This window comes from Pararge aegeria, chromosome 16 (assembly GCF_905163445.1).
Source record: "Pararge aegeria chromosome 16, ilParAegt1.1, whole genome shotgun sequence".
Lineage (NCBI taxonomy): Eukaryota > Metazoa > Arthropoda > Insecta > Lepidoptera > Nymphalidae > Pararge > Pararge aegeria.
Window position 1 is genome coordinate 9,257,296 of NC_053195.1, and position 246,713 is coordinate 9,504,008.

Sequence of the window (246,713 nt, forward strand, 5' to 3'; positions counted from 1 at the left end):
CTTCTTACTCAATTGTCCGATTAGAATGAATTAAAAAGATTTTTGCTTTTATAAAAATACACTTCATCATAGAACTATTTATTTGAATAATAATTAAAACTGCGATACAAATGTAACCAACTTTTGTATAAACCGCCGATCTTATAAAATTTTAGAACACAAAAGCTGCTTTTGTGACTTAACTATAATAATTAGATGTACTGTAATCAGATGAGTTTCTTGCTGGTTCTTCTCAGTGGAATCTGCCTTCCAAACCGGTGGTAGAGTCACTACAAACAGACTGACTTGACTTTTCAAAAGTGCTGATAAATTAGGCCTACTTGAAATAAATGAATTTTGATCTTTTCGACTTCTTCCTGGACTTTTTTTAAAGCTTATAATTACTTCTTTAATCACGTAGTTCATCATTTTTATCTATATCCAATTCTCAAGTTGTTTCGTTAATTCGATGCAGTCCGCTGAGGATATAATTCCTCTACCAACAATAATATTAACCAAATCTTGACAAAATGTTGGCCAAATTAAACTTATAATACAGCCTTTCTGGTGAAAGAAGAATTATGCCAATCGGTTAATGTATGGCGGAGTTATGAAGTCAATATACAAAAACTTTCCCCTTAGAACCCTCTTGCTTTTCGAGACAAAAAATATATTTTATTTTAATCCAAGGTATCAGCTATAAATGTGCCATTTAAATCTGTTCATTAGTGTTTGCGCGATGCGTGCACAAACAAACAGACAAACAGACGACAGAAAAACGGACAAAAAAAAAAAAAAAATCTTATATGGCTTATTTCTAACGTCTCCCAGTTATCTATTTGCAAAAATGATTGATTTACAGAAACGGCTAATCTAAATTTTTTTTATGTATAGATATAGATATTAGTATACAGCTAAACATGACCTTCTAACTAACTGCATCCAAGTAGAATCAGAATTCCAAACCGGCGGTAGAGTCAATACAAACATACAGAAAACACATTTTAAAAGGCCTTTATCGTAGGCCTTGAAATAAAGATATTGGCCCTTGCCCATGCGTCGATCCTGATTATCTTTATCTTTATCTATATATTTATATATTATAAAACTAAGTCGCTCCCGCCCCTGGGACGTAGGTTTCAAACTACATAACGGATTTTAATGCAGTTTTCACCAATAGATAGAGTGACTCAAGATGAAGGTATACATGCATATTATAGAAGAGAAAATCCAAGAAAAAACAGATATCTGTATCAGAGAAGAACAGAAAAAGTACGCAAAGATATGACGGCTGCTGGCGCAGTTGGCAATAATCCTGCTTTCTGAGCTCAATGCTGTAGGTTCGATTCCCAAACCTGGAAAATGTTTGCGTGATGAACGTATTTCAGTGGCTGGGTGTTTATCTGTATATTATAAGTATTTATGTATATTATTCATTAATCAGTTATCTTAGTTTTGAAATATGTTAGTGGCGTACGTAAGCATAGGCAGGAATGTTATAATAATGGTAGAAAAATATTTACTCTTCCTTTATTAAAATTAATTTAAGTACTGATAACAAATTATAAGTGACAAACATCATACCGATAAGGTAAAATTCACATTCGTCCATTCAGATTCGTATCTATCGATAAAATACGTTTGGCGAAAGTCATAAAACTTTTCTTTGATAATTAATTAAAGTTTATTATAATATATTGTGAAATTTAATAAATAAAATTAAAAAAAAACAACAACAAATGCTTGTTTTTGATCAATGAATAAATTCTTTCTTAGATTTCTGATTTAAAAACTATAACTAACTTCACCAAAAAATACTTATCTACTACAATATTTCTCAAAAGGAAGACAAATCGCCGCCATCCGATGACCAGCCAAAAATTACCGCCTTATAATTTTCAATGCGCTTCAAATTCTAATCATCAAAACTAGATATGCATATAAAATAGCGGTCAAATGCTACTCAGATTCGTGTAGAAAAGGTTCCGTACATAAAAATCCTCCACTTCCTCTGATAATTTCAACACAGAATTTCCGTTATAATTTTATGTTAAATTATGAGTAAGATATTACGTATTTACAAAATTTTTGTTGTTCGGAAATACAAAAAGTATATTTTTTTCTCATTAAGCGAGTGCTGATTAAAATATGATAGTTGGCAGTTCACTAGTAACCGAAAAGCTCACCTCTAAAATGCAGGGAGCATTTCAGGGGGCTTTTCGGGAAGGATACAGCGAAGTTCCAACATCTCTTAAAACTGAACGATAGAAACAGTAATCATTAGACCGTTCCCCTTGGCTCAAACATATAACACTGATGATAAGCACTGCCAAGTTCACCGGTAAATCGAGGTTCGTAATTGTAGATCAAATAAGTATTTTCTTCGGAAGCACTGGCAAAGGTATGGTTACTTTTACGACACTCATTTACGAAGAAATCCATAAAGTATCGATTCGCTTTCACAGCATCAAACGTGTGCGCGTATTTCTTCGATAGTTTCCATTCGAACGAGCTCTTCTCCGGGTGGAATTGGACTGCGTAGAATGGATACCTGTATGTGCAGTTTAATTAATTAACTAACGATTTAATAATTCAACATTTTGCGCACTGGATGAGATGCAGAACCTTCCAAAGTTTTTTAATTATAACTTAGAAGTATATGTGTATATACTCACCTTTTATGTTCGAGACTGGCAATGAATCTGACACCATTTTCATCAATGCTATGAGAAGTGGCACGCCAATCTTTCTTCAGATTATGAAACCTTAAGTTCTGAAACGTATTTGCAAGATAAACAAATAAATCTGACAACAACGCCCTAACCTACCCCGATGTCTTAAAAGAAGTGCAATATTGACTGGTACTAATGATACAAGGTCTACCAAAATAGCAGCCAAATAGGTTTTAGGGAGGTGGATTAATGAAACTGCTGAAGGACTTATTTCAAGAACATTCCCCTAACAAAATGCAGTGAAAAAAAAAATTGATGTCCTATACACGGATTTCAGTTTTAGGTAACCGCTTAGACTACACAGTGTAGGAATAATAAAAAGTATGACGGATGGCTTTTCGTGCTATATGTAGTTTACCTAGGAAGGCAAACATCGACTTCCTTACCATCGGTCTGGAAGTGAAGTCTCCTTCAGAATAAAACCAAATTCATACCACGACCCTATAAAAAACCCCAGGATATCTTCATCTGAATCATACAACTGCGTTATATGAAAAGTTTATACGTGCTATACGTACGTACAGGTACTTACATCATCAAGTATACAGAACTGATGGACATTTACTGTGACGTGCTGGTTCTTCAAAATATCAAGAATATCTTCCGGTGTTTCCCGAAACATTTTGCTCATGCGATAATCTGTAGCAAATGTTAATTTAAGCAATAAAATAATAAAAGATACTTTAAAACATTGTTCACGAAAACTTTATTTTCCTCTAAGAATAATTCAAGGGGAACTTATTTACGAAAGCTAATATTTTTTTTAGAAAAATATTCATTATATAATTTTTAGGCTACTCTAATATATGTTATCGTTCAAGTTAGTTGAATAGACTTAATTGAAACATCTTTAGACAGCCTTTACACATTAATTATAGTATAGCATAGCTTTAGGACGATCTTGTTGAATAATCTAAACTAAGCTAAGCTATCCAATTATTGGATTTTAAGTCTCCTCACCCTGTGTAAAATTAAGAGGCAGATTTTCAAAGGAGTGGCATGAGGCTCGATTCTCCTTCGGCCCGCGTCCCGAAGCTAATATAACGAGCAGTTGAAATCCTAGACATGTCCCGAAAATTGGAAAGTAATCGCCAGCGTCATTTAGTTCTTGAGCAATTTCGTAGATATGTTGACCAGCGTCGGCGTAACCGTTGGATTGGTTGAAATACGTAGCACCACCCGGGAACAGAACTCTGCAAACAAATACTAAAACACATAGGGCGGAAACCTTTTTCACCCGTAAAAACATCCAAGGTACCTAGCAGAGCTTTTTGTGGCAGAGCTCTTCCGGGGGAATACTATCTATCGCTACCATGCTTATTTCTGCCGCTATGCAGCATTTGCAAAAGCTGAGGCGTTGTCTTATGCAGAGACATTAAACAATAATAAGATAATAATATTCACAGACTCAAAAAGCTCTCTTCAACATTTGGCTCGCTTTACCTCGATATTTCGAGGAACACCGATAGCCTACACCATTTTAAAGTCATGAATGCAGTTCAAATCTTAAACTAAAACTAAGCTTATCTACTGGCATAAGAAGCCTGTACATATGGAATAAGTGTATTAGTATGCCCATTCTATACTACAACATTCATTTTATCAAAAAAACTGTTCATTGTATCAAATAATCTCTGGAAGGAGTATTTTGATAAAAGATCAAAATAGAAGGTTATATAGTATAGTATTTGTACACAGCCGTGGATTAACAATAGCCCCTTTAATAGGCCGGACATAACACTTGCGCCTTCGCTCCGGACATATTTCATTTAATACATTTGCTTGCATGATGAAAAAAGTTGATACACCCAATTGTAGTGTCTGCAATGTGGTCGAAGATGTTGTCCATATCCTAAAGGAATGTGCCCGGAATGAAGATTACCAACGACAGCACTTTAATAAACTAATTTTAAGCTCCGTTGGTTACTATAACTGTGTGCTGGCCTACCCACTTTCAATGACAGCAAGAAAACTGTGGCGATTGGTTAGGATTGTTATCGAGAAGAGGCAATAACAATTCCTCTCTCGCTTAAATTCATGGACACAGGGCGGCATGTTGCAGGTGTGTTCCTCGCATGCCCTGTGAAGTTTTATTCTGTTTATAGGCGATGGGTTTCCACTTACCATCAGGTTGGCCATCTATTTGGACCGCACAATTAATACTATATAAAAAATCCGGTCGTAGAAACCCATTGTAAAACTTTTAAGTTAAGTTAATCCTTAAAATCGATTTATAAAACTTAAAAATTTACCTCCTAATAAGGAATATTACTAAAAACTTTACCCTATGCGTTTGTTACTTTTCTGATGCACATTTGATATCTATTAAAACAATTGGCTGCGCATTATATGTTTGAATTTTGGAAGGTATTAAACCATACATCGCCGTGTTACAAAGTTTTTGGTTACCTCAAAATATTTGGCATGTAGGTAACCTTTGAAAATCAAATAATTTATACTCTTTTCAGGGATATTTCTTGCATAATCGTTACTGTAATACTAGCTCTTGCACGCGGCGTCGTTCACATTAAATTCTATTTTCTTAATAATTTCAAACCCCTTTTATCCAATGGCCACGTGTTAAAGGGTTGTGTAAAAAACTGTTATAAATTTAAAAAAAAAAGCTAAGTTCGGGTTAGACATGCATACGAAGGGTTCCGTACCGAGGTGCGGTGTAAAGCAAGTAATAAAGATTAGTTGTTTTTAAGCGAATAGAATACGATGAAGTTACAAAACTGAAGCTTTATTAAATACTCGTATTTGGAAGCATTATTACCCGTTAATCTTTTCCATAATATTCCTGTAGTACGAACGGTCTTTGCCGATTCTGAAATAGATGAGATAATAGATATTATTTTAGGTTCACTCTTTTAATATTCACGTAAATTCTTATATATAATAATCAGATATGTACTCGCCCTCTGGATGTTCCGTACTATAGGAAAAACGTGTTATTTTTCATCTTATTACGACTGAAACATAAAAAAAGGCCTATTTTGCCCGCAGCTTATAATCTACATAAGTTATTTTTTTCATTCACTTGTCTTAGCCCTTGAGTGCCTATATCACCTGGTGGTAAGTTATGATGCAGTCTTAGATGATACCGAGCTGACCTGTTGGGGTACCGCAGTTAGATATAGTAAAAGATAAAACCATAACCCTAATCTGTTTCGAGATCGTACCTTTGGCGGTCTGTTCAGGTAGACAGCAGAATTACATTCATATGACTCCGTTTTTCCCTTACAGTACGAAACCCTAAAAACAATGTTCTTTTAAAATTATACTCACAGAATTGGTACAACTCTTGCACCTGATTTCTCTACATCTTTCACATATGATGACGCAATATAACTAGTATAGTTTTCTTCTGGAAACTTCGAATGGAGATGCAAGGATTGTTCCTGTGATAAGACACCGAGGATCGGTCGGTTGTTAAGGACATCCTTATTCACATTCACTGCAGCACCTTCACAGTGTAAAAAGTACGCCGCAATCAAGAGTAACACGCCTATCGTCATGGCGTATACGACCCAATATTCTGTAATATTCTCAATCACCTACGGAATTAAAAATAAGATTTTTATCTAACTTATCAGTTATCACATAGATACACACACACCGTCATGTATTTATCACAAGTGTATTTTCTTTTTAATATTGTTATCTACTCCTACCAACAGCAACATTTAATTTTTAATCTAATATTATTATAGGCAATATATATACCTACGTATATCTGTGACTTTAATTAAAAAAAATATTAAATATAGGTAGGTAACTAAAGGAGTTTAAGGAAGGTACGTTTTATTGCAATAAATAGGTCTTCGGTTCTGCTGGCATCAGTTGGTTGTTTCCAGAACAATCTGCGAGTACCGACATTTGTGTCTAAAAATAATTTTATCTTGGCATGAAACGCCAAGAGAGTTGCACAATGTGTGTCAATTTTGTGGTAACATATATCTCACACTAAACTAATTGTCATTACAAACTAGTTCTATCCTTTTCCAGGGGTACAGTGTGAAAAGGACAGCCTTACTTTTAGATCTACCGTGTTGTAAGTACCGTGTGTTGTAAGTTCTATAACAAAATCGGCGCCAACATCTAATTTAGTTTTAAAAGGCTTTAGTAGGCACAGGTATATGTGGTCTTTTAAATCTAAATTCCACCTACATTATTCGTGCTAAACCCTTTTTATTTCAACCAAATTGAAATTCCTAGAAATAATATTATGTACTTAAGTTGCGTTATTGTTTCCAATAACAGGTGTAACTATTCTGACCTCATGAGCACGAGTATGGAATATTTTTGGAACTGTCATGATACTTATAAAAAATTGTTTGGGTTTGTTAAATGGAAACTAGGTAGTGCCAGCCCTAGGTTTTTCCATAGTTTATCCATTGTATGTCCTAAGTAACTATATTGTATACTTATTATTTGTAGAGTAGCTGGTAGTAGTAGTAGCAAATGGACGATTCTTGATCAGCCATTGTTATACTATCGTGTTCAACGATAAAAATATACACAGTTATTTTAATGGTTAAGTACCCATAAGAAGCCCTATTATAGTTAACGCAGTCCACGTTTACATAAAAATGATTGGGTGTAAATTATTGCTAAACAGGTTGCTTCTAAAATAGTTTTAAGTGATAATGTGAGATGGTGATAACAAAAAAAAACAACCAGCTAAGTTTGTTGTGGGTTTTTTCTCGTAGCTTTAGTTTTAGCTTGACGAATTTAGTTACCGCCATCATCTCACTTCTATGTTATATTTTAAATGTAATGTACGCATTAAAAGTGTAATATATGTGCTTAAAAGAAATATTTGACTTTGACTTTGAAAGGTAACATGGGATCAAGACTTTATCTTATACACCTTGATAGTTAGACAGTTGAAATCTTTACAGAGAATGTATTTCTGTTGCCGCTCTAACAACAATTACTAAAAGACAGAATAAAAAAAAATATTAAAGAGGGCTCGTATACAACAGACAAGATTTTTTTTTTGCTGTTATAGATTGCCGTTGCCCGATATAGAACAGGTCGTCAGCGATGAAATTTTGATTTGCCCCAAAATTAAAAGAAATCCACGGGACCGCCTACGGCTACGCCTATTTCCAGCACCTCAAAATCTGTTCCATGATTTATACAATATCAGGTCTCTATAACTCTCTATACCAGGGCTTCCAAACGTGGGCGCCGAGGAAAAAACAGAGGTACCTACGCCGCGACGCGACGCCTACTCCGAAAAAATCAAGAATAATTATTTGGAGAAATCCTACAAAAAAATGTTTTGAGATCACCAAGCTCAGCCATCCTGTTGTTGGGGTAGTTTTAATTTTCTTGATACTTTGTTAAATTTATTATTTATTATGGTTTCATTAGTTTCACAATAAGGATGTTTTACTTTTTGCGTCTATCTGCCTAACTAACAAGTACCTATCTACATATTTTAACTAGCTCGATTTAGGCGTGGGTGCCGTGTCCATTTTATTAACTTGTAAGTGCGCTGGCTTAACAAGGTTGGGAACCCCTGCTTTGTACTATAACATTAAATCTGATTTATAAAAGCAAAGTTCGTTCAAAAAAAACTGTTAAAAAACTCTGCATATAAAAAAAAGATATTAGTAGTGTGCACCACAGGTTGATTTAAGCGGATGCCCGCGACTTCATCTGTATAGAATTCCTGATTTCCTATGCGCGAAATAGATGCCCTTCGTGCGCGAATCCGACTCGCACTAGGCCGGTTCTTTTATTTTTATCGTTAGTACATGAACAGCCCCTTTAATCTATCCGATCTAGGTAACTCTAAGCAATATTCAAAATAATTAAAATTTAGAACATCGGAGATAACATTTTAGAGATTTCATTTTAATCATTCACATCTGAATTAAGATCTGATCAAATATCATTTTCATCAGATCTATGAAACTGATTTGGAAACCGTTGGAAACATGGACCGTTTGGAAAAATCCTACAAAAATCGAGGGAACTCTTCAAATATAAAAAGCAATATATACAGCAATTTGAGTATTTTTTTAAATTAACTTATGCATTTTCTTTCGAAAAGCACCATTTTATTAAGTGGACCTGATGATGAACGGGAAGCCACCAGAATTTCACAATAATAAGTTACACAAGGGTTGCGATTCAATTATGGTATACGGTTGGTAAGCAATTTATGCTCGGCACATTAAAGAAGCTGATGATAAAATGTCGGGAGAACTCCTCAAACATTAACGCCCCGGCTAGCTTCAGGAAAGCAATATTATGTAGAACTTTATGAGTGATTGACATTTGGCTAGTATAATTTAGACAATTGCAAAAAAGTTGACAAAAAAAATCCGTCTGACTAATTTTCCTGAATTTTCGATATGGGCATCCCACTGTAACTTACAATCTAAGTAACTAAAAATGTGGAAATGTCTATTTTTAATGATTCTCCATTTATCATTACATTCGTATCAACTATCTTTACACGATAATATATATTTATATTATAAATTCCGAACACTTTGCTTTCTATGCGTTCAAAGCTAAGTTATTGACAGTAAACCAGTAAGATACATGTGACATAGCACGGCATATATCGTAAGGATTATCTTTACTTCTATCAGTTTTAAAAATTATTAAAAGAAGTATTATCTGCAAAAAATCAAACAACCACCAAAAATAGATTAGGACCCAAAATTTAGCCCTGTGGAACACCCATAAATGTTGATGTTCCCTGATACTTTAGGTGACGTGTGGGTGAGTTAAACTATACATTGCTCAGATAAATGCCAAAATAAATTTAATGCGACCCGTTTGATGTCATCTATCTACCTCGTGTAGTGACTACCAACACTGCGCTTTCTAGTGCGGGGTAGCCTCTACAGCAGCTTAGGACCTCAACGTCCATCTGTTCTCCGAGCTATCTACATGCAGTTTCAAGATTTCCCCCAAACGATACATTTTTTAAGCTATATAGGTCCATGGACAAACATTACTTTTTTGTTTTCATTGCTGTTCGATAGCTGTCATTTGACTCAGGTACCTATGTCACAGGCATTGATTTAATATAAATAAATAATAAATAAATATACTACGATAATACACACATCGCCATCTAGCCCCAAAGTATGCGTAGCTTGTGTTATGGGTACTGAGATCGCTGATGAATATTTTTTTATGAATATAATACACACAAATACTTATAATATACAGATAAACACCCAGACACTGAAAAACATTCATGTTCATCACACAAACACTCTCCAGTTGTGGGAATCGAACCCACGGCCTTGGACTCAGAAAGCAGAGTCGCTGCCCACTGCGCCACTCGGCCGTCAAATGTTATATATGTTACTATCTTGTATATGTTACTATCTTGTCTCGAGTAGGTATTACCACTAAGAAATATAATATATACCATATGTACCTACTTAGAAGATACATGAAACATCATCCAATAAATTAATATTTGCTATATAATAAGGTGATTTAGTTTTAAAAAACTTACAAAAGAAACCAATGTGGATTAAAACTAGAATCAACGGCAGTTCGGAAAACGTACCTTCACTATGATTTATTTAAAAAATCCAATATTTCGTAATATTCACCTGACAATGTTTTGGCCGAATGAGTAAGTATGTAGTTTGTGTAACATTAAAATTCAATTAGCATTATCACCTAGTGAACAATACATCCTGCTGATATTGTCGTTAAAGCAAGAGCAAAAGGTCCACAAGAATCAATATATTTACATATCAATACGCATGCGTGTAGTTGTAGGTAGGTACCTACTTTGTAATGCAAGACCTGTTATAATATTATACTAAACGAACGTTTGTATCTTCTTTGACATCGTTCCGACCGCTAAGAGCAATGTGTTATTGTGTTAGAAAGGGTAACGTGCTGATAGTCTATGTAGGTGCTCATTAAAATGTCAAACTTTGATTTATCTATTTTTTGATGGGATTTGTACAACTACCTATGTGATAAAAAATACTTTACACATATTTTGTTTACATTAAAGCCAAATTGAGTCACGGACTAATATGGAAATAGAAAAAAGATTAAGTTGCTAGATCGAAGAACGATCTAGGAACTTAATCTTTATTCTTCGATAAAATTAGAACAATTATTCACACACACGTTCACATAGATACACCTACGGTTAATAATTTTAAAATGAAACTTCTTTGGAGTCGAATCGATAAATGTTTGGAAAAGGGTGAAAATTCAAAGGCCCATTTCATTACTAGTCATTCAGACCAATTAATACTAAAAACAAAAGCGCACTGTCAGCATCACACGAGATCACAAGGGGCTACAAACAGCTAAGGTTTTATACCGTGTTCGGAGGGGGGGTTTACACCCTTGTGTAATTAAATCAATAATGTTCTCTTATTATCGCATAACAGTTTGAAGTGAATACATACGTATTTGTGACAATACGTTCAATTAGAGATAAAAAAGAAAAACTAATAAAAATAAATTAAAAATGGAATTCCTGTTCCAGTTACTGTGTTTGGAATAAATAAATGATGTATTTCCATAGGCCCTACTTAATCTACTAGATTGGGTGTCCCACAGGGTTCTATTTTGAACCCCATCCAATTTATGATATATAAGTATTTATGATAAGTATTAACGTGCGTGGAGTGTACATTGTCGAGATCGAGATCTGTTCGGTGTGAAATAGTTTTTCAGTTACTTTTTTTCGCGGAGTATAGCAAATTAAGCTTATTTTTCATAATATACCATGGAATTCCGCAAAGTAACGCCTGCTTAGATTTTATTTGACACAAGCACCACGAACTGGCACCATCGAACCTTGTGATACATAACTTCAAAAAACTACTAATATCACTGACCTCTATTATACTATAGTACGGATACGACATACGGACGGAACATTGTACACTAGTATCACTAGTGTACAATGTTTTTTTCGAATATTATATTTTTAAGGACAGTCAATATAGTGTTTATATTTTCATTGCCCTAGGTCCCCATAGCTATACAATTATTAATAATCTGTCCCTAGCAAATAATTTAATTATTTACATGGGGTAACATCGGTGATCCTTCGTCAAAAAAGAAAAATGCCGCTGCAAAAAAGAAACGTAATGTTAAAGGTACTTTAATAAATATTGTCGTTCTCGTTTATACCATCTATATTATGTTTAAACGCATAGTTAAAGTGAAGTGACGTTAATTGACATAATAAAAGAATGAGATAATGGACTCAATTTTTGTAACCAAGGCGTTTAAAAAATACGTTGTGTTCTAGGTTGGTTTCCTGCGTTGACAAGGAAATTCGCGTATTTTCTTTTATAATTCGAGTTAGTGAAATAAAATGTACGAAATGGTAAGAAATGTCCTTTTCCATCATAAATAACTTGATACGTGAACACGTAGATTACAGCTTCTGAATGATTGAGATAAACACACTTTGTTCTTTCTTTCAGAATACGGCGGAACCTATGCAAGTGGATGTTCCACTTGAAGACAATGAGAACAATGAAACAGAGTGTTATGTTGTAGAGAATCCTACATTAGACCTGGAAACATATGCTGCATCATATACTGGATTTGCTAAGTTGTACAGATTAATGTTTGTAGCAGATCATTGCCCTTCTTTAAGATTAGAAGCTCTCAAAATGGCTATATCTTATGTCATGACCACCTATAATGTAAGTCTGTATCAAACACTTCACAAGAAACTAGCAGAAGCAGTAGCTACAGCTGGTCTGCCAGATGTTGCTGTACAGATGGGCTCTCAGGAAATTCCTGTGCTTGACTCAATGTGGGTGGAATCAAAAACTAAAAAAGCTGCCATAAAGTTGGAAAAATTAGATACAGATCTTAAGAATTATAAAACAAATTCCATTAAAGAAAGCATCAGAAGAGGGCATGATGATCTTGGTGACCATTACCTGGACTGTGGAGATCTCACTAGTGCTCTGAAATGCTATTCAAGAGCCAGAGATTACTGCACAAGTGGCAAGCATATAATAATGATGTGTCTCAATGTAGTTAAAGTGTCTGTATATTTGCAAAACTGGGCTCATGTTCTCAATTATGTTTCCAAAGCAGAAGGCACACCAGACTTCAATGAAGTTCCTGGAAAAGATTCCAACCAAGCGATACTTACCCGCCTAAAGTGTGCTGCTGGTTTGGCTGAGTTAGCTACTAAGAAATATAAGTCTGCAGCAAAACACTTCTTGGCTGCTAGCATTGATCATTGTGAATATCCAGAACTGCTGAGCAGCAATAATGTTGCAGTGTATGGAGGGCTTTGCGCATTGGCAACTTTTGATCGCTCTGAACTTCAGAAGCAAGTAATAGTTAGCAGTTCTTTTAAATTATTTTTAGAGCTAGAACCACAATTACGTGACATAATTTTTAAATTCTATGAATCGAAGTATGCTTCATGCTTAAGGTTACTTGACGAAATTAGAGACAATCTTCTTCTAGATATGTATTTAGCCCCACACCTGAACTCTTTGTATATGCAAATACGCAATCGAGCTTTAATCCAGTACTTCAGTCCTTACCTCTCAGCTGACATGCATCTAATGGCTGATGCGTTTAATCGTACAGTTAATGCTCTTGAAGATGAGCTTATGCAATTAATTCTGGATGGACAAATTCAGGCTCGTATTGATTCTCACAATAAAATACTCTTTGCTAAAGATGTAGACCAGAGAAGCACCACTTTTGAAAGAAGCTTAGCTATGGGAAAAGAATACCAGCGACGGACATCAATGTTAATTTTACGTGCTGCAATGCTCAAAAATCAAATTCATGTTAAGGTAAGGCTTTTATTTCTATCTAGATACTGTATTAAAAAGAACTTGTTGTAACCAATCACAAATCAATTAAGGAGTGTAAAATGGTTGTAACCAATCTATTTTGTCCACAACTATAAACAGTTTTAGGAACTGATAATACTATTTAACTCTATAAAGAACAGCATTCTGGTTGGAGTTGTTATGACTCCTCAGGATAAAATATGTTTCTATAGAATAAATACTATTCATAAGTATAATGTGCAATAACAGATTTGGTTTCATAAAGTGGTTTACCACTTTATGAGACTCATAAAAGCAATTGTTTAGAAATTATAATTATTATTATTTCTCACACATTTACAATACAATGTTTTCATATGGAAACATGTTATAAGTTAAATAAAATGTGTTTTTATTTATGCTCCCCTGAGGATAAAAGCCTCCATCTTTTCCAATTTTTTTTTACTGCTATATCTATCTCTAGCTGTTGCTTGCGACTTTCTCCACATTTGTATTTGTTTTCAAAGCATCTTGTAGCAACAGTTTATTTGAGAGATGTGTGGCATAAAATTTGGTATAGTTCTATTCATATTTTAAGTTGAGTATTCTTGTTAAAAAATCGGGTGTAGATATTAAAAGAAATATATCAAGACAATAAATAATTATCTAAAATGAACATTTTTGTTTAGGTTCTTAAATAATTTTGTCTATAACTTTATAAACTTGCTATAACTTCTAAATTATTTTACTGCTATATAAATCTCTCGATGATAAAATCATTTATTTGAATAAGAATTAATACTGTGATACGAATGTAACCTGTAATTTGTTTCTACTGGCGATCTAATAAAGTTTTAGAACACAAAAGCTGTAACCTGTAATTTGTTTCTACTGGCGATCTAATAAAGTTTTAGAACACAAAAGCTGCTAGTGCGACTTATCTATGACTGTTAGATATATTCCCTTGCAGACTTTGTTCGTAGGTAATTATGAGTTCTTTTATCATGTGATACATAATTTTTTTGTATTATCAATAGTTTTCTCAGCGCATGCCAAGTAATGAATTTCATAGGCAAAATTATGCTACTTTGGTTTACATTATTGTAATTTTCTTAAATATCTCCAATTTCTTTGAAAATAAATTATAGCCTATGTTACTTTGTGATAGTTTAGCTCTCCTTTGGCAAAGAAAAGTTTAAGTACTTTCGGAGCCTTTTGGGTTCAAGCAAACAAAAAAAATCCTCTTTATAATATTAGTATAGAAGTTTAGATATCATCAACCCATTTTTTTCTCTGTCTTCTCAAATTTTTTTTACTTGTAGAACCAACCATTTTGTGATTTGATAAGTCCACCTTTTGTCTTTGTACCTTGCTATACCTATTATGTCCTGGACATTTCTGTTTTTGTCTTAAGCCCTATTAAAGAGCATCTGTTAAGTTTGTTTTAAATAATCTCTATGTTTTGATATAGTTTTTGTTTCATTGCATGTTGGCCTGGAAGGATACAGAATTAAATTTTTTTATTTTAGGTTAAGTATAGTTTACTTTTAGGAATTCTTTTGTGCCCAATATTATCAGATCATATTAATTCTTCTCTCAATTTAATTGGTATTGCTGTTTGTATCGAAAGAGACCAGTTTACCTGAGTATACTATAGTATACACATAGTCTGCATATTATATTCACTGTCTTTCTATTTTGATTGTTTTCTTGTGGTTGTTTGTAATCATTTTAGTATTGTAAGTATTCACATGTAGTCCAACTTTTTGTCTTTCTTGAGTCCAAACTCTGCAGCATTTTCTCCAGGTCTGTAGCGAATTTGGCAAACAGAACTATGTCATCCACAATATTTAAATTATTATTATTAATATATAATAGACTAATTTTTTAATCTTCACTAAAAGTCTTTAAGTAAAAAATATACTCTGGACAATTCAATTCATATTATGCTTCATATACTTTCTTGACAGCAATATTGTTTTTTTCTTAACTTTTTTTTAAGCTAAGAAGCACAGAGAGACTAAAAAACCAAGTTTCTGTAATATATTTGTTTTATTGTTGCAGAATGCTGGCCGCGAGACTGGACCACAAAGTGGTGAAGCCCCTGGATCCAGTACTAGCCTCTCAACACGCTCTTTTGATACTGTACCCTTGTGATGAATTACCTCATAAGATAGTCAACATTTTAATTTTTTACATGACAATTTAAGTGAATTCAACTAACAGAATAAAAACAAAAACCTTTATGTTACAGAATATATAATTTTCAGGATAAACTATCATTGCATTTACTTTTGTCATGTGAAATTTACCTTTTTCATTAAGAAAAAACTTTTTATGTAATGTTTCATGCCTGCTTTTGTTTTGTTTCACGATAAAAGAGTAGGTTTGCGTAATGTCAGTGATATTACTATATGCAAACTGCTGTTTTAAGTAATATGTTGTGTCAGCGATAACTCACGAGAAACTGGCGCGAGGCATTAATCTTAACATTGTTTATACAGAATTATTCTATGTAACCACAAAATATTATGTCTACGTAATTTTTAATAATATAAAAAAAGTGAACACATTGATTTTCAATTACGAATTTTCTTTTGCTCATACAAAATCTACGGTAGCCCCCTTATTAGATTTAAGTTTATCAGTTTTAATTACAGTCAAAATCTGTTATAACGACATCGAAGGGACTACTCATATTTAGTCGTAAAAACCGATAGTTGTAACAACCGGTGACAGATATTAATAGGAAAGACAATACATGTATGTAATACGCGATTTTTCTTTGATATTGATTTGTTTTCTTTGCGACATATTACAATTTTCACAGTTAACTCATCAATATGTTTTAGTGCGTCTTGTGTAAAGATAAGTAACAAACAGACTTAAGAGGTATGACGAAGCGGGCCTTGAGGCTAGGGCATGCACGTGCTTTGTTTCTAAGAATTATAAAAGACCCTAAACTTTGTTTACTTTTACGATAATAGACCATTGACCATTATACTGTGCCAGATGTGGATACTGTTACCTATTCAAATTGTTTACAATACAGCTGAACCGGTCGTTCTACAGATATAATTTTCCGAAAACATTAACCAAATGTGGTCGCTTAATGCGGTATGTCGTAGTAAACAATGTCGTAAAAACCAATGTTTTCCGATAAGGCGGTCATATCGTATTCAGCCAGGCCCTTTGATTTTGGTCAATTTAACCGGTATGTTGTTCTAAACGATGTCGCCATAAACGGTTTTGACTGTATTATATTAGGTAATCGTACAGTGATTAGTGTTTTGATCTTTCTCAAAATAGCTGTAGGTTCAATTTTGAGACCCAAGAGCCACTAGAATGCCTAGTATAGAAACATGGTAATGATAGCTATAGTTACAAATTTTATTGCCTGTGAAATATGTCACCTGAAGAATACCTGATGATATACATTATACATGATGATCATTATTTATTAGTTTGAGGTACTCAATTGTACCTTGTGGTGGCGGCAGATCAGAATACAGGTGTCGCCACCTCTCCGCGGGTGTCGTACTAGGCGACTAGGGGAATACAACGGAAAATGGCCGGCAGCGGCGTCCATGTTCTACAGCCACTAAGATATACTTTGATTACCAATCGTTCTGCTCTGCGTAGTAATTAAGGACAAACCCTCGAATTGAGAGGCGTTTAGCCCAGAAATGGACTGTTAAAGGTCATTGATGACTCAAATAACACTAACTTACTTCAATTATTAATGAATTCTATAAATTTTATGTTGAAGTCCATACTTTTATTATAGACTGTTGCCTTTTAAGCTCCTTTAGTGTAGTCAAGGTCAGCAACTTTCATATGAACACTTATGTCTGGTGAAAGGCTTTGGCCGAGGCTTTTTATCCTACCGGCAAAGACATGCTGCTGAGCGATTTAGCGTTCCAGTACGATGTTGCCTAGAAACCGATTAAGGGTATAACAAATTTAATAAAATGAACTAAATTGAGGGACAAATTTAATAAAATGACAAATCCCTAACAGGTTAGCCCATTATCATCTTGGACTGGATTATCACATACCAGCAGGTGAGATTGCAGTCTAGGGCTAATTTTTAGTTGAATAAAAAACTGAGCAGTTTACTGGCCAATCATAATTTATTAAGTCTTATTTAGTAACAGCCCCACCACTCTGTTAAATCATCAGTGATTTGTGTTCATTGGAATTAACACTGATGTGGTTGCCTTGTTCTGCTTTTCATTTCAGTACCTGCCTATTTACTGAAAACTAAGCTACATGCAGCAATATGCAATGAGCCTTAAATATCCCTAAAATCTTTTGTATAAAAACGTTGGTAAGGTAAGTTATCAATAAATACATTAAAAAATATTATATTTACATTTATTAAAAAATTATACTCATTAATTCTAGTTATTCACTGCATGTAATTGGTTTACTGCAAGTTGGACAACTACCGTAAGCTACTCCAAAAGCTGGCAATCGACCTCCCTCACATGCCACTAACCACTGAAAAATAATAAATATTTTTATTAAACACGATAAATTACAACATACTACAACTACAGAGGTAAAAAAAAACAATAAATTAGGCGTATGTTGCGGTCAACAGGTCATCTACTCAGCTCTGTGCAGCAGTACCATGGCAGTAAGCCACACTTGCCTATTCTCTGCCAACTTATTTTTCTAATAGCAACCATGTGTTAAACCTGTTCTAATCAGTCATAGCGAGTGTCAATACTAAAAACTATTCATAGAGATAAACCTGTTCTTGCTTGTATTGGTTGCTATAGATTTATAGATCTTCTTTGCATGGCTATTACAGAAAAAAAAAAACACCATTGATGCCAAAATGTTACTTTTGACAAGACAAAAACAATTACAATAATATTAAGCAGATAAACAGACATGACAAAACTATAGATTTTATTGTTTACTATGGAAATAAGATTATAAGAATATGAAATAGTTATAACATTATATACCTGAAATAAACAGTATTTATGATAATATGCATCACATCCAGGATTTTGACACAATGGCTGTGGTAGTCCTTGACATTCTACCAAGTCTACACAAAAACATATACAACAAGAGGGCACCTCAGTTTGATTATCTAGTTTTTCTGTATGCATTACTTGATTTTCAGGAATATTTGTCAGATCTGTAATAGGAAAGTATTATGAGAATTTGTCAACTTATAATAAGGATTTTTTATGTATTGCATAGGCTGTATGGTTCCCCTACTACTGATTTATATAAGAATAATAATTTTCAAACCTCTTTTATCTCACACCATTCCCTACAGATGTTCAGGAGATAATGTCTCAGTCAATTAGCATAGGTTATAAGTAACTTGGAATTAAATAAAAACCTTACCAAATATACAATTAATATTTTCAACAATATTTTTGTCATGGTCCCAGGTCAATAGTCCAGTGTGTAATTTATCATACAGCTGTTCAGACTGTCTTATTAGATGGATGTTTCTTGCAGAGCCATCAAGTGTTACTTCTATGTGTAACCAAGTCCTGCCATCTGAAAAAATAATAAAATATAACTACTTTATACTATCTGAAAATGAGGAAGGCACAGTTGGGGTGCTAAATCCTATGATTTCATATTTCAAACTTGGGGTATGGTACATTCCACAACATAGCTGAGCATTGCTCAAAACTTGTTCAATTTGCTTGTGATAAAAGGTCTGAGTAAATTTAACATATAAATAAGCAATTAGTAAATTACTTTTAGTCTAAATAGGAATAAGTAGCATTAATAAAATATTGAGAACGCAAACGATTAAGAAGTGGAATATAATAAAAAAGAAAATCCAAACCAAGTAAAATTCTTCGATAATCATCTTTAAAGGTAGGTTTGATAGGTTCTACCACAGTGCATTGATCGTCAATATTTTCTAATTCTCGAAAATATGCAGTTAAACTCTTTATGTAGTCACGAAATACTGTCGTAACCTCTTCAATAGAAGAATATTCTCTGTCTTGATATGAAGAATGTGGAAGTTTTACATCAGTTACAGTAAGTTTATGATGACTGTTATATCTAAGATATATTTCATGTTCTCTCAAACCTTCTTCATCAATTAAATTACATTTCAGATCTCTTAATGTTTTGCCAAAGAACACTGATATATTTCCGGAAATATTATAAATCTCATCTATTAATTCCTTATTAATCAGGTCTGCTGTTAAAGTCTGTGACGGTAAAATAGTCTTTTCGGCATAATATTTATTCAGGCAATTCAAAAAACTTGGCATACTTTTACATTTTTCTTCATTATTAAGTTCATTGATCAAATGCAGCTCATCCATTGCGACTATTAGAACATATTTTAATAATGAAAACGATTTTAGTGTCTGTTCGATTGTCTCCGTTAAAAAAATAATTCTTACATTTTTTTGTTTTGATTTTACGGGTGTTGTTTTGACAGTTAATTTTTTTTAAATACAGTCGATAGTCCATAGATTTTATTAAAGTGTAACTTCTACAGATTAAAGATTGCTTTGAATACGACCAAAGAGAATAAACACCAACACTATTCATTCCGTGCTGTCAATGTTATGGAGGGTAGAGGTAAGGAGAGTCATCTGTGTATATGAAAAAGTGTCGTCAAAATGTATTAAATTAGGATGGCGCCACATTTGCATCAGGGTAACTCTTAAAAGAAGCGCCAAATATAAATATTGTTAGAGTAGGCTTTAAAAATAAACAAGGAAGTATGGAGATACAAGGAAGTAAGGTTATATTTACCACAATATTTTGTACAACGTAAGTTGTTGAAATTCTCAATAATTAACTACTTTAGTCGATAATGACATTAAATTTTTTAACTCGGCATCCTTCAATTCATCTACGATTGCTACATTCATACCATACCCTGTGCATCCACCAGCGCCATTGTGGAGGATTTTTGAACTGTTATTTAGCGCATACACTGGACACTTTTTCAACTTTTCTCCCATATAAGATGACTCTCCTTACCTCTACCCTCCATAGTCAATGTCAAGATTTAAGAATCCAATAGGTATTAAACTACTAGCGGTCCCTCGTGACTTTGTCCGCAGGGAATTTAATCAAAGTTACAAAAAACTCAAACTTCTTATTTATTATTAGTTTAGTATGAACAGTAATTAATGCTTTTATTTCAAATACACATATGATGAAAATAAGAATAAAAATACAGTAAATAAATATTTACAAAACAAATATAAATTGCAAAGTGAAAATAATGGGAATATATTATTGTATTTTCATATGGTTCTCATTCGGCCTTTAGACGGACATAGAACACTTTTTTTACCTCTAACTAAACTGGATTAAAAAAATCTTTCAAAATACGAACGGCGGCTTAACTGATCTTGAAGATTTTTTGTATAAAAACAGCCTAAACATATTAATTGAATATGGAGGCTTAGGCAAACGCTTCAAGCTATCTTCCACTCTACCACACTTATCAGTCTTGATCTGTCATGTCTGACTGATGTCGTAGTGCAGTGTTGTGGGGACAAGGTCAGTCTGGAGTGCTTTCTTTCGGCTATGGAATGTCAAGGCCTTTAAGAAAAACCAGGCACAATATTAGCACACACAGGTATCACAGTGCACCTCGCCATCGGATAAGGCGCGAATTATAGCGGTATCCGAGTAGTTCAGATCACGTTCTGCCATCTCGCAGTTTAAAAACGATATACCAAGTATCATATACCGGACATAGCTTCGTGTGGCAGTTTGTTTGTGCTTGGAAATTGAGCCTCATTACTGTCCTTTCGGCACTTGTATGGATCAATTAGGTTGCAGTGAGCTAGTCACGGTTGTCCGAGAAACGATGGTCGTTAAAGCCGAAAGGTCCTAGTAGAGAGAGAGCAGAGATCACCACTCGGCAAGCGGATTGTAAAGCGCCCCCCGACTAGGTAGTGCGACTACTTCCAGAACAACTTTGTCTAAATCTTTTGGCGACTCCTTTATATTCTGACACTACAAGCTTCCGTTTGCCGACCAATAATGGATGCTGCATGTATATAGACTTCTGGAATTAGAAAAAACTTCATAATAATTCCAGGATCTTAAACAATTATATTTAAATTTGAAATTGATTAAATAAAAGATAAACATATTTCATATTATTTAATCGCCACAATAAGGCGTAAACGTCTAAACACCGAAATAGCATAATACCTAAAACTACACATCCATAAAACAACATGTTCATCTCGAAATGCTAATCCCTACATCATAAAATTTTGTACCGATTTATTCAAACATGTAGCGAAAACTAAAACATGTATAAGATTTATAAAGAAGGTAAATTGTCAATTCTAAAAGTAGTACCTAAGCTTTGTTTTATGATAATGTTAACAGCTCACAGTAGGACTCATTACTACTGTGAGCTGGTAAAATTATCTGCTTTCATTGCCGATCGTGGGCAATATTCATGCATATTTATTTATAATTATTTTAAAACTATTTTTTTTTTTATGTTTGTAACAATTATTTTTTTTAAATAATTGCAAGTAACTTTAATATTTAAATATATCCTAATATAAGGTAAGGTAATAATTTTTGTTTTAATTGAATGTTTGATTTATTTTATTTAATAACCGATTTATTATATTCTGCGGTTGTTCATGCATACACTGTGTGATACTCATCAATGAAGTACGCCATTATCAGTGTTATATTTTACCGGTAAAAATCTCCGTGTGCTATCATTTTCAAAATGTTCTTTAGGAAAGGATTAGCAATATTTTTATTGATTTAAAACAATTGAATTAGGAGCACGAAATTGTTTGCAGGTCTGTTATGCAGGTCGGCCAAAACGTCAAAAGGTAACTTAGATAGGTTGCCAGATGGTAAACCAATCGGATAAAAATTTGGGATGCAACTTTGCATTATTTCTGTACCTAAACATCCTTTACGTGTGATATAAAATATTCTTTTAATTTACTTATTACACCTGTTCTTTTGTAATATTTATGCTTTTTAATATTGGAAGGCATAAACATTGTATTTAATAAATATTTTATAAAATCGTGTAACACTGGTGCTCATTATTTTGTACTCAAATCTCTAAACTATGTGTGTATCGCAAAACTAAAGCTATCTTTATCACAATGTAGTTTGTGGAAAAGGATAGCACTACTTTTATAACTATAAATTTATTTGACTTTAAAACAGCACAACAGAATTGTAAACAATATATAATACCAAAATTGGACTTGATCTCTTTAGTGGGTTTACAAGCCCATAAATATATGGGCTTGTAAATGGGCGTGTAACTGTGCTTCTAAAAAACCATGTCATTTAGGCAATATTATACGAACAGAAACGCGGTTGTTCGTAACCGCTGGTTGTCATTATACAATAATGATGTGTAATTATTAAAAAAATCCTAAAAACAATTAAATAATAAATAATTACTTAGATATTATTAGTTACTTTATGGTGCTCTCTGACAACTGCTTCTTTCGCTACGAGATCAATTGAATAAAAGTTCAATCCATTATTTAACATATTACTTATTTGCATAAATATTTCTAATTTTAATTGCACATTTATTCTATTGTGGTACAGCATTAAAATACATTCTAAGATTATTTCATCTTTGAATAAAATTCAATCACTATTATTAAATAAATATAAAATGTTTCAGTATTTACATGTAAAATATTTAGAGACGTAAGAACTTTTTTGCGCGACTCCAAACAGATTGCGAACTAATTTTAAAATTCGTCACATCTTACTACTACACAGTAAACACAATGACAATGTATGATAACATTACTCTCCTTTTTAGTCTTTAATAGAAAGACAGACGTTCGTTCACTCAAACCTCAATACAAGTAAAGTATAGTCAAAGTACATACAATAGTTCAACTAGTCAATTTTTGTGCGAGTCAGCTGCTAAAAACATTTTTTTTTAATTTTTTTAAATATTAATATTGCATTTATCTAATGGTATGTCATTCATAAATTACGAAAAACGTATTTTTATTTAGGTTCTCAGGTTGGTATTTATTTTCAATAGCCGAAGGTCTATTTCGATTACTCGCTAACTTTATCAGGGAGCGAGTGTTTTTGGAATTTTCAAAAATAAAACATTTATAAAAATATTCTGAAACACAGAAAAATGTGAAGTTAAAGTAAAATGGCAGTGCTAAAAATAATAATTCGTTAAAAGACTTTACAATTTACAATATCATGATAAAATAGGCTTCGCCCGCGTAAACGGGACTATAATAGTTTACACTTAACTCAATAAATCAGATACCAAACGTAAAGTTATTTCAATGGTACTGGAAGTGCGAAATATACAAAGCTAAGTAAATTAATCAATATAATTATAATTGTATTTTTTAAATCAATTTATATATTAAAATAATAATGTATGTATACCACTGAAGTGTGGGCGAATAATATATTTGTTCTTACTCTTGGAGCTTTAATCACCCATTTATTTGAAACCTTAGATCACGTAAACAAATAATTGCGAATGCCAGTCCCGAGGACCTACTCCAGCTTTGCTTTATTTTATATACATTTAATTCCCTATAAGAAATGACTGCAAATAATGTGGCATGCCAGCAGCACTACATATTAGACGATAGCGCTGGTTAGGCAACATCAGTAATTGGAGGGGTGGCCGTCTCTGGAAATTTAAGAGATAATTTGATATCAATCAGTCTTAGCTCCTATTACTAACAAAGAATAATAATCGTTAAAAGAAGTATCAAAAACGTAATGTTAGTTGATTCCTGAATGCTAACGGTTAACCAAGACAATTTGTAACATTTTTTTACTCAGTCCTAGCGCAAGTCCTCACACCCTAAGTCCTCACAAATGTGACTATATTTAATGTATTCAGTAAGCCTTATCGAGCGATTCGCTACGACTATCGCGGTGAGGAGTTTTATCCTCTATCTCCAATCATATTGATCAGATCGAAATTAATGCAAAATTAAACTGCTAGTATAACCTATCCAAAAAAAAGAGTAATTTAAATCGGTTAACATTAGACAGAGTTATTATCGTGATACACTTCCATCGCCTCTCCCAAAAGAACTGAGCTGAATTTCAGTACAAAAAATATACTCACCTACCTCGTAATATGAACTCAAATCGTCCAGTTTAATTTGAGTTCATTCAGTAGTTTCAGCGTGATGCGCGACCTTGATACAGACTGACAGACACGACAGAAAAAAAATTGTTTTATTTTCAGTATCGGTCATAGAGTGCCCTTCGAATTTTTTTTTTTTATCTTCAAATTACAGAATTTTGACCCGTTACAGTTTTATTATAAGTATAGACTACAGGTTAACATCGCAAATGTCTCTTTTAAAAGTTCAGTGTTTGTATCATCTAGGTATTTAAATAAAGAAATATTTGAATTTGTTTATCGCGTTTGAAAAATAAAGGAAACGGATTGTCAAAATTGCTGGTTAGTTTACCTAATGGTTATGATAATGAATACTTGAAAAAACTATATTATATGCTTAATATCCTCTTTTCGGCACTTCGCAGAAACGTTGATGGCACTGTAGCTTGTAGCTTAGTTGTATACAAGGTCATTTTTATAAGGGGAGCTGGAACACATACAAACTTTATAAAGTATCACTAATAGGTATTCGAATTAGATTTCGAATAGAGTTTCAGAGATCGTTTTTTGTTCCATTAAAAAGGTCCGTGACCCCCTTTTGACCTTAAATGTTACAGTTATGACAGATACAGGAAAATGTTATGGGACAAAAGTATTTCCCTATCATAAATAAATCCCCCTTGTACACACTGTGTTGTACTTGTTTTAACCCACTCTGTTCCGTATTTTGTGATATGCAATAAGATAGAATCATGCTGTCCATTCATTCGCTGTAATTAATCTGCCACTGTCTTAATCTAAACTGCCACTCAATATAAAAATACGCACTTAAAAAACAGTAAAACTGCTAAGCTATCAACCGATTTAAAATTTAAAATGACTAAAAACATTAAATATCTTTTTTTCTACCTGAAAAATATATATAATACTTATTCATATTTTTTACCTAGTCAAAAAAATATATATAAGTATTTCATAGCAAAATAGAGGATATTTCATTACGACAGTGAATTTAAAACTGTTCATTGAATAACATGCAACTGTTCTTATTTGAAGACAAATAATTGTCGATCTCTCAAATGGAACTCATCCCAAACTGAGTCTATTTAACCTATCAGAAAAATATATAAATAGCAGTAATTTGTGGTTGTCAACCAATATGTATAAATAAATAAATAAATATGCTACGACAAAACACACATCGCCATCTAGCCCCACAGTAAGCTTAGCTTGTGTTATGGGTGCTATGATGACTGATGAATATTTTTATGAATAATATACATAAAAAGTTATAATGTACAGATAAACGCTAAAAAGTATTCATGCTCATCACAGAAACATTTTACAGTTCTCAACTCGGAAAGCAGGGACGCTGCCCACTGTGCCAATCGGCCGTCCATATGTATAATATATATATGTTTTACAATATCTTAGTGTTGGAGAGATAAGACAGGTTGGTGACCAGTAAAGGCGAAGGCTCCCCCAAGTCTTAACAAAATGGGAAAGCAGTAATTTTACCAATAAATAATGATGTGACTAAGACCACTACTACATTTAAGTTTCATCCTTTTACAAGGTTTTATTTGTATTGTCGTACCAAATTTTATGGCGAGTCAAAATATTCAGTTATGTTCCACATCTTTGATGTGGATTTGTGCTTTGGCACAACCTTCTAAAGGTTTTTTATTGTTCTTATTTTAGTATGTCTTCGTTATAACATATCATATGTACGTTAACGCCTACCCTGGTCCGATCGATTAGCAACTGCTTTTCTGCTTAACATGCAATTTAGATCATTCTAAGGACGGGAATTCAGAGTTAAATTTCGAAGTCGCACGCGCATTAAATTTTTATGTCTCTATGCGCAATGTAGTTAAGTTTGCATCGTATAACTTTAATTTCAAACTTTCCTACTGTTATAGTCGTAAAAATGTAATAGGCCCGTTTGGACATTTGAGATTGATATTATTATGTATTGTAAAGTGTACGTTCGTTCAAAGTATTCCTTTAACTTCACAACCAATACGCGTGACTGGCTGTTGATTATACGTCCACGTTTCAACATGTTGAAACGGAGTTCGTACTATATAACAACAAACACAAAAATCGAGTCAAATCACTATGTTTAAATTAATGTCCAAAATAGAAGAGCCATAGTTAACGTAATAGTAAACAATATATATCAAACTTAAACGAGCGCACAGTCAACTTTACAAGATGAGGAACGAAAAACTGGGAAGTGCGCGCGGGGACGCTTCAGTCAGACGCTGACAGAGTTGATGTATCTGACGCTTGGTCAGATACATCAACTCAGACTCATTATTTAGAACCCATTTTGAGGACCAAGCTCATTCTTTGCAGTAAAGATAACTACACAATATTTAATTTCGATATTCAGTAAAAAAATGGTTACAGCTCTAGTATAAAAAAAAAAGACTGAGAACTTAACTGTTTTCGGAACGTTTCGCAACAATTATAAATTGCATGCTACTATAAAGTAAGCGCAAAAAGAATACTCGCGATATATTCTTTAATATTATTTAACGTCCCAAAAAAATTTACGTATTTTCTAAAACACTGTATGTAATTGATTTTTATATTATTGTTTCTTTCAGTTTCGTTCCAAGTTACATTCTATGGTCTTGCACAAATGTCAAAACGGGCCTGTTACATTTTTACGACTATAAAAGTGCAGCAATCTCGTGCTATGCCTTTAATCCGAAGTTGATATTTTGGTTTAGTCCTTTGTAAGGCAAATAAACAAAAATATTTTCATTGTAAACTAACGACACTTCAAAGTTACTTCGTGTATCAAATCTTGACTTGTCTGGAACTCATTATATCAACGTCCTGACTATAATTTACTTAGAACAATTTAGCACATTAAGGAAAAATACAAAGTTTTATATACTACAAAGAGATCGAAAATACAACGTTTTCTACTAGATGAAACTACTGTCGCTAGTAAAACTACATAACAAAATTCCAGTCACGACGGGTAGGACCGTAAAATTTTTCAAGCGCAACGGCCTACACACAAGTCATAAAACATGGTCGCTTTTTTCTTAAGGCTCAGCGGGCGATTGACAGAGCTATGCTCGGAGTGAATCTACGTTCTCAAATCAAAAATGGGGAGATCCGTAGAAGAAACTGAGTTACCGACGTAGCTCAACGAGTCGCGAAGCTAAGTGGAAATGATAGAGGCACATAGCTCGGAGAAAGGATGGACGTTTGGGTCCCAAGGTGCTGGAATGGCAGCCCCACACTGGTAGCTCAGCATTGGTCTATCCCCAACAAGGTTGACAGAAGACAACAAGTGCGTTGCAGAGAGTCTCAACTCATCAACCTACATAAGACCTATGTCTAGAAGTGAACGTCATTATTATGATGATGATGATGAACGGACTACGCAAGTAATCGCGGGTTATTACCCGTCGGTACTGTAATTTTGTTGTATTTTAATAGTAAAAAAATGTATAAAATATACCAAATTCTATACATTTAAAAAATAAAAATTATACAATAATGTATAAATTTGTCCAAATACTATGCCCTATTGGGGTCTTACAAGTTTAGTCTCCACTTTAACCATATCGTCGCCTTTGTGCATTTCTACTTTTAAAATGGAGAACACCTCAATAACCTCTTCTACAGCAGGTAGTTTGTCAGTTTTGTCCCATTTTACTTCCATTTTTGATAATTTAGCGCCCAGATCGTTTTTTATACATTTGTACGTGCCCGGAAAATCCTGCAAATAAAAGAACTTAGTAAGACATGCTATAAATGGCAATAGGCGTGATGACTAATTTTGAAACACTGCCGGATGTTCGGAAGTATGTACTATGCAAAAATATCTTATTTTTCTAGAAATAAAAGGGTTTGTTGATAGAAATTGAAATGCTGCTTTACAGCTGCAATAAGCATGGCGGCAGTACTTCTGGGACAAGCTCTGTCACGAAAAGTTCTACTGTTACTAAACCTGGGGACCCACCCGTTTTTAAATACGTATGGGACTATTGCTATTGTAATGTTTCTAATGACAATGTCAGATGGTGATAACAAAAAGAACACCCGGCTAAGTTTGTTGTGGGCTTCTTCTTAGACCAGGGCGCGATTGCAACCCTCGTAGCTTTAGTTTTAAGTTCACGATTGTAGTTATCGCCATCACTACTCACTGCTATGTACACATTTTGTATATAATAACGTGTGCCATCTATGTACCTATTTGAATAAAGAAATATTTGACTTTGAATGCCATATGGAGGATATAATTTAATGAAAGAGGTTCCCAACTACCGATAATTATGACCATTAATAAATAACTTACATTATTGAAGAAAATTCTTCTATTCAATCCCATTGCAACTATTATTACATCAATGTACCTTTCTCTGACTTCAACTACAACAGCCTCAGTTATCAGCGGGGAATGCATCTCAATGTATTTCAATGTGTATAGTTCAGTGGACAATTCTCCTGCCTTCTTGGCATTATACTTTTGCTTATTACATTGTGCAGCTACCATACCAACTTTCCTAACTTCCCATTGAATTGGCTCTCTATAATTTAGGCTTGCAGCTAATAATCTGTAAATAATAATAACAGATATAGAGATTCCTTATCATGAAATTCTTCAATGTATCATTAAATATTAGTCTGGGGCAAAGGCCTCTGTCATAGCAGTGATTTATAGGAAATGCCACCACACTGCTCCAATGAAGACTGACAGTTTGCAATGATTATGATGGCCCATAATGATTAGCCCACTGGGAACCTTTGAAGGCCTAATATGGTCTCTAAGGCTCGGAGCATTGCTAATTTCTTGGTAAGAATTTTCTTACAGAAAAATGCAATACCTCACCTTTTCTGTCACAAGCCGCTACCTTGTTGTAGGGTTGATGAATTGAACTGGATCTATAAGACAATTCTTATAATTTGAACAAAAAATATTTCATCACATTAAGAAATTGTTCTGAAATTGACTGCCTCTTTATTGTATTTATGTTTAATAATATCTATGTTATACCATTTTACATGTCAACTTTCATTGCTGTTTGATGTTGGTCATGCATTTGTTTATTGATCATGATATTTACGATTGATGGAAACTTCCAAAAATACTTGTTCATTAATGAAATTATTTGTTGTTAAGGAATAACAGCCATTTTGAAATGAAGCTGAACGCAGTAGGGTATCAATTTGAACAAAATGTGTCAAAATATATTATGGAAAACAAAAAATTTTACCTATGAACCATAATATCAGCATAGCGTCGAATTGGACTAGTAAAATGTGTATAAAGCGGAACATTGAGGGCATAGTGATGAAAGTCTTCATCACCGTCACAAACTCCAGCACAAAAATATTTAGCTCTAGTCATTGGCTTAGCAAACAGCATATTAAGAACCATAGCTTTACCACGGTCCGCAATATCTGGGCTCAGATAAGGTAGTAATGATTTATGTAAATCTCCAGCACAGGAAATTTCAATATCAATGCCCATAGGCTTCAGTGATTTAGCAAGCTGATTTAGCATATAAGGACTAGGTGGCGGATGACACCTTAAAAATGCCAACTTGGGATGGTCCTCATGAATTCTTTTAGCAACGGTCATGTTTGCAAGAAGCATGAATTCTTCAATAAGCTGATGACTTTCTTTACTGTCATAAATCCAGTAGGAATCTGGCAATCCGTTATCGGTATTAAGATGAAATGAAACTTTAGGTTGGTCAATACGTAATGCACCTTCACTGAACCTTTTCTTTCTAAAAATTGCTGATATTTTTCCTAATATTTTTATTGTATTATAAATGTCCTGATAGGTAAGCCCATTATATATTTCTGGGAAAGATTTTTCTGCATCCTCTTTATTTTCAAGGACAGCCTGGGCATGCTCGTATGCTAATTGGGAACAGGAGTTAATAACTGTTTTTGCAAATCTGTGACTTAATACTACAGCATCCTCCGTTATTTCCCAAAAAACTGAGAATGCAAGTTTATTTACGCCAGGAAACAGTGAACACAACATGCACAATTCATCTGGCAGCATATGGTAGGCTCTCTGTACCATATAAATAGTTGTTGCTTTCTCAGCCACTATCTCATCCAACAGTGTATTTTCAGTAAGAAAGTGGGCAACATCTGATATGTGAACTCCAATTTCATAGTTCCCATTTTCTAGTTTTCTACATGAAACAGCATCATCTATATCACGACAATTAAATGGATCAATGCTGAAGATGCACATCTTTGTGCAATCTTCCCTTTTTTTGAATTCTTCATCAGGTATAATATAATCAAGGCCAGGAAATAGGTGTCTTACTTCCGGTCCATAAGGTTTTACATCTAAATCTGTTTGGGCTAGAATAGCTTTAGTTTCAGTTTGCATATCCCCTGACTCTCCTATATTACATACAAGGTTACCAACAGCAAATCTTGTATCATACCAATCTGAAATTTTTGCTAAAAACAATGTATTTTCATAACTTTTCACATCCTGGTAAAAGTTATCCGGCCAGTTGGTAAAAGGTATGTTAAGACGAGGAACCCTGTGGTCTCTGGGCACAAATAATGCTTTTTGTCTATTTTTGTCTGGCATAAGTTTTAAACCTCCTATACATGTTCTATTGTGGACCTTTTCCTTTAAATAAACTACTTTGCCTCTCTTTTGCTTATTTTCATCATCACTTTCCTCACTGTCACTATCAATATATTGTATAACAACAACATCCCCTTCCAAGGCCCTGTTTCTATTTTTTATACCATCTATAAGAACATCCTGTTCACTTTTATCCATACTTGAAACATATGAAAGTTGAAACTGTTTAGGGTTTATTCTTAAAACTCCCTCAAGCAGTGTGTTATTTTTTAAACCTGTCTCCACCTCTTCTGCAGATATGTAGGACTCAAACTTTCTGTCGTCTTTCTGTTCCTTATTACTGTGTTGCTTTGTTCCCCTTGGTGACTGATTGGCATTATTCTGATTGGCAAATGGATGCATAGCAGGGTGGAAAACATGATTACGATTGGAGTTTTGATTCATATTATTTGCATAATTTTGACTCAATAGAGGATGCTGATACACATTTTGTAAATAAGTTTGAGGGCTATTAGGATTATGTGACATGGTTGGATGCGGATAAACTTGTGATTTGGAATTATGAGCTTGTTGCATCAATGGTGTATTTGGTACACTGGTTGGAAAATAAGAATATTGAAACATTTCCCGAAAGTACATTGCTTGCATCAAATGGAACTGTGCGTTATGAGATACGTTGTCTAAATACCTGGTACTTGTACTTGCATATAATGGCGTAATTTGCTTTAGAAAAATCTCGTGCACTAATGTATGACCGTTTTGAGACGGGACTGGTGGTGCCGACTGAATCCTCGAAGGTGTATTTTCTGATGGAATTTTTAACTGTAATTTGTTTTCTCTTTTTCTAACATTTTTCTTTTTAGGAGAATTTGTACTAGATTTTTGATCATTAACTTTATTGTTACTGATATTTATGTTATCACATTGTTTTGCCAAACCATTTATCACATCTGAATTAAAAGAAACTGCTGACGGACCTGAATTAGGCGAGTTAACAGACTTAGATGTTTTGTTTGCTTCATTCATTGTATTGTTGTGTGAACTTATCGATCGCAATGGTGGAAGCTCAGATGATTGCGACGTGGATGGTCTATTAATTTCAGTGTCTTCCTCACTGCTTTTTGTATTAGACATATTTCCGGCTTTTATTTAATTTGTGCCAGAGTATACAGGCAATTTTGAATTAACTAGGTACCGTTTGTTTTCACACAAATGTAATCACAAAATGTGATTATGATTGCCATTTGCCAAAACTAAAATCTCAAACCATAGGCCTAATTGCCCAAACCAAGAAAATAGCTACGCCTACGGATGCCTTTAAATTTTGACAGATCTCTTTTTTAAACTTGCTGAGCAGTCGGCTTCTGATTCTCACCTTTTTTAACAAATGACAAACAAACACAAAGATCCTGCTGTCAAGATTTTGTCGACTACTGCTCGACACTTGCTCCATTTAACTAAAATTTCAGAATTGGTCCATCTAATTCAGCTATAAGAGATAAAAATTGATCTCCATAAAATCTAGCAAATATGTTATGAAATAATGCCAAATTTTCAAATAAAGCGTTATCACTTTCTTACACCGACTTATGAAAGAACCTCAAGAGCGAATTTTGCTTTACATATTATGCCGCTGGGGTGCCCATTCTGCCATTTTAAATCTAATCTTGACACTACTTCACCGCTCAAGTATCCGTAAAGTTAAATATAAAGGTTATTGCAATTGTCTCGAGGAAACCAACTAAAAACGAAAAATTTCGAATAAGGATGCTCCCAATTATTTTATTTATAATTTAAAGTAAAAACGGCAAAACAATAAGTTTTTCGAAAGGCATTGAAAGACTTGAATCCATGACCGTAAAATAAATAAGAAAAAAAAAGTAATTTGACTTTCAATGATTGGTAGATTTTATCTGTAGGTTTATTTCAAGCACAGACAAATTACAAGATTGAGATTCGAATTTCGAGAGAATCATTCGGTTTTAATCACCTTTACCTACAATTTAATTTAAATCTTTTGTTTCCAGTTTAAACTTCCCACAGATGTAAGGCCAGGGAAATATTATTTCGTGGTTCGCTCGGAGCCGTAAAGCTTCTCATAAGCCAGTTATTATTAAAAAAGAGAAAATTAGTGCAACGAGGATAAAAAAACGTGATTTTGTGGTGAAAATAAAACCAAGGAGTTTATATTTTTGCCGAACATTTACAATAAATTTGGTAGGTTACGTATGTTAATTTTATTATGACTATGACTGCACGCTTATTAGGTTAAGGATAACATACGTACCATTTAAATAATTTAAGTTTATCAAAAACTGACAAAATATACGAACATGAAGTTGATAACTCATAACATGCTGACATCAAAGTGTTTGAAGGGGGTGCTAACAGGTTATCCATTAGCCATAAATGCAACAGACGTGAAAGTGAACGATGTTGACTTCAACCCAGATTTTATTTCCCGAATTATACCAAAACTTGATTGGGAAGTCCTCTGGAGAGCTGCAGATGGTTTAGGACATAGCGAAGGATTACCGCAAACAGTTGAAGCTAATTATGAAGGCAACAAAGAGTTCTTGAAAAAAGCACACAGAGTTCTACTTGAAGTCGAGGTTGAAGAAGGGTTCTTGACCTGTCCAGAATCTGGGCGACAGTTTCCAATAACAAAAGGCATACCTAATATGTTGTTAACTGAGGCTGAAGTACAATAAAATAGTTGCATAGAAGTTGAGTTAATTTAAAATCAATGTTATATTTTTAATTAAAATAATATCCTTGGTAACTTTGGTTCCACTTTGTTTTGAAAAAATATTAGTGTTTATGATTCTGTTTAAGAATAATAGTTTTATATTAAGTTAAAATAAAGGTAACTTATGCACAGAATGTATTTTTTTAAACTCAGCTCTACGGACATAAAACTTTTAGGTAACAAGTTTAAAGAACAATCTACTGGATTATGTTATTGGTATGTTATGTTATTTCACCTGTACATCTGAAGGAGATATTTTGTTCATTATCGTACAATCTGAAGAAATATCCTTACAAGTCAGTGTGGCACAATTGGGTGTGACCCATAATTTAATTACCTATTCATATAAGTACTTTGTAAGTCCTAAACATTGTCCTGAACAGTTCCAACATTTTATATTTTTCTCATTTGCCATCTAATTGGCTTGATCTGTTCCAAATCTCTTGTTAATAACATTAATCATTAATTACTGAAATATTTTATAGATGAGAAAAGCATACATAAGGAATGGTTATAATCAATCTATATATATATAATGAAAATGGTCTTCGTTTGAGGCTCAATCACGCCTAAACCACTGATCGTATCGACATGAAACTACCACCATTCGATGCGAAATTTTTCCTAGATGGTTTATGGCTATCTATTTTTTGAATTCCAACATTCCTTCATTTTTTTATTGCTGTTTTACTTTTATGAACATTTATCCCGCTAATAAAAACAAAAGATAGGCATTTTCTCTTGATTCTTTTGTTTTCATGGATTTCAACTGAGTGTATTAAACGGATTATGGTTTTTTACATTCAGCTAAGAATCTACTCACGGTAGTGGAGAACGGCTGGACCAATTGGGCTTTTTTTTATCTTCAGAATTGTCAGGAGAAAGTTTTGTATGTAAGAAAATTTTAAAAAAGCCCGATAAAAAGTTAAAAATTTCGATGATAATCGAAGAATTCCCATCTATATAGTCACTCACCACGAAATCTCGGGAACCATAAGACTTAGAAACGTGAAACTTGGTAGGAATATTACTTTTGCTATGTAGAGGTCAGCTATGAATAGATTTTAAGAAATTCATTCCCCAAAGGGGATTGTGGGGGCGTTAACAATGAACAATTCCCGTTTTTAAACTATAGCTCCTATAGACTACAAATTTGGTAGGAATCTTCTGTAAGAGGTGTATAAATAGGCTATGAACGAATTTCACCCCACAGGGGGTTGCGGGGGGGGGGGGGGGGGGGGGGGGGTGTATTAACAATTAATATTTTTAATTTTCCAGCTAAAGCTCCTACAAGCTCCAAATTTTGTAGGAATTTTCTATAAGTGATGTAAAAATGATTTATGAACAAATTTTACAGAAGATTGCGGGGGCGTTAACAATGAAAATTTTCAATTTCCAAGCGATAGCTCCTATAGACTCCAAATTTAGTGAGAGTGTTCTATATGTAATATAAAAATGATCTTCGAGCGGATTTTACAATGAAAATTTTTATTTCTAACCTGTAACTTCTACAGACTCCAAATTTGGTGGGGATCTTCGTGTATGTAGGGATATTCGTGTATTTCCTTACAACAATCGTCTTTTTGGCAGCGGAGAAAAAGTCATTGAGATGTTTCAAAAACATAACTTTACATGTAGCTATCCAATCGGACTAAGAATTTTACATTCATTTTACTTTTGCAGACTACATAACCGACGAATTCTTTTACGAAATGTAACAGATTAAAATGAATGCATTTTCCAAGCACATGAGATGTGGAAAGAAATTTAGTTACTTATTCCAATAGAATTCATAAAAACATGCACAATTAATTTTCTATAAAAAATTGATGTCACGGAGAAAATTTTAGTTAACAGAAAATTCGTCGCACTTGAACCTAGACAGATTTCAACTTCACATATGAGACTTGCAATGACTTTAACTTAAACTTTCAATGCTCATTTCAAATTTTTTTCTTCATGTCAATTATTATTAATTTTTGGAAGAAAGGCACGGAAATGTTATAATGAGTGCACATTGAAAGTTACAATGAATATTAGTGAGAAAAATAACCTGGATGAAAGATACAGGCTAAATCGATGGAATTTGGAATTTGAGTAAGTCTAAACAATATCGATGCTTACAGTTCTATCCGCGGGGCCTATTTATGTTCATACAAAAATAAAAAAAAAGGAGAATAATAAAAATATGAAAAAAATAAATAAAAATGAAACATAAAATGCAATTTATTTCCTCTTTCAATTCGCCCAGCGAAGCGGGCTGGAAACGGCTAGTTTGGTATATAATGAATTTGAATCTATAACTTACATTCTACTCCATAAGGTTTTTTATACAATAAGAGAGTGGGGTTCCAAGTTTTTGGCATTTTTGTTTATGCTACTACAAGTTAGTCCTATCCTGCAATCTTACCTAAATAAGTGATGATGCAGTCTAAGATGGTAACAGGCTTACTTGTTGAGGTATAACAGTTAAATGAAACCCATAACCCATTTCTATGTGTTAACTAGTCACAGCCATAGCCTTCCACCTGACTAGATATGAAAAAATTTGGAAATATAGTACTTACTGTAGTACTGCTACTATGCTTGGCGGAACGTCTTTGTCAGTAGGGTGTTAACTATTCACTGCCATAGCCCAAATAGACCCTGCCGGGTATCAAACCTGGGACCTCCTAAATAAAAATGCAGTGCTCACTGCTTCAGCAAGATTGTCAAATATAACTTTTATTCAAAAAAAAAAATTATCAATAGGTATCTGACCTATAAATATGTTTTAATTTACAAACTGGGTTATTGTTAACCTGGGTTGGGCCAACCACAAGATAGGATTAGGATAAAGATAAAATAAAATATGAGTACAAATGAAATGAATCAAGAAAAATGTTAATAAAACACATCAATCCATATGTAATCTTCATATTTCATACATATTAACAATAAATAATAATCAATGTTTCTTTATGTACTTTCATAATGGTGGTTGGGACTAAGTTATTTAACATTATTTCCTATTAACAAAAATAACTATTTATGTATCTAAAGTTCATCTGTATATGGAACAAATGCAAGATTTCCTGCTGCACCCATCGAAATCTTGTTCTTCACTGCATTTGAAACAGCCTGTAATAAAAAAATCAGTTGCATATAGATATAAGTAAGTTTCTCTCTAGTCCATGGAATTTGATAGACCAACATTAAAGAATAGGTATAAACAATTATTGCAATGTTTGAATATTTTATCATGGAGCCTGCCTTATCTACTGTCGTTTTTATTTCCAAAACAGCAGGCCACACATTAAACCTGTATAGCAAACATCAATAGAACTATGTATATAGGCAAATTTTACTAATGTCGTGTTTCCATGATTTAAGCTATCCTGTTTTTGTATCACTGGTCTTAACTAAATTAAACACAAATTATCTATGAAATATTATCTCGTAATAATCAAAGTTTCAAATGGTATTTTTAAATGTGTGCTTGATTTTTTCCTCTACCACCTAAAGACCTTTATGGTTCATGGAGACTTGAATGAATGTACACCACTGAGCCAATTTAAGCCTTATTATTTCGTAAACTAATAAAATTAAGTATCGGAAACCTGAATGTATTTGATTTTATGGTATACAATTCTTGTTACAATTGATTCATTCGTAAATCTTTTTCGCTTGGACGCTAAAATAAATAGGTTATCAAAAATATTCAAACTAGGTACTTTGTCAGTTGCAAGGTCACCAGTCTTGGTGATTTTGGACCTGCCAATGCACAAGTTTAAAGAATTTGTTAAAACACATTTATTACGGCGAGGTTACTATACAATTGATGAATTTTTTAATGACAAGGTTGCTTGGAAGCATCCGGCTCCGCTTTCAGCTCTCACAAGATAGAAAAATGAATGTTAAAATGCAAAATGTAAATTGTTGATGTTGGAAAAGAGCATCTGCTGAGTTTCTTGCCGGCTTCTTCTCGGTAGAATCTGCCTTCCGAACCGATGGTAGAATCACTACAAACAGACAGACTTGACGTTTCAAAAGTGCTTATATTAGGCCTACTTGAAATAAATGAATTTTGAATTTTGAATTTTTGAATTTTGGGGTTGTACCTATATTTTGTCACACACAGGGCACGTTGTTTTGATAGTATACACTAACAAAGTGTTTTTCCTTGGACAGAATACTTTATTGACAGGTTGTGATAAAGTATGTAACATGAAAGTGGTATTGAATTTATGATAAAATTGTTTATTTGCCACACTAACAAAAGATTAATTGTAATTTCAATCTTAAAAAATATATACAATTGTTTTTAGCTAAATTGGACTCGGTAGCTGGTACTGCTATTGAGTCTACTGACCATTTTCACTAAGAACGAACAAAGCAATACCTGAATAAGTAAAGTTAAATGTTCATATTGTGTCTTCTCCTTAAAACTAGCCGTCATCACACTATGCACTGCTATAACATTCATATTTCATACACTCCATCCATCTCCAATCTACCCTAAATTTTTATACAGTATTGGAGTAGGATTTTTCTTTTTAATGCCCATTCCTGCTTTATGCCTACCCTGATCAAAATCCCTGTGCACGAGACTTCTTTGTCCTTCCACATAAATATTTAACATCTCCCGGTAACATGATTTTCGCTGTCATTACCAAACCACTAAGCCAGTGCGGTAAATTTAATAGAATATGTTTAATACATGAGGAAACAATATTTTTAATATCGATGCTGCTCTATTGCAACGGTATGTCAGCTGTTTATTTTTATTTTATATGATTCCTCCTATCCATTCTGGTTCAGATGCCAAAATTTGGGTATTCAAAAGCTTGGTTCTTTACCTGAGAGATATCACTGTTTGAAAGTTGATCAATTGCATTTGCGATGTCAGCAGGTGACTTTACTGAGCGTGTGTTGAGACCCTGGGCAGCCATAGACTCAGCAAGCCCAGTTCCATCCTCAGCCTCTGACAGCACTTGCACCTTGAGTTGATTCTTGCCAGCCTTGATTGCTTCAGCGCTCAAATTACCAGCTTTAAGCAACTTTCCAGCCGCCTTTACAGCCTGGAAACAACAGATATTATTTAGCTTTACGCTTCGAATCCAAGTAATGGAAAATAAATTATACATGTACACTTGCCAATACAAATGTTACGTCGATTTCAAGGGCATTTAAGATTATCAAAAACTAAGCCTGGAGAGATTTAAAACTAACATTGGCCAAGATTTCGTTGTACACTTACAAAAATATACAGATCTTAAGGTAGCCTTTCCCACAACGAAGGATTGTTTTTAGTCCTGACAATTTAGCTCAGACATTTGGGTACAATAGAAAGGCTGCTCGCACACACGTTAATGTTATTTACATTTTTCTGCATTTTGTGAATAATATTACACGTGTGCCGAATTGAAGTATTGATAAAACATATTATCAATACTCTTGACTGTGCTGGCAGCCTAACAAGAAAACAGGTATTGTTACAAACTGAACGTCTCTTTTATCGTCTGGATATAATGCTATTTTAAGGCTAACAATATGTTTGCTTTAAACATTTTAAAATAGAATTAAATGTATAAAATGGCGTGATAACGCTCCATTTGGGGCTGCATTGGGTCACGTTACTTCAATGGCGTCACAATTCAATGTAAAAACTAGTAGTAAAATGCAATATCACTCGTTAAAATCTAGTTGTAGGGGTTGATAAGACAAACAATATTATATTTTTGTATATAATATGAGGACTTTTCAAAAAATGTTTCAGGTAGTTTCCCAGGATCTGTTGGTTGTACCTACACCGGTTTTTGAAATGAAATAATATAATAATCTATAAGGATTACACCAGCACTTGTGAATATGTCTTCTTTAATATAATATAGAATACAGAAGTTCGAAGCTTTTGATCTTTTAGTAGCACTTATTGCACGGATCTATGTAAACGCCGTCGTCCTTACTTTGTTGTTTCTACATAAATCTATGGACCGAACGAGACAAATATAAAAGAAATGGTATTCCTCGTTTCACAGGAAACATTGAGATAATAAAAGTAGGTACTACTTTGAGACCTATAGATTTAGTTTACTTTATTGTTGGCATAAAATAAATTAATGTTGTACTTACAGCATTAGCTTCATCCTTGGCAACAGAGAGCACAACGCCGAACAAACCGTTGTCAGAGTACGACACGTTGAATCCGGCCGCTGCAAATGGTCCAACATTGCCAATGGCTTTTGCAAGGGGAGTATTATCAGCTCCCCATTTGATGACTGGACCATTACCAAGAGCTGCAACAATTATAAAACAAAAATTACAGCTATATTTTAGTCCTAATTGGTAGAAGTTTTCTAGCGGTTCCCCGTAACTTCCGAGCGTTTGCAACATCTGGAATGTAAATTATTTATTGTACAGAATATACCCCAACACATCGCGTCGCATCGCCCTCCCGCGGTTTTGCTTTATTTGCTCGGATCTTCTAAAACTAGACCTATGAAATGCCAAAAATATTCTTGAAATGTCTAACAGTCCCAAAGGTTAACTTGTTCAAGCAAACCAATCAGTTTTATAGAGAGTAAAGATAGATTCATGCTACAGAACGCCAACTTAAACCTAAAACTACGAGGGTTCCAAACGCGCCCCGGTCTAAGAAGAGCCCACAACAAACTTTCTACTTTCACAGTAAATTTATATTAAGCTATGAAGTTAATGTAATTCACACCCAAGCTTTTTTATCGTTTAAGTAATCCTTAACGTTATAATAGGAATTTTCTATAAGCTTAAGTTTTATATAAACTTTGAACTTATTGAATGACTGTACCTTTAGCAGCTACTGCCAGAGCTAGGCTCTGGGGCGAACCCGCAGGCGCTCCCTGTACAGCTATAGCCACGTGCGCCAAATCGCCACCCATCTCCTTCCTGTGGGGGGTTACACCAATTAGAGCAAGCACGAACGGCTAAAAAAACTAGCATGAACTAAATTCATAACGAATTGAATGTAAATCGCGAGAAAAATCGTGCAAATTTTTTCCTCGTGCGTACGACCTGCGTACGAAATTTCACCTACCGTGCATTTGCTAATAAATTTCCGCCCGATTTTCGATTGTTATACTAACAAAAATTTGTTCTAAAGTACAAGAGAATTCAAAAACAAAAAAAAACTTTCTGAACTGAAATCTTAGTTTTATTATTCACCGTACTACATAAAGTGCTGTACTGAACTTTTGTGTTTAATAAGAATAGCATATTATCTATTTTACCTTAGTTCTCCACCAAAGTATGTGCTGGCACTGGTTTGACCTTCAGCACCAGTGGAGATCTGCAGGTTCTGAGCAATCATAGCAGCTCTTTCCTGTTATTTAAGAAAAAATATTTCTTTCAAACGCTATTTTTATCTGTTTCTTTTTTCTTTTTTATACTACTAGAAGTTAGCCCTTGTCTGCGATCACATCCTGGTAAGTTATGATGCAGTCTGAGATGATAACGGGCTAACGGGATAAAGCAGTTATATGAAGCCCATACCCCGAATTGGCTACACGCAAAATAGCTTACGTCTTTGTCGGTAAGGTGGCAACTAGACACGGCCGAACCCAGACCAGACCAGACCAGAAGAAATTCAGAAATTATCAATTCCTAAATTCATCTTCCATCCTTCTGCCGGGGATCATAACGGGGATCTCCCACTTAAAACCACAGCGTTGAACACTGCGTCAAGAGGATGATGATTGATGTTAATCGGAAAATCGATAGACTTCGGGTTGTCAAGGTGCTGGAATGGGGCCCCACATCAGTACAAGCCCACATAAGTTAACGCAACTATGGTGAGGTCCCAACTAAATGGACAGACATTAAAAGAGCAGCTGGAAAATTCGAACTCCCTATAAAGAACTATGTCCAGCATTCGATGTACATCGGATGGTTTGATGATGACGTTTCAGAATGGCGTAATCCTAAGTTCTGTTAAGCTGAATACAGCTTAAATGCTTTAGGCGTTGATAGAATAGTGGGTAAGACTTGGGCTTCCTTTTCGGTGGTACCGAGTGCGATCCCTAGAATGTGACCTAAAAACTCGATTCGGAGTTACGTGCTTTTTAAGCAGAGAAATATCACTTGCTTTTACCGCTTAGGAAGGAAAAAATCGCTAGGGAACTATGAAAGCGCGTGAGAGACTCTGCATACTTTTGGTCTTTGAATGACAGTTTTCCCGGAGTATAAATTATTTTTCATACGTGTCTATGACTATTGTTACATATTGTGTTTCTATGATTTTCAGCAAGAAAATTTCAGCAGTATAGGTTTAATGCATAAGTAAAGAACGGTAATTTTAAAATACCACGGGCCGGGGGATAAAAATATAGGTACATGTAGGTATATAGGTATATCCTCCAAGATCTGGCATCTTCCTGTGTGACAATTTTTTTTATAGGGAAAGGTGAATATTGTGCCAACAGACTTTAAAACTTACCTGACTGCCTCCAAAAATAGCTACAGCGCAACGTCCCTGGGTCAAAGAGGTGGATGCAAAGTGTTGAAGCGATTCGGAGCCGATTGTGCCTATCTTCTTTGGTGCGATGAAGAGGGAATTACCAAGCCCGCGACGGAATGCTGCCTTGTGTAGTAAATCTACTGCGCGCACCTGTTTTGTATGATATCACATATTATAGTATCACGTATTTAGTTTTTTTTTGTTGGATTAATAATTCAAAACATCAATTTACAATTTACATTCATTTTTCTATCTCACGAGAGGTGAAAGCTTAGCTGGATACTTCCAAGCAACCTTGTCAATTATCATAGATGATAGATATAAAATCTTAGAAAAAAGAAGTGTCACACTTTCCTTTGGAACAATGTTAGGCCTGTAAAAGTGTTGAATATACATAATAAAATTCTGTCACTTTCACACACGCTCGCATTTATTTACTAATAAGTAATCATTTAATGGGACTAAAACTAGAACAAGCCTTTTCACATATTAGTCAATTTAGTTTAGTGTCTACATTTATATAAAACAGAAATTATTTGCGCCAATTTCTTTATATAAACTTTAAAACTGTTTCAATTAAAACTATTAATATCAAAATAACATCAATAGAATATAATTGAAATTTAAAAATCGAACTGGGTTGCGAACCTTAAAAAAGTAAAAGTTAAAGAACCAAACTTCCCTTTACTTTATACAGCTCATGATTTTTAAGTAAGTACTAGCTGACCCGTGCAACTTCGTTGCACCAAATCGGTTATTACCGGAAAACACAAATAAAATGACATGTTCTAAAAATGAATCCTAGCAAGATCGATTTATCGAAACCCCCTGTATACTAAATTTCATGAAAATCGTTGGAGCCGATTACGAGATTCCAATTATATTTATACAAGAATTGCTTGTTTAAAGATATAAGATACATTGTTAATATGGCGTACGTACGTATTACGCGCTATGAAAGAGCACATTGCTTACACATTATTACGTGAATAACTAGTCAATGTTGTCAATGACTTAGCCCAACCAAAGAATAATAGACTATTAATTATAGATTAATATTGTTTAAACTCTATGGGCCTTATTTAACAAACTTGACATAACGTCAGAAAGTATGCAATGTTTTATTCAAGGTCCTATATATCTGGGGAGGAGTTATAAGCATAGCAGAGTGACATTAATAGATTGCTACCTTACCTGGGGAGGAATGGCAGCAAGGTCAAACTTCAAGCGGGGAACATTGTCACTAAGCTCCCATGGTCTGAACTCCTGGTTAGACACTAGTTTGTTCAGGTAGTCTATAGCTTCTGGCAAATTCTCCTGGGTAGCCTAAAAATAACAGAAATAACAGGAAATTATAAAACAACCATTTATAAATAAAAAATAATAAACTAATAGAATTAGCATTTTAATTGAATGTGCAGTTATTTAAGAATTGATAGTACACTAACTTTCATTAAGTTTTATCTGTGATAACTGATAAGATATTTTAGAAGTTTGATTTCAAGAAGTATTGAGCTAAACTTGTGGCATGTGACGGAATATAAATCGCGAGAACGGGAACGAAGACGCGCAAAACGTTTTTTGCAGTGTGGGCTAGCTCTTACTGTCTTTGTTTACTTAAATCGTTTCTTGAGCACACACTCCAAAATATATTATCTTGAAAAATTCAAACAGACAGTCACCTTGCCACATTTGGAATTTTTATTACAAGAGCCTCATACTAGACCAGACCAGAGAATTTATAATTTGGCAATTTTTGATTTCTAAATTACAAAGTCTGTGTTCCGGTACAATATAAGTAAAAACAGGTCAGGGCTTATAGCTGCCAAAGCTAACTTGCAACCATCTTAGGCTGCATCATCATTTATCGTCTGGTGGGATTGGAATCAAGAGCAGTGGAATGTTGTAGTGGAATTTAAAAAAATAAAATTAAATGAATACATACTTCAAGGGTGTAGTAGACAAATTCACGATCTCCAGATGCACTGACGGAAGCCCCAGCTTGCGCCAGCTTTCGAGAAATCATAAAGGCACTAGCATTTTTAGTAGTTAGGCCAGCTGCTGATCGGAGTACATGAGCAATGCCCAGTTCAGTTTGAGGTTCATAGCGTGATCCTGCTCTGTAAAAATTTAGTAATGTATACTGGATTGCATAATTTACATGGTCAATTGGAATGGGCCTGCTAAGACATTGCAATGTAGTGGTAGGTAAATAGTAAAATTAATTTCACTTAGAGAAATGATTACAATATTCTTAAGAAAGTAACCCACAAAACAAAACTGAGATTGTTCTTAATAAAACTGAAATCTAACAGTTTGAAGTGGGTGAAAATCACAATTAAAGATTCTGTATCACATTACACATTAATGCTGGTGTATATATTATAATATTATACTATAATATTAAGTATTTTCCAGGTTATCCAAGTCTTAGATTATTTCAGTTAAGGATAAAAGATTTTGTAAGATGTTGTAAATGTAACTCCCTATCTAACCATGCAAGGCCAGATTACCCAGTAATGAGCTGATTCAGCTGGGCAATAACTTGTCATGAAATTTTTTTTAAATAAATAAATATACTGCAACAATACACACATCACCATCTTGCCCCAAAGTAAGCGTAGCTTGTGTTATGGGTACTGAGATAGCTGATGAATATTTTTTTATGAATATAATACACATAAATACTTATAATATACAGATAAACACCCAGACACTGAAAAACATTCATTCAGTTCATCACACAAACATTTTCCAGTTGTGGGAATCGAACCCACAACCTTGAACTCAGAAAGCAGGGTCGCGGCTCACTGCACCACTCGGCCGTCAAATTTAGACCCAAATTCCAATATTTACACTTCCAATCCAATCCAATCCAATTCCAATTTAATATAGTAACAGTTAGGGTTTAGACAGTGGAAAATGCAGAAGTCATTAATGTTAAATATTAAGGTTATTTATTTTATGGTATTCATAGTATAGTAGTGGTCTATTATATATAAAAAAAAATTGACAACCTTATTGGCGCAGCGGAGAGCACCATGGTTTAAAGTAAGAGGTCCGGGTTTGATTCCTAGCTAGCTAATTTGGGGATAAATTATTTCCAAATTTTCTTGTTGGGACCGGTGGTAGGAAGCCATTTAGCGTTCTGGTATGGGGTTGTGTAGAAACCAATAAGGTGTAAGAGTTAAATATAACTGCTATACTTCCTAACAGGTTAGCCTTCTACCATCTCAGACTGCCTCATCACTTACCATCAGGTGCGATGGCAGTCAAGAGCTAACTAAAAGTGTAATAAAAAAAAATCTAAAGAGCTTGTGCAGGAAAAAAGTAAAGACAAGTTAGCCTTATGTTTTGTAGTGTGGATCTAGAGGAGCATACTTAAAAGCTATTTTATCAGAAATTACTTACTTAAATGCTATAGTCACTCGTGCCACGGGAGACCCATTATCTAAAGCAGCTACAAATGTGTTATTTGCCAAAACACTTGATTGAATCCTGGCATCTCGGCTGGCAGCAACTGGTGCAGCTTGTGCATATCCCCTGGTCTGCACACACAGCAACTTTTACATTTTCAAACTTACATACCTAGTAAAAACTTCTATTTTTCAACCTTTGTTGTAAAAGGTCATTAACGAACTAGCAAGTAGCAAACATAATTTTGGGTACTAAACCAATAAACCTTATATTTTCTAAATTAAGGTCCTACATAATATTGGGTTATTTTTATTGGAAGGCTGTCTTTTACATAACACTTTTGACATAAGGACAGGAAATTTTGTAATGAATCAAAGGTTTAGTATATTTTGTAATATGAACTATTTACCGTTACATGACGAATAAAGGGCGTCGCAAGTGCTTTTGACGACATTTTTAGTTAGATAACAGCAACTTTTAATGAATTTATGCCGTCTGAATTACAGCTGCTATTGCAAAATCAATTTTGTCAGACAGCCAAAGTGACAGTACAGCTATGGGTGACAGTGACTGCCGGAAAAACGGCTTCACAGATTATTGAAAAAAGAGAAAAGATAACACGCCAGGCAAAGACAATATAATCACTAACTACGAAATAAAATCTGATATAGTCGAAGGCAGTATTCTACGAGCACTCAAAAACTCCCTTATTATGTAGAGCATCAATGGGAGTCAAGGTTAGCCAGTGATCAGTCCGCCTGAACAGTGAACTTTCCAAAAAAGTTGGAAGGTGAGTAGACCTTAATGCATTGAGATGGCTTAGTAATAATAATTATTTTATCATCAGAGTCATGTACGACTTGCTAAGGCCGTTTCATGAACAGAGGTTCTTAGAGAAGCTCTAACTGTAGTAACATAGTATTAAATCAACGAGCGCTAAGTTGATATTATTAAAAAGAGATCTTTTTTTTCTATAATTATAAAGTAAACCCCAGGAGCCAAGACTCATAAAAATGTTGTTCTGTCAATTATGACAATTTCAACATGACATTTGACAATGACATGCCGTGATGCCGTGATGTCGATACTCGATAGGCGCCAATTTTACTTGGTGTAAAATTACATTGTAATTTAATTGTGAAGTACAGAATTATCTTTTAGAAAAGCTAAAAATATTAGATTATCATATTCATACATATGTGTGTTCCGATTTCTTTGTAAATAAATGTATACAACAACTATTCATGGAAGTATGCAGGGTTAGTACATGATGCATTGAATGTAAACGATTTTTATTACCATCAGACTTTTAAATAACCGTTTCAAAATAGACAATAAAGTAAGAAACTCATCATTCATTAATATCTATTTGCAGGATAGTAATGTCCAAAACGTTGGAGACTGTTAATGTAAAGGATAAACTGACAGACAGAAGATTGTGTTATTCTTTGAAAAGTAAACACAAACGTGTGTTAACATCGAGAGAAAATATTTTCAAGCCAAAATGCAATAGAGAGCTCAAAAAGAAATTAAAGAAATACAAATTAAGAAGAGATGGAATCGAGGATCCTGACATTTTAGATGTGTCTAAAATATTAGTCACATCGTTGAGAATTAAATCACCTAACAACCAAGAAAAAATTTGCAATAACAATAATATCATTGAACAAGAAGAACTGAATCAAGGAAATTATCTTATAAGAATGGTCAGGAAGAAGAAAATTTGTACCAAAGTTGAACCTCTAGCTAGTGTTCAAAATAACAACAAAGGCCAAAATGAAGAAAATTTAATAGCTATTTTGGCAGATGAAGTTGGAGATAAAAAGCATATGGATGCATTTAAATTAATGATGGATTCTAGAAATAAAAGTATTGGTAGTAATTCACCAGGCAAAGAGAGATTAGAAGAACAAGATTCAATAGAAATAGTAGAGAGAAAGGAAATTAAGGCTAAAAGAATTTTATCACTCCAAAAAATGGCACTGTCTAAAGGTCTTTTAAAGAACAAAGAAACAGAAGAATTTAGAGAAAAATGCATTGAAAAGAAATTAGTAAAAAGAGCAGAGAGGTTTAAACAAATGATTACTAAAACTGACGCTAAGAGTGACAAAAAGAAAATTGATTCTTCTGATAAACAATCCCAGCCTTCCAATGACAACTGTGATTCAAAAACTCAACCAAGGAAAATTAAATCATTTAAGTTATGTGATATTTTTAATGAGACAACTGAAATTATTGATCACAGTAAACAATCTAAGAGTGTGCCAAATGATGACATTGAATTCTTGAAAAAGTTATCTCCATCAATCAAGAAAAAGGAAAACATGCTTAGTTATTTTCAGAAAATACCTAAGGATGACTGTGAGGAGTTTGGAAATTATGATTTAGTTGAAAACAATGATAAATCAATAATTAAAGTGAAATTTAATTCAAAGTGTAAAAAGAAAACTAAAATATTAAAATCTATTGAAGAAATAGATACAGATCCTGAAAATATCCAAAATGGCTGTAAAATTGTTACAAATAGTAACATAAATGAATTAAATATTAATAAGCACAAAAGATTTAAACGGAAACGTAATTTAAATGTTGTGGAAGGTAATCTCTCGCTAGACATAGATGTCTTAACATCATGTAATACTGAAAGTCGACCTAAAAGAAATGTTAAAAAACCTTTAAAATATACGGAAGATGTGCAGGTTTTTAGTTCTGATGAGGAACTACATATATTTACACCAAAGAAAAAAAAGAATAATGAAAAGCCCCTTCAATCTAAAGTTGTTGACATAGATCAGCCAGATGATGGAGTTCAAATCCAAAAGGTAAAAAATGACATGGAAAGCCAAAATGTTGTGGAAATATCAAAAAAAGATGAAAGAAAAAATAAACTTAAATTAAACAAGAAAACAGCTTTAAATCACTCAAAAGCTAAAAAGCTCTTGCCTATGTCAGTGAAAAATGATAAAATACCAGCAAAATTGGCACCAATATTTGTGGCAAAAGTGCAACTCTCTCCTGCAGAAATTCAAGCTAAACAGAGGTTTTTAAAAAGCGGAGTCCCAGAAAAGTTAAAGAAGAAAGTGCAAAATCCCACAAATGTTATAACTTTAGACATGTTTCCCAGTGTAGTCCATATTCAACAAAGTAAGCATGATCTAAACTTACATCAAGAAAAAGACTGGTTTAAGGGTTTAATGGATATTGATGAATTTAGTTTTGTACATGTTGAAAATTCATTTAAAGACCTCTTATTGTTAAAAGATGCTTGTAATTATAAAGTTCCTGTTCTTAGTAAGAATAAACCAGAAAAAATTTTGAAAAGTATTAAATGTGCTTATCCAAAATTTCCAGTTTATCGTACATACCATTTGTTAAGTGGCAAAAGCAAAGGTGAATTCAAAGATTGTTTGTATCCAGATTTAGATAATAGCATTGAAATAATTAATGGGCAATGCGTTGACACAAGCAATGAAAATCCTGATCAATTAAATTGGTGCGACAAATATAAACCAACTTCATCAAAACAAATCATTGGTAATTTTGAGAGTATAAAAGAACTTAAAAAATGGCTTGAGACATGGACTGAAAATTTATTCAAGGCAAAACAAACTGCAAGTGATAGTTCTGATTTTTCTGATTTCTATCATTCTGATACAGATAGCAGGGATGCAAATAGAAACACTAATAATGTACTTATACTAACAGGAAGGACAGGATCTGGTAAAACTAGCAGTGTGTATGCTGTAGCTTCTGAGCTAGCTATTAAGGTGATTGAAGTAAATGCTAGTAGTAAAAGAACAGGTAAAATAATGTTGCAAGATCTTCAAGAAGCTACACAGTCCCATAAAGTTAACAGGGCAAAAAGCGGCTCAGATAACTCACAAAAACTACAGGAAGAAATTACTTCAATAAATATTAAAAAACGTGGTAGGCCTAAGAAAGTAATAAATGGAAAGGCAAAGCCATCTTCTCTTAAGACAAATGAAAGTCAGCAACAAGTATTAGCAAGTCAAGAGAATGTCAGAACAGGCATGTCTCTTATTTTGATAGATGATGCTGATATAGTTTTTGAACAAGATGACGGTTTCTGCTCAGCTATTGCACAGCTAATTCACTCTTCCAAACGACCTGTCATTTTAGTTACCTCTTCCCTTAGATGTCCACATTTACAGAGGTTTTTACAATATGGAAAAGTTTTACATATGCGCCCAGTTATATCTAGAATGCTTGGAACTTGGCTGGATGTTATGTGCTTAGTAGATTTGGGCATATGTTGTAGAGGTCTAGGAGCTAAAGTGTTGGATTTTTATAAGGGTGATATAAGAAAAACAATAAATTGTTTGCAATTTTATATGAACTCAAATAAACGCTTAAACCAAGGAGATGAAGTTACGCTTTCTCAGTTCAAACATAACATTGATGATGAAGATTCCAGTATGTCTTGGTTAGACTCTGAAAGCTTGGAAGCACCTGTATCTATTGATATTGAGACAGATGCTTATATTGATAAACAATTGCAACTGTTACAAGCTGGTAGTCCTCTGAATGTTTTTAGTGTCTGGTGGAACTTACCAACTCACTGTAAGGATTATACTGAAACACATGAGGAAGAAGCGAGTTCAACAAACATAAACTGTAAAAAGGAGCAAAATGCTGCAGAAAGACTTGATAGAATTGCACATATTTTAGATACAATATCAGTGATTGATTGTTTTGATCACGATAATCCAAATGTGGGCACAAATATTAGCACAAGTCCCTGGCGTGCTTCAGAACATGCTAGTTTATTTGAAAGTGAAAACTTAGAATGTTATAACAGGTCATCTTTAGTTACAAAAGAAATATCTAATGTGCTCATTAATCGTACGATAGCTGCAACACAAAGGGTGTTTAAGCATGAGAAAAGCTTAAATTTATTAACTTCCACTATGAGTATTCAAAGGTAAGTTTTTTGTTTGGTTTTATGATGTAGTTTTGTTTTGTGATTAGTCTAAAAATTAGAAATGGGGGAAATTGGGATTTTTATATGGATACTACATTAAGTATACTACATTTATGTATAATATGACGGCCGACTGGCGCAGTGGGCAGGGACCCTGCTTTCTGAGTCTATTGCTGTGGGTTTGATTCCTACAACTGGAACATGTTTGTGTGATGAGCATGAATGTTTTTCAGTGCCTGGGTGTTTATATGTATATTATAAGTATTTATGTATATTATTCACAAAAATATTCATCAGTCATCTAGTACCCATAACATAAGCTTCGCTTGCTTTTGGGCTAGATGGCGATGTTTTAATTGTCGTAGAAAAAAAAAAAGAAATAGGCAGAGGCAGGAACAATAACCTTCTTATATTTTAAAAGGTTTTTTTTAAGTTTTCAATTTATATCATTAAGCAAAAATTATCCATACACAGTGTAATGAACGTTATTTCTTTTTTTTCAGGAATAGGGACAAGATAGTGTCTCGACACAACAAGTTGTCTGAATACTTACATCCAGCTGCCGTGTTAGATCGCCGGGCAACTGCGCTAGACTACTGGCCAACGTGTAGAACTATTTGCAGGATAGAAAAAAGCAAAACCGATTCAAATGTGAAGCGGAACAATCGCTTTTGCCACTACTTAAAGTCCTTGAGTATTCTCGGCAAAAATGATTTCTTTGATAGCCTTGCAGATAGCCTCACTTGAAATTGTTTAATCTGTAGATTATTCCCGCGGTTTCGCCTGCGTGTAGCCCGTCAACTACCACAAAAGATATGCGAAGTCCCACTTACGCTAACAATTATATCCAATAATAATTGGTAACTAATGTTTTTGTAATTTCTGTAGTGATTGTTCCAAAAAAGTATTCTATGTCCGTCCCCAGGATGCCAGTTAACTCTGTTCGTTTCTTCAAGATCAGTACAGTTGTTGACCCGAACATATGCAACAAACAAATAGACACACGTTCGCATTTATAATATTAGTAAGGATATAGGTACAAAAAATAACGTATATAGCTTGTAAATTATGTTCAAATATTTGGCGGTCTTGTTAGTAGTAGTAGTCAGAATATTCCACTACAGATCTCGACGTCGTTGGTTCGATTCCTTACCGGATCAAACATTATTAGGGCAGTTCAGATAAAAAAAAATGCCTGAGCAATTCACTGGCTCGACTGAAAATAGAACCGTATTATCATAGTCTAAACTAGAAAATGTAGAAAATGGTATGGATATCGTAATCGTGTCTCTGTCTGCCGGAACTGCCCTTTATAGATTTTTCTGTTAAGAAATTCTATGCAGTCAAGCCAAATCAAAGACAAATATTTCTTTATTCAAAAATGCACATATATGGCACTTTTGATGCGTACATAACATAAAAAATATGCACACAGTAGAGTGATGATGGCGATAACTACATTCGTAAACTTAAAGCTGCGAGGGTTCCAAACGCGTCCTGGTCTAAGAAGATGCCCACAACAAACTTAGCCGGGTGTTCTTTTTGTTCTCATCATCTCACATTGACATTTAAAACTAAGAAGCAACCAGGTTAGAGTAATAATTCACACCATGGCTTTTTTTGTTTACGTAATCCTTTATTCTAAAAGCTTACGTTTAATACAAACTAAACTTTTTAAGAGAAATCTCACAAAATATCAAATTGTAGAATATTGTAAACCAGCCTGGGATAGGGATAGGAAATTTGTATCTTTCACCCCCACGCCTCAAGTATGCGTTAAACCGGTTGTCCCGGAAATTATCACTAATATGTTGAAATAATTGCTAAGGTCCGCCAAGTCGCATTGGAGGTGTGTAGTTATGAGGCTCGGGCTTAAAATTCCTCTCATCCATGATAATTTGTCCTCTTCATGGTTAAAAACTGGAACAGAGTGAAAAACAAAACTAGAGTGAATTTTTGAGGGAAATTTGTAGTTAATAGTTGAATTAGATAAACCAAAATAATTTTGTTTTAGTTTTCAATATTATAGACACAAGAATATTATGGTAAGAATAAAAAATAATTAGGTGACAATTTGATTGTAGTTATTTATTTAAGTGTCACTTTTTATTGTGTAGTAAAATTTGACTGTTATTTAGTTGTATTGATAAAATTAATTTTAAATTTTGAGTAGGGCTGTAGCCAGGAAGGCGTTAGAGTTAGATGTTTCATTATTTCTATTTCTAAACTTGCTGTGGCTACAGTTTTGGTCTATAAAGTTGCATTTTTTCCTTGACACCTGTAATATATTTCTTTATTAAAATAAAGTTTACATATTAGAATAATTTGGCTTTTATTAAGACAGCTTCGTCAATGTATAATACTAGTTTGATAAATCCAAATACGATAGTATCAAATTAAATAAATGAATCCAACCTAGTTTTCACTCATTACAACATCTCAGAATTTAAATTTTTTGACTGAGACCTTATCATAACAGATTAATGGAACATTTTGGAAGATGTTTCGTGTGAAGTATAAAAGATTATAATTTTCGCGGATTATAGAAAATTAAGCTTTATGTTTATTCTAAAACATGGATATTAAATATTGTAAGCAAGCGTTACTTCGCAGATTTCAAAGTAACTCTGGCTTCTATCGCAGTTTTACTATTACCAAAATCAGTTAATCAACACCAGAGCAATCCCAATATATGAAATCGAATAAAAAAAAAATGGCGACAATTTTGCCAATTCTACTTATTTTCCTTCACTCCATTTTCTCTAACTTGCCTTATAATGTAAACAATCTTTACTTTACTTTTTAGTGTAAAGTATGTGTTAAAATTATGAAATAACAAGTGCGATAAATAAGAAAAACAAACACTTTTTCTTGAGATTTTCTCTGCTTAGCTTTGCACTAAAAAGTGACAAAAATTTGTTTACATTATAAGACAAGTAAGAAAAATAGACTATTTAAATCTTTAATTATTTTCTTTTCTCTATTTAAATCTAAATTCTAAACGAAATCGATTTGTCTAGAAATAGCGTTATCCTTTTCCAGAGCATACTGAGAATATGTACTGAGATCTGTGTATAACAGAATCTACACCAATGCACAATAGTGGCAATAGTTGCACACAAAATGTATGTAGGCACTACTGAATTGGCACTGCTGGCAAAAACGTACGTTGTTGTGCTGGCTTTTGCAGGTTTGCACGCCTTTGTTAACCTTATGAATCATTATTATCATCATCATCTGCAGTCTATTAACATCCCACTGTTGGCTTTCTCTCTCATAGGAGAGATGATTATAAGTCACGTACCCACCACGTTATTTCAGTGCGGGTTAGTGGGCTTTACGACTATTATCACAAGTCAGTGCTATTAACCAGGAACAAGGGCTTGACGTGCTCTCAAAAGCTTTAAATTATAGTAATAAATAGCTCAAAAAGGGTTGTCACAGCTAATTTCCTAACTCCGGGCTGTCAATGAAAGATAACTAACAACTTTTGGCACGACCAGTATTTGAAGTAATGACCTCTAGATCTGTAGTTGAACTTGCTAACCACTAGTCAGACGAGGCAGTTACAGGTAGGTTGGTAGGTAGGTAGGAAGGTGAATATTCGTTCGTAAAACTTACATATTTTTTGCAGTCAATAAGTAATAGGTAGGTACCTATACCAACTACTAGGATGATAAGAGGTCATTTAACTTAGCAAGTTGTTTTGTCACGGCCAATTCACAAATTTTCTGAAAGTAAGCAGCATCATAATCTTATAGGCACGTTAATATATACCTGCTTATATCATTTGGAAATTCCCACAGCTTTTACGCAATGAGAATTGGAAAACTGATCACATGACTCACATAAAAATCAATTTAACTTTAGAATACTAAGGGTAAAATATATTTTTTTTAATTATTAATTCAAGTTTAGTATTCGAAACCTACAATTTTTCTGAAATTATGTAGCATTATGTGGGCATGTTTATACGAATCTGCTATTATAATTGGGTAGTTCCAATAGCTTCTGCACAATGAGTACTGGAAAATCGAATTGCTTTGGAATTCAGGTTACGGTTTTAAACTGTGAAATTAGTCAGTTGTTTCTGGACTTCATCTGTCTTCCAATTTTAAAATTCGTTTTGGTGTATTACATTTTACATTTGTTGTGCAATCCGAATTACCCAGGCTAGTGCAGGCTTAAATGCTACACAGAATCTATTACACACCTAACTACTGAAAATGATAGATAAACCTTACAATCTTTCTCGGCCCTCGAAATCGAACCCAGGTCCCTGTGATCCGTAGTTAAACACGGTTACTACTAGACCAAAGAGGCAGTTTAAAAGAGAGGCAAACGAAGAGGCAAACGAAGATTTGTTTAGTCTATCATCTATATCTAAGTATACCTACCTATCTTTAGAAATAAATACTTGTAAATTAATTGAAATTGATTCTTATTGCTCTAATAAAATAACAGCTATTTTTAATGCATATTAATTAATAAGCAGATATATTAATATATTATGGAGAGCCCTAGCCTAGTGGTCAAAGCGCTAAGGTCGCGATTGCCAGAGAGTCGCAGGTTCAAATCCTGCCGTTTCCGAAATTTTTTATATGCATTTTAAATTTATAATATTAAACAGATACACTTTTATGTATAAAAGTGCATCTTTTTATTTGTTCCTGCTAATCTTCGAAACGGCTGCACCGATTTTGACGGGTCTTCAATGGCAAAAAGAGGAGTAGCATAGGCTAACTGAGACAGGGAGTGACAATTAACATTGGATACTTGTATCTAAGATAATCGTCCCGGTACGATGTCGCGTATCTGCCATATCTCTGACAGGTTAGCCCGCTACCATCTTTGACTGCGTCATTATATACTATCGGATGAGATTGCGGTCAAATTAAAAGTAATTGTAGTGGCAAGAAAAAAAACTTAACCTTTCAACGAACTCAGAATTACCTTTTTAATATCATATAATGAGGTATCTACCTACCAACACGATAATTTCTACAAATCATCGGCTTATAATCTTAATTTGAGTTCGCAACTACAATAAGATAATCAGTAGGTAGGTACCTACAGCCTACTTAATTATACTTACAATAACTATGAACTGATAACCAGGAAATCTGTAAAAAACAAGCCACTTATATAATGATATCTGAACAAAATATCGCTATGTAGTTGTTATATTTATAGAATTGTTTTTCTTGTAATCATGTTTAACCATTTTTTTCAAGTTAAAATGAATACCTACCTACTCATCTTCTCTTCTGATAACTGAAGCGGTTGATGCCAGTTATGACGAAAAGTATTAAGGTTAAAAATATTTATACAAAAGAGAAATAAAATATTCTTTATCATCAAAAATCATGTTACTACGTTTACACGTCTTTACATAAACAAATTATATATTGGATAGCAAATAAAAATATTAGGTATCTACCACATTTATCTCTTACTAGCTATGCCCAGCAGTTTCTAATCCAATAACTATGGATCATAGAGTCATGTTAGTCTATAATATCTAACGCAATACTTTTATTTCAAATCGAGAGCAGTTTCAAACAGACAAACAAACTTTTCAGCTATTTAAAAATGTGAAGTACCTATTGAATGAATGAAAGAATACACTTTTATTGTACACCAAAGAAAAAAAGTAGTTACAGAGATATCAATACATTTCAGAGAGTACAATTTGGTGGCCTTATCGCTACATAGCGATTTCTTCCAGGCAACCAATGGCGTAAGAGGAAAAAACATAGAAAAGAGGTAGGTTGTGCAATAAATAATATTTAAAATTATACAAATATATAAATATATAAATAAAATAGATATATATATTATATATACCTATTGGGTTTTACCTAAGAGATAAAATAACAAGTATAGTATAATAAATAAATATACGATATCCCCAAAGGAAGCGTAGCTTGTGTTATGGGTACTAAGAGGACTGAAGAATATTTTTATGAATAATACATAAATTCTTATATATACAGATAAACACCCAGAAACTGAAAAACATTCAAGTTCATCACACAAACATGTTTCAGTTGTGGGAATCGAACCCACCGCCTCGACCTGGACTCAGAAAGCAGGGTCGCTGTCCACTGCGCCAGTCGGCCGTCATACCTAGATATAGTTTGTATGTTTACTAATGATTTTCAAGTATACTTTGTTATATATTTAAAATATTTGGGCACGTTTTGTATAATGTATGTAAAATCTTATAAAAGTAAGGACAAATCCAAACTATTATGTCTATGACTATTTTGAGCTCGAAGTTGATTAGATACTTACCTTACACGAATATCGAAACTTACCAAGTTTTGAATTTTCAGAATGTTACAGTGGTAATATTAATAATGTAGCAGTGGTTGACGATGGATCACGAGATCCTGAGCTCAATTCCCGTTCAGTATAAAAAAAACTGTTAAAAACGTTACCAGCTCAGAGTTAGGCAATTATTAGGGATGTCGACGCCTTGTCTCGGAGATAACTTGGAGCCGGTTGTTGTTACTAACCTGTTATCATCATCCGCAGCCTATTCACATCCCACTGCTAGGCATAGGCATCCTAATAGGCGACACGGTCTTAGGGCATAGACCCACCACCCTACTACATTGCAGGTCGGTGGGCTATAGCGGGCATATGATAATATACCGCGTGCTAGTATTAACGTGCTCTCCGAGGCACGGGGCTTGACACTGCCATTTCCTTACTACAGGCTTGTACAGAAAACAATATTTTAACAGAAAAAACATAGTAGGTTACTACACATACCTACAACTGCATACCAAACAATACAATTTTTAGACCGACCCGGCATTCAAACCTAGGATCGAGTGATCTCTAGTAAAACATGCTAATCATTTGACCAACGTGGCGTTACTATCCTGTGATAATAATCCGCGTTGGAGAAGCGTGGTTGATCTATGCTCTACAACTCTCTTTCCTATGTGACGAGGTCTGTATCCAGATGATGATGGCCGCTTAATATCGTTATATTCCTAACGGGAATAAAGGTAGCTACGAAATTAAATCCACTGAATCAACCGAACCACAAACAACCACCTATAGGGGAAAATGATAACATGATCAACATGTCAGCGATATGATGGCAGTATCAAGACCTAAGTTAAGGACAGCCATCTGGCAGAGTTTTATTAATAGCATTGACTTGTTTGCGCCTTGTCGACACGGCGATAAGAACATCGGACATCGGTAGTCCGTTCTGGATTGATTCATCAATTTCCAGTAAATTGATGTCTGTATGTTACAACTTACAACATGTCCGTATGATCTTTTGCGTCGTCGCATCGGTTTATATAGTGTACACATCCTTGTTCAAAATTGCGAACACTGCCTCCTGTAAAATTAATTTTTAAATAACAATTTTTTTTTCTAATGCACTTATTTCTTCGGTTTGTATGATTATTTAAAGTGGAAGCTTCTCGAGATGCGCAATTTCAGAAATAAATTATGTTTAGCAGCAGTATCCATATATAACTAGCAGATGGCTTAACACTTTCGCTTCAGGTTTATGGACACCGGGCGGCACGTTGTAGGCGATGTTTTTCCACTTAAAGTCCGTCAATTGCACCCATAAAATAGCTTCATTAATATAAATATTTTTTCATCAGATTTGCTCGTAACGTGGACGTTATTATAGCGGTATAAGGCTAATAATCCAAGATATTAGACGACACGCTTGTTTTATTTTAAAGTAGATGTGCCCTGCGGCTTCGCCCGCGTTATTTTGGGAGGCAGCGTACTGCTTCATAGTCTACGCCTATAGTCATATATGAGATTTTGAGATTTTTTCACAAACATTTTTATATCTTAGTAAGTTTCTTCGTGATAAACGACGAGTCTTTAAGCAAGATAAACTGGATGTGGGAAAAGGATCGGTGAATTCAACTTGCATCGAGAGATAAAAAAATTAATGGACTCTAATCAATTGAATAATTTGTAGAGGATTTAGTCACTTCCACAGGATGTCCTAATTACGGTACTTAGTCAATGTTTTTTTTGTAATATTACTGCATTTTAATAACCTACAGTAAGTGAGCAACAAGCTGATTGGTAATCCTCAATTGACATATCATCTAACTCAGCTAAAACCATCGCTATTCGTATACTTAGAATAATATACAAAAAAGCGTCTCAAAGAACTTCACCAGCATTCAATTATTTTCGAATTTATAAATCTCATTAAGTAGGGATGGATTTACTGCAATCACAGCCAAAGTAAGCATATATTAAAAGCCTCGATTTGTAGATAGACGTGGGAATAAGATAATTAAATGATTATTTACTTAATAATGCGCATTCACAACTTATAATGAGGTTGCCTAGCTGGTGATTACTGGTAAGGATCTAGAACAATATTGACGTTATCGGGAATAAAATACAGCAATTGACATCGCAGTGGGTATAATGTTGTACAAATACCTACCTACTTATGACGAGTGCGGAGCATTCTCGTAGATAGTAAAATTATTGAATACCAGCCTTTACGCGCGATTTCACTCGGCGTAACGGAATTTCATATCGGATTCCTTATTTTATTTTAGGAAGTCAACGGTGTTACAATGAATAAACATTCATAAAAAAGAAAACTAAACTAAGGGCTAACTTTGTATCTACACACACTCACCATGTGTTATAGATAAACTTAAAACTACATCACTCTCAGTTGATACCCTAGTATAAAATTTAAAAAAACAACATACAATATAACATATAGGCAAAGGCAATAATATCATTTTTCCTTAGAAAGATACCTAAAAAAGTAAAAACTAACAAGTCCTAAAATGTAACTAATATTGTTTTACTTATACTTATTGTTACTAGCTGTTGCCCGCGACTTCGTCTGCGTTTGATTTTGTTTTTTGATGTGGCATTAAATTTTTAAATAAGTTGTAGATTTAAAATAATTTAAAGTATTCAGTATCGCTAAGCCGCATATTATAACCTCTAAAGTACAAAAATAATTATTTAAATCAGTTATAATTTGTCGGAGTTATGGTGTAAAATCGTCAAACACTCATCCCCTCTCCCAAAGGAACCGATCTTAATCCCGGCATAAAAAGTATCCTATATTACTTCTAACACTTCCAAGAATATGTGTACAAAGTTTCATGAGGATCGGTTAAGTAGTTTTTGCGTGAAAGCGTAACAAACAAACTTACATTGACATTTATAATATTAGGGTATGTATATATTTAAGTAATGAAATATTTATTTTATGGGTATATGTATATGCACCACCTAACTATTTTCTGTACCTGGTTTTTATCTTCGCCATTGGTTGCCTGGAAGAAATCGCTATGAAGCGATAAGGCCGCCAAATTGTATACGTTGTTTTGTTATACTTTTTTGTTCTATGTACTTTTTGTGGTGTGCAATAAAAGTATATTCATTCATTCATTCATTCAAATCTATACTCAATATTATGAAGAGGAAAGATTTTTTGTTTCTTTGTACCGAATAGGCTCCGAATAATGGACCGATTTTAAACATTTTTCGCCCAAAAAAAGCTAATCTACTTGTTTTTCTTTTAATGGGAACCCTTAAGAATATTGTGATAATGTAAAGCAAAGTATCAAAATCTTGCCTATAAAATTCATTACTAGGTGTGTGCTGATAAAACTATTGATGATACTTAAAAATTATGTCCGGCTTCACTTCTATGAAAAAAAAAACCATATTTTCTAATTTTTTACTTATTGTTGGAAGTAAAAAATTGATTGACATGATTTTTTAAGTCTATATTCGCCAAGACGAGCCACATGAGGTAGTGCACCTCTCTGTTTTGGAAGCGTTTTATCGTATTTCTGGTAAGCTACCAGAGTTAATTTAGCTTCAGCCCGAATTATGAAATTTGAGAGCTTCAGGATAAAATTTCATCAGTATATTTATTAAAATACCAAGTATCAAAAGGCTTATATTGTTTCTAATATATTGACACCTTTTCTTGATCATTAAAACTTCTAGAGTACTTACTGAAGTCCAAGAAAATGGAAAATTGGTATTGGCTAGGAATTACATATATATGGAAAAAACGAAGAAACTTTCACCCTCAAACTTCTCGTAATCTCATTGATGGTCATTAAAACATTAAAACTAAGGTACTTATGCTAAAGTCCTAGAAGACTGAAATTTGGAAAACTGTGCAAAAGGGTTCATTGAAAAATCGTGGCAGGCTTATGTCAAATGTTATGGGTCAAGAGTAACTGCTTTGAAAGGCTTCAATTTATTACATGCTACCTACAAAGATTTTATTATATGTTACCGACTTCATGTTATCAGGGCAATAAGTATTAGACTTGGGCATGATGCGCTACAGAAATCGAAAGGGCTCTACGAGAGATCTCGTAACTTTTTAACAGTAATAGCATTGTGAACTTATCACCTTGGCAACCAACTTCAAATGAAATGCTGTTGGAGAAGCTATTACAATTTGAACTAACGAAGAAATAGCACGCTTGTTGTATTTAAACACCAATTTGCAATAATTATTGCTAGTTGACTAGTTAAAAAAAATATGTAAATCGCTGACAACATTTCCAGGGTAAGTAAATTGGTACTTTTTTATGTTTATTGACGAGCGCTTGACTGCAATCACACGAATGATGCCAAGGCAGCAGCCTAATGTGGAGCGCGCTTGCACTTATACTTATTGTTTGCGCTTTTTATATTTTGACTTTCTGTTCCCGCCCGCCCGCTTGCGCCGCTGAACCGATCACGATGCCACGCAGTGCGTTTGCGGTCCGACGCGACGTTGGGTAGCCGATAGTTAAGATTCGTGACACTATTATCTTGTTCGGGGTATCGCATATATGAATACTTACATATATTATACGCACACTAAAATACATAGATAATTAAATAAAATAATATATAAACATAAATACACATAAAGTATTAATATTTATAGTGACAAATAGTGCGGATCGCTGATAGCCTTGTGATGTGCACAGGCCAAGAAATTTGAAGCGTTCTTTATGGATGGGTGGTGTCCAAGGAAGAAAGACAGTAGAGTACAGGATAGGTAAAAAATGCAGATTACGCCGATGACTTATATAAAGCCACTTCAGTTTGTTCCGATACTCTGATATATGATCAAATTTCCTGAGGTCAAATATAAATCTAATACATACATAAATTTTGCAGACGCTCCGGCTTATCAAGAAGGGCCTCAGTTAAGTCTAGATAACAGGCATCGGCATAATCTAAGATAGAATTTATCTATATTGTTTAAATATTTTTTATAATGTTTATTATATTACGTAGGTCCTAATAATAGTAACCTAAAGTAATCTAGTACCTACCTCGACATAATAAATGCGTTTTAACACATTGTTCTTTTTGCTATTTTCTGTCGTCAATGTATAACAAATAGTTTTAAGTAGATAACTATTAAATGCTTACCATTTTATAGTTATCTACTTCAAACTATTTGTTCGATTAGATTACATCTATTATTTTTAAACTACTTGTCTTATATATTTGTATATATATAATCTGAATCTCGGAATAAGGTTCCAACGATTTACCTGAAATTTAGTATGCAGTGGGTTACGGGGTGATAAATCGATCTAGCTAGTTATACCTATTTAATTAAATTTAACTAAAAAAAATCTCAAAGTAGAAGTCTACCTGTTCTGCAACCACTCCAGTGAGCAACACAACTTAACAGTGCTAAAAATAAAATATACTTAGATAGGCCAGAATTCTCGTCAGTATAAGCTTTAAAGAAGCTTAATTCTGAAGTACCTAAGCTTAACATTAATCTAACAATAAAAATAAAAAGGAGTATGAGAGCTATTGAAGAACTAAATTCCAAGAAAATATTTGCTGCAAATAAAAAATACTGTAACAAAATGATGTACCTATAAAACATAAAGATTATACCTGTCAAGTAAGAATGATTAATAGGCGAGTTAATTGTTTATTACTGTCAATAAAAAATCTATTACTTGTAACCTATTGCACTTTAATACAGTTTTACTGCCATCCAAAGAACGATGTGTGTTTTAGCGAGATAATAAACGGAATGGCCGACTGTGTTCCATTCCACAGAGTACGAGACGATTTTTTCAAAGGCCACAGCTAAGCGGTCGCTAACACTGGCGCCGGACTGGGGTTATCGGGAGGCGCGTGCTGTACGCCTGTCGTCGGCGACGCGACGCACATAAATATACCGAAAGGAGTAATCTCCCAGTAGTGTATAAAGTGCGTCAACGCTCAGCAGTCAAAATGGTGAGAAGTGCTCTTCGTGGCGATATTTGTGGATACTGCAACGCCTGTGTTCGTATACGATTATGTGCTGCGAGAGGACGCAGTCCGGAGCCCTTGGAGTGCGCTTACAAACATATTCTGGAGTCCTATGGGAAAGAAAAGTCAGAAAAATTACTTGAAACACCGAAACCTGTGTGCGCTTCGTGCAGATGGACTTCGGACGCCCAATTTCCGGAAAGTCCGCCTTCTTCTAGCGATCTCAGCTTAGAATGGAGTTCCCAGTCTTCACATAGACCTCGAACTCGAAGACGCAAGAGGTAGTTCCGATTGCAGAAGAATTATTTGGAACCAATTCGTCGTAATCGAAAGTGAAAATGTCACCGACTCTATGAGCGATGTTACTTTTACTCCTTTGCTAGTCAATGTTTCTGTATTGTGAATATATGTTTAACGCTGGTGTTTTCTGTACATATAAGAATATATATTTAATAAATTATTAAAGCAAAGTTGTACGTGTATTTTTAACATAACCTGAAATCTTTAATTTATATGAAAAGCAGAAAATACAACATGTTATGTAGTCTTTAATTTCTTTGTTAGGTAAATGAGTATTCTTAGCCTTTCTTGAACGATTCGAAGATAATTCAATACTAAGGTACTTCGATTATTTTTCCAATTGAATATATTTCATTTTGTTAATTTTCGTGAATATTACCTAAGAATTAAGAAACTTCTCCAATAATTAGGTGTTTGAAAGAGCAAAGTAGCTAGTTAGTTAGCGCATTAAGACAATAAATAATATCATTAAAAATAAACGTTATTTTATATTTGGTAAGAATAATAAATAAAAATATTGTCACTTGTCTAGGAACCGACTTAATAAAACCAGTATTTACTACATTTTTTTAATTAGGTACATAATAATGTATTTATAATTTGATGAACAATATAAGTTAAACCTATAATTGCTTTTTTATTATTTCTATATTAATCTTAGAAGAATTAAATACAATCGTGAGACTAAGAGACTACGGCCTTTTTTCCTTATTTATATTACTGCAATCGCAAAGGTATAGAGTTGCCATGTCTATTAAATTGCTACTTATTGGTGTTGCGTTAGCTTTAAGTAATTTTGAAACGTAGCTATTTAAAGACCAAATTAAAATTTAATAACAATAAATACGATCAAAGTTTTTCCTTATAATTATGTCTACTAAAAATATTAAAATGAATGGCATTGGCGTAGTTTTTTTTCTAATTTCGCGAAAACGCCAAATCATTAAATATGAAGTCTTTATTATTACGAAAATATTAATTTATCTCAGTTATTTATAAATTAATTATATATGTTATTATTTCTCTACCACTTTTATCATAACTAAACAAACAAACTAATTAATTAAGCTGTGGAGATAATTTAAAATTTATCCTCAACGCACGACTAACGTCCACGAATTTTATACTTAGCGTCAGTCAAAGATACAGTCAAGCTTTCTAGGTCTTATCGAACTGGATATTGACTAATCATCCACCAGAGACATTTCACCTTTTTCACCCCTTTGAGTTGAATTTTGATAAGTCTTTTAGCTATTCACAAGATAAACTCAGGTTCAAGCGTTAGTTGTCAACAAATACAAATTTCGTGCAACTTTAAGTTTTCTCGGCTCGAGTTTAATTATAGCATTTCAGTGCGAGTTAGACTTGCTGGAACATTATTAGTATGTAATTTTATTTAACATTTTTCGGTCTCTGAAAAGAAATGAAACCCATAAAGATCACTTCATTGTCCGTCCGTCCAGTCCCTGGGGCTGTGTTGCCACTCCTCCCTTAGAGACAGCTTAAGTTACAAAGTTGAAATTTACATCAAATAATTAATTCCATCCCTTCCATAAGGGATTCGAACTAGCCCCGCCGAAACTGAAATCGAAGTCCTACCCACTACGCTATCACCGTTTCCGATGACAAAATTTTGACCCGGTGCCGGGTTAAAGACCAGGAGGGGAAAAGATGGTAGTTCTTTAATAAGAGTTAAATGAACAGCACAAAATAAGTATAACTACAACAGAAAAATTACTATATCTTTGCCACTATACATATATGGATATAGAAGATAAATATATTATTACAGTATATTACATTATAGTTCCAGTATTTTTTAGGTTTTTCTTGGCAGCTCACTTTTCACTTGGCTCGTAGTAACACCAAATTAGATACCTATTTATGAATTTCGTACTGAACAGGTTTTTTTTTTAATACAAACAGGGGTCGATCAAGAATGCAAGATGAGGGACGCGAACGTTTAAAATATAGATCATGAAATATTGTAAAAATATCAATGAAAGTTCACTCTACAATTAATGTGAAATCTTCTTTATTCCCTGACTCAAAACTGCAAAGCAAATTTAGCTTGTTGCAGAGCGTATTCTGGGAGATCTGTGACTGTTTTGTTACCACGTAATAATTTGTAGGGCGGGCGGAACATCAGTTTCTGTAACACACAAACTTTATGTAGTACACATTAGTAGTGATAATGTGGACAAACTGGACGAAATTTTATTTTTTTCCAGGAAGTAGTTACGTACCTAATTAGCTTTCGATTTTTGGTCCAACATTCCAACAGCTATCTTGGATTTTATAAGGCCATATTCAGGACCACAAAATTGATGTATATTACATATTTGGGGTCATAGAATATAAACGCAATTTCAAATGTACAAAACTGCCTCTATTTCAATTAGGTGAGGTCACCTTTTTGCTGTGACTCTATTTAAGGCACAGGTTCGAATACAAATTTTTAACAGAATGTACAACTAAGTACCTACTTTAAATACAATAATTTTTTGACCATTTAGTTTTGTTGCCTAGGCCTTTGTCTGGCTTTGTCCGCTATTTGTCTCGCATGGCGGATTGCTTAGTGTCCACGGCGTATGATTTTCGTTTTAAAATATCGTATTAATTATAGTGGTTGTAAATAAAATTTATTACATCAGAGATAAATGTGTACTAATAATAACTTTATGTACGCAAATGAAGAGAAAGTTGTTTATGAATGACAGCAAACACAACTAGGCACTCCAGGCAATTGATGTAACTTTATCTCTGTTGTGCATATCATTTATTTATAATTATAATACGTATTTCATATAAACTACATTTTCAGATGTCTGTATTTATTAACATCTTAATGCTAAATACTTTTAAGAGATTCAAGTATAAGTTAATAAAATGATTATTGTTTTTAAGGGTATGAGATGGTTATATAATGATACAAACATTCGGTGAGTTCAAGTTTATTAATATTAATATAAGTATCTACTTAAATAAGCAGACCAATAAATACCACTGTATTCTATAAACGACTATTATTTACAAAAAAATAAATGACTTAAAATATGTTTTTGATACAGTATTTTCTATTAAATTGTTGAACAACAAGAAACATTACCTAAGTATATATAACTAATTATAGTACAGTATAGAAAATAAAGATTTAGTTGTTTCTGCTGTGCTTTTGGTACCACTTAAATGAGAAGTAGGATTCTAAACTAACAGAATTCTAACTGACAGATTCAAACGCATATAATGGGTTCTTATCATCAATTGTCCTAAAAACAATGGCTTCTGCTAAAAAGCATGGCACTATTTTAAGAGAATATTTTAATGTTCATTCTATCTGCCAAAATCCATGCATCCAAACTTCTGAAACTGTGGCATGTAAATTTTGCGTCAAGTTTTTGTCCAATGACAAGACTCAAGCTAATGCCACACTTAAAGACTTACAGCCATCGTTGGTGAAAACCAATGGTGGCGCATTGTTATTGGTCGTTTTCAGGACGCAAACTTGCATGGCACTGTGGGCGCACTTAAAAGGTTTTAAAATTTGAGTCTCTAGACTTACCTACCATTTTATTTTTGAAATGTAAAACCGACTATACTGAATCGTTCAGCTGGCCGAACATAATAATGGCACCAAGCAACAAGAATAGCTTTGAGAAATTTCACCTTCCTATTTAACCAAATTTTTTATAAACATATACAAATTGTGATGTGTCAAAACTGTCGCCGTTAAATTAGGTTTGTTGTATAAAGATGACAATTTGGCAACTTTCAACAAAAATGAAAAGTCGGATTTACATAAATTACAAAATTTATTGCATGCATGGAAGCATGGAATTAATTTCATTGCAAAGTTTTCATCAATTTTAACAATTCATGCATTACGTTTGACTAATTTCACAATGCATGTACTACGAAATTTCAACAGAATCACTTGAATTTGTAGATAAATTAATGTCATCCAGCTTATAATATCGTAGGACGTGGAACAGATTTTACTGAATTGTTCAGCAATCATGTGTACGCCAGTCTTGAATGCAATAAACGTAACAATCTGGATAAACAATGAAATATCAAATAATAATACCTACGTTAGGAACATTAAAATAAAGGATATGTTTTATACCTATTTACATAATAAATATTTACATAGGTATTATATTTACACAGTTCTTAATAATTATTTAATTTTTATAATACACTTAATACTTTTGGATAATTTAAACTTATCTGGCGCTAGTAAGTAATTCATAAAAGTTACATTCTATTTTAATTTTAAATGCCTACATTTGATTTTATATCGTTATAAATTAGTGAGACATGCTAAAAATTTACTTGAAGTAAGGTTAGTAGTAGAGTTGCGCCGCTTGTTCGGCCGACTATTCGTATACAGAACATTCGGCATATTACATTTTTATTTTCATATTCGGCGAAATATTCGGTTGATTTGTCAAATAATTACCGAATATTTAAATTATTGTTCATATTTAAAAGTAACAATTTATTAAATAAATAAATTTGAGTAAAATTTTTATCAAATAAACTTCTGCTTTTTTTTTTACAAATTGTAAATTTAACTAAATTAAATTTCTATGAAATTGACAATTTTAAGAACACTGCTGTAACAACTTATTTCAGAAAATAATTCGCCGAATCATTCGGTTGGGTATATTTTGGACCCAATATTCGGCCGAACATTCGTATTCGTTTGAACCCAAATTCGGAGCAAATCTAGTTAAAAGTCATAATTATTTTTACGTTACGACTGACATTAGATATAAGTGTTGTAGGAGTAACATTTACTTAGCCCTTCGCAGTTCATCCCACTGTGAAAGGGTTATGAATATTACATAAATCCATGTACCTAAAAGTCTCGTTGGAAAGGAGTATTATGCCGATAGAATATACACAATTACGATATTCATGATGGTGACAAAGTTTAATTCCATTATAGATTTAAATTTTCTTGAAAAATTACACGGTGTCAATCATAACATTAGCCATCAATACTTGAAATACCATCTAAATTTGTCAGTGTGTATATTTAATACATTATTAATTGTTGTCAATAGTAAATTAATTATTTAAGTATTTTTAGATAAAGTGATAGTAAGTATATGTGCAGGTAACAGTACAGTATATAAAAGGTAAACGTTCGTGATGGCGGAACCAACCGCAGCTAAACGCATTGCAATGCCACCCTAATTACTGATACCTACTTTTTTTTTTTTGTGATATTATTGCACTGCTTATAAAGTGACACAAGTGCCTAAAATAAAAAATGAGGAACTAGTGATAAAAAATTCAACAATAGTTTCATTATTTACAGATTCCTTTTAAAATGGAACTTATAGTACCATCATGGATCTGCTATTGGTACTAACGGCAACAAAGGCACATACTACACTACACACTGCACAGAGCAGCGGGTGAATTCTGAAACATTTAAATTTTTTTTTATGAATACGTTGTGTATTTCCGAAATATATTAACAGTAATGTCGCATATACAGGGTTAAACAAAAAATATCGGAAAGCTCGCGGTTTGTTGTTTCTTACATTAAAGCTAACAACTTTTGTTCTACGATTTCTTTTAACTGGATAGTTCAATATTTTACATGGATACTCTAATTGTTACTACTCTGTGATGCAACGTCGGCAACAGCGCGCGAATCACGCTAGTGCGGTCAATAACATGACTACGCGACGTTCTCCAATCGCATGCATTTGGTTTCATAGTGTAATGCCACTTTAGAGAAATAACATGATTAATTCATTTTTTTTTTTTTTTTTATAAATTAATATTGAATTTTAAAAAGTCGTAGAACAAAAGGTTGTTAGTTTTAATAATACGATTTACAAGCCCGAAAGCTTTCTGATATTTTTAATTTAACCCTGTATGTGTATTCTAGAAATATAGACAGTAGGTAATTTTGTTTTTAGTTCTTAAATAATAAGATTTTGGCGGTTTTCATGGCCGACCGATGGACATGGAACTATACGTAACCATCGATTCCGTTAGAGTTTCGTAGATTTATCCTGCTGTGAGAAAGGTATCACACATCTTAGATCAATAAACAATAAAGAAGAAAAATAAATATAAAAATTAATTATCTTTCGTAGGTTTATTTAAAAAATATATAGATTTTTTAAGAAACAATTTCGCATTGGTTAACCTAGGTACACAAGTAGAAATAATTCATAAATATATGCGATCGTACATCGAAGGGATACTTCCCACAGTTAAAGAAATAAGCATAGTATGTAAACACCTAAGTTAACATTTAGGTATTACGTAATTTAAATAAGCAGGTACCTAGCACAAGTGTAGCGTAACTATTGTGTCAGTGGGGACCAGATTAATAACGCATGCTTGAGTTTCCATTATAGATGCACTTCGGAAATACGCGATTTCATCACATAAATATGAATAGTTTTTGACTACGTACCCACTACCGACGTTTGTTCTATACAAGGCCTGGATGGAAAGGGGAATTAAATGTCGATGGGGTAGGTATATAAGTATTCCTGATAATGAAAAACTTTTTGTAGGATCAATAGCTTGATAATAGAGAAATAACTGTATAAAGTAAATTTAATAAAAAATACGCGATGAAAATTTAACCTTTTGCGTTTAAGGGATTATGTCCTTGATATGAAACACACATTCACACGCAAACACAAAAAATTTGCTGCTATTTAGGTTGCGGCCCTTGTATTAAAATAAAAATATATTTGTTATTTGAAATAACAATATTCCTTATAGGTAAATGGAATTTTAGTGTAAGATACCTACTGTTGTTACTATGGTACAGGGACACTTTTACCCCCTTTCCAAATAACCTCGTATATTTTTACCGCCGCCGTACTTATAAATGTTGTAAAGCGGTTGCATAGATTCGCTAATGTTTTGTTTTCTTCTTGTGAATGTCAAATTACTGGTGACAGATAGAGAGAAAACATTGTATAAGTAATAACCAGCTAAACCACGTTTAAAACAGATCGGTACTCTTAATGCATAGCGGGTAGCATAAGTGAAGCGTTTCCATTATGAGTGGGAACCGGCGGTATAGTGGGTAAAACGGGAGTTGGGTATATGCGACACATATCAGCTGGCTCACCCAACATGCTTAAAAGTAGGTAGGACACCAGGGATCCTGACAGCAGACCGCCGTTGTAGGATAGCGTCATCATGTTACCTGAAATACAAATCGCACTGAATCTTCTTTTATTTTTTTTTATTTACGGAAAACCGTTGCCTATAAACAGAGCAACACAAAGTGCCGCTCTGTGTCCATGGTAGCGGGCTAACCTGTTAGGAAGTATGGTAGTCATATCAATCGTTTTCCACGCAACATCGCACCGGAACAGTAAATCCTTTAGCGGCACGTCTTTGTCAGTAGGGTGGTAACTAGCCACGGCCAAAGCCTTCCACCAGACAAAAGTATGTTGTTGTAGTATATTTCCCGGACAATAGTTTAGTAGATCATGTTTCAAAATCCTTAAGTCCACTCAGTGAATTAGATTACTACCAATAGCTACCAACAACGAACACGTCGGCCCATAATCTCAATGGATGAGTGTTACAATTATTTTTTTAATTTTGTAAGCAGACAATTTTTTTTTGACGTGATTTTAGTTATGTATTGTCTGTTTTCCTCTTGTTTTTCTTATTCTAAAGTTGCCTGGCAGAGATCGCTCGATAATTTCTCTGTACGCGTATTTGTCAATTAACTCGTACTAAACGCCTCGACCGATTTGAATGAAATTTTGTGTGAATATACACACAAAATTTAATGGATTCCTGGATGGTTTGAAAAGACAATTTGGCTTCCATTACCATTTTCACCCGCTCTTATTACGGTTCCGTTACCGAACTTTTGAGCGCATCCTTGGTGATATATTTGTGAGCTTGAAACAATTTGCTATAGAAGTAACCACTCATGTAAAACCAACCGATTACCGAATTGAAATTTAAGCGAGCGCTTGTTCTTTTTAAGTAGCTTTAGACTCAGTGCTCACGGCCAAGAAACTGGTTAAAGAGCGGTTTATTGTAGCGTTCCCGGTATCGTAACGAAGGTCAATTTTACAATTACCTGCAATCTCTCTGTGTTCCCTTCCAACCCGTGATGGAGCCATTATCATAGGGATAGATCCAAATAGTCCATTTGTAAAGCCCAGAACAACAGAAAACATAATTGGGTACACCTGTAAAATAGAAAATTACCTACCATTAATGTAAGTTTCTATTAGTTAATTTTCTAAATTCCCATTTGAAACTTAGTTTTGACCAGCACCTGACTAGAATCCGGTTAGATTCGAGAATTCCGAGTATATTTTCACCAATATCAACCATTCAAAGTGTGTTTTGAGTACCTCGACTGTTATGGCAAACTGAGTTAAAATGCGTAACAACTTCTAGGACAGTCTGTTTAAAATGACTAACTAACTAACGACTAACTTTCAACGTGTAAATGAAAACCGAAATATTACTTAATAGGAGACCTTTAAAGGTAGATTATGCACTGTCACTGAGACTTATCTGTGAAAACGAAAACCTGATAGTTTTTGAGTAAACCAATGCCATAGTTTTAGCTCGAAGAAATCAAACACAGCCATAACATGCAAAATTAAAATCAAGTTACTCCTGTCACTCTATCAGCTACGCATCGCGTAGCATAGCGTACTTTTCACTTTTCAGGCTTTTATCATCAATTTGGTTGTCATAAGTAAACACTTAGAATGTTTTGTATTCGTTTGTATGGAAAAATAAATATGCTTCTTTTGATTTTATATTTTTACCGTTATATTTATTTACTCTACTATAAATATACTTCTGCACCCTTCGAAAGTATTTCTTAATTCGGTTAAACGTTATATAATGTAACCTTTCAGCCTTCGGCCCAATATAGAACTATAGAGAGGTAAACTTATACGGGTTTAACACTGCACTGATTACTTCTCAGAATACGAAGCGTTCAGGTGTCCCATTCACTAATTCGTTCAACAAGTTGCTAACTGGTTGTCTTCATAGAAACTGCTCAATTTGAAAACGACAGAGAGAGAGAGAGACCACCAACTGAGAGGTGAACTTGAGATAACAACTGTTGGAAAGTTTAGTGGCTCGGGCAGCAGACCAGAGTTCCTCGCGCTGGTTTTAGGGATTGATAGGCTTATTTAACCAATCATCATCATCATTATCATTGATTCATGATCAATCCTTTGCCGGAATACTACAGAGGACGCGCACAGTCAATATATTATTTACTGTGGTCAAAGTATGGATTGGTGATTTCGCCACCTTTGAGAACGTCATGGAGAAGTCTCAGGCGTGCAGGTTTCTTTTCCATCACCGTTTAAGCAAGTGATATTTTAAATTTCTCAAATTAAAATCGCATTTACACCCCCATAAATTTAGAGGTTTTTTTCGAGGATCGAACTCGCTCACCCCGAAAAAAACCGAAGCTCTAGACTATCGCCTTTTTAACCCATAGTGTCATATAAATTTCATAGTCAAGATGAAAAGTTGCGCATCACTTACGTCTCCGACTATGTGTGGTGAATGTCTAGGGGCTGCGCAAAGTAACATTAGAGGCACTAAAAGAAGGCGGACACCACTCGCCATCAACAGTTGACTGCGACTCCATTCATATGGCCAGGCTGCTGCTATCTGTTAAACATGAGAAAGTTTACCAATCAGTCGATAATTCTTTCAGCTACTCGTAAATGACAATACATATAGAAATCATCATATTATTTTGTAAAAATTGTCGGATTAAGCAGATATACCACCTGATGGAAAGTGGAATAACATCGCCTATTAACAGCGCAACACTTTGCATGACATGCACGGAAAATGTCCTACAAAGTGTCGCTCTATTTCCATCAACGGAGGCGTGGTTGTTCAGCCTCATGTGACTGTAATTACACTGAAATGAATTTTGAATTATGAATTAAATTGAACTGGCAACCATGCAATTCAAACCGGAACACAGCAATGCTGATTGGCGGCCAGAAATAAGCGCGGCAGTAGTATTTCTATCACAAAATAGCTCTTCTAATAAGAATTAAAACCAGCACCATCCTAGAGGTTTAAAAATAGGTAAAGGTTAAGGTAGAGCTTTCCACGATGCTTCCTTAGCGGAAATTGACCAGAATCGACATCTTAAGGTGTTCTCGGCAAGGCACGGTAGTAAAATAACGCCAATTATTGTTTTTAATGACTTCATGATCTGATCAAATGATCTGATCAAGCATGCTAAATATTAGATAAATATATAAGATATTCATTGTCTACTTATCGGGAGCTGCATGTAGTGAAGTGAGCAGAATGCGAGTGAATGGTGCCAATTTGAATGAATTATAAATCCCTTATAAAGTATAAGGGATTATCCACATATCTCATAAACTGTATACTGTATAGTGCTATTATTTTCGACAGGGATTTATTGATTAATATTATTTTTGTACCTGTTAATTAAGTATATATGATTTATTTCAAGTAGGCCTAAATATAATTCCAATTAGAAAGCACGTAATAATAATTACAAACTAACATTAATATATATATATTAATATATTTTTTTTAATATATAAATCTGGAATCAGTCGCGAGACTATAATCAGATGTGCTGCGTGAGTTAGTGACAGTTACAGACGAGGGAGCCATCGCTCAACCGTCCGTCAATTGTCGAGCACATCAGCTCGTTTCATACGTGGAGCTACTAATAGAGAGCTAGCAAGACGGTTGGGGTGTTTAGCTAGGCGTTATTTGTGTTTTTTGCAGAACCTGCCGATTTCCTCAAATACCGTTGGCATTTCGAGATACTGATGAATCTCTGCGGGCGAACCAGGGAGCATCAGTGATTACCCGTGGAATTTTGTTTTGGACCCTTTGGATGCGCATCATGTTAGACTTACATCAGACATTAATATTTACAAAAAATATAAGCCGTCTAACTATTCACTTATGGGCATGTTACCCAAAATGCTGGTGCTGTTGCCCCTTTGAATTGCTTGACTTAACCGTTAGGCTAAATAAGCGCCAGCTCTTGGGTCACTAGACCAATTTTTTGGACACGATGTTAATTTAGTTCAGTTTTGCATAAATGGAGTAGCTCTTAGTAAATCTACATTTTACAGAATTGGCACCGTTTACCTACTATGTAATTCCACGACAGCCGACCTGTCTTTGAAAAATTGCATAATAAAACTTAAACCTCAATTTCAGTGTTGGGTCTTCTGGACCAACTCCGTTTTGCCCTTTGACTATTTATATTTTGCATTCTCTACTTGCTTTAGTCCCTAAGGAATCCTGTCGATGAATGTAAGAACTTTGTAAATTTATTGACAGTAAATATCAGTAAGCGGGCTTTAAAGTAGATATGCAATTAATTTTGTAAAACATGGTATAAATGAACGACTACAATTCAATTCATGTCGATACTGTCAATAATCCATTTGAAAGCATGCACAAAGCATATTTAGCATAGCATATTAAAACGAATGTCAAACAGATTACCTTGCCAATAAAATCGAAGAAGTTGAAAGCGGACATCAGTACTATCGGCATCCAGGAGCCAAGTCGACATGAAGGCACTTCAGATGCGATCCCAGGGTATAGGCTTAGAGTTGTGAAGTATACCAGACCGATAGACACCATGTAAGGGTAGATAGCACGAGCTACGGCCCAACGAGATAACACACCACCTGAGATCGAAATAATATATTTAAAAATAAAATAAATACATATACAAGGTCATTTTCAAAGATAGTGGACGGGGATTTAAACTATTAAAAGTAAACACCTCATCCCCAAATAAAAATGTACTCCAGATAATATATTTTACGTTTTGTGTGCTGACGCGTAAAATATTTACAACTACTCGTCCATTTTTTTTGCGTTACTTCTTGGATTTTTCAGAATGAAATCCGCTAGCTATTTTCCTTGTTTTAAAAGTATTAGGTATAGGTTAGGTATAGGTCGGCGTTGAAATCCGTTTTGCAGTTTATGTGGAGTATTAAACATTTAGGTTCATATATACATCGTCAGATATTAATACAGATTTGGTACGTACTGAGTAAATAATTTCATGATCATCATGTCTATGATCATTAAATAATATACTGAGTATCAAATACCACGGTATTTTGCCGCTTGGGTCCAACAGCTGCCCTGACTTTTTTTGAGGTCATCGGCTTACCTCGCTGGGGGTCAACCAACGCTGCGTTTACATTATTTCATCAATAGCCAGTAACAATGCTGGACTAAAGGCCCTCCCAATGGGAGGGTTTATCATAATCACTACGCTGGGCAAACGGGTTGGTTATCACAGTAGATGGTGGTAGTTGCTCAGAGGACGCTGCTGCCCATTCCCTTAGCCACCTCGTATGACAACAGCGGGAAAAGGAAAAATGGTGACAGCTATATTCTAATCTCACCTCAGCATACAGCATAATTACATTAACTATTAAAACAAAAACAAGTTAAATGACTTTGAAGACATAGAAGTGTGCAAAGCCCGACAAAACAAAGAAATAGTTTACTTACGTTTAAAGTTTCTCCATGAAGTTGGTCGCTCGGGTGACTCAAAGACAACATCTTCAACTTTATACGAGGGTCTTGGTGTGCGCAAGATAGCTGACGGGGAAGCCGATGGTTCAGATACACTTGGTGGTGGAGACACGAGCGGGACAGGTGCTGTGGCCGTTGGCGAATATACAGGATTCGAGAAGCTGAACGTATTTTCAGCTTCGGCTAAAATAATATTTTTGGTATTAAACTCTATGTTTTGAAAGTGAAAAAAAACCAGATACAGATAAACCGGTTATTATTTTTTTCCTTTATTAGCAAAATAAACTTATTTTTTTTTTATTTACTCAACACATTGGGTCCTTTTATTTGCAACAAAAAATAGGTTTGTAGGTATAGTTTAAGCATTTATTGGCTTATTGCTTGTCATATTGACCTCAAAAATGAGTGTCAAGAACTTATAACTGAATTATAAGCTAAAAAGATTAAACAAACATCAAATTTTAAGGCGGTTTATTAAAATTTTATAGCTACCTTTCAGTTTCGTTCAGATCATTTAATTTTTTTTTGATTTGAAGGTTTCTATCAAGTCTTATAAAAGTGCATAATGCAAAGTTATGTTTTTTATAAACCTTTTTTTTTGATATACCTATGGACTGACTTACCAACTCCCGTAGACGGTGCTGGGCTTTGCAGTTTCAGAACTCCGTAACTAGGTTCTCCAGCCTCACTCTCCATCTGAAACAGATGAAGATTGAAACAATGACCTCTACCTGAGACCTCTTCTTACATTTTTGACGTCATTTAAATAGTAGTGCTAACGTCCCGGTTAAAACAATTTGTTCAGACTGGTGTCTCTGCTTCGGCTAGTTACCAGTTACCACCCTACCAACAAAGATGTGCAACCAACGTTGCAAATGCCGCGTAGATATCGATTAGGGGTAAGTCCCCGTATGGGCTTAATGTTACTTAGGTTACCCTAACAGGTTAGCCCGCTACCATCTTAGACTGCATCATCACTCACCAGTCACCGTCAGATAAGATTGAATTCATTGCTAAAATGAAAAATGAAAACATATTTATATGTAGTTATTACTTATTACGTACCAAAGTGGCATCTTCTGTAGGATTCAGATGAAGCTGTATACGCCGTCGGTGCCGCGATTCGACTGTCAGGCGCAAGTAATGCTGCACTAAAGGATGCCTCATCATGACATGGTGCAACATGGAGTGGCCGAGTAGAATCAGAATTGAGAACACGAAGAACATAAAAGTACTGCGTTTGGGTTGGTGAAATCCATACTTAGTGACGATTCGATCCAATGAGACCCAGAATCCGGCGGCGCCTAGAAAATTATAGAGCAATTAAGTGTTTTAAATCAATCGATATCTAAACTAATACTAGCTGACCCGGCGAACGTCGTTACACCTCGGAATGGTGACAGAATGTTGGATCTGCTTTTTTCTAGCAAAAATAAAATTGTCTTCTTTCTCACGTATTTAGCCTTCCCTGCCGCTTCTATGAATATTCAAGACTTATAATCTTTAAAGATGATTATAAAGTCGGATAATCTGGCTTCCTTTTGAAGAAGACAGATTGCATCCTCGGGGTAGGGCATAGGAAAACAGATGATTAGGGGGGATTAAAAAAATACAACAAGCAGGCGTTTTTTTTGTAAAAACTCTTTATACTTCACAATACAACTATGATATACAATAATGGAACCTCAAAATTTAACTTTAAATGTAACAAATTTTGAAAAGCCCCATTCTTGCAATCTTTCAACACCTATCAGCACTTGAGCTGCATTGTAAGGCGCAAGGATTGTCGATATGGTGTAGTGCTCAATTCTCCTATCACAATGTTAGATAAGTACATATTTAGCTGTGATATTTAGCTGTTGCCGACCCGCAGAAACAGGCTTAGTTGTCGGCGGCTTAAGATTTTTTTGACGTGACAACGTCTTATAATTCGATGGAGCCGGCTGCACGCACGAAAAAACATGACGTATGCGGCGTTACCTCGCTCTGAGGCGTTCCATTCAAGGCTTGATGTGCAAGCGAGAGCGCGGAACGAGCGACAAAGAGGCACAGTCGGCCTCCGCGTTCGACATCTGTCTCTCTCCTACTTGAGTGAGCGATGCGTCCGAGTGGACAGCTTCTATACAATAATACATTTACATGTTTTCGGCAAGGTGAAGTGCAGTGAAAAGTGAGTGTGGTGTCAATTGTTTATAGAAACGATAATATCTATCAAACAACTAAAATAAAATTTTCTTTTGAAAAATGCAACCATTCCGTCAGTATTTTCTTACGACGTTGTCACGTTCAACTATCGTCAGTAAGCCGACTTTACAGACAACCAATTTTTTTTAAGTTGGTTGGGTTGTGTATCTTTATCGTTGGCTGAAATCAAGCACTTTAAGATGCTTAACAAACGATAAGTACATATTTAGCTGTGATAATTTAATGTAAATGTAACATGTTTTTGTACGAACAGATGAAATGCAGTCATCTAGTGCTTACGTACCTAAGTATTAACCGTTTTTCTTAAATACGTTTTTAAATCTCATTACGGAAAACATAATTTTGAATCTATAACGCACTGTCATTTTCGAACATCGGTCGCTCTTCCAAAACGACAGCATAATTGACCCAGACGTCAGCTATTTAGGAGCGCCAGGGAAGGTCGATAAAATATTAGCATAATATAATTAGGATTATGATTAATATGTACTTAGATCACATACTTTCCCCCGCCATCACAGCCTGCGTGTACCGAGGTGGTAGGCAACCGGTAAATCCATAATACGATGCTTGCTGGATTGTACACCCAAAGGCCACTACTCCTATAGCGACCAGGTTGATTGTGTATGATACACTCAAGGAGAAACCATCCCAGCCGATATTGCAGACAGCTACGAATATCATTGTTGCAAGAGACAGTAATATGCCTGCAAAAATAAAATTAGCTTATCATCATCGTCATCAGTCTTGGTCCCACTTCGTCTCATACCTTGATGAGCGCGAATTAAGCTTTGACCCACCATGCTACGTTGTTGGTTAGCGCTTGTTAATGATTACTACCATATAATGTTATTAAAGTGATATTGAAAAGGTAGCAGAGCTAAGTAGTAAGATTCAGAAGCCGTAGAGCTTTTTGTAAGAGAGCTCGTCCAGAGACGGCCTGATGGCATTACGGCCATGTTTGTTTCAGCGGCCAAGCAGCATTGCTGCTGTGTTCCGGTCTGAAGAACGAGGTTGCCGGTTTAAAATACAGCTTCTACCCTACAGGTTGATGAATGAAAGGCCCTGCGTTGGTTGCTCTGTTCATAGGCGATCCTTTTCCAGTAACAATGTGCCATCTACTTGGCCTATTTATAGAAATTACGATTAAAAGAATTACGCCTTTAAGTAAAATGAAGGTAATAGGTATTATCATTAGGCTGGTTGCATATATAGTACATTAATACCTGCTAGTTGGATAAGGAAATCCCAGAAATTTCGGCATGTTGTGCTTTTGTTTGTAACGAGGAAGTTACTAAAGGAGTCTACACACAAAAAGTAGCCATCCCGCAGCTTCAGGCTTAGTTATCGGCGGCTTAACTCTGTCGAAGGCAGAAATCGACCACTTCCAAGATGCTTCGCAAACGTCAGTGCCGAATTAACTGGATGTCCACGCCTCGCTATCCACGATTAAACTAGTATCGGACATTATTTTTTTAACGTATTTATAGTTGTATAAGTAATCACGGAAATGAAATATATGATACGTGCCTTTCAAGTTCTAGACATGATGCCATTAAGCAATTGCTTAATTTGTTTATGAACTTGTCTTATTTGGATATGGGATCGTGGAGCGTTTAGGACCCCTGCCTTAGTATTAAGTTAATCAATGTACCTAGTGAGCACCTCACAATAATGTCAATTAATATTTATTTGCCTATAAAAGACTTCCATTATTAGTTTTTTTTATATTCTTAACTCAATAAATGATGCCAATGTAAGTGGACATATCACCATCTGTCGCCAATGTACCTCTCATATTGGCGTCGTTAATTGGGGTTTAGTCATCGACGAAATTTTCTCAAAATGAAGCCGACGATGTCAAGTTATCGGGCTGTATCGGCGGGAGGCTTTGTTGTGTAGACTCCTTCTGTAGACAATGTGTAGACAATGAAAATTTAAAATTTTACAAACCAAATGTAATCCTGGTGTTATAAGTGAAGAAGTCAAGCAGAATGTTATTAGTTATAACAGCAACGCATGCTGACACTATGTACACAGTTGACATGTCGAACATTATCGTCGTCTTGGGGTAGTGATGCTGGAAGTAGTCCACCGCCATTATAAAACTGTAAAGAATAATCATAATCATCAGCCCACTGATGACAAATACCGCCTGTCTAGAAGTAAAAGAGATTATTTTTGCGTTATTGTTTTATCATTCAGAGAAATGGTGTAACCTTTTTGCCCTTTTCGATAATAAACTAAGGAATTAACTTAATCAACTGGTTTTTATAGATTACCACCGGCTTATATTGATATATTTTTATCGACCTATCTATACTTATAATATCTTTAAATAAAATTAGTATCAAGTTCAATTTATATTTTCAGTTAGCTTCAAAAAATTTAATACCTATAAAAACGGAGAGAACGGAGCGAAAAAAGAAAAGGAGCGCCGGATTGTGAAAAAGAACAGATTTTTATGTCAAATAATTAAAACCGACATTAAACAAAAGATCAATATCATACGATGGCTTATGGTTATACTGTGCCTTAGTTAAAAAATTACAAATATCAATAAGTAAATAGAAACTAGATACTAAATTATAACTTTAGAAAGGTTCTATATTCCCTTCTTGAAGATCGTTATCAGATTTTCACTTAATGTACCTACACAAATAACAGGTCCATTTAGGATTAAGAAATAATTGCAGCCAAATAAAAAGATAATCTTAGTTGGTTTAACTATGAAAAGTTAATCGTTGGTGCTCAATATCGACGAAACATACCTATAATAGTTTAAAAATAGTCTGTAATAGAGTTACTTACCTATTAAACGGCAGTAAGAAAGCAGCACCAGCGACAAATAAGGTCAAATAGACAGAGTTATATCTATCCGGAGGCGGCGCCCCGGGCTCCGGCATCGTTAGGGCTTCACCTCGTGCGGCTCGTATTGCTTCAATGCGGGCGTACCCGCGTCCTAAAGTTTCATTCATCCTCTTCAAAATACTAGATCACTTTCTTCTTTCTCGGCCCACTCGCTTTTATAACACTTCACCATTTTCAAATTTAAACTAGATTTACTAAAAAGTCTTTACTATCGTATTAAGCTTTCATTCAGAATATTCAAGTGTTCCTAAGATCATATAGATCAATTATTCAAAAATTAATACCTACCCGAGAGGTTTTTTTTTAAATAGTCAAAAACCCATGGAACTATGTATTAAAATATGTACAATCGCATTGATGGAAGTTAATGGCTTACACATTTTTACATTTCAGCATTACTTTATCCTCTATCGCACATATTAAGATATTATAAGCTCGTCACATTAATCAAAACTTTTTAACATTGTCCTAAAATCTTCTCGTTCGTTTTGTTTTATTTATATGTTGTCTTCATACAACAAAACGCGACCGGCATAAGTTGACAGAAGAGCTGTAGGGTGCCTAAGAATTTCTGACGCATGCGTGTAAAAGATCGATTTTTAGTGAAGGGAAAGAAGTTGTTGATTCGTCTTTCTTCTATCTCTCGGAGATTGCATTTGCACAAACTTAGTAGATTAGCCTAAGCAGTAAAGCACCCTCCACTTAGTGTATAGAATGTAAGCTTTATTATTTTTAATAGGTATTAAAAGTGAGCAGTTTTCAGTTAATGAGACGATTCCAGACTAGAACGTCATATTTGAAATATAAATTATGGTACTTCAAATATCGGGTTTTCAGAATATAAGTAGCACTTTTCAAACAAATAAAACAAAATCAAATTCGGTTCATCCGTTCGGGAGACACGATGCCACAGACACACACACGTACGCACACACGCGCACACATACATTGAAACATACCTACTTAAAATAAGATGTTTCTATGTTGTTGTATATATTTTTTAGGTAATGCAATCTTCTTATTGTGTCAAGCTACTTCAGTCATGACAATGATCGAGTTTACTGTACAATTTGTACGTTGAACTAAAGTAAAAACAATTTTTTTTGCTTCCTGTACTTAATATTTTTAGATTGTTTAAAAGAACTGTGTTGACCTCGTGTGTTGTGAGAAGTGTCCATAAAGAACTTTAAGATAAGATTTATAATTCTTCCACAGGTCATGATTATGTTTAGACCTCTGAACTGTTTGCTTATTGTCAATGATATTACAATACCCTTAAGTGTCTTAAAAAACAACGATATTCATATTGTGCTTTGAACCGACACTTGATCATTTTTTTTTTGTAGAATTTGGTTTATATGGGATTTCTAACCTCTAAAACTCCCTCGGTACGGTTCATACGTACGTGCTTTGAACCGCGACTTCATCCTACTGAACCGATAGTATTTTCAGGTTGAAAAGTCTTATCCTATCCTATATATTCTCCAGGATACTAGTTGATTTTACGTAAGCCCTAAATATATATAAATATTAAACAAAAATATGAAGGGTAAATCCGGCCTAAAATTTATTAATTTACTCACACCTCCTAACATACAATTAATGCGCACATTATTGTCTTAAGTGCATAAACTTTGGCCCTTTATTTATTTTTACAGCTTTAGTAGATTAGGCATTAAATTTTATTTGTGTCTTATGTTTGGATATGGCTTGTTTGCGGGATTTCGCGAGAAAAATTGGGGTTTGTTATTTTTTTGCGTTCGCGATAGAAGGCAAGAGTGGGTACAAATAGGTTTTTTGTGTGTACTTAATTAAATGTACCTACTGCGTACTGAAGTATTTGAAGTATCTTTAGGTATATGTGTTTTCTTATTTAATTATTTTACATCTTCTTAGTACGGCAAGGCCATACACTAACTAGATAGAACTAACTACATAATTATATGATTCGTAGTCCCGTAGTGTCTGAGAACCTTAACCGAAAAGCATTTTAATATTAATATTTACATATTTTTAAGAAACTTGTCTAGACACAGCAATCATCAGACACTTACCTACTGATGCCCTTATGATTTAGTTATTTTATTGTCCATGATGCGTTGCGCAAGTTTCTACGTGAAACCTACAATGCCACATTTACAATTTAAGTTTAAAATGCAAAGAAGAACTTCAAAATTGGCGGGATTTGATCCTGCATATATCTGAAGCCTGTGTGTACTTGGCTTGGCAGCTTCCCCCCTGCCCCCTGGGTACGTCCATATTCACCAGCGATTATATTTAAAAATATCTATAGGTACCTTGTCAGAATCTTTGCCAGCTACTTAAAATAAAACAATCAATTCCAGTTTTTTTTTATTCAACTCATAAATAACTACTATCACTACTCTATAGTCTAAAGATCTATTATATTGTATATTACATAAACCATAACTTAAATTTTAATATTTTTTTTAAACAAAAGAATGTCGACAGAAACAAGTTCCTGCACATTATGTAAGATTTTTTAAATATTTATGTGTGTTTTCTGTAAGTATTGTAAAAACTAATATAAATGGGTTTACATAAAACTATTATTTCTAGGTTCAAATACAATTTTGAATTCTTTAGCTGACAGTGTAACTCCATCAATTGGATCTGCACTTGGAAGACTATCACCTTCAGGCACTGTAAGGTTGAACCTTTGCAACAAATGTGTCAGAAACATGAACAGTTCTGAACGAGCCAATCCTTCGCCGATGCACCTCCTTTTACCTGTTTGAAATAATAAACCTAAGTACGGAAAACCCAAATCATGATAACTTAAAATTTCGAAGGACGTAATTTACTTTCTAGGGTTGTACTATAATCTAGTTTTATATTTTATTATATTCTAATTTAATACTTGTAACGAAGACATATGGCAAAAATTACAAAATTACCTATAAATAGTCATTGCTAAAATTAGAATCCAGATAGATAGAGCAAAATTATAATAACAATTTAGTTGCACGTCAAGAAAAGTGTTTTGGTTTTGGAATAAGTATATCTTGAGTATGTAGATATTGTTTTCTTAAGATAACCTTTAGGATAAAATGTAATCAGTCAAACTTTTATCTGTAGATAAGTGGAATTACGATCTGGAAGGTGTGTCTAAGAAATACCAAATAGCAACGTGTTAAAAGTACAAAAACAGGTCTGCCGTAACAATTTTCGATAAAATAACAATCATTTGATACTGACACTGAATTATTTTTCCTAACTAACATACATAGTTGGTTTTGTTATCAGTTAAAAAGACTTTTAGGGTACACTGTAATGAATACCTGGAATATGATCAAATATAGGTTAGTAAAGAAAACGACATCACGTAAAATATGATCACGAATTTACGACTATGACTAATCTACTTTTTTTGTCATTTATACAAAAATCTTATTACCGCTTCCAAAAGGCATGAGCCAGTCATCTTGAATCAGATTCCCTTCTCTTGTTAAAAAACGCTCCGGCCGAAACGATAAGGAGTCCTTCCAATGTTCTCCGTTGTGAAGGTCGTGAATGGCCAGTAGCACAAAAGTGCCCTAAATATAAAAAAAAATATCAGGATGATGTTTGACTAAAGGGCATCCACCATTTTGGTCCACTTCTGAAAGTGCTGGCTAAAAATTACACCGAAGCTGTAGGATTTATTTAAGTTCTAAAATCTTTATTAATTTAATAAATGAATTAGTTTTATGTTTTTTTGTAAATCAAAATAATGACAAAATATTAAAAATTGCTTCACAGTCATTGCAGTTGGGTATCATCTACTTCTAGGTATATATTTTAAATAAGGAAAAGTGGACTAAAAAATATGTTACTACTAGTTTTTACATAATACAGCACATTCTACTAATATATTTGCTCTGTATGTATTTGTGTATATTTATATTTATTTATATATATATATATATATATATATATTTGTATATATGTTTATATGTGTATGTATTTATTTCTGTATTATTTGTATTTGTATTAGCTGTTTATGTATTATTGTTATATATAGTAGATGTAGTTTATGTTATATATTTTTAAAATTGCACTATCCCGTTTCCATACTCCTGTTCTTCTTTCATTAAGGGTTGTCTGGAGGAGATCGCTTAAAGCGATAAGACCGCCTTTGCGCATTGTTATTCTTCTTGTATTTATGTTTTCAATTTATATTATAAATTGTGTGCAATAAAGAATTTATCTATCTATCTATCTATCTATTCTTTTCTTGGACTTTCACTTTCGGACAAAAAATTTATATATCTTAAATCCTCGTGGTCCTTCTTTGATTATAATTACCTTTGGTATTGTGTAGTTTCCAAGTCTTGCATCTTCGAGTGCCATGTGCGGTATACCTACAGCAGCCACACTTGATATTCGCAGTGTTTCAAGCAGAACCGCTTCCGTGTATACCATCCTGTTGAATTTGATATCGTAATAAAACAGTCATTAACATCATCATGTCAGCCAATAGACTTCCACTGCTAGACATAGGTCTTCTGTAGGGTGTTCGAAATACCGTGGTCTTATGCCGCTTGAATCCAGCGGCTTTCTGACGACGACGCCTTTAACGTCATCTGTTCACTTTGTCGGGGGTCTACCAACGCTGTGGACCGGTAAGGTCCGAGGTTGCCAGCACCTTGGTACTCCAACATCTATCGGTTCTGCGAGCTACGCCAATTCTATAGTAATAAATAATGTTTACAAGATTCGCTTTCGTTTTCGCGTTGTTGGGTCAGGGAATGGATACCGAAGGTGGTAGTGTGTGTTTAATGTACACACTACCATCTGATAACGTCGTGGTCATAAGGGATGAAAAATGCGAAAGTTGTAGTCCCACACGCTGGCCAAGTGCGGTTTGGTGGATTTCACACGTTTTTGAGAAAGTTATGAAGAACTCTTTGGCATGCAGATTTCCTCCAGATGTTTTTCTGTACCGTTACAGCAAGCGATATTTTAATAGTCTCAATCAAAACGCAAATAACTCCGTAAATTTAGAGGTGCTGCGGATCGATCTTGGTTCCTCGAAAGGAAGACTGAAGCTCTAACCACTAGGCTATGATCGTGTCTCACTATCAGGACGACTAGTATAAGCAGGAGATATTATATCATATATATCATAGCAGGATAAAATTACCATGTCCACCTGCCAAGTCACGGCAACAGAAAATATAAGGTGTTTACACCCGTATATTATTTAGAAGAAGAAGAAGAAGAAACACTTTATTGCACGTATAACATACAGGAAAAGAAACAGTAAGGAGTATACAGTACACAGTGTAGACATGCAAAGGCGGCCTTATTGCTGCAAGCAATCTCTTACAGGCAACCTTTGTAGATAGGACTTACAGCAAGAGAACGGGATAGTGCCAAGAGTGTTGATAGATATACATAAATACCAAAATGTAAAGATACTTACATAGATGTAATTTTTTTGGTATTTATTATTTAGATATACTTCCACCTGGGCGTTCAGGGTCAAAGAGTTTATAGAGCTGTATGAGAGAATATATTTTTTATTTATTTGCCTATTTATTTTTACACTACAAAAAGAGAAAAATAGATGGTGCAAGCGGAAATTTAAAAAGTATGATTTTTCGCAGTTCAATTTCGTCCTTTCACTGGGGAGAATAATGTCTCCTGTCCAATCATTCTAGCTGTGCTGATATGGATGAAACAAATAAATAATCAAAAAATATGTAACTGTACTTAGATCTGTCACTAAGAGTAGGGCGTCGAGAAGATCCAACTTGGGTGTCAATTTCGTACTGCAATTTTCTCTGGACTTCTTGATTTCTTACTATATGAAGAAGCATAAACACTGTTGTGTTACTAACAGTTTCTACTCCTGCTTCAAGTAGATCAAGGCATATCACTAGAAGCTCTTCAGTAGAAACTGAAACAAATTAATCATAGAAAAATTAGATAAATATAAATCTTAGATGTGAGATCTACTTATAATATCATATTTTTACTGCCAAGCGTCTTTAATGTTGCATTATCAATAACAACACAAGACCATTATCATCTTTTCGAGGTGGCTTATATTACAAAAGTTCTATACTTCTATTTAGTCCGTAGACTAAAGCAAGAAGTATACCTAGGTCCTAGACAAAGTGTCTCTTGAAGCCGGTTTAAAGTTTTAAGTAGTTATAATTTAAAGTTTTAAGAAATTATAATTAGCTTTAACTAGAAGCGTAGCGTATGGCTAGTAGCATGGTATGGCTACATAAAGTTTGTATATTATTAAAATATATGTACAACAGCTGGCAGAGTTATGCTCATTTACTGTTTAGGCAAGCTCTTTGTACGTCCAACACTAGTAAGTACCAAAGCTCGGCTAGCATGGGCACAAGACAAGTATCGGGAAAGGATAAAAATGTATCTTCTCCCACAGCTGTATCGACTCTCAGAGCAATGGCGCACGAGTGGAAATAATATCCAAATAATATATGTGTAATAATAAACGGAAGGAGAAGTATACCCAAACTTCTCCTATTCCATGTTCCCGGATTAAGCACGTGGACACGTTAATTATATCCCTTTTCATGGGATATAATTTTTGTCTCTTGGCTGTGTAGTACCTCGTACGACCCTGCCTGTATCTTGCCTTTACCGAGGGGATGGCAAGAGTAGCAAGAATATTTACTGACTTTTATAATTTCAAGGACCGATTCTAGTATTTTGTTATTAATGATGCAATATCAAGCCTCAACAACGGCTGACTCAAACGGCAGCACGGATATTAACAAGCGAGAACTTAATTGACTAGATTAGAAAAAAAGAAACGTACAAGATTCATTCTTCTGTGAGTTCATTTCAATTAAAAACATGTCTATAACATCTCTTGGTTTCTTTATATCAATCGTATTTTGATGTTCTTGTATCGTAGTCTGGAATGCGAAACATTATTTTAGTAAAACGTGTATTGGTTCGAATACAATTTGCATGAATACATATAGGTACAGTACAATGCAAGACGGAAAAACCTTGAACTTGAAACAGATTGCTATCTAACGTGCATTTTTGACTCAACTTTGTTACATGATTCTAGTACCTACACAATTTTTAAGATAAATATCTTTGCCTAGTTGGCCTTCTGTTTACTCAATTACCGTGCATGTGTGTCACAAATACATATAATTATTAAAAAAGTTTACGTTTATTTACACGAATTTTTTTTTTGTTTTCACCAATGCTGCGGTTGTCAAGGAAAAAGAAAATTTAAAAAAGGACAACAAATTTAAAATTCGGACTTGGTACTTTTGTCTGGGACCATATGGTCTCTTAAGTGTAACTATAGATGCGACGTGTCAACTATCAATGGATAAAATAAAAATACTAAAAACTAAAAAGCCAGAAATAAATATTTTCAGCATCACTTAGTGTTTCAGGAGTTCTCCCACTTCCCAGCACTTCACCATCAGCTCCTTTATTGTGACAAGCATAAATTGCTTACCTACTCTATGCCTACCATAATCGAAGCTCAACCAGTGTAATACTTATTAATGTGTAATTCTGGTGGCCATCCGTGGTTTTCATCAGTCAAGTTACTTTAATAAATATCCAAATCGCTATAGGTCCCTATAATATTTGAACAGTTCCCTCAATTTCTCTAGGAGCAACAGATCTTGACCTGATGAAAATTGTGACCACATGGGAAGTATATCGTCTCAAACATAAAAAATATTTTTCAAATCGGTTTATAAATGACAGTTTTGAGCTAACACTCATAAAAAAAATTAAAATTACAAAAAAAAGTACAACCGAATTAAGAACCTCCTACCTGTATAACAGTTTATAAAATTATTACAAACTTGTTTAAAACGATATGTTTACTATCAACTTGTCGGTTTCTGAACTAATTTTCATCATCATTATCTTGATCCGGTTACAATTAGGTACTTATGCTGTTAACTTCTTATCAACCAAGTACAAAAATAAATTATTTTTGTTTTTCAATAAAATAAAAAAATAAAAAAGTTTTCATAGACTTCAACTACATTGAATTTAATATGTAATATTAATAAATAAATAAATATTCGATGTTGTTTCTAGAATTTTCCTCTCTATATTTACATCTCGTCTAATCATATTCTTTTGACGCAGACAGTGATAGGTATTGTGAGTAATACTCAAGTCACGGAGATTAATATAACAATTTGACTGAAGCCGGGGAATAGACAGAAAGAATTTTAAATAACACAACTTAAATAAAACTTACTCGTAAAAAGTCATACAGCGAATCGTGGATAGCAATAAGCTCATTATATCCAATTAAATTTGGAAAAACATGTCTGAGGAATGGCATAAAATTCAGAATACCACCACTCATATCAACAACTTTAAAGGATCTGGTGATGAGATCGCATAAAATTGTTAGTTGCTCATTTGTCAAGTCGTACCTAAAAGTAAATTAATTTAGTATATAATTAAAATCCATGTTATTAATAATACCAATCCGTTTCTTCACAAGTTACCTAGCTAATTAGGGTTGCAATGGCAACGCTAATTAGCTACGTAACTATTTCTTCAGTCATCATCAGGACCTTAATTATTGTTATTGATAATAAATCAGCATTTACAGCGGTGCTAACCTATTGGTTAGGACTTTGACTGCACTATCGAGGGGCCGACTTCGAATCCCAGCACACATCTCTAACTTTTCTAAGTTATGTGCGTTTTAAGCAATTAAAATATAACTTGCTTCATCGGTGAAGGAAAACATCGTGAGGAAACCTGCCTTGGAGTTCTTTTTATATTCTCAAAGGAGATGGGTTGATAATATGATAGCATTTAGTATTAAGTAGAAGTATTAAGTCTTCTACTGATTTAACTCTTCCGAGTACATGTAACTTAAATGTCCTGACTGATTCATCAACGCCGGAGAAAAATGCAAAAAATGAAATGGTAAGGTCTGGAATAAAGTTGGTAATTTAATTCTAGGGTGTTAGCGTTATTTCATTATAGGGTAGGTTATTCACCAGGAATTGTTTTTTTCGAAAATGAAAAAGTTAAATGTGGATTGGAACTTGAACGGTTGAAAGGTTTCAGGTAAATTTAGGTAAATAGTTTTAAATAATACAATTTTCGTAGGTTAATATATTTTTACTAAGAGTGTTAAAATAGGATCTAGAAATCTTCCGAAACTTTATTGTTCGAAATTGGGAAAGAAGGTCTATTATTCTATTGATTGAAGATTGGTTGGATTAAGTTCACGAAAATATAGTATAAGTAAGCTTAGGATTATTCTCATGCACATATAACGATTAAATAACACATTACAAATATCCCCTGTTATAATGATTTCGTCGAAGTCCACGGTTTGGTTGTTTTTATTGATAAAAACTAGTGATATTACGAAAAATTTCACACTGATACTGTAAATAATAATTTTGAAGGGGTAGGTAATTACGTATGTGCTACATACTTACCTCCTGCCAGCTACTAACTTCCAAAGGATATTGACGATGCAGACGTCAAACATGTGGTTCACTACTACAGGCATTCCAGCGTCTGCCATCCTTAGGTCAATCAGGGCTTTACATTCCTCGCTAATATTAGATTCCATGGATCGCGAACCATATCCAAAATTTTTAAGGCATTTTAAAACCATGCGTCTCGTTTTATGCCATGTTGCTCCATCCGAAAATACTAATCCTGTTAATACAATTTATTGATTTTGGCTATATTATCTAAATTCAAAATCATCCCCATTAGCATAATCGGGCTTAGGTAGGTATCAGTGTATTATATAAAAACTTGACTCTGCTGGCACGATAGATACAAATTCTAATTATTAATTCCTTGTTTAAATACGTATCCTTGACTTATGACCCTACGTCGATTTACACTTAAAAATATAAAATTCCACAGAGGGTTTTCAAGTACTTAGATTGTGAATGAAATTAAAGTCAAACTACAAATCAATGATACCTACTGAATGTTTAGTATTGGTGTCTCGAATACAACCAAGATCAGTAACGCTGCAGGAAAAATCCTTACGACCTAGTGGTCCTGTAATTTTGCGTAGAACAAAGGAAAAATATTGCGGCAAAATTTAGGGAATTTTTGTTTGCATTATGCAAACGAAAAATTCATTACACGATGCATCAATGCATTATGCGATGACAAAACGTTTTTTGAATTGATTCCAGTTATCTCTACCACCGTAATAATGATAAGTCGTCTGTCTAATATAACATTTGTAAATTATTTCGATTACATGGCTTTTTATCACATTGCAATTAGGCCCAGGGTTTTGGTCTAGGGTCTAGCTAATAAGGTTCTTATATAAAAAAATAAAGCATATAACATATGTAAATAAGTAAAGAATTACTACCTATTATATAAAAAAAAATATTTAGAAAGGAAATTTGGATTAGTCTAAACTAAAAGAAAGTTTATGTCACTTACCAAGTTTCTTATTAAAAGATCTAAGTAAATAAAAAAACCCATTCGGTCTTCCATCAAAAACATCTTTAGAAGACACCTCTTTAATTAAATCTCTACCAGAAACAACAACAACGTTGGTGTAACCAAGTCGAAGGCCCAGTATGTTCCCATATTTCTTTGACCACTCTTGCCAAACACTGTGATGGTACTTTAATTTCTTTAAACTTAACCAGAGTGAGAACAAGTTGCCTATTATAGGCATCAATGGTGGACCTAAAATCACAATAAATACTTGCTTTAAAAGGTATTTAAAGAAAAACTTTTCGTAACGAACAATTTAACCTGGAGGATATGATTCTGGTTTTTGTATGGCTTCTTTGCATATCAGTAAAAATAAAATAAAAATTAGTAAAGGCCACATCTTCCGTTTGGAAGTGTAATGATACTATTGAGACGTGAGTACACTAAGTGTGTACATCCAGATAAAATCGGAAAACCTTACGTAATACGATTAGTTATTCAAATTTACCATGGATGTAAGTTATCCATCCTGTTTGTTACACACACATGCAAATACATGTTGAATTTGGATAGAGGCATGCGTAACTTCGCGGAATTCTTTGATATATTAATGCATTAAAAAAGAAATAAACTCGATCGCAGTAAAAATCTCAGAAAACTTTTACGGCGATTGAGATCGATCACCGGCACGGGCCAACTTTTCAGAGTATGTGCAGCTACTAAATATAAATTTAATGCTGAAGGAAAACATCATGAGGAGATTTATAGAGAGGGTTCTCCAAAATGTTATCAATGGCGTGTGAAGTCTATCCAATACGCACACGGTCAGCGTGGTGGACTAGGGCCCAATGGCATGCATAGGGGTTTTAAGCCGGAAGATCGCATAAAATTGAAATGTTGTCCTTATACACAAGTTGACGGCCGATTTTCGGACGGCGACCCTGCTTTCTGAGCCCAAGGCCGTGGGTTCGATTCCCACTACTGGAAAATATATGTGTGATGAGCATGAACGTTTTTCAGTGTCTGGGTGTTTATATATTTTCTAAGTATTAATGTATATAATTCATAAAAATATTCATCAGTCATCTTAGTACCCATAACACAAGCTACGCTTACTATGGGGCTAGATGGCGATGTGTGTATTGTCGTAGTATATTTATTTATTTAAAAATAAAAAAAAAGTTGTATAAAATATTTAGTGTAGGCAGTGCTTTTATGCATATATGAAGTGCACGCGACTGCTAGGGCCTAAACCCTTCTCATTTTAAGAGAAGACTCGTGCGCTGTAGTGGGTTGGTTAGTAATGGGTTACCTACACGCCAGAAACTGGCCTTCGTAATATATTATGACCACGTCAAATTGCAATCGGTTCAGATTTAAAGATTTAATTAATTGACTTCTATTGCATATCGAGCACATTCCTTTAACAAAATAATGTACGTCATTTGTGACATCAAACGTATCATGTTTGGAGAAGGTATCTTTTCTATATGGAATCCGAATTTGTTGGACGGTATTTATTCATATGATATGACATATCATAGAATTAAGGATAATAAGGAGGTTCACAGTGAAGTGTGCTATATCGTATTTCTTTAATTTGGTTTAGTATACGAAAGGAGTGAAATCAGCAGGTGAAATGCAGTTTGTGCAAATGCATTCCATTATGAAGTAAAAAAAAAACAATAGCACAGTGTAACTAATAATTTTTATAACTATGGACCTTTTTAAATCTAGCCGGATAATACAGATTATTTTTTTTAACCAACAAAGGGGGCTTATGCGGCAGTTATAATAAATTTTAGAGCTATAAAAATTAGGCAAATTGTAGCTATAGTACTAACATCAGTCATTTTACCTATATCGGTCTGTTATAGATTGCGCGTAACAAAGAACAGATCGCATGTTGTGGAAGTTGTAGAGACCATACATCTAATTTTCACTGACGCGGCAATCAACATTCTATTACTGGACAGCCGCTTGACTGCAAAGTAGCTAAAGGAAAAATAAAAACCAGCCAAGGGGGAGTCGGATTCGAATTGTGTATGGAGGGTTTCGTACTTATTCAAAAAACAAGTTTTTAATTGATACCCTACAGACTGATAGATCATAACCTAAACAGACAACTTATTTACAACCTTAGTGTATGTAAATCACGTTCATCATAATAATGTAGGAAGGTTACTACTTCCTGGTATGTGATGCATTAAATCTAACTTGCCTACTCTATGAAAATCTTTATGCGTAAGTACCGTTAGGCTACTTTGAATGAATAAATTGTAAAGTTGCACCGTAAAGAGTTTTTTAATAGTAAATTTGTAAAAGTAAAAGCTGACGATAAAAATCATCGCAGGGCATTCAAGGAACACGTCCTTAAAAGTGCCCTCCTATGTCCATGAACCTGAGGTAAAGGAGTCAAGCCTCATATCCTGTGATTACACGAGCATCCACACCCTTCAGATCGGAACACAGCAGCACTACTTGGCGGTAGTACTTCCCCGAACGAGCTATCACAAAAAGCTCTTTTACTACTAGCTTATTCTATATCATGTCTTTTATAATGTTTAATGTCATCCATGGATTATGGAGTTCTATCTAGTTAGTGTAAGTGGCCCTGCCGTACTAACAAGATGTAAAATAAATACCCCTCCCCCCGCCTGTCAGGAAATCCCGTTGTATTACCTATTCATACTTTACATTTTGGGTATAAACTCTAACATAATTCTAAGCTTTATAAGCTTAGAATTATGTTATGTTAAACTACCTGACGAGAGTGGGTTTTAAGCTCTCCACTACTCCAATTCGTATAAGTAAGTATATGGTTATGGATAAGGCTTAATTTACCGGACTTTTAAGTAGAACCTGCGTTTCGAACCGGTGAAGTGGTTCATACAGACTTTGGTGGTTTAAAAATGGCTAAGTTAAGAAATTTTATGTTAGTTTCAATACAGATTATGTAACTTTTGATGAAGATGGCAATAACATATCTGTTTATATAAGTATGTAAAGTATAATGTATTTGCAGCTTACACCAATTTTCACGCCAATATTATGAATATCGTAAATATTACTGTCCGAGTGCGAAGCCTAATGAAGAATTGACGTATTTTAAAAAATATAATATAATAATATGAATATTGCATTTGTGCGGTTTGCCTATAGGTGTGGGGTTTTTCGTTACGAAAGTCAAGTGGAAAAAATAAGTATTTTAAATATTAGATAGTAGCAGGCGTTACTACGCGGAATTCCATTATATATTCCTATGAAAATTAAGCTTATTTTCTATAATAAGTATCATTAAAAAAATTATGCGTCCTTTTTATTTTCTATAAACGTAAACAAAGGTTGTTTGTACATTACGTATGTTACGCATTTGCAGGTCTGGAACTTAATACCTAGTCCACGATCAACCTAAACCGCAAACCTGATAACGACAAAATCAACAAATCAATGAATGTTCAAATCAAAATAATTGAAATAACACCACAAAATTGGTTCACTTGTTTTGATTTAAAGAATAACAAGAGTCATAATTTTATTAATGACGTACACTCATTGATAAGAGCTTAAAATCCATAATATAAAGAAGCGTTTCTGAATCGAACGACATTTAATTAGCGACTACAGTCGACTTAGCACTATAAAACAGACTGAGAGTCCAAGTTATCGCATTTATTAACGTGTTATCGGACACTGAAGACCTCTCTGGTAGAATTATCAGTTATTTGTTTGTTTGTTTGACTGTGTGCAGTGATGGCTCCAATCAATGCTGATGTTGTAAATGGGAGCAAGGCCAGTTCGCTTCCGAAAACGACTTTGCCTGAAGTTGAAACTGAAAGCAATGGAAATAAACGGTAGGGGGTAACATTATTTGCTTACATTTAACTTTATTTATATCCGTAGGAAAAATAAAAGCCCAGAGCGACTAACGAAAACGCATTATCAAAATTTTAAATTGTAGCCTTAGTTTTAAGTTAACAAATCACTAACATTGGTGTTAACGTGTTAAATGTATGAACGCTTCATAAGTGCCTGAAAAGGTCTACATAAATAAAACATTTTTGAATTTAGATTTTTTTTAAATTTTGAAGTTAAAAATCTTTTTATTACCTAATAAGTGATAATTAAATATTGATCCCTATTACGTTTTACATCTACATCTATAAAAGAAACTAAATTGACAGATCTAAAAATGGTGTGATGTCCTTTACCACAATGAATATAGCGAAAAGGCTAGTTATAAAAGTGATAAATATAGATACTTTAAAGCTGAATAAAAATTAAAATAATATTTAATTTAACTAAAATTATAGAACCATAAAGTAGATGCCGCACTCCTACACTCACATTTGATACAATTTTCAGGAATACCTCTTTGTTGAATTAGAAGTAGGTATTTAGTATCGTATCTTGTATCTACATTCTACATAGTAACATACGATGTACCAGTGTATGTACTATCAGTACGTTTAAATTTATTAAATTCTTGCCCGTAGGTATATTATGGCATGCAGTGGCCAGTGGCACAATTATTAATGTGTGCATGTTGGGATTCAACTGGGGTTAATTGGTAATGTTTTCTGTCGTACTACGTAATGGTTTCCTGATTTAGATATGCGAAATAATGCTCTTTTATTGATTATATAGTTTATTACCTTTAACATTGTTTTGTGGAAATCCGTATTCTAAATTCTTATTAAATTTACTGAAGGTTACGCAAATACATTATCAAAATTAGTATTTTATGACTTGTATTTTGTCACTACTTTCTTAATGATATCTATATATCATTAAGAAAGTAGTTAGCAGAGAATACGTCTGTTAATAGTATAAAGATGAAATGTCGTTACAAATATATACCGGAAAAACCTGTTATAGTAAGTTTCCGAGATCTAAGGAGTGATGAATTAAAATACGATGAAATAGTTGACGTAGAACAAGAAAATGTATGTAGGCTTGTAAGGAAGTTGGATTTGTTCTTGTTTTGTTCAAACTTAAGTCATTATCGAGAAGCCTTGTAATTTTTTGAACCCGTTTTTCAATACATTCACCCTATCTGTTTTAGGATTCTCTTTCTCGAACGAGATCAACCTTAAAGTGTCTTTCTCTAAGTCAAATTAACTTCATGACCTCAGAAAATATAAAATAGGGTCAAGGCGCTAATAAATAACAGGAAATTCCTAATTATTTAACGACCACTTCAAAAGAAATCGTTATCCTCTAACCTACATTCAATAAATAATAATAATTCTTTTCACAAAGAAGGTATGCTTTTTAGAAATGTATTTTGAAGTTGGCCGTACAAAAGAAATATAGGAACCGGCTTCACATAAGACGCCAGACTTAAAATACATTTTAAAGTGATATTAAAATGTATTTTAAGTAATATTTCAATATTAATTAATTTCAAATAAAATAATATTTCAATTAATTTGATATGACAATAACTTGATTACTTATATACAATATAAAAATATAAAATAACCTCGGTTATGTGGGTCCATTAATAGAATAAAAATAAAATAAAAAATAAAAATAATGTAGTTTCCTCTGCCTTGCATGAGAGTGGATTTCAGTGCCCAGCTGTGGATGGACCCTTAGTAGGATGAGCATGATGATGATGGTGATGATGATTAAAATAATCAAACATAATTTCTAAAACTAAAACTAGTTTCATAAATTTCAACTAAATTTATCAAATATAAAATGGGCTTTATTCACGAGCTTTATGTTCCGAATGAAAAAGAATCACACAAATCGGTAATCGAAAATTGGAGGGTGATTTTAACCGATTAAAACAAAATACCGGTAAAATAATATGTTGCATAAAATAATATAAACGTATCTTACGTTTATGTAAACCTCAATAAACAGTTTTTAGATACCAATTAAAACAAGGTCGCATAGGTAGGTACTATAAATGCAATGCTTTGCCTGTTATGTCTATTTGTTTCCTTCTCAGTTCCCACAGAAAATCATGCAGAATAAGTTTGTTTGATTATCGCAAACTAGTACGAGTAGATAAACAGATGAGGACGTGTGACCCTACAAATACTTTCTATTTCGGTAAGCCTATGTGGTAGCATTTTACCATGTACCGAAATAGAGGTATACGTACAATCGTAGAAGTTACCATTTACCGGTACGAGCAGCCCGATCGATCTTTGGATCAAGTTTGAAACCTCAGACAAACTTGTTAGTAACAAACCTAATTTTTACCGCAAAAAAAAAAAACATTTCAAAGCGGGCGAAGGCTTTTTATGAACTAACGGATGTAGTGACATGTATTCAACCTTCAAAAATTCCTTACGTAACCGCGAGACAAAATAATTGTACCGATAGTAGTGTAGTAAATTTAGTTATGCAAAAATAATAATGCCTAGCCAATTATTTATAGATTAATTCATGTACATTATTCATTAACTATCCTTTCAGCAATAATATGGCGCATCTGTCAAGTGTAGTCTGAAATTCCTAGAGCAATGACGGCTCGCGTCATTTGAATAATATCGATATCTCATATCTTGTTGGAATCTATTGACTTCTTTGAACCAATTGTTATATTATCTTTTCCTCGAGGCCAGCGCTTTGTGTTATTGTATAATTATTATGTACACGAGGCTTGTTGAAAAAGTTGTACCAACTTATCCCGATGAACTTTTTCATGAGGTCAAGAGGTACTTTTTACGACCTTCCTAGTGCAGTGGTGAGCTCTGTGGTCTAATAGGTGGGAGGTCCCGGGTACGTTCCCTGGCAGTAACAATTTGTATTTTATAATTTCTTAACTATTTTAGGCTGGTATTCTTAGGTTGTGGCTAGTTACCACCGCTTAGGGGCTTGAAGGTATACCTTATAACTGCTATAAACAACAAGTTAGCTCGCTACCATCTTAAATGTCATCGTCACTTAGTATCAGATATACCAAAACCCTAACTGGAGAAGTAAACAACAAGTGCATTCGTTTGCAGAATGAGTTTGCTTATTTGATGCTTTTAAATGTCAACATCCTTTTTTTAAAATACATAATATGCAATAATAAAAACGACCTTATAAATCAGAACAAATAACCAATTCTTAGTAAAAAGTACTCAATATCCGAAAGTCTGTTTGTTTCCAAACTAAGCATCCAATTAACTTGATTTTCGGCATAGAGTTAGTTGAAAAGACGGAGAGTACCTACTCGTATCATATAGACTTTCTACCTCAGAAAAATAAACGGATTCGTAAACGGACCGCGAGCTACAGCTAGTAGAATTTAAATTAAATATTTTGTTTTGTAATTACCTAATTTATTTTATTGTCTCGCTAAGTTTATAATTCATGAGTAAAACTCATTCTATTTGATTCCATAGCCTAAACATCTCGTTTGAAATGGCTCGTTTTAGTCTCATGTTAAACAATCAATCTACTATTTAATATGGATTTGTGTGTCGGTTGTGTAGCGAACGTTGTTGCTTGCCTTGATTTTAATTATTATGTGCCTGTTCTTTTCAGGTATTCATATGAGATGCTTGTGGAGACTGCACACTTCCTTCTATCTAGAACTCCAGTCAGGCCGATGATTGGGGTTATATGCGGCTCTGGGATGGGTTCGTATTGGAACGAGGGTATATATTGCATATTATATGACCATACTATCACCCGGCAGCCCCGGATCTATAAGCAAGTGTACTTGGCCCGGCTGGGTTAGTTTAATATCCACGGAACGTCATGCCTACTGCCCATTTAGTTTTATAGTTATTTGGGTAAGAGAACACCAACTCTGTTCTACCTATATATATATATTTTAAAACAATCCATTACCGGCCCACGATAACGGCCCATTACCGAAGAACGATGTAGGCCGTAGTTCATCACGCGGGCCAAGAGAGAATGGGTGAACTCTCATTGCTTAAATTAACGCCCAAAAATTATAGGTGTGTGCCGGGGAACGAACTTTATCCCCCCACAAGGGAAGCTGAAGCATTACCCACTGAGCTATAGCGGCTTCTTAAAATACAATGGCAGGTTGCAAAATAGCCCTTCGCTTTTCAATGGGATTCAGTGTGAAAAGCACAGCACAGATTTCAGAACTGCCAATTTAGTTAAGGTACTTTAGAAAGTTTTAAACAGAATCGAATCCTTTTCTTCTGAGGGTTTCCTTCTAGAGAGGGTTTTCTTTCAAAAAAAACTGTTTGGTGCAAGGCACAGTGACTTAGCGTTCCAGTACGACGCGACGTCCCGTAGAAGCCGATTAGGGAGGAGTATGGGTAACTGCCTTACCTGGCTTTTAAGTTCGCAGCAGCGGCTGGGCGTCTTCATCTCTCATATTTGTTGACGTCACTTAATAAGATGGTTGAGGAACTTTTCTCATATGTTGCTGATAATAACCAGGACCGAATAGGTTGGAGAAAACGATGCTAATGATACAAGTAGGGAATACCCTACTTTGGAACCCTCGTAGCTTTAGGTTTAAATTGGCAAACGTAGTTTTCACCATCACCTCACAGTTAACTAAGCATGTAAGTGTGAACGCTTCATTAGTGCCTGTGATAGGTCAACATGAGTAAAGAATAAGTATTTAGATTTGAATTCAATGAAGGGTAATTCCAATCCCATCTAGATAAATTCTTCCTAATTAAAAATACTCATTTGCTTAAGAGGAGGAGCGTTTATGTTTCGATGTTATGGCTCGGGCCTAGAAAATGTAGATCCGGGGCTGTCACCAGGTCATTGCTTTTATTATATCACATTGTTGCTTTTCTGTTTAACCTATAAATAAATCTATTTTGTATAAACTGTCTTATGTTGCAAATTATTTTGTTTGCATTACTTTTTATTATAGCAGTGCTTACATAATAATTTAATCAGTGTTTTGTTTTCTCTTCCGCTGGAAGACGTGTCCTAAGAACTTCAGAATACCGCTGTGCACTAACGTCCAAAGACGTTTCTTGATAACGAATTCATATTCATAGCAACTGGTTGACTAAAGGCCTCTCCGAGCGGGAGCGGATGGGTTGGTGATCGCGGTACAGAGGACACTGGTGCCTGTTCTTCGTTATATTCCCTTAACCGCGAGAAGACGGGTGTAAAACTGTATTCTGTAGGGCTAGAGTGCGCACAACGAGAAAATTATGTCTACTCATTATCTCAGTTGTCCCTATCGAAAAACTTGAGCAACTGGTAGAGATAATAAACTATAGGCAGGCATACCAGCCCTACTCTTATTTGCCGTTAAAACTCGGCACAATATGAAAACATAAATTCTAAGAAAACTTTACCTGATTAAGCCTTGGACATAGAATTAAGAACATGCAGAAACTATGTACACTATTAATATTGGAGCATCAAAAACCAATCCACTTGTGTTTCTCGAACAGGCGGTTCTATTTAGCAGTTGACAGTGATTATTTTACCTCCAATTTTCTAAACGTTTACCATAAAATGGGGAAAATGGGAAAATTTTGTGAGCAAGCATCATTTCGCGGCAGTGAAGTGAGAAGTGCAGGGGGCGGTTCACTGTTTTTGGACACATTGCACTGCATTTATAAATGGCTGAATGAGGGTTCTGTATGTTCTTTATTCTATGACGTTGGCAGTATGGACGCATAGACGTATGTACAAAGTTACTCGTAGGTTAGCTGCACAGCCTGCAACTTTTCATCAAAGCGCATGCCATTATTCTGTATTATAATTTTAATGACACGCATTAGAAATCTTTTTTTTTTGTTACCACAGGATCTCTAGCTGAGAATATAGTAGATGCGCACTGTATTCCTTATGAGGAGATTCCTAATTTTCCAATAAGCACTGTAGAGGGCCACCACGGCAAGCTAGTGTTTGGACATCTTAATGATGTTCCAGTGGTCGCTATGCAGGGACGTTTCCATTACTATGAGGGATATCCACTATGGAAGGTGAGTTCCATCGAAATTTTTTCTATTCCACTACAAGTTAACTCTTGACTGCCATCTTACCAGCTGGTAAGTTATGCAGCAGTCTCGGATGGTAACGGGCTAAGGGGTGTGGCAGTTATATTTTAATCTAAAGTTTCTACGCGACATCGTATGGGAACGCTGCATCGCTTAGCGGCACGTCTTTATCGGTAGGGTGGTTACTAAACACGACAAAAGGTTCCCACCAGGCCAGACCAGAGCATTCACAATTTAAAAATTCTCAAATAGCCCCTGGCATCGAATCTCCCACTTTAAATCACAGCGATCACCGTTGCGCCAGGGACGCTGAATGTACTTAGTGAAAAAAATTATATATTTATTTATTCAATTACAAGTCCTATAGATTACATAATTATTATATCCTTCAAAAGAATGTCTTTAATGTTTACATTTGAAATGGAACCCTGTGAGGGCGCTGTAACCAGATATAAAGGACTGGTATGGCCTCCTCAGTGGCGTGCACTTCATACATGCACGAAAGCACTGCATACCCTAAAATTGAAATATAGCCCGGATTTTTGCCATTTTGTGCAATTTTCCTGCTGTATGCATACCCTGGTAAGAAACCCAGTGCACGCCACTGGGCCTCCTTCCATTTTAAAATTACTAATCAATCGACTTCGCATCATCTTTTTAATATCACCACTGCCCGAATCGCTTGAACAGCCTGAACATTACATATCTATTTAAACTATTTTAAAACAATCATTATACTTTGCGCTAATGGCGTAAAATAAATAAGTTAATTAATTATTGTGGTTGTAGGCAAATGATGAGCGTAAATTCCAGAGTTATCTCCATCTTATTACTTACAATAAGAGTTTAAGATAACCTTTCGATAGGGGATCGGCATCTTGGCTGGTTGCATCAGTCAATCTAGAGGTTTCTACGACTCTACATTCATATTGGTCGTTCGAATAACTATTTGTTTTTACAACATTAAACCAGTTCTGTTGTACACAATTCTCTAAACCAAACTTAATTGACATATTTTAAAGTAGCATTTAACTATTCTCTTTGTGGTGCAAAATAGCACTATTCTTAAATTTTACTGTTCTATTATACACCTGTCAATTAAGTTAACATTAGAGATTTATATATATTTAATTATTGCGCTAGTCCACGTATATTTTTTTTGATAAAAATTCGCATAACAAAAGGTAGCGTTCTTCTTTAAATAAACACAATAATAATATATTATTCAGTGCTCTAGCTAGACCCAATAACATTATTATAAAACTAAATTCCTATGTATCGGCATCTAAATGACATTGATTTCGCGCTAACAATATCTGAACATTTTATCATGTGTTACCTACTCATAATAAAGGAAAAACTTGATTCCGCGATCCTTCTTACTTATCGGTCCGGTTCCACAAGTCAGAATACATTTACTTTTTATTATTAGCTGCATTCCAAAGTACTAAGCTTTGGCAGTATATAACATAACTATCAACCTACTGGCGACGGGTTGGTAAGTTGTAATGATTATTCGACGTTTTTCTTAATTATCACGTCAATGGCAAAAATTTATTATGGCCTCCTGGCTACAGCCTGCCTGCCTAGCCTGGGAACAGCTAAACGTGGTCTCCTGAGTCCTGGGCACGCCGCTAGACGATGACAGTTCTTTTGATAAAGGTTGTTTTGATAAAGAACCACAAAAAAACAAGTCGTACCTAATTAGACTTAGTAATACTTAGTATGCTAAAAAATTCAAAATTCATTTATTTCACGTAGGCCTACTTTATAGTTTATAAGCACTTTTGAAACGTCAAGTATGTATGTTTTTAGTCACTCTAGTCTCTACCACCGGTTCGGAAAGCTTCTACCGAGAAGAGCCGGCATGAAACTCAGTAGTTGCTCTTTTGTTTGTTCTATAAGTGGTTCGCCCACCTAACCATCTCTAAGCACGCTAGAGAACTTGTTTCGTTGGTCCAGTGTTTATATACGGATCATGTTAGATTACGGAATGAAATGTCCTGGGTTGGATTCCCGAGTCAGGACTAAAATCAACAGATACCAGACCAGTTGTTCAACCGCTATAGATAAATGTTCTACTTTTTTTTTCGGTTTTCGTAAAAAAACGAGTAAGAGTCGTAGGTAGAGCTCCTTTTGCAGATGCAGGACAAGATTAGTTTTAGCAAAATTTCAAAAAGTCACCTTTAACATTAATACGGCAGTGTGTCTCGGAGAGTACGCTAAGAAATCACTCTTGATTTAATATCACTTACTTGTGTCTTGTGATATTAATCGTTATAGGTCTCCAACCCACAATGGAATAGTGTGGTGGCTAAAGCTTTAAATTCTATCTCTCACAAGAGTAGAGACCTGTGCCAAGCTGTTGGATAAAGAGCATAGGAGATTCAACATAGAAATTCATTTGAATTAAACATAGAATCCATTTTAATTATCCATTTTTCTTTTTAGTGCTGTTTACCCATTAGAGTAATGAAGTTACTTGGCGTGAAAACGCTCATAGCAACCAATGCTGCCGGAGGTCTCAACCCTAACTACAAAATCGGGGATTTGATGATCGTAAAGGACCACATAAACATGATGGGATTTGCCGGTAACAATCCCTTACACGGACCAAATGACGAGAGATTCGGTCCACGCTTTCCACCGATGAACAAAGCCTATAATTATGAGTACAGAAAGATTGCCAAAGAGGTAAGTGAAACTTCATATCGCCGTAAATCAGTAGGAATACCTACTTATTAACTAACTTTATTACCTACTTTGACTATACCTAGGTACTATAGTTAAAATAGGTAAGTTAGTAGGTACTACTACTAATAAGTAATAATGTTGTGGGCTTAGATAGATGAAAATCAAAAATGTATAGGTACCTACGTTATGAGTTTCAAAGACTCCTTTAGTTCTAAAAACATCACGTCAAACGATCAGGTACCTACTTACAGCCAACGGAGATAAGTGTATTGTGTATAATAGAGATTAAACACGCCCATTGTTACCTTCTACTGCTCATATTTACAACATATCATTTTAAGATAACAAGGTTATCGTGAGGTCAAAACTGATGCAAAGAAAGAAGACGTTTTTAAACATCTTTGTAAATCACCTAGTATAGGTATTTCTGTAAACTTTTCAAGTACCTACTTATGCTATAGTTAGTAGCTGGGTTAACCAAAAGAATTAAGCCATTTTTTATTTTATTTTATCGGTCATGTCTTCAAAAATTCTGAACCTAAAATTTTTGCAGGTTGCCAAAGAGCTAAACATACAGGATATTGTAAGGGAAGGTGTTTATACTTGTTTGGGTGGCCCTAACTTTGAAACTGTTGCTGAAATCAATATGCTTAAGCTGGTTGGTGTCGATGCTGTAGGCATGTCTACGGTACATGAGGTAAATAATATCTATTATGTCAAACCTATTTGGTTTAAGCAACAGTACTAACCTGGAGACGTAGTGGGAGTGAGAGAAGTCGATTTTTGTACGTGGTTCTTTACGCTCCAAAACTATTTTGCCCTTCTGGTGAGCACAGACAATATTCATAGATTGAGGATAATGGCGATGATGTGCTTACTAGTAATATCTCCATATTATTGCTGAGCTGGTACAGTTCTAGGTTGTACCATACCATAAGTCGACAAGATGTTTTTTTTAATTACTCTAAAAATCAGCCCTACTGCGCCAGGGAGGTTTACACAGTCGAGTCTATTGTGGCCCGACAGATTTAGGAATATGAAATTAGTCGCGCCAGCCACTTATTCACGAGACGATAGAATTTGGAAATCTTTACAATAACCTACCTATATTACTCTTTATAAACAAAAAGCTGATATTAACAATAGACTTACCAGAAATGGACATAAATTAGTGATATCTGCATAACGTCTGCGAAAGGTGCAGAACTCATTTGTGGGGTTGAGTATACGCTTTTACAACGTGATTCCTAAGGTAATTCTTGACCTACCAATACACACATTTAAAAAATGTGTAAAAACTAATCTGATACAGCGAGGTTACTATACATTTGATGAATTCCTTAATGGCAAGGTAGATTGGAAGCAGCCGGCCTCACTCTCAACTCCCGCAAGATAGAAAAGTTATTGTAAATGTTGATGTTGGAAAAGAGCAACTTCTGAGTTTCTTGCCGGCTCTTCTCGGTAGAATCTGCTTTCCGAACCTGGGGTAGTCACTACAAACATACATACTTGACGTTTCAAAAGTGCATATAAAGTAAGCCTAGACTTGAAATAAATGAATTTGAATTTGAACTTCAATACTTATGTGACCTATGTCCAACAATGGACGTACATTGTTCCAGTAGTATGTTTCATATAGATTTCCAAATTCTATCGTCTCGTGACTTCAGATAGGTGTTAATAGATGATAAAGTTATGTAGATGTTAGTTTCGTTAAAAGATTAAATTTACAATTTATGCCTTAACTTCCTAGATAGGTATTCAATGATGAGAGATAGGTAGTAATGAGACTTATTCGTCTTAAAACCGGTTTTTTGAATTTAATCGATTTAGTAACAATGATATACTTACGTAATTGCTGCAAAGCTTTCTTATATGCCTTTCCCGTGACGCAGAGGTGACCGCCGTTGTCTTGAGTATTTGGGGAATATTTGGAAATTTATCTGAATTTTCTTACCATCCTACCGGCAAAAGCGCAAAGCGATTTAGCGTTCCGATACCATGTCACAAAGAACCCGATTAATGTTTTGAGTTAAATAAAACTGTGATACCCCAACAGGTTATCCCATAACCATCTTAGACTGCAACATCACAAACCAGCAGGTGAGATTGCAGTCACGGGTTAACTTAGAGTGGACAAAAAATAGCGCTAATTTGTTATGAAATTTATAAAACGTCGTTCGTTCCAGGTTATCACTGCGAGGCACTGCGATATGAACGTGTTTGGACTGTCTCTGATCACAAATGAATGTGTAACCAGCTATGAGCATGAAGGCGAGGCCAATCACGAAGAGGTCCTGGACGTGGGGCGTATGAGACAAGACATCCTACGGAATTACCTATCGAAACTCGTCGTTAGGTTCGCGCAGATATTGAAAAGGGATAACCCCTGAAACTATGACCACACCTAGCTACTTTTGATGACTACGTACCTATCTTTTAAAGATCTAAACAAATAAATATTTGATTATATTTATAATTTATATTTTAAGATTTAATAATATTGTGTTATTTATTTAATAAAAATGCTACTTTTGTAGTGACTACTTAAACTTTGTGTGATATGCACGTTGAATGTGCATGTCACAGATATGGGGTATAAAGAGTTATCTCATGTGCGTGCGTGCTACGATAGTGACATATTAAATCATTTGCGTGCTCCATTTTGGGGCGTAGCTCCATACAACTAAGGCTTGCATAAATACCTATGCATGTTGGACTTTGGGAGTTTACGTACCTAGAAGTGTTAAATATGAAAAAAATATATATAAGTTTGCAATTAGATTTAAAAATAACAGCACTGTTAACGTTTGAATTTTAGGGATAAGAAAAGCGAAACCTGCTTTTCGTTTTTTACCACCCTATGAATAACATTATACCTAATCGAAAACGGTTTAGACTTGACAGATAACATGCCGCCCCTATTGCAAAACGGTTTGTAAATTAAAGGAATTTTATATATTTTCTCAGGATGTAAATTTATTTAAAAGTAATTACTTGCATCTTCTATAAAGGTCAAAGAAAAATATTTTAAAATGTAAACCGCAGATTATATGTTAGATATTTTTTTCAAAAATTTCGGAAAAAAAGATCAATAAATTGATTTGACTGTCTTCTCTAACATAGAAAAATTTGTGCATTATTAATAAAACTCAATACAATTATTCTTAATCGTTTTATGTACTAAAAAAACTTTGATTATGAATATTTATTAAAATTAAAGTACTCTTTATTTGTATACGTGTATTATTATTCATTACCCTTATTCTGGTGCTTGGTAAAATAATGAAGGAATAAAGAGGTCTGGTAGTTGGCAATAAAACAAATTACTAATATTTTTCATAAAACTTTTTTTTTAAATAAAATAATTTATTATAGCTTACAAAATCTTAATTGGCATTATTTTATCGCAGCATCGGTCGTAGTGAGGCCATGCGTAATTTAGCCATAATCTATGGCAACTGTACTAGTATTTTCTATTATAGTAAAGGGTATTTTCTTTTATGACAGCTGTTGCCCTCAACCGAAAGAAACCCTAAATCATATTGGGATATGATATGCCGTATCTAGGACACAAACTTTTTCCATGCATAATTTCATAAAGATAAGTTAAGCGGGCCAAGCATGCCTTGGTAACAGATGCAATTCATTTAAATCTCGCGGATAACGTCTACCGGCATCTTTTTGAGTTTAAATATTATGTTATATATTATAAATCATTATAATCGTCATATCAACCCATTACCGGGCCACTACAGGGCACGGATCTCCTCCCAATGGTTAAGGCCGTTATAGACCACCACGCTGGCCTAGCGCGGATTGGTGGACTCGATACAACTTGAGAACAGTATGGAGACTCTCAGGCAAGCCGGTTTCCTCGCGATGTCTTCCACCGTTAGAAGCAGGTGATATTTTAATTGCTCAAAACGCACATTGCTTTGAAAGTTAAAGGTGCATGCTGCACATCGCCATCTAGTACCCAAAGAAAGCGTAGCTTGTGTTATTGGTCTAAGATAACTGATGTATTATTTTATGAATAATATACATAAATACTCATAATATACTGATAAACACACGGACCAGACAGATACTGTAAAACATACATGTTCATCAGACAAACATTGCCAGTTGAGGGAATCGAACCCAAATACTAACCTGGCTAAGTTTGTTGGGGGCTCTCAGGGCGCGTTTTGAACCCTTGTAACTTATGTTTTAAGTTTGCGAACATACTCGTAGTTATCACCATCTTAATTATGTTAATACATTATGTGAGCGCTTCACAAGTACCTGTGATAGTAATGGTAAGGGTAACTTTGCTTTAATGGTTCTACCCCAAAATAAAATTAATTATTAAATAATTTTAAAAACATTTTATGTATAAATATATTGATTTCCTATTGACAGTAAGTATTTGGCGTAATACTTAACGTGTAAATAATAAACAATAATGCAACTTAAGCTTAACGGTCTTGAGAGATAAATCAACTTACTGGACAGTTCTTACATAATATATGAGAATAAATTATTAAACATACTTTTTGAAACTTAAGTTAATTTCAACACCATTGCAAACATATCACACATTATATGAGTATAAAAAACAGACTACTACTTCTAAATAATGAGAGATTAACACAGTCCTATTAGTTGTTGGGTAAAAGATGTGCACATTCTCTACATGCATCCTCAATCTTAGGATATTTATATTTGAATCCGTATTCCAAGGTTCGTTTAGGCGTAACATGTTGTCCTTTTGTTAACAACATTGCACGTTCCTCATTGAGAAGTAAATTCAATATAAACTCCGGCACTGGAAATATGGCAGGTCGCGACAGCGCCTTAGCAAATGTCTGCAAAAAGAATAAAAATTCATTACAATTTTGTCACCGTACAGCTACATATTTATTTTAACAATAGAGAACAAAGTAAGAACTTTAGACGAAAAAAATTAAACCTCAATGTTTTAGTTATACAGTGTAAACTCCTTGTAACGTCCCTCGATTTAGCGACGAACTCCCTAAAGCGTCGAAATTAATTGGTTTTGGTTGGTTTAGCTTGTCTTCCATACAATGATACACTCTACATAGCATTGCACCCACCCTCAAAAAAGTACCTTTTAAGTTGCTAAAATTACTAAAAACTGCGCAGCTGTGCGCTAGCCCGCAATAAACTCGACTGTCAGCATCATCCACACGAACTTTCTAAGAAATTCGTTCTTTTGTTTACAAGTTGGGATTGCTTGCACGTGTACACTGTTGTTTACCATGACTAATAAGTCGGAGTCGTGGATTATCTATACGTTTTCATATTCTTAGTTGTTCACAAACTTTCAAACTGTAACCACTTGTCTGAAATAAACTTTTTTCTTTTTCTAATTCTGATTTTTCTTCTCTCCATTTAACGACAACTCTTTATAACGCCATAAAGCACACAGTCCCTTCAGTGTCATTACTTAGAGTTTACACTGTATTTGAAAAAAAAATTAATCTGTTGATCCTGATGAAATTATTTGGTACATTAGGAAAAAAGCGGAAACCTATGCTGTTGCACTAAAAATGTTACTCCTCACTAAAGTAGTTACACAATTTAAAACAACTATAAATTTCAGTTTTAATGTTTATGAGTTTCAGAAGAAAACAGGTGCAAGCCAAGCCAGAAACTTGAACAAATATAGGTACCTCCCCATTTTGGAATTGAGATCATATTTACAATTTGATAGATCAGCTCAAGATGGCAGTTTTTCTGATTATTTTCTCGTACAGTACGATTCACACGTAAATGCGCCCCTGAAGTTTGCGCACGACGTTGCGCACCACATACATTTTGGGTGTCCGGCAGTGGCGTGCACTTCATACATGTTTTTTTTTTGGAGGATTTTTGCCATTCAAGATTCCTGCTGTATGCATACCCTGGTAAACAATCCGTGCACGCCACTGGTGTCCGGTGTAGCGGGGAGGGTAACAACGCACATCTCCAACTTCACCCAGACGCATTTAGTTTGAATTTACTGTACTTGTAATTTGAAAAGACTTATAGCTGTCCCAACTTGGCCTATCACCTGATTCCTACTTAAGTTAATTGCCAGACAAATTGCCAGATGGCCAGACAGATAAACAGAGGGACAGAGTGTTGATATATAACAAAAATATGAAGCTTTTCATTTGACTTTATATCCTTTTATAAGCGAAAGACATAGAATTACTTAATACCTTCGTAAATTCCGCATTTGTGACGATGTGAGGTGCAACACCATTCAATATGCCTTTAACTTCTTCGCATTCTATGGAGAATTGTATTAATCTTATTAAATCTTCTATATGTATCCATGGTAGAAATTGTTTGCCAGATGCAATTGGACCACCAAGTCCAAAATAAAATGGCAAAAACATGTTTTTAATCATCCCACCCTCACGACCAATTACTACACCAGACCTTATTATTACCTGTAACATTAAAAAAAACTGATTTTTAACTTCTGTTATATACACATAAACCTACATTTTATTTATTAATATAGCTAGAAGCTATTCAATACTCTACACTATTGTGATTAAGTTAGTATCAAGTGATCAAAGGTTTCAATTTGTACTGAAGCAATTTAATGATGAAAAAAAATTGATAAAGCCTCCAGGAAAAATAACAAAAAATATATATTTGGAGTTTTCTTTTTTTGTAACTTTGCTAAAGATAAATTTTTCCATTGTAATTTTAGTAAAGCATATGGATAATCGCCAACTTTAAAATATCATATAAAATTATCAATATCATTTCAGTTCAGGTTTTTCAGCTGATGGGCAGAAATTATTTAACCTACTTTAAATAATGATGTGGATTTAGCCAAGGGAAGACTATTTTTATTTTATATACTATATAGTCTTATACATTTTTGGGTCAGCTCCATTGAATACAAAATGTAGTCTTTGTTGCACAACAGAAACTTGCTGGAGAGTTAGTCTATATAAATTAAAAATAGGACTTAAATACCCAATATGTTTAAAAAAAGAAACTTACTAGTCTCACAGGTGGATCTATAGTAGCAGCCTTTTCCCAATCTACAAGTAGTTTTGAAAAGAAATCTTGTCCTGTTGTTGGGCTGGATTCATCATATTTCTTAGTTTCAGATGGTTCATATGCCCCAACACCGGTGACTAACACGAATACCTTGGGTTTATTTTGAGTTGTATTTATGGCTGTAGCTAGCGCTCTTGTTGTGTAAACTCGGGAATTAAAAACATTTTGTTTAAAGCTAGAAAAAGAGAATTATATTGTATCAATTCCTGTTTCCTTTATAATATATTTTGCTTTACAATTTGCTTTATTAATCATTCTTTTAGGTATAACAATTTTCACATTGTTTTGTTTCATATGCTTATTATCTGAGAATCAGCTGTGCAGGACTTAAGTCTCAATGTCAACTGTCAAGCAAATGTTGGCTTCAGGTTCAACTACAAATTGGTATACCCAAGCAAGTTTGGGCTTGTTAGTTTGGTTACAATGAGTAAATTGTTATGTTGCTGTATTCTCTAATGTCCTTGGCAAGCTGGGCAGACTGCTAGGCTTCCAGACAGCTTGGATTGACTGAAGTAGCAAGCAGCAAAAACATTATTTCACTAATTTATCAAGTTTATGAAATATAATGGTTTTGTACAGACAATGCTCTATAAAAAAATCAGGATAAACTTTATCACTCATACTTATAACCAGAGTTCAATAATTTTAAAAGTAGTATTTTAATACTATGTAATTTGTTTTTTAATAGATCTAATCTAGTTGAATTTAATCAAATTAACAAATGATTTTTGCCAGCAAATTATGCAGTTATATATTAATTAATAACTGCTGTGGAAATATTTTCTTAGCAGTTATTAATTTGAACCTATATCTTATGTATTGATTGTTGTTTTAAGTGACTTACCCTGTGGTCCATGATTTTGTGAAATCCAGAAATTGTTGTCCAGCAAGATTAACAACAGCGCTGGTGCCAGGTGGCAAGCCTGAACTTTCTACTGCAGTCCAAGATATATTATTAGCAGCAGGCATTCGAGATACATTAATGACATTACAGTTGCTAACTTTTAGAAGCTTATTCAAGCGTGTCCCCACAAAACCGGTGCCACCACCTTTAGAAATAAATTATTTCAATAGTTAGGGTAATCATATATGGTAGGTACCTACAATAAGTGAATAAATGTTGTAAATTTTATCACAACAAACATTAATTATAACTGAATTTATCTACGTATTCATGACATACTAGAATGAAAGAATTAGCACTTCAATACACATATATAAAGATTATCATGACTAATAAACAATAAAAAACATAAAAATCAATTTTACCCACCAACTAATATTGTTCTAGTTGCCATTTTAGATTGAGGTTATGTAATCTTTGTAAATCATCAATTGGTATTTTTGTAAGCCATATAACATAAAAATTAGTATTTTACAATTCGATAATTAGTTTATTATATTTAATTTCAGCTACGTATTGTACCTATAGAACTTATAGGAAGCCGGGCGGTGAATGTTTATTTACTTCTACGTTATTTACGATATGAATTAGGTATGAACAGTTAAAAAATTACGAAGACCATAGACGCAGAGTACTGGCCTATCTAAGAACTAAAAATAAATTTTCATTACATTTCATAAGAACTATCAGCTGTATTAGACTCAGAATCATTTACCAAATAGTTACAACAGAGTTACGCTCATAGTTATGTAGTATATAGATTTAATATGTTGCTACTTCGTACCGGGTAACTGTCGTTGGTTTCATACATTGTGTACGTCTCTATATTGAGTAAAAAATAAAGCAGCAGTTTTAACTTTTTATCATTATGTCACAATCGCTTTATAAATATGACTGTGAGATAACTGATTTTTGATTCTCGTGTCAAAGAACTGACGCTGCAGATCATGTCATCTCTTATCATTTATTCTTTTTCATATTTTGCAGATCTGAGGTCACTGACCAGGGCTCAGGGTTAGGCTCGGGGTCACCGGTAACCCTAAGGGGTCACCTGTCATTTTGTCAATGTTGTAAACACTGTATATAGGTACTTACTTATCTAGTATCTGAGCACCAAACAGTAGTATCGTAATAATCTGTGGATTCTGTGGCTTTGAATTTAAATGTTGCTTCGATGGGTTTCAGAGTTTCAGAGTATAGAGGTCTGGACTCTGAAACTCATTCTGAGGACTGAGGTACATGGTCATATAAACAAATCAAAATACATTTAAGGAAATTTTTATCTCGCAAGACTAAACATGATAACTTTATATGTCAGCAATGGGGTGGCGTATATCTGGAATTCAGATGGTGAGAATAAAATGTATAACATTATTTATTATAACTATTTTTTTACAACAACAATTTGATACAAATTCCGTGCTTTTTTCTTAGACTGGCATTATCTTCGATTGAATCATCGGATATGTGGCTCATTGATCGGGTCAGTTCCATCATTTCCTCGTCAAAACGACTTTCAAGGTAAGTTATTATATTTTTTACTGCTTTAGAAGTTTTTTTTATACTTAGTTAAACCAGTGTTTGATCATTGCTCATGAATCTAATGATTTAAAACTTTTATTGCCTTACAACAGTACTTCAAGTAATCGCCCCTTTTCCACGTTTGGGTTGGGGCATGTCTCCAAACTTAAATGCATCATTATATTTGGGTTACGCATATTTTTTCTCACCTCGGGAAAATGTTTGAATTAACCATCTCTCTGTTTAGAACTGTAAGCTTGTGCTCCACTTAAAACCACAAAGTCAGTCTTTTTCTCAAGAGTCTCTTTGCATCAGGTTCATTGTGATTAGAAACTATCCAGTTTATTGGTTGCTTAGTTCGGGTGTAAAGTAAGGACAAACAAAAAAATACACTGTCACATGTATAATATTATGTAGTATGGATTTAATATTTGTTGCTGTAGATTGGACACAGTAAAAAAATTGTACACAAATAGTGTGGAGGGGGGTCAAGTTTTCTTTCTATCTCCCCCACTCACTTGCCTTTACCAAGGGGCATGTAAATTAGGTAGTTAATAATTAATTAGTAATTGGTAAAGCTTTTGTGCATTTTGAACCTTCCACTAATTTAATCTATAAAATTATAGGATTGCCAATGGTTCTGATGTCTGAAGAAGCAGCATTGTTGGTTGAAAAAGAAATTTGTCAGTTAATTGAACTGCCAAAATTAAATGATAATCTCTTGGATGAGCAAAAACAGGAAATAGATAAAATAAATGACAAGTATTTAATTGTTTTTCTTCACTCTTAAAAAACTCCTCATTCAAAATAATGTAATGTAACAATAAACATATCAGTTTAAGTACTAAGTAATTTTTTGTTGCCTTAATAAGTTTTAATTTTTTAATATGAAGTAAAAGTTTGATTACATTTCTTTAAATCATAAATCCTTTGTGAACTCTATTAGACTTTTATTAATTTTAATTTTCATGATGACTTGAAATACATGTTATATTGAAATTCTTACAGGACCTTAGCTGAACAGACAGAGGCTCTACGTAAACGAAAAATTGAACAGTTATCAGAAAAGCTAGATATTATTGTTGCAGGCAAAACACAAAAGATGATGTCCAAAGGAACATCTAGTAAGTTTTGTTCTATTTGGACTAGTAGTTAGCAAGTTCTTTCTTTCAATCAAAATACTTTGGTTTAATGTCTTGGTTAGAAAATAATTAGATAGAATTATACAGATATAGAATTAGGTTTTCTGTCAAGTTTTGCAGTCTACTAACTAGTAGGAGCAGTGTTTCATATGACAGAGACTCTTAGACATACTGGGATCTGCAGTGGGATGTGACGCTGATTATGAGGATAATTTATTTTTATTTTCTTACAGATGTGAATATTGACAAAGATGCTTTATTACAAGAAGAAATAAATAAACTACCTAATTTAGCACCAGCGAACACTCTTGTACATTTACCAACTGAACATTATATAGAAACAGGTATCTGTAACTTTTTAAAGTGCTCCCAATTATTCAATTATTTTAGTAGCTATATCAGAGCTTTTTGTGACAGATTTTTTACAGGCAAGAACCACTGACATGTTTATTTCAGAAGCAACTTGCTGCTTGGCGGCAGATATAAATATAATGTATGTCGATTTTTCAGTCAGGAAATTCGCATTTTACCAAGCCTAGGGCCTTTATCATACTTTGGATTGTGCATTATATTTCCCAGATATTCGAGCTTTTTCCTTTGTACACTTTTAGAATCTCAGTGGACTTTCTCATTCTCTGTTCTGTGGCTATGTAGACATGGTCTTTTCAAGATATTCGAAACATCCACTGATACACCCACATATCGTAAGCTTTCAGCTTACTGCTCATTGCTTGTACTCCATATAATACTGAGAACACAGTGTTTATACATCAGTATTTTTTTTGTAATGCCCAAGTTAATAAGTAGGTTATACCTTTTTACCTAGGCAGGTAGGAAAGTTTTTATATAATAGGCCCCAAAAGTTCAAGTATGAGCTTAAATGTGGATTGGAAAATAACTTACTGAGCTGACATTGAAATTCTTTTTTTTCAGAGAGAAAAGTAGTTTTAATATCCAGTTTAAAACCCAGTGTATTAGATAAAAACGGAGCCAGTCGTTACGCCATTTTCAAAGACTTGTGGCAAAAGGGATTTCATATAACATCAGGATCAAAATTTGGATCCGATTTTCTGGCGTATCCAGGCAAGTTTATAACTTTAATAAAAACGAATCGCAAATTCATACGTACCCTATACATGTACTTATTTTATTATTATAAGGTGTCGTCGCAACACGGGCACCGTTAGTTTTCGCGCGATAAAAATTATCCAATATCTGTTTCTAGGATGCAAGCTATCTCCGTGCAATATTTTGCCAAGATCGGAACTTCGACAGTTGCCAATGTAAATTTTAATCTATATCAAGTATATATGTCGGATTGTTCAAGGATCTCAAAGCTCCCCACCTCGTCTGAAGAATGGCAAGCTGCGCGCTTTTGTATTAAAATTTGTGATTCAGCTCCGACATATTAACCTCATTTTATAAATATGTTAATCAGTGATAGCCCAGTGGGTAAGGCATCGGCTTTTCTTTCGAGGGAACCGTGTTTCATCCGTACACCTCGAATGATGAACTTTAAATAAATATCTCTGATCAACCTGCATCTGAAGTCTACCAATCCGCACTTTGCCAAGGTGGCGGACTATGGGCTAAACCCTTCTCATTCTGGGAGAGAAACGCGGCCTTAAATGTGTTGATATTCATGATACAGATGATAAATATAATATGTTATTGTGCAATTTTCAGGTGATCCAGTAAAATTTCATGCAATGTACATGTTGCGATGTATAAACGACGAAAAAACAACGTTTCGGCCTGCAAATCTAGTTGCATTTGGAAGACTGGCAGTTGCAGTAAATAAATTGGCAGTACTTGCATTTTGTAATGAATTTGGGAAAGTCGAATATCAAACTCTTCAGTGGCACGATAGTGCAAACAGTTAAAAAATATTTTCATATCAAATAAGCAGCTATATTTGTAATTATATTGATAGAAATTTAAGCAAATATTATTTTATTTTTACTATTATTTTTGTAAAAAATACTGGTTAATGCAATTAGTAATTTTCCGAGCGGCCATGTTGTGCTATCCTAAGTTTATAGTAGTAACTTGCAAAAGTTATCAAATGATCAATATTATTAAAAAATTAGTAAAAGCGATATTTAAAGAGTTACAGGTCCAGAAGCTTGCCATGCAACGCAGCATTGGGATCTCAGGACCTACAACGAAGGCGCCCGCTGAAACTGCTAGGAATAAAGGCCTACATATTTGTAAAAAAAATAAAAAAATAAGCCTAAGTTTCTAAGTGCAATAGTTGTTGGAAATGGCCGCTCGAAGCAAAATACACCAAGCATAGTAAAAAAAGACAGATTTAAGAATAGTATTAACGGTTTACAAATAAAACATTGTTGCAATCGCTGACACGTTACAATAATATTATCACCATCATAAATGCCCATTACCGACACTACAGGGCACAGGTCTTCTGTCAGTATTAGAGGGGTTCCCAGTCCCGCCCAGCTAGCTAAGAACAAATTGCTAGACTTCACACGCCCTTGTGTAGATTATGGATAAGGTATGCAACTTTTCTCACGATCTTTTTGTTCAATGTTTTAAAGCATGTTATATTTTTAATTGTTTTGCATAAAGGTAAGCAAGATAAGTTAGAGGTTTGGAATCGTACTCTTGCTACTAAATAGTCTTGTTATAGTGCCACCTTGCAAGATTGAAAACGATATATTATAGAATATGCTAGCTTCTTGAAGCGAAAATAACTTCTAGGTACCTACACATTGAAGTGACTGTGGCCGTTTATCAGTTCCTGGTAAAAACCGAAGAATTTAAAGAGATTCTTTCATCGATTCGGCACCAGAATCTGAATTTGTTAATTAAAAAAACTATAAACCATTGTCTTTTTTTTAATACCGTGTATCATTAAACCAGTAAGCTTACAAATACGATAGTAACATATTAAATCATTGTTACGAATACAAGCAACGTAACATTAAATCAATGCATTGAAAATAGTAACGATTCATTGGTAAACGTTAAAACGCACCATATGGGCGCACGAGGTAGTCTTTTACTGTCGACATAAATGGAGCATTTAAAATGAATACAACAAGCCTTCATTTGGATGCGGTACTTAAAGTCGTAAATAATCTTAAATTATACTACAACTACGAATAGAAATAGTTGTATATGGGTCTAATTAGTGTAAAACAGCGGACGAAAAATTCGTTCGTTCATTATATATGTCATTAACTTCGTACCTACTTCATCTAAAGATTTCATAATTTAAATCATTGTTTTAATAACAGATTAAAAAAAAACATTTGTATAAATACGTATGAGTCATTTTTGTAGCCTATTTTGTGGAAGTTATCTGATGGTCCGTCCAAGGCAGAGAACAATATTACTCCATGGGTCTGCGTCTGTGTCAAGTGTCAACTGTCAAACATCTTAGGAAGTTCTGTTGAATCATAAGTTGATTCGGATTTCGGTTATTTTATCTAAAATCATCTTTTTTGATTTATTTTCTAGTCGGTATAGAATCATTTAACAACTTATTTAGTGTTTGTCAAATTTAGAGAAATGGCTGATCCAGAATTAGAAAAAATAAGGCAGCAGCGTCTAGCCCAATTACAGGCACAACATGGGGTAAGATTTGTTTTATCGAGGTTATAATTGATTTATGATAATTTTTATTGATTGGCTATATCAAAATCATAGATTTTTAATATATCAACAATGGTAAAGAACAATTAAACTTCTTTTGGAATACAGTTTTTCACTTACGTGTAGTATACAAAACAGGGATTTTATTTGCTGAGGAGACATCCTTATAAAATGGTTTTGTTTTATAATTCAAGATGGCAAACTTTAACTTATGGAGAAGCTAGCTGTTGTCTGCGATTTTTGCGTTTTTTTAATTACCTCAGGAACTGTTTTCCTGATATACAAAGTATTCAATAGCTGTCCTAGAAACAGGTAAAATTTTACCAAAATTGGTACAGTGGTTGACACATGTAATAAACAAAACCTCTTTCACATTTACAATATTAGTGCATGGATGTTTTACAACTTCCTATACAACAGTTTAGGCTGAATACAAATATCAAACCCATTTGTAGGATTATTTGTTAATCCATTTGTAATTAAAAGGCTAAGGTAAACTCTGTCAGTGTCTGTTGGCTATGAGAGTGGTTGAGACAAGTTATTATTTTTGTTTATAGTTAACAAAAGTTATGAATTTTCAGTCAGTAAATTGAGTATATTTTAACAATTATAAACATATCAGTTAAGATCTTGCAAATTTAGGGCTAGACTGATAAGACTGGATATGGCTAAAAAATGTTTATAATTGTGGTTTGTCTTACTTTGACTAATGGATATCAATATATTATCAATCTGTGATGTGTATGCTAATAAAACAGGTGATGCACTAAATATTGAATTGATTTTTCAGGGAGGTGATCCAAATCAAGCTAAGGCCCAAGAGGAACGAATGCAAGCAATGGAAGAAGCAAAACACTCAATTCTGTCACAAGCACTGAGCCAAGATGCCAGAGCAAGATGTAATTTCTTTATATTTTAATATCAATTGCTCTTGACTTCTTATATTATATGCTTGAGCATATGAAATTTAGCATATTTGTTAAACTCCTACACATTACATTATGCTTACATTTGCAATTAGATAATCACACATTTTGTGAGTACCATAGAGGCATGCTAATCTACAAAATAAATATGATGCTGACAAATGTCTAAACAGCAGAAACTGTCATAGCTCAAGTTTAATTTTTCTTATCATAAGTGTGTAATTAACAAGTTGTTTCTTTTTTTACAGTAAATACAATCAAATTAAGTAAACCGGAAAAAGGAGCTATGGTGGAAAACATGATCTGTAGAATGGTTCAAATGGGACAAGTCAGTACTAGAATATCTGAGCAGGAACTGATTCAACTCCTTGAATCTCTGAATCAGCAGATGCCTAAATCGACAAGCACTGTTAAGTTCGACAGAAGAAGAGCAGCACTTGATTCTGATGATGATGATGATTTAATCATGTAACTTCAAAATGTCAGATTTCTGTAATTGAAAAAAGTGCTTCTTTTAGTTCTTTAACATGATTTAACACATTTAAGATAATATCTTTAATTTTGAGCAATAAACCTTTTTATGCTCTTTTTTTTCTCCAATAAAAATATATATTGCATTATTATAAAAGTAGTAAAGCTTGTTAACAAAACTGCATGTTACTAGTTACTTGTTTTTCAATTATGAATACTTGGGAATCTGTATGCTTTTCTGAGAAATGATAGAAAGAACCAGCATAGACAAACTGCAAAGGGAAAGACAGTGAATAGATGATTAGGGAAATGGGTTCAAAAAGCTGCCTTATCCTTCAGCCTGACTTTTCCATCTTAGACTATTATCATGGAATTCTGTTTTTTATCATTTTGGTCACTTGTCTTATTAAGTAAAAAACTTTTCATTACTTTTTAGTGTTGTGGTTTAGATATATAAAAAAAAATAATGCAATAAAGTTAATAAACAATAATTTAAAAAAAAACTACACAATAAAAAGTAAAGATTGTTTACATTGTAAGATAGGTCAGGAAAAATAGATTTTAGTTGATATTGCATTTGTAAAGTTGAAATAAGTATTGCCTACTATTGGAGTGTTAGTTTTTTTTTTAACTTATTTTAATTAAACAGAGGAATTAAGATTGATATATTTATTTGTAGTGATATAACACATTGCTTCATTGCCTTATAATAGATATACATTACACAAAGAATATAATAACTATCTTGAATTCACTTGTTTGGGGCCAATTTTTCAATTGTTGATTAATAATCTTCAGCAGAGAAATACATTTAACATTGTGTCAGTTATTGTCCATTGTAATCCTCGGGCATTATCTAAACATTGAAGAATCAGCTTGTAAATGATAAATAACTGCGGCATGTATACAACATATGTGAAAAAATTATTTCTATAAAATGTATACAATGTTATGACCGTTCTTTAAATGAACTTAAAACAACTAAAAGTCCTTTACTACTGTAAGAAAAAAAGGGTCAAATTAATATTCTTTTACACATGCTTTTATACAATAAATAAAATAATATTCTTTCCACATGTAAATCTTTTATTGAACTCAAGTGCGGCCAATTTATCCGCGGACCAAATGCAAGCAAACAACACACAGGTCACATGTCACATAATTTTAGGTTGAGTTAGGTTGGGTTTGGATATTTAAGGGTATGGTTTTTTTTATAATTTTTAAAATTAAAATTTATTTTGTTTTTAGAAGACTAATATAGTTTACCCTTTCACTAGGCGAACGACCTGTCAGTTATACGTTTACATTTGGTCCGTGGATAAATTGGTCTTACTATTATTAGTGAAGAGTACTCTCCAAATTGACTTGCGTTAAAAACCGCCATAATGCGTCATCTGACCGTTCAGTGAGCAGTGCATTTTCAAAAATAAGAAAAAGGCTTAATTTATCAATTTGAAATATTATTAAACCATCACCGTAATAATTAATGTAATAACAGAACACGCTTTGCAGTGTAGTGGACAATTCCCCATCATCACAACCACGAATCCCATTAATCTTGGTGCAAATGGTCATGCATTGTGCTGAGAGTATTTTACGAATAAGGTAGCGGATGCACGTTAATACTAGTAAATATAATATGAATCGAATTAGTATTTTTTTTGGATGGACCTTGTTTAGCTGTAGCAGAGTCAGAACTGAAATCTGAACAAGTTATTAACTGGGGACCTAAGCGTAAATAATTGTACTACAATAATAACTTACGAGATCTAGAGAGATTATTGAATTCTCATCCTAACTTAATTTTATAAACGATAATGTGTGTGTTTGTTTGTCCAATCGACTTGATTTTTGGCATCGAGATAGTACTCAAAAGTAGCCAATGTCCGTCCATTTAGTTAAATAGACGGACATTGGCTACTTTTGATCCTGGACAAATATCAAATTTCTTTACTTTTTATTGTAAAGTTTACAGAAACATTATGTATTATTAAAAAATAGTCGTTTTTCAACGTCCAAAAAAAAATTAAAAAAAATAAAAATTATAAATTCATTTGTTTCAAATAGGCCTAGTCCACAAGTACTTTCGAAACGTCAAGTCAGCCTGTTTGTAGTGGGTCTACCAGACACAAATAAAAACCAATTAAAAACAGGCTACTTTTACTCCTGTAAAAACATAAAAATCCCAAGGCTGTTTTAAAGGAATATTCGCTAGTATTTAGTACACCAAAAGTCGTCCTTGCTTCCACGCCGTACCACTACACGTATTCTTTTTTATTGCAATTACATGGACCTATTCGGTTGACAACGTGGGCCGAAGTTATAATAGCTAGGTATAATCAGACGGTTAAAAATAATAATTTTAAAATCACATTGCTATAAATATGATCGTTTGTAACCTAATGTACATTGTACACTCTCCAATATGATGCAAACCTTAGACCAATTACGCTACCACGTGGGAAAGGGCTTGGGTAAAATTGCAATCCTTTGCGATTTCATCAGGTTATTTTGACCTGATGAAATCGCGACTGGGATCAGCGGTTTAATGTTCTTCCGAGCTAAGTTAAAGATCATTATCGAACCTCCACAGCCATACATTTATCTAGATAATACTTATTAGGCCAGAGCAGCCCCGCGATTTAGTACATACCGAGTACCGACCTATACCTACCGGTTATAACTTTGTATAATAGAACGGAAAAAGGTAAAAGTGGTTTCAGGAAGGGTCATATGCTCCTGACCCTAATTACGACTGACCCTTATACCCTTAAGTAGGTACATACCTTCCTTAATTTTTAAAGAATTACAATGAAATAGTAGGTATTTATCTTCTACGTAAGTCTCATAAAAAATTGTGAAAAATACTAAATTGACTGTTAAACAACTAAAAAGTTTCTTTGTTTTTTGGTTAATTATTTTCTACAACATTTTCAAGTAAAATTTAAAAATGATTAAGTACATAATTTGTATTTAATACTTTGTTCAAAGTTTTCTTTCATATACGAGCAACGATAGTGCTTTGTAATTTTTTCGCACCTAAGTAATATATCCAATGACCCGAAGCAGTGATAGCCTCGTAGTTAAGTCTTCGGCTTCCGGTTCGGGGGGACCGAGTTCGATTCCCGACACGCACTTTTAAGTTTCAGAGTTATGCGCGTTTTTATTTTAAGCAGTTTAAATATAAATTGCTTGTAATGTCAAGGAAAATATTGGGAGAAAAGCTTCATGCATAAGAGTTCTCCATTAGCATAGCAACTGCATTTTTCAGTTTTTTAAAAATTCCATGGGAACCTTTAGTATTACCTGGAATAAAAGTATATACGAGCAATATTTGTGAAATGCAATCAAGATCGGTCTTGAGCGGGTAGTACCTACTTAGTCAACAAAGCATATTTTCTAAAATCCACCGGATACGTTACTCTGCTGCTTTTCTCGGGTGAAAAGTATCTTATGTCCAGAATACAAGCTATTTAGCCAAATTTCAATTTTGAGCCGAACAAAGGAAAATGGATTAATTAATTTATCAGGGGGCTTACTACGGTGTTGCGTGTGACGATGCGTTGACGCGATTGTTTCAGAACTTATAGTACCTACTTGACAAAGGGATAAATACTAGGGCTTAAGTTTGTGTCCTTACGAACGTATAAGTAAGTATATAGTTAAAGTAAATACCTACATTTACTTACTTTTTGTTGATAATAATCGTTTTGTTAAAACATTTTGCAATCTGAAAAAAAAGAAAATTCTATCTGTGATATGCAAATGGGCTGCCTTTTAAATGAGAACTCGACGATTATTTATTAGAACGATAGATAATAAAATTTTCTAAGGAGAAAAAATAACTTCAGTGTCTATGAAACTGTTAGTTGATAAATAAATAATACTTGATAACTAAGTATACCTATGTAATTATTCGATTTGATAAAATAATCAACCATGTGATTAAGTTATTAATATTAATTAATACCTGTTACCTGGGTAATAAAGATTTAATACACAGTGATCAAATCTTCAGTGTAGGACCAAAGAATACTCCGGTGCAATATTTAATGCGATTAGGATTTTAAAATCATCATTATTTTTACATATACCACAGTGTCCCCAGTCCCACGTTGTCCCAGTCCCACGTAGAAATCGTAGGTACTGGGTAATTAAGATACTCTACGCATGCGACATACCTACATGAGGAGGGAATCATTAATCTTCCCGGGATGTGCTACAAGCGTTGTGCAAAGGAGGCACCGGTGCGTTCCTAGGAGATCTCGGAGCCTTCCAATATGAACTGAGGCTGGCTACCGAATTCTCCCGCAGAGAATCAAGTTTTTGCCCCCAGATTTTCCAGAACTGCTGACCCCTACTCCAATCGCTGGCGCGAGACTCCAGGTCAGTATTGCGGCCTACGAGTGGAGTCGGGCTACTCGTAAATCGATAGGTGATGTTGTGCTTAAATGGTGGAGTTTTTTGTCTTATCGCATAAGTTCAGAGTGAAAAATTAGTTAGTTTTGTACGCGAATACATCAGCATTAAAACTATAATGGATTAATAGAAAAATGTTGTTTAATAACAATTATTGTTGTATATTATGTGCTTCCACTTCTAGAACAAGTTCGTAATAGACATGACTATTTCCATCGCGATCCTATCCAGATCTAGAATTCTTCCCTTCGATCACTTGCACGGCCGGCTCATATACGTCTTTCTTTAATGGCACGGGCACCTATGGCAGCCTTGCCCCCATTGAGCATCTACATTTTTGAGTGGTCAATCACCTTGCCACTTATGTAGAACACTGATAGAAGAGATCATTCCTGATGGTATGCACTGATTCATTGACCAAACTTTATTACCCGGAAAATAATTAAGCGATTACACCATAAATTAATTAATTCACTGTACACAATAAATTAATTAGGAACGTATGGATTAAGATACTTACCAAAAAATATCGCCGATATATAAAACCCTTCATTTCAGATTAAATAATTAATTTATAATATCAACCACTGATACGATCGAGGATTATCTGCCTTGGACAAATGTTATAAAAAATTGGTGTATTGTGAAAGAATATCAGTGCCGCCAAGATGTGGATAGGTCTTGTGTTCTGTTGTACTATCGCGTTTGTTACAGGTGGCCTCCCCCCTCAGGCTAACTACATCGCAGAGCTGCTCAGAGATCAGACATCTAGCAATCGTGTATCCGATAATATTATAGAAGATGCTACACTCGATTTGGTAAGTGGAAAATAGTAAGTTAGTTTTAGCGTACCCATCTTCTGGCCTAGATATGAAACATTAGGTATTAAAAGAGTTGTGTGACCGTTTAGGGCAAACCAAAGATTGCAATAGTATACTGATGAAAACACCCGCAAATGATTTTAAAAGCCGCCTTCCCATTCCCTCCCCTCACTCCTCTAGGTGCACCCAGTCAGCATCATGTTCAGTTGAGCATCTTAAAGATTCCATAACCATCATCTTTATTATATTATAATGTATATTATTCTATTCATTAAAAATAGTTAAGTGACTAGGCGCCATTCTTTTAAATATAAAATTTACTTGTATTATTTCAGCCTAATCTGGTAAGGAAATATAACTATCCATTGGAAGAACATTCTGTTACGACTGAAGATGGATACATCTTGGGACTGCACCGTATTCCTCATGGTAGAGACTCAAACAATAGACCTGGGAATAAGCCTGTTGTATTCTTAATGCATGGCTTATTATCTTCATCTGCAGATTTTCTTGTAATGGGACCAGGATCTTCTCTAGGTAAGGGTACAAGTTTTTCATAACCTAAGTATATAGGCCAAGAAGTAGAAACGGATAGACATTGTCGACAAAGTGATGCAATTAGTGCAGCAATGTCGTTTAGTTTTTAATTGTTTGTAAACACAATCAAAGTTTTTTTTATTTACTGAAAATATTAAAATTGACCTTATAATTTTGTTACTAGTTATAATTTATACAAGTCATGCGTGCTTAGCATAATGCTAAGAAAGCCGGCTGCATTTCTGCCTGAAGATCCCTTCTTTCACCAGATGATGACTACCTTATCTGGTTTTTAGGGGTGATGTAATAATTATTTTTTGCTACTATACTTCGTTGGATGATCCAGCGTATAGGTACGGTAAACCGAACGTTTAAGGACCCAACGTATTCGGTAAACGATATAAATATGTAGCTCTTCATAAGAGTAATGTATTCAACCATCTCGACTTAGACTGCGGTTTTTAGTCTCCGGTTTTAGTAAAGTATGCTTCGTTCCATAAAATGCCCGACTAAATTTGCAGCGACCGTCAACAATTCTTTAGGTCTTTTATCACCATGCCAATCAGAAATGTGAATGGTCTCTTTTTTCAGAGCATTATGCCGTATTAGCTAATTATCGCTCCCTTAGGAAAAGATATGTAACTCCAAGAGACCTCCTTTCCACACAGTCGTTTGCGATCCGAGTTTATCGATTATCGATGTTCTCAATCTAAAACCAATATTAATAGCCAATAGGACACATAAACCTATAGAATTCAGTTTGAGTCTTTTTCTATACACACGAATACAACCGAGATTTTTAGATGGCCAATAGCAAGATACATATTTTAAAAAGTTGAATATGCCTTAATGCGTTGAGTCGTATCGCATACGTTTTTGAATACAAATGTAATTAAATTTTTGCTAATAAACAATTTTTTTAGCATACATTTTGGCAGAGGAAGGGTACGATGTTTGGATGGGAAATGCTCGAGGAAACTACTTCTCAAGAAGACACAGGCGTCTTAATCCTGACGCTCTACTTAACACTGCCTTTTGGGAATTCTCATGGGATGAAATAGGAAATAAAGATTTGCCAGCAATGATAGATTTTGTGCTCCAACGTACAAGAAAGTCTGCATTGCATTACATCGGATTTTCTCAGGGAACCACGGTGTTTTTTGTTATGGCATCCTTACGACCGGAATATAATAAGAAAATTATATCAATGCAAGCGATGGCACCCGTAGCATATATGCGCCACAATAGCAGTCCGTTACTGAATGCATTAGCACCCTTTGCAAGGAGAATTGAGGTAACCGTTTTAACTTAGATAGTTTTAATTGTTATGTAATCTTTCAATCTGTGAATCATCAATTAATCTTTATTAATAAGGATTCATACTTATCGTGGTGGCGTACATACAATGTATCCGGAAATGGATGGATATTAACTATCTATAAACTTTTCCGGATGATCATTGGGCATAATTTGATGCGCATAGCCACAAATAGTTCGTGGTTCGTGAGCAACGGAAACGATATTTTTACGACGATTAGGGATAGCTAATAAAAAATATTTTGAGATTATTATTTTCTCGCGCTCTATAGTTATTACGGAGCAATACCCTATTGTTTCCTAATAACTATGTTACTTAAAGTTAAATACCTACCATGATAGTTAGTTTTTGGTTATTCAGAGGAGATTTTAGGTCAAAGTATCACAAATGTGTTCGCTGAAATAAATCAATATTTTCATCTAGGAAATGGCTGGACGACGTGGCATAGCAGAATTTTTGGGTAAAAGACCAATTTATACAAAAATAGGCAAAGAGTTTTGTATGGATGGAGCGGAAACTCAAGCACTCTGCAGTGAAGTTATATTTTTTATAGCTGGAAATAGTGGTGAAGGACAGCACAATGCGGTATGCTCCTATGCTTTAATAATTTTAAGTGCATGTGCAAAATCTATAAATTTTTTAGAAAACTTTCACTTAAGACTTATAATGTCTAAAGTTACTAAATCAAACCGATTGAAACTATCGGTTATTCCTATTGCTTGTCCCTCCCTCCAAGGTTTACGCTACTAATAAACTGTCAAGGTTCCATCAGTATAGTTTCAGCAATTTTGAAGATTAGCCTGGATAAACAAGTAGCTACACAGGCAGTTAGTCATTAAAAATTACAGAGACTCGCTTCAATTGAATTTATTTGTATATAGATTAAAAAATGATAATATTGTTTTGTTTCGAACCGAAAAAAAACGGAATCGCAGGATCAGTGCGTCTGTCTGTCTTACCGTCCGCCAGTCCATGTGGCTTTTCTTTTTTCTCAGTGACAGTAGAGGAACCAATTCGTAAGTTATATCCATAAATATAGCAACACTTCTCAGGTCATGCAAAGTGTGTCTCTGTGCCCTGAGGCGTAAGTGTTAAGCCTCATGTGTCTTTAATTACACCAGCAACCACACCCTTCAGATTATAATAAGTGATATGATACGGCGCACAGCGGAGTGCGTTTGCCTAAAAGATCTTGCCATGTTTGCATCTTTAAATAAGCTAACTTACTTCCAGACTATGTTACCAGTAATACTGGGTCATTACCCGGCTGGTATTGCGTTGAGGCAAGCAGCGCACTACGGTCAAGCGATCGCTGGCGGAGACTTCAGACGTTACGATCACGGACCAGTTGTTAACAGGAGAATATACGGATTCGCAGTTCCACCTCGTTATGACTTGTCTAGAGTATCTGCCCCCGTGTACCTACATTACTCTGAAACTGATCCATTGGCTGACTTAAGAGACGTGGAAAGACTGTTCCGGGAACTGGGAAATGTAGCTGGACGGCTTAGAGTGAAACCGAGGGTATTCAGCCATGTGGATTTTGTATGGGGAGTAGACGCAAAAACTATTGTCTATAACAGCATTATAGGTTCCATGCGACGTCGGGATCGTCAAAACTGAAATATATATTAATTTTCATAAAGTTGTTTCACTAAAACGGCCCTTATCCTTAATATCCCATTAATGTATTTGATAAAGGCCGCAAGGTGTTGACATTTATTACATAATTTCGGATGGTCTTCTCATCCACGTATTAAATTGGTAGATATCAAATGTTTATGGGGTACTAACATATTTAAAGATGAAATATCCACCTTCAATTTTATAAATGATAAAAATAATAATTGGTATTTTTAATAATTAACTTAATTATCAAATTAGCTATGATTCAATGGGTATTTAAAGTAATAATTAAAAGAGTTAAGTTAAGCGATCTCCATAAATACGTACCTATTTTTTTTGTGTACCTTAAAATAAATGCAAGTATTTGGCCTTTTTTAAGGTTCCTTATCTGAATGATATCAACCGAACTATAACTAAGCCGCCGCTGTATGTTTGTCCGTCTATCTATCATTAACAAAAATTTAAAATTCTAAGTAAGATAGTACCTATCCGAGAAACACGTTTCTTGCCGGATCATCATACTGTTATTTTGTCTAGGACCCCTTCCAGCCTCCAGGTATGTTTCCTATACGAAAATTTACCTCGCGTGTACGTAACTCTTTTTACTTTTTGAAAAAGATAATCAAAATTTTCCATAATTATGTAGATACCTAGTAATTTCGGTCCGTGGTACGTGCTACTAAGAGAGATATATAAAATTAAGTCAATCATCCCTTTATCATACATATTTTCTGATTTATTGTTGGATACGTCTGTTATCTTAGTTATGTTTATATATAAGTATGCCGTGATTTTATAGGTTTTATATATAAAATTTTTCGTATTGGCAACCAGTAGTATCGCACAAGTGGAATAATGTTCTTAGATATTGTGTTTATGGTCAGCATTGTATTAGTAGCCGACGCCCGTTCACCTCATGCTGACTTCGTTGACGAACTTGCCAAGAGTCATGTCTTTGGGAATCGTATATCGGACAATGTCATGGAAGATGCTTTGCTTGACCTGGTGAGAGCAAACAAACCTTTTATTTCTAATGTTATTACACGGTGTACAAACAGTATCATCAGTCATCACCCTCAGTTTCCGTTCCCACCGAAGAGGGGATTGTAGATTATAGATTCACCACTCTGAAAAAACAATGCATGGAAAAGCTTTCCGCCGTCCCTTGGGCAGGACAAAGGTATGTGGGACACCCCTTTATATGCCCCCTACCTCTACCTCTGGCTAGGTTTGCTAGACGCCCGGAGAGCCCGTCGTATACCGGCATACACAGTGGCGAGATTTACACAGTGACCTCCCAAGGGAAGCTGAAGAGCGGCAAATTACTGAGTTCCTTTCATCCCTTCTACGCACCCGCTCTTCAGCATATTTCTATGAGATAATGTCATCGCAGTAAACGGCCACTGTAGTGATAACAACCTGGACTGACGACTTAACAAGCTCTCCGGCACATGGACTACACCAAAATCCTAAGCCCGGGCTTAAAAACCAAAATCAGCATCGGGAGTATTAATAAGTTAAGGTTAATGATATTGTTTTGAGATGCAGCCCGTATCGGACCTTATGCTTTTATAAGATTACTATTTATTTAAGCCGGATCTGGTAAGGAAATATAACTACCCTTTTGAGGAACACTTTGTGGCGACCGAGGATGGATATATCTTGGGAGTACATCGTATTCCACATGGACGAGATTCAAAAAACTTACCGGAGAATAAACCTGTAGCTTTTTTAATGCACGGTTTGTTGTGCTCTTCCGCGGAATATATTACTATGGGTCCTGGAACGGCTCTAGGTAAGCTATCTACACAAATATTTATATACTGGCAAGTGCATGCCCTCGACTTAGTTCAAGTGAAAAGTGTGTGCTAGTTACTAACAGTTAGTCTCTGACTCCTGAACTACTGCTATGCAAAACACATTAGTATCTCTAACTCTCTAAAAAACAAACTCAAATCCACCCCAAAGGAATAGTTAATTTTTCCGGGATAAAAATAGCCTATGTGCTATTCCAGAATATAATCTATCTCTGTGCAAAATTTTATCCAGATCTGGATGCCGTTCTGCTGTTATTAAGTAACAAACATTCTATATCAAAATTTTAAAAAAATATATTAAATCACTTAGTCTAGATTTACTGATCTTTATTATAAAGCTGAAAAGATTGTATACTTAAAAGCGCTAATCGCGGGGAACTACAAGTTGGATTTGAAAAATCGTTTTTGAATTTCATTGCGAAGTAAAAGCGCTGGTTGGCGAGGCAACGCATTGGACCGAGGTAAATTGTATATTGTAGAATAGCGGATAAAGATTGTATGGGAATATTTTCTGAAAAAGGATGATGACACGACTAAGTCGTATCTTTTGATTTTGCTATGGCCACCTACCATATGTGTGAAGGAACGAGACGGTATGTGTTGGAGTTTAACTTACTTTTGACCATTTTTTTTAGCATATATATTGGCCGAGGAAGGTTTCGATGTTTGGCTGGGAAATGCTCGTGGAACCTACTACTCACGCAGACATACAAACTTAAACCCTGATGCCCGTTTTAACAGCACTTACTGGAAATTCTCCTGGGATGAAATCGGAAATAAAGACTTGCCTTCAATGATTGACTATGTGCTCGATTACACTGGAAAATCTGCATTGCACTACATCGGGATGTCTCAGGGTACTACGACGTTCTTTGCAATTAGTGTTGCCCAAATTCAGTCTTGGTCTTGCAGTCTTGGTCTTGTTCTTGCGTTTTTGCAAGACCAAGACCAAGAACAAGACCGCGTATTTTTAGCAAGACCAAGACCAAGACTGACCGTGCAAGACTTGAGCAAGAACAAGACATAGCCTGCAAGACTCTTGCGTCTTGCAGCTAGGACTTAGCGCTATTTCACGGAGTAGTTAGGTGTAACAGTTCGGTGTATAGGTAGGTAGGTACGCTTAGGAATTCTATGAGACGCAAAAAACTATATCAAAGAATATGAAAAACTGGACCTATGCGCATTACGACTAATACCATAAACATAGCGAATAAAAAAATATCTATTAAAATCAAACTGAGTGCATGCATAGTTATGTTTTAACCATCGGCACTTTGATAATGCGGCATCAAAGGTTTTGTACTTACTTCTCAAAGAAATTTGCCGCTTTTCGGAAGTACATGGTTATGATACACGCGCCGGCGGCTTCTTTTGAAATCTAAAACAATCGTTGCCGCCGCGCCGAAATCATAACATTTGACACTATTCATGCAAAATAATTTCGAATTTTAAGAGTACCTACAGGTGTTCCAAAGAATAAATAAGTTTCAGAGTGCTTAGAATGAAAATGAATACATTATACTGATCACGCAAGTAGTATTATGATTAGGATAAAATGGTGAGGATAGGTAGTAGATGTCATAATAATTCATTCTAGTAAGTAATTATAATATTGATTACTTATATGGTTTTAAACTAATTACTTAGGTACTATTATTGTACATTTAGTCATTATATTTCTTAAGTTTTTACAAGAAAAAATAGCAAAAAAGTGTTCGAATATCTCTGAGAGAGATGATGAGAGTAAGTATTTACTAGCTGTGCCCGCGACTTCGTCCACGAGGAATAGTAACTTTGGAGGTATAGTGACGTTCAGGATTTATTTATTTATTTTAAAACTTCTGTCATCAAACATACAAACGAACTCTTCAGCTTTATTCAAATAAATGATAAATCGTAAAACTCTTTTATTAAATTTCTTATAAGTAGAGGGTTCAATCTCTTTCTAGACAGATAAGTATTGTTCTTTAAAATACAGTCAAGTTATTGTAATTAATTTGTTTTTTTACATGTTTTAGCAAATGTAAGCTTATAAATCATAAATGTTTATTAAGAAACAGTTACTTCCATGGAAAACGACATATAGGTCAGTTGATTTTTCGAATTTCTTATCAAATCTTCAGTTATTTATTAATCTGCTTGATCTTTACTATGGCTATGTTAATTCAAGCTCACAATGTTCCAATTCTAATACGTTTTTCTAAGATTTAAAGTAAACTTTAATAAATAGTAATAGACTAATAGGTAATTGCAAGACTTGCAAGACTCTTGCTGCAAGACCAAGACCAAGACCAAGACTGGGAGCGCAAGACCAAGACCAAGACCAAGACCAGGTGTATTGGCGCAAGACCAAGACCAAGACTGGCTAAGTCTCGTCTTGTTCTTGCATTTGGGCAACACTATTTGCAATGGCTTCACTTCGACCGGAGTATAATAAGAAAATAATCTCAATGCAAGCTATGGCACCTGTAGCATATTTGGCTTACAACAGTAACCCTTTATTCTTAGTGCTATCACCCTATGGTAGAGAGTTGGAGGTACGTAGTATTTTCAATATAGTATGATGAAGGTATTATAAAAATCCAATGCTTAAGAAAAGGCCTCTCCAAATGAGAGGCCTTACGACGACAAGGCCCCTGTATAGATGCATACATCATCAAATCAGTAAACAGGAGATGCGTAGGAGATCTAAACTTAACGGCATAACTCAGCGAGTTGTGAAACTGAAGTGGCAGTGGGCTCACTACTGCTGACACTAAGCTCGGTGGACCCACAGTGCTGGAGTGGTGACACCACAAGGTGGACACAGGATAGATGGCATAAAACCAGTCGCAGGGAGCTGCTGGATATCGGCGGCATGTGCAAACTACGCCATGTGTCGTGGAATAGTACGAGTAGGGGACTATGGGGAAAAAGCGGACGCGGGGTAAATACGGACTTACCTATATCTACTCTATCCCCGTCCCCCGCCCCCGCCACGGTCACGCGTTACGTTCCGCCATCTTTAGGGCTCACCAAAAATTCCCGTTGGACAGTTGCGCACATGTTCCAATGTAAGTGTAATTTAAAATTTCTGTGTAGGTTGGAAGGAGTACCAGGTGGTAAGACAGCTCAGCTTTACGTGCGCACCGTTATTATCAATGGGTATAAAAAAAGTTCACTCACTAAGTGACAATAAAAAAGATCTGTGAAGCGGATATGCTTAGGTTGTCATAATGATATGGATGATTCAAACGTGTAATAAACTATTTATTGCAGAAATTAGCTTCATTGCTAGGAATTGGAGAGCTTTTTCCCAGAAGAGAAATATATACATTGTTGGGAAAAAGTTTTTGCGCAGACGGAGCGATTACCCAGCCAATCTGCAGTAACTTATTATTTTATATCGCTGGAAGAAATGATGATCAACATAATGCGGTAAGTGTTTGTTCATTTTGTATTTGTATCGTCACTCGTCCGTCAAATACTATAATTAAAAAAAAAGTGATAGTGTTATTTGTTGCATACTTTTTATCTTATAATATTGGTAAAGCAACCGGAAACCGTTTTCGCGGGTCTTATACAACTAAGCATTTTACTTATGCACACGGTAACCGGTAAACTGATCTTGACAAAACTCTTGAATGAATTTAGCTTGGTGACTGACAAAGGATATGTTACATCCCGGAATAACAAACGTTTTCCTTGGAATTAAAAAAAAAACATAAACTAAGTTACATGCAACAAGTACTTCGTACTACATAAATTAAATATCTTGTTATCTTATTTCCAGACTATGTGGCCGGTAAAGCTCGGCCATGCACCAGCAGGGATATCAGTGAGACAATTGATACATTACAGCCAAAGCATAATAAACAAGGAGTTTAGACGCTACGATCATGGATTCTTGAATAACATTCAAATTTACGGCAGAGCTACCCCGCCTAGTTATGATCTGTCCAAAATATCGGCCCCAGTTTTCTTACACTATGCAGCAAATGACCCGCTAGCTCATTTGAACGATGTGGACAGGCTATATAGAGAATTAGGAAATCCTATGGGAAAATTCCTAGTGCCGCATCCGGAGTTCAGTCACGCAGACTTCTTGTTTGGTATTGACGCGAATACTTTGGTATACAACACAGTAATACGCATTATGAAACAACATGACATCTGAATACAAGGTTTTAAGTAAAATGATTTTTTTATTATGTTAATTTACTAAACTAGCTGATTAACCCTAGATTTGCATAGTTGACACCTCTGTCTGAAAACAATATAATTTGAAGATCTAAGCAAAATAAAAAATAAAAAAATTTGTTTTGTAAAATTAACATGCCCTGGGGATGCTCCGGTATCGGAAAGAAATCGTACGCAGCGAACGTATTTTGAAAAATATGTGTGGTGTTTCGAATCCAGACTAAAATATTATAAATGTTTTTCTGTTTGTTACGTATATTCAATGTTTAACACTGATAAAATAATTTGTTATCCTGCCATAGGATAATTTTAAACTTATTATAATATTTGTATCCGTATATTAAATGTATAAACAAATCCTAGAAATTAGAATAGCACCTACCTTGTGACGTTATACAACTACAAATACGGGTAAAGCAGCCATTTTGTGATGTCGTGGTGTATTAAAATAATCCCCATCCAATTTTGTCTATTTTACATGGGAGTATAACTTTTTGTAGTGATTGATAGATTTTCCAACTTTTCAAGTTTATCGTTTTCATGAACTTAATTTAATTTATATTTATAATGGAGCAGGACGTGGACACAACTTACAGGACGCTGTGTTGTACATGTTTAAGTTCCGATCGAAATGTAATCGCTATTAATGGAATTACCAACATTTATCAAGTTTTAAGACTTATTATGTACGATTATACGGGCGATCGGGTAAGTTTTTAATGTTTACACAACTTTTTCGCTGAGTTTTAATCTGTTTTTAATGTTACGTAAATCGCTTATTATTAAGTACCTAGTACTTCAGGGTCAACGAACTATAATATAAACATTTTTATTTTCGAAATAGTTACGGAAAAGATTTCATTGACGTACGTAGACTTGTGTGAATGTTTGTCGTTTTAGTTTGTTTGGCGTTTAAGATAAGTAACAAATAATGACTCAAAAAGGATAAAACAAAGTCTAATTCCTATTTCAGCTCAAAATTTCTGGCCCAACCAAGGCCAGGGATTTTGGTATCTGTATGGAGATTAACCACTAGACAAATTTTTATTTTTTTTTATTTTTTTTATAAATAAATATAAATAAATATACTACGACAATACACACATCGCCACCTAGCCCCGAAGTAAGCGTAGCTTGTGTTATGGGTACTAAGATGACTGATGAATATTTGTATGAAATATATATACATAAATACTTAGAAAATACATATAAACACCCAGACACTGAAAAACACTTAATGCTCATCACACAAACATTTTCCAGTTGTGGGAATCGAACCCACGGCCTTGGACTCAGAAAGCAGGGTCGCTGCCCACTGCGCCAGTCGGCCGTCATGGAAGGCCAAATGGAAGTTAAAATAAAATTTTAAACAACAAGACGCAATTTTTTTTTTAAATTTTTTATATATTTTTGCCCCATTAATGCTGAATGAATATTAAATGAGCATTTCATACCAAATTACTAGACTGCATATTTATTTATCTTTACAAATTGTAACATTGCTGGACTACAGTCCAAATTAAGTCATCAAAGGTTTCAAGAAACTAAAGAATTTAAGAGGTATCTTAAAATAAAATGCAACCAAATGTAATAAGTAACCATACATCTTATTACCAATGCCTTCCATTGTGTACCTTGTAACGTTCTCGGAAGATTTGAAAAAAAAAACGAATGTTACGTACCTGTGCAAAATTTTTCATTCTGGTAACCGACGTAAACCTACTATTTTCCTGGCAAATATCTATAACTGAAAAAAACGTGGTGGCTAGTAAATAATAAAGAAATGATAAAATACATCGTGAGGAGTTATTTTAGTTAACATGCGTAGGCTAAAACTTTCTGTTAAATCCGTGGCTTCGTTTTCGTAAGACCGTATATTGATTATATTTTCTTTGGTAAGATGTTAATAAAATAACCAAAAATTTAACAACGGCATAATTTCATAAAAGATGTATCGTTGAACGAAGAGTATCGGAAGAAAATATTACGAATACGCAATATTCGTCGAAGGTACTCGTAAAGTTTGTGAGGGGGAATAAATTAATTAAATTCGGGTGCGGGTCAGATCGGCTGGCTCAAGCATTTTGTTACGGTACCTACTTATTAAGAAAGCTAGATTAATTAATTTTTTTTTTAGAAAGATTTTATTTAATAGTTCTTACATACGCTTAAGCTGTATTGACCTACTTAGACCTATGTCGAGCTGTGTTTTAGTTTATTAGGGTGATGATGATGATGATGATAAAAAGTGGTTTGTGTGATCTTAGTTGAGGGAGCGCAAATCATGTTTGTATTACCTAAGCGATTCGTGTGCCAAGAGTTAAATGTATCCCTCAAAAGAGGAGATTATGAGAAGCCTAAATATCTATGACTAGAGTTTAGTGGTTTAAGCTGTGGGCTTATCTATTACTTGAATCTGTTACGAAATGAACATGATGTTACACGTCTAATGTATACATTGACTCTTTGTACAAGTCATTCAATAATGTAAACCTCTGGGCAAATCTCAAAAGCAAAATCGATCAAATTCATTACAATTTTACTATAGAAGCCATCCTACAACTCAAAATCCATTTATTAATAATGATATCAAAAGTGATGAGATTACAGAAAAAATAATGTCAAGCAATGTTTTATTAGTTGGAAATAAAACATATAAAAAACACGTTATTTCGGCCGATGTAAATATTCCTTACAAGTTTTCGATAGATAGAAATAGAAACAGTTTATTTATTGCATTAACGCCGATGAGTTTTAAGACCAAAGTTTTCAAAATTTTATCCTAGATCTGGATACGGCGTCTGTTGAAATCGTACCGAATATACGAAATGGATTTGCGAGTGCTGTAGATCAACACACTGGTTCTGTATATTTTGGTGGGAGTGATGGAATATAACTATATAATTATCAAAAGCACGACATAGAAAAACCAGCGCTGGTAGTAGGAGTTGATTTTTTTGATATGTTTTTCAAAGATAGACACTACTAATCTCAATTTGCAAGTTTTGAGAAATAATAAAAGAACTATAGTTACTGCTGTTGAGGAGTATGGAATTCATCATTGCGCAATCGATGGACATGACAATTTAATTATTGTGAATCCCACTGGAGCTTTCACACTGTATGTGATAATATTCAAAATATTCGAGGCATTGCAACAGATATACATGGAGAACCATTTTTAATAGCACAAAATGGAATTCATTCATTAGATTGCAGTAGTAAACAAATTTCCATTTAATTGCCTTTGGAAAATGGATACGCATTAGCTTTTGATAAGAACAACAATATTATTTTTAGTGATAAAAGAATTGATACCGTGTTAAATGTTTTGATTAGTAGCATTAAAACTATCGGATTTACAACTACAATAACTTTATAAATAGTAAACCTTAGAACTGTACACAGTACAGTTAAATGCACCACCTACCTCTCTTCTTGAGCTTTTTTTAACGCCTTTGGTTGCCTGGAAGAGATCGCTATGTAGCGATAAGGCCGCCAAATTGTATACCTTTTGTTAAATTTTTACTTTTAATTTGTTATGTTTATGTGGTGTACAATAAAAGTGTATTCATTCATTCATTCATTCAACTTTGAAAATAATTTTATTGCTCGTTAGGTAGCAATTTGTTTAACATATTCTATTCTTTTTTATGGAAAAATCTTCAGAAATGCAGAAAATGTTGTTTTATAAATCATTATGGACGTAATTTATAGTTGTTCATTAAATAAAATAAATAGTAATTCATGGAAGGTGGAAAGTCTTATCTCTGGTTGCATTATTGATTCGCTTATAAATAACGATTCAAATATTTCAGCAGATGGAGACAATTGGGTACCAATATTATAAATACTGCAATTAATGATTTGCGAACTACTATTTTTTTAAATCATAATGTGAAAAACAAATTTATTACACTTGTATAACAAATTAAATCTAATCAGATAAATAGCGTTATATTATAATTCCTGACGATAAGGTCTAATTTATCATAATAAAAATATATTAACCTCTGCCATTGACATTGAATAATTATTGTAAACAATATCAAAAAGATAAAATAATCTTTTGATATTGGTTGGTATGGCTTATGATATGGTATCCTTCCATACAAACAAAATACTGCTAGCATTTGAGAGTTCAGTATACAATGTTTGGAGTCTAGCAGGTTTGGAGGTAAACATTTAGTGAAAATGTGATTTCAAGTCTTTCGGTTTTCACTTCCATATGTAAACTCACAGAATTAAGATCACACAGAACCCAGTATTGTGCCCAAAAAAACAGTCAAAACGCCCCGCACAAATCTCATTTCACACCCGCGGAATGATGCGGAACTTTTCCATTTTCGTGTAGAAAATTGGAGGTAAAATAATTAATGTCAACTTCTAAATGGAATGAAGTGACTAACCGACTGTTTGAGAAACACTACTTCAGTGGAGTGGTTTTTGATGCTTCAATATCAGGTGGGCATTTACACGGGTTCTGTATGTTCTCAATTCTATGTGAAAACTGAAATATACCTACCTTATTTGAAACTATAATCATTTCTCTAAATAAAGTATCAGTAATACTTTTCTGGATTGTGTCTAGATAGAAGATTGATAGATAAAGTGGACTAAGAATGTTTCTAGCAAGACACTATGATGCGTGGGTAGAAGTGATGGAGACTCTTTTGTGCGGGCTATTTACACCTAATAGCTTCGTCCACAAATTGGCACTATATAGATTTTAGTTAATTGAGAGCGGCAATATTGTTCAAATATTGATGCAGACTCTGCCGAGCCCTAATGTATGTAGTACTAGCTGATAGCCCCGACTTCGCTCCCGTGGATTAAGGTTTTTTTTATTCCCGCGGGAAATCTTCCCGGGATAATGAATAAAGTAATAAATGGAATAAAGTAGTCCATGTGCTATTCTATACTACAATCTATCTCTATAACAAATTTCTGCCAAAAATTTGTTTCAATCATTGCGACGTGATGGAGTAACAAGCATATAAACATTCATCTTACTAATATACTCGTAGCTTGCTAGCTAGCTTCTGCCCGCGACTTTGTCTGAGTGCACTTCAGAATTGGGTCCAAAAAGAAATAAAGAATGTGTAAGTAATAAAAAATTGAATAAAATTTACGCCATATCGCATGCTCTCTAATAGAGAAAAATAGCTGCAGATATATATATGCGTTTCAGATATTACGTATTTTATATGGGAGAGTCGCAAAATTTATATTTTTATTCGACGCATATAATTTAAATCCACGTGTAATTCGGTTATTACGTTCTAAAAGTATTTTCCCGTAGGAAAAGGATGTTTGCAGAAAAATGGCATAGGCTTCCCGCTATGCATATATGGCTATGACACACTTTTTTTTTCACGTTTACTGTGTTATAATCGAAATACACGCGGATGAAGTCGCGGGCGAAAAGCTAGAATGTTATAAAAGAACAATTACATTATTAAAAATTAATTTTTTTACACTTTTCCCTCGGGAACAATTTAAGAGATCGGAATTAAAAGTAGAAGTAGTAGCTTATGCTCGCGACTACGTTTGCGTGGACTTCAGAATTCGGTCTAAAGCTTAGCTCGTTAACAATTTTTTATCCCACCACGTGCACAATTTGAGAAATCGGTATAGAAAGTACATGTCCTATTTCATAGCTTAGGTGACATGCATACCAAATTTCGCAGCTTTCTGCCCGCGGCTTAGCTCGTAAAAAATTTTCAATCAATCAATCAATTAAAATTTCACTCAGTTACTACTTAGGAATCGTGATAAAAGGTAGCCTATGCAATTTTTTATGTCAAAGGCTATACAGGCATGCCAAATTTTATCCAAATCCGTTCAGCCGTTTTTGTGATTGAGTAACAAACATCCAAACATCCACACTGTCACATTAATAATATAAGTAGGATGTTACAAAAGAAATTATTATATATATTTCATCAATAACCTATTAAAAATTATCTGACTTCACTTTTGAGTTCGAATCCCAGTACCCCTAACTTTTCTAAGTTATGAGCGTTTTGAGCAAATAAAATGTCACTTATACTTATAAATACACTGGGCCAGTATGGTAGACTACGGCCTTAACCCCTTCTCATTGTGAGAGGAGACCCGTTCCCTTTAGTGGGCCGGTAATGGGTTGGTATGATGATAATGTTATAGCTATAACAGTCTACTACTGGACGAAAGACATCTCCCAACGGGAGGGTTTGCCCATTATCCCGACGCTGGGCAGACGGGTTGGTAATCTCAGTAGATAGTATTAGTGGCACAGAGGATGCTGCAGATTCTTGTTATATTCCTTCAGTAATTTTTTTTTACTTTGACGTTTTAGGTTAACCTTTCTACTCACGTGTAAAGCGCGCTTATACCAGTAACTACGAGTAAATGTCTGATATGAAAAAGAAAATTGGACAAAAAAGAACCGACTTTGTTATACAACTTTAACGCAAAAAATAAATATTTTCTACAACATTTTTATGTCGGTGCGAAGTAAAATGTAGAAATTGTGATGTATAGATCATATACTTACTTCGTATTCCTTTTTATATAGAAGCAAGGAAAATATCAATATTTTCTACATTTTACTATTGAAAAATGTAATCATCATCATCATCGGTCATCTTGGACCGATTTTTATCCGTTTGCGAGCTACGATGCTACACACACAAACACACATTTACACACACTCTTACACACATACGCACACACATTCTTACACGTCTAATTTATAAAACCCCGTCGTTTTTGCGTCGGGGGTTAAAAAAGTAAGTTTGGGCGTATCGGATATATAGACAATAAGCTAAAGTAATTACGCAAGGGTCAAAAGACTTTCATTCTATGTATATATTAAGATAAAGAATATGCAATGTTCTATTGAAATCAGTATATACAGAAGTTTCACTTAAGACACTTGTGGTTCTATAATGATATTTCGATGAAGTAGGTCAACTGCAACCATGTTAGTTCAACGTTTGTAAGGTTTAAGCTCTCGTCAGCCACAAATTAAGTCCCGGAGGCAATGCTATGTCAATGCTTTATGAGCTTTTGGACGCAGTTTAATTGTAAGAATTCAAGAATATTGTGTGGTGGCCAGCGTGGTGGACTACGGCCTCAAACCCTTCTGATTGTGGAAGGAGACCCGTGCCCTGTAATGACCCGGTAGTGGGTTAATATGATGAATCTATAGATTTTTTATTAAGCAACGTAGTTATTTTCGGAAAATATCCTTTAATTTTGTAAGAAATAAGAACTTTGCTAAGCAACTGATCAACAGATGGATTGAATATAGAAAATGGACATTAGTTAGTGTCGTTTCAGTTAATAAACCAAGATCGGTCAGCAATTTACAAAAAAACAATGTTTTATTTCTTATCTACTTTAAAATAAGCTTTCGGTTCATTTTATCTGTTAAAACAAACTACCAAGTTTCTTTACTGTCTTTACAATTTCTGCAGCAAGCTTTATTTCTCCGCTTCGTGTTTGACTATCAATATTGATTCTTCAATAAGAGATCGTTTTGCATAGTCTTTTGCTTTTGTTATTTAAATAATATTTAAACTAAGGAGTAGTTTCGCTCTTTTGAGTAGGTACCTACTACCTACTAAGTATTGATAAATATTTATTTAATTATTATTTGCTTTATAAAAGTCTGGCCGGATTTCCTTTTCGGAACTCCCATCACTAGAACACAGTATACATTTGATTGCTGCGATGATGTGTGATTACTTGTCTATGATGTCGTAGCCATTTAGCAGGTGAACTTAATTTATTGCGGTTTTTAAATTAGACGGACTGTTGGCTTATCTTTGATGGAAAGCAGAAATTCCACATATATATTTATGGGATTTCCCTAATAAACTTAAAATTGGTACACTGTGTAGGTTATCCTAATTAATCTGCAATATTTCTTAATTGTTGGAACATCATAGTAAAATATTCTAAGAAAACCAGCATCCACCATAGACAGTTGATTATGTAAAATAAGCCGAGATTGGCGATTTTTGCTCCTCCCGTATATAGGGCGCTAAATGTACAAAAGGCACTAAACGCTGACCTTAGGTCCACAGCCAGTCTATAACTTATAAAAGGTTCTAAAAGAAGAACTACTGTCCCCATGAATATGATTTTATCTATTTACCACTGCAAATAAAAGATTGTTTATTTTATTTATATTTTATTAAAGCTAGGATCGCAATATACATCAATCACAATTTATAACACAATAAATATAGACACTGACAATCTACAGCATGGTTCTATAGGGACACTTAATCATCCAAGAGGGCGTAGGCAATTTATTAGGGATAGTTTTAAGGTGGTTACTCTATTTTCCCTGAGTTAGGGAAACCAGACTTGCCAAACAGTCCGTGGTGGTTGTTTGGGTAAAACATTGATAGTAAACATTAAATTCAAAGAAATCAATTTTATACACCAAGTCTACAGTATGAAAAATAAAATATAAAATAATTTTTCTGCAGTCGAATACCAACCGTTGCCTCTTTTTAATTAAAAATAATAAAATAACATGGATTGTTCGGCGAGTAGCTACTTTTTAAACAGTTTAAACAGGAACTGATTCGAAGAATAGCTCGAGATACCTGCCAATTCTACTTTAAATCCGTAATCGTGAACTCACCACAGAGTATCCAGCGGATCTAGTTTGCATTCAGCTAACGTAAGAGAAACCAGTTTACAAAATGTCTGCTTTAGTCAAATAGTCTCTCAAAATTGCGTAATCTCTCTTGGAATATAAAAGGTACATTACGTTTAGTCGAGATAGGATACTAAAACTAAAGCCTGCAAGAAAATATGGTAAACTTTTTCAGCTTTATTAATTAGAAAAAAATCTCAATTTTGATTTTCGAATGCTCTTAATATGTGTCTAATGCATTATGCATTAGACACATATTAAGAGCATAATTTTGGAGGCATCGAAAATACAAAAAAAAGGGAATGGCTATTGAAATCAGATTGTACTTGGTGTTTTGGTCCAAGATTTCATATTTTATAGTCTAGAAATGTTGCTGCTGATTTATGCTATTATGCTAGCAAATTAAATAGCTGGTTGCTGTCTCCTGTCTCGGCTGTACGTTAACAAAGTGTACCATAGATAATAGTTTTTTTTTCTTTTAGAAAGTATAATCATAGAGTTTATTGGATAAATAATGTAGTAACAAACACCCATATATTTTATAGTTTATGTTTCGTTTTATCTGAGTATATATTTTAATAATACAAAAATATATACATATAAGCATCATGTCCGTTAGTTTTATAACTTTTTTTACAGTAAAAGAAGTTACTACAAAAGTGTACGCAATACAAAATTGAAAGTAGGTGGCAATATGATCCAAAATATTCTATATATTTTCAATGCGTGTATAAGACTTTTTTTATTTGTATAGCCTAATTTAAGTAATAATTGACTTTTGGAATGGTCATGTTAAACTTTTGACAGAAGATATTGATATGGTTCATTTGCCTGTTGGATATGGTAAATTTGATTGATTGGCGTTGTTGCATTTAAAAAGCCATAATATGTATTAATTAGAAGTTTCTACATAAGAATGCTTTGCAGTAAAGTACACAAGAGTATCAAAAAGCTAAACAGCATGCGTTATAACGCAACACTAAATATTTATTTATTATATAGATAATAAAAAGTAGACAGTAAAAGATTAATCACATTATCAAAAACAATATTGAGAATTTTCATTTTTTACTCGATTGGAAAATGTCAAACAGCCAATTCGCCATTATACTTTGCGTTCATTGCTTATAATTTTTGATATCATATTTCTTATCTTTTATTTTATTGTATATATATTTTTGTTCTGTTTGGTGTACAATAAAGTGAATTTTCATTTCATTTTAATTTTATGTCATTTATTTTTCCTTAATTATATCGATTTGTCTACGGTTTGCACAAAGTAGCACTTCTTTGTAAACATGTTATCATCCATTTGAAATATCAGAATAGTATGTGAAATAATATACTAAAAGGAGAATAAAATACGCGTATTCGTTGCACGTCGCGAGCTTTTGCCCCCATGGCTTGGTTCTTTACAAAAAAACACTTATCATTAATTGTCGTGTCAGTGTTCGAGACACACTCCTTCGAATCGTTCCTTATGTATTTTATAAATGGCTCCGCTAAATATTTTTTCAGGAAAAATTTTACTTTTTATTTTTATATGATTAAGCATCCCAAAATATTATTAAAAATACACTTTCCAGACTGGATTAAAAATCGTCCATTGCTGGTTTTGCCTTCTTTAGTTAAATTACTACAAATACTTTCCCTTATGCCTGCCTGAGGCTTTCATAAAAACAAAAATGTTTGATATTCTGTTCTTGTATAACTAAATTTTGTTCTAATAGGTAATAAAAGTTAGAAGTATTCTATAATACGTTTGGCCAAAAAATAAAATAATCGTTACAAAGAAGAGCTTCTTTTGATTAAATGTGGTTATAACTTTAAAAGTATAAAGATTCAATACTCAAACCTAATGAAGTTACTCTAAGGAGGCGATGTTTGGCAGCGACCAGTGATACAAAAAGTAAAAATTCCGAAAATAAATAAGATTACTAGATTATTTCTATAGTATTATGACCATTGATTTAATATTATGCTAACATGGAATAACGTTAATTCACAATTTAAAATATGCTTTATAGAATCTACTGTATCTAATAACACATTGATAAAACACACATAAAACATCTAAGTTCCTATAATTCTCTTAATTGAAAATGTATGGGATTATTACCTTGGCTTGTATGATGATCCACGTTTTTTCTCATTTATAGCTCGGCACACTGTATGTGATATGCCACACTTATTTACTATTTCAGATTATATTATGCGACATAAGTTAAAACCAACTCTATTATTACAAGCGATGCTTTCCGTTCGTGGATTTCTTCCGTAAGATAGCGATAAAATTCAAAGACAGTCGTATAATTAGCAAACCACATATTTTATTCAATAATCACTGTCAGTTTTCAATTTTCTTCTAACTGACTGCTTCTAAAATAGTATAATTAAAATAACATTTTAGTTGTTTTTGAAGACTTAATAATTTGATATTAAATCAATAGTAATCTTACCTTAGAAAGAACGCTAAAATGATAAACATGTTTAAACCCTTCCTTTACTAAAAATTCCAAGCCAACATATAACTATATTAAATACACCTTTTATAATATATTTATTTTAATCACTACTTATTTAAAAACATCAATACATCTCCATTTACATTAATAAATTTGTATACACAGTGAACGTTTGTCACGTACATTTATAAAATTTTAAATCTTCACAATAACATATCATTAAGTACATTAATTTTAAAACTAACGATGAAAATCAGTCGTCACAGACAAGGTATACATATACTTTATATTTCACGATATACGAGTTTAGTGGGGGACAAAAAGCTCATCTTAAAGCTTAATTATACATTACAAAGGTACGAGTACATGCGACACTTAAAGCAGAAATATAATCAAAGGAGCCCTCTTTGATCTGGTCGAATCATATCTCACTCTGAAAGGCATTATTTTGCTCATCTTGTCAATACACATAAGAAAGAACCTCTCCTTTTGAATCATTAACATAAAGGTAAGCCTGAAGGCTTATTCTAGAATCCTTTCACCTGGTTTTTCCGTTGTACAGTATGATTCGATGCGTTCCAATTCTAAAGGACACCTAGCTTAGGGAAACAGTTATAAGACGGAAATATTGTTACAAATGTTTATACAGAGCTCAAACACTAAACAGGGCGGACACTGAAGGAAGACACTGTGCATAAATATGTAATTTTACCATGAAAATAGCCAGCCAACATAGAGGACGGAAAGCGGAGATAATTTAGGAACACGTCAGTATACATTAGGGTGAAAATGATGATGTTCGCTAACGCAACATATAAAAGTATCAGTGGCGTGCAATCAGTTTTTAACTAGGTTAGGCATTCAGCAGAAAGATTTGAAAAATAATAAATAATTCTTCACCTCAGCAGCACTGTCCACCGGTGGGTATACTTAACCAGTCGGATTAAAGACAGTTTTGCAAAGTGCACATCAAAATACTAAAACACCGAATTTTCTATATTTTCTACATAAATATATATATATATATATAGAAAATATAGAAAAGATGAAGATAATATATATACATATTTATATTATCTTCATCTTTCTTTATATTATCTGCATTGTGCATTCTGAAAAAAATTTTTTACTTGATTTTTAAGGTCCATTTACGCGGTCCCATTCTTTTTGCTCATTGCATACAATAATACTAAAACAATAATTGGCATGCGTTGTTAATCTAGTATTGATTTTTGTTTTATTTCACCTACCAACAACTATGAAAGTTAAAATTCCCTCCCATACCATAATTTTTAAATTTGCCATCTTTTACAAATTTTAGTAATAGGTACTTTTAAATGAGAATGAGAATTTAAAAAAATCTCACACTCGTTCTTTTTTTGTTTGCTTGCATGCCCATGTTTAACAAAAACTCTGCCATCTCATTTACTTGAAAGGTAAAGATAAAAGATACTGGAATTCGACTTTGACTTTGATAATTTGACTTTGACTTTGATTTTGAATTAATATTGTACATGTACAATATTGCAGAGTTATTGTCTATGTTTTGGTATTGAAATAATTAAAGTCTGGGAATTTAGCTTAGAATTTAGCATGTCGTGCGCTTAGACCGGGGTGCAGATGACAGAATTTTTGAATTTAAAAATGATTTGAGGAAAGTAAAAATAGAGTCCCAGACAACTGAAATAACAATCCGAAACAGCGTTTTCCAGATATAGACGATTTTCAGAAAAACATGGCTAAAAGAAATTTTTAATGGTGAAACTTCTCGTAAAATTCCATCCATTCTATCTATACTTACTAATATTATAAATGCAAAGGTCTGTTAGTTTTTTGTTAATTTGATACGAAACAGTATACCGATCTTAAAAAAATAGCACATTATATAATATATATATATATAATAGATTATAATAGATTGATAAACGACATTAAATCCCGAAAAAATAACGTTCTCGCAGGTTTTTTAAGCAATTGAACAAAACACGGATGATTTCGCGGACAACTATTAATAGGGGACATTGTGCCAATTGAAGAAAAGCAGAAATCTTCCATCTGTTTTGGACCAATAATAATGTAGTGAAAATCGAAATACCAAAACCTCCTAGAATCCGGGCCTTTACGTTAGGTATATTTGCCCCGTTTTGACATCAAATTCATTCATGAAGAAAGAAACTCTAACGTCACGCATGTAGGTAAACTATAAGCATTTGTTGACGAGACTTATGTTTTCGTTAAACTAAAACGTTTGCGGTAAACTAAGACAATACGAACAAGCAAACTTCTATTATAAATTAAAATATCTACAAAATGCGTATTTTAGGCTTCTACGCTAGATAAGGTATGTATACAAAATAAAAGTTAACAATAAGTCTTAAAGTATTTGGTCGGGAGTTTCTACTAGAGTCTAATAACTAGGGACATAAGCTCCAAAGGTGCATGCTATACACGTAGTAAAAGACGATCATTTGGAAAGTTTACACAATATTCTCTCATACGAATAGAAAAACAACACAGTCTTTATAAGTACATATAATTTACATTAATACTGATGTGTTGTAACATCTTAAATATTTATTTAAATTTTAATAATAAATATTCGTTCCAAATAAATATGCGGTACATATAATTTATATATATCGAATTTTTTAAATATAATTTTCTTATATTGTCAAGATCAAAATGGACGTGTGCTTTAGAAGTAAAGAAAAATAACGTACAAAGAAAGCTTTTTGTATAATAATATACTTAATTACTGTTCGGCAAAACGTAATTTTTGTTTCTTGACAAAATCGATGGCCAGTTTGTCCGTCGTTCGCGATTCCAAAATTTGCAGTATTGGATGATCTGTAAAAAAATCTACGTTGAAAATAACGTTCTCTTCCTCCAATATATTGACTGATATCGTGTTCCTTTATGAACTTCCTATAAACCGTAACTTTTCTAAAAGTCAAGTTGCAGGATAAAGTAATAAAAGGTAGCCCGGTCACTTACATAACTTTCCAATCCGTAGATATGAGCTTTCCAATAAAAGTTATATAACTGACGTCGTATTTTAAATGCCATTGAAAACTTATGAATTGGACAAGGTATTAACTGTGTAGTTTTTAAGTAACAAAATATAATCAAATTATTCAATTTTTTATATTTATTTAAAAAACACGTAAATATAATTTTAAAATAATGTTTCAATATTTGAACTATGGTAAATTTTCGGTGGATTTCAGTTAAGAAACGGTAACTTTGATATCAAATATGATATATTTCAATAAAAGCTCTTGTTTAATCCCTTTATCAGAGATCAATATGTTATTGATTTGTACCTACATGCTTTATAAAGAGAAATACTTCCACTTTTACCGCATATCATCTGCAGATGACAATCGGTAATTTCCTGATTGACCGACGGCAATCCAGTATTATTCGTCAGGTTAGGTTAACTTTAATAACACATATACACAAACAACTAAAATGAAGTGTGGTTGTTATAATAATAAAAATAAAGTTTTTATTAGAAGCACATAAACCCATATATATGGAATAACACATTTTTGTATATTTCTTTATACTTTTAACATAAACACAACTTTTAAATTTCCTTTCTTTCTTTCCGTATATCTGCATGTATGCTGGTTTCGGTTAATTTTCAAACCGGATGGATCGAGTATGACGATGCTTTAACTGGCAGACAGCTAATGTTATAAGACGTAAGAAAGTGTGTACAAAATGCTGGAAGTGAACGGATAGTGACCTCATTTCATAGATATAATTGAAGAAACCTTAAAATAGAAATTACGTAAACAACTGAAGCCAACGTAATTGGGCATCAACAATTCTCAACAAACACATTCCATAGTAGATTTAATTAACAGTTATATTAACGTTCTCCATGTGGACTTATTCGCAACGAACGGATAATATTATAAAATGTAAAATTAATGGCTTATGCAAAATGAGAGAAGTTTGTGGTAATATGCGGTTACACCTCAAAAGTAATCAGGAGAGGTTACAGTCTTAAATTTTAAATGGCAGGGGCAGTCTATTGAACTTCTATCTCACTGAGCTTATTAAGAATATTAAATTCTTAAACTAACTCAAGTCAAGAAACCTTTGCACAGCTGCATGTGTGATCTTAAAACGTAAGAAACCAGTATACAATTGTACATAAAAGATAGTTTTTATGGCTTTTAAATGGATTGTTGATGTCAGGCACTGGATAGACGCGCATTTCTCCTGCAAATTTAAATTCAGTATAATCAGGTCGCTTCACTTACTTCTATCGTGTAACTGCATTAGAGGCAGTTCGATGGGACGCAGCGGATCTGGTGGAGCGTGACTGTTGACACCGGGCACTCGTGAAAGAGAAACATACGCTTCGCCGGCAAAGTCGTCTGCGGTCAGCACGTCTTTGTCCCAAACAGAGAGCGCCAAAGTTGCCTGCTGCGATCGACAAGCTTCCAAAGACACGCCGAATTCGAAGCATTCATCCCAAATTGGGTTCAGTGTTTTCTGTGTGAAATGTTATTCGTATAGGCTATTTTCCCTTAACAAAGGTATCCAAGGTATATATGAAAATATTGTGAATAATAGAAAAAACTTTGATACTAAAATCGGGTATTTGTAAGTTGTAGTAAAATGTATGTATTAGTAGAGTAATCTCATAGAATAAGGTAAATAGGTCTCACAGTAAAAGTAGAAGCTCACCTTCTGCACGTTCGTGATTTGTTCGTGAGTTTTCGGAAAGAGCCGTTTGGGGAGTAGCTCGAGCACTACAAACGGGTCACTTAAACCGTTGGGATCAAGCGGAATCACGTCCCGGGCCGACAGTACCTCGACACACAGGGAGTCGTGATTGAAATACACTCTATAAAACAAATAAAGTATTAATTAACCAGTAAAATCGGTTTCACTATAAGTGGTTTTATTTCTTATTTACTTAGTTACAATTCCATTACAATATCATAAGAGTTTACGCAATTATAATATTTAAAAAAGAAAAGTCGGTTGTATAAAATAACATTTAAAATGGAACCCTGTGAGGACGCTGTAACCTAAGTAATGTTACCTAAGTAATCGATAAGCAGACTTTTCTTTTCATATATTAAGTCGTTCACTTTATAAAATTCATATATTAATATATATATTCATAGCAGGCTTTTTCCAGCAAATATTTTTTTCGAGTTTTTTTTTATTTCTCTCGGGTTTTATATTTTAAATATTTGTGTCCATTGTGTCTGGGCCAGTGCTGTGATTTTTAATTAGATTGGTCCATTATACTTTGTCATTTTTATTAATTTAAAGTAACTCTTCTCGATAAGTACGTACAGTCAGTCTGTTTGTAATGACTCTTCCATCAGAAAGACTGTCTTTGAAAAGAAAAAAATAATATCTTTAATATACATATTCAAACAAAAGGCAGATGAACCTCTGATAGCAATTTCAAAAATATAAAGTGAACGGTCAGTTTCGACAGCAATTGTTGTCTGAAACGCTGAATTTCGTAACAAAGTCCTTTCAAATGCAACGTCGGAATTTTAGTTAAAATTCATATTCATATTTTGGTGCAAACAACAATAGGGAGAGGTTACGTAGATTCGTGGTTTTTTAACATACTATTTGTAAAGCTTTATTAAAACGTTTGTTTTTTATATTTTCAACCGTGAGTGATTCGTCTTTTTACTTTTATCAGTACACAACATGCGCGCTTGGAGTTTCCCACCAGGGTCGTTGATAATAAGGCCGTAAAAGATTCATTCTCCAAGAGGATTTACATATAAACAAAACGTACATTGTATGTTATGTCGAAAGATGGGTGTGAAAATAAACGTAAGGTTCATATTAGATAGAGCATAGTGCCAGGCACCACTTAATTTTCTGAGTTATGTGCTTTTTTTAATTAATGGATGTAAATATTTCTTGCAAATTACGATGCAGAAAAACATCGTGAGGAATTCTGCACGCTTGAGAGTTCTCCACAATGTTTTCAAGGGGCGTGTGAAGTCTACTAACTGCACTTGGTCAGAGTGGTGTACTATTCGACCTATAAATAATACCAAATCAAATCAAATCAAATCAAATCGTTTATTTGCAGATTGGTATTACATTGTTGGTAGGTACACAAAACAAAGGGACAAACAATCCGCCTTAGATGGCATGCAAAAAATATATATGATCGTACAATAATTATACAATAATAATACTATCTTAAATCAATCGATATTATTAAAATAAGAATAAAATTTAAGAGTGATATCAAAAGTACAAATATTATTATTCATGTCAAATTATAATCACTGTAAATGTCAAACCTATAATATTGTGTCTGTTAAATATTCTTGGATGGTATAATAACATTTCCCAATAAGTAATTTTTTTATCTTATCTTTAAAATCCACAAGATTCATGCTTCTGTTGGCCAGCGACGCTGGCAATTTGTTGTATATTTTAGGCGCCATAATGAAAATACTATTCCCAAATAACGCTGTGGAATGTGGCTTATACAATAATTTATTTTTCCTGCGTTCGCTATCACTATATGTAAACAAGTGATTGTTTTTTTTGATAAATATCAGAACTTCATAAATATACAAACAAGGACAAGTTAGTATTTTCATTTTCTCAAAATACGGTTTACACGTATCTGTGGGACGCAAGTGACATATAGCTCTTAGACACTTCTTTTGACATTTAAATATTCGCTCTCTATCAGACGAATTGCCCCAAAATATTATACCATATCTTAAACTTGCTGTGACATACGCATTGTATGCAATTATAACCGCTGTCTGATTAACCACTTTCGACAGCATATATAATGCAAACGAAAATCTGTATAATTTTAAACACAAATTCTCAATATGATTCTTCCAATTAAGGCTATCATCAATTTGCAAGCCTAAAAATTTTGTGTTTGTTGTTACCTCAATTTTTTTACCTAAATACTTAATGTCTAGTGCCATACTATTACCTTTATTCATGAATGTCATAATTTTTGTTTTGTCAAGATTAATAATTAAATTGTTAAATGTCAGCCAATTAATAATATTACATATTGTATCATTTATATCATTTTCAAATTCTATTTTATTCTCACCCACAAAGATCACTGTGCTATCGTCAGCAAATAAAACCATCTTATGATCGGTTACCCTGGGAAAATCATTAATATATACTATAAACAGCAGTGGACCCAATATACTACCCTGCGGAACTCCAGTTATTACAGTTTTTGACTCTGATAAATATGCAGTTTCAGTTTTATTGTACCCGACTAAACTTGTAATCTGCGTCATTTGCTGCCTACCTGTCAGATATGAATTGATCAATGCCAGTGCGTTCCCTCTAATGCCGTATACACTAAGTTTATCTATTAATATGTTATGGTCAACGTAGTCAAATGCCTTAGTAAGGTCCATGAACAACGCGCATACGAGCTTCTTTTTATCCCTATTAACCATAACCTCCTTAAGAAGGTTATAAATAGCCAAATTGATCGATTTATTCTTTCTAAAACCCATTTGAACATCGGAGAGTACACCATTTTTTTCGAAATAATCATTTAAGCAATTATAAATATATTTTTCTAATATTTTGGAAAAAATTGGAACTAAAGATACGGGTCGATAACAGTCCATATCCTCTGTATCGTGTTTTTTAAATAACGGTTTCACTATAGACACTTTAAGTTTTTCCGGATAAACACCATGCTCTACACATAAATTAGTGATGTAACTTAGCACTGGCGATATTAACTCTGACACATATTTAACTACTTTAGTATTAATCTCATCATACCCACAGCTATTTGTATTCTTTAATAGCTTAATAATGTTTTGTATCTGCTTGGGTGATGAAGGTTTCAAAAAAATTGAGTTATATTTATTCCAAACAATATTAATTTTTTTATTTGTTTTAATATTTTTTCGATTGAGAAAATGCTCGTTAAATGCCTCTGCTATATCTTTAGGGTTTGTTACAATTAGGCCTTCTTTTTTAATCTGATATATTTTATTTTCACTACTTTTAGTTTTATATTCATTTATAATGCTCCATGTAGTTTTAGATTTATTATTAGCAGTTTTAATTTTGTAATCGTTTTGAGCTTTTTGAGTTAATTTTATAATATTCTTTAGCCTTCTTCTGTATGCTTTAAATTCTTTTTTATGTATATAACTACCTTTTCCTCTACATTTCCACAATAACTTTCTTTTATTTTTACAACATTGCCTTATGCCCTTTGAAATCCATTTTGGTTTTTGATGCGAATGTATTTTTACTTTTATGAGCAGAAAGCTGAGGTAGTAAAACAACGTAAACAATTCAAAGAATCTATTGAAAGCCTCGTTTGGCTCAGATGTTTCATATACTTCTGTAAATGTTATATTCCGCATACATTCTTTAAATTTAGTCATATATTCCTTGCAGAAATCTCGTCTTATAATGTACCAGTGAGTTACACGGCAAAATTTTTTAACAGCAAAGTCAAAAAATTGTGCCGTATGGTCTGATAATGCTAACTCTATAATACCGCAGCTGTAACTACGAATGTTGCTGATAAAATTGTCAATGCAAGTGCCACTTGCTAATCTTGTTGGTTGTTTTAGCCCTAATTGGAGGTTGAAACCATCTAATACTTCCATAAGCTGTTGTGTTATTTTATTATTTTTTAAAATATCAATGTTTATGTCACCGCAAACAATAAGTTTCTTTTTCTTAAAACTATGTTTCCTAAGTATGTCATACAATTTGTTAAAGAATGTATCTATTGTACCTTTATCATATTTTGGCGGCCTATACATACAAATAACTACAGCGTTTTGGTCTGGTAATTCCAAACCACAACATTCTAAAATACCCGGTACACTAAAACTCATAACATCCGATAATTCCCTAAACCTGATACATTTACGTATGAGTATTGACGACCCTCCCTTTCTATTGTTACGAAAATACGCAGATGCTAGAGTGAAATTAGGTATTTTAATAAATTTACAATCGCCTTTTATTAAATTGTGCTCTGTAATACAAAATAACATGAGGTAAAATTCTTGCAGGGTGGTAAACCAATATACCTTAAAATTAATCATAGTGCAGCCAAAGCCTCATTAAATATCTAATGTCACAATAAAAAAGGCTGAAGATGACATAAATTAACATTCAGCCTATTCTCGAAAATTCGATGTTTATTTTCACACCGATCTTTAGTACTCGTAGTAATGTTTCAGTAACCCGCCACTGCTGTAGGAATTGCAATATCAACGCTGAAATAACTCACTTGTTTAAGCAAGAAATCCCAGCTAAGTAATTGTCGTTTCCAGATCGATTGATTAAACTCGAGCAAACGTACAAAGACAGATTTGTAGAGAATTCACAATTTAATTACAGTTTGGTAAGGCTTTGATCCTAATTATTTAGGTGAACGATTTTCTAGGACTTTGTTTTCACTTATGTTTTGTAATATCTTCTTTATATTAAAAATTCAGCTACAAAACTCATTAAGTAGTTAATAGATTCACTTTAAATTTTATCATAACGTTATATTTCTCTAAGTACTATAAGTTTTTCACGATTTAAAAAAAACTGTAATTCCATTGATACCAGACTAAACCACGTCTGGTTCACTAATAAAATATCGGATGTTACCTTCAACAATATAATTTAAAAACTGTAGGTATCTAAAAACATAGAACAAAGTTGTGTTTAGAATTTTAATAACAAATAGATCTTACCTTACTAATATGGATCCATAAGGTGATGGTAAGGGCGTACGTGTTTGCTCAATCAATCGGTCAGCTAGCCAGCGTTCTAAGAGTTCTTCAGTCGGAGCCTGATGGTACTGCATTCTTTGTTCAACCCGTACCCACTCGGCATTATGTACATCTGTCATCGGCAAACCTAGTAATTGCAGACAAATAATTACTTTCTATTCCTTCGTACCTCCAACTAAACACAGGCTAGTTCATCGAATAAAATATACGTTATTTTTATTTTTTTAAAGATTTGAATTGAGGAACACTTCAGTGATCGGCGAGATCTCGGATGAACGCTCGCGCTAATAATTAGGTGTATCTTTTCTTTCCACTACAAGGTAGCCCTTGACCGCAATCTTACTTGATGGTAAGTGATGATGCAGTCTACTGTCTAGGATGTTAACGGGCCAACCTGTTAGTATGGCCCCATACCAAAATTCTATGTGACATTCTATCGGAACGCTAAATACCTTGGCGGAACGTCTTTATCGGTAGGGTGGTAACATATAATCTTAAATTGGGACTGGTGGGGTAAGAACCCAGGACCTTTCGCTTATAATACTACAGCGCACTACACACATACATATGCCTGGGAGTTGGATCACTATGATGGCAACATTATTTTATGTTTTTTTTCTGCACATTTTCTTTTATAGTGGTGGTAAGTGTAGTTAATATGTGTGGCGAACGGTTTAACGAGCGAGAAAAATTGTGAAAATTTATAATACAGAAACAACATGAATGTCGCCGAAGCTATTTACTAAAGTACATAAGAGTAAAAAAAAACATTTATTTAAACAGTTTGTTGAAATAGAAAACGAACATTACTGTCTTTACTTAATACTCATTTAATACGTTTAAATTTTTCGAATTCTAGGAACTAATTTTTGAATCGCTAAACGTAAATTAAACTCTTAGTTGTTTAAAACAGAGATAGATTTCAGGGAATACATAATATGACAGCATGAACAGACAATATGACAAAATGAAATAAAATTTAGCAAAAGAAAAATTAATCACCATGAGTGTGAGATAGATAGAAGATATTCTGTTTAAAAATCTCGCTTTTAGTGACTAATCCAAAAATCGGTTAGGATTACATACAAAATAAACAGCAACATATTACTAACCACATGTAAAAAAAATAAAGATTACAAAATTTTAAAAACTCACTTGCTTTTTTTATATATTATAAGAATTGTATGGACTTGAGAAGCTCATGAAAGCCCTCCAAAGATAGATTCGTTCTGAGCTGCTGTGTCCAAAGTTTAGATTCCCGGACTGGTCAGCAATTTGGACTTTCAGAATTAGAAGGTAGTTAAAAAAAAATACTTTTGTTTATCTGGAAAGTACCTTAGCAGCATTGGTCAGCCCCCACTAAGGTGGACAGACGACATCAAAACAATGTCACTGAAAGTCTCTGGAAACCAGCGGTCCGGGACTTTGGGATCCCCTACAAAAGACCCATCGTCCAGAATTGTACGACAATCGGTTTAAGTCATGATGATGAGAAAGTACCTTTTCCTTCAGCATGGAAGAATTCAGCGAGAAGGTCTAGGGCTTCTCTGAGTCTGTGGTGATATACTCTTGGTTTCTCCGCTCCACCCGCATCAGCCTGTGCGGATACCTCCTTGAGAACAGCACTCCAGCAACCAGCGAGTGCTCGGATGAACACTCGCGGTAATAACCACGTGTTTAAAGATGATAGGTGTTGATCCAGGAATTCTAGGAGTGGAGTTATAGCCTGAACGATAAAACCAAAGCGTTATTATTTAAACAATAACATTTATAAAAAATGAAAATTTCTCTAGTTAGTTGTAGTTGAAAAACTCGTAGACTACTAATTTGTCATTAACTAGCTGCTGTCCGCATTCTTCGTCGGCGTATATTACGATTTTCTTTACAATTCCCTCTATGGATAATATTCAATGTTTATGTTACTCTCCGTCCTTTCAACTAAATGTCAAGAATCAAGTTCATTGGTTGCTTAGTTAGAACGCTAAGCAAGAGCAAACAAACACACTTTCAGATTTATAATAATTAGTAATGACGACAGCATTCTTTCTAAAAACTCTTCGTATGGATAAAGTCACGAATAAACTATTACATAGAAATGATTGTGTCTTTCTTATTATTTAAACAATATAATGTCTATTTTCCTAATTAATAATAACTAACTAAAGTATTTGATATAATCTCATTCATTTGATTTTAATCTATTGGTTTTAATTGCACTGCGAATTGATAGTCAACGCTCTTTTTGGTCACGAGACCTACTCGTATAAGCAAACTATACACATACAATATATAAAAGCAGCTGTTAGGAACAAAGTTATCATATTGCCATACCCTGACGATACCTTGTTTCTGCGTTTAGAGATGTGCATGAATGCCAATAATTAGTTTTTTATACAATCCATTAATTCGACCCACATCCCATAATCCCCTGGGAAAGTTACTCAGATTCTGTTCGAGGATAAAAAGTATCCTTTGTCCACCTTAAGGATCAAAGTTATATAAGTGCCAAATTTAATCAGTCACTAAGTTGTTTAGCCAAATTTAACAAGCTCAGACGTTTAAGCTGAAGTCACAACATAGGTGACTAACAAACTAATAAACAAACACACAATTTCACATTTAAAGTATTATTATTGATAAAACAAAGATATCTTGTAACGAAGGATGCAAGTAGATGACCTTTACAACAGCTTCAAAGTTTCTACGGAGTTTCAAAGTTGTTTTGAAAATACATGACGTAGCATTCTACGTAGTCGCTACGCCGCATCTCTTGGTCGTAGATACGCTATTTCTAATTTGAGTTTGAAATACTGATTTCAAACTTTTGTTTGTAGTTTGTTTATAAAAGTAAATAGAAACTTAAACAGAACTTAAATTCATGCACGCCTACTATCTTTGAATGTTATATCCCTCTGATTGCAATATTATGCACTATCGATTTTATTACCGTAAAATCAAATAGAAGCAAACTAAAACAGTAAAGTGATTTTTGCATATTATATAACAACTGACGATTTAAAAGGGTGGTAGAATACAAATTACATACAATTTAATTTAATTTTAATATTACGTAAATTGAAGAATTATGTGCCAAAGTTTGGGATTTTTTGAGGCGGTTTCCCCATACCGTGGCTACCCAACGTTCATCATGTCCTTTGAGTTATGTACCCTAGCCATTTCAGTTCTACATCTCGTTAAGAGTAAATGACATCATTTACACTGTTTTTACTACGTATTTTCTGATTTCTGGCATATCCCAGATAGAGAGGCATGGACGATACCAATCAAGGGAGTCACAGAAGTCGCTGTTGACTTAGCGGCTTAAGTTCGTATCTTACTGAACACTATAAAAACATCTCAAGTTTCTAGCTTCATTGGACATACTTTATATGTTAAGACAATTCCAGTTTTATAATGTAGTCACTGGACTGGCACATCGTAATTATTATTACAGTTCATTCATTTGCGTTATTGGATTGAAATATGCATTAAAAGTATCGACTTTAATATCATAATAAACGTTATGGGATTAAGTATAATATTTATTAAACGTCATACTCTTGTATTATTACAATTTAAAACAACATTCTATTTGGAAATTAATTTACGAATTTGCGCTTTTATAAGTAGGTACCCTGTATAAAATATTGGCAAAGGAATAAAACCTTTAGAACACCTGTCACAGATATTAAGCACGGATTTTTATGTTAAGTCTAGTTGAAGCTATTGATCTATTTTAACGACCAAATAACGAAATTCTTTACGAGATTCCTTGTAAGATATTACGAAATTCTTTATTTAATGTAGTTCAACAATCTAATGATCGATACTTAACTGTAAAGGTACGACTATTTTTACTCGATTGAAATATTATTACTTGGCTTCGTACGCTCAGGTTGCCTTTAAAAGATCACTTTTAGTGATAAGGCCGCCTTTGCACCCTAGCACTAAGTACTATTACTGTTTTCCTTGTATTTTCCTTTTTTTGTTGTGTTGCAATAAAGTTTTTCTATTCTATTTCTATTATTAATACATACTTTAATATTACTTATATGAGTTTAATAAAAACATTTAGACACAATCAACGGACGTTGGAGAGAGCGTTTCCCGGAGTATCACTACAATTTCAAGTAATCTAAAATGAAGAAATCCAAAACGAAGAGGAATTACTACAATCACAGTAAACCATTAATACTTAGCAAATAACAAAACAGAATTGGCAAGGAAATAATAAATGAATGGTCTCAAGGTACTTACATGGCAACCCTTTATTCAAATGCAAGACGTAGGTAATATATGTATATAATAATATTACTTACCCGTTTTAAATGAGAATCAAAGCAAATGGGAACTTTAATGGAATTTCATTTTATGCATCTACTATCGATAAAAAGTATCAAATTCGATTGCAATATTATGCATCGGATTTCCATAGTACGCCCAGTAGACCGGCGGAACTCAATAGAAGCGAGCAAAAACGTAAAGTGCTTCGTGCACTGGTTATTAGTTTTATAAAGTTATAATGGTACGGGAATAAAGGCTTCAGGATAATACCTGATCACGGATATGAAACGTTGAGTTTAATACCATAATAAACTTTATGTATGCTCATGTTGGGATTTTAAAAATGGAAAGTAGGTCAATATATTTTACGTTCTTGTCTTGATGTAATCTTTTTTTACCTTAAGCTCAACGTTACGTAATACTTAATTTGTACTTTAGCATCTTTTAGTTATATAATAAAATAGAAGTATATCAATAGGCCTATAATTATTGCATAGCCAAATTGAGGGAATTGTCTAAAAAAGACACAATCCACCATTCTGTAGAGGCGTCCATTTTGGACGATATTCATCCAACGTATCTAAGAACACTACCGACTAATTCACCTATAAAAAAAAACCAAACTTAAATCGGTTCATCCGTTCGGGAGCTACGATACCACGATGATGTTGGTGCACAGACACCTACGACGACACGTCAAACTAATAAAAACCCGTCATTTTCGCATCGTGAGCTCAAAAAATTGAGCAGCGTTGTCATACGTTATTAATTAACGCTTATAATATTTTGCTGTTTTGTCTTCAGTCGACGTTGCATACGCTAATGCGTTAATTATGACTTTATATATATATATACCTGAGGAGTTGGCAGAGTATCGGGTGACCAAGCGAGGTGGAAGACTGCTTTTCGTAGCGGTGGGCGGGCACGCGCCGCGAGAGGTGCCGCAGCGCGTGTAGATCGGGAGTCCAGTGTTCCAAGAGCTCCGCGCACTAATTGCCGAGCGCTCTCTTCATTGGCGCTAAGATAAAATATCAATAGTATATTAATAATAAATCTAAGTCGTTGTATAGCGTAATATACTTTAAATTAGCGCTAAAAGTTCGTCCGGGGAAGTACTACCACCATGCTTATTTCTGCCGCTAAGCAGCATTGTTGCATTTCTTTGTTCTGGTCTGAAGAGCGAGGGTGCCGTTATAATTACAAGCACGTAATGGTTAAAAGGTACGCCCCAAGTTGGTGGACACAAGGCGACACATTGCAGGAAATGCTCCTTGCATGCCTTGCGAAGTGTTGCTCTATATAGGCGATGCTTTTCCAAACAGATGGGTACTTCGTCCATCTATTGAAACTATAAAAAAAAAATTAAAATTTAAATATAGTCCATTACTTGAAGTGTAACAAAACTGCCCTAAACATCAGTATATACGTACAAAATCGCTCTCATTCCAACGTGCTGGCATTATGACCTCGCACTGGTAAGCGAAGCGTTGATAGACCTATAGAAGAGATATATAGACGTCCATTGATTGACATGACGATGATGATGAAGACGTAAAAAAATACAGCGTTTTTTGCCTTGATTGTTTTCCACAAAACTAGCAAAAGTGTGCGAACGTGGTAAGTATGGGATTGTCAACGATAATAACTCATTTGAGCTTTGTGTGACCCAGTTGCGATGACGCAAATAAATTGTTTGCTTTTGATTAGCAACGTTGATAAAGTCGATAACTAAATAGGGGTGCTAATCCGGAGGTCATTCTCTGGTCTTTGCCTCCCCTTGCTTCGAGTTGAGCGGTTGGTCCTAGTAATTATCGTCGACACTTGATAATATAATTGTTAACTTTAGAGTAACAGTAGATCACCTAAGCCCGCCAACCTGTATTGAAGCAGCAAATAAGAAATATTTTTTTTGAATTGACCATACTCGAATATAAATAAATAATCTCCTCAATGCAGATTAAAACTTTAAATTAGCGAAATCTGTACAAATTCTGGTAATAGACAAATTATAAGCCAAATTTTGGTGATTAATATTTGCTTATCTGTAATCTTTCGTACGGGCACAGTTTCGTACATTAGGTCGCATTTAGAAAAAAAAGTGCCTGACCCTCATTGTATCAACTACCCCTATACCTACAGCTCATCTGCTGTTATTTAATTATACCTATTTTTTCATATTTATATATTGAAATTTATTTACATTACGAAACATCTAAATACTAATTAATAGTCATCCGAATTCTCTGAAACGTGACACATCTATATACACTGTAGGTATAAATTACGTACCAAGCCTTTGAGGCATAAGCTGGCCCTCACTTCATAGTGCGTCAACTTTTAGAACGAATACCTTACACTGTTTCGATTTTAAAGTAGACGATACTGTAGGACATAGCTAGCTGTTATACGAACTCGTAGAGGGATGTCTACTAACATTCGTAAGAAAATGTCAAAAGCAAGTAAATACGAGTATAAGAGGTAACATTTGTCATCCGCCGTAATATGAGTGCCTTTAGAAATATTTCTCGTGGATATTTATCCTATTGTCTTTTCCCACGCACATACTTCGTACTCTCCTCTGTCAGAGAATAATATTATCCATAGAATAAGTAATAACTCGACATTTACGAAAGTGACTTCATAAAATATTATTAACAGCGCATTTATCTGTCGTAAAATTATAAATAACCTGTTTGTAGAAAAGTTAGAATTAAATTATTATGACATCAGCCTAAAAAAAAATCCATTGCCTGGCATATGCCTGCCTGGCTACTCCAATGCAGACTCCAACTCTTGTGTAAAGATTTATTAAACAGGCTTCAGTCACCACAGACTTATGTCTGTTGACACAGACTTTAACACAGACTGTTTGGGCAATAAACTTTTACCTTCTACAATACTATTAATAGAAAAAAAAATATATGTATGAATTTCGCGCCGCGGTGTTAGTGATAGTAATGACTGATGGTGGTGGCTGTTCTGATTGTGACACTCAAAAATACGTGCTATTGTATAGTACGCATTAGCTTTAAATGGTTATTTGCAATATCGTGAAAAGCAGGGCAATCTGTATGATGTAATTTATAATATCTTTAATCTTCACATCGAACCTATCTTCTGCAATTGACTCTTTACGCACGTTTCGCTCCAACACCTAAGCATCCAATCGTTAAGACTTAACTTAACAATTAGTTTTTTTTTATCCACTACAAGTTCACCCTCGCATGCCATCTCACCTGCCTCACCTGGTGATAAGTGATGATGCAGTCTAAGATGGTAGCGGGCTAACCTTTTAGGGAGTATGGTAGTCATAGTCACGGCCGAAGCCTCCCATCAGACCAGACCAGAGAAAATTCTGAAGTTATAAATTCCCAAATTACCCCTATTGGGAATCGAACCCGGGACCTCCTACTTAAATCCACAGCGCTCAAACAGCCATTGTGAGACTTAACAATTGTTCAAATATTCCCGGAGCAAATAATAATAATAATAATATAGCAAATAGCATTATGTAATTAAATTTATGTAATTTTTATAAAACGCACACTGTGCAATAAGATTACCAGAGCTGTATTCACGTTCCAATATTACAACAATTAAGCAAATGGTATCCTAACATGTTCTCATTATGTCCGTATTTACACATAAGGACACATGAAACAAGTCCTCATTATGTAATAATGATAAAACGGAGACACCAAGTGAAACAACAACGCGCTTTTCAAGCCACACAGATAAGGTTAAGGTTCTAACCAACTCTCCGGTTACCCATCTAGCAGTGGCGTGCACTGGGTCTCTCCAATACGACTCATATAAAATAATTTGGGTATGCAGTGCTTTTGTGCATGTATGAAGTGCACGCCACTGCCTACCGACAAGACAAGTTACCGACAAGGACCGTGTGGTTTAACCAATCAATAGAATCTTTATTTTTATCAACTAATTATCAATTATTCTTTATGAAATAAAGCTTAGGTATCTACACTTGTTTTATACCATTTTAATAATTATTGCGTAGGTATATTTTCGTCGAGTATTCTCCAAGACAAGCGAAGTGAATTATGTTTTGTTAGCACGCATAATAGGCAATTAGTTAAGAATTATTTATGTATTATGAATTAATTCTTAGTGATACCTATAATGTATTTGGTGTTAAGGAATTTTGGTACCTAAACTTGTAAAAATTCTTATTCTTAGTTAGTTTGTGTTAAGCCAACTTAGTACATAACGGGGGATTACCAAATTATGTCGCAAGCGGATTACTTTGCTAATCTTTACCTGGGGCCCAAGTCTGCTATTGCAATAGTCTCAGTGGTAAATCAATGTCAAAAAGTACTAATGAAAAAAGTTGTTCACACACAACAATTGTTCTAGTAGAGTTGAATTCACTCTGGAACCGCTGACTACTTTAAATTATTTCCTAGTAGTAATTTACGGACCAAGGCAATGGTTCACCTGATGGTAAGTGGAAAAGCATCGCCTATAAACAGAGCAACACTCCGCAGGTCGTGTACGGAACACGACCTACAAGTGCCGCATTGGCGTGCACAGGATTTTTGACCAGGGTATGCATAAAGTAGGTACATGGCATAAAATGGAAAAATTGCCCTCCTATACGAGTTTTATAAAATAATGTGGGTATGCAGTGCTTTTGTGCATGTATGAAGTGCACGCCCCTGAAGTGCCGCCATGTATCCACAAACCTGTGGCGTAGGTGTTCAACAACAAAAGTACGTAAAACAACGAAAGTACAAGTTGTTTGTAAAAAATGGGCTTATTTTTTATATTGTTAAGTTATTTAATCGCTGCATTTAAACGCAAAAATTAGAATAATTATTATATGTGGACACAATGAGTAAAAATATAAGAAGAATAGAAACAGCGGTAGAATAATAAGTAAAAAGTAAACATCTCCAGCATAAATCGATACCTGATACACCTTAGACATAACCTTTCGCGCAAGTTACACGGGCAAGGTACTTCTTTTCATATAAGTATTTTCTACAAACGTCTTAGGAAACTGTATCGAGCTCACGGATGGCGAAGAAAATGTAGAAATGCGAGCGACTCAATAGTCTTCCTTCCGAGTGTGAACCGTTGTCCTTCAAGTTTAAAGTGTAGTGATGCAAAATGAGAAACTTTCAATTTTTATTCATGTGTCGAGATGCTATGATTATTTTTAATACTTATAGCTATCCCACTAAACTTCTTTTTAGGCTGATTATTGTGTTGTCTAAGCCTAGATTGGGTTCTAAGTTCGTGTTATCTTAGCTTAGACAGAACAAGTATGTTTAAATGGTTCAATTAGAAAATTAAACATAATTTATTGATAAATTTCCTTCCATCCACGTCCTACAGGAGACAAAAATTCACGTATCGAAACACAATAATGTCAAAGTAAAAGGAATTCAATTTCCTTTGTTTTAAAGTTTCAGATCGTTTGCACCTACAGCGATCGCTTCTACGGTGACGTTTCTCAAAGTTTGATGTTTAGTTTACAACATGAGGTTGATTTTCTGTTCGATGCTCGAAAACGATTACTTTGCTTGAAAATTACGTATTATGAAAATTAAGCTTAATTTGCTATACTCCGCGAAAAGCAGGAGAATCTGGTGAAAATTGTTTAATTTATAATTTCTTCAAGGGATTTATTTTCTTAGGAGATTTTGACTTTACAATGAATAATTGTTAAGAAAAATTGGAAAGTCAACATCTCCTGAGAATGCTCCGGTTTCGGAGCGAAACGTGCGTAGAGGGTGCATTGCCGGAGATCTGTTTGGTGTGGAGTATAAGAATTGAAGAAATTATAAATTACACCATACATATTCTCCTGCTTTTCGCGGAGTATAGCAAATTAAGCTTCATTATCACAATATATCATGGATTTCCGCAAAGTAACGCCTGCTTCTATCAAATATTGAAAATTACGACCAAAAAAAAAATGCTAAGAAGCGCTAAGTTTTCTCACCCAAATACTATTTTAGAATAGGTAATTTTAAAATAATAATCTTTAGATTTGTGCAAATTTAAGAAGTACATATCTAACCAGATGTGGTGATCATTTACTAATTTTAATCGTCATTTAGTATTTTTGAGTTAACGACGATTAGTGTGGACTCAATTCCTTTTAAAGAATAGCAAGATATTAAATTGTTGGTCATGATGCTGTACAAGATGTTATATTTTTGAAAGTACAAAGTTATATCGTGAGATTATATGTTACTATATATGATCACTTAAAATAAAGTTAAAGATAAGAGCACTTACATGTGATCGTCGTCATATTCACACAGCGATCGGCGCACATACTCCAGGTTGTTCACAATCGTGCATATCTCCTCGGTTGTTTTGTTCTGCCCTGTAATATTTGCATGTATAACACTCATGTCTGCTATTTTCAATGAAAGAATTGCTTGCATTTTGTGTTTCCGACTATTGCACGCCTCATAAGCGAAGCGTTGAGGTTGTGCTCTACTCTCGACATTTCAAAAAAAGCAGTTTTCTCGAAACTGAAATAGATTTTTTGTTATTTATATTGCACTTACAGGTTAATTTGAGTACACTAATATCAAGTCAAATAATTTGTCAGGCACATAAAATACATTTCAATAACAATTTTTTTGTTTAACATAGTAAATAATAACATTAAACGTAATCTTTTCTGGACGTCCGTGTATGGACGGGTGTATGTGGCATCAAAATTGGTCGAAAAAATGATCGTATCGGAATATTTTTTTTTTAATTATCTAAAGTAACACACGACATAATTTCTTAGTTAATATGAGCGTTCAATTCACTGTCGTTAAATTTCCATGTAATTATTCTAGCTAATATTAATTGTAACTTTCAATGTGCAATCATTATGACATTCCCGGGTCTTGTTTACAAAAAATTATTAATAATTAATATGAAAAAAAAAATTTGTAATGAGCATTGAAAGTTTCAGTTAAAAAAATTTCAATTTTATTGTGAAAAAAATGAGATTATGAGGCGTGCACTTTTGGATTTTCCAAATTTTCTATATATTTTCCTGACTATTTATTTCATGTTAAATTGAAATTCGTGTATCTTGAATGAACAAAACATCATGAAAGCTATGTTCGGTGAATAATGAAAATATCAAACTAAAACTCCTGGAAAGTAGCCTACGAGAGATTTAGGTGGCTACAGACTACAGAGTGCCAGGATTATTAGGATAAATGTAAGGTTTATTTTTAACCAAGTTTAAAAATCTGTAGTTATAATAATTATTTAATATTTTAATGTAAAATATTATATTAAATATTAATATTCAGTTTCCACAGTAACTAAAATAGGCGACAAAATGTGTAATATATCTCATTCTCTCCCATTCATTTATGTGTTTCTTTCTTTATTGTGACGCATTTTTGTTTCAATGATTCTAATTTCACAAGTTTCACATGAAAAAATATCAACAGTCAAATTAGAATAAGAGTTTCATTTTTATTCGAAAACCCTTACAAACGATAGACATCGCAAACCGCTACGAACGATTCCACGACACGAGAAGTGTCTGGTCATGATTGGAGTGTTTCGAAGTGGTCACTAATGAACACTTCAAGTTCGTCCTCATACCTCGTGCGAACACAGATGGCTTCAGTGACCCTCAGCGGTCAGGATTGGTTAATTGGGGTTTAGTAACTAAAACTGGGAAATTGAAAGTATTATTTAGAAAATATATTTTTTTAGGAAGTACTAGCGGTTGCCTGCTTTCTTCGCCCACGCTTAGTTTTATACAAATTCCGTAAATTATGAAAATTAAGCTTAATTTGCTATAGTCCGCGAATATGAATAATTGTTAAGATCATTGTAAAGTCATCATCTCCTGAGGATGCTCCGGTTTCACAGCGAAACGTGCGTAGAGGATTCACTTCATTCATTGCCGAAGATCTGTTTGGTGTGGAGTAAAAGGATTGAAGAAATTATAAACTACACCATACAGATTCTCCTGCTATTCGCGGACTAAGCTTAATTTTTATAATATATCATGGATTTCTGCAAAGTAACGCCTGCTTCTATCCAAATCCCGTACATACCGTTTGGTTTGCTAGGATAAAAAGAAGCCTATCTTGCTCTTGGTCCGCTCAGCTAACTCTATGCCAAAAATCAAGTAGATTGGTTGCTCAATGAAAAAAGGACCACAAATAAACAAACAAACAAACAAATAAACTAATAAACACATTATCCCATTATAATTATAGTTAGGATGTAGGTACAATATTATCGATGTATCCAATTATTGTCACCGAAGTAACAACTAGTGCGTATGCAAGTATACTAATGAATGTTCCGATTTCATGCTTCGTCAATATATTGTTTAATTGACGATGATAATGGTTAACATTGTTTGTTAGTTAAATGAATCCCTTAAAAATGTTGTGGTTTACTAATTTTAGAGCATATATCCACCACGCTGTTCCATTTCGGGTTAGTGGGCTTTAGCGAATATGACCGCAATTAACTGATAACAACCAAGACAGACGGCTTTACGTTCTCTCCGCGGCACGGGGGGCTGACACCGCCAACTTCCTAACTCTAGGCCAATTTTTTATCAATAGAATATATAAATACAACATATTTTATTTTTTATCAATAGAATATATATACAATTGTATAAAATTACAATTTGGGCCGACCCAGGATTTGAACCCTGGGCCTCGTGATCCGTAGTTGAACATGCTAACCACTAGACCGACGAGGCAGTTGCCAAACCTAAAATAACGAAGGTATTAGAAGTAGCATGTTGGATCTTTTTTTTTTTAAATAAAGCATGGACCTGCACCACACTTCCCTCACACCTGGTGATGCAGCCTACGGTTGTGGCGCGCTTCAGAACAAGATGATGGGGATTTAGACAAGGTTCACAGGAACCTAAATTAAAGTTGTCGTTGGATGCAGACCGCTTTGTACGTGTCGTCGGAAGATGTAAGGTTCAACTACGTGTAAGGGTGTAGATTCTTTCGATACCTCGCGTATGAATGGCAGAAAGTGGGGGGTGAGGGCAAACCAAGCGAAATATTTTTTTAGCGCACTCTCCGGAATGTATCTTGCAATATTGAATGAATATTGATATACAGGTGACCCTGCAACGGTTTTTGAGACTTATAGGTTAAAATGCTCTATCCTCGATGTAGATGAGTCTTCTAGCACGACGATCTCCAAGTTGAGCTGGAACTTGGCAGAGCCATCTCATATATCCCAGTATGGTGTATAGCACGATCGACGTCGGTACACCGTAGTTATACTCGAATGTATGTTTAAAATAAATAAATAAAAAGAGTCTTATATGTTGAACACAGGTTCAAAATGGACTTGGATAGCTCTGTAGATATCAAAGTGAAATTGTTAAAAATTACCATTGATTTAAGTACCTATGCAACGTGTAACGGAATTAAGAAATACTGTTGTAGTGTAGCGTTTCGGTTTCACGGATAAGTTAGAGAGACAGTAAATAATGTATTATGAAAATTAAGCTTAATTTGCTATAGTCCGCGAAAAGCAGGAGAATCTGTATGGTGTGATTTGTAATTTACATTGTTTACCATCTTAAACTGCAGCATCACTTACAACCAGGTGAATTTGCGGTCGAGGGCTTAATTGTAAATTATTAAAAAAACATACAATTTGTGTCACTCAAGGATTTATGTTACGAATCCAAACGCCAAAGATGATTTTTCCTTCTCATGACACACACAATATTAAATCTGCTAGCGAATATACGTAAGTTACACCTGGGGAAAGAAAGTGACGACATTCAAGGAATTTTGATTTATTACCAGCAGTTTCGACATATAAACCTAAAAAGTATGTTTTTCTTTGTACCCGCTATGTAAATGATTGATAGAAGCAGGCATGACTTTGCGGGGATATAGCGTAGTCATCGACTTTATTTCCCGGTAATGCTTTGGTGGAATGAAATTTGCGACAAGCTTGTATTTACAGGATTTGCATGATGTACGTGTAGTATGTAAGCATGTATGGTCTCTAAATAAATTATATAAATATACCTAAAACTTAACAACCTAAAAAACATGTTAACGGCCACGAAGTGTTGGCAATTAAAAATATGATTTAAGTTCTGGTGTTTGCAAACGTGATGCTATCGGCAGGGTGCAATCGAGAAGTCTATAACTCGCTCGGTTGCTTAAATCGGTTGCTTAGTGTTAACTTTAAAGTATGACTTCACAAGCCTTAGGGGCTTCAAGGGGAATCCATGATATAATGTGATCTTGGAGCTTAGTTCAGATATCGGATACTATCCGATATTATGTGAAAACAATATTGGCTGAATTATCGTTTAAATAAATTATACCAAGATCAACAATATTTTTGCATGTTTTATTTTAAATCCTTTATTCTTACTGAAATTATCAATGCTCAAATTATTTATTTGTTGCTTTTTCCTTCTTTCACATCGTAACTAAGCAACTAATAGTTAAGATGTGAAACAGTAGAGTTGGTACTGGTTGGGGTGGGATGGAGAGTAACATTGAACCCAGCAAAACTAAGTGGTTCCGGGTCCCGGGATATATGTTAAAAAACCTTAATAACCTGTCTGTGATTATAGTTTACGGTTAAAGTTATTCTTGCGAGATTTTTAAATTTTCCGGGCTTACAATGTAGCTTATGTGCTAATTATTCAGAGTGCAAGCTTTCGCTATTCGAAATTTAAGTCAAATCGGTTGCCATTGTTGCGTGGTTGAGTAACAAAAATACATAATTTCACGTCTATAATATTTGTAGGATTTATCGCCATAAATTAATATTCTCAGCAAGGAAGGAGAAAGAAAGTATTATAAAATTCAGTGTAGCACCTAATTCTTTCGCTTCTTAGCGTGTAAGGGGCATTTGAATTGTCACTTTAAAGTGGTCACAAGAGTGCTTCTCTGAAAGTCGACTCGTGGGTGAAGTGAACATTGGAAAAGAAAAATAAGAAAGAGTGGTAAGGAATAATTTTTGATTTTACTTTTTTTATGTAGCTATAAAGTTACGTACTAAACGAGTAAGTCCTATAAATACCCAAGCAAAGCCGCGCTTTTTCTGGGCACCACTAATGAAATCTTTACCCAAAATACTAAAGTATTTAATATTAATAGAACATTTGCAAAGAAAACTCGTGTAACTATAAACGGGCTCTGGTTTGATTTTTATGACGATTAAATTAAGTGTTTATCCCATATTGTGGTACCTGATTTTACCTTAATTGGGCCATCTAATATTACTGCCACGGTAGATATAAACCCAACACAACGAATCCTAACGAACTATAAGCACAGTTGTGTATCATGAAATAAAGTCGATAGAGTATATTTCGCCATGTTTATGGCTAAACTTTTACTCCAGCTACTGTCTCATCAATCATGTCTACTAGGCGGCATCCCAAGAAATATAGTTTGTTAAAATGTTTTAAAACTTAATAAAAATATCACTCAAATTGGTGCGGAAAAGTTGAGATTAAATTGCCACACAAATTGGAATAAAACATTTTTATGTTAAGACCAGAAGTGCGAGTACCTTTGATAAAAAGCTACGTTGAACAGACATGCATTCGCAATGCCATCTATTCAATAATACAATAATAAATTCATTATTCAATACATTTTGTATGAGTCGAATGTCAGAATAAAAGAAAAATAAGAGAGAAAGCGTGGGACTGTCAAACCATGAGAGTTTATAGGTAGTGATGAGGGTGAGTACCGAATCCTATTAGAAGTAAAGGATATGGGCTATGAACATGTCAAACAACGAGGGTGCAGTAAGAACAGAATTACTAATCTTTCAGCAATGGGCTATTTAATATATATTTCATAATATATACTCACCATGGTTTTCATAGTATCCCTGATCCGCAAGCGCACCGTGCACCAGATCAGCGTAGTGCAAAGCAGTGGCGCAGGCTGCTTCTAAAAGTCTTAGCCCTCCACCTACGGTTCCTTCTTCGGCACCACCAATTGCACGCCACACCATTCGCATGTGATACAAACTGGGAAAAAAAAACTCACACCCATCAACAGTATTTAACAATAAAAAAGTCAATCGTTATTAAATAGTGAAACTATCAAAGATATATAACATAGATTTTAGCAATCCAGAGATAACTTCTATGTACCAAGGAGTAGCCACAACGAACATAAAAATAACAATAAAAGTTATTAAATTTCTGAGAGCAAATGTTGGTATTTTAGGGTTATGAGCGTTGACAATAGACGTAAAATATGTGAGGGACACCTGTAACGTTTTTTACGAGGACGTATTGTTGACGAATTGCGTCTTAAAACTTAAAAGAGTTATTTGCCATAAATGCAACGGGAGTTATATACGCCACAATAAGGAGCAATATAATCATTCTATCTGTAAGCTTTTGTAATATTGACTTTTATATATTTTTCTTTTATTAAACGAGGAAACAGTGCATATACATATAAGTGCAGTAGTAAAATATTGTATGTTTTCAGATTTCAGATGTAATGTTATGTTTTATACTATTAGGTAAGTTATCTGATTAGCCTTAACTAATCTTTTTCGTTTCTTCTTCCCCGTCGTTTTCTTCATTACTGAAGGTAGCGTTCGGTTTCAAGTTCCTTGGTTGCGTTTTATATTAAAACTTGTTCTATCCTCGGCTTTTTTGATAGCTACTGTAATAAGGAGGTTTGTGAGCGACTTTACCTGGTCAGACCAGCGACGAGGTGATTGGCCGCGTGGTCTTCTACCCTCACAATTGCCTACAACTATTAGTTTATCCAGGTTACTGTGCAGGCGTCGGGCAATGTGATCAAAGTAAAAAGGCTGTTTTTTGCGTGTAAAGAAGTACTTACCATGCAGCCGTATCAACGGAAGAAGTGCTATGTTTAACAATCTGTTCCCCTTCAACAGAGCGATCTAAAACAATCGTAAAAAGTAAATGTTGTTTGTATTGTAAATATACCAAGAATTTTTCAAGAAAATAATAATAAAAGTCCTAAAAGAATATTATTTTAGTAATAGGTAATTGGTATCATATATTTTAGTAGTGGTAAAAAATCTTAAAGGGTATTTTTAAACAACACCTAAACGCTTACTTGTTATGTAATTAAAACCGTGTCACGAAATAAAATACATACTTTCGGTGTGTAATTCATTCCAACCATAACGCAAACATTCAGAAAGCAGTCTCTTATTTGTCCCCGGGCCAATAAAGTCGTTCGTGTTACGCCACCGTTTAGAATCCGATACTTATCTAAATGGTGCCCTGACTCGGGGTGTGAACCTTCGCCTTTAGCCTCACAACAATTATGCCCTTCCATTCTCGAAACAAATTATTCTTTGCATTCGCACCTCAATTGAAGGTTTCTAGATAATTTTTGTTTCCGCAGCTTAATAATTAAATTCCATACTTTTTCATTTCTTTTGAAAGTAGTACCGCCCTTAGAACCTTTTTACTGTATAGATTTAATTGAGAACTCTATAGTTTTAACTCATCACTTATAAATATGCAGTTCCCGGATAACTTGTTGTTTTAATCTGTGAAATATAACTGACTGCTTAGTATTTTATTGACGTGATCTAGCCTAGCTTTAATGATTCTTATACCAAATATTCATCCAACCTAAATATATGTACCGAAATTCAGCGGTGCCCTATTCCTTCCCAGGTACTGCCATGTTAATTTAACACAGAGCTGAGTGGGTGACACAAAGAAGCAAAATACTCATATCTGTTTTCATTATTTAAAGTAGTTTAGTACTAGACGAGTATTTTTTTTTGTTGTTTTGTGTATTCATGAGTATGTTGCTATATGAATCATTATGATTATTAAAGAATTAGTATTATTCAAAAAAGTAAATGTAGTAAAGTAAGAAACAAATATAACACTCACCCAATTCTACCGATGCTCGCACCCGCTGTAAGGCCATAGTTTTGGTTACAGCGAGCCATCGATCGATCAGCGGTTCAAACCATCTGCCAAAGTAGAATAATCAATTACTATTATTGCATGCTACTTGCCAGGTATCTATTAACGATGGATTCTTTTTTTTGTATGGGTATAGTATGTAAGTATTCATCATCATAATTATCATCATCAACCTTGAGAACATGCTCAGGCATATAGGCATACAGGCATACGGGCATACAGGCATACAGGCATACAGCAAAACATCGGGAGGAACCCAATGTTTTGCTTCACCGTGTTCGCAAGTAATATTCTAACTGCCTCTATTAAAAATGCACATAATTCTGAAAAGTTAAAGGTGCGTGCCGGGTTTTAATCGAACTCAGTCCCCCCCGAAAGGGAAACTAAAGCATTAACCACTAGGCTATCACCGCTTATTATAAGCATTGTTATAAGCTTATTATAAGATAAATTATGTAAGTTTATTTCTAAATATTAGCTTTGAGATTTTTATTTGATGTTCCATAGAGCAAACTATATTGATAACAAAGGAAGGATAATAAAAGAAAACAAAGTTACAATAGAATGTAATGTTCAGTTAGCCCTGAGTAAGCCCGCCTATGTCATAATTGTCAAGCATGTCGTTCTGCACCGATTCAAAAAGTTAAAGGCTTAACGACCGCAACGATTGCAAGTAGATGCATGCAATCACTTTAGATTGCGACTTATCAGATGAGGCATACAATGACGTACTATTACGGGCATTTCACGGTTTTACGGCTAATCGAATGTCAATCTTCCAGATTATCATCTTTATAAAGGTTTTCACCAATAACAGTCAGAGGCTTTCTTAATTGCAAGGTGTCATAAATAACGGATAACCTGCATTGTAATCCAAATATTACTTATGCCACCGAATAAGTAATAGTATTTCCTATATTTTATAGTTTGATATGATGTTATGCTGTATCAATCTATAAATATCAGATAAACCGTTGTTTACGATATGCCCTATAAAGGTTTTATACATGCACCTTCAGTAGTGTAATATTTTAGTATAAAATATCTTATACGTTAATTTTTATACCAGTTACCAACCTACTTTTTTATCAAATTCTGGTGCTTCAGTGAAACAAAAATTGATAAATAAAAAAAATCATGGCATTACATGTTTTCTAGTTTCTACTTATTTCTAAAAAAAAAATATTACGTAATAATCCTTTATTTCGCTAATGGAGCCTCAAGGAATAAGCCTTCATAACAGCAAAATATCACGAATTGGTCTAATAATGGACGCGAAACGAATGGCAAGCAGGCTTTCACATAATAATATCTGATTCCTGGATTTCGAAGTGCAAAAATATGCTTTTACCATCTGTATTTCTTACTATTGCAACCCGTTTTGTTTTTAAAACAAAGGTCCACTTCATCAATTTCAATCAGATAAGACAACGATAAATAAATATTCGAGAACAGGTTTCTTCTTAGCTAGCAACCTATAAGGCAACAGGCATGATGACACCAACCAAGAATCGCTAAAATATTGTTATCATTTATCTAATGATATATGATTCATGTAATATAAAAACCGTATTTTTATTTGTATTCGAAGTGAGATTGGTATTTATTATAACTAAATAAAACTGCAAAATCTAGTGATTCCCCATGGCGGTTAAACGAGGAATTCAAAATTGAGACTTCACGTCTTAACATAATTTTGTACCGCTTTAACGTCGAAAATCTCTATGTATATCAAATATTTTATGATTTCGAGTGAGGCAATACCGAAAATAATTTTTTTTGCCCATTTATATCTACAAAACCTTTAATTTTTGCATAAATAAGATATTTTTTCAGTACAGCATATACGGTTCTGAACACCAAAAGGCAGTTTTTCAAATTAGTTATCATGCCTAATATACCAATGTAATTAATGTGGTCAAATACTGGGTGTATATAAAGGCAGGTCTCGAATTCCGAGCAAATTCGATCTAATCTAACGTCAATATAAATAAATTTGTAATTTGCGATGCCAGGCATCGTAATATCCCTAAAGCGTAAAGCTAGTTCGCGGGCGAATGCCTTTGAAAATTAGATTTTTTTTTTCTATGGCGTGATAACATTTTGTAACAATTGTCAATTTTAAGGATTATATAAATGTTTTTGGAAATAGAGTGACTGGCTTTTTATCTTCTTGCAAGCAATAAATCAAATAACTTAAAAAAAAAGGCATCCTTTGGCTCACGCGGACTTCGTGCCGCTACCTCTTCGTCCCGTTGGCGGTGGAGATAACTGGTCGCTGGGGTGGGGGACTTAATAGTTTCATCCGGGGGATTGGGTGCCGTTTGCTCGCTCTGTTGATTACCTGGCTCAAAGGTTGTCCATCGCTATACAGCGCGGCAATGCTGCCAGTCCGATGGGCACTATTGGCCCAGAAGTAACCAGGTGGGGCTTTTGACGAAGCCAATTCGGCTTGGTAAGTTAAAGTTGACATATAAATTTGTATCTTGTAATTAAGTATGTATCTTTAATTTATTATTTTATAGATTTATAACAAAAATAAAAATTTCTCGTATAATACAATTATGTGGACCTACTTGGTACTATTCTCTTCATCCTTTCCATCTCATCGCATGTAGAATTTAGTTATTGATATATCGGCGTTTAATTTTAGGGCTATAATGCTGTTTATGTGTTAAATTATTAACACATCTTTGTTTCGGAATACAGCCTAAACAGGTCAGTCATGCACACTTTGACTTTACTGACTGAATTAAAAAGTAACTTATCTTTCCTTGTCAAACGTCAATGTTGTGAAGTAAAAGACTTACTGATAAGCCTCTACTAGCTGTGGTGGTGGATCGTGAGCAGCATGCAAAGTTGGTGAAGGTGATGCGGCCGAGCAAAGTTCCCGCACAGCTGCCAACACTTCAAACGGCAGTGTTTTAGCTGACACGACGCACACTGAAAAAACATATTTGTCTCAACAATCTGTAACCAAATTAAATAATTGTTTTATAAATATAACCTAAAATAAACTATTTAAAACTAAATAAAATCTAAAACGTCCTCCAACGAGGCACAGAAACTTATAAGAAAAAGATTTTCTAGCAGACTATGGTTTAAAAGGAATGAATAAATGTTAGTTAATAATTGTTCATCAGTATTTTAGCCTATGCACGTCCACTGAGTCATAGAAACGGGGTATTTCCTAAAGAGCTTTACCAAACTGGGTTCTCAGCTTTCCTCATCCATCCATTTCCAATCGCTATCTTTTTATCGTCCATCCGTCAGTGCTGGACGGGGAACGACACTATGTTTACTCTCTCTGTTCACTCTAAGACAATCCGGTTCCAAGGTCAATAATTAGTAAAATGTTCATTGTAAGATTTAAAATCTGCCTGCTGATAAATCATGCTTCATATATACCTCGATCCTAAATCTATAATAGCTACAACTTTGTACACGGGCATCAAATTTGTTAATGTCAAGTCAGCCTTTTGATGCGTTGCGTCCACTGTAGCACACAGTAATAAAGTCTATCTCCCATTCATAAGAGGATTTGTTGGTAAGAAAATAATTAATTGGTCTTGTTTTTCACACTGTTACACTTAACATTTCAGTTCATCAGTATCCAGAGTGAAACGGTAATATGCTGATGTCAATATAACTAATGAGAAGCATAGTATAGGGATACAGTGAACAGTTCGTAATGCTTAAATCGTCTAGACAGCATGTAGAGGCTTTGTAGATCCCTTAATACTGAGACCAGTAAGGTCTTTACTTACACCGCACAAACCCACATTTACTGACGGCTTTGTTTGACCTCTTTTTAATTATCCATAATTTGTGCTATTAACGTCTGTAACATGTCTCTCTAATAGGCATTAAGGCAGATTAATTTAGAGCTTAAAAGGGTCGGCAGGCTTTAACGCCAATTATAACTTATTAGTTATACCTAATAACAAAGACCGTGCTCTATGAGGCTTCAGGGTGAAATGATGGTGATTCCTTTTGTTTGTTACTGAGAATTTCTTGACAGAAAAACCCAATAATCTAAGTTGTTAGATCTTTTAATTGTTTCCATTAACACAATTTTTGTATTCACAGTAAAAATATAAATGTAAAAATAGTAAAAATTTTAATAAAAGTAAAGAAATATACTAATTGTACAACTATGTAAGAAACCAAAAAATCTTGCAACCCGCTCACGCCTCCCGAGGTGATATGGGTCGTTGGTCTATATCTATAAGTCTTTTATTACTTGTTAGAAATGACTTAGTTTTTAGGCATAGGGCTTAAAGACTTCCCCTCAAACTCAAATTAGTCTTTAGTTTTTTGTAACTCAAGCCTCGAGAGTTAAGAGCCGAGTTTTGGGCGTGGGTCATTAAAGATGAATCTTTTTTTTTTCATAAGATCTTAAACGAAAAAGTTCTTGTCATGTATATATTACACTTTGAACAAATGATTTTACATCAACAAGCTGGTTTGTTATCAACATCGCTACATAGAGTCGTAGTTATTGCGCTATTAAATGACATCGCAGTGTTAGCATAAGTTTTGCGGGCGTCAGGGAATCTCATTTGTAATTCAAAAGCGTTATCTGCGAGCTAAGGCATGTAAGTAGAGCCAGCACGCGAGTCTTATCTCAATACTATTTATAAAGTGGTCTGACAGATGTGCGTTAGCATGTTTCTTCTCTAAAATCTAACAAATTTTTGTTATATTGTTGCGGTATAATTGAAAAGCATTTTATAGTAAAATAAAAAGTATATTTTAACGCGTCAAAATGACCATACGATTACAATACGAAATGGAATGGTGTAGTTGGGAACTTCTACTAAAGGCCTTCATTAGAACCTGAAAAAGGCAGGTATAAGAGCGCACGTTGTAAAGGTGATTGCAAATTAGCAAGGCGACGCCATGAAGGATTAAGGGGGTATAGAAATGGTTATGGCAATAATGTATATTTTAGTCCCGCCCTTCTTTGTTAGGAACGGTCTGGATGCGCTGTAAAATGTCTGGATAGCGAGACTGTGGCGGAAATACGCCTTAAGGCGGTATGATAGGCAGATATATTATTTCTATAACTATGTACAAACAAATTATGTTGAATTCACAAATTTACATTCAAAGTTTAACACCACACAAAATGCGATATTCTTAAGTTAATCAAAGTTAAAGGTTTCTTATAAATGATTAGTAACTAAAAGGCCGGATGCTTACTTCCGATACCGTGTTCATCAAAGACTTCTTCTTCAGCCACCCCGCACCACCCTTCAGCCACCCAGAGCTCAACGCATTGTTTCACGTCCTCTGACACCTATAACAAATATACTTTTCAACAATAAAGTAACGGACGATGTAATTGAACTTCCACGTTGCAATATTAATGTAACTAGAGAAAAATACGAAACAAAATAATTCCATATTATTTATTAAGGACTGTGGAAATTATCTTCCACACATCTTAAAACTTTCGATAGTAGATCAAAATCTAATAGGAACATCCTGTTAAAATGTTAATTGCAATATAATGTTATTCAAAGAAGATCATTGAAAGTTTTGTTAATCGTAATCTCTCTCATAGATGTAACATGAAGTATTTTAATTTCAATGTCGCGGGCCTCCCAAAAAGAAACAGCATTTATAACTTAACTGCAATATTACAAACCATTTTGTCTATCTGAGTGAAAACCACGCTGAAATATGGAACGTTGTTAGTTCTGAAACAAAAATATTAGTTTAAAGCTGGTATGAATATAGAGCTCTATTAAATTAAATTTAAAATGGGTATATAATTAAATTTAATATGGTTACTATACCCCACTGGGGTATACTAACACAATATGACAGTATTCTAATCAACTCACGTCTCAAACAATGGGTGATAATAAGTGAGTCCTTGCTGCAGATCGATTTGCACCAACGTGATGAGGTTCACCAGGTCTTCTCCGCGTTCTGAGTCCGTGTCTTGTGCGCAAAGAGCTTCGTACCATTCTGCTGTTCCTTTGCGTAGCGCGCTGACGATTTCGCTCCTACAAGAACAGCTTTTGTTTAAATTTAATTAAGTAATAGCATGCTGCATAAACTTTGGGACAAGACTATACTATAACCTATATAACTATATAATCTAAACCTACTCTACTGTCTCATATGCTTTACTATTACATAGTTTAGTTAGTGGACTGATTTCAGGTCAAAACAGAATTTAAGGTTCAGTTATTCTCGTACATTATCGAAAAACAAAACTAGTGGAATTTATTCGATACGGAAATTATAGACTTCTCCGTATATTATTTGTATATTTTAACAGTGGCTTCACTAAGCAGATGGCTCACCTGATGGTTACCATTGCCTATGGTACGCACAGTAATGCTACGCAAAGCATAAAGCGATTTTGTTTGCGATAAATCATTTAAAAATAAGCTAAAAAAGCCTTTGCGCTTTTATATATATAACCTAAAATAAACTATGTGAAACTAAATAAAATTAAAACGTCTTCAAAACCACCGCAGCGAGGCAAAGATGCTGGCAGCATTGCCCCTTTGGATGGCCAAACTAATTCTAGTAGACTGGATTACCCTTTTCGATAATTCTTTGAAAAGAGCTCGTGCCTCCGGACCCTACGGTCCTTAAGTCTCTACTTGCGCTTTTTGTACATGTTTTCTCTTTTTATTTGTTCAATAACGATTTTAAATGTCTATTTATCTAATAAAACATCTGTGTAAATTTCTTATAAACGCGCCACCTTTTGTACCTCTTTGTTTAAGCTGCTGGTTTTTTTATAACGCTAACTAGATAAGATATTACCACTTATTTATGTTAATTTTAAATTTTTCATTAAGAGGAACTTGTTCTTTTGAGAATAAATGGATTTGAACAAAGCTTGATGGCAGAACTTTCACGGAAGAGCTCTGTCACAAAAAATGCTAACCATTACTATTCGGCACTTTTAATGTATAAGGCCATAGCGTGTCGTCAAGTTTGCGTCTTGAGCGGCATTAAAATTTGCGTTCCATGACTAACACAAGCAGCTTACGTTTCAAACTTGAATTCTGCTATGTAAACAGGTTGGACGCGTTCGTGTGGCTTTCGCTTTATTCCACTGATACAAGGCGGTAGGGAGCTATTGACAATGAAAATTAGCAAGTCTATAAAAGTCCATTGCTAGACAGAAGGCCTCTCCCAACGGGAGGGTTGGCCCATAATCACTAAGCTGGGTAAACTTGTTGATGATCGCAGTAGTTTGTTGTAGTAGCGAGACCGCAGCCCGTTCTTTGTTATATTCCCTTGATAGTGCTGTACGACACCCGCGGGAAGCTTAAAGGTAACAACTGTATTTTGTTCTGCCTGCCGCACGGCAATTTTTAGCAAAGCAACGAAATATTCCACGAATAGCGAAAAGTAAACCACACGGCACTTTTCAGCTAAATAACGGTAAATTGCAAAATTGCGAAAAGCGTTTTTAATTAAATAACACGTAAAGCTTTAATGTGTTAAAGTAATAGGTACCTATGGATGTTTCCATAAATTAAACTCAGCTCTAGCGCGACGCAAAGCTTGGTCGACTAGTAGGTACAACACAAAAGTCGTCTTGGCAACTGTAATTTGTATTACTGATAAAAAGAAGCCAGCGTTTACGCGTTGAGGATAAGACGGTGTTGTCTAAGTGCAATTATTTAAGGAAAAAGAACAATGAAGATAGATAAGAAAATCCCTGAATACTTACGATCGGGCTTGATCTAATCTCCTTTACCGAAACTATAGTTCCTATGAACTTTGACCTTCGAATTGGATTTATTGTAGTATTAAGGTTTCTTAATATTAATTTTGTAAATGAAAACAGAAATAACGATAGGTTTGATACGTTCAACTCTCATTACTACAAAATTAACAATATCCTAATATCTATCAAATGAATTGATGTTAAAACATGAACTTGATTTTAAATATGAATATTAGGAGCATTAATATATAATAAATATATAATTAAAATAGACATTAAAAAGAACAAAATTTCAATATTTAAGAAAACCTTTGTAATTGACAAAATCTGAGTGCGGTCCTGGCTAGGTATGACAGTATGAAGCATTTATAAATTGACCCTCAAGTTTTTTATATAATTTCTGATTGTTTTGTATGTGCCGTTGTTTGTAGTTTTAATATTACCTACATAAAAATAAGTTGTAAATATTCTCATTGAGTGAAATTAAAATTTCTTTCGAGAAAATAAACGTCTTTAACCACAATATTAAAGAATAGAGTAAAGTTCCTTTTTCTCATAATATCTCTGCTCTGACATTGAAATTTCTGAAAATAAGTTTTCTTCGGGGATTGCTCCGAAGCACTGAAAGATCAATCTGGATGCTCCTTACAGTTGGTATGTTAATTTGATGCAAGTAATTTTTCCCAGTTCCGCACGGACCATTTACAGAGTGCTGACCCAGATATCTCAAGAAAGACCATTACTGCAATAAAGTGTTACAAACCTGATTTCATTATTAAAAGGGCAGCAACGCCAGAAAGCTTTCATCTGCGACACTTGATTAAGGCAGCGGAGAAGGAATTCCAACCTGCAAAATAACTAAATATTAAACCTTCAACTTTTAGTTTTAATTTAAAATGTCTTTCTGAATATGACAGGTCCCAACCTAATGAGGCTTAAATGATGAAGTACGGGATACAAATCCCTGTGCAGTCGTAGTTGATGAAGAGCTCGTTCTACAAATTCGCAGAAACATCCGGAGAGCCAACGTTCCTCATCTCGCGTTGTTATTGCACCCGCCTCACCGCTTCCGCTGCCGCTTCCGCTTAAACTCGCACTCGCGCACCATTCCCGCTCCAACTCCATCAATAGCTTATGCATGTACCTAAATATGAAAACTGTAACTTTAAGGTACTCAAGTAATAACTATAAATAATTTGCTAACTTTCATAACTAGGGTAGCTTTGCATAAACTTTGTATAAATCACTATCCCTACCTACAAATAAATCATCAACATACTTGGGATCAAGGGGGACTTCGCTATTGAGTTTGCAGGCAGCTGCAAATCTTGCTATAGCGGCTTGAAGTAAACTCATATCTCCCTGCACAGCATGCTGGTGAAGCAGTGTTTGTGCCGCAACACATAATTCTCCTTCCCACTCCCCGCTGTCACTTTCAGCTCCACCTGGCACGCCGCTCATCGCCATGTCGACCTCATGAGCTAATAAAACGGCGAAAAGGCGCTCGTGTTGCCGGACCTTATATAAACAAATATTAAATGTTTTAAGTTACACAGTATTAAGAGTGATTATTGTAGTTGTTGAAAACGTATATTGTAAAGCTTCCTTAGCCATAACGTAGTAGCCATAACCAAAAATAACTAAAAGGCTTGTTTCTAATCTAAGCCATTTACAGCTTTGATGACCGTGAGTATTTACCCGTCATAGGCATCCTTTCCATTAATTGCCCAGCGATGCAATTATCGAGTCATGCAGCGATAAAGCGTATGAAAAGCTAGACGTAGGGAATATCACCTGTCGTAGGTGTGGAGTAATTATCTTTTAAATCGATTGAACGTCGCCTCTAACGCGACCACATATCACCACATATCTACCTATCACTGGCTTATTAACTTGAATATTAAATGTAAGATTATAAAGAAAGACTGTAGAATGTAATAGGAAAGATTAAATAAATATTTTTCTGGAGTTATGATTCAAACTAAATAACAGTAGGTACTTAATTTAGTTTATCAAAAGAAGTAAGTTCTTATTATTCTTACTCTTAGCACTACAAAAAAACATCAAGTTTGTCATATTTGAAGAAGATATATTGTGCAAGATGAAGAAGAAGTAGTAGCAAAAGTATGCAATTCAATAATTTTGTCTTATCCATCCATAGAGTTTCTACCATTATAAGTATTGAAAACACCGGGAATAAATAAGTGGAGTGACTGAAACTGAAATTGAAATGTAAAAATTGTGGAGCGAAAAAATGTGGAGGCATTAAGTCAGGATGAATGAAGAGCCCCAAGCAATGAATTGAATTTATCGTGTAATCGCAATTCTGCTTCACTCGCTGACTCACTTATTACGTAGAGCTAAAGAAGTTCAATCAGTGAATACGTTATCGTACTGCCGAGGGTTAGAATCAAGATCTTTAATAAAATTCAAGCAGGCATTCCTGCCTATTCCATTTAGATAAGCACAGTTTTTTCAAATGTAACATTATAATGATGTTTTAATTTTTTTATTTTTTTCATTGGATACCTATACTTTTTTGTGAAGTGAATAGGTTAGTAGCTTTAGTAGTCTAAAGGTGTCATGATATGTTTTTTAATGCTAAAGGTGCTTCAGTTTACGTGCCGAAGTTTTAGATGCTTCTTTATTTAATTGTTCAGTAATAAGATGATAAAGTTCGTTTTTCAGCAGACAAATTGATCAAGCGATAGTGTAATTTGTTAATTCTAAGTATCCTATAATTAATTTATTGCTGGTCGGATATTAAAATATCCTGATTGGCTATGGGCGTAAACATGGCAGCTATAACCGTCGTTATGAGGACATGAATGTGCACTAATGGCTCTTAGGCGAAAAGCCAATAAAAGTTTTACGTTCAACGTAGTAGTCCAGCGGATTAGCGATATAGGCCTGGTATTAAGTAGTCTTTCATTAAACACGAGGATCGTATGCGGGAAATGGTTTTAGAAATAATAGCTACTAAAACTGTAACACTACTGTGGGAATGTATTATTGTACACACCGTATTTACCATAATTGTCATCACATCGCCTACACACATGAAAAGAGCAAATACAATCAATCAATTTAGCATGCAAACATCGAAAAGTAACACGATAAGCCAATATTTTTTAACAATACAAAAACAAATCTCAAATCAAAATCAATAGATAATAGAATCCACAAAAATCTTTTTAAGGTAAGAAAAATAAAAGCAGAATATAGAGAAGAGGAGTTTCTTACCTGAAATCTTCTTACCTGCTGCCAGTTGTCATCGTCATGTCTACCGGCTTCACGAGCTGACAGCCAAAGTCTAAGCCGGATACGACCCTGCACTGATGATCGTTGAGATCGTGCTTCAAGCTTGTACCAAGCTTCCACTCCTGTGGACGGTATCTCACGCAACGGTATATTGACGCAGCCTATTGGAAACATCCAAATTCAAATTGTAACATTTTTTGTACCTTGAATAGTTTACTTATGTTAATAAAATTGTATATACTTGTGTAAATTTTAAACATTTTCATCAATAAGCTTCGGAGGCTATCAAAATTTGTTATTTCACTCGAATTCTAATTATACCGCCACATCGCCTTTGAGAATAAATATTGAATTTTCTCTCCACCATCAATTTTGTTATATTAAATTTTTCATCGTTTTCGCATTTGAATCCGGTATAATGGATTCACAAAATGACAGTTATTGAAAGCCTTTGTGAAGTGAATCTTTGATGAAATATTCCCATACGTCGCGTGTATTAAAATGTGAGCATTTCATAACTTTTTTTATACGAATTGATATTGAGAATGCATGATACTAAAAATATTTGCCTGCTTACCGATACATTTTATTTGTTTGCTTGCTTATGGAGTGTTCTATATAGATTTACCTTTTCGCTAAGGATCCTAAAGGATTATAATGATAGCTAGCTTGTTAGTATAGCTATCATTATACTCCTTTAGACCTAAGGATTTTATTTTCAAAAAGCCCTAGCCAAATCGGTTCAAAGGAGATTTTTTCACGCTACCGTTAGTAAAGTTTCGATTCCTCATTTGAATATCACTCGCTAACGTTGTTTATCTATTTTGCATGCGATTCAAGTTTCATGTCAACATATTTTAATTGTGTCCGGATTATTCTACCCATAAATTAAGATATAACATACTTTTTAGTTTTACTTTAGGTACCAAAATGCAACTTTGTCCGTATGTCACAACCTTGTACAGTGGTCATTATTGGCGCTGTCGACTTAAAATTTTCAACAGTTATTGACTAAGATTCATCGGTCCTAGGTTATTGATAATGCTATTGAACCAAATAAGGAACAAATAAAAAAAAAAAATTGTTTCATTGCAAATAGGGCAAAAGTCAGACAGAGATTTGCAGTTATTTTCTTTTAGTCAAAGACTTAAATAAAATGCATACACACACACATTTGAACCATACCTACTGGTACTTTGAAAAATAATAAACATTGCTAGTATTTATTTATTTAAATCAAATCAAATAACCTTTATACAAGGTCTCAGTCACTGATACATATTTTTTCACATGTATTGTGCGATGATAATAGGTAATAACTACATAATATCCGTGAACATAAAATAAAGCTACGATAGTTCCAAACGCGTCCCTGAGAAACCCACAATAAACTTAGAGCATAATATGTATTTTTGTTCGCTAATTGACCATATAATATTTTAATACGTATATTAGACTCAATGTACTATTTTTAGAGTCAGTTTTTTGTTAGAATAGCCAAATTTGTACCACATGATTGTATCGTTACTAGTTTTTCAACAGAGTTGGTACTAGGCACTCTGGGTAAAAGATAGGTTGGGATGTAGATGGTTAATTGTTAAGGTTAATCAAGATATGTTTCAACTTACCAAGGAAGTCATCTTGGCTGCCTTGACGAGCACTCTGACAGACTTGCTTGAAGAACCGACCCAAGCCTCTGACCCCACGTACTTCATTAAGCCGTGATACGGCGTCTAGGACCGAACTTTCATCATCATGGTCCCAGATGTCCAGGTGTAGTACATCCGATGAAATATCATCGATGTCACTAAGAAATGATAAAAATCGGTAAGCAATAAGTATTTAAGTTTAGCACATGCGGTCCATCTTTGATCACATTCTATAGTATCATCAGCGATGATTCATAATACATTACATATTCATGACATGTTACATAAAGTTTGATGTTTTGACACAAGTCCTAATAATATCTACTTTCAAGTTTAAGTAGTCTTGATATCATGACCGAAAATCTTAAGGTATAAAAGTGCCTCGAAATAGAAATCTATAGGCCCTATAGATTTCGATTTTATACCTGTCGCGTCGAAATCTTCCGTGATAGCAACATAATTTAATTTGCATTAGTATTTATGTTTTTTAAGTCCTTTCGAGCGTGCATAGCATTAACAATGATGAAAAATTAAAAGTTAAACTGATACCTAGTATAGAATCTTCAATATTTTATTGAAAATATTTTATACCATTTTTTACTGTAAGAACTATAATTCAACATGGTTTTCTAATGGATCTCATCATTATAAACCTATAATAGGACTTGGTTTAGGCCGTAGCCCGCCCAAGACACTAGCCAACTGCAGATTGGTACACTTAACACATCTTTGTGAATGAACATTATTGAGAAGTCTTAAACATTTAGGTTTGTTTCCACACGATGTTTTCCGTCACTGTAAAAACACGTGCTATTTTAATTACTTAAAATAAAAACCCCAATAACGTAAAAAAGTTAGAGGTGCGTGCGAACTCGGTCTCTCTGAAAGGCCGAAGCCCTATAGGCCACTATCCTGTCGCTTGCTTAGGTAAGCAGAAAGAAGAATTATAAAGATATATAAAAGTTCTTATTTCATGAATTTCTACATACTCCAATTTCCTCAACAGCGAGCGTATGACGTACTCGTATGCATGAAGTGATCCAAACTTTCCGTTCAACGTCTTTATGATGCTTGAAAGTTAAAAGTCCTTGACACTCCCGGCGCGCGGCGTTTAGAGTGTTGACATTACCGTGGAACTGATTAAGCTTTATTAAACTCGGCATAATAAGCGGCAAATTCGAAATATGACATGAATAACATATCAGCTGTACTTCGTTGATTCACCCGCGATAAATTAAAGTAATGCCGATTAAAAACTATTTAACGGTTTTTTTATTTTATTGGACTTGTTGTGCCTGAGATTAGTGCATTATATAAAGTAACTAGCGACCCGGTTGATATTGTTATCCTCAAAATAGCTTGGTAACTAACCCATTTTTTTATGCTTTACCTAAGCATAAAAAAATGGGTTAGTTACTACTATTTTTTTTAAATCTTTTTGACATATTCAATTTCGTAGTACTTGAATTTGATCTATCGCGTTTGCAACTTAAAAGCGAACAGATATACCTAGGTTTGTTTCGACATACTACATATAAACCTTACGCTGAAACCACTTGATTTATTGCTGAAAACTGCATTAAAATCCGTTGCAAAGTTTAAAACATATAAGTACTATTTTGAGACTTTGTTTTAACTTTGTACCTACAGATTATTTACTATTTGATCCTATTTGATGGCAGTCACTTTAAGGCTTATAAGAAGGCACTAGCTTTAAATGTTCGTATATTATAGCGCCTGACGCTGGCAACGTGCTATTGCGTTTGGGTATAAATATGCTATTTGTTTTACAAATAGAAATCTCTAAACAAAATTTATAAAAGAGCGTGGCAATTCTTTTAATATAAAATTTAATTTACTTTAGAGGATTGCGTACAACAGGACTGACATCAAAATATTCTTTCTCATGTAACAAAATTTACCTAAACATGAGATTTTCTAGGAATTCCGCACCCATATTTTGTTTAAAAAAATTACTTATTGCTGCGCTAAGAAGTTTTACTTTAATTAAATTAGATACTTACAATTTAAAGGTCTCATTCCATTTTGGCGACAATGTGTGCGGTCGAACACTGGTGGCGCGGATGTAGCGAGCGGGGAGCCTTCCCAAGCTGTCACGTTGTTGTCGTCCATCACGTCGCTTGAAGCTTAGGCGGAAGCCGTGCTTGCGACCTTCATCCTCTGAGGCGCGGGGCGATGCGGGTAACGAGGCCGGCTGAATGCCCAACATACAATAGGGGTCACTATACCCTAGGCAAAAAAAGAGAAATAAATAGCAGCTTTTTTCAATATTTAGTAATGTACACAGTACCGTGTGGTAGCGGCAGTTCAAAACACAGTTGTCAGCACCCCTTCTCTTCCGAATTATGCCTGATTAATTTATTTAATTACTACTAAAACTAAATATACTAAGTACGAAAAGTTAAGGACGTTTTCAAGGACAGCTTATCTGTAATTAGATTAAATCCGTACTTCAATTATTCTCAGATTCGGCGGAATGTAAGCAGTGGCGTGCACTGGATTTCTCGGTATGCATACAGAAGGAAAATTGCATAAGATTGCAAAAATCCTACAAAAAAATTAAAAAAAAAAAAAAATTAGGGTAGGCAGTGCTTTTGTGCATGTATGAAGTGCACGCCACTGAATGTAAGGATAATTTAAGTAAAAGCATGCTGAGTGAGATTGATGCTAAAAAACAAAATAATTCGAATATTATGTATCGTTACACTTGCATAATATTCGAATAATTAATTAATAAAACACAAATGTTTAAATATTACAGTCGGTAAAGTCACTTAGTTTCATAGTATAAAAACTATGAATTACCAAAACTCATTTAAAATTCCCAATGCGAAGCTGTCTGTCTTTTAATAACTTAGAGCGTATTCTACGCCACCACGTTCTGTACATAAGCGAAGACTAATGCGTTATGAATATCGCAATTTACTGCGCATAAAACACAAATGTTTAAATATTACAGTCGGTAAAGTCACTTAGTTTCATAGTATAAAAACTATGAATTACCAAAACTCATTTAAAATTCCCAATGCGAAGCTGTCTGTCTTTTAATAACTTAGAGCGTATTCTACGCCACCACGTTCTGTACATAAGCGAAGACTAATGCGTTATGAATATCGTAATTTACTGCGCAAGTAGAAGTCTTCAGAATTTAAACTAAAATAACGAAATTGGGAACAATATAATTAATGTTTTGTTGGTAGTGTAAACTAACTTCGCGAATAAGCATAATGTAGCAACATATCCATGGCGTATAAAAGAGGTACTTGAATTGAATTGTGCTTAGTGTTTGCTAGCGACCAACGTACAACCCTCGGAGCAAAGTTTACCAGAAATTCAATTTTAACTTCACTTTGACACTTATAGTAACGTTCTGGGAGCTGGAGGGAATTTTAAAGGTGTTTGTTTTAAAAGCTGAAAGTTTATAAAGTTTCGTAGCGTTGGAATGGCTAGTTTAGCAGACTAATTGTACCACGACCCCTAAGTGGCAAATTTGACCTGCTAGATGAGTTCACGTTTTAAAATTCTAAGCAGTTATTTGAATCCAATAACAATACAATTCTTTTGTAGTGAGAAATATGAAACCTACTTTATTATTGTGAACTTTTAAATTCGACAAAGGTTTATATGCTCCTCATTTATTATTTCTCGAGAATTGTGGGGCATCATGATCAACATTTTAATAAAAAAGTCTGCTAGTTGATTTAAAACATCAAAATTTATAATACAATTTTTATTAAAAAATAAATTTGTAGTTGAAGAAAACATAAAATAGAGTTTCGTTATTACAATTCATACACTCTTCTTATTATTTTAATTAGTATAATTCAAATTGTGGCGTAGAGGGGGCACGACGGCGTCACGCTATTTGTCGTGACAGCATGCGGGTCTGTTTGCCAACAGATGTCGTTATAAGATGTAGACCTGCCAATCATACCTTGGTGGATAACTATGGCTGATCTAGTTTGCTTTAAATGTAATGGAACCATTTAACACAGTACCTCTAAGCTTTCATCAACCACTTCCTTAAATCGTCTACGATCTCTCGAACTTGAGTTGTGTTAACTTTAATAAATTAACTGAGGTTAGGTACAGACAAATATAACTTTGCGTATAATTTTTATGATGGTATCGAATGGTGAGTATGTTATGAAATTTAAAGAGTATTATGCCTCTAAGGCCTTTAAGTACCTATTTAAAAAATGCGAGTGTGTAATTGTATCGGAAAATCTGACGACAATAATTTTGTACCTTTCGCTATTTAAAATTACTAAGTGTATAAATACTTTGTAAACGATTCCTTTTCTTTTATTTAGTAGCAAGGAAAGTATTAAGTAATTTTCTACATTTTACGTGGCACCGACTTAAAATTATTGTAGAAAATATGTATTTCTTGCTTTTTATTAGTTTATAAGTGTTTTTTTTGTCAAAAAAAAAATTTCCTCCTCCTTTCCATTTTATCATAGTGAAAATAGCTGAAGCTAAAGCAAATATAATTAATTATGTTCAGATGTTTCGTTTAACAATACAGATACATTTCAACCTAGCTCGCAGAAATTGTAATATTCAGATACATTCAGATTTTAATTAGTGGTTAAATGAGCTTCGAGTGAATTTCCAATAGGTACAGCTACGTTAAATTTTCGATAGAAATTATGTTTAACTATGGCTTTTATGCTAACTACCTACTGTTCATTTTACTTTAAAACTAGTAGAATATGAAAATAATGTTAAACTATGGCTTTAATGCTGCCTACTTAATGGTCATTTTACTTCAAAACTAGTAGAATATGAAAATGATCTATTTAAATACAGACGCTGGTTATTATTTTATCAGTATATATCTATAAACAAGGTCATAATATGTCTCTCTTTGTTTTTTAATTGATTTTACAGTTATAATTGACGGACCCACCTGATGGTTAGTTGAATCACCTATAAAAATAAATAATTCGAAGAACATGTAAGTAACACGTCCTATAAAGTGCCGCTAAAGTGTGTATATCAATCTGAGACGTAGTTATTGAGCCTTAAACGCCTGTAATTACACCGGCAACCACACCCTTCACACCGGAACAAAGCAGTGCTGCCTGGCCACTGCAATGCTAATTTGCAGCAGAAATAAACATCGCGGTATTACTTCCCCGGACGAGCTCCATCGCGAAGCTCTACTGCTACTTTATATTATACGAAAGTCAATAGGATACCCTCTTTATATACGATAGGTATTATACAAAAGAATAAACAAGTCGTAAAACGCATTTATAGACACTGAAAGGATATTACTTGTCGGGGTGCAGCGTTCATCCCACTAACAATGTACTTTACTGTATGTACTACATGTATGAATAGAGTAGACACTTTATTGTATTGGAGAGTTCTCATGGGCATTGTCATACGCATTTATTTATATAAAAGCATAACACATGGTGAGCGATGATAGGAGCGATTGAAAACAACTCAAAAACGCGTCGATCAGATGGGTTAATATGTGCGCCACGATTTTAATATGACATCCCCATCGTAGTCACAAAATCAGAAGCTTTACAAGTACCTAAAGAAATAAGTTTTAAAATAACTTTCACAGGTACAGAAAATTAGAAGGTATTTATTTAGGTGTTACTCTTTTCTCTCAATTTCCGGGCCACGACAGGCCACGGGTCTCCTTTCGGAAAGTGAAGGGTTTAGACTGTAGTCCACTACGGCCAAGTGCGGATTGGTAGACTTCATACGCCTTTGAGAACGTTATGGAGAACTATACTCAGGCATGCGGTATCTTCACATGTTTTCTAATTTAAAAAGGTTTTATTGATGTACACCTATCAAAGTCACCAATGAAGCGTTCATACATAAAATACGTTACCAATAATGTTCGGTGATGGACGATGGTGATAACATTTCTTGTTAACTTAAAACTAAATCTATAGGAGAGTTCTTGACGCGCCCTGGTCAAAGAGAGCCCACAACAAACTAAGCCTTGATCTCTTTTTTCTTTGTTATATTCTCACAAATATAATTAATATTTAGCTCTGAGATTGTGATTGCAAAAAAAATCGACAAAGTTTGTTGTGGGCTTTTAGACGAGGGCGCGTCTGGAACCCCCTAGCTTTAGTTTTAAGTAAGAGTGTAGTTGCTTAGAACTTCACAGTAGTGTGTTTAGATTGTGCTATAAATTCTAAAGCCACCGTATATTCTTCAATCCACAAGAATTCTCAAATCGGTCTTATGAAGTCTCTTAACTCTTTTGCACGTCGTTAATTATGATAAAAGGGTAACCATTAAAATCTATGGCGTAGTTATTATTTCTCACTAATTGATTCCAAAATAAACATAAATATGGGTCTATTCTGATGAAGAAAGAACGTTAAAGTATTTTCTATGATATCGCGTAGAAAGAACGCTCATCTTCGTACTCGGAAACACCCTACCATTTTTTCTTATATACAATTTACTCGAGCAACATTAATACCGCGTAAGTACACTTTTTACGTAAACTTATAAGCGGAATAAATATTTGGTTGATTGATCTCCTTATCTTATGTAATTATTTCTAAGTTGGCGTTTCGTCCCCAAAATTACTATTGTCGCGGTTATGATATTGATAATCATAATTTCTAAATAAAGTATTTAACAATAGTAGTTACTCGTCATGGGGACAAAAACGACAAAATTTTAGCCGATAAGCAAACCTATCATTATTTCGCGTTCAACTTTAGTAAGGACAAAGCTTTTATAGTAGCGTTTCGGGCTTTATGTATCAATTCCAGGTAGAGTAGATACCGCCTTATTTCGAGAAATTGTATACCGACCCGACCCATGCTTTCGGCCGGGGACATTTTAGACATTTTATAACTGACAGGCTCTTTTATGTTTATGCGAGCAAAAATAGTGGCAAGCTGTGTTTTATAAAGGCGTAGGAGTGGGAAATGTTGAACAATTATCCAACCAAATAAATCGCGTTACCAAGCCTTTGCTTCATTGTGATAAAGAGGTATATTTAGAATTGATGAAACGGGTTCTTTTATATTTTATTTTATTTCATTATATAATATGTATATATATATATATATTCATAGTTTACCTATTTGGTAAAAAATACAGCAGTAAATAGGATATTAATTTCCATAACATGAAGATATGGAAATATGGAAAAAGGTGCAGTCGCGAAGAATTTGCGAATCGGTTGATTAATGGCAGATGGTTAAATATTTTTATTGACATTACGTATAAACAATGTGTAATTAGAGATACTTTTGAGGGCTGCATAAGTATATTTCATAAGGAATCACCCTGTAAAAACATTAAATCAAAAGAAGCATTTTTATTTTTCCATACAAACTAATTCACAACATTCTGTGTTTACTTATGACAAACATCATGAAGATAGAAGACCGACACGTACATAGTAACTACGCTACCTGACGCGTACCTATAAAAGTAACAGAGTCACTTCATTTTCATTTTGCAAGTGATGTTATGGCTGTATCGGATTTCTTTCAGTAAAAACTATGGCAGTGGTTTATTTTTAAACTATTAGCATTTCGGTTTCCCAGATAAGTCTTAGAGACAGTAAATAACGTTACTATAAAGCATGTGAAGTCATAATTCGGTTTTCATTTACACGTTGTATATAACATTATTTATGAAGCTCGTGTGCTAGCCTCCATAAGAGGCATGCCGTTTTTTAACCATCTGTTTTCACCCGGTTTATTTTTGCGGATACGGGCTATGATAGATAGACCTTACTCCTGATTTATCCTTCATTTTGCATCATCATAAATCACAATCTATTAACCCATTGATTTCAGAATACGTTTATAAAAATATCCAGACCACCTATAATGATTCTGTAAACGGTAACAGCTTTCTAAATAATTTATCTTTATAAAAGTGTAATTGACAGAAGCTGATGTGTACAAACAATTGTATAACAACGGAAAGAATGCAACAATGGCGACTGTTTTCATGTTATTTGCCCATGAACTAAGATTAGCTAGGGCACAAAAAAAGAAAATAGTATTGACGCCCTGGTACCACAACTAATTGTCAATTGAACTAAATACTTCTACATGCAGTATCTATAGAAGTACAAAATAGTATATGTACTAGTAAGGTACGAGTAGCAGGGTAAAAGGTACAGAAACATATGTCTGTAATAAAGTTCATTTTAAAATTATTGCGTTAAAGTTGGTGTCATTAAAAAGTATATATAGCTGTGGCATTTTGTGAGCTACAAGTGCAGGTTCCATATTATTTATATTTTTACCCCAATGTTTCCAACCTCGATAATTACATTTTATAGTCACGAACAAATATTTCCGAACATCGTGAACTTAATTTAATTTAATATACTTACTTTTTTTAATCATTATTCAGCACTTTGATTTGATATGTTACTATCGTATTCAGCATAAGACGACTTTCAACATTTGTAGAAAGAAGTATTGTTGCGTGGGAAGTGAGTGGGAGTTCGATATTTTGATTATTTTTCCCTGAGAATCGTTATAGAATAGATGTACTAATTTTAGACGTACTAGAGTCCGAAACCATTAAATATTTATTTGGATCTTACACATAAATTATTAAACAAATTTATTATAACAGTTTACTTATTAACAATAATTTAATTATCTTTAAGACATATAAGGAGTTGCCAACATTTAGTACATAATTAATGACTCAAGTTACACTCCAGTCGGAAGGTGGTTGAAGAAACTTAAAAGTTTATACAACTTAAGGGCATATCACAAGCGAGTTAATTATATTAATGCAGTGGAAAATAACGTGGTTATTAAAGTACATCCAGCTGCTGCTAAATTGGCTTGCGAGGCAAACGTTGGCATTCCATTTTAGTATTGTTATAATTTTCATAAAGAAATAAATAACTCTTCGAATTATTTCGAAACAGAGGCAGCTTAGCTTTTATTATGTAGCCTGTTATCGCGTTTAGTATTGAATACATAAAGTAAATTAAAGGTGGCTTTTACGTTGCGTATGTGAGACATTCTCAATAACTGATTCAGCTTGCCCATCTTCCGTAGTTCCTATTGCTAATTTTCAAAAAGAAATAAATAAAAATAAGTAAACTCTTCATATTATTTCGAGAAAGAATCAGCTTTAGCTTTTACGATATAGTCTGTTAGCGCGATTAGTATTGTATCCATACTAATATTATAAATACGAAATTGTGTTTGTTTGTTTGCCCTAATTTGCGCCCTAATCAACTGACTAGGTTTGTGGTATTGAGTTTGTTGAAAGGACTGAGAGTAACGAAAGCTACTTTTTCATCCCACGAAAACATACGGTTCCTACGGGATTTGTTACACACAGTTATAAATACGGACGAGAACACGGGCAACAACTAGTAGGCACATAAAGTAAAATAAAGGTGTCTTTTAAGTTGCGCGTGTGAGTTATTTTTAATAATTGAGCCATAGTCCGTAGAGAGGGTGTCGTCGCCGGCGAATTTGGAAAATCATGCGTAGATATATATTATTTCATCTCACTGAATACGTTAGTAGGTAAGAGCTTTTACAAAGCTTGCAAAGTTCGTATGTGGAATTGTGTGTTTTAGAATTATAAACCTTTAAGTATTTTGTTTATTATGTTTGTTTAAGCCGTTATAGCTTAGGGGTTGGCTTCACTTTCGGGGGGACTGAGTTCGATTCCCAGTAAGCACCTGTAACTTTTTTGTAACTTTTTGTAGTTATGTGGGTTTTTAATTAATGCAATTAAAATATTACTTGCTCTAACTGTGAAGGAAGTAATCGGAAGAAGTCGGGAGTAATCTGCATGCCTGAGCATTTTCATAGCATTCTAAAAGGCGTGTGAAGTCTACCAATCCAAACTAGGCGAGCGAGGTGGATCTAACCTAACCTAAATTCTCAACAACTAAGAAGAGAACTGTGCTCTGTAGAGAGCCGTTGATGGGTCGATAATCATGATGATGACGAAGTAATTTGGTTGTTGCGGATCAAAATGTTTCATAGATTTATTGGTTTAGTTTCTAGTCAAGTTATTCCACTGTTTGGTTTACATGGCTAGAGAAGGCACCCGTCTTTTCATGCTCTTACCTAAACTAACATAGGCTAAAATGACTTTAGATTCCTTTAGACTTCTGTTTCTATGCTAATGCCAAGTATGCAATTTCCTCTGGTGATATTTAACTTCTTTGACGTGCTGTATCGTAATGAAGCATTGTTTTGGTTAAAGGCAAATAAATTGTTTATGTGGCGCTTTGGTAATGGAAATTATGAGGTTGGCTACGTGTAAGAGGCTCATCGGATAATGAGCCAACGCGCTTATACTACCATGGATAGGTAAAGAGAAATAGTATATCTAGTAGTACACTGGAATACGAGTTTTAAATAAAAGTTTGAAAAGAACGTACAAGGTCAAATTGTTACGTTTTATATGTTGTTTTGTTATACTTTTCTTTTTTTTATATGTACTTTTTGTGGTGTGCAATAAAAGTATATTCATTCATTCATTCAAGGACACCCACCCAAAAAGAGTACCACTGCTTTTTTATTCCACTACGAGTAAGCACTTGACTGCAATCTCACCTGGTGGTAAGTTATGATGCAGACTAAGATGGTAGCAGGCCTACCTTTTAGGGAGTGTGGTAGTCATACCTCTAACAGGTTTCTACGTGACATCGCGCCATGCTTAATGCTAGATTTAGAAATATTATTTTAACCCTAACTCATGGCAATGACTTAAAATCGCAAGTGTGTATGTGTGTGTGTGTAGTAATATGTCTCTGATAAAGGAGCTAGTGATTTAAGTATATGATAGTGTTTGTGAATAATCGCTTAAATTTTATCTCAGACCTTATAATTATATTATATAATAATATATAACCTTTTTGCTTTTGCATTAATGATCTGTGACCTCAATATAAGCACGGCTGTGAGGTTGTCACTACGTACTTTTCTATTAAAACTGTCAGTACTGACCTCGGGACAAACTTTTGGGTAACAAGTTTTTATTAACTATTACGAAAACTTGAATAACCGATTAGCTTTGTGTCCCTTTACCGACTAGTCTTGTAGTTATATTAAAGAAGGTCTGACTTCTTAAACTCAAGTGGACTCTCGCGTGAAACAGAATTTCTACTATATGACCTTCTGCTTCCTATTATTTCCAAACTGTGAATTACAAGACATACCAATGTTGATAAAACTGGTAGACCTTATGTCAATATCCTTATATCAATAGTAGGATAGACCTTTTGTTTATTATTATCATTCTAGCACTTTTAGATGCACATGATGACAAGATTATTAATTGGATTTTTAGCGGGTCTTCATGTTTATAATTAAATGGATAATACATAAATATGAAATATGTATTTACTAGATAATGAATATTGAAATTAGGATGAACTTCGCTGCACAGCATTCTACATGCTTCACCAAGTTTTTACATAGTCTAAAATACTTGATATGTAAATTGTTTGTGCAAAAAAGTAGGACGAATACAAAAAATCTTAAAAAATACTGGAACCTTGTAAATTGAACGACCGTGACACTAACCAGCGTACATGCTCATAGTTTTTATCGACAGATTAATTTATAGCTTAGGTAGGATATGGATAGTTTTGGTAGGACCTCACTAGGGCTTCACTTACTAAAAATAACGATGGCGGTGAAAAGACACTCGATGGATGGTGATGATAACTAACCATACATCATCAACAGTCAATTAATGAGCTACTGCTGGACACAGGTTCCACTGTCATAGGAAAGGATACGATCCCAATTTTATGAATTTATGATCTCTTAATTTTCTGTGGTATGGTTTGCTGCTATTAGGCCTAGTTAGTTACCATCCTAACAGCAAAGACGTTTTGCCAAGCAATTTAGCGTTCCGCAACGTGTTGCGGAGAAACCGATCTAAAAAATTTGGCGTGTAGTTGCACTGTATGCAAAAACTAATCAATCTGATCAGCACACATTGTATGAACCTGCGGAAACTGCCATGTTGCAGCTTCAGTTTATTTTTTCAGTCTTATACAAATCCCATCCCAGTTTAATCAAATCGCCAAAATGGCCCACAACAGACAGAGAATGGAGACAATTTACTCACTCGAAACGGAGATCTCACCAGGATCATGATCTTCAGTAATGAAAGAACGACTAGAGAGAGAGAGACAAATCCCGTTGGAACCCTTTGTTTTCCTGGGATAAAAAGTAGCATGTTGCTCTCCGTATTTCAACTAACTCTTCCGCATTTATAATATTAGCAAAGATTGCGAATACTATACTTATTAGTTACTTACCATTAGCATCTTTGGCTTCGAGTCCATCAGCTTCAATAACTGCGCATCCCAGCACCACAGTAGGGGGTCGCTCGCTCCCGGCAGCTCTCAAGGCCCGCATGTGCACCTCGGGGGGTACTCTGAACGCCCGACGGGCATACTCAATCATTTCTTCTTTGTACGAGGCAAATTGGCCGTCTGGTGCTGGTGCACCCACTGCGTTCTCAATGCAGTACAATACCTGTAAATAAAACTCAAGTTAGCATTTAGTCTATCGTTACTTAGCTAAGAATATCGCGGAAGTCCAGTTATAGGTGCGAGCTGGGATCGGAACTCGTCCCTATCACCGCTTCTCAAGACAAGGCAAGAGCTATCGGTACTGATTCATTATTAATGCAGTCAAGTCATACGAGTAGTTATCGTTTAAACCTTCCAACCCGTAATAAGGCAGCGTGGACGCTTTATGCTCTGCCCTTCCTGGCCGAGCCCCATTCCGAGGAACGCAAACAAGCCCGCGTTACGCTTTTAAAATCATTAGGGTTAATCAGCTACAGACAATCCGAAGAAAAAATCTATGCTCTGAAAACTTTCTTAACCATGAGAGAGGACTCTTCCAGCTGTAGAACGCCAATAGGCATGTTTTTAAGTTAGATAATTTATGTTTTTATACCAGTTTTATAAGTACAACGTGTAAATGAAAACCGAATAATACTTTACATGCTTTAGAGGTACATAAGTACTGTCTCTGAGACTTATCCGTGAAACTGCCAAAGCTTTTACTGAAATAAATCAGATACAACCAAAACATCACATGATTAATTAAAATCAAGTGACTTCTGCCACATGATTAGTAAGTACGGTATTTTATTTATTTTATTGTAAGGTACGTGTCACGTAGCGTAGGTACTATGCGCGTGTCGGTCTTTTATCTTCAATAGGATTACTATAAGTAAACACTTAGAAAAGTATAAAGGAGTTTGTATGTAAAAATTAATATGGTCCTGTTGATTTAATATTCTTACAGGGTGATTCCTTATGAAATATTCAACAACATTTTGTATATTTGTTACACGTTGATAACACCATTTCTTAATACTAGAATTCTTGTAAATGTTAATCTTATGAACTCGTTTTAAGCACGTAAATTGGTCAGACAGGTGTCAATGTCGATAGATCTCTCACGTGCAATAGATTAAGCTCTTAACCAGCTTTGCATTGAGTTTGAACGTATAGACTGACCGTGATTGCTAAAGTAAATTGAATTCTGTTGCGGTAGAAGCTCCTGACAAACAACGATTAATTATTTATAGGACGGCAGATAGTTATGTATATATATAAATATATATATATATATATATATATATATATGGGGTATATTCATACATACTTATTACAGATAGGGATTTTCAGGTTCCAAACCACTGAACATTTTTGGTTTAATGTTTTGTCAGTGTTGTACTCTGTTCACAGCGTTTTACGGAGCCAGGAGTCAGAGTCGAAAGGAGGGGTTGAACCACTACCTACAGCCTTGGTCTGAATGAACCGAAACGTTTTCAAAGAATCCCAATAAAATCGACGATGTGTATAATTTGACATCTCCCCATTTTTCTCACAAAAGTTCTTAAATAATTCTGACGAAGAAAGTAAACAAACCGTTACCAAGACAAAGAACGTCTACGTAGGTATTCACGATGGACTGGATAATGGAACAAGACGACATGGAGGAATGTTCAAGAGGAAGGACAAGTTCGCGTGCTCTAAGGTTGTTTCGAATATGTGGCATGTCTACATAAGTATATTCAATTTGTCTGGTTTGTTATTCATGTTCAACGAGTAAGTATCCTACTTGGTTTATTTTTTTCTGAACATTCAGTTGGACATTGCTTCATTGTTTGATAAAATGTAACTAAGAGGATTCTGCAAGGCGTGGCAACTATGCGTGATAAAAACACATGCGAGGTATCCGAAGCCCACCACTCCACAATGAAGTAGCGCGGAGGGTCAAGACTATACCCTAGAGAAAGGTATACTCGTAGCTAAAAACTTTCACTTTCGGGTATACCCGAAAGTGAAACATTAGAGGGCTTCAAATTAGTATGATTTTAAAACTTAAAATGTATGTAAAAATCTTTTTTTTTGAACGTTGTATCAACAAGCAAAAATCAACATATTTTTAAAAATGATATTCAACGAAAACTTTTTAACGAAGGCAGGAGGAATCGCATTATTATCGTTATTTGTATCAACAAACAATGCTACTACAAAACACGTTTTTATTAACTTAACAGCGACGTGAAAACTTAAAACATTTTCATTATTGAGTAAGGTTATGCACGGCGATCATAATAACAGTAAACCTTTTTTGAAAATAATCGCTCACTAAATTACTTATAAGTGTAGTATAATCAGTAATAAAATAATACTGACATCCAATATGGTGTGTGAACGTGTGAAAAATTAATGCTGTAGGAATACATAGGTACCTATGTATTCCTACAGCATTAATTTTTGCAATTAGTTTATTGTGCAATTAGTTTTTGGCGTCTCATGTTTTATATCACATCGCTCTAATACTATAAATTATGTTTGTTAGGTTGACTCATTTCATGAAAAGCCAACGGAGGCACTGAAATAGTATCTTTGCGTGGATATAAATAAGAAACCGAAGCGTAATACACTGCTTAATATCCCAGGAAAATAGATTCACGCCGACATAGTCGCCAGCACAATACAAAGAAAAATATTTAAAAGCTAAGTATGCAGAGCCGTAAACTCAACTTTTCTACGGAAATAGATTATTTATTTTTGTTAAATAGTTGAGTTGTGTTGATGAAAAAAAAAACTGTACATTAAGTGTAATTATTATATTTTAAATACTCTCCTCGTCAACTTACATTGATTTAAAAAAAATAAATATAAAAACACTCTAATAAAAAAAAAACATCATCTTACCTCGTTGTATAAGTGTTCGTGTTCTTTATGTGACAACTGCGCGGACACGCTGGGGAGTCCAAGGTCTTGGGGAGCGGGGGGTGGTCTTTCAGCCCTGGCCTCGGCCAGCCGCAGCGCAGCCAGCCGCCGGTTCTCTTGACGCCAGGAAAGAGCTGTGAAGCTCTCGAAATAGGATCCGTCGGTATCTTGAACCCTGCATCAAAGTTATATATTATTATACACCATTATCAACCCATTACCGGCAAACGATACGGAAACTCTCCACTAAAAATGAGAAGAGTTTAGGCTAAAGTCCACCATGTTGGCTTTTTGTCACACTAAAGAACGATATAGAAAGCTATTATTGCTGGTTTCCTCACGATGTTTTTCTCTATCATTAAAGTAAGTAATTTCTACAACCAACTCGCAGTACAATTTTGAGTTTGTTGTTTAACTTATATGGTCTTTTCAATTTAAAAATCAAAAGAATAAGTATATCTACCTATTAGTAAATATTTACTATATTTATTAAAAGATTTACCACTTGACAACAAGAGAGTCGTGTGAAAAGAATTTTCACACAAGTGTGGCTCTTGAGGAAAACATAAACTGAGAAATCAAACAAAGAAGTGGCTTATTGTTGGAAAACAGATTGCCATGAAGCAGAAATCATCAAAAAAAAAAAAAAAACTATATTTATTAAACATTGTTAATTCATTTTATTGCTTGTTTACTTAAGCATTGTGTCCGTTACATAAGTTATCCGAGTTCCGAGAAGTTACATTACACAACGGGGGTTAATATTTAACGTGAGCTAATGAAATTTTCGTGTATTCCGAATACAGGGAAATTATATCCATCGAAGCCCATATTGCCTCAGTATAGATAACATGCGGTCCTCATGTTCTAAGCGTTGTGTATTATTATTATTATTGTATTATTTGTAAAAAATGTCCAAAATAAATACTTTTGTTCTCCACAAAAAGGTCATATTCTCAGTGGCTTCTTGTATCTTTCAAACTATTTGAATATTTTAAACACTTACAAATGCCTCTCTGTAATTTGAAATTACAGTCTTCGATGACAGAGGTGGCAGTTTAGCCCACTTGAATCATGTAGACGATTTCTGAGGCTTTTTTTCTGTTAGGTGTGTTTTAGTCGTCTTGTAATTGGTGGGTATATTAGTTAAAGTAAAGAATACGAGCTGATCTGATTGGCTGTTTGCAGGTGGCAACAGTTTACGGTTGCCACCTGTTCACTAAATTTTCAACGAATTGCCAACACGCCTTCTTCTTACGAAACGGATAAGTTTATAGCGATGGTTGTTAAATCATCACTTATTTAGTAGGGGGTTACCAGGTGGCCACAGCTTAGAAACTTTTGGAATAGTTAGTGAATCAGGCCTGGCACATTTTTGAAGAAAATACTGCTTACAAATAGGGCGATGTAGTTGGACTCAACTTAATTTTATTACCTTACCTATTGATGGAACAGATGCCTAGTTCCTTCAAACCTCCAAAGTTGTTCATCCATCCATTTCATTCCTTACTGACTTGAGCCAACGTTAACTTACACAACGATATCGACTAATATTGAATGCTGCGGATAGGACAGAAGTCTTTCCACTATTTACAGTACCTACTTTGTCATAGGGCACGAACAGTATACCTAAAAAGTCAAGTAAAACTATAGTATCAGGTCCCCGGGACGGTCATTTGCCATTGTCAATGTTTATGTCGCGTAGAAACCGATTAGTGACATGGGTTTTATAACAGCCATATTCTCTAACAGGTTAACGCGGTACCATCTTAGACTGTATCATCACTTATCACCAGGTGAGATGGCAGTAAATTGCGAACTTATAGTGAAATAAACAAATAAATAAAAAAAAAATTGATTGAAGATTCCATAGCTATATTATTCCCGCACACCTATATCGTCTACTTATAAGGTTGCATTATCTTTTTATTGAAAAAAGATGTAGAATACCCATGCAGTATTGTGGTGCAACCCATAGTTGAAGCTGGAATCGCAGGGCACAGCTAGTTAATCAATTAACTAATTAAAAGCTTGCAAATAAAATTAAAAACAGTAAAACTCTCTACAGCAGAGTTTATAGTTTCTTTTTTGATCCATTATGACTGAATTCCTGTTCACATTGAGAATATTGTCCTTTATAAAGCTAAAATGCCAAAGTTCTTTGTTCCGTATCCCTACACAAACATGTTATTCGTTTTAGTCGTTTTCTATTTCAACAAACGCGGAGAATAAATATAAAACTGAGCACTTCAATATCGGACAATGCAGTCAAATACAGTAAAAAAATGCTGGAAACTAACGTTCAATGCTTTTATAAAACAAACTACTATAAGACAATATTTCAAAAAAAACAAATTAGAGCAGAGTTTAAGAGACTCAAAGGGACTGGTCTATAATATTATAAATATGAAAGTGTTTCTGTTTGTTTGTTACCTATGTTCGGTCCAACCGCTGCACTGATCTTGAGGGAATTGAATAGAACCATTTTTAAATAATTCAAACGACAGCCGTTCCCACGGGCTTTAATAAACACCTTTCTTACTTTTAAACGGCTTCACTTTATGCATAGAGATAACGTGCATCCTAACGTGGCCAAAAACTATATAAAGTAAAATTATAAATTCAAAGTTGCGTTTGTTTGTAGAACAGCTGAACACACCTTGAAAACATTTGGTGCAGCGATAGCTATGATGCATTTTGACCCCGGAAAAAAAGGTATCTCCGGGATTCAATAAATATTTGTAGAGTCAATTATTGTTAAGCAAATACTATATACTTTAATTTCTTATTACCATTACTATTTGTTCGCGTAATTAATCGACTTTTTTCTATACTTATCTACACAATGCCGATGTTTTCCTGTGTACATTTTGCCTGACACTTCCACAAAGCAACTATTTCTAGCTATAATGATTTCAAGTCATTCTGACAAGCATTATATTATAATACCTAATGATATTGTATGCAGAACGAAACAATAAACAAAGCCTTTACAAACCCATAGATATAGAATATAGATTGTATTTTAGTTAGCATTAGATATGAGACTTCTTTCATTATATGAAACATGATAGAACACGTTGACTCATTGATAACTATACAGTTTAGTTGATTCATCATAATCAACACATTGAAAATGTAGATGATAAACGCAGACGCGTATTTTAAGAATCTTAAGATTGGCCGCCCCATAAATTAAATGAAAAAAAAGTTATTATATTATCCAACAGTGTGTTGATTCGAAAGATGATAATGAATTAAGAAACTAAACTGGCATACAATAAAGAAATAAACTGAAACATTTTTTCAATAGATACTCGTAAGTACCTACTAGAAGTCCGAAGATGGCTTCGTCGTCTGTACTTTTCACAGTTACCTACTCTATGCCTATTTCCCCAGAAATATACAATAACAGCTTTTTGGCGAAGAGAGATTATAGTTATAACAGAATCACGTTTTAGCTCTATCCCATAGGAAAAATGCCTTGTTCGGGGACGAAAAGACAGAATACATGCATTCTAATTTGTAGCGCTTTTAGCCGTTTTTTTTTTGGTGTGGAAAAGCTTTGTTGCTACCTCCGACCCTTGGGCAGGACGGAGTTTATGTGGGACTTTCCCCTCTAAAGGGGAATCCCCTCCCATCAAAACTAAAAACCACCACGGCATGTCCCTCTTGTTGGCTTTGTTAAACGCCCGGGGAACCCGTTGTATACTTCGCGGGCGAACCTATTTGGCCCTAGGATATATATGCCCATGACTCCGATGGGCAAACGACCTCGTGGCCAATTTCCAACCCGATGGTTAGATCAGCTGACTGAACCGGTGCCCGTACCTTCTACTATTGGAAAATTTGTATAGCCTTACAACTCTTCCAGTGACAGGACTGATTGAAAAACATAATATACATCGAGAGTACTCGCCATAAGAGTGATCATGCTCCACAGTAATGAGGAAGCTGAAGAGAAAGATCGACACTTTACCTGCCTACTATCGGGTCACGGGTTTCCTCCCAGAATGAGAAAGCCGAAGTTCATAATAAATATACTATAAATAATAATAAATATACTACGACAATACACACATCGCCACCTAGCCCCAAAGTAAGCGTAGCTTGTGTTATGGGTACTAAGATGACTGATGAATATTTTTAGGAATTATATATAAATAAATACTTAGAAAATACATATAAACACCCAGACACTGAAAAACACTTATGCTCATCACACAAACATTTTCCAGTTGTGGGAATCGAACCCACGGCCTTGGACTCAGAAAGCAGGGTCGCTGCCCACTGCGCCAGTCGGCTGTCAACTAATGCTAAACTAATGCTAGCCCGGTGCAGATTGATAGACATCACACGCCTATTATGGAAAACCCCCAGGCATACAGGCTTCCTCGCGATGTTTTCTTTCAATGTTAAAATAAAAGGAAGTGATATTAAATTGCTTGAAACGTAGCTCCGTTGTATGCCTTGCATCGAACTAAGTTGCGTCAAAAGCGAAACTGACGTCCTTACCAATAGGCTGTCACTGCTCATTAATATTCATGTCGGCTCAAATTATATATTTTTTTATTCCTGCAAGCATCCTACCGACATTAAGAGTCAACAGTTTTAAAGCAGGACTACTTTCTGACCGTGATAATCATAATACGTTATATCCAATCAGACTTAATTATATGATAACAATAAACTAGAACCAACTTATAATAAAAAATCAAGCTATTTCACAAATGCTAAAATACCAGGTAATTTACTTCGGTGTTCATTCAAAAATTATGAATCGACATGTTGAACTTATAATATTGCACTAGTTTGCTGCTATCTTGAGTATACGTGTAAAGGGATTCCGTCCAACAGTCTTCATCAGATCCTTATAAACTTATAATGCGACCTCATTTAAGACGACAACTAAAATAAGCATCAAAATTGGTCAGAATTTACGGACATAGAACATAACGAAAAAACGTCGTATCGATTGATCTCTTTGGAAGTAGATAGGATAATAATTATCCCCGTAATTAATGTAATCACTCGGTCTGTGTGCCAGTTGGTACAGTAAAAATAAAAGTGTGCTTCAATGTTAACAGAGACATGGAAAAAGGACATTGGCAGTAATATTATATTGGGTCATTATTATATATATATACATGCCAATGACATTTAAAAATATATAAGATAAGACATTTAAAATGTTTTTATTTTTAATTTTTTTTTAATGTCTTAATTTCAATAAATAATATTCATTTCGGTGCAAATATACACTTAAATGAGTATTCTTTCTATCTGTAGTAATAATGAAGCTGAAGAAATGGTTTTTTGTTTCAAAGGATTTGTACCTGGAACTATCTATCTATAACTATATATTTATATATACGATATATTTTATATATAGCTGGTATATCAGGATACAACCTTTAGGAGACGCCAAGAAAGTAATAGCGCGAATTAGCGATGCGACATGGTGGTGGGGGGTATATTTTTTGGAATTGTGGATGAAAATATTTATGGGAATAATAAATTTTCATCATAAGTTGTTGTTGAGGTCGTGAGCAATCGCTAGTACCTAATATAATCACACTCATGTTTGTATGAAAATATTTATTATGAGATAACAACATAAAATTGAAACATAGGTATGTACAAAAAGGCGTATGAAATTGTGTAAATTTGTAAACTGGTCCTTTTCACGTACGATTTGACAGCGCCAGATGTAAACTTATCCCAGTATTTGCGTGGAAAACACGGGTCGACACTAGCTACAAAAGTTAGAAAAGTTACTGAATTGGTCATTAGGTCACTAGTCGATCGCTCTTTTTACGTGGCACCATTAGTAGTAGATTGTTTTATTTGATCTTGTATATAATCGGACATAAATGTCAAGGATTTCGTCGTCCACCGATTAATGGACCGAGAAGGAATGAATCAAATATCGAACAATTGAGGTAGGTTTTAATTAGTAAGTCCCAAGTTCGATAACTAGGTTGAGTCAGTGAGGCAATTTATTATATCCTCCTGTCACAGGACTGTGAAACTTCGGTCGCTGCTTTTTACCACCCTACAAAAGCGAAAGATAAACAGCCAAGCGATTAAGCGTTTTGGTATGATGCTAACTAGAAATCGATAAAAGGTATGGGTAGAATGAACTGCTATACTTACACCCTGCCTACATGTTAACCTTGTATAGGTATGCATTTATTTAATGAGAATGTATTATTTCATTGTTTTGAAGGGCTCGCTTAAATTTGCGTACAAGTAATTAAGGATTTAAAGGACGGACAGAATGCAAATAAAAACTTCAAAAAAAAAACAATCGAGTTTATTTAACTCGAAGACTCAAACGCCTGAATCATCTAAACATTTTATTTTAGTTAAGAGGACAAAAAGATTATTTTCAAAATAAGTTCACAATAATTGACGAAAAATTCATAAGCAAACGTACAAAAATAATTATATTTTTTTGATTGTTCTAAAAGTTAGCCCTTGACTGCTATCTCAGCTGCTGGTAAGTGATCATGCAGTCTAAGATGGTAACGGACCTGTTACCGGTACGATAGTTATACTAAACCCTTATCCCTAATCGGTTTCGTGGAACGCAACATCTTACTGAAACACTAAAGGGCTTAGCACTAAATGGCACATCTTTGTCAAGACAATAGCAAATTCAGAAATTAAAAATACCAAAATTGCCCCTGTTGGGGATCGAACCCGGGACCTCCCACTAAAACAGCGCTCACCGCTGCGCCAGGGAGATCGTTAAGTCGGTTAAAAACGAAGACCTCACTTCGTTCGTGTAAAATATTATTCTATTATATTCGTTAAATTAAAAGTGGCATCAATTCAGTCTCGGCTTCTCGACAAGGGCTCTGGCTGTGGAAAATCACTGATCCGTAAACAAACAAACCATATTAAGTACTGGGTCCAGCCACGCATTCATACAGACATTTTCATACTGAATATTGCGTCAGCAGGCACCCTCTGATATAGTCGATTACATCATATTTATTCAGAAAGCCTCATTGTGCTTACAGAGTAACAATACATTCACAAAATAGTATTATGCAAATGATCGATACCCAAACAGAATGTCCCATATGTGCCTCGACCGAATCATACGAAATAGTTTCAATACACCTTACGCTTCGCCCTTGAATACCTTTAATGCACAGAATTAAAAACATACAGAAATCGTGTACACGACTAATATTCAAGCATGAGAAACCACTCCATTTTAGATTGGTTTCTCGAATGAACGGTATGTCACTCCATAGCATTTAGCAATTCACAGTAATTATATTACCTCGAATGTTTTAAGAGTTCACCATAAAAAGGGAAAATGGAAAAAATTGTGACCTAGCAACATTCCGCGGGTGTAAAGTGAGACGTGCACGGGTTGATTTCACTGTTTTTGGACACAATGCATTGCATACAATAATGGCTGAATGAGGATTCTGTATATTCTTAATTCAAAGCCTTAATGCTACAGAAGGTTATAGACTTGTAAGTATGTTGATTTTCGACTCGATGGTTGATTTAAATTCATATCTTTATAGAGAAAATTAGACGCTTGCTCGACAAAAAGGTGGGTGGAATCCTTAATGTGGCTGTGTTTTGTCATTCTCTAAGTATTTAAATATTTTCCCAGTTCACGAATCAGGCGAAAGCATTTTCATTATTAAATCAACTTATTAATTACTTGGACTTCTTGTATTCCATTTTCTTCCATTCTTGTTGAGGGTTTTTCCTTTGGTTTTGAACGTTGTTTTATTAAGATCGTTGTATGAATTAAACAAATAATGTTATATATAGGAAGAAGCAAATATTCTTTGTAACGACAATTCTATGGAACTGGCTTTATAGAAAGCGTTTTGTAGTTATTCAACTAATGTGTGGATGTTACGTTATCTGAACACACACACAAAAGCCTAAACCACCGCCGTTTACCCATTAGAGTAGCTAACATCACGCATGATGGATGTTCAAATACGGGGTGTATTTGAACAACCTGCCTTTCAGAGTTAGTTCAACTAGTTTTCTATTTTACATATTTTACAGCCGGTTGGGGCAGTTGGCAGTGACCCTGCTTTCCGCATCCAAGGCTGTGGGTTCGATTCCCACTACTGAAAAATGTTTGTGTGATAAACATTAATGTTTTTCAGTGTCTGTGTGTTTATCTGTATATTAAAAGTATTTATGTGTATAATATACATAAAAGTATTCATCAGCTGTCTTAGTACCCATAACACAAGCTTACTTTGGGGCTAGATAGCGATGTGTGTATTGTCGTAGTATATTTATTATTTATTTATTTATATACCGCTTTACTAACGTATTTTTACGGCTTATGTCTGTTGTCTATTAGAGAAATTTTAAATAATTATTTGCAATTTTTTAATTTAATATTACGAAACTTATTTAAGGATGTAAGAATTTTTGACAGTGGTTTTTTCTGGTTGCCCCTTATCACCCGGCGGAAATGTAACTCACATTATATCTATTAATGGGAAGGTAAATAAAAATCTTCTACATATATAGGATCATCGCATCGCTATATTTAGTAATCACTACTAAATGTAGGCATTAAAATTTTAAAGCAGCATTTACAGTAGTAGGTTTTATTTTTCTATTTGCATTGTCCATCCTTAGAAATTTTTATTGATTGTATACTCCATATAATTTTTCGGGTAAAGCACTAAGGTTCAAGACCATCTTTGAATATCCCACGTAACTAACCTCAATATAATACATAATAATTAACAACTTTTGAAACGTTATTTTTTCCGGTCCGTCTACCGGTAAAAACAACATTAAATGGAAAAATCCATCATTATTGCACCTTCAATAATGTGCTCGAGTCTTTATATACTAAGCTTACTAAATTGTCTACAATAGCTTACCAAGTAAAATCAATTAAAAGTAGCATTTTTTTTAGGAAACAACAATAAATCTAATCTAAAAAAAATCTGGACACTTGACAGTTTCAAGTAATTTTTAAATACTAGAAAATGTCTTTTTTTACTACTCTAAGCTTTCCATGGTAATAAAATTAACCCGCCGTAGCTTGGGACCGAGAGGGGACGGTCTGCAAATGAAGGTGAGGGCTCAAATAAAAATAGATTTTTTAAAATAAATTATGTACGTAATTTTCCACAGAATACCTAATAAAGCGGCGACCGACTAAATAAGTAACATATAAAATGAATACTGCTATACCCTTATGTCTAAAGGGTATAACAGTATTCATAATAAATATTTTTGGCAACTTTTTCCAGAGATCATTTTTTTTTTTAATAGTTGACGGATTAAGCAGATGGCCTATAGTTAGAGCAACATCTTGCAGGACATGCAAAGAACAAGTCCTACAAAGTTCTGCTCTGTGTCCATCACTCTGATGCATAGGTGTTAAGCTTCATGTGTTTGTAATTAAACCGGAACCCACGCCCTTTAGACTGGAATATAGCAATACTATGCTGCTTTATGTCAGAAATAAGCCTGAGGGTAATAATTTCCCGGACGAGGTTTATCCCAAAAAGCCCTACTCTTACTATTTGAGATTTTTAGTGGCCCACTACTGGGCATATGCCACACACTAAAAATCAAAACTTGAAATATACAAGATGAAAATAACTACTTCAAATATACTAGATCCACGAAGCTAAAGTCATAACGAGCACATAGTTTGGAGAACCGATGGACGTTGGGGTCCCACAGTGCTGAAACGGTTTCATCAAACGGGTAAACGTAGCAATAATGGACCCCGACTAGGTGGACAGACGACATCAAAGCAGTTTTACTTAAAAATCAACCAACAAGTAATTGAGTAGAGGTAATTTTTGATGAAAAGGGAATGCGTCTGATGCGTCATTAATGCTATTACCTATATTGGGTGAAAACGTAAGTAGGTCGTGGGGCGACCTGTTGCACGTCCTTGCACGTATTGCTACTATACTCCCGCCGCGCCCTTTATCCGTACGCTATAACCTATTAAATACTATCCCATACTTAACTTAATAAAATTGAATGCAATTATAATTAATATTTTATTTTACACATTCCCCAGAAAGCTTTCTTTATTGTTCGAAATACACGGTAAAAAGTCAATTTAATTTGCTGTGACGTTAAAGTTTCATTACCTATTCAAAAGTTAAACTAATATTCGACTAAATAAATTGGCATGTAGGTACATAACAAATTTACTCAGCTATTGAAAAACATAGTTATATCAAACTAAACCTTTTGCGACCTCTTACCTAGGACATACGATCTAGTTAGGTTGGTCCAATTTCGAGAAAGAGGTGAACCGCCAAATCCAACTCGGATTGGCAGCATTCGGGAAACTTCGTGACATGTTCTCGTCCAACATCCCTCCGTGCCTGAAGACTAAAATCGTCGAACAGTGCGTGTTGCCAGTGATGACTTACGGAATTGAGACATGGTCGCTAATTATGGGCCTCATAAGAAGGCTCAGAGTCACTCAGCGGGCGATGGAGAAAGCTATGCTAGGAGTATCTCTACGTGATCAGAAATAAGGAGATCCGTAGAAGAACTAGAGTTATCGACATAATTCAGCGCGTCGCGAAGCTGAAGTGGCAATGGGCAGGGCACATAGCTCGGAGAACCGATGGACGTTGAGGTCTTAAGGTGCTGGAATGGCGACCCCGCACCGGTAAGCGCAGCGTAGGTCGGCCCCCAACGAGGTGGACAGATGACATCAGGCGAGTCGCTGGGAGCCGCTGGAGCCAAGCGGCCTAAGACCATGTATTGTGGAGCTCCCTACAAAAGACCTATGTCCAGCAGTGGACGTCGATTGGATGACATGATGATGATGAAACCTTTTGCGAGTAAAACTCGATATATAGATAGTTAAAAACATCAATAGAATCAATTGCGTTAAATGCCGTGCAGGGCGTAAGCAGAAAGGTGTGGATTGATTTTGATCAGCATCTATAGCCTCTTTACATCCCCCTACTGGGCCTACAGGCCCCCCTTTTCTATAGCCCCTGACACACCACAATTCTCATCGCTCGCAGAGCTTTTTGTGTTTCAGTTGACAGTCGTTGTCACAGGGTGGCACTCTTCAGGACGTAAAACTACCATGCCCTGCAAAAAGATGCTCTTTACTATCTGGTGGGCCATTTGCTTGGTCCTGCAATTATTAGTATAAAAAAATCCTAACTCTGTGCTCATACTCAGAAATCTAAAACAGAAAACCCCAATAAGTAACAACTTTTGGCTTCACAATATTTCTGTTACTAGCTTTTTGCCCGTCTTCTTCGTTGTTTCACAAAAATTACGTGGGAATCGTTGATTTTTTTTTGGGACAGAAAGTCTATTTACTCTCCCTCTTTTCAACAAACTCAATGGATAAAATCCAGTTGATTACTTGCTTAGTTAGGACTTTAAAGAATGTCCTTCTTTACAACAAGTAAACATACAAAAACACCTTGGTATTCATAATAATAGGTAGTGCTGAGTTAGATATACATAAATGTTCATACTAAAATTGATCGATACATTTTGTACAACATAACGTCCTACCCAGGCCTTCCGTCCACTTAGATCTTGAGCTATTAAAAAACCTTTAACACAAATGGCCCTTATGTTCCGACGCTAAATGACTTTATGTCACGTCACACTTCCATGATACCATAAATGCATTACCCGTGTTAAACTTGCATGGAACATAAATGTCACGACCTTTAAGCCACGGGCTACGGCTTGGTTATAACCCAATAACCAACCGACGTAACATGCTTTATTGAGTACCTAAATGAATAAATAAACTGTATCAAGGTACCAAAGGTTAAGTAATTGAATTTCTCCCCGGGAAGATATGTAGCCTGTAGCGACCTCCCTAATTGTCCCCGTTAGGGATATGAAGCAATCACAAAGTGTGTTATCGACAGGACACATAAATTCCATATTGAAAATAACTTAGGGCGCAAGCACATATACCTATGTTGACTTCAATGCAATTATCTATGAAGTAGCGGTCAGAGACAACTTCGTCCGCTTATGAGTAAACCTTAAAATGACTTTGTTTAGAAATTTTAAGGCGAAAATACTCGGCTTTATATTATTTAAAAAAAACCTAATACACACTAAACAGTAGTTACTCAGATCAGCGCTTTCAACGAAACGAACACTACAGGTTTAAAATATTAGTATAGATTAACTCATGTGGCAGGCTATCGTTATAATAAATATAGGTATGAAAATCTGTTCTGTTCCAATAAAACTCGGCAGAGAGATAGGTAGTACCAGATAACACTCACTTCTTGTACCTACTCTGTTAACCGATAGACGAATTTTACGGCTAGAAAAAAAAGGACGCAAACAAAGAGTCTTTGAAAACAGCTGTTAGAATAGTTTATTAAATAAAGCCTGTCAAGCGTCACACGTGTTTCACACGAATTAGTATTATTTGCTTGTTTCGAATTTTTACAGACTTCCTTGAAAATGAAGAAGGTTAACAATTCGGGTGTTTTTTATGTATGATCACGCGTTATTCCTAGATGGATTTACAAAATTATTTTGTTCAAAAGCGAAAAATGATTCCAAAATGGTAACATTTAAAATTCATACCTGTACACTCGAAAGTGTAACGCAGATGAATTCAGTATATTTTGGTACATCCACATTTTCTATCAAAGTAACTAGCATATTTTATCGCTACTGGAAGCTAGGCACAGAGTATTCAAGCTTGATTTGATTAAACATATATTTACTTTTTAGATGGTACAACTTTTATTTCAGTAGTTTTTTTTTATTTTTTATTATCTTCGTTGCTAGTCAGGTCAAGTCCTTAACTAATAATTGAAGCGTTGACGCAGGCTTTCACAAAGTTTGAGCGCCCGCTGAATTCAAATGCCTTTCTTAGCATTAAAAGACAAAAACATAAAGCTGTAAAGGAATTTGACAAGTCCGCATTTTATTATATTTGCGTTGGATATTTTATAGTGTATAGATTGTATTGCTTCTAATTATAATTAATTAGCTGGATACATAACAAAACTAAGAAGTAGTACTTATCCACGTATATTCCGTAACGTAACGCACAAAAATATTACCTACAAATCATCGCGAAAGAGACGAAATACACATATTCGAGCTTGAATAAACTTAAGGTTTGATAATATATAGTGTAGTTTACATTATGAATTATAGACGGCCGATTGGCGCAGTTTGCAGCGACCCTGCTTTCTGAGCCCAAGGCCGTGGGTTCGATTCCCACTACTGGAAAATGTTTGTGTAATGAGCATGAATGTTTTTCAGTGTCTGGGTGTTTATATGTCTTTTCTAAGTATTTATGTATATAATTCATAAAAATATTCATCAGGCATACTTTGGAGCTAGATGGCGATGTGTGCATTGTCATAGTATAAAAAAAAAAATGTTAACCCATTAATAAATGGTAAATTAATGTTCATTCATATTAAGCGCAACAAAGTTATTTTCAGTAAAGATGTATATTTTACTAACCTACATAATTGGAAGTTTTAATCAAATATGCCGTACAATTGGAATCCCCCGCTGATAAATTGAGTCATCTAGCAACAGACCGCCTGCTGCTACGCGTTTCATTTTGTTCATCGACACCCATTACCCAAATTAAATATTCCCTTTATTGCTACTCGAACGTTGTTTTGCTTCGAAAGTAACGATTGCCGTTACATCGTGTACAACATAAGAATTACTGGTTCATTTTGCATCCGAAAATATACACATATTAGACGGCCTGCCTGGCGCGGTGGTGGAATTTGAAATTTTGAAATAGTCCGTGACGGGGCGTCATCAATTACCACCAGGTCAGATTGCAGTCAAGGGCTAACTTGTAGTGGAATAAAAAAATAAAATAAATACACGCTATACGTACTGCAATTTTTTTGTACTGATGAAACCTTAATCGGCTTCTATGTGGCGTCGTACCGAAACGCTAAGTCGCTTGGCGCTTTTTTTTAAATTTACATTTTAAGACCTAAAAGTGAATATCCCGGTTTTGAGCCCCGGCGCGGACTATTTCAAAATTTCAAATTCCAAATTTTCTCTGGGGGGCTATGGCTGTGTCTACCGAAAAAAAATGTGCCGCCAAGCGACTTAGCGTTTCGGTACGACGCCACATAGAAGCCGATTAAGGTTTCATCAGTACAAAAAAATTGCAGTACGTATAGCGTGTATTTATTTTATTTTTTTATTCCACTACAAGTTAGCCCTTGACTGCAATCTGACCTGGTGGTAATTGATGACGCAGTCCAAGATGGAAGCGGGCTTACCTATTAGGGAGTTCGTCACTTATATTAAACTAATACCTCTAATCGAAGCTAAATCGCTTAGCGGCACGTCTTTGTCGGTAGGATGCTAACTAGCCACACCCGAAGCATCTCATCTGAAAGATCTAAAATCTACATATTATAATTTATCAATCATTATTCTATTACGTGTATCGGCTGTAAGCCCCTCGTGTAATTTTTTTGAGTTACCGATGTAGGTACATTGTACACCGCGCCGATGTTTTGTTAATTTGTCATATCCAGTGACGTGCACTTCATACATGCACAAAAGCAATGCATACCCTAAAATGTATATATATCTTTTAGAGCAGGAAGATTTTTCCGTTTTATGCAATTTTCCCGCTGTATGCATACCCTGGTAAGAAACTAAGTGCACGCCACTGGTCATATCATATAGATTTCAAATAACTTCTGCCGTCCATACCAAATTACATAATATTTATGTTACTCTAATGTACTTGACCTAATTATTTACTTGAAAAGTAAGATTTAGAATGCAAGTTATTTGGAAGAATGTCAGAGCATATTTTGTGATAAATTTGGTATCCAGTAGTAAGGAAAATAACCTTGATGGTTGAGTGACAAGCCCTGTATAATTATGTATAATCAAGACGTTGTACAAGCACAAGGAAAACATATTATTGAATGATAAGATTGTTTTCCTTTATATGTAATTATACTACCTTAAAAAACGCTAAATCTAATATATCTTGTAGAGCAATCATTGTTCAGCATTTTGTTTCTCAGTATCACTAAGAATACATTTCTTTTTATCAGTCCGGTTATTTGGCGTGTTCGAGGATGCGAACTTCAGTTGATTTTACATATCTTCGAAGGAAACGTATAAAATGTAATCAACTGACAACCTTCTCCTTTTTGATGTCAGTTGATATTATTTATTGATAGCATCATATTCAGTAGATGGATAATTAATAAAAACTTTTGGATTTATTCATCATATTGATATAAACGCGGATAAATTAAAACCCTTAGATCATGACATTATCTTCCCTATTAATTAAAAAAAATCAAATCTAAAAATATCTATCACTAGCAACTATCTAACGATCATCCCATTTTTTTCCAATACATAAATCATACAGAGTTAATATAATAATTCACTTCCTAATATTTCTCATTTGATACTGCCAATGGAATTTTCTGTGTATGCATGTCAACAGTATATTTATTAATTATAATAGCATTATATGTATAATAATTTGACAGAAATAATAATAATTACAAACTTACATTAATATTTACAAAAAATATAAGCCGTCTAACTGATCACTTATAGGCATGGTTCCCAAAATGCTGGCACTATTGCTACCGTCTTAGACTGCATCGTTACTGAGACCACTAGGTGAGATAGGATAGTTTATGTTTAAATGTTCTTTTTTACAATAGAATTATTATATTATTATGGTAACACTTTATTTGTACACCACTCAAAGATTGTTTCTTGTTCAAAAGGCGGCTTTATCGCCATCTCTGCCAGTCAAGCTTGGAATTAGGAAAAAAAGAAGAGTAGAACAGACTGCAGCACGGCTAGCATGGGCAGGAGACAATTATATCCCAAGGGAAAGGATAAAAATGTATCTGCTCGCACAGCTTAACAACTCTCGGAGCGCGCACAAGTGGAAATAATATCCAATTAATATATGTGTAATAATAAACGAGGGTAAACTTCTCCGATACCCTGTTCCCGTGCTTTAGCAGGTGGACTAGTTAATTATATCCCTTATAAGGGGATATAATTTTTGTCTCTTGCTTGTGATAGCCTTCCCTGCAGTTGATACAAAAATGATAAAATTCAAAGAAACCATTGTTGACTTTATAAGACAAGTACGATAGACAGGAACTTTGAAAAAGGAAGCTTCTCAAGTTGATTTGAAACTTACCCGGAATTCACGGAGTTATCAACCTCAGGCCAAGATAGGCGCCTTTTGCAAAACGCCATTGTTGGCTTCTCTGGTACTTGCTGCTGCCTCGGCACTCGTAAGGAGCCACCGCGACGAGGAGTGGTCGCAGGAGCAAGGCAGTCCAAGGTGCGGCGTCGGGCACTAAGCGCAGAAGCACCCTCAGTAGGTACCACACGGGGAAATCCTAAAAAATAACCTTACATATAATGTCATATCTTAGATCAATTCAATATTTTTTTAAATAAATATAAATTAATATACTACGACAAGCCACACATCGTTAGCAAGCCCCAAAATAAGCAAAGCTTGTGATATGGGTACAAAGATAGCTGTATTTTTATAACTATATAATATACATATATATATATATATATATTATATACGTAAAGTGGCAGAAGAAGGCCTGGCCGGAGAAGAATATCATGGCTCAAAAATCTACGACCATGGTTTGGAAAGAGCAGTAAATCATTATTTAGAGCAGAGGTGTCCAAAGAAGAGTTAGCCTTAATGATTGCCAACCTTCGTAAGCAGACGGGACCCTAAGAAGAAGAAATATTTATAACACAATGATTTCACCCCCCCAGCCACTGAAAAAAAAAACATGTACATCATACAAACATTTTCCTGTAATGTGTGCTATACCTGAAAGCAATACCTACAGTTTGATCCTGCTTTTTAAGTCCAAGGCCGTCTCTTCGCTCATAGAAAAAAACGGTTTTAGACCATATACCCACCACGCTGCTTGGATGCGGTTTGGTGGGCTTAGTAGGTGATAATAACCAGAACCGCAGCTTAACGTGCTCTTCGAAGCACGTGGGTTGACACCGCTAATTTCTATGTAGTATTTCATATTCTACCTCTTTACGGAACTCTTCGTGTTCCTAACTAGCACTTAGCCTATTTTATATAAAGATAACAAACTCATCCGGGTCTTATATGCCCTGTTTATGTGTCTACCAATTTTTAGCACGAACGCAGCCCGAAGTTAGAAAATTGAAGATCTATTCTAGTTTCTCGGAGAATACTTTAAGTCGTCGTTCTTGGTTATTGTAAAATGAATAAAATCTCTAGTACGAGTTATAAAAAACTTAAGGATAGGCATTGTAAGAGTTATATAAAGTGTACCCTTAAGTTTTTGTAACTGGTACTGGAGATTTTCTTTATGTTATATCATCTGCATACCCTGTGTATACCACCTATGCACGCCACTGCAAACATGTAATAATAATCGTTAAGCTCGCCAACCCGTATAGGGGCAGCGTGGTGGGTAAGATTTCTACGCGACATCGTACCGGAACACTAGTACCTTATCGGCAAGTCTTTGTTTATAGGGTGGTAACTAGCCACGGCCAAAGCCTCCCAACAGATCAGACCAAAGAAAATTCATGCGAACCCAGGACTTACAACTTAAAAACACACATTCATAACATAGTTATATTATTAAAATTCTAAAACTAAATAAAATGTAGAGCAAATAAAAACTTAAGGGCATTGATCAATGATTGACTTTCGATGGTATCCTTTGGTCCAGACATCTTGACGACCTTGGGAAAATTAAATATCAGCTTCCTCAACGGCCTTTCAATTACCGGTTAAGTGAACGAGAATATCCTTAGCTTTCTTGAATGTTTTCTATAAATACCATACCAACTTAGTTCTATCATCAGTCGGTCCGCATCCGAATAACAGACATCAAGATGTTCAAGTTTGTAGTGTTGTGCGCTTTCGTCGCTGCGGCGTCAGGCAACCCTTCAGCATTCCTTGCTCCACTGTCTTACTCGACCAACGTAGCGGTGCCATCGCCAGCAGTGTACTCAAGCCACCCTAGCAGCTACATCTACTCACCATCCTATGTCCCAACTGGACCATTGGCATACTCTTCACCTTACGGATACTCTCATTTCATCAAGAAACGATCTGCTCTAAACAGTTACATCGCACCTACCACGTACTTGTCATCTGCTCCTTTGTACAACTCCTGGACTGGTGCCTCATACGCCGCTCCTCTTGCTACAACATACGCCGGACCTCTTGCTACATCCTACGCTGGCCCTCTGGCAGCTACTTACTCATCACCTCTGTATACCACTGCACATCTGATTAAGAAGAGGTCCGCTCAGTACATCGTGCCTTCAACTTACGTAGCACCTGCTGCTCACTATGCTGCTGCGCCCTACGTGGCTTCAACCTACGCCGCAGCCGGACCCTACGTGTCAACTCCCTACGTATCTACCGCTCCCTTTGGTTACTCGCACTTCATCAAGAAGCGATCAGCTCCTCTCGCTATAGCTACGTACGGCGCTCCTGCTTCCTACTCGCACCAGTCTAGATTCGACTACCAGGCCACTTCTCCTGCCATCTCTACCTATTCTACATACTCCTCCCCCCTGGTTTACCCATCGGCTCTTGGTTTACCCCACTATATCTAAACGAACCCAGTGCTAACGCTACATCAACAGTGAAATGTAATAATTGGCATAACATTTGCTGTAATATGTACATTGTTTAGAAATAAAAAAATTAACAAAATGAAATGTATTTATTTACCACTTTACTTTAAGCTTTTATCTTTGGCAAGAAGAAGTAATTTTAGGATTACGAGGTCAAACGATCTAGACAAGGAACCCTAACAGTTACGCCATACATGTTAGTCAGTCAGTCCATCCATCAACCCGTCCGTCAATTGATAATTTTGAATTTATAAATCTATTCCTGTGTCTGTATGATAAAACTAATTTACATATAAATACGTAAATGTTTTCTGAATTATTTGTAATAATATTCATAAATATGTTTCAGATTTTAAAAACATATATTTGCATATTTTAATAAGAAGACACATCCAAACTGTTTATAACAGTTTTCATTAAACCTAGGCAACGGCATAAAACAAATCGAATCGAATGCCTAATGCCTAAGCGATGTTTAGAAGTTATAAAACGTTTCACCAAGTTAGGTGACGACTATTGGTGAACGGTTGATGTATGCCTAGGAATCTTCTTAAATTAGACGTTATTTATTTAGGCAGTGCCCTGTACCTAATTAGTGAAAACGGGCATTAGTTTTGTAACTTACCTAAGCCTAAGAATATAACCACTACTTTACAATGGTACTTCGTGAAAGACCGAGTGACAACAATTGGATCGATATCGTAAACGGTGCAAATTGCAATATATTTTCCTATAATAATCCATACATAGCTTAGTTCGTGTAGTAATATTATCTAGCCTTATCGTCAAATATTGATTTTAGTAGCCGGACCAGTTACCGGTTAGTTAAAACAAGACAATCGTGAATTCTTTGATGAGATTATTGATTTAAGGTACAGTAATAACTTAAAATTTATTATTAGTAGTCTATCAACTTTTGTGGCATACCAAAGCTGTTGCCTGCGACGACGTCGTCGACGTTGATTTTAGTTTTTCCTTTAAATAATTATTATTTTTAAATAGCGGAAACTACACCGACGTCAGAAAAAAATCTGAGTTACTCCCTAGTCACCCCTAAAGAAGTTTTACTCAAAAAAAAAACCGGGACCGCTTGCGTCTATGTAAAGCAGGCTCCAGGCAAATACTTAACCTAAAAATCAGTTTCATGGTTTATACATTATCGCTAATAGACAGAAAGACAAACTCTCATTCATATACTAATATATTATTACATCTGAATTATTTAGCAAAAACACAGCCCGCGAAGACATTACAGTTGATCATTTCGTCTCTCTGGGGCTATAAAAAGAATTCAACAATTACAAATAAGTATAAAATAAAATAAAAAGGGGTATGAAATTAAGAATTACAAAATAACAATAATAATAAACAAAATAAATAATAACAATAACCAATAATTAATAAATATTAAAACATAAATATTATTACAGATAACCCACAGTGACTCTCCACTCCACTCTGATAGCGAAATACCAATAAAATATGATATTAGGTAGAAAGACTTGTTCAAACACCGAACTATTTATTCATTTGCATGGCAAAGCAAAAAATAATAACACTTTCACAACAACAATCCACCCCTCTTTTTTTTCCTCGGGCGTTGATTTGAATAAAATATTTTCTTAACTGATGTCTACGCTTTTTTAGGAAAGCTATTTTCTTTATTGCAGTAATACAAAAAAATTAGATAAATATGTTCATCATGTTCTATTTTACCACCGTTGAAAGGGTGATATTAAACATATACAAACATGTATGTCTTTAACTACGAAAACATAAGACTTTCAATTCCATACAAAATTTCAACCCCTATTGTACCCCTTTATAGTACCCCTTTTCCAGATATACACCTGTATATCTAGACAAAATCCTTTCTTACTAAATGTTTAAACTTTGAGGAAAACCTTCGTTCTAAATTTCAGTTTTAAGAATTTAATAAGGTTTTCTTTTATCAAAATTTCCATCCCCTATTTCACCAGTCTTAAAAGATAAACTAAAAAAATATAATATTCCTTTTCCTATTTTATTCTTATAGGTGATTTCCATTTGGAAATTCTACTTTAAACTTCAGTTTAACTACAATAAAGTGTGTACCTGGAAAATATTAGCATTAATATTTTTTTTAGATTTTCTGCTACTTTATACGACTACAGTTATTGAGATCTCGTGTTGAATCAGTATGTACGTGAATGTTCTTTCTCTGATATTCACCACCAAATTTACCACCCAGAATTGATTAAAATAATCATTTTTTTTAATTTGGAAAAAGTAGAACCTAGGAGGGTTGCTATTATTACTAGTACGTACGTGGGTTCTTACTTTAATTTCATATATTTACCCCTTGATTTACCTAATATGTAACTTTCATAACAAGCTCACTGTATTAACCTACGTTTAAGCGTATTTTTTTTATCAATCCATTCAAGTCTCCCATCGAATAAATCGCAACTTATACGATGTTTTGGTAGCGGTTGGTAACTCAATGAACTTAAAATCGTTTTAACGACAGCACCACGCTAGATTCATTGGCGGCCGTTGACATATACATGCCTAGTCAGCAAGATTTGAATATGCTGGACATACGTTTGTATGATTAAAGAGTCGATAGTGCTCAATTTTTTTTCTAATGGGCCCTCTTAGCAAACACTAACTGAACTGTAAAGTAACGGTAATAATCACATAACCATTTTTTCAAATATAGAATAGTTTTGCTCATATAATTTTTGCTGATTCATCATATCAACCGAATCTGAAAAAATATATTTCCAGCCGTGGACACTGCTGGAAATATATTTTTTCAGATTGCCCAGCACTTAATACAATACGTCAGAAACTCAGAACATACCTTATCTTATTAAATATATATAAATTATACCAATTGATTAATCCAGCCATGGCTTAGATTGATTGATCCCATTTGATCATTTAAGTTTTGTTCACAAACATTTAAAGTTACACTACAATTTTAAATTTATCCGTTGTATGAAAACGTTATATGGAAAATTACCCATACCGATGGAACCCTAGAGCAAGAGCAATGTAGGTTTTAAACCACAAAGTTGTGTAGTTCTCCTATATTTTTAAATTATATATTTTACAACCCAGCACTGGGCCAGCGTGTTAGAGTACGGCCTTAATCCGTTCTCATTGTGGGAGGAGACCCGTACCCTGTAGTGGGCCAGTAATGGGTTGATATGATGATGATGATGATATATTTTACAAATAAACTTTTGCTGATAAGATAAAAAAAACAGGTTATTTTATACAAATGTACAAATTTAATTTTCAACAATTCACATTAGATGTAAAATGATCGTGATCGGATTCGTGAAAAAAGCTGTTTTTTTCAGTATCATTGCTGAAGTAGATGCATCGTCGTTTAGATCAGATGTGTGACACCGACGGGGCTTGGGTAGACCAGAGGTGAGGCGTATGCTGAGTAGGTACTGATGGCAGGAGATGTGGCCTGGTAGTCGAATCTGGACTGGTGCGAGTAAGCAGTAGGGGCGGTGTATGCTAGTGCCAGAGGAGCTGATCGCTTCTTGATGAAGTGCGAATAGCCAAATGGAGCGGTAGATACGTAGGGAGTTGACACATAGGGTCCGGCTGCGGCGTAAGTTGAAGCCACGTAGGGAGCAGCAGCATAGTGAGCAGCAGGTGCTACGTAAGTTGAAGGCACGATGTACTGTGCTGACCTCTTCTTAATTAGATGAGCAGTGGTGTACAGAGGTGATGAGTAAGTAGTAGCAAGAGGACCGGCGTACGATGTAGCAAGAGGTCCGGCGTATGTTGTAGCAAGAGGAGCGGCGTATGAGGCACCAGTCCAGGAGTTGTACAGAGGAGCAGATGACACGTACGTGGTAGGTGCGATGTAACTGTGTAGAGCAGATCGTTTCTTGATGAAATGAGAGTATCCGTAAGGTGAGGAGTATGCCAGTGGTCCAGCGGAGAAAACGGATGGTGAGTAGACGTAACTGCTAGGGTGGCTTGAGTACACTGCTGGCGATGGCACCACTACATTGGACGAGTACGACAGTGGAGCAAGGAATGCTCCAGGGGTAGCTGACGCCGCAGCGAGGAATGCGCACAACACTACAAACTTGAACATCTTGATGTCTGTTATTCGGGTGTCAAACAACTGATGCCAAAGTCTAGTAATCCCTGCTATTTATAGTTAGCACGGTATTAATAAGATCGATCAGGCTTCATAACCGGTGCAAGAAAGTCGCTGATATTTACACTGACAAGGCCACGGGGAAGCTCGCAGTGTCATTATTGTTCCTTCCCCCGCCGGTCTGAACAAAAGCGCTACCTTAAACATATTTACAATTATGATAAGATCCTAAATTAAATGCCACCAAACAAACACACGGATAATATGACATGTAACATGATTGATTAGGTATTTTAACTTCGAATGATATTTCGTATAGCTAATGATTAGATTTTGACATCTTGTGATCAAACCTTGATGTGGAAGCTGCTGATTCGTTTATACTTTATCGTCAGCAGCCAATCATGGTCCGATAGACACAGGCCTTTACACTTTACACAGGGTTTTACAGCAGACCCAACTAGCTGCTCTAATGCAGAATGGCGGACTTTAACGATTTGTTTTATACGTTTGTATAAAACAAATCCCTAACGTGCAGAGGGACACCGCTAATATCAAGGTTTCGAGCTATACTGAAAAACCTGGACAGTAAAGGACGTATAGGGAAGTATTATAATTTAATAATTAATTAATAATATAATATTAGAAAACAGTTACGTGTACTTCATGTAGTATGAAAGCATTGCCTTCCCTAAAATTGTATATAACTCGTTAAAGAGGAAGATAATATCATTTTATGCCAGCTGCCTACTCACCCTGTTCTAAAACCCTATCCACATCACTGCCAAACAACGCCAGGCCGGTTTCGCTGGCGGCCATGATAGCCACTTTCTGGCGTAACGATTTAAAAAAGCATTTTGCTGAGCCGATTGCGACATATAGACTTAATTATTTTCATTTTCGAAAAAATAGATTTGCAAAATCACCTTGTCCTAAAGAAAGCAGCGATTTGTGTATTTTCTTAAAATAATAAATAAAATAAATATACTACGACAATACACACATCACGATCTAGCCCCAAAGTAAGCGTAGCTTGTGTTATGGATACTAAGATAGCTGTTGAATATTTTTATGAATATAATACACATAAATACTTATAATATACAGATAAATACCCAGACACTGAAAAACAATCATGTTCAACACACAAACATTTTCCAGTTGTGGGAATCGAACCCACGGCCTAGGACTCAGAAAGCAGGGTCGAAGTGGCCACACTTCGCCAGTCGGCCGTCAAATTCAAATTTAAATTCAAATTTTCTTGGTTTTATCTCATTTTCAAGGCAAGACAAGTCCATGTCTTGAGTATTCAGTATCCTCACAAGAAAATAGACAATTCATGAAATACCAACAGGCTTTTGAAGTTCTAGGTAGGTTTTGTAAATATTCGTGCCATCGATCATAAAATCTCTTGCGAACGACTGTTTGTCCAACCCTACTGTAGGTGGTTATTGCTGCTGCCGATACTCCTCAGTAGAATGGTGGCGGGGAAACGGCGCTCGCTGCAGCGATAACGCCAGATCAGCCATGCCAGCCACATACTGGCCCAATGTCGTATAAAACTTGTTTAGCTCTTCAATTCGTTCGGACATTAGCTACCTATCACGGGAGTAGCAGATAATTGAGGCGGTTGCTGAAACCCGTCAGAAGAACGGTGGTGGAAATGCGGGGCTCTGCGCAGCGACAAGGCCAGATTCGCGCCACTGTCAGCCATGCCAGCCACATACTGATACAATTAAGTATAAAAATCTTAAAATTATCGTATTGCACTTCGCACATTTCTTACCTCTCATGGTGGCAGTTGATGGTTGTGGCTGTTGCTGAGACTCGTCAGCAGAGCGATGGCGGGGAGGCGGGGCTCGACGCGGCGACAACGCCAGGCCGGCCACGCTGTCAGCCATGCCAGCCACATACTGGCCCAATGACGTAAAAAAACTCATTTTTCCTTTATTGCACTTCGCACATTTGTCCAAAACAAATACACATTCAACACAAGAAGAAGGAAGTTACAAAACACTCGAACTTTTTTATTACAATGAAGTACAATTTAAAACAAAATAATACTACACATTTCAATGTTGTTAAACGTTTTTTATTTCTTCCGCAATTATATTATATCTGAAACAAAACAAACAAATATTAATTTTACGGTACTGTAGTAACTATGGTTGAAGGGATTCTTAAGCTCGAGCACGTTTATAATTAAAATTTTGAACATCGAAATTAGATTTAGTTTGTTTCGACTTTAGCTTAGGTACCTTCGTAATGAGTAGCATTACATAACTTAAAGCGCTCAGTACGAATTTGATGGACGTCAAGTCAAACAGTTGTACATAAAATAGATTTGAATAAAGTTATACCTATTGTGCAGAAGTAATTTTTATTAAAATGAATATTATTATTATTCTTATAATAGTACCTCTACTAGGTTAGAGCGCTCCATCTTACTATATCTATATCAATACTTGGTCACAAATAGAAAAAAAAATTATATAAATTCGCTAAAAGAAACGGAGCGGACGCCTACGTTCAGTGAAAAACGATTTCCAACACTTCGATGTTTAGACATCTTCTATGGGGTTGATGGTATCAAGTTGATTTACAGCTTTAACTTTAAAAAAAACTTGTTCTAAATAATTTCGACCGTACTGCAATGCTCAGGCGGGGTTCATGTTCAAATGCCTATTTACAGTATCGTGTGCTATAATATATGTATGTATACGTGAAATAAATAAAATGGTATTTATACTATCATATTTTTGCTGATATGAAGATTTTTTTGAAAAAAAAAAACGTAACGTCAGTACTTTTTTGAGCAAGGTGGGAAGAAGACTTTACAAGGTGTATACGACGAGGAGGAAGCGACAAGATTTAGGTTTTTCTTTTTTTTTTTTAATAAATAAATATACTACGTCAATTTACACATCGCTATCTAGCCCTAAAGTTAGCGTATCTGGTGTTATGGGTACTAAGATAGCTGATGAACATATTTATGAATATAATACACATAAATACTGAAGCAGGCGTTACTTTGCGGAAATCCATGATATATTATGAAAATTTAGCTTAATTTTCTGTAGTCTAGTAGTATAAACACCCAGACACTGAAAAGCATTCATGTTCATCACACAAATATTTTCCATTTGTGGGAATCGAACCCACGGCCTTGGATGCATAAAACAAGGTCGCTGCCCATTGCGCCAACCGGCTGTCTAATACCGGTAATAAGGTTTATGGCAATACAGAAAATATTATAGGATGGTAACGCCGGTAACAGCTATTTAAACAGTACTTATGCTTTTTGTATGGTTATTGATTTCTCCAATTTTCAATTCTCCTTTTCAACACCGCAGTAATCTACGGATGAAATGTTTTCTGTTTGTATATACAGAGAATCGATCAGCGATATTAACTACTTATATTTTCTAAATTTCAGGAAGACGAAATCTCTGGCAAATAACTACCTATATCATAAATCAAATGTATCTATCTACTTGTTACTGAAAAGTTAGTTATATATATTAATATCGATTACTATATATTGAAAAAAATATCATAAATCGGTCTGATCAGTTTAATTTTTTAATAAAACGATAAATCGATACATCGATAATTTTCTGCCAGCCTTATTGGTTTACTGGATCTGTACCATTAACTTTCATTGTTTGGTTTGGTTATACAAATCATGGCATTTTTTTTCTGGCATAAAAATTATCCAACATCAGTCCATGTAATACTATATTTTAACCGTGCAAGGCGGATTTTTAAATCCGTCCCACAAAACAAAATAACAAAGCCTACTTCTTTAAAACCCGTGGGAACGGTTCCCGGTAGCTTATCGGGAGGAAATGAAATTATATATCTAGCTAGGTATTTAAAAGGCTAAAAAGAAATGAAGAAAGCTATATGCGCCACATATCATCGAGATCGATTCATGGTTCATTCATGGTTGATCGATGCAGAGTAAGGTAGAGAAGAAACGAAGTGTAGAGAAGTACAGGTAAGAAACAGAGATACTAATTTTTTAATGCTATAGTGTGATGGTAGTGATGCAGTAAATAGAATTGAAGATGTAGTTTGAGATGGTAGCAAGGTACCTTTAATTGTATTGCAATTATATTACACCTGAATCCTCTCAGAAGACTAGAAAAATATCTGGTATTATAAATTTCAAAATTGCCCTCCCGGGAATTGAATTGGGACCTCCCAACTATAAGACAGCGCTCACCATTGCGCTACGTTGACAAACTTTGGATAACAACATCCTTGATTAATTTGCCCTACAGGTTTTTTGTGAGAAGATATAAATGATAAATCAAATGGCAACTATTTCTCGCAACAGTAAGCAAAAAAGTGATTCCATTTGTTTTATTTGTCACAACGCCTGCGAAGGCCACAGTCTCACAGTAATCAGTCCTTATAAAACAAAATGTCAATTAAGTTATACGCGCTCTTTGCGTGGGCAGCTAGTACAAAAATAAAAAGACGGCAAATTGCTAAGAAGTAGAAATCGAACCTTAAGAGGGTTCTGTACTATTACATACCTAATGTAATCAAAAAACGGGGATATACAAACATGTGTAAAGTTTGTCGCACATTGCATTAGAGATTTGAAATTAACTTTTAATACAAACACCCAAAAAAAAGATTTCTATTTACCTTTTGTCTATCTGTCTGTCTGGTCGCACATCTCACAGAAAATGTTGGACTGACTTAAATACAATTTGGTATACTTATAGCTCCAGGTTAACATTTGGACTATTTTTTAACCCGAAATAAAAATGTTCCTTTGGGATAGCGAATGTAATTTCCACGGAAGTCGTGGAAAAAATATAGCCTCTATCCTTTACTGTCACATACCTACGGTTATACCACCATCGGCACGCTCTTCTCCAACTAATCGTCCTGTACTTATGTTCTCAGAAAGTGCCATGAACTTACAATAATATTTTAGCGGATCGCTATGTGATTGATTACTACAAAGTTATGGACATTAACTTATTGGACCACTTCTAAATGTGTTTCTTTCTTAAGACAAATTTGAATCTGCCACCCATCTAGCTATATATATGGTCTAACTATAGCGTACGAGGTCCTGATTTCAATACCCGGGTCGGTCCGAAAATTTGTACTAAGTTTTTGTGTAGAATAAAATCTCAGAACCAGCCCAGAGTTAGAAAATTTGGATGAATCGTGTGTTGGAGAGCATTTTAAGTCAACCGGATATTATTACTAAAAATTAGTTTTTTTTTGTTTTAACATCTCTGTGTCTCGGAAAGCACGTCATAACGTTTCGGTCCCGGTTAATTTCACTGACTTGGAGATAATAATCTTTGAAGCCATCCAGCCTATATTGGATCAGTGTGGCAGGACTAAATTGTATACTTTTATGCCCGTGCCCAGCAGTGGCATGTTAATGGGCTACGGACATGGGCGTACCCAGCTTCTGGTCTAGGGGGGCAAGTGAGATTTTTTTAGGATAGATCCCCTGCATACTTTAAATTTGATTTGATTTGATTGCATTTTGATTGGCGCAGTTTGCAGCGATCCTGCTTTCTGAGTCCAAGGCCGTGGGTTCGATTCCCACTACTGGAAAATGTTTCTGTGATGAGCATGAATGTTTCAGTGCCTGGGTTTTTATATGTATATTCTAAGTTTTATTTATAAAAAATAATGTATATTATTTATAAAAAATATTCATCAGTCATCTTAGTACCCATAACACAAGCTACGCTTAAATTGGGGCTAGATGGCGATGTGTGTATTGTCGTAGTATATTTATTTATTTATTTATTCACCCAGTATTTTTGACCTATAGGTGATCTATGAAATCAAATGAAACCGTGCCTGTGATTTATTGATATTAGAATAATTAGCATTACAATAAGGAATCGTGCCTATAATTCAATACAATCTACGTTCAATAAGCGCGAGCTTATGGCAGGGTATATAAACAAAGCCGGGCTAATCAAACCACGCTGTCCGTCCGCGTCCATCTTCCAATATTGTAAGCGTGAGGAGCCGAGATTAACCGGCAACACAGGCTTAAGGCTTAATGGATTTACCCTTAGTTGTTTTCTGCAAATTGAGAAACATTGTTTACCCCTGTAATGGCTATAGGTACATGTAGATCTTCAATATTATTGACTAGCAATTGTCTAGAAACAGCGGTAGAGTTCCTTTTACTGTTTTTATTACTACTATACTCCGAGTAGGTTACCCAGCTATAAACTTAAACTATATAACTACTTACCAGCAATTGATAGTGCAATCAAAACAAATATTGGTAGGTAGTGTTTTAAGAGACATCCTATATCCAGAATATCGTAAGTATATGATAAAGAGCTTACACCCAACATGTTGTTTCAATTGGAAGTTTTTTTAATACCTCGTGTTCGTCGAATACGCTACAGGACACTTAAAAATTATGTGCTCTACATAAAAAAACGGAGAAAAGGAAACGGCTAAATACGGTATTAACTTTGGTAGACGGTTCTTTACCAGCTCTAACTCTCGCTTAATAACACATTAAAAACAAGGTAATCTAACCTGCCAAACATATGCCTCTGTGGGATAATCATACCTTCGCACGAAATAAATTTACGTACTATTTGATACCTCCAAAAACTAAATATTATATAATATTTACTTCATAAATTGTGTGGATGAGTCTATTACAGTAAGTTAATGATTAGAATTTAAAGAGAATTAGGTGACGGCCTCTGTGAATAAATAACCTATTTTGTTATTGAACTAAATACCTAATACCTACATTAAATGGATGAAAGACTTTTTTTTGTACTTATTTTATTAAAATACAAAATACGTGACAAAAACCGGAGCATTTCACTTTTCCGTTCAATCAAAGCTTTCCACTCAGGCTTTGTTGTATATATAATATTTTCGACGCCAGTGGATTCGTCTGCAACTTTTTTCATTTGGCGGAAATTAATTTTTTCATACCTTTTTATTTGTGAACCCAAGAACTCAAAGATGAACAAGTAAAATACGTTTAGGTACATTTCATCAAAGTGATACCGCGTAGTTTTAGGGTTCCTTGCAAAACTTAAACCGTTAAGCCTTAAACGATCACCCCGTTTTCTGTCTTACATCCGTCTGTCAGTTGTCACCCTCTTTAATGTTTTTTTTACAATAAATCTAATCAAAAATCTTCAGATGGAACATTATAATTTCATCTACAGTCATAATACAGACTTGTAATCTCTATTTTATTTATAAAAGGTTACTTATTACTTACTAGCACAGTTTTTAGATTTATGCCATAAAAGTTTGCTATATACAGGATAATTTGTAAAAAAATCAGTTATCTTATCCAAGATAGGCTTTTAGGCGAGGGACTTTTTATTTTAGTCAAATAAATAATGGAAAAAGACAGCCAACTATTTGAGAGATGTCAATTTAGTTAAGCTTAAGATTTATGTTCAACACGATTATCGTCACGATTAATTACTTAGCAACGTTGTAATCGTCCAAAACGTCCTTACAATATTTAACAAATAACTAACTTAGCGTCAGATAAAGTACAGATAGATAGAAAACGAGCGTTAATTGTCAAGCAATGCTCGTAATCGTCTGCCTGCCGTGACATATGGTAAACATATTAAGGTAATGGAAACGTTAGAGCCTGCGAATACATATGCCTAAACTCCGCACAGATTATAGGCAGACCTATGAGTGGTTCTATAGTTGTCATTAGCTTTTCTTTATATATAAATTGAACATTGTTATTGATTAAATCTTAGCAATTTAGGTATACGAGAATTTTGCTAATTCATACCCGATTACATAGTACCTATATACGTAATACTATGTGTACAGAAATCTTATTACCTCGGTACCTTATTTTTCCAACCTTAAATTGGTAACATCCTATATTCAATCATAATATGTTTATGGCATTCCGTTTCTTTTGCGCAACAACGACAATATTTTTTTAGAGCTTACAACGTTGTAGTTGAGGGTTACTTCTTATCCCAAAAAAAAAGTATTTGCGGTAAAAGTCGCATACTATATGTCGCATGCTATAATTTTATGAATACGCATTTATTGACAAGATTTAATTCATCATTCATTCACATCAACCCATTACCCCCAACTCACTACAGAGCAGGAGTCTCCTCCTGAGATGGGGTTAAGGCCAAAGTCCATCACGATGGGCCAGAGCGGATTGGTGTACTCCGGGCACCTATGAGAACATTATGTAGGACTCTCAGGCATGCAGGTTTTCGTTGAAGCAAGTGATATTTTAATGACTTAAAACGAACATAACTTAGAAAAGGTATAGGTGCGGTCGCCTCCCGAAAGTGAAGTTGAGCTCCTACCCAATGCGCTATCACCGCAAAAGTCAAAGTCAAAGTCAAAAATATTTTTATTCAAGTAGGCCCATAGGTGGCACTTTTGATGCGTACATAAGAATTACACGGTAGGGAGATGATGGCGATAACCACATTCGTAAACTTAAAACTAAAGCTACGAGGGTTCCTAACGCGTCCTGGTCTAAGAAGAAGCCCACAATAAACTTAGCCGGGTGTTTTTTTTTTTGTTATCACCATCTCACAATGGTTTTTTAAATTATTAGAAGAGCAACCGTTTTGATAAGATTGATCCTACATAAATCAGTAACGGAAATATAACGAGGTATCGGCTCTTAATATTCTGATTATATCAATTAAAATCCTTTAAAAAAACTTAAATATGCCTTTTGGAGATATCCTCATACCTCACCGCCTGAACGTAGATACGGGAACGTTGTTGAACAAAACGGCACTACGTGTATGTGTTAACGTAAGAGGCGTGCCGGAACAATAACATGGCAACCAAGGTGGACATTGGATAACCCTGTTTCCATTTCCCAAAAGTCTTGAAAGACACTGGGAGCAGCATCATATGTTGACTAATGAATTTGTTCATGCGCCCTGGTAAACCAAAAGCAACGTTATAAGTATAAACACCAGATATATTCTGCGGTAGATTAAGCTGGACAAACATACGACGCAATACAATGAGCTCATAACCATACCTAATGACCCAACCGTAACTCAATCAGCATTCGATATTTTTATTTACTTAGGCTTCCTTCATATGGAAACTATAGGTCAGCTTCGGGGATTATTTTCAGCCCACTGACAAAAAAACCACGAGTACTTTGTATATGAATGCAAACCAGTTTTTACCACTTTTCATTACGTTATCGTGATTTCTCTCTGCGTTTTTCTAATAAGTCATTATTTACATAGTTTAAGACGTTCATGGAGGAAAACATATTTACCTTTATATCGGTGATAAAAGACGTTTTAATTTTAAAATAGGTACGCTTTGTTGAAAGTTAAATATATGCTTGACGATTAATATCGGGTAAATACTTCAACTTTCCAAGCGATAGTGTCTATACCCGATATCCAAAAAGCATTATATAGGAAACTACCCTATTATGGAAACAGCGTATAAAATGTCCACGTATGAAGTCTCATAGATCAAAAGTCGTTTAAAAAATTCGTTACAGTAGGTAAGTGAACGTACAAACAAACGTGCCTATAACCTGTCCATAACCATCCATTATACCACAATATTTTTTATCTCGCACATGCAAATTGTTGTATTGAAATTGTTTTCAGCATTTGCAGCTTATCTGTACCTTTGCCAGTCAATAAATATAATTATAATTTCTGAAGATTGTATATTTTTATACTTTCACAGTAGGTATTTTTTTAAACCATGCAAATTTTGGTAAAAAGATTTTGGAATTTTCGTTTTATTCTTTCAGGATTTCAACTGATTCAACGTGAATTAAAAACTGACAAGTTGTCAGAAGCAGCAGAGTCAAAGCTTTCCCGAGCTTGTTTGACGTGACGTAACTAACTTTTTGCGCTTCAAAAAGTTTCAAATATACGGTAACCCTTTTCTGACAGTCACGTTTTCGGCGCGGTCTAGTTAAAGCCAATAAGATTTTGATAAAGTTCGGGCCATTAAACGTGTCAGGAAGCTTAAAGTGTCGAATTGGGTAAGAATCTATACTTTATATACAAGCGTTTTAATCGATGATCTATGGGCCTTTGAATATTATTTGTAAGTAGATAGTAACCTTACATTTACTATCTACTTACATATAATATTCAAAGACCTAAGATTAGCTTAGCTATAATTTAGGTTTACAAAAAAACAGTTTCTTTTATTTAGTTGACCCGGTGAACTTTGTTCCAACTAAAATTGATTTGATTACAACTATTCATAAACGGTTATCAATCCTTCTAGAAAGTCATCTATTAGAAGTAATCCGAATGTACTGTGAATTTCATACTGCTTTATTCGTAGTTTAATTTTTTATATAGCCTGTTCCATATCAGGCCGATAAAATTAAAATAATAAACAAATCGGTTTATTTAGGAGCTTATGTGAGACACAAACTGCATATTTTATATAGCTATACCTTTAATAATATATACAGTGCTAGGATCAACCGATAACTTTTGTATTAAGATTCAGTCGACCAGGGCCACTTTTACTAAAATCTAACATGGCAGTTACTAAAATTTGCTAGTGATCGACTAAACATGCCAACAAAAACATCGAATAGGCTAGTCAACAAGTTCAAAAACGTGTTAATACTAGATCAAGCTTTTAACAATATCAGCAAGGGATTTAGAAAAATGTATCGAAAGAAAGAAATATTAGTATGTGAAAAACTGCAATAGTTAGTAAGAAATTAAGATAAAAAACAGGTAGCACTTCGTTTTTTTTTATATAAAATAAAAAACTATTATAATTTAAGGAATTTTGAAGAAAGATTCTTAAACAGGAAAAAAATTCTCGGTGTTCTATCTTCATTATTTATCATTTTTATTGAACGCCGACATAAAAGTTAAAATAATTAATCTACAAATGTTTGGCTTCTTGGACCCCTTTCAATACTTACCTACGCTTTTAAGATATATAAAGTTTTATAATATATTTGCTATAATTTGATTTATTAATCATTTCGTAAAATTATAACTAACAAAACATAACTTATTTTTAAGCGGCATCCCGAATCGAATTAGCCATCGCACAAAAAACTTGTTTACTAGGCTAGTCAAGGCTAGTACATATTGGTACTGTTTCACGTTTCCTTCTTTTTATGTTTGATTCCCAATAATTTCACCATTGTTTTATTAAACCTTTTATAACAATGGTTCATTACTTTCTGCGCTTGAAGAGTTTTCAGAAAATACCCAAACTTACAGAAATTAGATCAACATTAACTTGCAATGTTGTTATCATTATAAACCAATGACGAGGAACGTGTCTCTTCTTAGAATGAGAAGAGTTTAGAGTCAGCAAGCTGGCCAGGTACAGATTTGTAGTCTATTTTTTTGCCCATTTGGGAATGCATGATTTCTTTCTTTCACGTTATAGCAAATGACGTATTCCATTGCTTAGAACGCACATAACGACGAGAAGTTAGAGGTGCGGGAGGTCAAACGAACGAAGCCTTTAAGAAAGAGAGATCTCAATAAGTACCTATTTATAAAAAGGATAGATTTTTTTGTTTTTTTTTTACCCAATCTGCTGGACTGATTTCACCAAAGAGAAAGCTAAATTATCCCAAAGTTTGTAATTTTTTTTTTTGAATTGTGCAATTATATCCTATTGAACCCTAAATTAGCAATATTGCCTATAAAATTAGTTATTTAGCTTGCGCTGTGAAAACTATTGATGATACATAAAAGTTATGTAGTTCATGATCAAATTCTTATTTATAATAAATCTCCGTATATATTAATTTGTAAAACACCGCAAGAAGTCACGGGCAACAGCTAGTAACCTATAATAAGGACTCACATTTACGCCGAAGCAATCACAACACCAATAGACATAGGTATGTGTGATCAATACCAAATGTCACAAACGGAAAGCTAATCCTTATTAATTGCGGCTGAACGGCCGGAACCTCACGAATACGCAAGAAATTACTCCAACGTAGCATATTGTAAAATGAACAAATACAATTTTAATATTGCAGCGTTTTAAACATAATACTTTTCATATCGATCCTGAGTAAGAAAGAAGAGATGAAAAACAATAACAAAAATTTTTCTAAGAAATATTTCCCTTTTTTCATCGCGACATTAAATACAATATTTGTTGTTTTTTCATTTGTCTCCTCCAAGTTTCAGGACCGGCAAAGAACACTTACCATAGGCTTTACAGTTGTGTATTTTTTCCGGTAAAAAATTGGAGATTGCCTATATTTTCATGGAATCTGGCCTTAAATTTGCTTCAGAATAACTTAATGAACTAGAGCTCATTTTGCAAGAAACAAAGTTTTCAGATATAGACTATAGAATTAAATAGCCATTTGCCGAGTAACGCGTAGTTTTAACGTTATTTTTGGCAGAAAACATGCATACTCTTTTTCGGTTCTGGATTTCTGTTATAGCTTGGGGAAAAGTATTTATTTTGTATTTCTGGCCAAAAAAGGTTTCCAGTAGCAGCATTGTGTCTTAAATTGTTTTATATCTCAAACATATAATTTTACTGCGTTAATTAATAAACAATTCAGGTCCATTACATAAATCAAACTATACAAAGCTGTACGCGAAAGGGAATATTTTAAAGTGTCATACGTTGTAATATGATGTGTGATTTTTTAATTTTTTTAAGTTAGTTTCTACTTTTTTTGCCTGGCTATAATTTTTATTAATCAGCGAATCATGATGATTTTAGCTTAAAGCTTAAAATATTTATAATAAAGCATAAATTTAACCAAAAAGTTGGAGTCCTTACATTTTACACGGTTACATTTAGAACATAGACGTAGATTGTCTATAAAAAAGATATAATATGAGTAGGGGAGAACTCAAAAATTAACAAGGAACATAAAAAATAGTAAAATATTAGATGAGCCGACTGTTCTTTTTTTAAATTACTTTACCACCTGGGGTAAAGTGATTTAGTGTTGTTACCTCCAGATAGATAAAAAACGCCCGTTTTTCAACGCAAGTGTAATGAAAATCGTCGTGTGAAACGCGTTTGGTAAGTACATGACGCGCCTAATACCGCTTCGACTGTAAAATGCAATGTAACCACGCTTGATACTTAAAGTACTATTACACAGTAGCCATTTATTTCTCCACTATTCCTTGATTCTTTTGATTATTTGAAGATACACAGAAGTCAAGATATTTCTGTGTGCAGTAGATTACCCCGTCGGGCTTCAGTGATATTTTTTTAATAGTAATAAAAATATTGAAATCTTTACAATATAAATTTCTATCCTTGAAAGTAGGACATGATTACGATTCAAAGAAATCAAATGGAATACCTATAGTACTTGTGCACAGAGATATGAAATTGAATGCACGTCTTAATTCAGATATCTATTTGCGAATATCTACAGGACGGCACGAGCATAAGGGTGTGAAAAGGGTGTGTGGAGGGTCCATGGGTGAGTTTTGTACGGGTAAGTATTACATATTTTAAGCGTATGTCCATCGAGTGCCATTGACTATTATGATTGGAATCAAAGTAGCAGGCCCTTTGACAGATACTGTCACTGCCTGCACTTTTTCTTTTAAGTTATGTGACTGTAAGTTATCACGATGATTCGATATCAGAAGAATCTATGAGCTGAATCATTCTTCAATATTGAAGAATTATTCAGCTTACAGATTCTTCTCACTACGGAATGCTCTAGAATTCGACTGCTTAATTAAATTTCAACGGCTAGAAAGTTCTAAAATTTTCTAGCCGTTGAAAACCTCAGACAAATTTCCAACACGTCTAAGACATTTAATAATGCTTTATCTGAGCAGAATACACACCGGTGTTACTTCATCGATTTTGTCTATATATACACTAAAAGTTGGTTAACTCTACTTAATTGTTCTGATTGTGAAAATGACTATTTACAAACAAAATAGTCAAAAACCTTTTTTTAATATAATAAATTGGTTTGATCATTGGTAAATATAGAAATTTATAGATCCACTACTAACCTATACGCATCCTAATACAATATTCATATTATTAGGTATTAATTTGTTCGATTAATTACTTCTTTCGTAGGCGTGACCGTTTTATCTTCATGTAAACAAACACTCCGTAACATTTGCCTGGTAGGTAATTATACTAACATCCATAAACTCATAGTGTCATCATATGAAAATAAATAAACAAAAAACGTATTACAGAACCAATTTAAAAAGTATCGCTAAGAAATTCCAAGCCATTGCCATTCCAGAATATATTTAAATATATTTTGAAAACTTACCTCGCCCAGGGCAAGAAGACGGCGCGGCGTCTTTTCGTGTTATGCCACCAAGCCGAAAGAACAATCACATCGTCTTAATTGGTATAGTTTTTAAGAAAATGATATGATATGGGTATGATAAAGGTGTGTTATCAGCGCGGTAGACAAAACACGCGTGACGCAGGGCGCGACGCGGCTTACGCTAGGGCGGTTGGGCGGCGACTGCCTTCCCCGCAAACTGCGTGTTCCTTCCAACCTCGCCCGGATCTCTTCCTGTTGATCATGTACGCGACAGGTGATCTCGACACGCTTTTAATCACGAGCCTCTGTGTATACTTCCACCCATCGATCATAAGCTCCAGTGAAATTTCAGTATCAGTAGGTAGACCTACTGTTAATTGCGTCATAACTTTGCGAGGTCACAAAAAGGATATGTTACGTTTTATATTTTATTAATATTGCTCCTGTGACATAATGTTTATTTGTATTGTACGGTACATTATTATTTTACCCGCAAGGGCTTAAGATACGGGGAAGCTTATGTTTTTATAACATAAAAGTTCCTAGTTTATCACAACAACAAATGCCTCTCTCTCTCTCTCTCTCTCTTTCAAATGCAGGTTGGCAGGCAAGTTTATCATCATCACTTTCATATTTTAAACTCCGCCTATTGTGTGCAAATAACGCTAAAAGTATCTTTTAATAATCCTTTGTCCTCATTGGCATGAAGGTTTTCCCGGAGAAGGATCCTACGCTTATAGGTTCTGATATGAGCCTTATGGTTCGGTTTCCCTCAAGAAAGTTCAATTGCATGAAAACTTATAGATTCCTAATTTTTTAGGTTAATTATTTTACACGGTATTTTGGTATCCGATTATCTAGATATTCTTAGATCTCCAGAAAAAAGAATATCTAGCCAAGAGATCTCTGCTCCCTGAACAAGAAACAAAAAAAGTTTTGTTATATACTGAAGTTCTCCTTTGCGAGGCCTCCCAGAAGTATAGTAAAAAAGATCATACTTAAGAGTATGAATAGAACTGTAGGGAGATAAAATAATATTATTGATTATTCCGAATGTACGAGTACTTATTTTAAACATTTTCAACGATGCCTAGTACATTGTTATGACTTAAAGATTCTCTCTTTATAGTAAAATATTTACGCAGATGGGAATGCAAAACTGTTCGTTGTGTTGTTATCGTCGAAACAGATGGTCTTTAAATCCGTTAAGGCGAAAAACGTTACTTTCGAACGAGTTCTTTTAGCGATTTGTTCCTAAATGGGTGGCCATTCGGGGAGTGATTAGAAAAGTTTGCTATCCTCGTTTTCCAAGATAAAGAACTTACTATTAATTTCAAGCGCTACATAAAAGGCCTCTTTTACTTTGAGCATACCTGTCTCTTAAAGGAATGTACACTAATGTTGGCACTAAAGAAAGAAAGTAGTTTTTAAACATACCTACTTATGAAATAACTAGCTGATACACGCGACTTCATTAGCGTGGATTAAGGTGTTTTATTCCCGCAGGAACAATCGTGGTATTCTTTTCCATGTCAAATAAAGCTACATGCATTTCATCCAAATCCGTTAAGCTGTTTTTGCGTGATTGAGTAACAAACATCTACACTTTCACATTTATAATATTAGTAGGATAAATTCTGTTTTCGCATAAGACTGGTTTTGCATGACTATTTAGACATATTTTTTGACATGTATTAGGTATGTGTATGGAACGGGGGACCCGGGCTAACTCAGGATGACTGGCTGATTTTAGTCAGCTATTCGTGTGTTGTTTTGTTTCAAACTACAAATAGTATCTACTATATAAATATACAAATAGTATCTAGTAGTACTACAAATGGTATTAATACTTATATTATATTATTATTATTAATACTTATATTATAAATGCCAAAGTATGGTTGTTTGTTTGTCCTTACTTATTGTCCTAATTACTGATTTTTAGCCTAGAGCGAGTTGAAATAACGGAGATTATTTAACATAGGCTTCTTTTTATCCCAGGAAAACAAACGGTTCCCATGGGATTTGTAAAAAAACCTTAATTAATGCGGAGTTACAAAAAAGTGTCCGTTTTGCTTAATTCAAATAAATGATCGTTTATTACGTCATCAAGACCATGGTGATGTTGTGTAGAACATACGAATTATATGTAAACAGGAATCACCTACAAAAATAGTACTTCTAAGTACCTACTATTACCGGATAACAAACTAATAATTCCAAACAAAATGTCTTATCAAGTACAAAAAATATTGAATGGCCCCCGCCAAGAGCTAAAAAATCAGAACTGAAATACTGAACCGTTATTGAATCTAGATTTTGATAGAAGATTTCGTAAACACAGGGTAAAAGGGGAGCCTATTACTAAGACTGTCTGCTTGTCTGTCCGTTTGTATCTCATAAACCGTGATAGTAAGATTGTTGAAATTTTACCAGATATACATCGATCTTTCTGTTGCCCCTATAACAACAAATACTAAAAAAGAGAATAAAATTAATATTTAAGAGGGCTCCTATACAACAGACATGTTTATTTTGCCATTTTATAGATAATGGTGCGCGAACTACGATGCCACAAACAGGCACACAAAAACACACGTTAAACATTTTAAACTTAGTTTTTTGCGTCGAGGTTTAACAAAAATAAAATGAAATGTCTACACCGAAACAGATACTTACTTATTATTTTATTTTGCTCCAGCTGGAGTTTCGCTATATTGCCTGATTGTGCGACAGCTCACGTATCTCATACTAGAGCGAGCTACTAAGATACAACAAACGGCATATAAAGTAGGGTGTAAAAACTTTTACGAAGAATCTATCGATTTCTGGTGACCGGGCTGTCACACTTACTTAACGCCATATCGCTGAGAAATAAATCCTAGAATTTTTCTCTACTCTACTGACTCTTGTGAAGTTAAAGAAGTTTATAGGACTACCGGTGATCAACTAAGCACTTTAAAGTATCAAGTATCAGTTAGCGATGTGGTTTTAAGTTGGAGATCCCGGGTTAGATTTTCTATGGTTTAATTTGGTGGGAGGCTTCGGCCGTGGCAAATTACCATACTAACGACAAAAACGCGCCGCTAAGCGATTTAGATTTCCTGTACAGTAACGCCTAAAACCGATTATGGGTTTAATATAACTGCCACACAAGATGGTAGCGGGCTAACCTGTTAGGGATAACAGGTTAGCCCGCTACCATCTTAGAATGCATTATCACTTACCAGTACCGGGTGAGATTGCTTGTAGTGGAATTAAAAAATATATATATTCTCTCACTCGGGCTTAGACTCTAGCTTTCATATATCGAACCTGATAATTAATAGATAAGATAAAAAGATAATTGTGTTACACACTTGACAATAAAATCGTTAGCTAGTATGTTACCTCAGCCCGCCAGCCAGATTAATGCAGCGGGGTGGGTTTGTATAACTCTCCGGCCAATGGCATTCACGCTATTTTGTACTTGTTGTCACTTATATATATAAATCCAAATCAGGGGAATCCATGCAAGAAACTAATAAAGTAGTTTTGTAGCGTACGAAGCTTTGCGTTCATATCTGTCGTTGACGTCAATGGAGTCACCGTAAATGAGTGCGAGCTATAAACATTCCGGTCCTTTAACTAAAACTCGTTAAGCTTTATTACAAGTCGGTGATAAAGCCCAATATTGAATAATAACATTTATCTCGTCGAGTGATAACGTGGAAAGTCGTAAACATGTTTTGAACATCGCACAATTTTATGCGAAAATGTGATCTATTTACTGGTTCAGTTAACAAAATTGACTGGCGACTAGCCGCGCGTAGCGTTTTAATTAGCCGCAGGCGAAGCTTCCCACCAGATTCCACCTGCATTTAAAAATCATTGATTCCCAAATAAACTGGAACTGAGAAACTTTTAACTATTACTACTACGTTAGGACTGAGGTCATAGCGCAAAAGCAATGCAAGACCGTGGTATTTTGAACTCCCTACAAACAACCTTTGTTGTGCAGTGGACTTTCATTGGTTGACATCATGATAATAATTAATGAAGTTTAATATTTTATTTGTTTCTTTTATGGTTGGTTCTTATATTTTTCCGTTAAGTTGCCAGAATTAAATATTTTCAGAATTCAATGGTGACGTGGGCTACATGCGTGAACGTCTCAGAGAGCTTACTTCAGGACGGCCAAGTTAGATGGTGCTAATCCCATAACACTCGTAAATACATAAGTTTTAGGCGTAGCTTTTCTAAGCTAAGTAAACAAAGCATGAATCTAAGATAGTTTGACTGATTCCACAAACATGAACTTTGTGATGTATCAAGAGATAATAAAATCAATATTTTACCTAACCTTTATCTACAAACTGATTATGTGGGAGTCGAGCTTCCACTTGTCGCTATTTGAAAACATATAAAATTACTTGCTCAACGTAAACACGTACAAATGCAAGTATTTGTGCAATCTCTTTGAGCGAAGTTTACGATAACATGATTCTAAACTAGTAACTCAAATAAGTTAGCCAAAATTGTTTTTGAAAGAAGACATTGGGAGAAGTAAACTACGGTGAGCACAAATATTTTTGTAAATCTTATTTAAATGCAAGATACACCTACATAAGATATCTACGGTTTTTATAAACGCAAAAGTGTAATCCTTCTTTCACGCAGCAATCAAGCAAAGGATTAACGTGACTATTTGTATAATTATTGCTTATGGGTGAAAAAAACAATAAAAAGTATGTAGTACAAAAAAGTAGAAAAATAGTATAAATTGCAATGTTGGACTCTGAAATAAAATCATGACATGCCATGAACTTAACTCGTTACAGTGGAAGTTTTTTTTTTGCCATTAGTAATTATATCTAAAATATGAAACTCAAGCAAAAAAACTGTAAGGAAAATAGAATAATATGATACGATTTATGGTGTAGAAAATATCTTCGACCGAACCTTTTAGTCCCAAACGGCCGAGACTTGTAATAGCTCCAGACGACTGGGGGCCTGTGAGGTCGACAGTCAAAGTGGAGGATCTAAGTGGAAAGGAAGATTTATTATAAAATATTCTCTATCCAAAGCACTCATTTTGGGATTGGAAAGTATTATATTATTGGTTGTTTCACCAAATGGTTTGATTTTATAACTGAGGCGTCCGTATGTTTGATATCAGTAACGTAGGTACTAGATTACTAGTCTCTAGTAGGTACCTACATTAAGACATACTAATACATATAGCACATATGGCTCCGCGTGAGCTACATTCTAGCTAAACCTAGCCACACTTTCGGTAGGCTTACTCTGAAATTAATTTTCGTTTCTGTGGGCAGTTGAGGATAAATTACTATATATTTTATACACAGTTATATAAAAATGCAACGTTGTGTGAAAACCTCAAATCTTTCAAGTTTTAATTATGTTTTTGTAGTTAAGTGACCACTTAGCTTTATAAACATAATAAATACTTCTACGGAAGATAATAATTAGCCCTAAGTATATGCCTTGCAATAGAAAAGCACCAGCATCTAGGGAATTTTTCCGATGGTGTCCTCATCGAAAAGCTTTATACCTATGTATTTTGTTGTAGGTTTTACTTTATTTGTTAATCCATTATAATATTTATTGGTAACCTATGTAACCTCCACACAAAAAACAGAGAAAGGAAAATATATTAAAAAAAAAAACACTAAAAACTCAATACATCCTAAATTCGTCAGATGCACTCATTTTCTCGAAATTTTACACACAGTTAGTTAATTGGCATTCTGTAGTCGATCATACTTATAAGTTTAGCCTGGAAAATTAAAAGATTCCTACGGAATTACATGTCTTGAACTAATTATTATTATTTTTGAGACTAAAGTTCTCATCACGCGTGAACTTAATACCGGTTAAATGGTTCTAAAATCCATATTTATACCAAAGCATGTGATGTATTTTTCACAACAACTTCGAAAGGAACTACCTACTTCAAAAGGGAAGCTGACAAAAGGATTCAGCTGGGTTGGGCAGTATTCGGAAAACTAAGTCAGTTGTTCAACTCGTTAATACCCCAAAGCTTGAAAACGAAGATATTTAATGAGTGTGTCCTGCCTGTGATGACATATGGGGCGGAAACGTCGGCACTAACTGGGCGTTGTCAACAAGTTTAAAGTCGCGCAGCGTACTAAGGAATTAGGAGTTTCTCTGAGGGACAAAAATCGGTAGGAGGACTAAAGTCACCGACATGGCCCAAAGAATAAGCAGGCTGAAGTGGCAACGGGCGGATCATGTCTGTCGTAGAACCGATGGCCGTTTGGGCAGACGTGTTCTGGGGCGGAGACCGCGCACCGGCGATCGCAGTGTGGGACGACTTTAAGAAGATGACCTCAAAAAGATAGCTGGAAGCAGCTGGTTGAGAAAGGCGGCAGGTGTTTAGTGGCGTGCTCTCGGAAAGGCCTATGTCCAGCTGTGGATGCTTGCAGGCTGATGATGATGATGTATTTTAGAGATAGGTTGTACCGTGTGGTGATAGCACAACCTATTCTTCTATTAGAGATGCCTTTATCTTTAATAAGAAGAGGCCTTATTTTTAATAAGAAGTGAATTTTATATTTAATAAGAAGTGTACTTTTATAAGAAATTTATGTTATTATGTATTCTTCGGGTTATATCTAGTTTTGTACGTTTTTAATTTATCATTTTAATTTCTGAAATATGAAACATGTGCCTTTGCAAGGTTGCATTCTGGACGACATCGCTATTTAGTTGACCGCTGAGAAATTCTACTTCTACATTATTTACTTTGATGTACAATGAAGTGTATTTTCATATCATTTTATTTCCCAGCTCGGTTCACAATATTAAAATATCGAGCATGCCTCCTAAAATAGATCTTCTATATCTATATATCTCCTCCTATATCTCTCCACGCCTCACAACTCCAGTACGCCTCATAGATTTTGCGAATAGCGTTCTCGATTACGGCGCGTCTGAACCTCTGCGTGTAAATATTTGCTTTAAGGAAAATTCCACTTAAATGGACTATGAATATTTTCAATATAACGTCTGAATAATAAGCAAATTTACATTATCAAAATATTTACTTAAGAATACATTCGAAATTATTTCTCATCTAGAAATAAGCTAATATTCAAAATTCCAGGTTTGAAGGTTTTTTTATTAATGCCCCTTAAATCATAAAGCAAAAAAATCAAGTACATACGTTGTCCTTTTGCGTTATGTAAGAAGAACAAAACAAAAAGCACATTTCCATTTATTTAGATAGCATTAGAAATTTTAGAATAAATTAAATGAATATTGATACAATGTTAAATATAAATAGAAGTAGTGCGGTGTAGTGATTATCGATTGCTTTGACCGGAAATTAGCGTGTCTAGTGACGACCACTGCTTCATTACTCGGCGTAGAGTCACTTCCTGTCGTCTAACTAACTTAACTAGCTGTAATTAGACCGAAGACACAGTTTCATTTAGAAATGGCAAGTGCCGAAGACGTGGCGCGCCCATATTATGGCTCTATCATGAACCGGGCTTCGTGTTTGATAAACACAGGGGACGTGTTACGTGGTAAATACCCATGGAAAAGTAATTTGTACGTCCTTGCCACATTATTATATTAAACTTACTAACGTAATAAGAAATACATCCGTTTTAAACTGCACTTTAGGAAAAAAAACGACCTGAAAAAAAATCTCTATACGCCGTAAGAAAAATCAATGATTAAACTGAACTTTAGGTAAAAAAATCTACACGAGCCGTGAGAAAAATTTATCACAAATAAAGTGAAAACCAGTACCTATTTTTTTTTCTTTTTACTAAAGGGTTTGTTCAACAGTGAAAGTGTCACCCTCTTAGGTTTAGTCAGTTTGTAGTATCTTGCACTTAAAAAGAAAGTTTTTGATTCCTGTCTACTACCATGCCTTACGTACGGTTGCCAGACTTGGATCTATAACAGTGCAACGTGCCAAAAAATACAAACCTGCCAACGTGCTATGGAAAGGAGCATTATATTAAACTCAAAGATAGACACAGATACGCAACCATTAAATAAAACCAAAGTAATTGATGCGTTAACCTATAGCAGAAGCCAGAAATGGAAATGGGCAGGTCACGTCGCACGTACCCCTAATAATAAATGGATAAAACGCACATCTCTATGGAAAGGTCCAAAGGGCATTAGAAAACGGGGTCGCCCAAAGGTACGATGGACAGATGAATTAGAGAGTGTGGCTGGCGAGAACTGGCTTGAAAGAGCGCTAAACAGTGCTGAGTGGCAGAAAATGGAGGAGGCCTTTACCCACAAGGGATCCTTGGTTTCATAACTCAATTTGT

General features: G+C 34.5%; 17 protein-coding genes across 25 annotated transcripts; 9 read left to right on the forward strand and 8 right to left on the reverse strand.

The window, feature by feature from the left end:
- Positions 1-1,527: 1,527 nt before the first annotated feature.
- On the reverse strand, positions 1,528-10,416 carry LOC120630696 (gamma-glutamyl hydrolase A-like). 7 transcript variants are annotated; one of them, XM_039899976.1, is made up of 7 exons: positions 10,310-10,416; positions 6,000-6,268; positions 5,488-5,538; positions 3,672-3,904; positions 3,244-3,350; positions 2,655-2,752; positions 1,528-2,530 (listed from the first exon to the last, which is right to left on the reverse strand). In XM_039899976.1, the coding sequence occupies exons 2-7, from the start codon at positions 6,227-6,229 to the stop codon at positions 2,260-2,262; spliced, it is 990 nt and encodes a 329-aa protein (XP_039755910.1). In that variant the 5' UTR covers positions 6,230-6,268; positions 10,310-10,416; the 3' UTR covers positions 1,528-2,259. The 7 variants fall into 7 exon arrangements, with proteins under 7 accessions (XP_039755910.1, XP_039755914.1, XP_039755912.1 ...); XM_039899980.1 differs by having other exon boundaries at positions 10,380-10,400; XM_039899978.1 differs by lacking the exon at positions 10,310-10,416 and adding an exon at positions 10,264-10,297.
- Positions 10,417-11,798: 1,382 nt separating this feature from the next.
- LOC120630482 (COP9 signalosome complex subunit 1) lies at positions 11,799-16,072 on the forward strand. The gene is made up of 3 exons (XM_039899724.1): positions 11,799-12,063; positions 12,164-13,510; positions 15,554-16,072. Exons 1-3 carry the CDS (start codon positions 12,052-12,054, stop codon positions 15,644-15,646), a joined length of 1,452 nt encoding a protein of 483 aa, XP_039755658.1. The 5' UTR covers positions 11,799-12,051; the 3' UTR covers positions 15,647-16,072.
- A 1,777-nt stretch (positions 16,073-17,849) lies between these two features.
- LOC120630345 (E3 ubiquitin-protein ligase FANCL) lies at positions 17,850-19,936 on the reverse strand. The gene is made up of 4 exons (XM_039899544.1): positions 19,320-19,936; positions 18,863-19,021; positions 18,469-18,647; positions 17,850-17,992 (listed from the first exon to the last, which is right to left on the reverse strand). The coding sequence occupies exons 1-4, from the start codon at positions 19,810-19,812 to the stop codon at positions 17,897-17,899; spliced, it is 927 nt and encodes a 308-aa protein (XP_039755478.1). The 5' UTR covers positions 19,813-19,936; the 3' UTR covers positions 17,850-17,896.
- A 7,275-nt stretch (positions 19,937-27,211) lies between these two features.
- Positions 27,212-32,486, reverse strand: LOC120630494 (DIS3-like exonuclease 2). Its single transcript, XM_039899740.1, has 3 exons — positions 29,837-32,486; positions 28,918-29,176; positions 27,212-28,338 (listed from the first exon to the last, which is right to left on the reverse strand). Exons 1-3 carry the CDS (start codon positions 32,320-32,322, stop codon positions 28,144-28,146), a joined length of 2,940 nt encoding a protein of 979 aa, XP_039755674.1. The 5' UTR covers positions 32,323-32,486; the 3' UTR covers positions 27,212-28,143.
- Positions 32,487-33,112: 626 nt separating this feature from the next.
- Positions 33,113-34,071, forward strand: LOC120630361 (multifunctional methyltransferase subunit TRM112-like protein). The gene has a single exon (XM_039899567.1). It carries the CDS (start codon positions 33,522-33,524, stop codon positions 33,897-33,899), a length of 378 nt encoding a protein of 125 aa, XP_039755501.1. The 5' UTR covers positions 33,113-33,521; the 3' UTR covers positions 33,900-34,071.
- Positions 34,072-36,837: 2,766 nt separating this feature from the next.
- Positions 36,838-46,393, reverse strand: LOC120630533 (cytochrome b-c1 complex subunit 2, mitochondrial-like). The gene is made up of 10 exons (XM_039899784.1): positions 46,237-46,393; positions 45,822-45,958; positions 44,356-44,530; positions 43,605-43,736; positions 42,390-42,560; positions 41,185-41,276; positions 40,746-40,843; positions 40,052-40,215; positions 38,776-38,997; positions 36,838-37,057 (listed from the first exon to the last, which is right to left on the reverse strand). Exons 1-10 carry the CDS (start codon positions 46,279-46,281, stop codon positions 36,974-36,976), a joined length of 1,320 nt encoding a protein of 439 aa, XP_039755718.1. The 5' UTR covers positions 46,282-46,393; the 3' UTR covers positions 36,838-36,973.
- A 519-nt stretch (positions 46,394-46,912) lies between these two features.
- Positions 46,913-52,205, forward strand: LOC120630292. The gene is made up of 3 exons (XM_039899475.1): positions 46,913-47,086; positions 47,203-50,769; positions 51,273-52,205. The coding sequence occupies exons 2-3, from the start codon at positions 47,210-47,212 to the stop codon at positions 51,514-51,516; spliced, it is 3,804 nt and encodes a 1,267-aa protein (XP_039755409.1). The 5' UTR covers positions 46,913-47,086; positions 47,203-47,209; the 3' UTR covers positions 51,517-52,205.
- A 10,788-nt stretch (positions 52,206-62,993) lies between these two features.
- LOC120630591 lies at positions 62,994-63,470 on the forward strand. Its single transcript, XM_039899856.1, has one exon. The coding sequence runs from the start codon at positions 63,031-63,033 to the stop codon at positions 63,331-63,333; it is 303 nt and encodes a 100-aa protein (XP_039755790.1). The 5' UTR covers positions 62,994-63,030; the 3' UTR covers positions 63,334-63,470.
- Positions 63,471-69,781: 6,311 nt separating this feature from the next.
- On the reverse strand, positions 69,782-81,291 carry LOC120630432 (equilibrative nucleoside transporter 4). Its single transcript, XM_039899663.1, has 10 exons — positions 80,938-81,291; positions 80,080-80,234; positions 78,630-78,833; positions 76,987-77,225; positions 76,545-76,617; positions 75,898-76,104; positions 74,869-75,056; positions 72,889-73,017; positions 71,444-71,555; positions 69,782-70,546 (listed from the first exon to the last, which is right to left on the reverse strand). The coding sequence occupies exons 1-10, from the start codon at positions 81,102-81,104 to the stop codon at positions 70,359-70,361; spliced, it is 1,662 nt and encodes a 553-aa protein (XP_039755597.1). The 5' UTR covers positions 81,105-81,291; the 3' UTR covers positions 69,782-70,358.
- A 2,263-nt stretch (positions 81,292-83,554) lies between these two features.
- Positions 83,555-91,822, reverse strand: LOC120630636 (farnesoate epoxidase-like). The gene is made up of 9 exons (XM_039899900.1): positions 91,744-91,822; positions 91,423-91,674; positions 90,441-90,666; positions 89,231-89,411; positions 87,800-87,899; positions 86,716-86,902; positions 85,306-85,423; positions 84,416-84,554; positions 83,555-83,748 (listed from the first exon to the last, which is right to left on the reverse strand). The coding sequence occupies exons 1-9, from the start codon at positions 91,820-91,822 to the stop codon at positions 83,555-83,557; spliced, it is 1,476 nt and encodes a 491-aa protein (XP_039755834.1).
- A 3,215-nt stretch (positions 91,823-95,037) lies between these two features.
- Positions 95,038-106,579, forward strand: LOC120630384 (purine nucleoside phosphorylase-like). Of its 2 annotated transcripts, none has more exons than XM_039899603.1 (6): positions 95,038-95,276; positions 98,917-99,029; positions 101,140-101,318; positions 103,785-104,027; positions 104,581-104,724; positions 106,217-106,579. In XM_039899603.1, the coding sequence occupies exons 1-6, from the start codon at positions 95,176-95,178 to the stop codon at positions 106,418-106,420; spliced, it is 984 nt and encodes a 327-aa protein (XP_039755537.1). In that variant the 5' UTR covers positions 95,038-95,175; the 3' UTR covers positions 106,421-106,579. The 2 variants fall into 2 exon arrangements, with proteins under 2 accessions (XP_039755537.1, XP_039755538.1); XM_039899604.1 differs by having other exon boundaries at positions 98,917-99,011.
- Positions 106,580-108,382: 1,803 nt separating this feature from the next.
- Positions 108,383-112,726, reverse strand: LOC120630365 (epimerase family protein SDR39U1). The gene is made up of 5 exons (XM_039899572.1): positions 112,372-112,726; positions 111,943-112,147; positions 111,039-111,273; positions 110,237-110,470; positions 108,383-108,877 (listed from the first exon to the last, which is right to left on the reverse strand). Exons 1-5 carry the CDS (start codon positions 112,394-112,396, stop codon positions 108,671-108,673), a joined length of 906 nt encoding a protein of 301 aa, XP_039755506.1. The 5' UTR covers positions 112,397-112,726; the 3' UTR covers positions 108,383-108,670.
- Positions 112,727-112,800: 74 nt separating this feature from the next.
- On the forward strand, positions 112,801-117,513 carry LOC120630366 (tRNA-splicing endonuclease subunit Sen34). 2 transcript variants are annotated; one of them, XM_039899573.1, is made up of 8 exons: positions 112,801-112,816; positions 112,990-113,352; positions 113,437-113,523; positions 114,150-114,285; positions 114,532-114,647; positions 114,899-115,009; positions 115,599-115,748; positions 116,352-117,513. In XM_039899573.1, exons 2-8 carry the CDS (start codon positions 113,301-113,303, stop codon positions 116,546-116,548), a joined length of 849 nt encoding a protein of 282 aa, XP_039755507.1. In that variant the 5' UTR covers positions 112,801-112,816; positions 112,990-113,300; the 3' UTR covers positions 116,549-117,513. The 2 variants fall into 2 exon arrangements, with proteins under 2 accessions (XP_039755507.1, XP_039755508.1); XM_039899574.1 differs by lacking the exon at positions 112,801-112,816 and having other exon boundaries at positions 112,993-113,089; positions 113,188-113,352.
- A 530-nt stretch (positions 117,514-118,043) lies between these two features.
- Positions 118,044-120,706, forward strand: LOC120630597 (programmed cell death protein 5). The gene is made up of 3 exons (XM_039899862.1): positions 118,044-118,265; positions 119,074-119,182; positions 119,458-120,706. The coding sequence occupies exons 1-3, from the start codon at positions 118,200-118,202 to the stop codon at positions 119,679-119,681; spliced, it is 399 nt and encodes a 132-aa protein (XP_039755796.1). The 5' UTR covers positions 118,044-118,199; the 3' UTR covers positions 119,682-120,706.
- Positions 120,707-124,767: 4,061 nt separating this feature from the next.
- On the forward strand, positions 124,768-128,398 carry LOC120630486 (lipase 1-like). Its single transcript, XM_039899729.1, has 5 exons — positions 124,768-124,917; positions 125,256-125,457; positions 126,381-126,751; positions 127,199-127,360; positions 128,009-128,398. The coding sequence occupies exons 1-5, from the start codon at positions 124,768-124,770 to the stop codon at positions 128,396-128,398; spliced, it is 1,275 nt and encodes a 424-aa protein (XP_039755663.1).
- Positions 128,399-129,256: 858 nt separating this feature from the next.
- Positions 129,257-134,374, forward strand: LOC120630536 (lipase 1-like). Its single transcript, XM_039899789.1, has 6 exons — positions 129,257-129,406; positions 129,995-130,196; positions 130,854-131,089; positions 132,621-132,755; positions 133,477-133,635; positions 133,991-134,374. The coding sequence occupies exons 1-6, from the start codon at positions 129,257-129,259 to the stop codon at positions 134,372-134,374; spliced, it is 1,266 nt and encodes a 421-aa protein (XP_039755723.1).
- A 13,899-nt stretch (positions 134,375-148,273) lies between these two features.
- On the reverse strand, positions 148,274-226,066 carry LOC120630371 (BAI1-associated protein 3). Its single transcript, XM_039899584.1, has 24 exons — positions 225,913-226,066; positions 217,542-217,746; positions 201,335-201,527; positions 198,404-198,623; positions 188,127-188,352; positions 186,082-186,260; positions 184,451-184,614; positions 182,472-182,710; positions 182,118-182,336; positions 181,956-182,039; positions 179,337-179,501; positions 179,138-179,189; positions 178,690-178,786; positions 176,295-176,427; positions 173,449-173,531; positions 172,409-172,472; positions 171,416-171,576; positions 165,840-165,930; positions 160,428-160,590; positions 156,789-157,014; positions 155,250-155,415; positions 150,226-150,385; positions 149,796-150,030; positions 148,274-148,368 (listed from the first exon to the last, which is right to left on the reverse strand). Exons 1-24 carry the CDS (start codon positions 226,064-226,066, stop codon positions 148,274-148,276), a joined length of 3,774 nt encoding a protein of 1,257 aa, XP_039755518.1.
- Between the last annotated feature and the right edge of the window lie 20,647 nt (positions 226,067-246,713).

Bases quoted from the DNA above. Each gene is read 5' to 3' on its own strand.
- LOC120630345 (XM_039899544.1), bottom strand. From the start codon at position 19,812: ATGGATGAGCTGCATTTGATCAATGAACTTAATAATGAAGAAAAATGT. The intron at 18,648-18,862 runs GTAAGGTTTTTA...TTCCTATTACAG, and splicing joins AAATATTAATTGTATATTTG to ATCTGACAAATATTCCTGAA. The intron at 17,993-18,468 runs GTATATAATGTT...ATTATTTTTCAG, and splicing joins ATAAATACTGTTTATTTCAG to TGGTTAGTGGCATGTGAGGG.
- LOC120630432 (XM_039899663.1), bottom strand. From the start codon at position 81,104: ATGAATGAAACTTTAGGACGCGGGTACGCCCGCATTGAAGCAATACGA. The intron at 76,105-76,544 runs GTAAGTCAGTCC...ATATTATTTTAG, and splicing joins AGCACCGTCTACGGGAGTTG to CCGAAGCTGAAAATACGTTC. The intron at 75,057-75,897 runs GTAAGTAAACTA...TTTCGATCTCAG, and splicing joins TTCATGGAGAAACTTTAAAC to GTGGTGTGTTATCTCGTTGG.
- LOC120630365 (XM_039899572.1), bottom strand. From the start codon at position 112,396: ATGGCAACTAGAACAATATTAGTTG. The intron at 112,148-112,371 runs GTGGGTAAAATT...TTATTTCTAAAG, and splicing joins AACTAGAACAATATTAGTTG to GTGGTGGCACCGGTTTTGTG. The intron at 110,471-111,038 runs GTAAGTTTCTTT...TTAATGTTACAG, and splicing joins TAGATCCACCTGTGAGACTA to GTAATAATAAGGTCTGGTGT.
- LOC120630366 (XM_039899573.1), top strand. From the start codon at position 113,301: ATGATAACTTTATATGTCAGCAATGGGGTGGCGTATATCTGGAATTCA. The intron at 113,524-114,149 runs GTAAGTTATTAT...ATAAAATTATAG, and splicing joins TCGTCAAAACGACTTTCAAG to GATTGCCAATGGTTCTGATG. The intron at 114,648-114,898 runs GTAAGTTTTGTT...ATTTTCTTACAG, and splicing joins GATGTCCAAAGGAACATCTA to ATGTGAATATTGACAAAGAT.
- LOC120630696 (XM_039899974.1), bottom strand. The intron at 5,539-5,999 runs GTGAGTATAATT...CATCTATTTCAG, and splicing joins GCAAGAGTTGTACCAATTCT to AATCGGCAAAGACCGTTCGT. The intron at 2,531-2,654 runs GTGAGTATATAC...CTGCACATACAG, and splicing joins GCCAGTCTCGAACATAAAAG to GTATCCATTCTACGCAGTCC.
- LOC120630536 (XM_039899789.1), top strand. From the start codon at position 129,257: ATGTTCTTAGATATTGTGTTTATGGTCAGCATTGTATTAGTAGCCGAC. The intron at 129,407-129,994 runs GTGAGAGCAAAC...TATTTATTTAAG, and splicing joins AAGATGCTTTGCTTGACCTG to CCGGATCTGGTAAGGAAATA. The intron at 132,756-133,476 runs GTACGTAGTATT...TATTTATTGCAG, and splicing joins CCTATGGTAGAGAGTTGGAG to AAATTAGCTTCATTGCTAGG.
- LOC120630597 (XM_039899862.1), top strand. From the start codon at position 118,200: ATGGCTGATCCAGAATTAGAAAAAATAAGGCAGCAGCGTCTAGCCCAA. The intron at 118,266-119,073 runs GTAAGATTTGTT...TTGATTTTTCAG, and splicing joins AATTACAGGCACAACATGGG to GGAGGTGATCCAAATCAAGC. The intron at 119,183-119,457 runs GTAATTTCTTTA...CTTTTTTTACAG, and splicing joins CCAAGATGCCAGAGCAAGAT to TAAATACAATCAAATTAAGT.
- LOC120630486 (XM_039899729.1), top strand. From the start codon at position 124,768: ATGTGGATAGGTCTTGTGTTCTGTTGTACTATCGCGTTTGTTACAGGT. The intron at 124,918-125,255 runs GTAAGTGGAAAA...GTATTATTTCAG, and splicing joins AAGATGCTACACTCGATTTG to CCTAATCTGGTAAGGAAATA. The intron at 126,752-127,198 runs GTAACCGTTTTA...ATTTTCATCTAG, and splicing joins CCTTTGCAAGGAGAATTGAG to GAAATGGCTGGACGACGTGG.
- LOC120630636 (XM_039899900.1), bottom strand. From the start codon at position 91,822: ATGTGGCCTTTACTAATTTTTATTTTATTTTTACTGATATGCAAAGAA. The intron at 91,675-91,743 runs GTTAAATTGTTC...TTGTGATTTTAG, and splicing joins ACCAGAATCATATCCTCCAG to GTCCACCATTGATGCCTATA. The intron at 84,555-85,305 runs GTAATTATAATC...TTTTATATTTAG, and splicing joins GAAACTACACAATACCAAAG to GGCACTTTTGTGCTACTGGC.
- LOC120630384 (XM_039899603.1), top strand. From the start codon at position 95,176: ATGGCTCCAATCAATGCTGATGTTGTAAATGGGAGCAAGGCCAGTTCG. The intron at 95,277-98,916 runs GTAGGGGGTAAC...TGTTCTTTTCAG, and splicing joins GAAAGCAATGGAAATAAACG to GTATTCATATGAGATGCTTG. The intron at 99,030-101,139 runs GTATATATTGCA...TTGTTACCACAG, and splicing joins GGGTTCGTATTGGAACGAGG to GATCTCTAGCTGAGAATATA.
- LOC120630533 (XM_039899784.1), bottom strand. From the start codon at position 46,281: ATGTCGTCAAAAGCACTTGCGACGCCCTTTATTCGTCATGTAACG. The intron at 44,531-45,821 runs GTAAGTAATTTC...AAATTTTTACAG, and splicing joins CGAGTGACTATAGCATTTAA to AGCAGGATCACGCTATGAAC. The intron at 37,058-38,775 runs GTAAAGAACCAA...TTTTTATTACAG, and splicing joins CAAACAGTGATATCTCTCAG to GCTGTTTCAAATGCAGTGAA.
- LOC120630482 (XM_039899724.1), top strand. The intron at 13,511-15,553 runs GTAAGGCTTTTA...TTATTGTTGCAG, and splicing joins AAAATCAAATTCATGTTAAG to AATGCTGGCCGCGAGACTGG.
- LOC120630292 (XM_039899475.1), top strand. From the start codon at position 47,210: ATGTCCAAAACGTTGGAGACTGTTAATGTAAAGGATAAACTGACAGAC. The intron at 50,770-51,272 runs GTAAGTTTTTTG...CTTTTTTTTCAG, and splicing joins TCCACTATGAGTATTCAAAG to GAATAGGGACAAGATAGTGT.
- LOC120630371 (XM_039899584.1), bottom strand. From the start codon at position 226,066: ATGAGTTTTTTTACGTCATTGGGCCAGTATGTGGCTGGCATGGCTGAC. The intron at 217,747-225,912 runs GTAAGAAATGTG...GTTATTTTTTAG, and splicing joins ATCAACTGCCACCATGAGAG to GATTTCCCCGTGTGGTACCT. The intron at 160,591-165,839 runs GTAAGTGCTCTT...ATTTTATCTTAG, and splicing joins GAATATGACGACGATCACAT to CGCCAATGAAGAGAGCGCTC.
- LOC120630361 (XM_039899567.1), top strand. From the start codon at position 33,522: ATGAAGTTGATAACTCATAACATGCTGACATCAAAGTGTTTGAAGGGG.
- LOC120630494 (XM_039899740.1), bottom strand. From the start codon at position 32,322: ATGTCTAATACAAAAAGCAGTGAGGAAGACACTGAAATTAATAGACCA. The intron at 29,177-29,836 runs GTAAAATTTTTT...TATTATTTACAG, and splicing joins GCTGATATTATGGTTCATAG to ATTATTAGCTGCAAGCCTAA. The intron at 28,339-28,917 runs GTAAGTTATTTA...TTTTATTTGCAG, and splicing joins GAAGAATTTTCTTCAATAAT to GATTTTCCGGGCACGTACAA.
- LOC120630591 (XM_039899856.1), top strand. From the start codon at position 63,031: ATGGTGAGAAGTGCTCTTCGTGGCGATATTTGTGGATACTGCAACGCC.